Below are 269,589 nucleotides of genomic sequence, written 5' to 3' on the forward strand. Positions count from 1 at the left end.
AAACGGTAGGGACTAATTTGTCATATTAGGGTTTAAACCAGGGGTGATCTGAGTTTCGTTTGAAAACCAGGGGGTGACGTGTAATTTACCCTTTTATTTATTTTTTATATCAGGGCTTTCAAAAGGTCAAATTGTTTCCACAAGAACAGTCATCAAGCTCATTGCTACACATCAAATTATCCATTCGTGGTGATATTTGCATCCATACAGATTATTCTGTCTCAGATACCCAATTTCCATAAGCTCTCATGGCTCTCGATTGTCGTTGCAATCATGTCTTTCGCCTATTCTTCAATTGGAGTGGTTCTCTCCATAGCAAAAGTTGCAGGTAAGCAGTTTCCAACACTGACAGTACTGTTTCTGATTATGAGAAAGAAACACAAAGAAAGATGTGGTCAGAAGTTTCTTTGTGTGGTTTCCATTCACTTTATCATGATCAAGAAATCTGTGCAGGATATCTTATTAGACCTAAAATTTGCTAGAGGTGAACTCCAAATTCCTCCTCTGAAAATCTATGATTACAGCGATTTGATCCTGAGAAATCTCGTCGCGTTAGAGCAGTGTTGCCCTGAGTACACAAAGCAAATCTCGTCTTATGCTCTTCTTATGGATAACCTAATTCGGTCCAACAAGGATGCGAGACTTCTTCAGCAGAGAGGAATCGTTGTAAACCGTTTGGATTCCGATGAAGAGGTAACCCCTCTCTTCAATAACCTCTGCATGGAGATTGAAGTGGAGGAATCCTACTATGTGGGTCTCTGCCAACATGTGAATTTGTATTGCAGTAGCAATTAGCATGGATAATGGTCGAAGCTGAGGAGTAAGCTTCACCCATAGAAAGTGATAAATGGAAACGATTAGGTTTTAGAAGAAGAAGGAGAAGAGGTAGTGAAGGGGTGACGATGGTTTCATATTTGGGAAGATGAGGGCAATTTGGTCAATTTTCCTCTTAATTTTAACACTATTAGTCATGAATTGACAAAATGGGTGTCTTTGTTAACGTTTGTAAACCTCAGGGAGGTACTTAGAATTATTCAAAACTGGGGGGTAAAATTATATTTTCGTTAAACCTCTGGGGTGATAAATTCCCCAATAAATGAGAGCAACTCAAAGTACTTAAGTTTTTAAACATTAGATGTCATTGTGGAAAAAGAACTGCAGTGAGAATCTTAGAGTTAGATCAGAACAAGAACTGCAGTGAGAATCTTAGAGTTAGATCAGAACAAGAACAAGCTTTACTACTAGTGACAAGACAACATATGAAAATTCTTCTCATGGTTTGACCACGGATGTACCAAGATTTGTGAGTAAAATTAGTCCAAAATTGCAACAGTTGAGAAAAGATCTCCAATGTCTAAAGAGTAGAGTGAAGTATGTGGATAAGTTTGTTGAAGCAATGAAGATAGAAGGTCAAATAATGTTAGCTTTATTTCCCATGATCTTTGTTGTTATTGTTGTAAAGATTTTAAATAGGGAAGCTGGGAAGTTTGATAGACTTTTATTTTTTTCATTCTTTTTGGTTTCTTGTATGTAAGAACCTTACTAATTAATGAAATGGTTCTATTATTTGCTTAGTTTACTTGACTCATATCCCTTTATAGAAGATGTTACGCTGGATTTTCTGGAGGTTGAAAGAAAGAAAAAATAGATTTAGTTTGGGAATGAATTGTGAGATCCCCTGAATGGTGGTACAAAAGCATAGCCAATGTAGGGGTCATCATTTTCAAGTGCCCGAACAGCACCCTGAAATATCAAAATCATTATAATACAAGTAAAATGACCAAGTATATCACAAGTTCAAACATTTCATTCCATCGTTTTCATTAGTCATAAAGTGAATCCCCAAAGAGCTAGTAACAAATACCAAACTGTGGTTACTCACCAAGGACATAAACCTTCTTGTTATGCACATCATGTACTAAGATGAGATCATTCACCAAGTACACGAACCTTGCTGTTATTCAGTGGCAGTAGATATATTTGTATGGGAAAACTTATCATATTTCAGCATGAACCTGTTGGTATCAGTCAAATACCAAGTTGTGATCATTAACTAAGGACATGAACCCTACTGTTGCATACTAGCAATAGATACATTTCAAACCACTGACATGATGAATAAGGTACCTGTTGGAATGGTGACTCATAATTCAACATTCACATTTTAATCTAATAACATTATAAATAAACAATTATAAAAATACAAGACCACCATGATCAATATTTCATTATAATGGAATTCATAAAAATTAAGATAAAAGAGTCATACTTCAGCAATTAAATCTGCCAAAGTTATCACCATTCTCATTTCAAGCCAAATGTATATTATCAAACCCATATAAGTAAAACCCATACAAGTCATACCTAAAGACATCACTGTTGGTGGCAATGGAAACAGTATGATATTAGATACATAACAAAAATTACGATAACAGGGTTTCGATGAACATATGTGATAATGAATCAATACTAGGATAGATATGTTATCTAGAACGTACTAGAGGCACGTTCCTCCAAAGGAATGTAGCATAAGAACACGAATATCGATTAATTGCACCAACTCCAATGGCAGAAACTGTTGCTTGAGAAAGAAGAAGACTATCTTTTCTCTCTTTATCATCTATAAGAGAATATTGTGTTGACGAAAATCGTAATGCAATTTATGGTTTGGGTCAAGCTTCTCTTAAAAAGAAAAAACCTACTTAGGAGATCACAATCTACCGGTTAAGATTGTGCCATGTGATGTGATCCTAAAGGGTAGCCTTTAAGTTATTCTTAATTGCACAAAAGGACATCTCTACAAAAGGTGTACCTGAAAACCCCTTGTGGTAGATACACTTTCTTCCCCATACTACCAACATCCACAATGCACCCTCACAAGTTTGGAATCAAATGATCTGCCAAAATTGCAAGTGCACTGTATAATAAACCGTCAATGTTAGGACCAATGATCAACCAAAATTATTTGAAACTCCTGTCAAATAATAACATTAAACAAATATTACCAAGGCCTCATATTCTAATCGATCAGTATCCAAATGACTCACATACTCAGGTGTTCACCTCATCAAAGTGTAAAAACCTTAACGAGTGTCCAGTATGTAGTCAGACATGTCTGTAGATAACAACCATTAGATCACCATAATTGCATGAAATATAAAACACAACAGTAAATGCCTTTCAAGTACGGAAAAAAGTAAGTACCAAAAATTCTCCTTACAAATACAATGACGGTAAACCAAATCGAAAATTCCATTGGATCGATGTTCAACACAATTAAGTGTTCACATTTATACTTCCATATTAATCTCTACTAGGAAAATATACAATGTGGCAACCTAGAACAGAGTGCTCAAATCTATTCATATTGTGAACGAGTAACAGTAAAAATGTGTAATTGAACATTATCAAAATAATCACAACAAACATATATGAATATAAAAATATATTAATTAATTTAATCAAATAAAGTTGGGTTTGATGGATACATACATCAAATGTAATTAATCCAACAATCACCACATAAGTGGATTTTCAGTTAACAGTCCAAGAATTATGTTGATTGGAGTTTTCACTCCGATCACTACTAGAGTAATAATACTACAATAATATATTTTCCTATGATAGTTTTACATTTCAAACAAAGCAATGGTAATGATATTTGTTGTGTCAGGAAATCGTCAGCGGTCCCTTCGAGTGTCGTAACCTACAAAAGGACCAGGGTGATAAAGGAGAACCGGTGTGGTTCCAACCTGGGACTCTCCGATGCCTAAGTTAGATCTCTCTGAGCAAATAGATGAATAGTAGAATTCAAGATGGGTTTATGGGGTAGAGTACCTTCCTTTTTATAGTAGAGTATGGCGGTGTGGAGAGTCTCAGTCGGTGATGAGTAATCTTCGTGATTGATAAAGTCCCCGGATAGTAGGGCTCTTTCTTGGCTGGTTGCTTCTCCTCTGGTGACAGTGACCCAGTTGGGTTGTTGTTCTTAGCAGATAGATGTTGATACGTTATCAGATATGGTGCGTAGTGTTTATGTCAATCTGGGACTGTATAGTTGATAGGCGGTGTTCTAGAGTCCTTGAGGAGGTGTACGTCCAGTTGACGATGACAGTGACGATGGTGTTGGTCTCCAATTAGGATCCACATCCGTGCTTGTATCCACGTGTGTCTGAGGTCCACGTCTGCGTGTGCATGGAAGTTCGCACCCCAAGGGGTTGGTGCCCAAGGGAGGCCGTACCCCAAGGGGTTGACGCCCAAGGGAAGCGTACCCCAAGGGGTTGGCGACCAAGGGTGTGGGTGGTCCGCTCCCGTGCTAGTTCCTCCTTTGGTCCCGTTACGGTCCACCTCCTTGGACCAGACACATGGCAGCCTCCAATTGGTCTTCATGAATCTGGGTTTATCATTTGCGCCCCACTCTCTTGGGTCAGAGTGTCCAAGAGAGTAGATTCTGCATTCTCAGGGGATTTGTTGCAAATTTCCGCTCATTGGAGGGTACGCCTGTGAATCACTTGGTGAAGTGGGAGAGGTTGTGGGTTCAAGCCTCTCCTCTTGCACCCTTTCTTTTTACTTTTCTTTGTGTAGATATATCTTCTCCATCTCTCTCTTCCTTTTTCACTTTTTCATTCTTTCACTTTTTTGCTCTTCTCTCTCTTACTCTTCTACTTTTCTCCTTTTCACTTTTTGCTCTTCTCTCTCTTACTTTTCTACTTTTCTCTCTACTTCCTTGCATGCATTTGGCATTTGCCTTTTTGGCGCCCACCATGTGTTTGTCTTTAGGAAACATAGAGCAGTCTCAACATCCCACATTGGATTTTGGTGTTGGCCCTTTGGTTGGCTTGCTAGTTAGCATAGTGCTTACCCTTGGTGTGCTTGGTGCCTTGTGCTACACTAGGGGTCTCGATCTGTGCCCTACCATCTTGGTCCACGCGTGCCTGGTGCACTCCTGTGAGGGTCCACACCCCAAGGGGTTCGCTCCCGTGGCTTCGCGTTCATGCCTGTCCTCCTCGGTTCGTGCCTCTGCACCTAGTCCGCACCTGGTACCTTAGTCCGCGACCCTGTACCTTGGTCGGTGCCCCTGTACCTTGGTCTGCACCCCTGTACCCTGGTCCGTGCCTAGTACCCTGTCCGTGCCTGGGGCCTTCGGTCCACACCCGATACGTGTTGTTTTGTTCTTCTTCTTTTTTCTCTTCTCCTTCTCTTCTTTTTTTTGGGTATCTTCCTTACGTACTTGCCTGTCTATGGTTGCAGGTTGACGGTCTCATTCTCGTGTCGATTGCTTGACTAACCTTGAGAGGACACCATTTCAAGTAAGCAGTCCACTTTACATTCATGTCTTCATCCAGTGATTCTGACCTTACCACAGTTGTGGTTGGGTCTTCTGGGGAGCCTTCCTCTGGTCGTCCTCTCCTGCGGACTCCCCCCTCCCATCGCCTTCCCCTCCCACTAGTGGTAAGGAGGGGGGGTGCTTCCGTTGGCGCCGATCCTAGCGGAGGTCCTAGTGCTTCTGGGGGTGGCGACGCCAGTTGCTGACCCTCCGAACAAGTTATCTTTGATTTCTAGTGTTATTACTACCTTAGATTTGGTTTCACTTCACCGAGAGTTCCATATTCCTCCCGAGGTAGTGCTTTGTGCTCCTGGTCCTCACGACCGTGCTTTCTCTCATCGAGCGGATGAGGTTTGCCTCTACTGTATCTTTTTCTCCCATGGTCTTCGTTTCCCCATTTCCCATTTTGTTGATGTGTATGGTATATCTTTAGTAGTTATTTGATCCTTATTGCTTCAATGGTTCCCGGACCTTGGTACTCCGGGTGGTCTATGGACCTTGGTGGTCTACGGACCTTGGTGGCATTGACCCTTGGTGGTCGACGGACCTTGGTGGCATTGAGCCTTGGTGGTCTACGGACCTTGGTGGCATTACGCCTTGGTGGTCTACGGACCTTGGTGGCATTGAGCCTTGGTGGTCTACGGACCTTGGTGGCATTGAGCCTTGGGGGTCTATGGACCTTGGTGGCCTTACGCCTTAGTGGTCTACGGACCTTGGTGTGGTGGAAGTGATTCGATTGAGTAGTAGAAGTAGACGAGTATACCCGAAATCAAATATTTACTTCAAATAAAATTTTAAATTATCCTTGAAAACTATAATGCATCTACTGCTAACATCTGACTACGTTACTGCTACTGCTGTTACTGGTACTACTGGTGGTACTGTTGCTACTACTCTTACTGGTAGTACTTCTTCAGGTGTTCTGAGTTCTAGGTATGGTCTACCTTCTTGCCCCCGGGAGTTTTCAAGCGACAAGTCCCGGGACGTCTCTGCTTGGAAACTATGTACGGTCCTTCCCAATTGGTTGACAACTTTCCTTCCTTTCGTGGCTACGATGCACTTGCCCACCTTAGGACTAGGTCCCCCTGGTGGAACAGTCTTTCTCTTACTCTGGAATTGTAGTACTTGGCTGTTCGTTGTTGATATGCCACATTTTTCAGTAATGCCTTCTCTCGTACCTCATCCAGGAAGTCCAGGTTTGCTCGTAGTCCGTCGGTGTAGGTGCGTTCATTGAAGTGCAGTACTCTGTGGGATATGGCGAGGACCTCTACCGATGCCAGTGCCTCTGTGCCACATGCTAGGCGGAATGGGCTTTCCCCTGTGGGCATCCTTACTGTGGTTTGGTATGCCCACAAAACACTTAGTAGTTCCTCGACCCACTTCCCTTTGGCTCCTTCTAGCCTTTTCTTGATTCCATCTAGCAATGTTCTGTTTGTCACCTCCACCTAACCATTGGCTTGTGGGTAGGCTACCGATACAGGCCGATAGTCAATGTTGTAGCTCTGACAGAAGGCTCTGAATTTGGGGTTGTTGAACTGCTTCCCATTGTCTGACACTAGTATCCTTGGTACCCTGAACCTGTAGATGACATCGTCTCGAACAAACTGCTCCATTTCATTTTCTGTCATTTTGGCCAATGGCTTTGCCTCGACCCATTTGGTGAAATAGTCTATGGTGACCACCAAGTACTTGCGGTTCCCTGATGTTGCTATGAAGTCGCCTAAGATGTCCACCCCCCACATGGCAAAGCGAATGGGGTTGAGGATCGATGTCAGTTTGGTGGCGGGTGGATGGGGTACTGGGGTGAACAATTGGCATTGCTCACAAGCCTTGATGTACTGTATTGCTTCCTCTTGCATTCGTGGCCAGTAGAGCCCCTGGCGGAGGATTTTGTAGGCTAGAGCTCTTCCTCCCATGTGGCTTCCTCATATCCCCTCATGGACCTCTACCAAGACATACTAGGCTCCCTTGCGTCCTAGGCACCGAAGCAGTGGTGCTGTGACCCCCCTCTTATATAGTACTCCGCCTAGGACGGTGTACGTTATAACTCTCATCCTTATCTTCCGGTAAGACGTTGTTCTGTAGGTAGTTGAGTATAGGGTCCATCCAACTAGGCCCCTCCTCAATCTCATTGACCTGCTTCTCCTGATATGTTGGTTTATGTAGTATTTCAATGTACACTGCACTGGCCAGGTTTCTGAGTTTGTCATTGGCTAGCCTGGATAGGGCGTTGGTGGTGGCATTCTCGATCCTGGGAACATGAACCATCTCGAACTTCACAAACTCCCTGATCAATTCTCGAGCACGTGCTAGACATGACACCATTCACTCTGCCTTTGCCTCATACTCTCTGTTCACCTGGTTCACTATAAGCTGGGAGTCACTCCGGATGGATAGATGTGTGATTTGAATGGCCTTGGCTACCTGGAGTCCAGCGAGTAATGCTTTATACTCTGCTTCATTATTGGATGCTGGGAAGGTGAATCGAAGAGTATACTGGATTCGAAATCCTTCGGAGAGCATTCTGCGGCATTACTCGAACCATCCACGTACATCTCCCACGATCCTCGATCATGCTCCTCTGGTTCTTCTACTTCTGGCTCGATCTCGGATAGAGTGCATTCAGCGATGAAGTCCGCCAAAGCTTGGCCTTTGATGGCCGTCCTGGGTTGGAACCTGATGTCATGTTCACTCAACTTGACTGCCTAGGCGATCAACCTTTCAGAGGCATCTGGCTTGTGTAGCACCTTCTTCAATGGTAGGTTGGTGAGTACTATGATGGTATGGGCCTGGAAGTAGGGTCGTAGCTTTCTGGTCGCTATCACTAGTGCATAAGCTACCTTCTCGATCTTTGTGTACCTGGTCTCCGTGTCAATCAAGACATGACTGATATAGTAGATGGGCCTCTGTACCTTTGCTTCCTCCTTCAACAGTACTGCGCTTACTGCGACTGGGGTCGCAACCAGGTAGATCTGCAACTCTTCATTGGGTTCTGGTCTTCCGAGCAATGGTGGGTTCTCTAGGTACCTTTTCAACTCCTCAAATGCTTTCTGACACTCCTCCGTCCATGCAAAGTCTTTTGGACTTTGGAGGTTCTTCAACGTCTTAAAGAAGGGCAGGCACTTATCTCCCGACTGTGACACAAACCTTGAAAGGGCGACGATCCTTCCATTAAGCCTCTGTACTTCCCTGACCGTCTGAGGGGGTGCCATCTCTTGGATGGCCTTGATCTTGGATGGGTTGGCTTCTATGCCCCGTACTGAGACCATGAACCCTAGGAATTTCCCTGATGTAACTCCGAAGGAGTACTTTACCGGGTTTAGCTTCATCTGGTTCCTTCTCAACACAGTGAACACTTCTTCCAGGTTGGTCAGGTGTTGGTGGGCTTGGACACTTTTGACGAGTATGTCATCCACATACACCTCCATATTACGCCCAATCTGTTCCTCGAACATCTTGTTGACCATCCTCTGATAGGTGGCCCCTGTGTTCTTCAGTTCGAAATGCATGACAAGGTAGCAGTAGTTCTCCTTGTCCGTTCGGAATGCGGTGTAAGACTCATCATCCTTATGCATGAGGATCTGGTTGTAACCAGAGTAGGTGTCCATGAAACTCAGCATCTCATGTCCGGCGATAGCGTCGATCAGCAAATCAATCCTGGGTAGTGGGTACTCGTCCTTTGGGCATGCCTTGTTCAAGTCAGTGTGGTCGACGCACATTCTCCACTTCCCATTGGACTTTGGTTCCATGACCACATTTACGAGCCAGGTTGGGAACTTCTCTTCTCTGATGAACCCTGCTCGGCTTAATTTTTCTACCTCTTCCTCGATAGCTGCTTGTCGGTCGAGGGCATAATTCTGCCTCTTCTATTGGACGGGCTTCCTGGTTGGGTCTACATGTAGTCCGTGCTCTGCTATGGATCTGGGTATGCCTGGCATGTCGGTGGTCGACCATGCAAAGACATCCATGTTGGTCTAGAGGAGGCATCCTAGCTCTTCTTTCTGTTCCTCGCTCAACAATGAACCAACCTGTACAACCTTGGAAGGGTCATCCTTGTTGAGTGGCCATGGGACAAGGTCCTCCACCAGCCTTCCTCTCTTCTCTGCCAGTTCATCTCTCTGGTAACTGACCAGGTTCTCTATGCACAGTGTCATCCCCCGTGTGTTGTTCTTCTTCTTCTTCACAAAGGTGGCATAGCATTCTCTGGCCTTCTTCTGATCGCCTCGGACTTTACCCACTCCGTTGTTAGTGGGGAACTTCATCTTCAGGTGAAGTGGAGACACGATCCCTCTAAGGGCTATCAAAGATGGTCGCCCTAAGAGGCCTTTGAATAACACCACGGATCTGATGACCATGAAGTTCACCATGATGGTTACTTGCCGAGGATGTTCTCCAAAGGTGATGGGTAGCTCTGTAGTGCCTCTGATGGAGGTAGTGTCACCCGAGAACCCATGGAGGTAGGTGGGTTCTGGCTTGAGTTGGTCATCCCTGAACCCAAATTGGCGGTAGGCTTCCAATGAGAGCACGTCCACGGACGCCCCTATATCTATCAGCACCCTATGCACTGGTCGGTTGACTATCTCCACTTGCACTACTAGGGCGTCCTCATGTGGAAAGCTCACACCTTCCAAATTTGCACCCGAGAAGGAGATCACCGTCTCGGTCTTTGCTACCTGCTTGGCTTCTCTGCTACTCCCACGAACCTAGCATGGGCTTTTGCCTTCCTGGTAGATTCTTGCCCTGGTCCTCCAAGTATAGTGAGGATGGGCGCTCCTTTGGTTCCACTTGGTTCTGCTACATCTCTCCTTTCCTCTGTGTAGTCTCTCTATCTATCTCGATCCACCTTCCTTTCTTCCCTTCTTGGTTTTTCTCTTTCACGATCACAACTTCGGTCTCCTTGGCCCAAATGGCCGCCATGCCTTCCTTTTATGTATTTATTTAGACTCCCTGCTCTTACAAGTTGCTCTATCTCCTTCTTCAGTTGATAGCAATCTTCTGTGTCATGCCTGTTATCTTTGTGGAAGAGACAATACTTGTTGGGGTTGCGCTTCTCAGGTCCTGCTAGCAAGGGTCCTGGCCAACAGAGTAGGTCACGATCTTAGATCTGCATAAGGATTTGGGACCTAGTGGTGTTTAGGGGTGTGAACTCCGGACTACTTGCTGTCTCACTCCTCTCTGAGCGATGGTCATTCCTTCCTGAGGGACGATCCCCCTTCTCCTGTCGACGTTCAATTTTTGACCTCTTGCTTTCCTTGCGGTCGTCCAGTGCCGACCTCTTGTTATCCTGTGGCTTAGCTTCAATCGCCTTCTTCCAAGCCTATAGTGCCTCAGCCATGTTGGCAAACTCATTACACCGCTCCAGAAGCTCTTTCATGGTCCTAGTCTCATGACGTGCCAGGTCCTTAATTAAGTCCTGGTCCCTGATGCCCCCAGCCAAGGCTGCATGCTGGGTCTGGTCGTCTTGGTCTCGGACCTCCAGGGACTCCTTGGTGAACCTGCTAACATACTCCCTGAGGGACTCCCTAGGGTTCTGTATTACGTTCAGTAGATTGACCGTGGTCTTCTTGTTACGGCCTGGAAAAAAAAATTGACCTGAACCCTAACCCGAATTCGAATGTAGATCCGGAACCGGTCATGGCATCGTGTGCGTTATGGAGTATTGATTTATGTTTGAACAAGTAGAAGATGAAGAAGGAATCCCGATGGTAACCCGCCGCTCGTCGGCAAAATGACAAATACCTCCCCCATACGGTTGTGGGATCCACACACAGATGTACAACTCGTGGTAAGATATCCTAACCGCGTATTAGGTGTTTTTAGTATTATAAATATGTCCGTGTGGGTTTGCTTGCGGAACGAATTGACTTTTAGATGTTCCGACATGAGGAAAACAAAGATAGAAATCACAGGTTGGTGTGCTGGTCAATCGCTGCATCGACCAGAGATTTCTGCTACCACGGATTTTTTCTCCTAGTGGTACGGGACCCAGTGTTTTGAGTCGGGGATCTCGTCGCCGCATCCCAATTAATGGCTTGGAATGTTTTTCCCAACATTCTGGGACCCATGGGATCCACAAAATCCAAATACCTGCGTAAGGATTGGCTAAAAGCATAACCAGACAAAAGTCTATAAAAAGACAAAACTAGGAATTTATATTGGGTGGGATTATAAGATAGTAAATTATTTAAACCTTAAGCGATTGATAATTGACATCTATACAGCTTACTAATCATATTTAAACCATAAGTGATGGATAATTGACACCTAAAAATTATATAAACCTTAAGTGATAAATAATTGACATCTATACAGCTTACTAATCATAAGCACTAACCGCCCTAAAATTTGCTTAATATAAAATCCACCTAAAGCTTATCTAATAACACGTTCTATATCATTCCAATTAATAAAAAAAAACACTAACTTCTCTCTACCCGCTAAACCGACTTATGATAATAAAGAAACTAAAAACCTATTCTCACCCACTTACAGATTCCCACCCGTAGAAACTAAACCAAAGAGGGAAAGAAAAGAAGAAGAAAGAGAGAAAAAGAGGGTTAGATTAAAGGGGTTGCTAACCTAAGGTAATATTTTCACCCCCTCATCTTCTCTTCAACCTAATTATGGTACACTCTATGGAACCCATGCTAATCATCAAAATTTTGGAATGGACCATGTACTAATCAGTTCGTATTTCTTCTGAAATTGAGTCTTTAATTTATAGGATTAGAACCTAAAACCCATATACATGTTCGAATCTTAAATCTTAACCCTGTGTTAGCCTTATTACCAAATTATTCATATCTCGAAGGTTTGAATTAATGTGATTGATTCACGTTTCAGCCATATGGAACTATTTTAATCAAAGTCGATTCATGAAAGTACATTCATAGCTGTACCCACTTTCAAAATCCCAATTTTTCCATGCACATTGATCATGGTGTGATTCCAATTCATGGTAATGACCACTCAAACAATATCCGTGATCAATTGAATGAGGATTCAGCCCAAAACCCATTAAAGATTCTATTTTCTGCATTTTTGGGGCTATTGTGCATCTCTGGTCGATGTCCTAGTCGACTGGGTCATCAACCAGAGAATGCAAATTCAGTTTTTAAAACACTACCATCTCAAGTTGGTGTCCCAGTTGACTGGTTCATCAACCAGAGAATAACTATTTCAATTTTTAAAACACTATCATCTCAGGTTGATGTCCCGGTTGACTGCCTCATCAACCTGAGATGCTGTTTCACTTGTGAACACGCCCTAGACCCTGTCCAATTGTACCACGGGGTAACCCTAGGACTCCACATGGGTTTTTGGCGCTTTTTAACATTGGATATGGTTAAACATTCGTAGGACCTTACCGTTCGCTCGTTAAGTCGCGCCGACCACTGACACCGAATAAAACCCAACATCACCATCTCGATCATAACAAGGTAAGTGGGGATAGGCTTTGATTTATTTTGGAAATGTTTATTTCATTTAGAATGTTGTTGGAAATCATGCATATGAATGAATGTTGTCTTTATTCGAAAATTATCTTTTGGCTGATGGTTATGATTTATGGATATGGAAATGTGGAGTGATGTTGTTATGATGGTTTGAAATATGAATCTTTGTGTTAGAATAGATGCCGTAGTCGGCTTGGAAACGATAGGTATGATGTGCTGTAGTATGGGATGCGGGAGCACTATACACCTCGTACTATGTCATTAGATTGCATATGGCTAGGAATGTCACTCCCTGGTACTACAACCCTTACCAACAGGGGTCTATGTGTTGGATAGTCCTCCCTGGGGAATCCAGCGTTACCAACGGAGGTACTGGAACCGGCAATGTCCGATTGAGGATCGAAAAACCAGCGTTACCAACGGAGGTATTGGGAATGGTGATTTCTGACTAAGGACCAAAACTGTGGTAGAGGACTAAATCTCAGGGGTTTGCTGGGTAAACCAGCCGTTACCAATGGAGGTACTGAAACCGGCGATTTCCAATTGAGGACCGGGAAACTAGCGTTACCAACGGAGGTACTAGGACCGACGATGTTCAATTGAGGACCAGGACCGATAGGCTTCCAGCGTAACTCGGGTTTGACATCGCCAACAGAGGGGATGCTACCTAAGGTGTTGTTGTAGCACAAGCTTAGAGACTTAGGCATTTGTTTGTTAGGTGGATTTAATATTAAAATTGAACACATGCATTTAGGATGCATGCATGTGTGTGTGTGGTTTATCCTTTACTTGCTGGGCTCAGTGGAGCTCACCCCTGTGGAATTTCCTCTTTTTAGATGATCCTGTAGGTGAATGCGTTTGTGGGAACTGATGACATGGCATTATCTTTATGTTTTATTTTGCTAAATACCATCCTTTTTTGTGGATGAATCTCCACTGTTTATATTTTAGAATAGTTGTAGGTTGGCTCGATGTTCGTGAACTTGGGAATATCGAGCTGTTGGAACTTTTAATGTAAATAATATGTATAAAACTTATGGCACTTTACTTTCCCTGCACTCTGATCAATGTAACATATGTTATCTTAAAATTGTATTGTGCTTGTGACGTGTATTTACTGCATATGGATCCTAGTGGTCTCTGAATACATCGGGTATTTGGGTCAGCCATCGAATCCTGCCAAGGGGGTTCGGGGTGTGACACTTCTTCTGCTTGACGCTGCTCTGGAAGTGGATCACGAACTATTCGCATAGCTCTGCAGATGAACCGATCGACCTTGGTCGTAGTCTAGAGAACCATGAAGTGGTTGCACCTTTAAAGGATGCAGGGAATGCTCTGCGGGAGACCACATCCGACCCCATATAGGGGTCATCATCCCATTAAAGTAGTTGATATGGTCATTGGGGTCTGTGGTACCATTGTAGAGTTCGAAGGTGGGTAACCTGAACCTGGATGGGAGTGAGGCTGATATGATCTCTTCCGAGAATGGATGCTGCCCGGGGATTGAGTGTGTCTCACCCTTAGTCTGCATCTTCAGTCCTTCCAACTTCTCATCCAAATCGCGGAGTCTCTTGTCTAGCTCTTCATCCCGTGACCGTCCCTCATGCCTGGCCAAATGCTCACTGTGACCCCGTTCTCGTCCTCTCCTTGAAGTCTCCTCCCTCCTTGAGTACTGGCGAGATGGTGAATGATCACGCCGCGATGAGCCTTGGCCTGAACATCAGGGGCTTTCTTCTCTGTAGGACTGGCTTCGCCCTGGTGCGTAACTCCCCCCTAGTCGACCTTGGAACATCGATCTCCTTATTGAGCCTTCTGGACTGGGTACCATGGATCGGTGCGATGGTGTTCTCCCACGGTCTAATCGTACTGGAAGGTCCGCTGTTCTCCTAGGATGTTGGGAGGGATCTCCCCGCTGTCTGGTGTGCCTCTTTGACCTGTCACCCCTGGGAGATGACCTCCTAGGGCTCTGCTCTTGTCGAGGGTCTGTCCTACGACAGTGGGATGTTGCATGCTGCCTCAGGTAGTCACGGAAGAGTTGTTGGTCATGGAGGATTTGTCGCTGCAAGTCATTGATCTGACCTACAGTCACCAGGGCATTAGGATCAGTACTGGCTCCCTAGCAGCTTTAGTAGCTACTTCAGGGTTGAGGTTAATTACCCTAACTTGTTGGTTCTCGGGGACCTCCCTCTCCTGAGAGACATGATCAGCGGCTCTGCGATGTGAGCTCTCTGGAGGAGGTGATCCATTCCCCTCCCTCGGGGTGTTGTTGGTGGAGGGAGCAGTCTTCTTGCCTCGTGGTGCCATGGAATTATTATGAGAACAAGCTAGTAGGTATGATGGCTAGCGTCGTTCCCACAGACGACAACAATCTGTTGCGTTAGGAAATCGTCAGCAGTCCCTTCGAGTGTCGTAACCTGTAAAAGGACCAGGGTAACAAAGGAGAACCGGTGTGGTTCCGGCCTGGGACTCTCTGATGCCTAAGTTAGATCTCTCTGAGCAAATAGATGAATAGTAGAAATCAAGATGGGTTTATGGGGTAGAGTACCTTCCTTTTTATAGTAAAGTATGGCTGTTACACCCGCACCCAAAATATCCCCTTATACCCAGGGGCAATCCAGACCTTACCCAATGGGTAATGCCCTATAGCTATGGTCAACACTGATGACCTTGAACTGGAAATACCATGGAAAGATTCCCCTCGAAGACTTGGAAGTGTGGGCCAAAGCCCCACCACTTTCCTTGAAGTTTGGGCCATGATAGTAGCACCGGAGTCACGAACGGACTCACTCGAACTGAATCCGCTTGAGGATCCGCCCGTGCTGTCATTAGTATTTTTGGATTATTTTCCTATGGGACCCACATACCCATGTCCCAGGCATCTTAATCAAGCCCTTGGACCATATGAATCCCTACCCATACCATGGATGGTTGTTTGGACCATGAAGTGGGGCCCACAAGGCCTAACTTGTGTAATTAATGGGTTTTACACACCCTAACCCAAACCAAACAGACCCTAGTGGACAATTGAGTCCTATGGACTTAGGGTGCACCCCAAACAGACCCTAACCTATTAAATGGACCTAAGGCCCATAACTTGGACCGAACATGGCCTAATGTCTAACCCAAAATCCATTTTAAAGCCTAAAGACCCAACTACATTCTGGACCCCTAACCAAACACTCCCTAAGGGCCCTTCTACCCCCTTAAAACTAAAAGAACCCCTTTTATTCTCTTATCCCTCCCCCTCCCCAAAACCGTGGAGGAGAAGAAGGAAGAAGAAGGTGAAGGAGAAGAGATGGAAAGGAAGGGAGGAGAGCATGAAGGCTCACCTAGCCTTGGACTCCACCCCTCCTTGGGAGGACCTCCCCAAGGTAAGCTCCCTGAACCTAGTTCTCCCCATTTTTCCTTTGATTTTGGTAGAATCCTTGAGCTTGGGAGACCTAGAGTTCCATTTGGGACTCAATGTGGAGCTCGGTCCCTAGTTAGAGCTCTAATGGAGCTAACTTAGGACTGGTTTGAACCCATTGGTGCTACAATTTCAGCCATTGTTGGAGAACTTGGGTTTTAGACTTTAAAACCCCATCTCTTTGGACCAAATTGAGACCCAATCTTGTAGGATCTTGGATCCATGAGTTCAAGCCTAGGTTCTAGTGACCCTAGGAATGCTTAGACACCCCTCCCCTGTTCCTGAGATGTTAAGGAGCTCCAAGCTCCAGACTGGAGCTGAAACTCCTTGAAATCTCGGAAGAGACTGTCGACGGATGAACAACCAGATCCAACTATCATGGTACCGCCCGTTAGCCCGGCCAGTATAAACCCTACGTAATAGCCTGAGCGGACGAAGGCACGGATTCACTCTGTTTGCCTCCGCCCGGGGCCTGTTGCTCTCAGGTCTGTCTCAAGAAATTGAACGGATGCAGGGGCGGACCCAAGAAACACATCCACCCATGGATCTGCTCCCTTTTATTTGTGCCCCAGGTGTCGAATGGATCAACGATCGGATTCAACTAAGAAGTTCCGTTCGTGGGTCCGCTCGCTCTAATTTTACCCTTTTGCCTGAACGGAGTCAGGGGCGGATTCACCTTTGTTGAGACCGTCCATGAGTCCGCTCATGCTGTCTTGGTTGAAACTTGGTTTTAACCTTATGGGCCTAGCATGGAATCCTTCTATACCTGTTTTAATGCTTTCTTTTGTGATTAGGTTGGTGCACCGATGAGATTCATGTGAACCATGCCGGATGCCACCCGATGATGAGATTCATGCCAATCACGTCGGGTAACACCCGTGTTAGGTGAGTGGGTTCTAGGTGACTTTGTTGGGTTTGTATATATATATTTCACATTCTTAAGCATGCTATGTATATTTATAAGCATTGTGCGCATTGCATTATTATTCAAATGTGAACTGTTATGAATGTGATAATATGCTCACCCTTGTATCGGGCTACGGTTCCGGGTGTGCCGGTACCGGAACCCTAATTTATTATATTATGAAAACGGCTATATGTCATCCTGATCTGTATATGTTGTGCCGTGCTAGTACCCGGGTACTAGATGGAATGGGACGTTAATGCACCCGGAATACTTCTCGGGACGATAGGACCTGCATATAGTATATCTGTGGTTAGGATGCTTGTTCCCTTATGCTATGACCCTTGCCAACAGGGGTTTATGTGTTGAATAGTGTGAGCACCTGCGGTCTGTGGAGGTGGGAGAGGCCAGGGCAGGGGTAGTGACGATTATCGGGGTTTGCCACTGGGTGGTCATGATGGCTTCTACCGACGCAGGTCCCTTCGTGATAATTGAGGTCTCACTGGGGCGATAGGATAAGTGACCCTCAGTGTTTCCCGAGTTATCACAATAGCATATACTTGACCGATAGAATTGTGTGCTAGGTGGAAAATGAATCTAACATTAACATGCATCATTCTACTTGATATTGATTGTGTGATGTGTGCGCCTTCCCCTTTGCTCCCTCACTAGCTAGTGTAGCTAACCCTGTTGTACAACCACTTTTTAGTTTATATGCAGATAGCCTCTTGACGAGCACCGTTGGATGCGAATCAAGTGGAGTTGGTAACTGTGGCTTGGATGTAAATGTACACCCAAGAATTTGTACCCTTGGGGTAATTATTTATTTATTTAATTTATGTATTCCTTCCACAACCATGTATAAACTTTATGTTACTTATTAGGAGAGATTAAATGGTTACGAATAGTGATATTGTACTATGTGTTATCATTAGAGAACCAATGCTCTATAATTTCACATATTTCAATTTGATTTTGCTTCCGCTAAGTCTGTGATGGAACAATTTATTCCTTTTGGTACGTTCCTTTCTGTCGTCATAATGTGATGATAGGGTGGACTGTGGCTCGGGACACTGCATCTATGATCTTGGTAGGTGTTGGGATGATGTGTGATTGTCCCAGTCATACCCCTATGTGGCAAAATATCTTACATCGGGATAGGAGCGTGACAATGGCGGTGTGGAGAGTCTCAGTCGGTGATGAGTAATCTTCGTGATTGATAGAGTCCCCAGCTAGCAGGGCTCTTTCTTGGTTGGTTGCTTCTCCTCTAGTGATAGTGTCCTAGTTGGGTTATCGTTCTTAGTGGATAGATGTTGATACGTTGTCAGATATGGTGCTTAGTGTTTATGTCCATCTGGGACTGTACAATTGATAGGCGGTGTTTTAGAGTCCTTGAGGCGGTGTACGTCCAGCTGACGACGACAGTGATGATGGAGTTGATCGGTCTCCTATCAGGATCCACATCCGCGCTTGTATCCACGTGTGTCTGAGGTCCACTTCTACGTGTGCATGGAAGTTTGCGCCCAAAGGGGTTTGCGCCCAAGGGAAGCGTACCCCAAGGGGTTGGCGCCCAAGGGAAGCGTACCCCAAGGGGTTGGCGCCCAAGGGAAGCGTACCCTAAGGGGTTGGCACCCAAGGGAAACCGTACCCCAAGGAGTTGGCGCCCAAGGGTGTGGATGGTCCGCACTCGTACTAGTTCCTCCTTTGGTCCTGTTACTGTCCACCTCCTTGGACCAGACACGTGGCAACCTCCAATTGGTCTTCATGAATTTGGATTTATCAATATTATTTATATAGGACAACCAAAATCATTAAAAACATAATAAATATATAAATAAATTTATAAAAAAAAATCACATAATAGGACGAAATAAAATGAATGAAATTGAAGATACTTTTGTACATTCAAACAAAACATTAAAAATAGAGAAGTAGTTTTATGTACGAGAGTGTGGCCTACGCCCAACACTCTCATGTGTGTATCTCTCTCCTCCTCAAAACAAGGCGGTAGAGGTGTCTTTGCATATGGAGAGGAGACAGATAGACTTATTGGAGTGTTGGTGTAGGCCACACTCCCGGACAAAGTTCTTTTTCCCTTAAAAAAATGTTTGAATTTATTTTTAGGAGCATTGGGCTAGGACGGAAATTTTCAAAAGTGGATAGATGACTAAGGTAGGTTTTTGATCGAGCTATCTTACGATGCGATTGGTACACATGGAATGCATTCTAGGGTAGTAATGCAACCCAAGAAATGATTCTAAACGTATTCCCGGTATAATTGTATAGTTTATTCTTTTTAACCACAATTTAGAATTGAGATCTTTAGGGGTGGGATGGCCGGTGATGAGTACATTTATGTGTGAAATCTTAGGGCATAAGGCATACATTTTACCACATTAGACAGAGTTACTCGGTGCTTTCTTGTGCTTTTCAGGTTTTAGGTGAATTCTTGTGAAAATGGAGATGATGCCAAGGAGATGTTTTTAAGCTTTTTAGAGGTGTTAATAGTATGGATGCGTAGCCCATCGAGTCAGCTTTGCAACGGTTCAAACGACACTTGATTCCGAGTTGAAACGAAGAAGTTTCAGCCGTTTCCGTAATGACGCACGAAAATGGTCTGCAGGGGTTTATTTATAATTATTGACAGTCGGCCGGGGATAAAGTGAAGCAGAAGTTCGGATTCCAGGGGCCTTAATGTAATTATTAAAAATTACTTTTCTGTACCCGAAAGATTCCATTTGGAGGGCTCTAGACCGTCCAACTTCAACTTGAGATATCTTGGGCTCCCAAACTCCAAATTGGATGAAATTTGGGTCTATGTTGGGTGATTTTTCACAAGGAACACAATGGTTACATAAGCACCCCTGCTCCACGTTTTTTGAAGGACAGAATGGATATTTTATTTATTCTTGAAGGAATCCTAATCATCACTCTCTCTCTCCTCCAACTTTCTAAGGGCACTTCTGGAATTCTACTTGGGATAGATTTATTTTGAAAGATATTTTCTCATTTATGGAAGGTTGAAAAATCAAAACATCTTTGATTTTATTGTTTGAAGAAGATATCTACAAAGAAAAGGAAGCACTTGTTAGAATTGGAAGTTTACTTTTCTATAAATAGAAAGTCTATATAAACAATCTTCTCTTCTTCTTTTTTCTATTTTTTTCCTTTTTTCTTAGGATTCAAAGCATTGTAAAAGAGGAAGGGGAAGAGAATATTCTCTTTTCTTAGGGAATATTTCTCCTACACTTCCCTCTTCTCTCTTCTCCTCTCTTCCCTCTACAAATACCCTTGCCCTCTGGGTTGTAAGAAGTTAGTTTTTTAGTTCAGTTTTTAGTTAGTTTCTAGTTCAATTTTAATTCAGTTTTTAACGTAATTTTTTGCTCATTCAGTTAGTGAAAATTTCTCTTCTTCTCTTATTTTTGACTTTAGTTCTTAGTTTGATTTCATACGATTAGTTCTTTCAAGTTCTTAATTTTGCTTTCATAAGATTAGTTAATGGTTGTAATAGGATTAGTTTATGCTTTAATGTCTTCAATATGGTTGCAATAGTTTTAGTTTAAAGCTTCCTAGTCTAAGCTCCTATGTTTATGACAAGACTTGAAGATTTAGAAGAGGAGGCCATGGTAAGTTCATGCAAGTATTCATTCAAGCTTCTTCAATTAATCCGGTTCAAGCACACCTAATCTCATTCTCTTCTTCATCTTCTTCATCTTCTCCCTCTATTTCTTTTATTTTATTTTTTTTTATATGGTTGTGGTTTGTGGATGCACTTTTATTTCCTTATTTTTTTTTTATGTGGTTATTATATGAGGCTGCAATTTTATTCCTTTCAATTCGCTTTAGTTTGATAGGTTAGATGCTCATGTGTTAGGACGCCAATTTAATCCCTTAATTTTGTTAGATGCTTATGAGTTAGGATGCATTAATTTTCATTAGTTTAATTAGTTTAATTTAACACTTTAATTTGGTTCACTTTGCATTACTTTTAAGTTAGTTAAATAGAGTGGCGTATATCTCCTCGTGTTCGACCCGTACGCTTGCGGTATAATTTTTAAACTCAAACAAGTTTTTGGCACCGTTGCCGAGGAGATTATTGACCACTTTATTTTTTTGATTTTTAAGTAATTCGAAGTGCTTTAGTTTCTTCTCTTTCTCCTCTTTCTTTAAAAAAAAAAAAAAGTTTTTGAAAACCTCTTCTTGTTTTTCTTCTGTTTCAAATAGTGTGCGCCCAATCTAAAGTCCTTCATATTCCCAAACCCAGCCAATCTTGGTGCCCCTTGATTCGTTGGGTGGTTTGGATTGGCATATGACTTATCTTTGGAGGTGACCACTCTTGATAACAGGAAAGCAACATAGTGAGAGCGTTGGAAACATAAACGTATAGTAGTCCACCCTACATCAGAATCCATTTGGAGTCGCCCGTAGGTGGCTCGTGAAGACTATACGGGTTCCCTTGCTGTCAACCTATATGGCAACCTTACAGCTTTGGAACCATTGTTTCGATTTCTGAGGGATGGATGCACTATCTACCTTGGGCTCCCTCTTGTTTTTAGTATTTTTTTTTTCTAGTCTTTTATTTTTCTTTAAGTTTTTTTTTTTATGGGAGATCTCAATTTGGGATAGGTGGTTAATTTAGAATAATGGGAGATACACTTCCATATAAGACTTTGGGGGAAAGATGAACCTATGCTAAGGCAACCATGATTTTGGAGAAAATGTTTAAATAGGTTAGGGAAGCCAAAAGTAGTGAGATAGAGAACAATTTTGCACCACCCCAGTACAATTTTGCTCCCCAACCCAACTATGGGCTTTCGAGAAATTTTGATTGGTCACTTCCCCAGACAATCCATGTTATGGAAGGATGCCCTAATCTTTATGGGGGCAGCTATGATGATGAGAATGTGAGTCCTCAATTTCAATACAATTCTTTTGGCACTTACAATCAGGGGTAGAGTGATCATCCCGATTTCTTGTGGAATCAATGGAATAATCAAGTTGGACCACCTAATTTCCAAAATCATGGTCAGTTTGGAACTCCAATGCCCAACCCTCCATTAAATCTCAATGGGCCACCACTCCTTGAACCATATCATCAACCCCTTGAGTTTCAAAACATGGGTGAGGAGGCCAGACTGAATGAACTTGAGAAATACATAGACCTTCTCACAACAAGCCAAAATACCATGGAGAAGCAACTCTCTCAATTGATCACCATGGTGCAGGAGGAGGAAATGGGTACATTACCTAGTCAGCCTGAACCTAGTATATGTTACCAGATTCATGTTCAGAATGAACCACCCCATCTCCAATTTAATGATATTGAAAGTCCACCACCCCAGTTTGAGGTTAATGAGAGTCATTCCCAACAAGCTGTTTTTCATGATGATTTATTTGTTGAGATTGAGTCTCCTCAGGATATTAGTGAAGCGAGATTTGATGAGCTACCTGGGGAAGTCCAACTTTTTCCTGAAATTTTTGATTTTAGTGAGCCTAGTGTTTTTATTGATTTAGAATCAGATTTTCATGATAACATAGAAACCCAGGAAATTCGATCTCCCCCTCTCTCTGTGGAAAACTTAGATAATTGTCATTTTGAGGATTCCATTGTCTCACATGTTGATTTGTCCAAACCTCCTAGGTTTGACAATTTTATTGAGGAGGACAATGTTAGTCATAATGCTTTTCAAGCAAATTTTCATGATCCTTATTTAGCAAACCAAGTTATGCAAAGAGCGGATAGTTGTATTGCTAGGATTGATTTGAGTAAACCTCCAGTTTTTTATGATTATTTAGATGAGGTTATTCATAATCCTTTTTATGCTTATTGTGATCCATTTTTGGTTGATTTTTCAAAGAATGATAGGTGTTCTACATTGCAAATGGGAGAGAAGGGAAGGATTTATGGCCTGAGTTTTATTGCCTTCATTTTTCACTGTCCCATGAGGATAGATTTTTCTATTGGATATTTCTCAGTTATGCTTAACTTCCGTATTATTTCTTGCTTTACTAAAATTCATGGTCGAGTGTTTTCTGGTTCTGAAGCTATTTCTCCATTTACTGGCCATGGATTGAGATTTCTACTGCTGCTCCTAGCACTTTTTGTAGAGCTCATGACTCTTCATGATCCTCTTTGATGATTATATCTGGTAAGCCCCTTCATCTCCTCCCTTGTCCTTATTCTTTCTTTTATGCATGCATTGAGGACACTGCATGAATTAAGTGTGGGGGGGGGGATGTTGGGCTTAATTGGTAAATTTTGATTGTGGCAATAGTTTGATTTTGTACATATGTCTCTTTAATAGCAAAATGAGACAGAGAGGGAATTAGGTGTCCTAGCATGCGAAATAATAAAAAATCCCTTTTCAAGGATGGTAGTTGGTTTGTATCCGGTGATGGGGATTGAGTTTGAAAATATGAGCGTTACTTCATTTGATAGTTAGATTCCTCTGTGTTTATGGACCCCTTTGATCTTTTGGCTAGTAGTTGAGACTAATTTGTTTGTGGCAAGGCATGAAAGTGAAAGTGAATGAAAAAAAGAGAGAAAAAAAAACAAGGAACAGAAAGAAAAAGTGGAATTATTTGGGACAAGACAGGGCACTGTGCCTCATGAAGCAGGGTGATTTGATCGAAATTCCTTTGAAGGAAACTCAAAAAAAAAAAAAAAAAAAAAAAAAACTCTTGCATCAATGTCTCAATGTCTTATGGATACATGTAAAAAGCGCAGCTACCAAGTATTTGGGTGTTTGGTGTATGCTCCACCATATCATTCAGAGAACAGTAGTGGAGTAGAAAAAGAGTTTGTTGTTGAAAAAAAAAAAAAAAACTTTTGCCTTAATGCCTGAAAAAGAAAGTATGGTCAAAAATACTCAAAGCTTAAGTCTTTGGTTCCATTGATATTATGAGTGGTTTACTTAAAGGTGAGTAGTGTTCAGAAAATATGAGGAGATCCCGTGAACTTGATGCATGCTTGTTACTTGAATTGATGTGGGGTGATAAAATTCAAGTGTGGGGAACCTTTGGCTCCTTGATCTTTAGCTGAGCACTTTTTGGGATTATGTGCACTATCCTACTTATGCCATGATTAAAATTTGCAGTACTCATTTACAATTGAATTTTGGGTGTATATTCACTACAAACACCCACGAGACACAACTCGTCCATTAGGGGTAACCTAGGGGTTGAAAGGCTTGTTGCGCATGCTAAGTGCAACCGTGATTCCTACGAAAGTGAGTTAGGATTTTTTGCATTTTAGGTTAGTTTTATTTTGCTTTACTTGAGGACAAATAACGTTCAAGTGTGGGGGAATCTGATGAGTACATTTATGTGTGAAATCTTAGGGCATAAGGCATACATTTTACCACATTGGACAGAGTTACTCGGTGCTTTCTTGTGCTTTCAAGTTTTAGGTGAATTCTTGTGAAAATGGAGGAGATGATGCCAAGGAGTTGTTTTTAAGCTTTTTAGAGGTGTTAATAGCATGGGTGCGTAGCCCATTGAGTCAGCTTCGCAATGGTTCAAACAGTACTCGATTCTGAGTTGAAACAAAGAAGTTACAGTTTTCGTAACGACGCACGAAAATGGTCTGTAGGGGTTTATTTATAATTATTGATAGTCGGATGGGGATAAAGTGAAGCGAAAGTTTGGATTCCAGGGGTCTTAACGCAATTATTAGAAATTACTTTCCTGTACCCGAAAGATTCCATTTGGAGGGCTCTGGACAGTCCAACTTCAACTTGAGATATCTTGGGCTCTCAAACTCCAAATTGGATGAAATTTGGGTCTATTTTGGGTGATTTTTCGCAAGGAACACAATGGTTACATAAGCACCCCTGCTTCACGTTTTTTGAAGGACAGAATGGGTATTTTATTTATTCTTGAAGGAATCCTAATCATCACTCTCTCTCTCCTCCAACTTTCTAAGGGCACTTCTGAAATTCTGCTTGGGATAGATTTATTTTGAAAGATATTTTCTCATTTATGGAAGGTTGAAAAATCAAAACATCTTTGATTTTATTGCTTGGAGAAGATATCTACAAAGAAAAGGAAGCACTTGGTAGAATTGGAAGTTTACTTTTCTAGAAATAGAAAGTCTATGTAAACAATCTTCTCTTCTTCTTTTTTCTATTTTTTTCCTTTTTTCTTAGGATTCAAGGCATTGTAAAAGAGGAAGGAGAAGAGAATATTCTCTTTTCTTAGAGAATATTTCTCCTACACTTCCCTCTTCTGTCTTCTCCTCTCTTCCCCCTACAAATACCCCTTGCCCTCTGAGTTGTAAGAAGTTAGTTTTTTAGTTAGTTTCTAGTTCAATTTTAATTCAGTTTTTAGCGTAATTTTTTGCTCATTCAGTTAGTGAAATTTTCTCTTGTTCTCTTATTTTTTACTTTAGTTCTTAGTTTGATTTCATAAGATTAGCTCTTTCAAGTTCTTAATTTTGCTTTCATAAAATTAGTTAATGGTTGTAATAGGATTAGTTTATGCTTTAATGTCTTCAATATGGTTGTAATAGTTTTAGTTTAAAGCTTCCTAGTCTAAGCTCCTATGTTGATGACAAAACTTGAAGATTTAGAAGAGGAGGCCATGGTAAGTTCATGCAAGTATTCATTCAAGCTTCTGCAATTAATCCGGTTCAAGCACATCTAATCTCATTCTCTTCTTCATCTTCTTCTTCTTCTCCCTCTATTTCTTTTATTTTATTTTTTTTATATGGTTGTGGTTTGTGGATGCACTTTTATTCCCTTATTTCTTTTTATGTGGTTATTATATGAGGCTGCAATTTTATTCCTTTCAATTCGCTTTAGTTTGATAGGTTAGATGCTCATGTGTTAGGATGTCAATTTAATCCCTTAATTTTGTTAGATGCTTATGAGTTAGGATGCATTAATTTTCATTAGTTTAATTTAACACTTTAATTTGGTTCACTTTGCATTACTTTTAAGTTAGTTAAATAGAGTGGCGTATATCTCCTCGTGTTCGACCCGTAGCTACGATTGACCCGTATGCTTGCGGTATAATTTTTAAACTCAAACAGTCGGGATCTTCATGATGTTGAGATTGAGAAATTAAGATGATAAATAAATAGTGGGTTCAAATGTTTAAGATCATGAGTGGAAGGATATAGGCTTGCGTTTGGTAGGATTTCATTAAATGTATTTGAAAAAATATACATAATTACTTTTCTATATATTATTAATTTTCCCATATCAATGCGCAACTTTTCCTTGAATCAACAAACAAAATTCTCTTCTTTTTTTTTACAAAAAAAATTTTACTTTCCATAAAAAAATCTTTATAAATACATTTACAATTATGGGAAAGAAAACACAACCCGATTGCGCAGTGCATGTCGACTCTGTGCTCTAACATAGGGGCAAGCGAAATGATCGTTGCATCCCCTGGAACCCTAGAAATGACCAAGGGTACGACAGTCATTTCGTGCACCCCTGTGTCAAGGCATAGGGATGGCGTGTCTAGCATGATTGGGTGGCTTTCTTTCTCCCTACGATTATAATACTAAAATAAATTCTTAGTAAAAGGGAATGTCACCCTACGATTATAGTACTAAAATAGATTCATGGTAAAAGACTAAAAAGGATCCCACAAGCAAATGAATGGTACAATTATAGCACGAAGTAACATAAAACCAATGCATTCTAAGGATGGATACCAAACGTGGCCTTAAATTTCACGTGGGCAGAGAGCTTCACACGTGCTTCAACCTTTGAGTCATTGGATGGGAATCCTATATCTTACTTTCCGTAACGCACCTATTAAGCATGGAAGAAGAACTCGATCGAAACCTGTTGAAACCACCGAGTTAACTCGGTTTCGCAGGTTTTCGAGACAAGTTGAAGGGTGATTTTAAAAAATGTTGGGTAATTGTATTACAATTTCTTACAAACAATTGAAATAACTTAATTTGTAATACACTAGCTTAAGTAGTAGAAACTAGGCTATAGTTACTTTGACCTTTGGCTGAAATGAGAAGATCAAAACTTGAATTTGATGTTGAGTCACACCTGCAACAACTTGAACAAGCTTGAGGTTGAGTCACACTTGTGATGCTGCCTTTAAGGTAATTGATGCCTCCTACTGCCAAGGATTGTTCTACACCACTACCCCAAGATAAAACAACCTCCAACTAGAAGATAAAGCAGGTCTTCTAGTCCCTTGAAGGAGCCAAGAGCTTCAGCACAGCAACCCTCTAACCTTACACAGATTTAGAAGAAAAGAGGGAAAGAAAAATAAGACTTTATGTAATTGCAAAGTATAGGCATGGATGTGTATCAAGTTATGTTTTACAATGCATTTTGTTGGTTTTATATAGGCCCAAAACCAACCCTTGCACACCCTTGGAATCCCCAAGAATAATCACCTACTTATTACCAATTTAATTGGAGAATGAGACTTATGGACATGAATTGAAAATTAATTCCTAATTCATGGTCATTCCCCACTAAAGACCATAAAAGGCCTTAAAATCCCATAAATGGTCATTCCCCACTAAAGACCATAAAAGACCTTAAAACCCCATAAAGGGAAAGACATAACCTATGACCATGAATTGAGAATTAATTTCATAAATGGAATTAATCTCAATCAATATTCTTGACCCACCTTCCCACTCATAGTAGTGACCATGAATGGACTTTAGGGTACCCATAGGATGTTACAATCCTTTGAAATTGAACCATTACTTCCTTGATCACATGGGTCCCACACCATAACAAAACAATCAAAATATTTTTTAAAACTTAAAAAATAAAATATATTTTAAATATTTTAAATTGAATAATCCCCCACAAGTTTTAAAATGACACGAAAGACACATGTTGTGACTGAATTAGACATTATAGGACACATCATTGTAGGTGTCTTCCAGACATGAATCTACACTAGGTCTAATGGACCGCGCTACAGAGTAGAGGTGGAGTCAGACTCTTTGAACCTTTTCTTATTGGAGTAGCTGACCGTCTTATCAACCATATCCCATAGGTCGACTTTTGGGCTACCCATCATATAACCACTTTGGACTTTTGAACTGGACATGTCCCTTATCTTGAACTCATGAATGTTTTAGAGAACTTGTATATAAGTTCTCATCGGCGATGGCCACACCCCCTACATTCACTTAGGTTAGTCCTTGGTGTGCACCACAACTGACACACCCCCACATTTCCTGGGATTAGACTAATTAAGAGTTTTATTGCTCAATCTCTTTCTTTGTGGTAGTACTACTTTCACCATTTACAGCTTGGAATGAATATTTATACAAGTAGTAGTACAGAACCGGTCAACCGGTGGCTTTATTTATACCCCTTGAACCTAATTCAGGCATTTAGCTTCTTCATATAGATAGGGTGTCCATCACATGACCTATGGATTATGCATTAACCCCATTCCTGTAGATGCACTACACAAGTTCTTGACAGACATAGGCTTTGTAAACATGTCAGCTTGGTTACTTTCTGACTTCACATAATTGATAACTATCATTCTTTCATCTATGTACTATCTCACAATGTTATGTTTAAGGCGTATGTGCTTCCTTTTACCATTGTATATCCGATTCTTGGCTAGATGAATAGCCGCTTGGTTATCACAATGTAGTGATACCGATGGCGCCGGTTTTTACCACAACGAAATATCCGCCATTAAGCTCCTAAGCCATTCAACTTCCATTCTTACCTTTTCCAAGGCTATGAACTCAGCTTCCATGGTAGAGCCCGTCCCACAAGATTGCTTTGTGAACTTCCATGAGATTGCACTGCCTGCTAGTGTAAATACATACCCACTAGTAGCTAAGGACTCGCTTGAATCCAAGATCTAATTTGCATCACAATACCCTTTCAAAATCGCTGATTTACCACTATAGTGTAAACTATAGTTTATAGTACCTTTTAGGTACCTTAGCAACCTATCAACCGCGCTCCAATGTTCCTTACTTGGATTGTGAGTATGTTAACTCAACTTTCCTATCGCAAGGGCAATATCTGGACACGTACAATTCATTAGATATGTGACCGAACCAATAATTTGAGCATATCTTTTTTGATTCACGGGTTCACCTAGGTTTCTTTTCAAATGACACCCCATATCAAAAGGTGTTTTGACTGCTGAAACTTCATGGTACCCATACCTTTTAAGTATGTTTTCTGCATAACGGGCTTGGGATAATGAAATATGATTTTCTTGCTTGATGATCTTGATTCCAAGGATCACATCAGCCTCTCCTAAGTCTTTTGTGTCAAAACTAGACATCAAAAGTTTCTTAACTTGATTAACCATTTCTAAGTTTGTTCCCATTATAAGCATATCATCTACATATAGTAGTATGAATACACCCCTACTACCATAGAACCTGCTATATAAGCATTTTTCAGCGTCATTTATAACAAATCCATTTGAAATTAGAGTCTTGCCCAATTTTTCATGCCATTGCTTTGGTGTCTGCTTCAATCCATATAAGGATTTTTAAAGTTTGCAAACCTTTCGCTCTTGGCCAGTTACAACACAACTTTCTGGTTGCTTTATGTAAATTTCTTCTTCTAAGTCCCCATTAAGAAATGCCGTTTTCACATCCATTTGATGGATGACCAGGTTATGTATTGATGCCATTGCCAACATAACCCTTATCGTTACAATTCTGGACACTAGGGCAAATGTGTCAAAGTAATCAATATTAGTCTTTTGCCTAAAAGCCTTGACAACAAGTCTGGCCTTGAAACGATCAAGTGACCCATCACCTTTTAATTTATTTCGAAATATCTACTTGATTTCCAAAGTTTTGGACCCGAATGGTAAATCCATCAATTCTCAAGTGTTATTCGCTAAGATTGAATCTAGTTCACTCTTGATTGCCTCTTTCCAAAAGACGGCATCCAGTGATGTAATAGTCTCTTTGTATGTAAGAGGGTCATTGTCTACTAGATAGACAAGCCCCTCATCATCTGTATATTTAGGTTTTTTGAATCGCTTACTCATCCTAGGCCAACTTTCGTCATCATTACTCAATTCTGGATTGGTAATCCTTTCATTTGACTCTATTTTTCTATTAGTCAAATGACTATCCTTACTTGTAGGTAATTTGGACTTAAAGGAAAATAAATTTTCAAAAAACTCAACGTCTCTTGATTCTATGATGCTATTTGGTTCAATAACATAATCCATTGCTTTAATCACCATGAACTGGTATGCCGTACTATTTGTAGCATATCCAAAAAACACATAATCACATGTTTTTTGTCCGAATTTTTTTTTCTTGGAATCCAGTAATAACACCTTAGCCAAATAACCCCAAACCTGAGATGTTTTAGACTTGGTTTCCTACCAAACCATTTCTCAAATAGAACCATACCAGTCTTGTTATGTGGGATTCTATTTGATAGATAACATGTCGATAGCATGGTTTTTCCCCCACATATCAAGTGGTACACCTGAACTCAATAACATAGAGTTCATCATCTCTTTAAGAGATCTATTTTTCCTTTCGGTAACTCCATTTGATTCCGGTTGGTATGGAGCAGTTGTTTCATGGATAATTCCATTTTTCTCACAAAACTTATCAAGGTTAAAATACTCAGTCCCTCTATCGGTTCTAAGTCTTTTAACCTTCTTGCCAAGTTGATTTTCAACTTCCATTTTGTAAGATATAAACGTCTTTTTGACCTCATCCTTTGATTTGAGTAAATACATCATGGTATATCTAGAGTGGTCATCTATGAAGGTTATGACATAGCTGTTTCTTCCCCTAGACTCATATGACTTATAGTCACTTAAGTCACTATAGATTAATTCTAAGAGATCACTCTTCCTATCCATAGTCTTATGAGGCTTTTTGGTTAACTTTGCTTCTACATAAATTATACATTTATTCACGGGAGGTCCCACCTTATCGGTGATCATGCCTAAATTGCATAGTTTGGTGATATATTTCACACTACTATGACCTAACCGACCATGCCACAAATTAAAAAAGTTAGAAGAGACAACCATATAAGCATAAGAAGTACTAGTTTTCTCAATTACAATATTTTCAACGTTTAGTACAAACAACCCCTCACTAAGGTATCCCTTCCCCACAAAAACATTGTTTCTTGTGATAATCGCCTTATCACTTTCGAAAGCTAATTTCATTCCTACTTTATTAAGTAAAGGAACTGAAATTAAATTGCGCCTAATATCCGGCACATGGAGAACATTGGTGAGAACCATAGTCTTCCCCGAATCGAGCTTCAATTATCTTAAACTTGTTGGGTAATTGTATTACAATTCCTTACAAACAATTGAAGCAACACAAATTGTAATACAATAGCTTAAGCAGTAGAAACTAGGCTATAGCTATTTTGACCTTATCCCATAACAGGGGTACTTTGGGAATTTTTCTTAAATACTTTTTCATCCTCTATACTCATGGAATAGGAGGAGAATATCTTTAAATCACCACAAATATGTCTTGTGGCACCGGTATCCAATACCCAATCCTTTGATTTTTCAATCAAATTTGCTTCCGTGACTATAGCAATAAAGACGTTGTCTTCAACTAGGTTCACCTTTTCAGAATTTTTCTTCCTGAACCGATAATCTTTCTTGAAGTGCCCTAGCTTACCATACACAAAACAAGTAAATTTCTTCTTCTTGAAAGAAGGTTCATTATTCTTCATTTTTTTGCTTCGTTTGTTGGTTTCTACCAAGTTCGCTTTTAGGTGTCTTTCCCCAGAGTCTTTTTCATTATTGTTCTTGTGACGGTACTTTTCCTCAATTTTGATCCTTACAATCAACTGGTCTAAAGTCAATTCCATCTTCTTGTGTTTCATAGACGTCTTGAAGGCATCCCAAGAAGAAGGAAGCTTTTCAATCAAGGTTTCGGTCACAAATTCTTTTGGTAGAACCATATTTTCCTTTGCTAGTTTTCTAACTAAAATTTGAAATTGATCAATTTAGTTTGAAACGGTGTCACTATCTTTCATAGCAAAGTTTAGAAATTTAGTCACCAAGTACTTCCTTGAACCAACATCCTTAAGAGAGTATTTTTTTACCAAGACATTCCAAATCGAACACGCATATTCCAAAGAACTATACACATGGTATAAATCATTTGATAATGTGTTCAAGATTCGATTCTTGCACTGGTATTCCGCTTGAATCTAAGCCATCCTTTTGCCCTCCTTTTCAGGATCATTGCTTTTTTTCGGCATGGGTTCAGTCAAGGCAAACACCACCACAATTTGGGCTAAAGCAAACAACATCATTTGCCTCCATCGTTTAAAGTTTTGACCTCCAAACTATTCGATTTTGTCAAATTCAGAGACAATCCTCATCTTACCCAAATCCTAGATAAGTTTCATCACCAACGGGATAATATTGGTGGGAATTGAGTCAACGGTAGGGAAAAAAGGAATCTCCTTACCATTGCGGTTAACAGGAACTTCGCCTTCTTGGTTGTTGATTGCTCTTTCAATACTGTTGTTTGAAGAATTTTCTTCGTTGACAGCTCCATCAATGGTATTGTTGTTCGATGCATCACCCTTGTTGCGTACAACTCCAAGATCAATCATGAGATCTTATAACAATCAATTACCTTAAACTTGTTAGGTAATTGTATTACAATTCATTACAAACAATTGAAATAACTCAATTTGTAATATAAAAGCTTAAGCAGTAGAAACTAGGCTATAGTTACTTTGACCTTTGGCTGAAATGAGAAGACCAAAACTTAAATTTGATGTTGAGTCACACCCGTAATAATTTGAACAAGTTTGAGGTTGAGTCACACTTGTGGTGCTACCTTTAAGGTAATTGATGCCTCCTACTGCCAATGATTATTTTGCACCACTATCCCAAGATAAAACAACCTCCAACTAGAAGATAAAACAGTTCTTCTAGTTCCTTAAAAGAGTCAAGAGCTTCAGCACAGCAACCCTCTAACCTTACACAGATTTAGAATAAAAGAGGAAAAGAAAAATAAGACTTTATGTGATTGTAAAGTATGGGTATGGATGTGTATCAAGATGTGTTTTGCAATGCATTTGGTTGGGTTTATATAGGCTCAAAATCAACCTTTGCACACCCTTGGAATCCCCAATAATAATCATCCATTAGTGACTAATTTAATTGGAGAATGAGACTTATGGACATGAATTGAAAATTAATTTCTAATTTATGGCTATTCCCCCACTAAAGACCATGAAAGGCCTTAAAACCCCATAAAGGGAAAGACATAACCTATGGCTATGAATTGAGAATTAATTTCAATCAATATTCTTGACCCACCTTCTCACTCATAGTGCTGACCATGAATGGACTTTAGGGTACCCATAAGATGTTACAACCCTTTGGAATTGAACCATTACTTCCTTGATCACATGGGTCCCACACCATAACAAAGCAATCAAAACATTTTTTGAAACTTAAAAAATAAAATATATTTTAAATATTTTAAATCTAACAAAAAATCTAGGGTTTCGACCAAAACTCGATGGTTTCGACATGTTTCAACCATATTTCGGTAGTTCAACCTGAATACCTATATAAGTGTCATTTATCCCCATCGAAATTTGAGAAAACTTAGTTGGAAACTAGGACAAACACTTATATATGCTAGAAATCAGGCCAAACACTTATTTAGGCCTAATATAATTGAAGTATTACTTAAGATATTATTCATAAATAAGCTAATACCCCCTATTTGAATCCAATAAAAATAGTTAAAAAATCAAATTCTAAAAGGATAAAATGTCAACCCTCCAGTTAAAGAACAAAAACTAGATTTTTGGCGGTAGGTGAAATTTTTAACTTTCTAATGCAGGATTTTTTCTCAAATATAAAAACTTCATAAATCTTAATAGGGAAAATTACATACCCCTCCCCTGTACGTTGCCCTAATTACACGTTCCTCCCCTTAGTTGTCCCACCTTATATACGATTCCTCTGTAGTTTTTGAAAAATTACTAATTCCTCCCCTGCCGTTCGCATCTGTCTGTCAAGTGTTGATGTGGCATGGTTAGATTTTTTATAATACCCAAACTAACCCTTGGTCATTGTGAGATGACCTTTTTACCCTTCTTCTTCTTCTTCCTCCTCTTGCAACTTCGTCCCCACCATGCTCCTATAACCTCTGATTTTGACATTGAATCAAACTTTCTGAACCCAACAATACCCTTCTTCTTCTTCATGCTGCAATCCCACCCGCCCCCACCCACCTCATCATGGAATTGGTTGTGCCTCGTTCTTCCATCCTCGGCCAAGCTAGAGCTCCCGACATAGCTCGAGCTGACGTCCATTCAGACTCCTCCAACTGCAGCGACAAACTCAGCAAATCGGCAACGTTTCAGAAACCCTAATCTCAGAGAAGACACTATGGAATGTGAAAGCCACCTACCATTCGGCAATGCCAAGGACTGTGTGTAGGTCCCTGCGAAGCTCATCGAAATCGCAGATGCTCAACATGCCCTTGATTTCATGTATCCAAGTTCTATACACTGATTCCATCCTTCAATAAATTGGTAAAATCATTTGGGAATGGAAGAACGTTTGAATTAGAATATTAGAGAAAGACCCTTAAATGAAAAAGAGATATAATCAAAACCTTAAATAATTTAACAAAATCCCAATTGTGAAGTACTTGTCGGCAGATTCTTGAACTTTGAAGCCATCCGAAATCCTTGATTTTCCCAATCTATTAAATCTATTTTAGCTTTCCACAAAGGTTTTCACAGCAAGGGATTACATTTGAGAGCTTGATTAACATCCCATGAAATCGAAGAAGGAAGAAAAACACAGACTGCCCAGATTGAAGAAACTAACCTCAAACCCCCTTTCTCTGTGCCCAAAACCGGCAAAATCCCCACTGGAAACAAAAACCTTTTTTCCCCTCTTGAGATCATAAGCTATATGGTCTATTTCACTGGAATGAGTAGCAGATCAACAAGTTGTTCGAGTCATGTTGTTAATCAAATTTCTAGCAGCTGTAGTGATGGCGGTGGCGATGGTGGTGGTGGTGGAGGAGGAGGAGGAGGAAAGAAATGGGTGTTTTAAGGTTGAAGATGATGAAAAGGGTATTATTGTAATTCTACTTGTGGTGTTTTAGAACAAGGGTAATATTGTCTTTTCAAACCATTAACTAACAATACCTTAACACCGTCAGCCAAAAGGGGTCAAAATGTAAGGTGAGAAAATCAAGGGGAGGAATGTGTAATTAGGGCAAAGTACATAGGAGGGGTATGTAATTTTTCCATCTTAATATGATAAAACATTGTTAAAAACCAAAAGTGTGTTAAAATATTAATTTGTTTTGATGTCTAAAATAATATTTTCATTGAGTGATTTTAAACAGCATTCGTGCACACCAAATTAAGTTTGACCAAAACATAACACTTTCATTATAAATCAGATTTAAGTAATCTTGGATTTCTTTCAAACAAAACCAAGATTGCTTAAATTTGATTTATATTGAAGTGGTTATATTTCGATCAAACCTTATTCGATACAATGTCCAAGAATAATATACATTATCAAACTTGGATCAAAACCACAAGTATTAATTTTAGTGTTCTCTATGTGAAACTAATGGATTGAGCTTAAAATGTTAAAAATAGGTAGCACAACAATAATTAAGGCAAAAAATTAATTTCTGAGCCTCAAAACCAAGGGTCAAGTTAACATGAGAAAATTCCAAATTTCGATCAAATCGAAATCAAGACGAACTCGGTTTCTGACTTACTGAAAACTAGTCGAAACCGAGCTTTAGAACCTTGCTATTATGGCGTGCGAAAGTTAGATCGGAGGAAACATCGTCAAGCTCGAATCCCAAATCAAATCTCAGCTAAAAGCCGAGACCAGGAAGCAAGCGAAGAGAGAGATAGTGAGAGTAAGGGTGACTAAGCTCCCAGCGTTTTCGCAGGAGTAACGCCTCCTTGCTTTTTAATTTATTTCGGGGCGGATATATGAGCATGTCTATCTATTCATCTCTTTCTGTTCTCCCCTTCTGCTCCAACTCCCCTAACCTCCAACGTTGCCGTTCTCATCTTCTACCTTCCACTTCTCTCCTTACACCCTCCAATTACTCCACTACGAGGCCTTCGATTACTACTCAGAACTTACTTTCCAAAAATCGCAAAGTGGACATCATTTGCTGCTGCTCGATGCCTGTCGTGCAGGTTTCATCGCCACAGGTTTCTCCTCTTCGCTTCTTCTTCTTCCACTTCTGTTTCACGGATGCCAATAATCGTATCATTTGGTTACGTCTGTAATCGAAAATTCGGTTTATCAATTGAACTTTTGTAAAAGCGGAACATTTATCTTACTTCACAAGCCTTGCAGTTGCAGGGTCTTTTATCATGCTCCAGAGCACTCTGGGTTACAAGATCTTTAATTGCGTGGAATGTGGACGTTGGAAACGGTTCTTGCTATCTATACGCCAGTAGAACTGCGGACTTAGTTCTTACAGACGACGGTGTTCAAGGTTCGGAACTCGGTGTCCTCGTTAATTCCTCCGGATAGCATAGTATCGACATTCTATTGATTGACTGGGAGACAGGTGCGATGATTTGTTAGGAAACTATGCTCACTGATCCTGTTGTTCACTTCTACAGGTGAGGATGTGGTGATTAATCTCGAAGAGGACAGTGGTGGACTCCCATTAAATGTGCGCAGCTGATTTCTTTGCACAAGACTAGCAAAGTTTGCATACCATTCTTTATTATATATATATTTTTTGTGGTGAATAAATTATTCATGAGAGAGTGTTCTTTGTGGGGGGAGCATAGGAGGATGTTATGTGAGATGCTTCTACCAGCTATGAAGGCTGACTGGTTGTCACTGACAAGCTGGTCAAATCACTTATTTAATCTTGTTAGCATGGACTTTGGCAATAAACTTCTAAAAAAGGTTGCACAGGGAGATGGTCGTAAGTCAGTCATAATGGACGCACCTTCCTTCTTAGGAATGAGGCAAAGGAAGGAGTGATTGATACCCTTGATCTGACTTGGGTTGTAGAAAAAAATGGCCTTGATAAGATCTTCTTTAATAATGTCCCAAGAAAAAGAGAAAAATCCCATATTGAATCCATCTGCCCCAGGGACTCTGTTAGCCTTTTGAGAGTGAACAACAGTTATAATTTCATCCTCAGAGGGATTGCTAGAAGGGAATTGATGAGATAACTGGGGATGAATTTGTTGAGGAGGTTATCAGGATTGGAGCCAGCACAAGTTCTTAGGTGTTTGCTTCAGTATGACCTTCTGCTGGATGTATCACAAAATAAGAAGTCTGTTAGGTTCCATTTATCTAAACGGAAAATAATTTAATGGAATTTTATAGGTAACAAAATAACAGAAACTGTTTCCTCAAATGAAATACAAAAATTGGGAAAAACTCCCAGTTTAATTTTTTGGATGTTCTAAACCACCCCCCCCCCCCAAAAAAAAAAAAAAAAAAAAAAAAAAGACGAGAGAGAGAGAGAGAGTAGCGGTATCTCAGACAATGATACTGTTCCTAACATCCCCCCCCCCCCCCCCGGTGCAGAAAATCAACTGTGCCAGGATACACTTCCTTGTCATGTACTCTGAAAAGAGCAAATGGCAGAGAAATACAAAATAAGCTAACTAACTAAATTGATAATTCAGGGAATACTTTTCTGTTGAAAGAAATGTAGCCCCAGCAAGTAATAAACAATAGCTGATGTTTAACTGTTTCTATGCCATATTCTGCAATTCTTCAGGTAATAGAGAAGTTCCCCCACATCTGTAACTATAGAGCTTTTAAAGTCCCATCAACTGTGGATGTGAAGAGCCTCCTCAAATGCCAGTTAGCAGTTGCCCCTTTTCATGGTAAGAAGTGGTGACCTTTTCGATTGGTTTTCTCTTACCGTTATTTATGAAGAAAGGCAGGAGAGATGTATTTAGTCTACAGCTGTCATGAATCCCTTCCTATCCTGGTCCATTCTTGGCCTCTCAAGGCATCTGTTTTGGCAACCAAGACTATGGTTACAGTTATGTTTGATCTTGGCCTCTCAAGGCATCTGTTTTGGCAACCAAGAATATGGTTACAGTTAATGTTTGACTTTCTCATTATAACTACTGATAGCTCTTAATGCTTTATCTGCATTAGTATTAGGTATGATTTTCTTTGATTTTGAACTGATGTCCATTTTGCCTACCAAAAAAAAAAAAAGAACTGATGTCCATTTGGCTTACAATTTCAAGTTTTTTCCTATTATACAGCTGATGGGCAATGCATCAGTGCTACTGGTTTACAGTTACCTGGTGTTTTAGATGATTTATTCGCATACAGTGGTCCACTTGGTGCTGTTTTCACAGAAGAAGCTGTGTCACTTTACCTTTGGGCTCCTACTGCTCAAGTACTACATCTTCTGAAATTCATATACTTCACTTGGCTTTCTGTTAGCTCTCCCCTGCAACCCCCCAATCCCCAAAGAAGGAAAAGTCATGTCTTTTATCCTTTGTCCATGAGAGCAGGTAGTACGTGCTTGCATCTATAGTGATCCATCAGGTGGTACTCCCTTGGAGAGTGTCCTGCTAGAGGAGGACAATGGCGTTTGGAGTGTGAATGGACCAAGAACTTGGGAAGGCTGTTATTATGTCTATGAAGTCTCTGTCTATCATCCTAGCACTTTGCAAATTGAAATGTGCACAACAAATGATCCATATGCAAGAGGGTATGGTGTTAATCTCATTAAACCAAAACTAGTTCAGAAAATAGTTTAGGTGTTGCTGAAGTTTAAGGCATTTTGTCTATCTTCACATGCATTTATGTAATTGCATGCATGCATATTTTTGTGTTCATACAATTTTTTACTGTCATTGAACTGGTGTTGATTGTACTTGCATATGAATATTTCATATTGTGTTGATCTTTTCATCCTTTTGGACTAGGCTGTCATCGGATGGCATGCGGACATTGTTGGTCAATCTTGATTGTGATACTTTAAAACCAGAGGGGTGGGATGAATTGGCAGATGAGAAATCTATTCTTTCTTCTTTTTCTGACATCAGTATTTATGAGTTGCACATAAGAGATTTCAGGTTAATCTTTTGCCCCTTGTTTTTTATTTATATTTTCTTTTATCTTCTGTACATAGTATGTCTGATATACTGTTATGTTAACATACTAACATACTGCTGTAGATTACTTATCACTCATAATCTATTTTACGTACATTTTAGATGTTGAGGATGGTGTTGAGTAAAGGTAGAAACAAAGCCACCACGGTATGCCTTTCCAAAGAAGTTCTGGGCTTTGTTGGCACTTGGGAGTGGTGAACATGGCTTTTGCTTACTCTGACTTTTCTGTCTTACTTTATCCTCAATTCCTCACACCTTGAATAAATGTACGAGATGGATCTTCCACACAAGGGTTGAGCGTCATTTGAGAAATCCTTGCTGTTACTCTATTCCAAACATTGCTTAGGATACTTTTGTTGATTATATGTGCTCAAAGCCTGAAACCTGGTTTTAAATGTCAATCCTTTTGGTTGAATTCACTTAAAGTTTACTTTTAGCTTTCTATACCTATTAATATGCACTGTTGCAACTGCAGTGCCAGCGATCAGACTGTGAGACCTGATTTCCGTGGTGGTTATCTTGCTTTCACCTCTCAGGTAGTTTTTGGTCTTATGAGCCAAAGTTCCTGATCTAATCATGAAGTCCCTCAAAGTACCCTTAAATATTATTTAAAGACATCCTCAATGTACTATTATGTCTTGTAATTATCCTTTTATTGGACTCATTTTTCTTGTCTAGGATATGGATTGTCAGAAGTTGTTGCATTACTATGTTGAATTATTTTTATTATTAATCCTTATTTGCATTGATAGGTGTTAGAGTTTATGTTGTAAAGGGTACTTTTGTCACTGTCGGTTATTAGTCATGTTAAGTTGTAATTTTGTCTTTTGTTCTTTTTTTCCTTTTACCTCCCTAGGGAGGCATGTGTAATTTCAAGAATGTGTTAATGAAGAAAATAGGTTAGTGGAGATGACTCTCCCTCACAATCGATTCTCTCCCAACTCTTCCTCTCTTCTCCTTCTTCTCCTTGCTGTAAACCCTTGTTCCTTTGCTAGAATCAATCCATTCTCCATTTCTAACTTGGTATCAGAGCTGGTTTGAGAGTCAACCAAGCTCATTCGTTGTCCTCACCTCTCTTTGGAACCCTAGAAAGGTAGAGGGTTCCATTAGAGGCTATATACTATGTGAAATACTGCACATAATAGATCCAATTTAGTCATATTAGTGAAATTAACATACAATGGATGGAGTTTAGAAGCTGCCGCAGTGGATTGAAGAAGTTTGAAGTTCAAAAAGGAACCAGTCAGGTTACCGCCAGCCAGTCACTATTTTGTTCGATTCTCTCTCATCTCTCTACCATTTGAGATGAGACCAGGTGTATTTGGATCGCCCCGGGGTATTCTTTAAGATCCCCAAGTACTCGATTAGTGAAAGGAGCTGGTTGAGGAGCACAGCTCCACACTTTGCTGCCCCACAGGTACCGCCAGGTTGTGTTTCTCTCTCCCTGTGTAAATGTTATTGGCTGTAATGAGTAGAATGGTTAGTTAGTTGAAGGTTTCCACTATTTGAATGTCATTGGTTGTTATGGACTGAAGTTATGGTGCATATTATGTTCTTCCTTTGGTTATCATCAAAAAACTGCTCTCGGTTTGCTTGCTGTTGGGTATTTTTGTTGCTGGTTTGCCACCTTCTTTGGGTGGAGTGTACTCCCCATTTTGTACAAGGTACTACATTGATTTGTTGAGTACTTGCATACCATGGCTACTATGTCTGGATCTGAATCTGAGGTCAGTGGACCTTTGGAAGCTTCAGATAGTGTTTTGGGTGGCACACTGTGACTCCATTTGATAACCCCAATACTCAAATAGCTGTTGTGAAGTTGGATAATACCAACTATTTGGATTGGGCTCATTCTGTGAAGCTGTCTTTGAGAAGTAGGGGAAACTGGGGTAAATTACTGGTTCTATCAAGGCGCTTGAAATGACTGATCCAGGATACCTGATATGGGAGACTGAGAATTACGCTGTTATGACTTGGTTGATTTTCTACATGATACCTGAGATAGGTAGGAGATTTATGAGGAAGGAGACTGCAAAATAAATTTGGGATAGTGTCTCCAGGACATTTGATCGAGTAGGTGATTCAACAAAGGTTTATCAAATCCTCCAAAAGGTCATCACTATGAAACACGTTTTTTTTTTTTTTAAAACCCGAACTTAACTGGGACCCAGGCCAGCCCCAAAGCTTTATTAAATCAACAAAGAATAATGAATACAGGGGGGGACATTCCACCTTACCCCAAACCCACCAAAACAACATTAGACTTTAAGGACCGGCAGGTCCTCCCTATCTTCCTTAATAATCTCTTGGAAGGTTCCTGTGGGTAAATTACCCTGCAGGAACGTGACCATAGACCCTGTCTCACAAGCTTGCTTGGCCAACCAATCAGCAGCCCTGTGGCTTTCTCTAAACACAAACTCCACTGTCGCCTGAGTAGCCTGTATGAGCGCTAAAACCTCATTGAACCAATACCACCCTTTCCAAAGGCTGCACCTCCGAAGGAGCACCATATTAACTGTGTTGGCTGAATCTGAATTCACCACTACCTCTTTGAACCCCATCTCCTGGCACAATCTAAGGCCATCTCTCAAAGCTCTAAGTTCAGCTTGAGAGTTTGTGCACAACCCGTAGAAGTTAGAGAACGCTGCCAAGGCAACTCCACCCGTATTTCTGATCACTCCTCCTCCCCCCCCCTCTCCAGGGTTGCCCCTGCACACCCCATCCACATTCAGCTTAACTGAATGGGGGGGGGGGGGAGGGCGCCAGAAAACCGGAAGGGGGCGCGGACTTTTAGCTGGAGCTGCCTCAAGCACAAAACATTGCAGGATTAATCTGTCTCTAACAGACCCCCCCTTTCTCACCTTCGCCGGCATAGGAAGCTCTTTTACCCAGGCTTTAATGCGAGCCATAATTGTGACTGCTGTGCGCCTTTGTTCATCATGCTTCCTGTTATTGCTTTCCCTCCAAAGCTCCCAAACAATCAAGGATGGCAGCAACCCTGTAATATAAGCACCGAGGCAGCGTCTGCTTGCCAATGCATGCCACTGGGTAATCCTACTTCTAACATCCTGGGTTGGAAGTACCTCAATATCGAACAGCCGAGAAAAAAAAGCCCACACCTTAGCTGCAGTTCCGCCCGAAATCAAGCAGTGGTCCAATGTCTCCATTCTAGGCTCTCTGCAGCACAGACACTTGGAAGCCATCGGGACCCCTACCGACATTAAGGCATCATCGGTTGGGATCTTCCCGTTCAACAGTTGCCTCGTGAAGAAAGCCACCTTTACAGGAAGGGATTGGTTCCAGACCCAGTTAGCATATGGGACAGCAGGCGACACGCTTCTTATTTCATTCCAGGCTGATCTAACCGAAAAGACACCATCACTTGCAGGAGTCCACACCAGAACATCCTCCCTAGCAGAGAGGCAAAAATCTCCTGATGAAATATCATTCCTGATCGTTGCGTTATCGATGTGGTTCAGAAAGTCCTGTTTCCAAGAGCCATCCTCTTCCAAAGTGTCTTTAAGGCGTAGATCCACATAGACCTGGAGGCCATTATCAATTGCATCAATTAACGGACCAGCCCCAGACCAGTTATCTAGCCAGAAGAAAATCTCCCCCGACCCAAGAAGCCAGCGAGATCTGTCCATCAACAGCCCTTTGTAGGCCAAGGCATTCCTCCATGACCTAGACCTAACCCCTGTCGGAACCATCAGGGATATATGAAGGCCTTTAAAGAACTTGTCCCTAAAAAACTCACTCCAGAGAGAGTGGTTAGTCAAGACCCTCCAAATGCCCTCGAGCCTCAACGCCAACCCCACATCCTCCAGTAACCTCACTCTAAGTCCTCCCTCCTCCGATGGCCTGCACACCTTCTGCCAGCTGACCCAGTGCCTCCGCCTTGCCCACTCTGTGCTTCCCCAAAGAAAGTCGGCAAATATGCCATATATTTTCCACAACACAGCCTTCGGAGGATCCATCATGGCCAAGACATGAATAGGTATAGAGGAGAGGACATGTTTTAAGAGGGTGGGCCGGCCCCTTGCTGAAAGCAGCTTCCCTTTCCACCCTGCCACCCTGCTACTGATGCTGTCCACCAGCTTATCAAAGAAGTTAATTTTCGCCTTGCCACAGAAGAGAGGAGCCCCTAGATAGGTAATAGGCAGCGTCCTCTGCGGAAACCCCGAGATCGTAGCCACCATTCTGGTTTGCGACTGCGTAGCCCTGGACCCAACCACAAAACAACTCTTCTGCTTGTTGACCAGCTGCCCCGAGGATCCTTCGTACCTGCTAAGAAAACCCATGATCAGCTTTAACGAGCTTTTCAAGCCCCTGGTGAAGATTATGGTGTCATCTGCAAATAGACTATGGGAAATCCCAGGACACCCTCTAGGGAGTCTAAAATACAAAGCATGCCCCTCAGTGAATAGCCCCTTCAGACCTCTACTCAACACCTCCTCTGCCAGTATAAACAAGGCCGGCGAAAGCGGATCCCCCTGTCGCACACCTCTGGAAGACTTGAAAAACCCAGACTGTTTGCCTCCAAGGACAACAGAGAACCAGCAATTCTCTACTGTCTTCTTGATCAGAGCAATCCAGCTGTCATCAAACCCAAACTTTGCAAGGACCTCCCAAAGAAAACTCCACTCCAGCCGGTCATACGCCTTGGCCATGTCTAGTTTGAGAATCACATTACCGCCCCTAGCTCTCCTGTTCAGCTCCTGGGACATCTCCTGCACAATGGCAATGTTGTCATGAATACACCTTCCCTGAACGAAAGCCCCCTGCTCCTCCGCCACCAATAGAGGCAGGACCTTTGCTAGCCGGGTAGTAATGAGCTTCGCAATAATCTTATAAGAAAAGTTGCACAAACTGATGGGCCTCAAATCCGCCATCACCTCCGGATTGTCTTTCTTCGGCACCAAGACCAAGTTGGCAGAAGTAAAGCTTCTAGGCAAGTCCCCTCCTTCAAAAAACTCCTTGACCGCAGCCCACACGTCATTACCCACAACCTCCCAACATGAAGTAAAAAAATACCCCGTGAAGCCGTCTGGGCCTGGCGCACTGTCACAGGATAAAGTAAAGACTGCGTCTTTCACCTCCTCCACTAAGGGGGTCTCCAACAGCATAGCATTATCAGCATCCGAGACCAGCGAGGGGAGCAAAGAACTCAAATCCTCGTCCACCACACTGCCCTGAGCAGTAAAGATCTCTGAGAAATGGCGCACTGCGTCCTCCTGGACACCCTCCACCCCCGAAATCCACTCTCCGTCCGACCCTTTTATCCTCTGCACCCCTGTCAACCTCCTCTTGACATTGACCGTGGCATGAAAGAACCTCGTGTTCCGATCCCCCTCCTGAAGCCAAGTGATCCTGGACTTCTGCCTCCAAAATATCTCCTCCTGCAATAAAACCTCCTGCAGCTCTGTCTTGGCAGCCCCAAGCAAATCTCTAGAGGTGTCATCAGCCCTCAAGTCAAACTCTGTTTCTGCCCTGAGAACCGCATCCTCAGCATCCCTAACTCGTTGATGTATGTTTCCAAACACCTCCTTATTCCTACCGCGCAGGGCTATACGAAGTCTCTTGAGCTTCAAGTACAAAATCCCCAGAGGTGAAGCCACCACTGGCTCTTCCCATTGACCCTTGACAAAGTCTTGGAAACCTAGATGTCTGAGCCACATCTGCTGAAATTTAAAACCAGCCCCGGTGCCAGGGCCAACCACCCCAAAAGAGAGGCCAAGCGGAGCATGATCCGAGCAGGTCCTGCTGTAATGTGTCACTGAATACCTGCTAAACGAATTCGCCCAAGCCGCATTCACCAGAAACCTGTCCAGCCTAGCCATGACCCTACTAGAACCAGCTTGGTTATTGGACTAGGTGAACATACTACCACTGTATCCCGCATCAATAAGTGTTGCTTTGTTACAGAATCTGCCAAATTCCTCCAAAGACAAGGAGCACACTAGCCTGCTGCCCACCTTCTCTAAAGAAGAAGCAACCGCGTTGAAGTCCCCTCCAACCGCCCAAGGTAAGGAAACCGAAAGAGAAAAGGCTTCCAGTCTCTCCCACATCTCCCTTCTCTTCAACCTCGAATATAACCCATGAACAAAGGTAAGGACATAGGAGCCTGCCCCACCCCCTCCACATTCAACCGTGAAGTACTGCCCATGCTCCTCAACCACCCTAACTTGAAGTGTTGATCTCTAAAAAATCCATAACCTGTCTGAAGTGTATACTGCATCCATTCCTATCCGCCTCCTCACTAAACGTGACTTGGTAACTTGAGCTTTTGGCTCAGCAATTGCCACCATCTCAACCTTGTGCAAGCTTACCAGTGCTTTCAAACGCCTACAAGTGGGCTTGTTTCCAACCCCGCGCGCATTCCAAAAGATGCAACTCATTGAACAGAGTTAAGGGAGACAAGTGCCGACCTCATCGATCTTGTTACAAGCCTCTGGGCCCCATCAAGAGCTCTCCTCCCCGTCCTGGCCTTCCTGATCTTCTTCCTCTTGTACACCAAGGCTGCATTCAAACAAACAGGTCGCTGCTGCAAACGCCTCCTCGCACCATGGCCCTCTGGGGCAGACACAGGCTCTACCCCTGGAGGCCTCTCCTGGCCAAGCGAATCACCCTCCCGTATCTCAGGCAGCCTCTCAACTAACTTGCTCACCCTGCCCGGAAGGGTGGCCTTGAAGGCCCTCAGACTGTCCAACAACGCCTCACGGCTTGCCCCCTCCTGCCCTGTAGCTGGCGCCTGCTCATCATCCCTTGACCCTGCTGGAGCCACGCCCCCTTCAAAAAAAGGCTCAGTGCCCTTGCAAAGAGAAGACGACAAATGTCTATTCCCTGCTCCCACTGAGTTACAAGACTCCTCAGGGAATTCCAACACCACTGTCTGGTCCCTTTTGGCTTCAAGAGGCTGAGCCCTTTCGGCTTCAACTGTTATTCCAGGGAGCTCCCCTTCCTCTGCAACGCGAGGGGTGATCATCTCTTCTATCTCGACAACAACTCCAGCGCTAGGCGCCGCTGGACACGCCAAAGCAGTGCAGCCCTCTGCCTGCTCCTCCCTAGTCTGCCGCCTCGTCAGCTTCTAACGGCCCCTACCCCGCCAAGGTAACCCCGCAGTCCCCTGGGCAATAGGCTCCTTGACCTCGCGATCCAAACCAGACAAGGTACCCTCGCCTCAAGGAATAAAAACCCCTTCTCCAAAACAAATGTCGCCTCTGCCGTGTTAAGCCCCACCGCAGGAACCTCAACTCGCACCCCTGCCGGTCTCTGCCTCAGCACTTTTCGGCAAACATCTTTAACATGGCCAATTTTCGAGCACGCAGAGCAGTATGAGGGGAGCCTCTCATACACCACCGATTGGAAGAAGCCATTCGCACCACACCCAACCCAGACCTTCTCAGGTAGAGAGTCTCGCAGGTCCAATTTCACACACACATGGACTGCCACTGTGCTTGTGCAGTTCGTCGTGGCTCCATCCACCCTCAACACCTTGCCAATAGACCCTGCAATCGATTTCAAAAAGTTTCCCTGGTACAAATTTATTGGCAGCCCCGACAGTGAGATCCACACTGGCGCTAATGGAGATTCCCATCCTCTAACAAATTCCGCAGTCCACTTCATAAAACGGAATCGAAATCCCTGAATCTGCAATCTGTTCCTTCATCCGGACTCTTACAAAATCATCACGAGCAATAAACGGCAAAGACATGGCTAGGGTCGAGAGTCGAAACCATAAAATCTCCTTGCAGATGAAGCACCTTGCGAATCGTTTCCTTAATAACGAACAGGGAGGGCTTCCCATAGCTGCACTTGGCAACCAGGGAAGTCGCAAACGCCAACACTAAACGATTCAATTCCTCCTCCGAGAAGAATACAGCAGGGCTTCCATAAAACGATGTTGGTTTTTTAATCTCGACTGAGGCAGGTGGCAGCGACATCGATTTGGAGACCACAACAGCAAACGTAGATGCCCCACTAAGGCCCACTCCAAGCCGAGGTGGAAGATCAGGGGGCCGATCCTCCCTAGGAGGGACCGCCATGATCAAAAACCACGTGAACTCCAAAACCCTTATCCTGCGCCTTCAGAGCCAAACTTTATCTGTATGATCTTCAAACCGTATAGTGTACCCAACTTCCTCTCCTAGCTTAACACTCATCTCTTCAGCTACCCTTGAAGCAACAGCCTGGACAGCCAGCCGTCTTGGCTGTGTGCAAGCGATAACTCTTCCACTCTCAGCCCAACCTGCTTCTTTGAGGAACTGAGGAATCTGAGTGGTTTTACCACTACCGGTCTTGCCAGCAATAATGGTGGTGGCGTGAGTCTCACACTATGAAACAGGTTGACCGAAGCATTTTTGACTATTATAACACTGTTATTGGTCTTTGGGAGGAATATGATTACTACAGGGATCGCCATTTGACCAATCCAGAGGATGAGGCAAAGTTATATAGGACACTTGAAAAAGAACGTGTCCTTATTTTACTTGGTGGACTTAATCTGGAATATGAGCCAATCCGACTGCAAATCTTAGGGCAATCACCTCTTCCATCCATCCTTAGATGAAGAGTGTAGCTACTTACGAAGTGTGGAGACTAAAAGAGTATCTATGGATCCTGCACCATCCGTGGAGAGGTCTGCTCTCACTTCTAGTTCTCACAGAGATTGGCGAGGTGGGGGGAGAGGTCAAGGGCCACCCCGTGGAGATAACAGAGAAAGATTAAAATGTGACCATTATGGGAAGCTGGGGCACACTAAAGAAAGATGTTGGGTACTTCATAGCCAACCCCTGATATGCGTTGTGGATGCACTGGTTCGCGTGGTGGTAGGAGAGGGGGTGCTAGAGCCCACATTGTAATCGTTGAGACTGAGTCATCTGGACTACAGACTGACCCTGATTATCTTTACAGAGAGGATATTGCAGCAAAGGTTTATCAAATCCTCCAAAAGATCATCACTATGAAACAGGGTGACCGAAGTATTTCTGACTATTATAACACTGTTATTGGTCTTTGGGAGGAATATGAATACTACAGGGATCTCCATTTGACCAACCCAGAGGATGAGGTAAAGGTATATAGGACACTTGAAAAAGAACGTGTCCTTATTTTACTTGGTGGACTTAATCCGGAATATGAGCCAATCCAACTGCAAATCTTAGGGCGATCACCTCTTCCATCCATCCTTAGATGAAGTGTGTAGCTACTTACAAAGTGGGGAGACTAGAAGAGTATCCATGTATACTGCACCATCCTTGGAGAGGTCTGCTCTCACTTCTAGTTCTCACAGAGATTGGCGAGGTGGGGGAAGAGGCCAAGGGCCACCCCGTGGAGATAACAGAGAAAGATTTAAATGTGACCATTGTGGGAAGCTAGGGTACACTAAAGAAAGGTGTTGGGTACTTCATGGCCAACCCCCTGGTATGCGTGGTGGATCTACTTGTTTGCGTGGTGGTAGGAGAGGGGGTGCTAGAGCCCACACTGTGACAGCTGACCCTGATACTCTTTCCAGAGAGGATATTGCAGCAATACATAGGATGATGTCTCGCCTTGGCCACTCCTCTCCTAATCTTGCAGAGTCAGATTCTTCAGCTTCAACATTGCAAGCCTCTACTTCCGCACCCTCCACAGCCCCCTCTTGGGTCATTGACGCTGGTGCCACCGATCACATGACTGGTATGTCTCAGTGTTATGATTCCTACTTTATTTGCTCTGGTAGGGATAAGGTTAGGGTTGCTGATTGCTCGCTCTCTTCTATTTCTGGTAAGAGTAATGTTCGAGTCACTTCTTCAATTTCTCTTGACTCTGTTCTTCATGTCCCTAATTTTACCACTAACTTATTATCTATAAGTCACCTAACCAAATCCTTAAATTGTTGTTCCACTTTCTTTCCTTCCTATTGTCTTTTTCAGGATTTGGTGACGAAGAGGATTATTGGCAGTGAACGTGAGGAGAAAGGACTCTACCTTCTTGAGCCTCAGACACCTGTTATGCCTACTGCTCAGTCCTATGTTTGTGACCAGAGTGACAGTAGTACTATGGAATTTGTGATGTTTTGGCATCAACGTTTAGGTTACCCCTCTTTTGTTGTTATGAGAAAACAGTTACCTCATGTGTTTACTTCTTTTTCTTCTTCTCAAGTTTTTCAGTGTGAATCATGTATTTTTTGCTAAACGTTGTCATTCATCTTATTCTTATCATGGTAATAGATCCATTGCTCCTTTTAACATTGTGCATTCTGATGTTTGGGGACCTGCTCCCACTACTTCTTTGTCTGGATATTTTTATTTTGTTTCTTTTGGTGATGACTACTCTCGGTCCACTTGGGACTTTTTTGATGAAACAAAAGAGTGATGTTTATGATGCTTTCAAAATTTCTTTCAATTGATTTGTACTCAATTTGGCACTCGCATTCAAATAGTTACTTCTGATAAGGGAGAGAGTACATGTATGGGGGTCTCTAATAGTTTTTACTGACAATGGCATCATTCATCAAGTTGCTTGTGTTGACCCCTCAACAAAACGGGGTAGCTGAGAGGAAAAATCGCCATTTGTTAGAGGTCACTAGGACTCCCCTCTTTGGCATGTATGTTCCTAAGACTTTTTGGTCCATGCCCTTCTTATTGCTGCCTTCCTGATCAATCGGATTCCAACTCAACTCCTTGGCTCCAAATCACCTTTGGAAACTCTGTCCCATCAAGCTCCTGCTTTCTCTCTTCCTCCTAAAGTGTTTGGGTGTGTCTGCTTTGTCCGTGCTGATTTATTGTGTCTGCTATGTCCATGCCAATAAATCAGCACGGACAAAGCTTGACCCCAATGTACTCAAATGTCATTTCCTTGGCTATTCATCTTCTACGAAAGGGTATAAGTGCTACCATCCCTCTTCCCGCCGGCGACTTCTTACCAAAGATGTTACCTTCTTTGCTCCTCATCAGCATCCTCTTCAGGGGGAGAATAGTAAGAGTGAAGAGGCTATTGATATCATTCCTTTTCTTCCCCCCGTGCCTATTCCTCCATTTCAGCTTGATATTGGGAAACATAAAGAGGGGGATATTGTTGATATTTGTGATAATTTAGGTGTTGGTTTTGGTAAGGAGAAGGAGTTAATTGTGTACAAAAGAGGTGAATGCTTGAAGGGAAAGAAGACCTGCCAAGAGTCCTCTTTGGATACGCATCCTGATCTCCACTTTCCTCAGTCAGGTAACACTCCTCTTCCCTTTGAGTTAGATCTTCCCATTGTTATTCGAAAGGCAAAGAGAGCTGGTACTAATCCCATTGCCCAGTTTGTCTCCTATGATGCTCTATCTCCCACAAGTGTTACTTTTACTGCTGCCCTTTCCTCTATTTCCATTCCCAAAAATGTCACTGAGGCCACCCCAAGTGGAAGCAAGCTATGTCTGAGGAAATGCTGGCACTTGAAAAGAACTGCACTTGGAAACTAGTTGATCTTCCCAAGGGGAGAGTTCCAGTTGGATGCAGATGGGTCTACACAGTTAAGTACCGATCTGATGGTATAGTTGAGAGATACAAGGCCAGGTTGGTAGCCAAAGGATACAGTCAGGTGTATGGGATTGATTATCAGGAGACCTTTGCTCATGTGGCTAAACACAACTCAATAAGTCTTCTCTTATCTTTGGCATCTAATAAAGATTGGCCATTGTATTAGTTGGATGTGAAGAACACTTTCCTCCATGGTGATCTAGAAGAGGAAGTATAAATGCAGACTCCACCTGGCTTCAAGTTTCCCTTAACTGAAGGGAAAGTGGGTCTCCTTAAGAAGGCACTATATGGTCTTAAACAGTCCCCGAATGTCCATTGACATTCCCAAAGCCACCAGGATCTCAGTTCAATGGCTAACTCACAATTTACAATCTAGGTAAATCAATAGATAATCAGAGATATGCAACAGAAAGTCAAATACTATATTACTAACATCGATAACAAAATTCTATGTGATATAAGTAGAGTCTAAGTAACTGAACTGTGTTTAGGTTTTACAGATATCCATAAGTATATTTAAATACTAAAGAGAATATATATAAGAACGAAGTTCTGAGGTATCGAGTGTAACTCAAAACGACTAACAACTGGATCACATCAAACAGAAACAATCAAAGCACAGCTGTCAAATGCACATGAAGCATCATGCTCCATCTGCTCTGCACCTCTAGTGTCTGCTCCCAGCTCGACATCAAACTGAGAAGAAGGATCCACATCCATCATCGCCACGCCACCTGCCATATCTAAAAGAGAAATATATCGAGGGGTGAGCTCTACTGAGCCCAATGAGTGGATACATACAAGCATGCTCACATAGTCCATGATAAATGCATGATTCGATATTAACATCATCAACAATGCCTAACAAGCAAAATGCCCAAGTCTCATGCTGGGTTTATGTACTACAGTAACTTATGTTACAGTGGAAGCCTACCAACACATGCGTACTTCCTGTCCGACAAACCCCCTTTAAGATAACCATAGCTCTCACTCGGTTCTGATGCCACGTTGGGTCTCCCTAGACACCGATCTTTTGAGAATGATACTCCCAGTACGTCGGCTGTGACCATCGGTTATCTAACACCTGACCCCCTGTTGGTAAGAGGTGTAGTACAGGGTACGCTCTAGCCACATGCATTCTAATCATGATGTAATGCGTATAAAGTCATACCAACCCTTATACAATGATCAACATAAATGATTTTCTATGCATAACCATGCCATGCTCATCTCTAAATCACAATCACATTCAATGCTTTACTATCAAAACCAATGATCAATTTGCTAATGCAGATTAATGGATCATAACACACATGATGCATGTATCATCATTTGGAACAAATATATTATAAAATAAAATAAACACTCCATAAAAGAAATCACTTCCCATTCACCTTTAAATACATGAGAGTTCCGCAAACAATCCCCGAAGTAAACTCTCGTGAGGCCTCGCCGTAGTGTTAATCGCTAAGAAAAATAGTGTTTATAAGCTTAAGAGACTAAATGGTTAAACCCCAAGAAGCCCAGACCCTAATTAGCAAAACAGAGTTCAGCAGGGAGGACTGGATGACCTGTTTGGGTCAGCCCAGACCATCCAGTTGGTGCTTACAGTGCTCGAATTTGGGGTTTCTTTCATGGATCTTGCCATGCACAATACCCAAGACTAAAATTGGTCCAAGGGAGATGAAGGGTATAACAATTGGGTTAAATCAACCCAATTGCATGGCCTAATTAGAGGTTAACAACCTAGATTGATCTATAACAGAAATTTAGGTATAAAAATCAGGGTTTGGGCAAAACCGAAGTTGTTCATGTTGATTATGAGCTTGAATCTTACCAATTAGGTTTGATTCAGCTAAGGCATGGTTTATGTGACCATGCATGCATGATCAAGTGTGATTAGAGGTTGGATTATTACATGTGTTAAGCTATACATCAAAGAAGAGAAGAAATTTCGAGGTAGAAGTTCCTACCTTGTGTTGGATTGTAGGTAGAACAACTGGGCAGCAGCAGTTTAGTAGGAATCCTCTTCAATTCCACCTTTCTCCTCCTCTCTTCCTTCTTCTTCTCCAGAGCATAAATCAGCAATAAAGAAGGTTGAATATGAGATTTTAGAATGAAGTTTCTTATTTATAGCAAGGGCCCTCTAGGGTCCGTTTGGTTGGCCCTAATAAGAATGAATCGAATTAAATGGCCAATTGGCCCAAGTGGGGTCCCCAGGCATGACTCGGAAGGGTGTTCCGGAATGTAGACGGAAATCCGATCGAAATGATATATGGGTGGCTGAACGCAGCAGGGGTTATGTAGGTCCCACCAATAAAAAAAATATTAAAACCAAACGACAGTCCTGTGATCCTACTGGATGGTGGAATGACCATCCTATGCTGAAAGTCCTGTGATCTTAAATCTTCTTCAAGTATACGTGGGTGTTCTGGACCTCTTGAATCAAGTTTCATTTGGTAGACTATAGGGGTAAACACTTACCATTGGTCGCACATCTGGGAGTGAACTGTACAGTTACTTGAAGAAAGCACCTGTCTTCTTGCCAGTGTATAGGCTCTCACCATCAGGGTAACGTCATCCCTAACATATACTTGGTCAATGCACCACGAGGCACTGACAACTATGACCTCCGGTTCAGGACCTACAACCAAAGTTCGAATCAGCCCGGATTTTTGGGCACGGGTGTAACTCCTAGAGCCAAGCTGACCACACTTTATTTATCCGATAAGGTAATGGTACCATCACAGCCCTAATTGTTTATGTTGATGACATTGTGATGATCAGAGATGACCTGGCTGCGATAGCTAAACTGAAGACCCACTTGGCCGGTTGGCCCAACAGTTTGAAATTAAAGATCTAGGACTCTTAAAGTATTTCTTGGGAATTGAAGTATCAAGGACTAAAAAGGGAATCAATATATGTCAAAGGAAATTTGTTCTTGACTTGTTGAAAGAAACAGAGATGATGGGTTGCAAACCAGCAAGTTCTCCTATTGAATAGAACCACAAACTAGGAGAAGATTGTGGTCCTCTTCTTGTTGATGCAGGAAAATACTAGAGGTTGGTAGGGAAGCTGATCTACCTCTCTTTGTCTCGCCCAAATATCACCTATGCAATTAGGATGGTGAGTCAGTTCATGCATGTCCCCAAGAGTGGGCACTTGGATGTTGTATATCGCATCCTCAGATATTTGAAGTCCACCCCAAGAAAAGGACTATTATATGCCAGGCACAACCATCTGAGGATAAAGGGTTACACTGATGCGGATTGGGCTGGTTCAGTTTCTGACAGTCAGTCTACATCAGGATATTGTACATTTGTGGGAGGTAACCTGGTCACATAGAGAAGCAAAACAACCTGTTGTGGCTCAATCCAGTGCAGAGGCAGAGTTCAGGACTATAGCTCATGGAATGTGTGAACTCCTATGGCTGAGAAGACTGGTCCAAGTATTGGGAGTTGATACTGAGGCACCTATGAGAGTCTATTGTGATAACAAGGCTTCCATAAGTATAGCACACAACTTGTGCAACATGATAGGACATAACACATTGAGGTTGATAGGCACTTCATCAAAGAGAAATTGGATTCTGGCTGCATTTGTACTCCCTTTGTGAAGACAGGTGATCAAATGGCAGATATCTTCACCAAAGGCCTCATTCCTAACCAGTTCGGTACCATCTTGTGCAAGCTGGGAATGCATGACATTTATTCACCAGTTTGAGGGGGAGTGTTAGAGTTTATGTTGTAAGGGGTACTTTAGTTAGTGGTCTATTATAAGCCATACTAAGTTGTAATTTTTTACTTTTGTTATTATTCTCTTTTACCTCCCTGGGGAGGCTTGTGTAATTACATGAACTTTATTAATGAACCAAATAGGTAGTTGGAGTCGATTCTCCACTACCCACGATTCACTTCACTCTTCTTCTTTCTTCTTCTCTTCTCTTCTCTTCTTCTTCCTATTCTTTCTTCCCAGATTTCATTCCTTGTTCCTTTGATTAAATCAACCCACATCTGATTTCAAACTCAACCATGGCTGAAGTAGATGCTGAGGAATACGAGAACATATGGGGTAGTAGTAGCAACTATGACAAAGGAAACGTTCTGACAATTATTTGAAGAACATTGAGAGGTGCAAAGATAATTTGAGGCATGAATAGGGCGTGCAGTTCTCAGTGGGAATATTCTATGGTAGCATTGGATTTTCTACCACTGTCCTTGGTACCAATCCCAATATGAGGGTTATCTGACTTAGCAACTGACATAAAGTTTTATATCATCAATGTTATATTATCTGTTTATTGAATCATTTTCTCATATGTATACTGTATATATAATCTATTGACGAATATTATGTTAACAATGTAGTATTAATACATTGTAAGCACTTTCTGCTTGTAGGATTCTGCAGGCATACGTCACCTAAAGACGTTATCAGCTGCCGGTCTAACTCATGTTCATCTGTTGCCAACATTCCAGTTTGGTGGTGTTGATGATGAGAAGGAGAAATGGGAGTATGCAGGTAAGATTTATTCATGCCCCTTTGTTGGTCATTTGTTTTTCAGTAGCCTGTGTTTGGCAGTGGATGCAAGTGCTTTGGGAATTCAATGCAGCCTGAATGGCTTAAAATTGATTTGCTATATGTTTAATTGAATACTTAATTTATATGCAGTCCCATAATTATACATATAACCTCCTAGGATTCTGCCACCAATGCTCTTCTCAGCACCATGTGGCAGTCCACCTCATGCTTCAGCCACCACCTCCTTCTCCTTGTGGCTGCCACATATCAGCCACCTCTTCCTAGGCATGCACATGGTGTCTCCCAAGGCCACCTCTTCCTCTTAACCATGTGGCTGTAACTCCATTTGCCACCTCCACCTAGCTAGCCATGTGACTGGAACTCCAATGCCATCACCACCTTGGCCCATGCACATGGGGCTAAGCCATGTTGCAACACATGGTCCAATAGGGTGCTGCCACCTCTAAACATCATTAATTCTAATTAATGATCTCTTAACTTAATTAATCAGGATTACGTTTAATTAAGCATGATTTCCACTAATCATGCCACCTCATGCTTCGCTATACACACCTACTTCCCTATTCACTTAGTATACAATATGTAAATATATACACCATATATATATATATATATATATATATATATATATAACAATACCTTAGTGTATTAAAATACCGTATAATCATATAATATGAATGTCTCATATGAAAATTCATAATATAATATGCCCTACATCAATATAATATAAAATATCATATTACTCAATAAAATAATTTTAAATAACAAAAACACTCACCATCTCAATCCAAATATTATTAAAATATTCAAAGACATCTAATATAATAATAAAATAAACATGATATGCATGCGGAATGTGACATCGCGGATGTGGCGGCTAGCACTCAGATCAGTTCGTTAGGCAGTGTACTCATTGTTGTCGCAATAATGATACAATTGAGACATGTTGGGTCAAGCATGGTAAGCCCCAATGAGCACAACAATTTGCTAATACTACTGTGCCTGATGGGGTACTGAAAGTTTATCTAAAGGTTGTAAGAGAACAAGAGAAGAAGAGAGAAGATAAGAGTTGGAGGTATAAGAAGAAGAAGAGAAGATGTTAGCGGTAATGAGTTGTGGGAAAGAATATATTTCTCCCCTATATTGATTCACTTAGCCACATAAATGAAATTACATACCTAACCCCATGCTAACATAAGATAGCTAAGGGAGGTAAAAAGGTAAAAAAGTAAAAGCACAATACAATATAATAATCTAGTACCCAAAGTACCCTTATTACATGAACTCTAGCACTCCCCCTCAAGCTGGACAATAAATGTCATACATTCCCAGCTTGCATAGAAGAGTATTGATCTGATGAGAGATGAGCCCCTTGGTGAAGGATATCAACCAATAGGTTGCTTGTCCTCACAAAAGGGGTGCATATATAGCCAAAGTCAATCTTTTCCTGAATGAAATGTTAGTCCACCCTAGGTTTGAAGTATCGATATCGGGTATCGTATCAGTTGGGTGATTTTAAGAGACTTATCATATCGTATCGTATTGGAGATACGTATCGAACACTAAAAATACGCATAGATATGGTCAAGATACACATGGGAATACACTTTTGGAACAAAAAACAATATAAATAAGCCATATATAACAAGTATCACGCGTGAACATTAAAATGGAGAATAATGTATAACCAAACAAGTGCATTAAATTGAAATTGTTACAAAAAACGAGGTTTCTTACATGTTGTAATCATCTATAGCCATGAAGAGTATTGGATGATGCAAAGGATGATGTTGTAATACTCCTTGATTCGGTTTTTAGTCCAAAAGTGTGAAAAACCAAGATTAAATGCAATATTTTAGACTCTTGGTTGAGAGTTTTCCTTCATTTTTCCATTAGAATAGGAGTTGTATCGAGTCTGTGAGTGAAAAGGGCTTTTTAATGGAATGTATCGATGGTATCGGCCGATACGTATTAAAGCACCCACAAAACCCTTTACCGGACGTATCGATGGTATCGATATATATATATATCGGTCGTATCGTATCGGCCGATACATTTCGATACAATCTGAGACAGTCCATTTAAACAAAAAAGAGACGTATCAGTATGTATTTTATCGGTACCGACCGATACCGAAACCTATCGGCCAATACGATGCAATACGTACTGATACTTTAAACCATGGGTCCACCTCAATATGCTTTGTTCGGTCATGTTGCACGGAATTGTGGGCTATACTTATAGCAGCCATGTTATCACAATAGAGCCGCATAGGTGTCTCAGTATCAAATCCTAACTCTTGGACCAACCTTCTCAACCATAGGAATTCACATACTCGATGAGCCATAGCTCTGAATTCTGCCTTTGCACTTGATCGAGACACAACAGGATGTTTTTTGCTCCTCCATGTGACCAGGTTACCACCCACCAATGTGCAATAGCCGGATGTAGACCGTCTGTCAGAAATTGAACCAGCCCAATCAGCATCAGTGTAGCCTTTTATCTTCAAATGGTTGTGCCTGGCATATAATAGCCCTTTTCCTGGGGTGGACTTCAAGTACGTGAGCATCCAATATACAACATGTAACACCCCAAATCCGGGTTAAGGATATGGTGCAGGCCCTCACGGACCGTCATTAAATAACAGTTGAAAACTATATTCTACTATGTGCGGAAACTGTAAATGCATCAGAGACATCAGAATAATTGCAGTGGAAATACGATAAACATCCATCTGTTTGTAAAACTCTGGCATAAGCCATCTCATACTCTATCAAATATCATCTGTTACATAACTTCTGAAATCTATTATTAATTACATCAAAAGACATAATTAAACCTATGTATTACACAAAAAGTGTATCTACACAAAATATCTCAACTCTGTAATCTCTCTCTTTCCCTCTCTGATCTACTACTCAGAGGGTCTGACATACTTCCCCCTAGCTTTCCTCGTGCAATCTGCACACTTGCACTCCACGTGCACATGCTCTATAAAAAGAATCACATATGTGGGGTGAGTTAATTAGCCCCGTGAGGAAGCATACAGTTCAGATCATGCTCGTGAATGTAAATAAACACACTATATTGGCAAATCATGATATGAACATGCTACTGCGATAACTGTAAAACTGAAATATGATATCTGATCATATAACTAATATGTTTGCATTCAAAACAATGCCCTCTGTACTTTTCTTTAATTTAACGTGTCTTTTACTTTATATCTAAGTCTGGCTAACTGTCTCATGGTGACCTGCCACTCTGTAACTCATATCTCTGAGGCCTCTGTCTCGCTATCAATAGTACCGTTATGTATCGCCGTCGCACACTAGGACATGTCTCACTCATGCCGTTACGTATCGTCGTCGCATGTCCCCAACATACCATTACGTATCGCCGTCATATGCTGGAAGGGAGACCTATCTATGCCTCACCCAGTACTTAAACCCTACTGGAAAGGGTTGTCAGTCACAGAATCTTACTATTCTATTCTTTACTTTACTTTCTGTTCTTAAACCACTAGGGCTCTTTTGCTATTCTTTACTTTACTTTACTCGAGCACTGGAGCTCCTTTACTTTCTTTACTATACCTTACTCGCGCACTGATGCTCCTTTATTGTTCTTTACCAACCTCCACTTCTGGTTCACAATACTTGTAACAACTCCAGAATGGATAGGACATTGATAGAGCCCCTACTATCCCTTAATGGACATTGAGGGACTCCATACTTTCCCTTTCTTTCCTTTTGTTGACATTAGCAACCTTCAGTTTCAGTCCTATTAAGAATCTTACTGTTACTTATCATGCCACACTAAGCTTTCAAATTATAAAACATAGATTTTCATTTCTATAAAACAGTAGAATCTTAGGGGCAATGATAAAGTAAAAAATATGGGCAAAACATGCAAGTTATGATCATAGTTGTCATGGCGTCGCCATGGCGTCCTGGCGCTGGAGAAGGTTGCATGGCGACCTACGCCATGGCATCCCTCTTTGATTTCTTCTTCCTATCTGTCTTTCCCTCTTCAATTTCTTCTTCCTGTATTCGATTTCTTCTTCCCTCTTCGATTGCTTTCGATTTCTTCTTTCCCTCTTCGATTTCTTCTTCGATTTCTTCTTCGATTTCTTCTTCCTGTCTTTTTTCCCTCTTCGATTTCTTCTTCGATATCTTAATTTTCTTCTTAAAACTTGAGAAACAATAGAGAAAAAATAAAACATGGCTTGAGTATACATCTATTAAAACATTAAAAATAGAGAAAATAAGAAATAAAACATGGTTGACATGCTCGCCATGGCAACGCCATGGCGGGCGACATGTCGATATATCGACGTGACACCCCTCCACCGACTTGGATCGCCGTGACGCCATGACAACTATGGTTATGATAGGATTTCCCTCACTTGTCTCTCTTGATCTTCCCATTAATTTTACTATCCCTCTGTTGTTCTCCGGATCCAAATGAACCCTTTCACAATATTTCATAATCATTAGGCTTCTCTTTAACAATACTGGGATAGCGGAAATGATCTCCCACCATTCAAACTTAACTAAACTTGTCTCTACAGCCTTACTTGGGCATCTAGGCAACACTGGCCAACTCATCAGTCAAACCAATGACCAAAATAGGAAAACCTAAACCCTAAACTATGGTTTTTACTACCCTTTTCCACATAGCTTTATGGAAACTTCACCTCTTTCTATGAAATTCGTTTCTACGACATAACAGCAGTACTATTCATCTTTCTAATGGATCAAAACATCCAAAAATACTCAATAGGTCGAAAAAGAACCTAGGGTTTACCTTTTCCAAGCTTAAAACCCTAGCAAAATCTCAAATCCTTGATCCTCTCAACGCAAGCAACGATTCCCCCTTGTTTGCAACTCGATTCAGCAGCCAAAAGCAACTCTTCCTTCGTTCTCCTTCGTTTCCTCTTTATAATTTTGGGTAAGAAATGATGAAATGAACCCAAAAACCCCTTTAAATAGCTAAAGTTGCGATTACTATTCACCGATCCAGCGGCCTCCTAATGCTCTCTGGAACTTGGCCTAAAACTGACCTATAATCCGGTCTCGCCGGATGGGATCCAGCGGCCTCCGGTTTGTGATCCAGACTCGTCAGTTGGGGCAAATCTGAATCCGGTTGTCAGCTGCAGCCCTACCTGTGCTCATTTAAACTGACATAACTTCTTCGTTCGAACTCGAAACATTATGATTCCAGTTGCGTTGGAAAATAGACTCGAAGGGCTACATTTCATTCGAAGACACATTTGACCCAAATGGAGTGTAAGGTTCTAAACATTGGATTCAAACCTTACTGATGTACATCTACAGCTGTATTCAGCTACCATACTATGTCTGAAGATTACACCATAATTTTCTCGTCCTAACTTTGTTTGATTTGATTATTTTTCCACAATACAAGTAACTCGATTATCAACATTTTTCATGCTTTGGGCCTCTCCAAACACCGACTTAAAGGTCCTCTAAAAATCACGTGAAGTCAATACTTCACCTAAAACAATACAATTTCTACTCTTTTATCTTTGCTATGGGACACCCGTAGGATCCACACTCATTGTAAGGTCATTTTAACTTTATTAAATACTTGTAAATAGTGAAAACAATCACATTTACCTTTACTGTTCAAAATTCCTCAATTGGGCTACCTCGCACCGGATTCCGTCAAAACGAACCCGCTTACGCCTGATAACAATAAAACTCAATATTATATACTTCTCTTTGGATGGGATATTACACAACATCCACGTGCCCACTCTTAGGGGCATGCATTAACTGACTCACCACCCCAACTGCATAGTTGATATTTGGACGAGTCAGAGATAGATAGATCAGCTTCCCCATTAGTCTTTGGTATTTCCTTGCGTCAATAAGGGATGGACCACAATCTTCTTCTAACTTGTGATTTTGCTGGTTTACAGCCCAACAATCCCGCTTCTTTCAACAAATCCAGCACAAACTTCCTTTAACAGATATTTATTCCCCTTTGTGATTGAAATACTTCAATCCTTAAGAAATATTTCAATGGTCCAAGGTACTTGATCTCAAACTGTTGAGCTAAGTAGGACTTCAATTTGTTTATCTCAACCCTATTATTTCCAGTCACCACAAATAGCATCTACATAGACAATTAGGGTTGTGATAGTACCATTACCTCGTCGGGTAAATAAAGTATGGTCAGCTTGACTCTGGGTATATCCATTCTTCAGAATAGCTTGTCTAAACCTCTCAAACCAAGCCTTTGGGGGACTGTTTGAGGCCATTTAGAGCTTTCTTGAGCAGACACACTTTTCCTTTAGCTGATGGAAAATTGAAGCCTGGTGGAGTATGCATATACACTTCCTCTTTCAAGTCACCATGGAGGAATGCATTCTTTACATCCAGCTGATAACATGACTAGTCTTTATTGGCTGCCAATAATAAGAAAACTCTTATCGAATTGTGTTTAGCCACAGGAGCAAATGTCTCCTGATAGTCAATCCCATATACTTGACTATATCCTTTGGCCACCAACCTGGCCTTATACCTCTCAATAGTGCCATCTGATTGGTACTTGATTGACTCGACCCATCTACATCCAACCGGAACTCTGCCCTTGGGAAATCAATCAGCTTCCAAGTATAGTTCTTCTCAAGAGCCATCATTTCCTCACACATGGCTTCCTTCCACTTTAGGTCAGACATGGCCTCAGTGACATTATTGGGAATGGGAGTAGAAGAACGAGTAGCAGAAAAGGCAACACCTATAGGAGAGATAGCATTACAGGAAACAAACTTGGCTATAGGATTAAGATAAGCTCTCTTTCTCTTTCGAATAGCAATGGGAAGATCTCACTCTGAAGGAGAAGGACTGTTACCTGATTGAGGAAGGTGGAGCTCATGATGTGGATCCAAAGAGGTTTCTTGGAAGTTCTTCTTTCCCTTCCTTTTGTACATCCGTAACTCTTCATTACCTGCTCCCCCTGAATGATCTAATATATCAATAACATCCACCTCCCTGTGTTTCCCCACATCAAGCAGAAATGGAGGAATTGGCAAAGAAGAAAGAAAAGGAATGTCAATGGCAACCTCTTCACTTCCACTATTCTCCCCCTAAAGAGGGGCTGATGAGGAGTAAAGAAAGGCACAGATTCAAAGAAGGTGACATCTTTGGGAAGATGGATGGTAGCACTTATAGCCTTTGGTAGAGGGGGAATACCCAAGAAAAAGGCATTTGAGGGCCTTAGGGTCAAGTTAGTCCGAGCAGACTTATTAACATGAACATAGCAAACACACCCAAACACCTTAGGAGGAAGAGATAATACAAAAGCCCGGTGGGACAAAATTTCAAAAGGCGATTCAGAACCAAGAAGACTAGTGGACATACAGTTGATTAAGAAGGCAACAGTAAGAAGGGCATCAGACCAAAAAGTCTTAGGGACATGCATGCCAAGTAGTAGATAGGCTCCTAGTGACTTCCAATAAATGACAATTTTTACTCTTAGTTATCCCATTCTATTGGTGTGTGTCAACACAACCAAGCTGATGGAAAATGCCATTATTGGTAAAGAAGTGTTGGAGTCCATCCTACATCTACTCCCACCCTTTATCAGAGCGAACAATTTTAATTCAAGGATCAAATTGAGTGCAAATAATTTGATAGAAAATTGTAAAGCATCATAGACCTCACTTTTATGTTTCATAAAAAAGGTCCATGTGGTGTGGGAGCAATCGTCAACAAACGATACAAAATAATGATAGCCAAATAAAGAGGTAGTGGGAGCAAGTCCCCAAACATCAAAATGCACAACATGAAAATGAACAATTGATTTATTATCATGGTAAGGATAAGAAGAACGACAATGTTTAGCAAACAAACAAGGTTCACACTGAAATACATGGGAAGTCAAAATATTAGAAAACAAGTGGGCTGTGTTCTCTTCCCTAGTTCCCTTCTCTCATCTTTTCTTCTTCTCTTCAACTTCTCTCTTCTCTTCTTTCTTATGACCAGGTACTGATTCAGGTTCTGTTATTGTAACAGGATCCATGTTGATAAGGCTGAGTTGAGTTCTGCATATATATATATATATTCTTAGGAAAGGACGGGGTCGGGAGAAGAACTATTGGGATAGAATTGCCCATTCAAAAAAAAGCAAAAAATCGAATCGGTAACAGAATCAAACGAGAGGGGGGATTGCATACTCTTTCACATAGGATAAGAATAGCCAAAATCTAGTTCAGATAGCATAAACAGAAATATATATATATATATATCGAAGAACGCTAACTGGTCGCGTGGTTCGTGTGCCCAGACACAGGACCATGTTTTTTTACTGTTCAAACTCAAAAATCCCATTTCAACTGATCCCCCTACGTGCGTTCTCATTGGCCCCCCCGCTGGTGCAGGCACTACATGCCCAGGCAGTGATCTCTTGCCCTATATATACAATCTCTGTGTGTGTGTCATTATGAAGATATGAATGTAAGGGGTTGTGTGTGTGTGTGTATGTATATCAATATGAAGATATCAATGTTAGGGGTTCTTGCTTGTGCCAAAAACCAACATTTTGGATTTGCCACTCTCTTTGGACATAAAACTTTCTCTTCAGTGCATGTGTACCTCCTGGTATGTAACATGCTAATTTTCAATCTAAAATGGACGATAATTTATTGAACAGGCAAAAACTCAATGGATCCTTAATACTTGGCATGTTGGAATACAAGTATACAACTATTTGACATTCTTTTGAAACTTTCCTCAATTAAACTGAGTTTACTTTTTCATTATGCATTGATAAAGCATGTGTTTTTTTTTTTTTTTTTGGAAATCATTTAACTAATGTGTGCTTTGTGGAATTTAGTATTTCCTACATGTTTCTAAAAGTTAATACTGTATTTGTTACATAGTTGTATATTTTTAGTATCCTCACTTTAGTTATCGCTAACTTGTTATTATATCAACTTCAACCTTGGACTTGTCATGGTAAGTTAGCCCTTTTCTCCCTTCTCATATTAAAATAGGTTACCTGCACCAGGAAGTGCTGGGTTCAGTTTCTCAACGGGCCAAAGATGAAGAGAATGATTAGTTTAAAATGTTAAAAGTGGTTGGAAAACTGTTCAACCGGAAAATCTAACTCCCTACTGTGATTCCCTAGAATGTAAATGTATTATCTCATAGCTGCACTGAACATGCATGGGAATAGGGGTGGGGATATTGGAGATTCTTTTTTTGGTGAATAAAAAAATATATTACCAAAGCCTGAGGGGGGCGAAAGGGAAAGAGGGGGGGGGGGGAACAGACCCCAGACCCAACTAAGAGGGGGTATGGGGCCTCAAAAGAGCACTATCTAAACCCCAGGATACAACAATGTGCCTGTTCCTTGGGGAATTCAAAAAAGTTGAATGAGGCAAAAAACTAATCTTAGAGGAGACATCCAAAAAGATGGCTTTCCAAATCAAGTCAAGAGAGCGAGAGTTGGAGGTCCATCTCCTAAGGTTCCTCTCCATCCAAATATGGTAAAGAGCTGCGCCAAACACAAGCTTGCCAATAGTGTTGCAGATAGAGCAGCCAGGGTAAGTCATGGTCAGCCAGAGCCACTCTTGAGTGAAAGGGAGGGGTCTCCTGCTGCAAGGCCAAATAAAAGAAGGGTTTTTGTCCAAATGGAAGAGGTAAACAGGCAAGCAAAGAAGAGGTGCTCAGTGTCTTCGGATCCATTCCAACAGAAGATATAAGAAGGGGGGACGAGGATTCTTCGGTGTAGGAGGAAGGCTTGGGTTGGAAAGCAAAGGTTTAGGGTTCTCCAGACCAGGAAGCTATGGTGAGGGATGTGACCTTTGAACCAGGCAAGTTTGTGCCATAGGATAGTAGGGGCGGGCATGGGTCCTAACTAGGTTCCAGGCAGATCTAAGGCTAAAAAGGCCGTTTGTGGAGGGGAGCCAAATAACCTTATCCGCATGAGCTGGGGGGGGGGGGGAGAAAGGGGAAGGGGGGAAGAGAATTCGAGACCAGGGAAAGGGTAAGGGGAAGAGGGGATGGGGGGGTCAAAGATCCATGAGAGATGATGGAGGAAAGGGGGCAGACTTGGGAATGCCGGAGGAGTAAATTGCTCTGGCCCCAAAGAAGTTATAGAGGACTCCATTGGGGTTCCAGGGCTCAAGCCAGAGGGAGATGGAGGACCCATCAGCAATAGATGAGGAGGTGGCTCTAAGAGCCAAGGGGTGAAGGAGGAGGATCTTGCACCAGACCTAGGAGGAGTCCGAAGGGATGGAGAGAGTCCAAATGGAGTCATTTTTGAGGAGATGGGAGTAAACCTAATGGACCCAAATGGAGTCATGCTTAGAGGAGGTTTTCCAAATAAGCTTCAAAATCCCCGCGGTATTGGAGTCACGGATACGGCGGATGCTAAGACCTCCTTCAGATTTGGGAAGGCAGATGGAGTTCCAGCTAACTGGATGGAGGAATTTGGAGGTTTCCTTCCCTTTCCAGAGGAAAGCACAAAAGATGGTTTCCATTGCTTTGATGGTGGCTTTAGGAAGGCCAAAGATACCACGCCAATAAATGTAAGAAGATTGGAGAACTGATCTAATGCATTCGAGGCTACCCGTGTAGGAAAGAAGTCTGCCTTTCCAGAGTTGAAGACGCTTGCGGATAGTGTCAAGCATGGGGTTGCAATGATGACTGGAGAGCCTAGCTGGGATAAGGGGAAGGCCCAGGTATTTCACTGGGAGGGAGCCCAAGGAAAAGCCCGTAAGGTGGAGGAGGGTGTCTCTGTCGGAACCCGAGGCACCAGAGAGGAAGAGTTTGGATTTAAGGAGGTTGATACGGAGGCCAGAGAGATTCTCAAAGAGGTGAAGGGAAGACATGATGGCAGAGATGGAAGAGGGGGAGGCTTTGGAGAAGATCATAAGATCGTCTACAAAGGGCAGGTGGGTGAGGATTAGGTGCTTGCATTTGGGAATGGGGGAGATAAGGTGGAGGTCTGTTTTGGCTTGGATGCTCCTCAAAAGGACTTCTAGGGTCAAAGAGAAAAGGAAAGGGGAGAGAGGGCATCCCTGGCGAATCCCAACTTCAGAGTGGAAGATGCCGGTGGGGAAATCGTTGACGATAACGGAGAAGGAGGGGGAGAAGATACAAGCCAAAATCCATCGGATGAAGGCAGGGGGAAAGCCCATCTGGGAAAGCACATCGCATATGAAGTCCCATTTGAGGGAATCAAAAGCTTTGTAAAGGTCAATCTTCATAAGGGTAGCGGGCGAGTAGGATTTTTGGTCAAAGCTACGCACAATTTTGGAGTAGAGAATGATGTTATCCGCAATGCTTCTATCAAAGATGAAGGCAAATTGGTTGGGGCTGACCAGGGAAGGGGTGACAAGCTGGATTCTGTTTGCCTGGACTTTGGCAATGAACTTGTAAAGAAGGTTACAAAGAGAAATAGGTCTGAAATCAGACAGAGAGGAGGCTCCATCTTTTTAAGGGATGAGGCAAAGAAAAGTCTGATTAACTTGAGCAAGCTGGCTGGGGTTAAAGAAAAAGCTGCGGACCGCTTTTATAAGGTCTCCTTTAATATGGTCCCAACAGCTAAGGAAAAATCCCATGCTGAAACCATCCGGCCCAGGGGCCTTACTGGATTTATGGGATAAGATAGCCTTGGTAATCTCTTTATCAGAGGGAATGGCAAGGGGCGAGCTAGCCAGAGTGGCGGGGACAAATTTGTTAATGAGGCCAGGAGGGAGGGGAGAGGAAGGGGGGAGGGGAGGGTTAAAAAGGGAAGAGAAAAAGGAGGCAGCCTCGGACTTAATATCGAGGACAAAGGTAAGTAGGGATCCATCCCGAGTAATGAGCAAGGTGATGGAGTTGGAGCTCAGCCTGGCATTTAAAGAACGGTGAAAGAAAGCCGTGTTTGAGTCACCAAGCTCCAGCCATTTAATACCGGATTTCTAGCAGAGAAAGCTTTCTTCTCGGGTGGCGAGGGAAGAGAGCACTTCAGAAAGGTTTCTCTCTTCCTCAGCCAGCAAGGGATTGGGCGGATCAGATTGAAGACGGGATTGCGCAAAGGCAAGGTCGGATCGACAGGAGGATACCTGGGTGGGGATATTACTAAAGGTGGCAGAGTTCCAGGTTTTGAGGGCAGATTTGGTGAGACGGAGCTTTTTCACAAAGGCAATGAGAGGAAGGGAGGGGCAATGGACGGGAGAGCTCTAGGATTTAAGAATAGTAGGGAGGTACGGAGGATGGGAGGTCCACATGTCAAAGAACTTAAACGGCTTGTGGCCAAAGGAGGAATATTGTTGAATAAGGAGATGACAAGGGCTGTGGTCAGACATGCCTTGGAGGAGGAAATTAGCATGGGAATGAGGAAAGGTTGAGAGCCAGGCTTCATTGATGAGGAAGTGGTCCAGCTTGCAGGCAATTCGGTCATTTCCCCCTCTCCGATTGTGCCAGGTGAGGGGGGATCTTGACCATCTAAGATCATCTATACCAATATCCTCAATACAATCATTGAAGGCATTGACAGACTGGGAATCAAGGGGCGACCACCTATTTTCTCAGATTGGAGTTTGATGACATTGAAATCTCCCCCTACCCCCCAGGGCAGGGACCCAGGCCCAGCTTTAATGAGAGCCAAATCATCCCAAAGGGAGGTGCGGTCCGCAGCCCGGTTGAAGGCATAGACCACCCAGAGGTAAAAGGAAATGGAGGAATTAGGGAGAGAGAGAAGGAGATGAATAAGCTGGGGGGAGGAGTGTGAAACAGAGATGTTGATTTTGGAAGGGTCCTAGAGGATGCAAATACGACCATTAGGAGAATGGTTATAATTGGAGAGGAAGGACCAAGAAGGGACAATGGATGCTGCTATGCGAGAGGCATTATCTTGCAGGACACGAGTTTCCAGGAGGGCGCAGAAGGAGGAATGAGAAGATTTAATGAGGGCTCTAATGTCATGATTCTTGGTAAGGGAATTAAGACCCCTGACATTCTAGATGAATCTAGAAGACATGGAAAACTAGAGGGTGTAGGGCATCAAAGTCCTAGGGGGGACACACTTATATCTTCTGCGGAAGTAAGCAATGGTAGGCCGATGGTGGGCAATGATAGTAGCAGCTAGAGAGCTGCCTGTTTCATTGGGGAAAACCAAGGGGGAGGGGGAGGGGGTAAAAAGGAGTTAGAACAAAGGAGTGGGGTAGGGGAGGGGGTGAGAGAAGGAGAAATGGTTGGCGCAAGGTGAGTGTGGGGTGGTATGGGGTCGTTGATGGGGATGGAGGAGGTGTTGGGTAAAGTGGATCATGGAATGGGTCGGGTTAGGGGAGAAGTAGGTCGGGTTGGGGGAGAAGAGGTGGTTGTGTCTTGGTTGAGGATATTGTTAGGGTATAGATGGGTTAGAGGGGGTAGAATGGGAGGGTTGTGAGTGAAAAAGGATGGGATTTGGTTAAGTGAAGATGGTTTGGATAGTGGTTGGGTCGAGTTAGGAACAAGAGGGGGTTGGTTTAAAGTAGACAGGGGTAGACAGGGAATAAGGTAAGGAGTGGGACCAGGGGGGTTAGGTAGGAGGGGGGGAGTACGGGTGTAGACTAAAGGGGGTTAACAAGAGAAAAGGGGGAAAAGGGTTCTTTTGTTCGACCTCGCGTAGGAGTGAGACTACCATCGAGAGAGGAGCTTTTAGGGAACGGATCCCTGTCTCATCTGCGACAGAGGAAGCCAGCGATGGTAGGGCCTAAGTCTTCAATGCATCCAGGTTTGAAGAGGAACAACTGAGGAGTTCAGGTGCTATTTTGGAGAAACCGTCTCTGCGTGAACTGTTCTGCAGGGAGCTCAGAGCAAAAGTGGATGTCGATTCTGTCGTCTGTGGTGCTGATGGACTAATGGGAGCAACAGAGATCGAGAAACTAAGGTAGCCCCCCGATTGGGACCAAGGAGCGAGGTTCCAGCTTGGTTCGCAGTCAAAGCCTGAGCATCAGCAGCGGCGCAGGGGTTCAACGTACTCTCAGGCCCAAGACCCGAGGAGTTTGCCCTGCAAAGATGAGAACCAGAAGCCGGAGTGTCGCCGCAGCGATGTCTGTGACGGTGGCGCTCTTTGGCTTGACCTCTGCTGGGAGTTCTGGATATGTTATCTCGGTGGCGACCTCTACTAGGAGGAGCAGACTCTCTTGAGGACTCAGGAAGGCGGTTAGCAACAGGGGGAGCAAGATCTGAAGGGTCACTCGAGCTGGTAGGCTCAACTGGAGAACGTGACAGGCCTAACAGAGTCGAAGAGGGAGCTGCCGGATCAGATGGAGTCTTTAAGGGAGCCAGAGCATCTTCAGGAGTGGCCATTGGAGCTTTGCCGAAGCAGTCACGAGAGTGATGTCCAAAAATCTTGCAGTGTAATCAGTGCGGAGGGAGCCAATCAAATTTGACAGTTTGCTCGAAGCAAAACCCATCCTCTTCCGCAATGGTGTTGGAGGATGGCGGAGGGCGGTCAGCAGGGACATTGATACAAAGCCGAGCGAAGGATAGCCTGTCCATTGTCAGAGTGCGAGCATCTGAGTACAGGGGATGGCCCAAGACTGATCCTATTCTGCTGAGGCAATCTTTAGTCCAGTACTAGAAAGGGAGACCAGAGAGGGTAATCCACAAGGGAATGGAGCTGAGATCGACCTTGTGGAGCTGGATGTAGTGATCCCACTGTCGGAGGAAGATAGGTTTAGATCCAACTAGCCAAGGAGCACCGTCCAAGGCTCGAGTCTTGGCATCCTCGGAGAAGAATTTGAAGACGAAGACTCCGGTGTCGAGGAGGAAGATGTCTAGGGAGCCTTGAGCTTTCCATTGCTTGGAGAGGGAAGCCTTGACAGAGTTTAAAGAGGGTCTAGAGCCGAGGAAGTGGCCCAGAAGGCAAGATTTCCATTTGGAAATTTCAGGCGAGAGCAAGTTGTTGGGGCAGAGAGCAAAAGGTGAACCATCGTCGGAGGAGGGTTTGACAAAGTGGAGGGAGTGGCCAGAGCTAGAGGATGAGGATGGTTTTGTGAAAAGAGAGGACCAGGAATTTGGTCCAGGGGTGACGGTGGAGGTGGGGGTGGGGGTGGTGGTGGTGGTGGAGGTGGGAATGGTGGTGATGGTGGAAGAGTTGGAGATGGTGGTATCGGAGGTGGCGGGGTGGGTGGGGATGGTGATGGAGGAAGAGGGGGATAAAGTGATGGAGCAGCTGGAGATGGCGGTGGCGTGGGTGGAGGGTGAAATGGAGGTGGAGGTGGAGGAGATGGTGGTCGTCGGAGAAGGTAGAGTGGGTTGTCTCATCCTCAACTCATCGGAGATGGTGCTGGAGATGGCGGTGGAGAGCTGTGATCTTTCCGGGATATTGGAGATTTGGATAATAAGACATGAAGATGTTAAGGTTTCTAGATGCATACCAACCGTGGTTCAGACATCTATACAAACTTAAAACATGTATGATGGCTCAACCACCCACTCAAAAGATTTGGAACACTTTTGAGAGGGTGGTTGAGCCATCATACATGTTTTAAGTTTGTATAGATGTCTGAACCACAGTTGGTATGCAAGTCTTAACATCTTTATGTCTTATTATTCTTCCTTTCTAATTTTCTTTTTAATTCTTTTTCTAATTTTTGTTGGATATGGGTGGAGTATAATTTGGAACATGAGGATAAAGTATAGGGTGTTATAGGTAATAAAATTGGATACATGGCAGGAAGGATACAACTAAATTGCAGACTTTTGGATAAGATATTAATTACATTGTCGGTGGTATCCATGGGACAAGATATTAATTAGTTTGTTGATGGTATCCAAGATAACTAAGCCTATGACAGGGATTAAGTACCTTTTTTTTTTCATTTATAGAACAGGTTTTCAACTCTGTTGTTTGAATTATTATAGAACTTATTTGATTTTCATTTTCCCATAATTTTTACTGTAATAATCTTGATTTGTCATATCTTAGTGCATTTTTATTCTTTAACATTAATGCCTTTACAGACACCAATAAGCTGGCGACATTGCCCCCAGATTCAGATGAGCAACAGGCTCAAGTCACTGCCATTCAAGACAAAGATGGGTACAACTGGGGGTAATATATCATGCACTGGGATGTCATTCGGTGATGCTAATCAATTATAGTTTGCTTATATACAATGACTATTACCTGTTCTTTTTTAACAAGGTACAATCCTGTTCTTTGGGGGGTCCCAAAAGGAAGTTATGCAAGCAACCCAAATGGTTCAAGCCGTACTCTTGAGTTCCGAAAGATGGTTCAGGTGCTTTCATCTTTATTTTTTTTCCATGTTATGAATCACATGTAAATTATTGGTTATGCTGTAATCGCGTAATTTTAGGCTGAATAATGCTTAGTTGTTCCCCTTCTGATGGTTTTTAATTTCAGGCTCTTAACCGCATTGGTCTTCGTGTTGTGCTGGATGTTGTCTATAACCATTTGCATGGAAGTGGGCCACTTGATGATAACTCTGTGCTAGACAAGGTCATGGTTTGACTTGTAAAATTATGATCCATATCCAGTTACACTTTTCCAAATAGTATTCTACTATTATGTCTATACTCCATAATGCTTTTTATCTGACCTGTATTTTTGTCAAGAATTAATTTGTTCTGTGTGTGTGACACTGCAATTTCATTGTAGGTTGTTCCAGGTTACTATCTAAGGAGGGACAGAGATGGATTTATTGAGCATAGCGCATGCGAAAATAATACTGCTAATGAACATTTTATGGTAGAACGCTTGATTCTTGATGATCTTCTATGCTGGGCTGTCAATTATAAGGTGATAACACAACTATGTACTGGTTTTGCCACCCAAAAACGGGTTGCAACTTTGTATAATCTTTCAATTTTCCTTTCTCTTTTAGAATATGCATTGCCATTTTGGTTGGATTTTTGTACTTGTGTCCTATCAAATAGTAACCCAGCAGGTTAAAACCAAGGTTTAAGAAGTTGATTTCGACCTTGGTCGAAAACAAAATGTTTTGGATTTCTACCAAACTGGCCAAATTCTTGTAGCTTTCAGTGGTCAAACGACTATATTTTGGGCTGAAACTTCACAGATATTAAGCATTTCTAAACACAATGGGATATTTAGATTGTTAAAAAAGACACTCAAAATGTTAGTTTGGTTTCATACCTTAGGTTGGCAGTGTACACCGTACCTTGCTTGTATATTTTTCAATGATAGCCTAAAAAAAGTCCTCATCTGGTATGAACCTACAACGTGGGCCTCTGGAATAACTGCATCATATTTATGATTGCATGATTATTTGCAAACAAAATTTTAGGGAAAGATGGTATTTACCTCAAACTGTGCATCTTCCAGAAATCTCCCTAAAATCTACCAAATATTGTCTTTAGTATAAATGCAAAATCTTACCATCCAGATCTTAAAGCGGGATGAATGCTGTGGTCTAGAATGTGGGTCATTCTTGAGTTATTCTTAAAATATTTTCTCTGCAGGTATGAGTCTTTTTTTTTTCTTTCTTGTATTAGTTCTTGTGCTACTGATGTAGGCATGATGATGAATATTTATGCTCACTCCATGTTCTCCCATGCACTCTTTCCAAGAAGTATCAAATGGCTAGATTCCAACTGTTACATTCCAACGGCTCTATTCTAATGGCTATATTGGGTCTTTTCCCATGGCTAGTTCTCCCTTCTATTATATATTTGTATTGTGAAGTACAGAAAAAAAGAGAAGAAGAATTTGAGTCCAATGTAACCTCTTGTGGTGAGTGAGTCTCCATTTGAATTTTAGGTCCTCTTGTGGTTGAGTGAGTCTCCAAACGACCCCAAAGTTAAGTGGTTAGTGGTCCTCTTTGACCCTTGTTACTTGTGGTTGATTTCTTACTTTGGTACTGGATTTCTTGTACTTGATTTGCTTTTATTCCTCGACTATGATCTTTTGGTTTAAGGAATTCTTCTGGTCGAAGGATTTCTGGTATCTTGCTTCTTGTTGGGTTGCGATTTGCTCGATTATCTTGGATATTCTTCCTATTTTGATGCTGCCTTCACTATTTGTGTTTCACCGCCCATGGTAACAACACCCAGGTTGTCGATTGCACATTTATGCCTTCGATTTATTTTCTTCTATCGGTGGTTACTGTTCTCGTGACCTTTTCCTTTTGGACATCAACAGTGAGGTTGAAGACAACCACTGTTGTGGTTTCTTTCTCTTTGGTTACTGCCAGCAAGATATTTTGGTTTCTTTCTTTATCTTTTGTTTTCGTATTTTGCCCCCACCTTTAATATGTTTATTGCTTAGTGACTATCATATCCCATAGTTCCTATCATATTTGTCTTCCCTCTTTGTCATAATTGCTTTATTTCCTAAGTCCAATATTACCCTTCCCTTGCTTCATAATGCCTCATTCTCCTTATTGTTTCCCCTTCCAAGTTTACCTCTAGTTAATAAATTAGTAATTCCCCTTTACGACCTTTGATATATTTACAATATTGCCACTGGTTCTTTAATTTGCACTATTTGTTAGTTGGGTGGGTCCCATTACTTCTTTACTTACCAATAATCCCTTGACAAATTCTGCTTATTTACCACACAACCATTGCTTGTTAATCCTTGGAGTCTTGTTGATTTGGTGGACTCATAAGCGATCGAATCAGGGTTTTGAAATCCCGGATTGCATTATTTGGAATATTTTCTTGGGTGCCAGCATTTACATAATTGCCATCAATCTAGTATATTTGCAAATTTATTGTTTTAGTGGGCTTCGTACGCATCAGTTTGGGATTTGAACTTTCTTCAGTTCTTGAAGGTTGATAATGGCATGAAGATTATTTGCTACAGTGAGGAGGAGGTATATTATTATTAGGATTTTATTTGCTACCTTGAGGGGGTGCTTGAGATTATTTTATTGGAGATTATTTGCAGCTATTATTGATTATTGGATTTTATGTGCTGCTCATCCTTTGAGGTGCTGATTATTGGTCATTATTTGTCCACATGTAATGCTACACGTGAGGGGGAGATTGAAGATTGTTATTCTTATCTGCTCAAGTCATCAGTTGGAGATTATCAATACTTATTTGTTCGTGTGCTCAACAAGATTTTTATTTGTAAAGATGGTATTCAACAACACTGCATATTTGTTTGGTTTACAACAACCTAATACTGTTTGGTCCCCAACAACCTGATGCTGCTACTTGGTTCGTAGTAATCTATATTGCCTATTTATCAAAGGAATTTTTTAGTTGAGACCTTTGGTTGGGGCTATTGAAGTGCCTTCCATGAGAAGCGCTTTTGATGTTACTGTTGGAGCTGCCGAGCTGCCGAGCTGCACTATTATCTGTCTTTGTTTGAGCAGATTACTACTTACTACTTGCCTTCATTGGGAAGTGCTTATGGTGCAACTGTTGGATGCTGCACTTTTATTTTTCGTTGGGGAGATTACTGCTTATTACCTGCTTTTTTTGAGGAATTGCCTTTGATATTGCTATTACTGCTATGATATTGTGGATTGCGGTTAGTGTTCACTACCACCTATTTTGCTCGTTGCTGATTGGATTTATTCAACACGAAGATTATTAGTTACTGAAGTTGCTAATGATTGATGTGCTTAAGTTGATACGACTATCTGAATGAAGTTCTCCCTGTAATACACCGCATTTCTAGTATAATATTTTAATATTGATTTGGATTATTTGTTATTATTTTAGTGTGTATTGAATTGTTTTATTTATTTATGATGAATACTGCGAGCACGAGGTGGCATGCTTATATTAATCTTAATGATTAAATATTGATTAATATTTGATTAATGTGATTACCTAAGTTAATCCTATTTATTAGGGGGATTAATGAGGGATTAGAGATGGTTTAGCATGATTGGACTATGTGTCCTACTTAAGGGCTGCCACATGGTGCATGGAGAGGATAAGGTGGTGGCATGGTTAGTTGCGACATGGCATAGAGGTGAGGTGTTATCAAGGGCCAGCCACTTTGTTTGACTAAGTCTAAACAACCACCATTTGCATGAGAGAGGTGGTGGTGGCAAAGCTTAGCCAGCCACATGGCTGAGGAAGGAGGAGGTGGCACTTGAAGTGCAACAACTTGTGAGCAGCTTGTAAGTAAGTAGGTGAAGCAGCTGTAATACCCTATCCTGAGAAAAGAATATAATATTGAGTTTCATTGTTTATAAGGCGTAAGCGGGTTTGTTTTGATGGAATCCGGTGTGAATTAGCCCTACAGAGGAATTTTGACAAGAAGGTAAATGTGATCATTTTCACTATTTTAAGTATTTAGTAAAGTTAGAAACACCCTACAATGTGTGGACCCTACGGGTGTCCTATAGCAAAGACTAAAGAATAGAAATCGTATCATTTTTTGCAAAAAGTTGTCTTCGCATGAGTTTTAGAGGACTTTAGAGTCATATTTTAGGAAAGCCCAAAACACAAGAAACATAGGTAATTATATTATCTACTTTACCATATAAGATTCGCGTCAAACGGATATCAGACGAGAAAGTTATGTCCAAAATACTGTTCAAAAAGGCGTAAAAAGCTGCGCAGAGCATTGTCGGCAGCAGCCTGCCAGTTCGAACAGGTAGAGCTGCAGGTCAATCGGAGACAGACCGGCAAAGGCAAAAGTAAGAGGCGGTGGCCTACCGGTCGACCGGCAGGACTCGAACCAGCGTTATAAACAGCTTTTAGAGCTCATTTGAGGCATTCCAGAAGTTAGAATATCCAGAGAGGAAAGAGGGAATAGAGGGAAGCCGAAGGGGAAGTTGATTTTGACAAGTTTAGCCGTTGAATCAAGTTGCTAGTGACGGGGAATCGTTGCAGAGATCATCAGAGTCAAGTTTTGGAGATTTGGTTAGGGTTTTGAATTCAGAAAAGGTAAGCCCTAATCTCTTTTTCTGTTTATTGATAGTTTTTGGATGTTTTGATCCGTTAGAAAGTTGTATAGTATAGTTGTTATGCTGTAGGAATTAATTTCATAGAAAGTAGATGGATTTCCACAAAGTTATGTGGATATGTGTAGAAAAACCCTAGTTTTGGGTTTAAGAAATTTCAGTTTTGGCCATTTGTTCGACTTTCGAGTTGTCCAGTGTTGTCCAGATGCTTAAGTAAGGCTGTAGAGATAAGTTAGTAAAGATTGGATGGTGGGAGATCATTTCCACTATCCCCATAGTATAAAAGTAAAGCCTGATGTATATGAAATGTCGTGTAGGGGTTCATTTGGCTTTCAAGTAGAGAGCTAGAACCAGAGACAGACAGAGTTAGTGATAGAGATGGACTTTTGATGTAAATGATACACTCTTATCGTTTTGGGAAATACATTATTGGATGTAAATTTTAGGATGATCTTATGTATTGATACAGTAGATGTAGTATTTGTAACAGAGTTGATGATACAGTACATTTGTACATAGTAAGGATAGTATAGTATGGTGATACAGAGTAGTTGTGATTTGTGATATATAGTAATTTCAGTTTCTGCTGCAGATTTTTGATATCTTTGATACATGTGAATATTGATGAATGTTTACAGTTCCGAACATAGTTGGTTACAGTATTTCAACCGTTATTTAACGGTGGTCCATGAGGTCTAGCACCATATCCTTATCCCGGATTTGGGGCGTTACAACAGCTATGGGCTAGGAGTTAGAAAACCATCAACTGTGGGTTTGCTTAGGTACTAAATAGAAAAGAAAAAGAATGAGAAAGGGAAAGAAAGAAAGAAAGGAAAGAAAGAGGGGAAGGGAGGAAAAGAGAAGGAAAAGAAGGTAAGAAATTGAGTTTGGGATACTGTTTTGCCACCATACGTGATGAGATTTGATCGACTGTATTGCTGAATCAAGATTTGGAAGAAGAGATTGAAAGAAAAGAAGAAAAACAATAAGAAGAAGCTGAACTGAGTCAACGGGAATTCAAATTATAAAGGGATTAGGGGGGATTTTGGTTGCTGGAATTCTGAATTGAAGAGGGAATTGAAAGAGGAATTGGGATTTGGGATTTCTGCTGAGGTGTTAGCTCGGGTTCTTGAGGAAAGCTTATACGCAAATACTTTTGTACGCGGACACTTACTTTATTAAGAAGAGGTGAGTGGATCATGTGTATTGAGCGGTGCATTGCTATCTGTATAATATTAAGAATGTGAGGGATCATATACTGTATTTTTACAGATTATTGATTGTATATTTGTTTGAAGCATGATATAATGAGTATGTGAATGAAACATGTTTGTTGATACGTGATAATTGTACTGTAGTATATGTATAAATTGTATTATGTGAAGAAATGAATATTGTTATGTATTTATTAAATGAAATGAGTTATATTATAAGACCTGCTGATTCAATATGTTATATAACAGATTGTGATGCCTTAGAATGGAAATGAACATGTATATGAATGAAATCAGATATGAATGAACGAATGAATGCACAGGACTGAACATGAACAAATGAAATGATAAGAATGTAACATGATATGTTTGTATGAATTGAAATAAGAATGACAATGAAATGAATGTAGAACCCTTGTGGCTGCCATCCCTTTCTAGTAGGGGATTAGGTACTGGATGAGGGAAGATGTAATATGTAATACATGATACGACTGGTTATAATCCTTCCCAGTGCTTCAGTGACTGGAATAAGAAGTAGACCAATAACCAGAGATAGAGACAGTAACATATAAGGGGGATTTACTGGTGCATGGTCCTCCCTAGTGCTTCGGTGATTGGAACAAGGGAGTAGGTAGTGTATTTGGGGGGATCACATTCACATTGTTCCTCCCCAGTACTTCGGCGACTAGAATCAACAGTAGAATAGACGATTGTGGATGGCCGGTAGAACCTCAGATTATTGTGCACATTGGCAGGACATCAAGATGACCAGACTTAGGTTTTACTTCATAAATGATGTTCATAACTGTTTAAGTTTAAGCATATCCTTATAAGTATGATTAATTATATAGCATGATTCTCCGCACTGGGCTTTTAGCTTACCCCATTTTATACATTGATTTTACAAATGAGAAGGTAGGAGAGTGTGTATATACTGAACCAGATACAAATGGATGTTTGTGCGTTAGGTGCATAAACTGGAGAGACAGGGCTGAGTAGCCGATGAGAGTTGCTAATATACTTTTGTGTTTGTAAGAATATATAGAATATGTTTGAGAAGAGAAATGTAATAACCTTTGGATAATGAATGTTGTTATCTGCCATCAGTGTTACTGTTTCTTTGTAAATACTCTTTAGAACTATGAAGTATATCCAACTCCAATTAGTTAGTCTTCCGTTGTGTATGTTATGTTATATGGGAGTTGTGATAATAAATCGAGGTATATAGAAGATCATTTGATCAACGCCCGTGAGGCAGGCACCTTATACCCTATCCGGGTTTGGGGTCGTTACACTCCCTGTGCTCACTGGCGTCTACCACTATTGTTTAAGTTTATGACTGATGCGGCTTTTAATATCTGTTCTTGTTGTTCCAAGCTGGAGCCTTTGATATGTATACTCCAGCTTGAAGGGGAGTGTTTTTTTTTTTTTTTGGGGTGAATAAAAAATTTCATTACCAAAGGAAGAAGAAAAGACAGAATAGGAGCCCCCAAGAGGGGGAAAGAAAGAAAAGGACAGCCAACCCCAGCTTAGTTGGAGTGGTCCAAAACAGCAAAAAAACATTTTGAAGGCCCCAGGAATCAACAATAAGCCTGTTCCTTAGGGTATCTAAGCACTGGGAAGGAGGCACAGAGGATAACTTTGCTGAGATCTCAAAGGAAATGGAATCCTGAATCTGCCGGTAAGATCTAGAGTTGGAGGTCCATTTCCTGACATTACGCTCCATCCAAATATGGTTGAGAGTTGCACAAAAAGCCAGGCTTCCCATGCAGTCACATAAGGAGGAGCCCGCAAAGTACTTGGCAATCCACTGCCATTCTCTGGGAAAAGGGTGTATGCGTCTCTGGGTAGGCCAGCACTTGGAGAGGATGCCTTTCCAGATAGCTTTGGTGGTGGGGCACTCAAAGAAGAGGTGATTCAGATCTTCATCATTGTTCCAGCAAAGGCAACAAGTAGGAGACACTAGAATCTGCCGGCTGCGATGAAAAGCGGGTTGGGAGGCAATTGTTGAAGATTCTCCAGGCAGTGAAGCTGTGCCGAGGGATGTGGTGTTTGAACCAAATAAGCTTGTACCAAGGGACCACCGGGGCATCTAAGCGAATGTAGTTCTAAGCCACTTTGGAAGAAAACACACAGGGCTTGTCTGTTGACCAACTAACACAATCTCCACTTGTCCTTTGCCTTCTGGGAATAAATGAGAGATCATTCCAATAAGGAGCAAGAAGAGGGATAGGGAGGGGGGAGTCCAACCATCTGTATCAAGGATGTTTGCCACCAAGGAGAGCCTATGGAGACCTGAGGCATAGATGGTTCTCGGGGTGACCAAGTGAAGAAGGATACCCCTAGGGTGCCAATTATCCAACCAAAGGTAAGTAGAGCCACCATCTCCAATCTGAGAGCGAATGGCCTGATGAACCAGCTGGCAGCAGGAGAGAATTTTGCGCCAGACCCAAGAGGCTTCAGAAGAAACTAAGGCAGTCCAAATGGAGTTCTGGCGCAGAGGCCCAAAGTAGATCCAATCCACCCAAATGCTTTTCTTCTTTGAGGCAACCTTCCAGAGAAGCTTAATGATGCCCGCTGTATTTACTTTTTTGATTCTTCTGATGCCTAAACCTCCTTCTTTCTTTGGGAGGCACACTGCAGCCCAGCTGAGAGGATGAAGGAACCGAGAGGAATCTGTACCCTTCCAGAGAAATGAAGCCATAAGAGCTTCTAAGGACTTGATAATGGAATGGGGAAGGGCAAAGGAACCCGACCAGTAGATGTGCGAAGCCTCCAGAACTGATCTGATAAGAACCAATCTTCCAGCATAGGAGAGAAGCTTGCCTTTCCAAAGCTGAAGTCTTTTCCGGATCAGATCTAACATGGGGCTGCAGTGATGGGCAGTGAGCCTAGCCGGAATGAGGGGGAGCCCTAAGTATTTGACTGGCAGCCTACCTTCAGAGAAGCTAGCTTGACCAAGGAAAGCAGCTTTTTCAGAGTCGGGAACCCCAGCAAAAAAGATCAGAGACTTAGTGGGGTTGATGCGGGGACCCGAGAGCTCTTTAAAGTGCGGTAGGCATAAGAGGATAGACTCCAGGGAGGTGATGGAAGCCTTAGAGAAAATCATTAGGTCATCAGCAAAGGCCAGATGAGTAAGCTTGAGGGCTTTACACTTGGGCATAGGGGCAATAAGCTGCTGATCAGTACTAATCTGAATCTCTCTGGAGAGGATTTTCAAGGCTAAGGTGAACAAGTAAGGGGAGAGAGGGCAGCCTTGTCTGATCCCCACAGAAGCTCCAAAGTAGCCGGCTGGGCTGCCATTCACCAAGACTGAGAATTTTGGAGAGGAGATACAGGCAGTAATCTAGTTGGTGAAGATCGCAGGAAAACCCATCTTAGTCATGACCTGAGAAATGAAGTCCCACCTCAGAGAATCAAAAGCCTTGTGGATGTCAATCTTCAGGAGGAGAGCTGGAGAGTGATTTTTCCTGTCAAACCCTCGAACAAGGTCATGACAAAGGAGAATGTTGTCGGAGATGTTCCTGCCAAGGACGAAGGCAGTTTGGTTATCACTAACCAAAAGGTCACTGTTAACTATTATACCGTGGGGTACAATCTATTGTAACATGATAGGGGGAGTTTTCCCTCTATCGTAACTTGGTGTTTTAGTGTCCTAGTGTGTCTAGGGTTGGTTAGTTTAGTTTTAAGTTTAATTTTATTTTGTTTCTGATTCCTCTTATAAGGAGTCCTCTACTATGTAATTTCCAGATCATAAATAAAGCCATTGAGGGGGGGGGGGGACTGCTAGATCGTCGATTTTAATTCTCTAGACAGTCCCTCTGTCTCTCCCATCTGTTCTGTTCACTGGTTCGACTATTCTATATTTTCAAGTTTATTTTGAGCTGCATCAGCTAGATTCTAGAACCTGTTTAGTTCATGGTATCAATGTACTTGTTTTGCAGTTTGGATATGTATCTCTTCCATGAAGTCTTCTTTAACTGCAGTTGGATTGTGAATATTGCAGTAAAGCTTAAGAGTAACCACTGCATGTCGTGAGCAGAAAACTTGTCTCTGTAATTGATGCCCAAGTTATTGTTGAATTTATTTTGGGTAATTTACATGTACCTACCCTGAGGTAAGGCCTAATTACAGATTCACCCGTGAGTTTTGGGAATTTACGCCTACTTCCCCTGCTTTACAAAAGAATTCATAAGTAAACCCACTCCATTAACTTGGTAGTGAAAATGTTAGATTTGTTCAAGTCATGGACCAAAATGCCCTTCATGCTAAAAAAAAACACCAAAAACCTATTTTCTTCCATTACCAAGACCTCCGCCATTCTTGCTGCTGTGACTACACCTCCGCCATTCTTGCCGCTGCAACTACACCTCTGCCATTCTTGCCGCTTCTTGTAATCCCGGTCCCTATTTCTTTCCCAAGGACCTCTCTTGCCACTGTTTGCTCCACTTCATTCGGGTTCATGAGAACTGCCCCTCTTTTTTCTAATAAGGCATTAAGCCAGTTTTAATTTTGGTAATATCATCAGCAAAACCCTTTGATTTTTTTTGGAACCTTTTTCACTGTTCGTAAACCCCTAAAAACATTACCGTTATCATCGACACCATAAATGCCCGTCATGGCTTCACTGCAAGAAAGCCCCACTTTGTTCTCCATCTTCGACTCGCTCAGCATGCTTCCTACTCTGCAATCCCCTGCTCCTACCCACATGCACGAACAGAACCAGGGACAAAGGAAATCTCCCGTTCAACACATTATGTATCATGAGATTTGCTGCTCCGAGAACGATCTTTTGCTGCATGGACTTAAGCTTCAGTGGGCCAACACCAAAGAAGACTCCAAGGAGATGGGGTTAATGGATATGATTAATCGAGGCTCTCATTCATTTCAAATGGGTTTCCAGAAATTCTCTTGCGGTGCTCTGCAACTCAAGAAAGTTTGTTCTGAGTCGAGGAAAAAAGTCTGGTGGTGGAAAAACTTTTCCGTGGAAAATAAGTTGGGAAACAATTGCTTGAGAATTTAAATGATTATTTCACCATTAATTTCCCAATCTATAACTTCTTCTCTCCATTCGGCTCGATTATTGTCCAAGACCCCAGGCAGAGGTGATGTCTACTTAGCTGGATATCAAATGAAGCGATTTTAGTTATTTACAGATAACTGCTTAGTTAGAGCTTAGAGGGCTGGCCTCGGCGCAATGGTAAGGTTGCTCCATTGCGACCTAGTGGTCGTAGGTTCGAGTTGGGAAATAGCCTCTCTACGAAGAGAGGGTAAGGCTGCGTACATTATGACCCTCCCCAAACCCCGCAGTGGAGGGAGCCTCATGCACTGGGTACGGCCTTTTTGCTGATACCTGCTTAGTTGAATAATTCCCTTTTTAAATAAATTTTGGTTAGCTATTGTCCATGGGGGAAATTAATATTTTAAACCATGGTTTATCAATTATTTCACTTCATTTTTTGTCTAACTAGTTGTATAAAAATTCGAAATATAGATTCTTAGAAGAGGATCGCTGGGATACTGGATAGTTGCACATTACTCCCTATAATTTTGTTTTCTTTTAATGTCTTGTTAGATGCTCGCAATCCCTCCCCTTTTTCTGGTCATAATGTAAAATTTATTCTAAAATTCGTTGTATGAATACTATCTTAACAGGTTGATGGTTTCCGGTTCGACCTCATGGGTCATTTAATGAAAAGTACCATGGTATGTAGTTCTCTTTGACTGATCTATTTATGCCTGCAGAAGGTTTGCCTCAAGGGTTACAGTTTAAATAATGCACATTGCTTCTAACATTTTATCCCTTGAAGTTCAGTAAGAACCTACAAGTTCACCTTGTAATTCTAGCTGCTAGAACTAATAGTGCTGATACTTTTCTTGTTTCCATTGGTAATCCTTTCTTATGCTTAGGGGTTGTCTTCTCAATTTTAAGGTGTTTCTTTTAGATTGAATTAATTCATACAGGATGTATATATTATCATTCTAGTTCTCATTCTTTCATTTCAGACTGTTATGATTCTGGTGCTTTATTATTCATCCTTCCCCTCCCCCCCTCCCCCACCATAAAAAGGAAAAAAGAAGAATTGTTGTCACAGATCTAAGAACTGAGGTTCATCAGAGCATTCAATTTGAAAGTAGTTCTGTGATGTATCAGTTGATCCACCGGATAATATTTGTCCAAATGAACCTATTTCTCACCATTTTGTTACAGATAATAATTTGTTAGGTTTGGATGATTAGAGGTGGCAATTGCTTTGTTGGACCATAAAGGGTTACAGCTTAAGGATGTAACCCCAAACCTGATCCAATACTTAAATCGGTTCAATAACTGCCAACATGAACCCATATCATGGTTTTAGGTCTGGTTGGCCAGTCCTTGGTAGAATGCTGTTGGTACCATATATCTGACTACCTAATCTGAACACAACCCCGCTAATTTATTGGTTGAGTGAATCATGTAGTAGAAGGTTGGTTTGATACATTAGGTCAGGAATTGCCACCAATATATTTTTTTTTGGATGAATAAAAATGTTGAGAATGAGAGAATGGCTTGTGACATTATGATCACAGCCCCACTTTATTTATAATGAGTTTAGGAATATTCTAGATTAGGTACAAGGACTGAAATACCCCTATGACAAAAATACCCTCGAACCCATATTGCAACACTCCCCCTCAAGTCGGTGCATAAATATCAACCATGCCCAACTTGCTTACTATAAAACAAAAACTTTTACTACTAATTCCCTTAGTGAGAATATCAACTAACTGTTCACTAGACTGGATAAACGGAACACAAATGACTCCTTGTTCTAGCTTTTCCTTGATGAAGTGACCATCAATCTCAACATGCATGGTGCGATCATGTTGAACTGGATTATATGCAATACTTATTGCTGATTCACTGTCACGATAAAGGCGCATAGGCAGATCACCCGCAACATACAAGTCTTGAAGAAGCCCTTGGAGCCAGAGGAGTTCACATATCCCATGGGCCATAGCCCGAAACTTGGCTTTAGCACTGAATCGAGCAACAACAACTTGCTTCTTGCTTCGCCAAGTAACCAAGTTACCTCCAACAAAAGATCAGTAGCCTAATGTAGACCTTTTGTCATCCGGACACCCTGCGCAGTCAACATCAGTGAATGCGTCAACTTGAAGATGATTGTGAGGAGTGAAAAGTATGCCCTTTCTAGGAGAAGACTTTAATACCTCAAAATCCTATACGCTGCCTCGAGATGAGTAGAATAAGGATTATGCATATATTGGCTAACTACACTCACTGCAAAAGCTTTATCTGGCCGTGTATGGGATAGGTAAATCAGACACCCAACCAATCTTTGATAGCTACCCTTATCCACTGGCTCTCCATCCTTGCTCTTTAAATGAGTATTTGGTTCCAATGGTGTATCAGCAGGTTTACACCTCAATATGCCAGTGCCAGATAAAAGATCAAGAAGGGCAAATAGACCAGGTCTCTCTATAGTATGATATCAGGATTCTTTTTATCCTGGATTTTTTTCCTACGATATGAGTTGTGATTTGCTGCTCTGACACCATGTTACAATATCAGAACAAGGTGAAAACAGTACCTGTGTGGAGAAATATGGAAGAGAAGAAGAAAAAGGAGGAGGGGAAACAGGACTCATGGTTAGACTAGTTATTCTAAATGTATGCTACCACCTTTATTTATAATAGATCAATTAACAGTATTTACAAGCAAGTACAAAACCCATAATAATTACCAAGGACAGGACTTATACATATGTATAAGTCCTTGACAGAAACAAAACATTTATCATAGACCCCATTGCACTACTTCTAAACATAGGATTCTTAACATATATCATCTTCTTATCCTACATTCTTGTAGTTACAGACTTACAGTAATATAAATACTCTTCCTCCCCTCTTAAATGTAAGTTTTCCATTTTATAAACATAATTATTTTTTTGTCATCTAGGTATTGACTAGTCAATGATTCTTAGCAGGCCAAACAACTAGTTGTTGACTAGTCATCTTGACCACACTGAAAAAATCATAACTGATTACTGATGGTTCAAAGGTGCCAGCTGGCTTAGCTAATAACTCTAGCTTGTTGTAGTTGAAACCTGGGATCAAGTCCTACTTTCACCTTCCCCGCTCTCATGTGTCCCTCCCTGCATTCCAAGTGAAATGCATACATAATAGTGGAATTCTGTCCAATCCCCCCACCCCCCACCCCCCACAAAAAGAAAAAAAAAAAGATGATACAACTGAGAATGAGGTTTAATAATCAATCCTTTGTGGCATAACGGCTTGAAAGACCCAGATTTTATTGCAGCTGTCCCTAGATTCATTTATTGGCATATGTCATCAATTGTATTTTTTTTAGATAGGAAGATGCCTATCAAATAAATTAGTACAAATTGTGTATGAAACCTATTGTATTAGTTCAAAATAATCAGTCAATGCATTTTGAATACTTCATACAGACATAAAGACACATAAGAGTCACCTTAGTTGGTACTAGTATTGATGGATGGCTGTTAGTTACAGTAAAAGAAAATTAGTACATCAAAGGATTATAGCAGATTGTGATTTGGAGATGGGAGTTGACAACCATTCATAAGCTGTGTGGATGGTTTAATACTCTAGTTAATTTTTTTTGATTTTTTTTCCTTTTTCTTTTTGTAGGTGAAGGCCAAAAGTTCTCTCCAAAGTCTATCAAAGGAAAAGAATGGAACAGATGGTTCTAAAATCTACCTGTAAGGATGGAGTCGATAGCTCTTCTCCTTCCTTTCCTCATTAGTACAATGGCTATTTCCATCATTTGATCCTATATGAGTGTGTGTCACCTACTCATCTGCCATTTCTCTTCCCCCCATTTTGTATGACGAACTACATCATTTTTTTTTATTTAATAAAATTCCTTTTATTTTAGATATGGTGAAGGATGGGATTTTGGTGAGGTTGCAAAAAATGGGCGTGGGATAAATGCATCACAATTCAATCTTCATGGGACTGGCATTGGGAGGTAGTATGTTTTCTTATGTTCCTGACATCATTTGCTTATTCGCATAGAAAGCCAGTCTTTAAAATCTTGGACTCACATCCTGAATCTGTTTTTTTGCATTCAACTCAACCATATATTTATTTGAAAAAAATAAAAAGGGAATAGATTAGAATCTTATTTCCTTACTCTTGATTATGTGAAAACATGCAGATTTCCTCTTTTTGAAATAAGAATATTTCCAGAACGTTGCCCATAAAGCACTCAAAGGTTATTCTTCCCCCAACAAAACGTACATTGCCAATTTTGGTGCTGATTTTTGAAGAAAATTTGGTCAAGTTTTCTTATGAACTTTAATGTCCAATAATGCTAGATTGACCATGAGGGCAGGCCTTGGTGCAACGGTAAGGTTGCTCCATTCTGACCAAGTGGTTACGGGTTAGAGTCTGGAAACAGTTTCTTTGTGAAAGCAGGGGTACGGTTGCGTACATTATGACCCTCCCCAGACTCCGCAGTGGCAGGAGCCTCGTGCACTGGGTACACCCTTTTATGCTAGATGGACCACCTGGTCGGCTGTCCCAAACTAATCAATGAGTATGTTAAACCTTTTTGAAGGGAACCAAGTGCTCCCTTGGAGATATCTCATGGTTATGGAGGTCGAGGACATCCAACACATTGGCTGATAAACAAGCTAGGATGGGGGTAAATTAGGATACACTGTATTTGGGCCCTTAGCCTTCCACATAGGTCTCCTTTAAGGCTTCTTTAGCTTTGGCCTTTGTTGTCATTGTTGTTGTATTTATAGCTAGTTACTCTGCTGTTGTATTCTAAGGCTTGTACTTTAGTTTCTATTGGAAATAAAATCTCTTATTTGTTTATCCAAAAAAAAAAAAGGGAATATTCTCTTTGTTAAGATTTGAGAAAAAAAAAATCTTGTGAGGGTATACTTCTAATATCTGTATCAGGCTTTATTTTTTTTTCCCATGTAAGAAGGTATACTTGTAAATTCACCATAACATTATGTGAGACTTGTACATGAGATTTTTTTTGTTTGGGTGAATAAAAAATTCATTACTAAATGGAGAGAAAGATACATGGAGCCCCAAAAAAGAGGGGAAGAAGAAAAACAATTCAAAAATGGCAAAACAAGGAAGAGCTAGGCCCAACCGTCAAAAGGGGGGTCAAAGGGATGAAGCGAGGAGAAAGGGAGACCCTATGAGACAACAATAAGCGTGTTCCTTGGGGTGTCAGCACACTGAGAGGAGACCGCAGATATCTTGCTTTTGATATCAAATGCGATAGAGGGAAAGATATGGAGTTCGAGGTTCATTTTGTGAGATTACGCTCCATCCAAATATGGTAGATGGCAGCCCCAAAGGTAAGCTTGCCCACCACATCACAGATAGTCTTGCCGGAAAAAGTCATATCCATCCAAATCCATTCCCTCGTGAAGGCCAAAATCCTCCTCCTCTTAGGCCAACACTTAGCCAAGAGCCCTTTCCAAACCGATGTGGAGAAGGGACAAGTGACGAAGAGATGGTTCACAACTTCAAGAGTATTACAACAAAGGCATCAGGATGGGGGCGGCAGGGAGCTGATAGTGAATGAGGAAGGACTGCGTTGGGAGGCAGTTGGAGAAGGCTTGCCAAACAGTGAAGCTGTGGCGGGGGATATGACCCTTAAACCAAACCAACTTACGCCAAGGAGACAAATGACCACGGGCTCTAATGGGTCCCAAGCTGACTTGGAGCAGAAGAGGCTTGAAGGAGACCAGACAACATCATCTCCAGAACCAATGGGCCTTCTGGGGATGGTAGGTAAAGCGTTCCAAACTACAATCAACAGGGCAGAGGTAGAGGGGGGGGGGGAACCCAACCATCTTGCCGAAGAATGTCCGCAACCAAGGAATGTATACTAGAGCCCATATTGTAAATGGCTTTGGCACCGACTAAGTGGAGAAGAATACCCATAGGGTGCCCATGGTCGAGCCAATGTATAGTAGATGCTCCAGCATCAATCAGGGAGGTAGCGACCCCATAAGCAAGAGGATGAAACTTAAAGACCTTTCTCTAGACTCAGGAGGCATCAAGAATAGAGGGGACAATCCAAATAGAGTCATTACGAAGGAACCCAGAGTGAATGCAATCTACCCAAATACTTTTCTTCTTAGCCACTATATCTTCCAGATCAACTTGAGGATTCCAACACAATTGACCTCTTTAATTCTTCTCAAGGAAAACCCCCCCCTCATCTTTCGGAAGGCAGATGAAGATCCAGATGATGGTGTGAAGGAATCTAGAGGTGTTAGAACCTTTCCAAAGGAAGGCTAATGTAGGAATAATTCAAGTAAGAACCACTCTAAAGTAGGATCGATGATAGGTTACAGTAGAACACCAAACACTTGAATGATTGAAACGTAAAAGAAGGAAAAAGGTAGAAGAAGATGGATAGAAGGATAGGGTTGGACTTTCTTTGTAACGACCCAAACCCAGATGCAGGTAAAGGTACAGCCCTCACTGGCGCTGATCAAACGATCGATAAAATCATGCGAAATCATTCAAAACAAATCATCAAATTCAAATCTCAAAAACAAAATATTCAAACAATAGCCTTAAATCCCATAAAAACTTCTACTGGTGGTAGTCTAAAGTTTGTCCAAACTAAAAATCTTAAAATTCCAATCCATTAGAGTTTACCTCTCAAACAACTCTCTATTACATCCATCTAATGAAATAAAATAGTGAGTAATGAAAAATAAATCTTCAAGTTACCCTCGAACTCTCTACCAAAAGCATACTTCCGTCTTAATCCTCTGTGATGTAAAAATGGGGTGAGCTAAACAGCCCAGCAAGACAGAATATAGTAAAAGTACAACATAGAACAACCAACAGACAAAATCAATAGTTAGAACAAATATTTTTAGTTTTTCAAAAATAACACTTCCAATAAAACACTATCCTTTTTATCATTCTTTAGCCCCGACATTGAGGGAAATTGGCTGCCACCGCCCATTACACGAGAGAGGAACATGGCCAATCTCCAATTATCTCCAATTGTCTCCTATTAATATCATACCCACTGACAACTTATATGTGTATAGTTGGTATGTTTCCACGGCTCCACGGAATAAACAACCTCTTTGGTGCTGGTCCAACACATTCTATTGACCCTCAAAATCTCCTTTTATTTTACCTGTCAAAGTCACACTCTCCAAATAAAACACATATGTGAAAAGAAAACATAGGTAAAATCTCCAAGTAATGATCAGCATCACAATATACATTATACAAAAATATTCATCTCCAACTTTCAATTATCTCCTGTAACGTATGGCACACACATAAAACACAGGTGAAATCTCCAAGTAACAATTAGCATCCCAATATACATTATACAAAAATATTCGTCTCCAAATTTCAATTATCTCTAATAACATATGGCACACATATAAACACAATTCAAATAAGCACATGTCAGCACATCTCAACGATACATGCATATCACACATCACGTCACACAACCAAACCACACACCTATGTTGTAACCATACTATAATCCACTTACCTCAGTTTGCAAGTCTCCTACTTCAACTCTCTGAGTTCTAAGTACTCAAAAATAGTCACAACCTGCAAAATACGATTTGTCCTCCATCAATACCCTAATCTAAGCACTAAACCAGTACATTATTTTCCCCAAAAATCCCCTCTTAAATCACCAAAATAAACTCCCAACACGTGCACCTACACGCTCCCCCAACAGGACTAGCTCCACAAATCAACCCCAAAAAGGTCAAAACGTCAACCTCTCAGATGGAGGTCAAACTATAAGAAACAATAGCTAGTAGGAAGGATAAGAACCCTTCAAAAGATGGGAGAACGGCTCAGTTTTAGGGTTAAACCAGGAGAGCAATAGGCAAGAAATCATAGACTTAATTTGGGTAATCTAGTGGAAACGATAGGCAATGAACCATATGGGTAAACTAAGAGAACAATGGGAATCACATAAACTTTGTGGTTTGATTAATATTAACTATACCATCTCTTCTCATGGTTACAGGGAATTGGTTTACATGTGGGTTCGCTTGAGTGTAACAAAACATGTATAAATCATCTCTTTTACCATCTCATAGAAAAAGAGAAACATCTCTTTCTCATGGGAAAAACAAGGGAACAATGGACGATAAATCTTATGGGAGAATCAGGAGAACAATGGGAAATAAATCACAGGCAATAAATCTTATGGGAGAATCAAGTGTGTCACACCCCGCCCCGGTTAATCCGAGCATGGTATGACCGGATGCCAACAGATAACCAACCACCACCAGGATCGCAAGTGTAGTACTCCCATTCACAGTTCATCACAATACAAAAATCAAATGCAGCGGAAGGGAAATAAATAATAAATAATAACAGTTATAAGCATAGTTCAAAATCTCGTCATGTCTCACCATTTCGGGTTGGTCAAAATTTCTGAAATATCGGCAAAATATGGTATTTTTTTTGCCATATTTCGGCACTCCATCTCGGTGGGTTTTTGGCCATATTAAGGCCTAATACTTCATGTACACCCTTATTTAAGCTAAATAAACACATTTAACCTTCGTATTGCAAAAAAATGAACTCAAAGTGGTGTTTTGGGTTTGCACCCTTGATTGACAGTATACGGTCGGACCCTGATGTATAAATAGTTAAATACACGTTGTTTAAGTATTAAAAGACAAAATTGAATTGATTAAACATAATATATGTCTAATGCACTTAAAAAACATGTAGAAATTACTTTCATATTTTTTCATGATTTTGCAAAGCAAAACCTCATATTTTTCCTTATTTATTTCTTTTTTTTTTGAAATTTTAAATATTTTTCTTAATTTTCGAAAATAAAATTAATTATTTATGGGTAGAAAAAAATTTTCGACACCATGAAGCCATAGATCGGCCATTGGTGTTTAACATATATTTAATAGATCCCCATCCAATTTATATTACCCCTAATTTTTTCCTATTTTTGTTGTAGGAAAATCAATTTTTTAAATCAGAAAATTAAAAAATAAAATACATATGGAGAAAAAATTTCGGCGCCATGAGGTTGTAGATCAGCCTCTGGTATCTAACATATAATAATATCATCACCATCCAATAAGTATTGAACATAGTATTTTCAAAAAAATAGGTTTAGAGAAAAAAAAAAAATACCTTAAACAGTGAAAAAACCTTCACAAATGTGCTAGGAGGTGTTTCCGACATGTTTCCAGCGACAATCCGTCGAAAATGATGAACAAGTGTTTCCCCCACAAAGAATGGCTTGGAAGAGGCTTTGAAGACAAAAACAAAAGCAATAAACGCACTCTCTGCAAGGTATCGGTTGAAATTTCAACCGAGAACAGCGAGATGTTGCTTTTATACTTAAGTTTAAAGAGTCATGTGCATAGGAATGTAGCAGTTTTTGCGATATTTCGGTGACATGCCGAAACATACCGAAATTTTGACGAAATTTGTACATTCTTCATTTCGGAAGCCCATCTCGTCTCGGTGGTGTCGAAATTTATGAAAGTTGCCAAATTTATGAAATTTGCCGAAATTACGGCGATATATTGCGAAATTTTGAACCATGGTTACAAGAAAAATTGCAAGGTGATAAACATGTTATACTCATATAAGAACTTGTAGTTACACTGTACATCCTCTCAAAAGTAATTACAAGTATAGATGTATTCCAAAGTACTACATGTCTATCTATTTAAAAAACAGTATGTAAACACAAAAGAAGAATTGCTAGTTGATTTGTGTTCCCTTTGTGAAGTCTGCTGATCAGCTTACTGATATTTTCACCAAGGGATTGTCTGGAAAGTTGTTTCATCCTACTTTAGTCAAGTTGGGCATGTTTGACATTTACGCACCAACTTAAGGGGGAGTGTTGAATAATGTACTCCAGAATACCGTGGGAGTTTTCTGGTGTTTTTGGGTTTTATATTTATGTTTCTTTATGTATTGCCAAGTCAGCTAGAGTAGGACAAATCTGTCCTATTTTGGTAATTCTTCTCCTTATAAATAAAGGGCTTGCCTGGTCGTATTGATCATTCAAGCCATTCATTAAAAATTATTTTGTTAAAAGTTATTGAGGATCAATTCTCCCTTCTTCGAAGATCAAGAACAGCAGGGAATCTTTGGACAAGCTTTTATCTCCATCAACATATTTCAGCCTTCTCCCTCTATTGATATCACCAAATATCAGGGTTTTCTCAAAACCCTGACAATATCGATCTAGGGGTTCTGGCTGTCTGTAGTTGCTGATTTTTGGAGGAGTGTTTTCCCACCATTAGAAGAGAATTCAATCCACTTTTTGGTCCATTCTACTTCAGTTTTTTGGGATTTTTCACAGGAGCCACCTTCTTGCGATTTGAGTTTTCTCAAAACCCTAACATCTGTTGATCTCATCATTGGCTCATCTTCTTGAGCTGTTTTTTGGAGGATGTTTTGGACTACCACAGAGAGCATCTCGATTACAGTTTGAGGCCATTCTGCTTGCTGGTTTGTGAGATTTGATTAAATCTCTTTTTGCATCGATTTCATCATGTCTGGTTCTGATCTCTAGAGTGCAACTTCTGGTGCCGATGGACAAGGTCGTAATGAGTACCTCCCTTTTGCTGCTTGATGAGCACATTTATGTGTGAAATCTTAGGGCATAAAGCATACATTTTACCACATTGGACAGAGTTACTTTGGTGCTTTCTTGTTCTTTTCAGGTTTTAGGTGAGTTCTTGTGAAAATGGAGCAAAAGATGCTAAGAATAGCCGGAAGCGCCCAGGAGTCGAGAAAATCAAGTTTGGATTGAGCACTAAAAGAATCACGCCAATCAATCAAATTTGAATGTGATTACAGTGGGCCCCTTAGCATAATTTTGAGGTGTTATTACTATGGATGCGTAGCCCGTCGAGTCGGCTTCGCAACGGTTCAAACGGCACTTGATTCCGAGTTGAAACGAAGAAGTTACGGCCGTTTCCGTGGACAGGGGTTTATTTGTAATTATTGACAGTCGGCCGAGGACAAAGTAAAGAGGAAGTTCAAATTCCAGGGGCCTTAGCACAATTATCAGAAGTTATCTTTCTGTCAGCCGAAAGATTCCATTTGGAAGGCTCTGAAGCAGTCCAACTTCAACTTGAGATATCTTGGGCTCCCGAACTCCAAATTGGACGAAATTTGGGTCTATTTTGGGTGATTTTTCGTAAGGAATACAACAGTGAGGCCCATATAAGCATCCCATGCTCCACGTTTTTTGAAGGACAGATTTGACATTTCATTAATTTTGAGTGGAATCCTAGTCATCACCCTTGCTCTCTCTCTCTTCCAACTTTTCAAGGGCACTTTTGGAATTCTACTTGGGATAGATTTCTTTTGAAAGATGTTCTCTCACCTATGGAAGGTTGAAAAGCCAAAGATGCCTTGATCTCATTGCTTGGAGAAGATATCAACAAAGAAAAGGAAGCACAAGTTAGAATTAGAAAGTTACTTTTTAATAAAGAGAAGGTTTATGTATCTAGGATTCTTTTCTCTCCCTCTTTCTATTTTTTTTCTTTTTTCTTGGGATTCAAGGCAATGTAAAGGAGGAAGGAGAAGAGAATATTATCTTTTCTTAGGGAATATTTCTCCTACCACTTCCCTCTTCTCTCTTCTCCCTTCTCCCTTCCCCCTATAAATACCCCTTGCCCTTTGGGTTGTAACAAGTTAGTTTTTAGTTAGTTTCTAGTTCAATTTTAATTCAGTTTTTAGTGTAGTTTTTAGTTCAATTAATTAGTGAAATTTCTTCTTTTCTTTTCTTTCTAAATTGTGATTTTTGGCTTTCTAGTTTTTAGTTTTGATTTCATAAGATTAGTTCTTTCAAGTTCTTATTTTTTATTTCAAGTTCTTAGTTTTGATTTCATAAGTCTAGTTTAATGGTTGTAGTAGTTTTAGTTTAAAGCTTCCTAGTTTAAGTTCCTATGTTGATGACAAGACTTGGAGATTTAGAAGAGGAAGCCATGGTAAGTTTATTCAAGCACATCAAGGTATCTCATTCTCTAAACCCTTAATCTCATTCTCCCTTTCCTCTATCTCTCTCTATCTTCTTCTTCTTCTCCCTCTATTTTTTTATATATTTTTTTTGGTTGTGGTTTGTGGATGCACTTTTATTCCCTTATTCCTTTTTATGTGGTTATTATGTGTGGCTGCATTTTTATTCCTTTCAATTTGCGTTAGTTTGATAGGTTAGATGCTAATGTGTTAGGGCGCCAATTTAATCCCTTAATTTTGTTAGATACTTATGAGTTAGGTTGCATTAATTTTCATTAGTTTAATTTAACACTTTAATTTGGTTCACTTCGCATTACTTTTAAGTTAGTTAAATAGAGTGGCGTATATCTCCTTGTGTTCGACCCGTAGCTACGATTGACCCGTACGCTTGCGGTATTATTTTAACTCAAACATTGCTAACTCTATTAAACTAGATGGATCCAATTATTTGATGTGGTCTAGGTCTACATACCTTGCTATTGCTGGTAGGGGTCTTACTGGACACATTACTGGCACTACTTTGCAGCCAACTACACCTGGTTCTTCCCAAGATTGATGGATCTCCAATGATTCCTTGATAAATGTCTTATTTACTTGGTTCCATGCAACCAGATCTTGCTAGTGGATATCTGCTTTGGAAAATGATGCCCAAATATGGTCTGCCATAAAAGAAACCTATGGGCAGATGGGGAATGATGCCCAGGTGTATGAACTCCGGAAAAAGGTTCATGACACTACTCAAAAGGAACTCTCCGTCTCCAAGTACTATGCTGCTCTCCGTAGTTTGTGGCAACAGTTGAGCCATTACTCTGATTATCAGCCCATCAGTGCAACCGACATTGTTGCCTATTGGAAACATGTCGATAAAATTAGAGTTTATGACTTCTTGGCTGGATTGAATGTTTAATATGACCAGATTTGTGTGCAAGTGCTGATCAGATCTACATTTCCTACCCTGGAGCAGTCCTATGCCTTAGTCCATTCTGAAGAAAATCGTAGGGCTGCTATGTTGCATATTCCCACTACTAACCGATCAGCTTTACAGACTGTTGCCACTGCTACTCCCATATTTGATATGCCTCCTCGTATTGGTGATTCTTCTAAGGGGCCTGTGAAGTGCGAACATTGTAACAAGCCTATTGAATATTTGTGGAATTGAACTTATGCCTATGAGACACAAGCCCACTATTATTTATAATAAAGATGGAGAAGTACATGTTACATTAATACCCTTAGGGCAACACATAATAAACCCTACTGGACTATTATACCCTTGTACCCAAAATACCACACTCCCCCTCAAGTTGGTGCATAGATGTCAATCTTGCCCAACTTGCTAACTACAAAAATAAAGTTCTTAATAGGTAAACCCTTGGTAAACACATCAGTTAACTGATCACAAGATGGAACAAAGGAGATACGTATAAGTCCCTGTTCAAGCTTTTCCTTGATGAAGTGACGATCAATCTCCACGTGCTTGGTTCGATCATGCTGAACTGGGTTATGGGAGATGCTAATTGCTGACTTGCTATCTGAGTAGAGGTGCATGGGAACTTCAACTAACACTCCAAGATCCAGGAGTAATACTCTTATCCAAATCAACTCACAGATACCATGGGCCATAGCCTGAAATTCTGCTTCTGCACTAGATCGAGCCTCTACTGACTGCTTCTTGCTTCTCTAGGTGACCAAGTTACCGCCAACATATCTGAAGTAGCCAAAAGTAGATCTCCTATCATTAGGGCAACCAGCCCAATCAGCATCTGTATATGACTCAATACAAAGGTGATTATTAGAGGATATGAAAATACCTTTCCCTGGGGCAACCTTTAAATATCGCAAGATCCTGTAGACAAGATCCAAATGAGATGAATATGGATCATGCATATATTGACTAACCATGCTAACAGCGAAGGCAATATCCAATCCAGTATGAGATAAATAGATAAGTCTCCCAACAAGCCTTTGATAGCTGCTCTTGTCAACAGGTTCACTTTCCTGACTGCGAAGGTCAGAATTAGGTTCCATAGGGGTGTCAGTAGGCTTACAAATCAGCATTCATGTTTCTGTCAGTAGATCAACAATATATTTCCGTTGTGATAGGGAAATGCCCTTAGCAGAGTATGCAACTTCTATGTCCAAAAAATACCTTTACTTTCATAGGTCTTTAATCTCAAATTCCTGACCCAAGAATTTTTTCAAGGACGAGATTTCCTCCATACTGCTTCTAGTGATGACAATGTCATCGACATAGACAATCAAAATGGTGATATGGGAAGCAGTTTTCTTAATGAAGAGGGTGTGATCGACATTGCTTTGCTTGTAACCGATAGACACCATGGCCTTATGAAATCGACCAAACCAGGCCCTAAGAGATTGTTTTAAGCCATATAATGCTCGCTTGAGTTTGCAAACTTTCCCTTGAGTCTTCTGACAAGCAAAACCTGGTGGGATTTCTATATACACTGCTTCAAGTTCTCTATGCAAGAAAGCATTCTTGACATCTAGCTGTTGGAGTTCCCATCCTTGATTCACAACACGAGATAAAATGACCCTGACAGTATTCATTTTAGCTACCGGTGCAAAAGTTTCTTGGTAGTTAATGCCGTAGTTCTGAGTGAATCCTCTAGCCACCAATCTGGCTTTATACCTATCCACAGTCCCTTTAGCCTTGTGCTTTACCACGACCACCCATTTACATCCTACAACTCTCTTTCCTGGAGGAAGTTGCACCAATTCCCACTTGTTATTCTTCCCAAGGGCTTTCATTTCTTCAATCATTGCCTCTTCCCATTGTGCATTAGCCAGTGCTTCCTGCCAGTTGTTAGGAATAGATGCAGACGATAGGTAAGACACAAAAGCTTGGAATAAAGGTGAAAGGGAGTCATAGGATACTACATTAGAGATGGGATGCTTGGTAAACATTCTTTTCCCTTTTCTAGTTGCAATTGGTAAATCTAGAGTTGGATCACTACAAGGAAGAGACTTACCAGGCAAATATGGAGCACAAATAGGACTTGACTCTAGGAAGGCCGATTGGTGAGAAGGGATGGTGGTGGTCTTCACTGCTTGGTCCTTGTTCTTCCTTTTTCGAGTTCGAACAAACACCTTCAAAGGAGACATAGGAGGTGCTGTTGCTTGCTCCCCCTGGACCTTGGACTATTCCCCTTGGGCCGTGGGCTGCAGTTGTTCCTGCCCAGTTACCCCATCTTCAATTTCTATATCATCTTCCATTATGGGCAGCTCCATAGGTGTAATTTTGAAAGGCACTTCTTCACTTGGTCCAAACTTCCCCTGAAGAGGTGTAGGAGAGGAAAAATAGGGAATGGTTTCTTGAAAGACGACATCCGTGGTAACAAACCATCGGAAACCAGAAATAGATACACAACGGGCAGGGTCCCAAACATCAGAATGAACCACACCAAACAGAAGTAAACTTCTTGTTAGTAAAACAGAAAATAGGAGAATGGCTTGAGTGAATAACTTGTTTACTCAGCCATAAACTTCTTGTTAGTAAACAGAAAATAGGAGGATGGCTTGAGTGAATAACTTGTTTACTCAGCCCCTTTCATTTATAGCTTTCAATAATAGGGCATAATTATAGATATATCCTTGTACAACCGACTATGCTAGTTACAGGGAATAAACAAAGAGAAAAACAAAAAATACCCTTATCGGGTTACACAATTCAGCACTCCCCAGCAAGGTGGGGCATAGATATCACAGATGCCCAACTTGACTAAACTAGGATGAAATAACTTTCGACTTAGCCCTTTGGTAAAGACATCAACAAGTTGATCATCAGACTTCACAAAAGGTATACAAATCTGCCCACTTTCTAACTTCTCCTTGATGAAGTGTTTGTCAATCTCCACCATGCTTGGTACGATCATGTTACACTGGATTGTGGGCAATGCTAATTGCTGCTTTGTTGTCACAGACTCACAGTACAAGTGTACAACATTATTGGACGATGAACAGAACCACTAATATCCTGGAGTAAACTCTGAAGCCACAATAACTCACATATACCCTGGGCCATAGCACGGAATTCGGCTTCAACACTGGAACTTGCCACAACATTTTGTTTTTTACTTCGCCATGTGACAAGGTTAACTCGTACAAAGGTACAATAATCTAAAGTGGATTTCCTGTCAGGGTTACCACCCCAGTCAACATCTGTGTAAGCCTCAAATCCCTTTCCCTGGAGTTGACTTCAAGAAGTGGAGAATACGAAGAACAACAGCTATATGAGTGGAGTGGGGATCATGCATGAACTGACTGACTAAGCTTACTGCAAATGCAATGTCCGGTCTAGTATGGGAGAGATAAATTAATTTTCCCACCAATCGTTGATATCGCTCCTTATCAACTGGATCACCATCCTTTTTTTGTAGACGAGTAGTAGCTTCCAAAGGAGTGTTACATGGATGACATCCTAACAAACCTGTCTCTGAGAGTAGGTCTAGAACATATTTCCTTTGGGAGAGAAAAATGCCTTTGGGAGAACGTGCAACTTCAATCCCAAGGAAGTACTTGAGTTGTCCTAGGTCTTTTATTTCAAATTCTCGTCCCAGAAAGGTCTTCAAGTGAGAAACATTAGCTGAATCATTACCAGTCACAACTATGTCATCGACATAGACTATAAGAGGAGTGACCTCATCCAAGGAATTAAGTCTCGGAGCGTATCGTCTCGGCCGATACGTCTCGGTATCGGTCGAGGTCGATACGTATCTTTTTTTTAAAAAAATGTTAATGTCTCGACTGTATCGAGACGTATCAACCGAGACGTACTGAGACAATACGATATGATACGATCGATACGTATCGATACAAAGGAGAGTTTTAAAAATTTTGATTTTATTATTTTTTTAAAAACGATACGTATCAAGTCGTCTCGATATGTATCGACCTATACATAGCGATACAAATCGTGACGACTCGATACGTCTCGATAAGTATCGTTAACTTAAAAAACACATGGCCATTTCATTCTTGTCACCTGAAACTCGATTTCTAGCAGTCCTGGCGGAAAAAAGCTCTTCCCAGCTTTGAGAAACCCTTCCAAAAACACATTTAAACTTGCTTTTAGGGTAAGATTTCTTGAGGGCTTTCAATTCTTTGCCAAAAACGAACTTAGAGGAGCTGAAATCACATCATTTGGTGGATCTAACAGCCCACATTCGAATTCAAAAGCTGTTCTTGAAGGGTTAGGTAAGTTTTTTGAAAAAAACTTGAATCTTTTGCTTTAATCTTTGATTTTTGGTATGTTTTTTGGTATGAATCAAAGAGAATATGTTAAACAAACATAGAAATTACATTCTTTGTATGCATTTACAAAGATTTGGTTTCAAATCCATGTTTCTTGGACCATTTTTACTCAAAACCGAAAATTCCTTCTTTAAAATGATTTTTTTTTTTTTTCTTAACTTTAAAACAAATGGTAATGTTTATAATATATGGAGTACATTATGTATAGATGTATGACATCCCAAGAAGATTATACATTTACCCTAAAATCTGTATTTTTTTTATTTTTTGGGTATTTTCTGAATTTATAAAGTACTTAAAAAAATGTAAAAAATCTGATTTTTCCATCTATACTCTTTCATTATAGTTTGATAAAATGTATAATTGGCTGAAATAGAATCAAAGACTTAGATTCATATATGTAGTACATTATGTCATTTTTTTTCATTATTTAAAAAATTTAATAATGTGTAACTAGTTGTAGAAAATATAAAAATGTTTAAATATTGCCAAAAGTGTATTTTCATGTGTATTTTGATCATTTTCATGCGTTTCTGCACTGATCGATACGTATCTCCGATACGATACGATACGATACGATACGATACGTCTCTTAAAATCGCCTGACCGATACGATACCCGATACCGATACTTAAATCGTTGACCTTAACCCCTTTTTGCTTGATGAATAAGGTCTGATCGGCATTGCTCTGTTTGTATCCTATAGAGATCATTGATTTATGAAACCTACCAAACCAAGCCCTAGGAGATTGCTTCAGCCTGCAAACTTCCCTATGAGTCTTGTCATAAGAAAAACCTAGATTGGAGAAGTGGTACAGTAGTGGTAGTCTCAACTTGCTCTTTGTGCTTCCGGGTATAGACTTTATCAACCGGAATCTAACTTACATGTCTACGATCCCCCTGAATAGGAATCATACTAGAGATTGAGGTTGGAGGTTCTGGAGAAGAAGGCTCCCCTTGTTAGGAGCCGGTAGACGAGCAGACACATCTTCGAACCTTGGATCATGCTCCCCCTGAAGAGGTGGCTGAGAATAATACGCCAGGGATTCATGGAAGATAATATCCATGGTAACAAATGTACGCGAGTGGGTGGATGATAACATTTATATCCTTTCTGGGTGGCGGAGTAGCCCAAGAAAATAAACTGAATGCTCTGAGGATCGAGCTTGCCATGAAGATGATGGTTGCAAGCATAGTACACACAACCAAAATTTTTTGGGGGGACCACAAAAGAGGAAGAGCCCTAGAGAAGGTCAACAGGGGCACGACCATCAAGTACAGGGATAGGAATGCGGTTAATGAGGTAGACAGCGATGAGGATAACATCACTCCAATATGGAGAAGGAACCTGCCATGCAAACCTAATTGCCCGAGCCACTTCCAGAAGATGCCGATTTTTTCTTTCAACCACTCCATTCTGGGCCGGAGTGCCTACACAACTGGTTTGATGAAGGATGCCATTTTTAGCCAAATAGTTTTGGAACTGACCTTCCTTGTATTCCTTGCCATTATCACTCCGCAGAATTTTTAATGTGGCATTGAATTGGGTCTGAACCATACGATGGAATAGCTGAAAACATAAAAAACCTCACTCTTGTGTTGCATCATATACACCCAAGTGGTCCTAGTAAAGCAGTCAATAAAGTAAACAAACTATCTATGGCCACAAATAGAAACACAACGGAAATGGGCCCCACACATCAGCATGAACTAAAGCAAAGGGAGAAGGACTCCTTTTATTTAATGGAGAGTAAGTGCAACAAGTCTGTGTAGCCAAAACACAGGCCTTACATAAAAACTCATCCCTTTTACAATTTTTAACTAACTGAGGAAACAAAAAGGCTAAAGTTCGAAGAGGAGGGTAACCAAGCCGACAATGCCATAGATGGAGATCTGAAGAAGTGGATGAATGTTATTGATGAGCCGAGGATGAAGCTGACGATGGACAAGTCTGATCCGTGTGGAGTATGTAGAGACCACCACGTACCTTACCACCCCCAATCGTGTGGCGTTTCACCAGATCTTGTATGACATAATGAGAGGGAAAGAAAGTTACTTTGCAGTTTATATCTTTTTTTTTTTTGGTGAATAAATAATCTATTACCGAAGCCTAAGGGGAGTGAGAGGAAGAGAGGGGGGGAATTACAAAGGAGAGACGGGGGGGGGGGGGAGAAACAAGCCCCGGACCCAACTAAGGGGGGGGGGGGGAATGGGGCCGTAAAAGAGCACTATCTAAACCCATGAATCAACAATATGCCTATTGCTTGGGGAGTTCAAAAAGGCCTTTTGAGGCAGGAAACTCAACTTAGAGTAGTTCATATCTTTAGTTAGACTACTAATGGAAAGAAGATTGGTAGAAAAGGAAGGAACATGCAAAACAGAATTTAATGTAAGGGTAGAAGAGTTGAAATTTAGGTAAAGGATGTAAGTAAGAAAGAAGAAGGAGATGGAAGAAGAAGAGAAGAAGAAGATGAAGAAATGGAGAGAAAGAGAATTTGGTGGAAAGTTGTGTGTGAGATTATCTCCACTACACCTATATTACTTCACTAATAACTAGACCAAATTACATACACCTCCCTAGGGAGGTAAAAGGAAAAAAAGGAAAATAACAATATAAGGTAACTAGTAAACTTACTAGTTCCTAAAGTACCCTTAAAACATATAAGCTCTAACATATATAAACTCTAACACTCCCCCTCAAGTTGAAGAATAAATATCATGCATTCCCAGCTTGCATAATAGAGTACCAAACTGAAGAGAAGAAAGCCCTTTGGTAAAGATGTCCGCCAATTGATCACTTGTCTTCACAAAAGGAGTGCAAATACAGCCAGAGTATTTTCTCATTGATGAAATGTCGATCCACTTCGATGTGCTTTGTTCTATCATGTTGCACCGGATTGTGAGCAATGCTTATAGCTGCCTTGTTGTCATAATAGAGCCGTATAGGATCATTATTATCAAACCCCAACTCTTGAACCAATTGCTTCAGCCCTATAAGTTCACAAACTCCATGTGCCATTGCCCTAAATTTTGCCTCTACACTGAATCTAGCTACAACAGGTTATTTCTTGCTTCTCCATGTAAGCAAATTACCACCTACAAATGTGCAATAACCAGAAGTAGATCTTCTGTCTGAGATGGATCTAGCCCAATCAGCATCTGTAAAGCCCTGTATCCTCAGGTGATCATGTTTGGCATACAATAGTCCTTTCCCTGGGGATGACTTCCAGTATCCAAGGATACAGTATACAGCATCCAAGGGCCCACTCTTGGGGCCATGCATAAATTGGTTCACAACTCCCACTGCATAAGAAATATCTGGGCGAGTCATAGATAAATAGATGAGTTTCCAAACTAGTCTTTGGTACTTCCCTGTATCAACAAGAGGGTAACCACAATCTTCCCCTAATTTGTGATTCTGCTCAATAGGAGAGCTTGCTGGTTTGCTGCCCAACATACCTGTCTCTTTTTGCAAATCAAGAACAAACTTCCTTTAACATATGTTGATGCCTTTCTTGGACCTTGACACTTCAATTCCCAAAAAGTACTTCAAGGAACCCAAATTTTTAATCTTAAACTGTTGAGCCAGGTAGGACTTCAGTCTAGCTATCTCCACACTGTCATTTACAGTCACAATAATGTCATCAACATAGACTATAAGAACTGTGATGGTACCATTACCACTCCGGGTAAATAAGGTATGGTCAGCTTGACTCTGAGAATACCCATTCTTTAGAATAGCTTGTCTGAACCTCTTAAACCATGTTGTTAGAATATTGTACTCCAGAATACCATGGGGGTATTCTGGTCCTTTTGGGGGTATTTTTATGTTATTAAGTGTTATTAGCTTATGTCGGCTATGTGGGTTTTAGTCCCACATCTCCTAGCTTCTATTATTTGTAACTTCCCCTCTATTATAAATAGAGGGGCCTTTCTATCATTAATACAAACCATTCTATTATTTCATTCCATCTCCATGACCCACGATTCAACCAACATGGTATCAGAGCTGGTCTGATCTAGGTTAGAGAGGAAAAAAATCCTATTTCTCCCTTCTTCTCTTTCGATCGATCTCTCTCTTCTTCTCCCTTTTCTCGGTTTTCTCCTCCTACTGGTTTTCTTCTTCTTACCCATATAAGGGGGCAGCACTAATGAGGAAAATAAAATATCCAATGATTTAGTTGCTGCCCTCCTTCATTCTCTTCGAATTTTTTCATTAAAACCCTGCTGGAAGCCTCATCTGCGATTTGGAGTTCCCCTTCTTTGAGATCAGATCTCTATAAACCTGATCCTCTAATTTAGGAACACCCTATGCAGCCTTTTTCCAGCCCTATTCTACCCTATTCTTAAACCTAACTTCCCTTTTTCTTTATCTCCATCAATTGTTATTTTTTCCAGCCTAGATCCCCAAATCGATTTCACCTTGTCAGGGTTTTGAATCAAAACCCTGACTCCAATCGATGTTTGGGTTTCCCTTGTCAGATGTAGCCAATATTTCAGGGATATTTCCCAACTAATCGAAGCCCTAATCGACCTCAGTTTGAACACAATCTGATGGTTGGATTTGTCCCTACAGCAAATTCTTCTCATCCTGCCTTTTATGGTTCTCTATTAAAACCCTAACTCAAATTGACATTAGGGTTACAGGTTTCAGTTTTTGCTGCCTTTTGGAAGGATGATTACTCCACCTACAAGGATCACTTGACCTCAGTATTAGCCTCTTTCCAAGTGTTTGAAGACCCCTAACCCCAATCAATCCTTCTCCTTGACCCATATCGATTTTAGGGTTAGGGTTGTTTGCTGCTATTGGAATTTTTTGTTGATGTTTCTACCCTTAAGAAGGACATTCTACTTCAACTATTTATGGCTTGAAGAAGGTCTACTGCACAAGATGGCTGCTGCCCTCCTTTTCTGCGATTTTTTGGTATTTCTCCCACATGAAGAACCAGTCTCAATTACCAAGGAGATTGGTCATTCGAACTGGAGATCCATTTCAGCAGTTGTGGTCAGCATGTATTACAAGAATCCAGCACCTTTGACAAGTCATCATCACTTTTGTTGAAGCCCCCTTCCCTACAATCGATATTCACTTTTAGGGTTTTTTACAAAACCCTGGCTATAATCGATCTAAGGGTTAGGGCAGTCCACTATTGCTGATTTTTTTGAGGAAAGTTCTATAAACATCAGAGGAGTATTCAGCCCATTATTCAGCATCATTCATCTGCTTTTTTTTAGTAAAAATTACAGTTCATTCTGTTGGCTTGGTTTCTTCAATTTATACCCTATTTCAATTACTTATTCCTCTATGGCGGGCTGCTTCAACTGCCTATGGATTTCTCTGGTTATTTATCTTGTCTTTGTTGGTTATTTTGAGCTTCACTACCTATCCGGCTGGTATTATTGATTGGCTTTCGTCAGCATGACTGGTTGATGTGTTACTGCTGCCTTCAAGTGGCATACTGCTGCCCTATGATTATGACTGAGTTTCCCCTTATTGGAGATCGAATTTCTTTCGTTATGGAAGACTCAAATCTGCTACCCTGGAGATCAGCTTCTTTGGGACTACAACAGTGTGTTTCCGGTTATTGGCTGCACCTACGAACCTATTCAGTTATGTGGAGCTTTTCTGGTTCAAATCCAACATACTTTGGAGCTTGAATCCTGGCATTGTTACTGATTCAGATCTGATCCAGTCTTTGTTGAAGCTTCTTCATTCACCTACTGTCCGGATATCTTCGTTAGTACTGTTTAGCATGTGGGAGTTTCTACCTTGGAGTTTTTCGCACAATTGCTCCTCCCTGTTTGAAGATTGATCAAGCCTTGAAAGATGGAGCATTTCCTTACTTCAAATCAGATCAGTATACTTTTCAGATTTAACCATTGGAGTTAGGAGTTTCTCCCCTACAGGGGTTTCCATCAAAAGTGTTTGTTTGATCGATGGAAGATGGTTAGAACTTTATGTTGCATAATTTACTCCTCCTTCATAATCCCACTGTTATTTTTCCTTCACCACCTCCCGAAACATACCCTGGCATTCCCCATAAACACTTTGGAAGATCATGGTATTCTCTTGTTTGCCTTTTCTTCTTTTTCCATTACACTTGGCAGCCATTAACAAACTCTGGAATGTTTTGTTTTGCCCTATCTCTATAATCATCTCTCATATGTCCACGTGCACTATACGTGAGGGGTGGATTATATACAGTATACCTGCAGCCATTGCAGAGAGCAGAACATGCAGGGACACTTGGTGCAAAACATAGAAGGTCAGAGGTTTCACCATTGCCAAAGGGTATCTACTTTGTTATTGGGTTAAGTTTGCCATGAGGGGGAGGCTGGTGTTAAAAGTTTTGAAGATGTTTGGTTATTACCTGCCTATATGAGGTTCTACAAATTGGGTTGATTTTTTTCTGCTGCTTGTTTTTTACTGCTGCCTGACTCATCTGACGGCTACCCTAGTTACTTATCTTCAAGATTATACTTCAGAGATTCATTATTAGACAAAGATTGGTGAGAGATGCCTTTTTACTGCTCAAGTCTGTCCAAGTTTGAAGGTCTGTTTGGGAGCTGGATTCTGCTATAACTTTTTCCCATTTTATTCAAGTTGAGCATTAGTACCTTGTATGCGCCAACTTGAGGGGGAGTGTTAGCATTGTTATGGAGAGAGTTTTTTCTTTAGTAGAGAGTTTTCTCTTTTAGTCCAAGCTGGATCTTCCTTCTTTCATATTTGCACAATCCAGCTTGAGGGGGAGTGTTAGAATATTGTACTCCAGAATACCTTGGGGGTATTCTGGTCCGTTTGGGGGTAGTTTTATGTTATTAAGTGTTATTAGCTTATGTCGTCTATGTGGGTTTTAGTCCCACATCGCCTAGCTTCTATTATTTGTAACTTCCCCTCTATTTATAATAGATAGGCCTTTCTATCATTAATACAAGCCATTCTATTATTTCATTCCCTCTCCATGACCCACGATTCAACCAACACATGCTTTTGGAGACTGTTTGAGACCATATAAAGCCTTCTTGAGGAGACACACCTTGCCTTCAGCTGAAGGGAACTTGAAGCCAGGAGGAGGCTGCATGTATACTTTCTCCTCTAAGTCACTGTGGAGGAAAGCATTCTTCACATCCAACTGGAACAGTGGCCAATCTCTATTGGCTGCCAATGATAAGAGAACCCGAATAGAATTATGCGTAGCTACAAGAGCAAATGTCTCCTGATAGTCAATCTCATACACTTGACTATACACTTTGGCCACCAATTTTGCCTTGTACCTCTCAACTACACCATTAGACCTATACTTGATTGTATAGACCCACCTGCATCCGACTGGGACCAAGGTTCAATATCTCGCGATATATCGGTATCTCGGGCCTATCGAGATATCCGAAATATCCGAAATATGGCGAAATTTCGCCGAAATATTACATTTTTTCTGTAATATTTCGGGAGTCCTCGGTGGGTTTTTGGCCATATCTAGGCCTGATACTTCATGGACACCCTTATTTAAGCTAAATAAAAACATTTAAACCTTCATATTGCAAAAAAATGAACTCAAAGTGGTGTTTTGGGCTTGCACCCTTGATTGACAGTACACGGTCAACGACCCTAATGTATAATTATATAATAGTTAAATACACATTGATTAGGCAGTTAAAGACATAAAAGAAATTTAAACAAACTAATTAAAACTCATAAGACATAATTCATAAATCATATTCTCATAAACTCCATAATAGTCAATGACTCAATAGTCAATACTCAATAGCTCAATAGTCAATACTTTAATAGGCAATACAGAAAGTCACAACTCACAAGTTCACAAATCAGTGAAATCACAACTTACAACTTACAAGAGACAAGACTCACAAGACTCACAAGACTCACAAGACTCACAAGTCACAAGTGTTGATAATAGTTGATGTGCCTTCCTGGATTAACCCCACTCATGGCCTGCTGGAGTCGACGTCTATTGTTTTCCGTTTGAAGGACATATGTGGACCATGGTATAGTTTCGGAGAAGAAACGAGTGTAGTCATCCACAATTGTCATGTAAATGGAGTCATCAATATACTGTAGGTAACCTATCCTAGGATATGGGTTAGGGTTACCAATCGGTCCAGCCTGTGAAGAAGATGATCCAGTATGATATGATGTCGGCGGAAGCGGCGTTGGCACTGGCTGCATGTATGGCTGGTGAGGTTGGTAGCTACGGTATGCAAAGATGTCATCCGCAAAAGATGATCCAGTGTGTACCTGGGACTGGGAGTCATAGTCCCCTACCCCACTAAACTACCCATATCCATATCCATATCCACTGTGAGGTTGTGATGCACTATAATCCGATGATAATGGAGTGGTATGTGCTTCAAAAGATGGGGCACGCCAATGCCCAGTCGATCCTCCCATTACCCATTCTCAAACCGCCAACAGAGCTAGATAAGTCATCAATGTCCATATAATCAGCTTGTAACTGTGTTTGTCGTCTCCTACGCTTCCTGCTATATGGTTGTATGGGGGCTTGTGAGGGTAGGGTGTGGGGTCACGTGCACCGTGGTCCGTATCCTGTGTGGCATGATTAAATTGTGTCTCTCCAGTGAATCAGACTGGCTCTACAGGCATCGTATCCTCGCCTACCACATAACGCTCTCACATTCCATCAAATTCTTCACCACCACCACCACCACCACCACCATCATCATCGCCTGAGGACCTAGACCAGTCATCATCATCAGCAACATTACCACCAGTGGGCTGGAATGGTATGGGTGATGCTTCCCGTACATGTATCTGACCCTCGTCAGCCATATAATCATCCACATCAACACCAATCTCGGAAGCTATCACGGGGTCGGGCCTACCTACCTCTTGATCCAACACCGGCTCACCTCTATCCCTTACCCAATCCACAATAGGGTCCTCATCGTCTGAGTTAACTTGAAAGATGTCGGCGAGGTCAATAGTGCCCCTTTGTGCCTCATGTCCCATGCGTATGTGTTGCAGTTTCAGCCTTAAGTTGTAGTGCACATACACCATGTCAGATAGACGTTCAGACCCCAATCTGTTGCGCCTCTTGGAGTGGATGAGCACAAAGGTACTCCAGTTCCTCTCACAGCCAGATGCGGAACATGTTTGGGCAAGGACCTTGATTGCTATTTTCCTTAAATTCTCAACCGATTCCCCATACAATACTCACCATTCAGCTGCATTATAAGTTTACAACAAAAAAAGACGTGTCAAATATTGTAATTTAAAACTTAAAAGAATTAGATATTGAATTGAGTACCAGCATCATTGCGTGCTCTGCCTTGTATTGTAGCATCGGTTTCAAAACTTCCTAATGCATCCCTAAACATCTTCATCTACACCCATGTGAAAAATTAATAATTACTTATTACTTATTAGTAATTAGTAATTACTACTGACTAATTATATTCCAAATGAATTCTAAGACTCACCTCATTGTTGCAAATAGCTTGTAATTTACCATCTGGCTCCAACTTCTTCACTACTTGTTTCACAGTATCAATAAGTTGAGTTTCCAACCCAAGCCTATTATTATATTGATACTTGGGGTTCAAGTAGTATGCTGGAATTTGACATATAGAAATGAGATATTGTCAAATGCATAGGTAATTAGTAAATAGTAATACGATGAATTAGTTACATAAACAAATTTACTCACCAACCTTATGCAGTGGATGCATAAGTTGATTCTCCCAGCGAGCATTGATGATATCCAAGAAGTGCTTGCTACTGCGAGGAGTCACACTGTAGACACTATCTTTCATCAAGTCCATTGCAGCATATAGGCCTGGCATGGTAGGGCCCTTGAGAGCGGAGTCAGTTATATGTAGAACTTTAACTACTGGCTCCAAAACTTTCACCACTTTGCTTAGTTTTGTCCAGAAGTCCTCAGATGATATGGTTGCTTGTGATTCCCTCCCACTTGCGGTATTGGAACCCTTCCATCCAAACCACTCCTCAAAAGCAAACATACTTCTCAGCCTGGCATTGAGTAAAATGCTTTTTAGGGCAATGTAGTTGGTGGCAAATCTTGTGATGCCTGGCCTCACCAAGTCACCCCCACATTTTTCCCTCAATAGATTGAATGCAAAGGAGTGGTTGTATACAAAGTTGGTGACTTGTCTTGCACTTTCAACCACAGTCTTCACAAACTTTAATTTTCCCTTATCCTTTAGCATTAGATCAATGCAATGGGCTGGACAAGGAGTCCAGAAGAGCCAGTACTTACTGTTGTTCATCATTTTCTCACCGGCCAGCTTGAAGTTGCTTCCATTGTCCGTTACAATCTGGACAACATTCTCAATTCCCAAATCTTTTTCAACTACTTCCTTTAACAATCTGTAAATGTATTTTGCATCCTTTATCTATTTGGATGCATCCAAAGATTTGAGGAAAACTGTCCTCCCATCACAATAAACCATAAAATTGATGATGGACTTTCTTGTAGGCCTAGTCCATCCATCTGCCATTACAGTCACCCCATATGTCTCCCACATACTCCTCATCTCCCCAATGTACTCATCAATCTCAGACTTTTGTTGAGGTAGATAAACATTCATTACCTCATATGGGGTGGGGCCCTTGAACCCTGGGCCAGCCTCTGCAATTGTATCAATCATGGTATCATAATGGGGGCCTTGTGCAGTATTTGCTGGGATGGTATGGTATAGCATCCACTTAGCTATTAACTTTTTAACTAACCCCTTCATCCCCTTCCATGCTCCTTTGATTCTTGGTTGATTGCTTCCTTTCTTCGTATGTAGTTTAGGATCTGATGCTGATGGTGGTACTGGTACTGATAGAGGTGTTGGGGCTGCCTTCACACTTTGTCTTTTAAAAGGATTGAAAGATCTAGAACCTCCAGATGTGCCAGCTCCTCCACTACCCCCTACTCTTTGTCTCTGCTGATCATCTTGAAAACTAACTCTACTCCTTGAAATAGTCTGTCGAAAGTCCCTAGCCTCCACTACTGTTTGTATATCATCAGGTACTGTAATGTCCTCATCATCATCATCATCATGGTATTGTCCTCCTCCTCCCATTGAACTCCTCACTGTATCCTCAAGTTGTTCTCTTATTCTCTGCTTGTCTGCCTTCCTCTTCTTCTTTCCCCTCAAACTCTCACTAATCTCCTTAGCTACTTGCACAGGTGCCATATGGCAACCTACAACATCTTTAGATCCTCCAGTCAGTTGTTGTTTAAATCTACTGGACCCACCTCCCAAAAACTGCATGTGACAATAGTTACATTGGGATTTTCTCTTATCCCCATCAATTGGAGTGCCATGTCACCCCTATGCTGGCTGGCTGGCCTCTGTTCTCTCTGTTCTCTCTGTTCTCTCTGGCCCCTCTGTTGACTACTTTCCCCTACCTTTTACTTGCCCTTTGCACGTTGTCTTTCACGATCCGCCATAATAATACTTGTTTACTACAATGTAAGTAAAACAAATAATTAAAAACTTAATGTAGAAGCACTTCAATTGAGACTTTTAGAATATTAAAACAATTGTATAGCTATTTAATATTTTCCCCCTAACCCTTATATTTTTCTCATAATTAAAAATAATTTTTTATATATAATTTTAATATAAATATTGGCCTAACACAACAAAACCGAAAATTATTAAACATAATATATATCTAATGCATTTCAAAACATGTAGAAATTACTTTCAAATTTTTTCATGATTTTTCAAACCTAAAACTCATATTTTTCCTTATTTATTTCTTATTTTTTTATTTTTTAAATATATTTTTTATTTTCTAAAAAAAAATAATTATTCATGGGCAGAAAAATAAGTTCGGCACCGTGAAGCCGTAGTTCGGCCATTGGTGTCTAACATATATTTAATTGATCCCCATCTAAGTTTTATTACCCCTAATTTTTTTCCTATTTTAGTTGTAGGAAAATCAATTTTTAAAACCAGAAAATAAAAAAATATAAAATACATATGTAAAAAAAATTTCGACACCATGAAGTTGTAGTCGGCCTCCGGTGTCTAACATATATAAATTTCATCACCATCCAACAACTCTAGTAATAGTATTTTCAAAAAAATAATTTTAAAGGAAAAGGATTTACCTTAAATAATGAAAAAAAGGCTTGAAGGATGTGCTTAGATGAGCCTCCGATGTGTTTTCCGGCGACAATCCGTCAACAAAGTGCTTGAACAATGCTTGGAGTCTTGGATTAGAGCTTGGAAGAGTAGAAGAAGAGGCAAAATGGTGGAATTTCTAAGCTATAGCAGGTCTCGACCGAAACCTGCGAAATATGTGAATATAAGGGATTGCTCACGTGACACTTTAAGTTAAAATTTGATATTTCGTCGATATCTTGTGAGTCCACGATATATCATTGATATATCACGAGATATCGATGAAATATTGTATTTTTCCATTTCGGTATGTTTCTTGTTTCGGACCACTCGAGATATACGAAATATGGCTATATTTTGGCAAAATATCGCGAGATTTTGTACCATGACTGGGACTCTCCCCCTGGAAAGATCAACCAATTTCCAAGTACCATTCTTGTAGAGAGATTTAAAATTAGGGAAAGGCTTGGATGATTAATTCCATCCCAAGCACCTCTTTATTTATAAGACTAATAAAACAGTAAAATTATGTACATGAGCAATGTGGGACTAAACCACATACAAAACAAATAAAATAACAAAGGGGAAAAGGTCCAGAATACCCCCCACGGTATTCTGGCCCATATATCTAATACTCCCCCTCATGTTGGAGCATATATATCATGCATGCCCAACTTGACTAAGATAGGATGAAACAGCTTGCTACTCAGTCCCTTAGTGAACACATCAGCCAGTTGATCAGTAGACTTCACAAAGGGAACACAAATGAGGCTAGCTTCAAGCTTTTCCTTAATGAAATGTCTGTCAACCTCCAAGTGTTTAGTGCGATCATGCTGGACAGGGTTATGAGCAATGCTAATGGCAGCCTTATTGTCACAATAAAGCATCATGGGAAGATGGACAGCAACACCAATATCCTGCAATAATCCTCTAAGCCATAGAAGTTCACAAATGCCTTGGGCCATTGCACGAAACTCGACTTCAGTACTGGACCTTGTCACAACATTCTACTTTTTGCTACGCCATGTGACAAGGTTCCCACCCGCAAAGGAACAATAGCCAGAGATAGATTTCCTGTCAGTAGAACCAGCCCAATCAGCATTAGTATAAGCTTCAATCTTGAGATGACCATTGGGAGATAGGAGGATTTCCTTTCCTGGAGCAGACTTCAAATACCTCAAAATACGATGGACTGCATCCATATGAGAGGAATAGGGATCATGCATGAACTGGCTCACCAAACTTACAGCAACTGTTATGTCAAGTCGTGTGTGGGAAAGGTAGATTAGTTTGCCCACTAACCGCTGATAACCACCCTTGTCAACCTGCTCACCCTCTTTCTCCCTAGGTTTTGTAGTAGCTTCCATAGGAGTATCTGAAGGATGACAACCTAGCAGCCCTGTCTCAGTCAATAGATCAAGGACATATTTCCTTTGGGAAAGAAAGATGCCTTTTGAAGAGCGAGCAACTTCTATCCCTAGAAAATATTTTAGAGGGTCAAGATCTTTGACCTCAAACTCACGGCTAAGGAGAAGCTTCAAATCCCTGATTGCAGCACCATCATTACCAGTGACCACAATATCATCCACATAGACTATGAGAAGAGTAACCTTGTCACCAACTCGTCTAATAAACAAAGTGTGATCAGCATTGCTCTGTTTGTAACCTGTTGAAATCATAGCCTTATGAAATTTGCCAAACCAGGCCCTAGGTGACTGCTTCAACCCATAAAGAGCACGCTTCAATTTACAGATCTTGCCCCTGGTCCTGTCATCAGAGAAGCTTGGTGGAATGTCCATATATACCTCCTCCTAAAGCTCCCCATGGAGGAAGGCATTCTTCACATCTAGTTGCTGAAGATCCCACCCAAGATTTGCAGCACAAGATAATAACACCCTGATGGTGTTGAGCTTTGCCGCTGGTGCAAAGGTCTCCTGATAGTCTACTCCATAAGTCTGAGTGAACCCCTTTGCAACCAGGCGTGGCTTATACATATCCACCGAACCATCAGCCTTCTATTTGACCACGAAGACCCATCTACATCCCACTGGTTTTTTCCCTAGAGGAAGAGCCATAAGATCTCACGTATTATTTTTGTGTCGTGCTCTCATTTCTTCCAACATTGCTGCCTTCCACTTTCCATCTGTAGATGCTTCCTGCCAATTTTTAGGAATCGAGATAGAGGAAAGAGAAGATACAAAAGCATGAAAAGAGGGAGAAAGAGAGCTATAAGAAACAAAACGAGATATGGGATGTAAAGTGCAAGTCCTAGTACCTTTGCGATGAGCAATAGGTAGGTGGGAAGAAGAGGGATTACCAGGAGATGTAGGATCCGGGTCTGGAGCCGACAATTGGATGGGTATTGGTGCTACAGTGGGTTGCAACTGCCCTCTGTTGGATCTGCCCCTAGTATATGCGAGTATGCTGGAGTTGTCAAATCTCTTCTGAAATTCACCAATAGTTCTCTGGACCGGAGTCAGCTCCCCCTGGATAGGAACATTAACAACACTATTTTCTATGGTCTCCCCCTGTAAAGGATTCCCATCAGGTGAGGGAGGAACAGCCAGAGGATGTTGGGTATTAACCAAAGTAGGATGGTCAGCATCCAAAAGAGGCTGGGCAGCAACCGTGGGTGGTAAAGAAGGCTGGACAGCAGCCGTGGGTGGTGATAAAGAAGGCTGGACAGCAGTCGTGGGCGGTAAAGGAGGCTGGGCAGCAGCCAGAGGAACCTCAGGTAGAGGAATCTTAAAAGGCACATCTTCACTTGGACTCTCCCCTTGAAGAGGTGGCGAAGAATAATAAGAAAGCGACTCATGGAAAATAACATCCATACTAACCATGGTACAACGGGAAGGGGGATGGTAATATTTATAACCTTTCTGGGTTGGAGAATAACCCAAGAAAATACAACGGAGCCCCCGAGGTTCAAGTTTGCCTGGAGATTTGGTATCTCTAGCATTACACACACAACCAAACACCTTGGGAGGCACAATAAATGAGGAATTACCCATTAAAATATCAGAGGGGCTACGGGAGTTAAGAACTCGAGAGGGTAGCCTATTGATGAGATAGGCCGCAGTAAGAACCGCATCCCCCCAATATTGAGATGGGACATTCCGCGCAAACATCAAAGCCCTGGCCATCTCTAACAAGTGGCGATTTTTCCTTTCTGCCACACCATTCTGGGCAGGGGTATCAATACAACTAGTTTGATGAATGATGCCATGGTCAGCCAAATATTTTTGAAAATGGGATTCTGTATACTCGGTTCCATTATCACTTCTCAATACTTTGAGACTACCATAGTACTATATCTTGCGATATATCGGTATCTCGGGCCTACCGAGATATCCGAAATATGGCGAAATTTCGCCGAAATATTGCATTTTTTCTGCAATATTTCGGGAGTCCCTCTTGGTGGGTATTTGGCCATATCTAGGTCTGATACTTCATGGACACCCTTATTTAAGCTAAATAAACACATTTAAACCTTCATATTGCAAAAAAAAATGAACTCAAAGTGGTGTTTTAGATTTGCACCCTTGATTGACTGTATACGGTCGGACCCTGTTGTATAAAATAGTTAAATACATATTGTTTAAGTATTAAAAAACATAATAAGAAATTTAAACAAAGTAATGAAACAAAAATAAAGTCAAATGTAGCCTTTAGTTTAAAGTTTAAACTCATAAAGTCATAAGCGCATAAGTCATAACTCATAAACTTCATAATAGTCAATAGTTCAATACTCAATAAACAAAGTATTTCTACGAAATTTACCGAAATATACCGAAATGTACCGAAATATACTGCTCAATACACAGTATTTCTACGAAATATATTGAAATATACCGAAATATACCGAAATTTGAACTTTTTTCATTTTGGAAGCCCATCTCGTTTTGGCCCTACCGAAATTACCAAAATTTCGCGATATATCGGCGATATGTCGCGAAATTTTGTACCATGTTTGAGAGTACTGGAACTGAGTTTGGACCATTTTATGAAAGTGCTGAAAACATGAAAAAACCTGATTTTTTGTGTGCAAAAGATACACCTAGGTGTTCCTAGAATGACAATCAATGAAAGAGACAAACCAACGATGACCAGAAATAGATGTTTTACGACTAGGGCCCCAAATATCAGAATGCACCAATTGAAAACAAGAAGAACTCCTTTTATTTGAAAGTGGATAAGGTGAACGTGTCTGTTTGGCCAGAACACAAGCCTCATAAAAAAAGTCATCCTTAGTACGAAGGGTGACAAAACTAGGAAATAAATGAGCTAAAATTCCTAAAGGGGGGTGACCTAACCTAGAGTGCCATTGGTAGAGTTCAGAAGAGACCATGGAGTTCTTATGTAGCGGAAAAGGCAATGGTGGTGGAGAGAAGCGACCATCATCAAGCAGGTACAGCCCACCGTGCACTTTACCCAATCTAATCGTCTTCCCAGATTCCAGATCCTGAAACACACAATGAGAAGGAAAGAAAGTGACTTTGCAGTTAAGATCACGGGTAATACTACTAATGGAAAGAAGGTTAGTAGTGAAGTTAGGAATGTGCAAAACAGAAGACAAGGGAAGAGAGGAAGTGCAGTTGATGATTCCTTTTCCAGATATGGAAGAAAGGGAACCATCAGCCACCTTGACCTTGTCTTTCCCAGAAGTGGGAGAATATCTATGAAACAAACCAGAGGAACCGGTCATATGATCTGTAGCTCCAGAATCTATGATCCAAGGATGGAAGCTACAGAAGCACAATGACCTCCAAATGGAATACCTGACTGGGCAAAGTGTGATCCTGAAGGAGTAGAAGAACTGGCAGCAGCTGATGTAGTAGAGGTAGCAGCAGCGGAAGACCTTAGCACACGTAGGAATGCTTGTAGATCATCCTGGGATAGACCAGTGTCAGTAGTAGGGGCTGCAGTAAGTCAGTAACAGTCTCAGTCTGATGGGCCTTGGTCTTTGTCTTTGTCTTTGTCTTTGTCTTGGCAGCCCTTTTAGCTTCAAAGTCAGCTGGTTTCCCATGAAGTTTCCAGCACTTCTCCTTGGTGTGATAGGGTTTGTGACAGTGCTCACAAACAACAGTCCCTGTAGTAGAATTACCAAGAGAAGCAGTGCCACTAGGTGTAGGAGTGGCAGGGGCAGCAGCCTTGAGAGCTGATCTGTTAGTAGTAGGAGGGTGCAACATGGCAGCCTTACGGTTCTCCTCAGAGGACACCAAGGCATAAGATTGTTCAAGTGTGGGAAAAGGGGTATGTCCCAACACTTGAACATGAATCTGATCATACTCCACATTTAAGCCAGCCAAAAAATCATAGACCCTGATCTTGTCCACATGCTTCTTATAGGAAGCAATATCAACAACTGTAGTCGGGTGGAAGTCAGAGAAGTGGTCTAATTGTTGCCATAGACTGCGTAGAGTAGCATAATACTTCGAAACTGAAAGTTCACCTTGAGTGGTATGAAGGACCTTCTTCCGAAGTTCATATACCTGGGCATCATTGCCAAGCTGCCCGTAGGTTTCCTTACAGGCAGCCCAAATCTGTGCAACTATGTCTAGAAAGAAGAAAGTTATGCTGCAAATCTGAAGTCATAGAACCAATCAAGTAGGACATGAGAACACCATTATTGGCAAGCCACCTTTCCTGAGCAGGGCCTTGTTCAGTGGGCATAACACTGGTGCCATTAATATGGCTGGTGCGACCACCGCCAGCAATGGCAAAAGAGGCAGATCTGGACCATAACAGGTAGTTCGAGCCATCAAGTTTAATAGGATTTGGTGGGAAGCTGTGGTAGTCTGTCTTGCTGTGACCATCATTAAGTGGCTGATCCGAAGTAGCTGAAGAAGTGATAGAATCACCCATACTGGCAGCAAATAAGCCCAATATTAACTTCAAATTAAGGGCTGAATCAACTCTCCAAAAGTCAGAAATAGCAGCAAAGGAAGAGCCCTATATCGATATTGTCAGGGTTTTGAAAATACCCTGAATTGTTGAGATCAATAAAGGAAATAAAGAGGGACAAAAACTACAGAAAAGTGGCTTCAACTGAAGTCGATTGACCCTTTATAATGGAAGAAATAACCTGCAAAAAATCAGGTCCAATGGGCAGCAGCAACCCTAAGATCGATAGGTGTCAGGGTTTTGGAAAACACCCTGAATGGTGGAATCGATCTCAAGGAGGTCTTCAAATCTGTGGGATAAGAATTGAACCAATGAAAGAGAAATCCTGCAGCAGGTTGTGGTCTTCAAAGAGAGGAGTTGATTCCTTACAGTTGTTGTAGAAGCAATCTCCAAAAAAAACTGAAGAACCAATATCGCAGGCAGCTCTGGTCTGTTCCTATCGAGCAGAATTATGGGGCATAAATGAGGTAATGGGGGCAGCAACTGGATCGCATGATCACCTCATCAGTGCTGCCCTATATGGGGATGGAGAACAAGGGAGAAGAGAGAAAGATAGAGAGGGGAAGAAGATCGAGAGAGAGAGAGAGGGAGAAAAGGACTGAAATCGAAGGTTGTTGGTCCCTAATTCGAAATCTGCTCTGATACCATGTTGGAACCACTTCCTCTAAAAGGCCGACCTTGTAGGAAAGGGAGGAAACAATATGTATATCGACCAGGAGCTCTAACACGGCAGACTATCCAAATGGGGACACAGGTGGATAAGTAATTTCAACACCTGCCCGCTCCCAGGGGGATTCGATACCGTGACCCCTTCCTGCTTTGATACCATGTAGAGAGATTTAAAATTAGGGAAAGGCTTGGATGATTAATTCCATCCCAAGCACCTCTTTATTTATAAGAGTAATAAAACAGTAAAATTATGTACATGAGCAATGTGGGACTAAACCACATTCAAAACAAATAAAATAACAAAGGGAAAAAGGTCCAGAATACCCCCCACGGTATTCTAGCTCATATATCTAACAATTCTTCTCGAGGGCCATCATTTCCTCAGACATAGCTTGTTTCCACTTTGGGTCAGACATAACTAAACTGAGATTCTTGGGAATGGAAAAAGAAGAGAGATCAACAGTAAAAGCAAGACTTGTAGGAGAGAGAGCATCATAGGAAACAAATTGGGAAATAGGATTAGTGCAAGCTCTCTTTCCTTTTGTAACAGTAATCGGAAGGTCTAAATTAGAAGGAAGAGAAGGAATGTTACCTTACTGGGGAGGATGTATCTTAGGATGTGGATTTAAAGAGGGCTCTTGGCAGGTTTTCTTTCCTTTACTCTTCAAGCAGTCACCTTTTTTGTACTTAATGTGGTAATCCTTCTCATTACCAAAACCATTTTCCATAACCACCTCATTTTCATTACTAGCATCAACCCCTGAATGAGTATCAGTACCAACAATAACCCCCTCTTTGTGTTTCCCAATATCAAACAGAAATGGAGAAATAGGTAAAGGTGAGAGGAAAGGGATAGAAGCAGCCTCTTCATTTCCACTATTCTCCCCCTAAAGATGTTGAGAAGAAGTGAAGAAAGGGATAGATTCAAAGAAGGTAACATCTTTGGAGAGAAGTGTCCTTCAGGAAGAGGGATGTTAGCACTTATACCCCTTGGCAGAGGAGGAATATCCAAGGAAAATACATTTGAGTACCTTGGGGTCAAGCTTAGTCCGAGCATATTTATTAACATGGACATAGCTGACACACCCAAACACCTTGGGAGGAAGAGAGAAAGCAGAAGTTTGAGGAGACAACAAGTCTAAAGAGGATTTGAAGTTAAGAGGTTTAGAGGGCATGCGATTGATTAAAAAGGCAACAGCAAGAAGGGCTGCAGACCCAAAAGTCTTGGGAACATCCATGCCAAACAGGAGACTCCTAGTGGCTTCCAACAGTTGGCGATTTTTCCTTTCAGCCACCTCATTCTGTTGAGGGGTGTCAACACAAGCACCTTGATGGATAATGCCATTATCAGTAAAAACTGCTGAAGCCCCCCATACATATACTCACCCCCTTTATCAGAATGAACAATTTGAATGCGAGTACGGAACTGGGTATAAATGAGCTGATAAAATTTTTTAAAGGCAGCATAAACATTACTTTTTTGTTTCATCAAGAAGGTCCAAGTGGACCGGGAATAGTCATCAACAAAGGAAACAAAATAACGATAACCAGACAAAGAAGTAGTGGGAGAGGATCCCCAAACATCAGAGTGCACAATATGGAAAGGAACATTGGATCTATAACCATGATAAGGATAAGGAGAACGAGAATGTTTGGCAAACAAACAAGGTTCACACTTAAACACATGGGAAGAAGGAATGGAGGAAAACAAGTGGGGTAGTTTTGTCCTTATAACCCCAAAAGAAGGGTGGCCCAAGCGTTAATGCCCCAACATCACAGAGTCCATACTACTGTTGTCACTACGCCCACATACGTAGGATTGGGCAGTAGGAAGGGTGGATGTTCTTGTATCAAGAAGATAAAGCCCCTTTTCCTCACGTCCTCTACCAATTACCCTCTGTCACCAAATCCTAAAAAACACAATGAGATGGAAAGAAAGTAACAGAACAATTCAAGGACTTGGTTAGGTGGCTCACAGATAAAAGGTTAGTTTGAAACTGAGGAACATGAAGAACAAAATCAAGAGAGAGAGAAGTGACACGGACACTACCTTTACCAGAAATAGAAGAAAAGGAACCATCAGCAACTCTAACCTTTTCCTGACCATAATAGGTAGAGTAAGAGTCATAACACTGAGATATGCCGGTCATATGGTCAGTGGCTCCAGAATCAATGACCCACCTAGAGGTAGCAAAAGGGCCAGATGTAGAGGCCTGTAAAGTGGAAGCTGAAGAAGCTGGAGATCGCATAGGTGTATCCTTAGTCAACAAGGTGTATGCTCGGGCTCCCCCTCTCCTGCTACCTTGCACACCAGGGGGATAGCCATAAAGCGCCCAACATATATCTCGCGTGTGTTTAAACTTTCCACAATGGTCACAGCGAACATATCTCTGTCATTTCCTTGTGGTGGACCCTGGCCTCTTCCTCCAAGAGCTGACAAAATGTAGGAATACACAAAGAAAAGGAAATGATACTCAAATCCAATGGGGAGTACACACTCTATCCAAACAACCTTTGTCGATTCACTTCTCCAAGGCCAAACAAGGCAAACAACTCAAGGAAATTCAACACCACAACTGGAGAAACAAGGCAAACTTTCCTCATCAACATCAAGCAATCCCACTTCGAAAAAAAATATCCAACTCAAATGGGGAGACCATACTCAACCCAAATACAGAAACAAACCAGCAATCAAGTAGCTGTAAACAACCAAATCAACCCGACATAGAGCAAGTACCAAAAAACAGCAAGTGTACAGGAAGCAAGAGCTTGTAAAACATCAACCAAATCACTCCAACACCCAATAGCCTTCATTCAACAGAAACCAGACCAAGCTACCACTTCATGTTCAATAACTAATAGACATCCATTTTCCCATAAAAGTCAAATAGGGGGCAAAAAACAGAGCTGTCAATACCTGTACAGCAGCAAAAGAGAGAGCAATACTCTCCAATCTTCCCCCTTCAAGAACCGAGCTCTTAGGGCTTCAAAAGAGAACTTCTAGGCGACTCAAATGGGCCAAGCTTCAAGGCAAAACAATCTGCCAAGGGGCAGAATCAAAACTGGAACACAGAGAAGCTGGCGGAAATCCTGGGTTTTCTTCCAAGGCTGCAATGCAGTTTTCGCCAATAAGCATTCCTCTCAACATTCAAGTGTTTGGAGGTCTGAAAGAGGACCCCTAGGCGATTCAGATGCGCAGGGTCTCATTCCAAATGGTAAAGGGATAACGCAGACTTGAAAAAATCCCTCCAAAGGCTGGCGGTAACTTGGTAGCTGCCTTCTACAGCTTCAATCCACTGGTAGCAACTCCTAAACTCTCCACATATGAGTTTGGTTTGAAGAGTATAACTCCAAAGAGTGTATAATGTGTATTATCTCATATATTACAGCCTCCAATGGAACCCTCTGCCTTGTTAGGGTTCCAAAGAGAGGTGAAGATCACAACCGAGCCTAGTCGACTCTCAAACCCGAGATGCTAGCTCTGATACCAAGTTGAAATTTAGGTAAAGGATGTAAGTAAGAAAGAAGGAGATGGAAGAAGAAGAGAAGAAGAAGAAGATGAAGAAATGGAGAGAAAGAGAATTTGGTGGAAAGTTGTGTGTGAGATTATCTCCACCACACCAATATTACTTCACTAATGAAATAGACCAAATTACATACACCTCCCTAGGGAGGTAAAAGGAAAAAAATGAAAATTACAATATAAGGTAACTAGTAAGCTAACTAGTTCCTAAAGTACCCTTACAACATATAAGCTCTAACATATATAAACTCTAACAAGAAGAGCAACGAATGGAACCCTTTCCATTAACAGGAGAAAGAGAACCATTAGCTACTCGAACACTATCTTTGCCAGAAGAGGGAGAATACTGGTGAAACACATGGGAAGAACCAGTCACGTGGTCAGTGGCACCGGAGTCTATAATCCAAGGAACAGAGACAGCCGATGCACAATGACTACCAACTGGAATACCTGAGGCAATGTGAGAACCAGAAAGGGTAGCAGGTGCAGATGCCGTGGTAGGTACAGTGGAAGAGGCCTATAGCATGAGACGGAAAGCCAGGAGTTCATCCTGAGTAAGCCCAATGTCAGTAGAGGGGGCAGCAGCAGGTGCAAAAGAAGATTCCGTAAGATTTGCCTTGGGTTTGGACTTCACACAGCCCCGTTTGGCCTCAAAATCAGCAGGCTTCCCATGTAATTTCTAGCATTGAGCCTTGGTGTGATAAAGTTTGTTGCAGTGTTCACACTTGACAGGCTCCTTGAAGACAATATTACCACCATCAGTAATGGGAATAGAAGTGGGGCTGGAAGTAGTCTGTAGGGCAGACCGATCGACAGTAGGAGTATGCAACATAGCAGCCCGACGAGTCTCCTCTGTATGAACCAAAGAAAATGACTACTCTAGTGTAGGGAAGGGAGGGTGGCTCAGTACTTGCACTTGAATAGGGTCATACTCCACATTCAGACCTGCCAAGAAGTCGTATACATAGATTTTGTCGACGTGTTTACGATAGGCAGCAATATCAGTAGGTGTAGAGGGCTGATAGTCGGAGTAATGATCCAATTGCTGCCACAAGCTTTTGAGGGCAACATAGTACGCAGATATGGACAGCTCCTTCTAAGTGGTGTCATACTGTCATGGGCCTTCTTGCAAATCTCATACACCTGAGCATCATTCCTAACGCGTCCATAAGTCTCCTTGGCGGCACTCCAGATTTGATGGGCTGTTTCCAGAAGTAAAAAATTGTCGGACTGATCTGGTTGCATAGAGTGGATCAAATAAGACATCACCATAGCATTATGAGACATCCACTTTTCTTGCGGAGAACCAGTTTCAGCTAGCATGGGGTTAGTCCCAAGGATATGGCCAATAAGGCCACTACCAACAATGGTCAAGTAGGTAGTCCGAGACCACTTGAGGTCTTTTGTGCCATCGAGTTTGATAGGAGCAGCAAGGGGAAGAAATTCTGTCTAGGACTGTCCATCAAGCCCAGAGATTGCAGAAGAGGAGTCTGAACCTGTCATTGGTGCAGCCAAACAACGAAGGGAGCAAGAAAGGACCTGATGCAGTCAGCCAAGAAGATCAACAACCTTGGGATCGATATGAGGGAAAATCGATCTCAAGAAAAGTAAAACTGGAATCTCCAAAAAAGTTGCAGAATCTGTGGCTGAAACTGAGGTCGAGGGATCCTCTTGATGGTAGTAAACACCTCCGAAAGAAGCAGCAACAACAAGCAGCCCAGCAGCCCTAACTCAGAAGGAATCGATTGGTGTCAAGGTTTTAGAAAAACCTGAAAATAAGATCAATTTGAGGTTAGGGTCTTCAAAGGAGGAATGGGAAAGGTCGATAGTTGCTGGTTAGGGTTGCAGAGGAAGCCCCAATCAGGGGAAGATCAATCTACAAAAGGTATCGAGGCTTGATCTTCAAACTTGGGGAGCTTCAATATTGCAAAAAGAAGGGCAGCAACTATCGGGCTGAAATAGGGTTTATGTTATGGAGAAGATGAGGTGGGTTTAAGGGCAGCAACTAGATCGTAAGATCACCTCATTAGTGCTGCCCTAAGGGGAAGGGAAAGAACCAAGAGGAAGAGGAGAAAGAAGATCGAAGGAAGGAGGGGAGAAGAGAAAATGATGGAAGGGAGGAAGGGGGTTTTGGGACTTAGATCAGAATAGGGTTTTAGGGTTTTGCTCTGATACCCCATGTTAGCAAAACAGAAAATAGGAGAATGGTTTGAGTGAATAACTTGTTCACTCAGCTCCTTTCATTTATAGCTTTCAATAATAGGGCAGAATTACAGATATGTCCCTGTACAGCCGACTATGCTAGTTATAGGGAATAAACAAAGAGGAAACCAAAAATACCCTTATCGGGTTACACAACTCAGCATTTTATTATCAGAAATTGGATAAGTGTGTCTAGTTTGCTTTGCTATGGTGCAAGCATCACAAACAAAACTATTTGGATTACATCGCTTAAATAAAGTGGGAAATAACTTAAATAAAGTCCCTAAAGGGGGATGACCCAACTGACGATGCCATTGATGAAGATCAGACAGAGCAAGTGTGGAATCCTCAGGAACAGAAGTAACATTTGATGTTGAAGGGAACCATCAAGCAGATAGAGATCACTATCCATCCTAGCACAACCAATCGTACCGCCCGTTGCTAGGTCCTGGAAAACACAATGAGATGGGAAGAAAGTTACTTTACAATTTAAGTCCCTAGTGAGGCTGCTAATGGATAACAAATTAGTAGAAAAATTCGGGACATGTAAAACAGAGGAAAGAGAAAGGGTAAGAGAACAATGAATGGATCCCTTACCTGAAATGGAGGAGAGGGAACCAGTTTCTGTTGGCATGGGGTAACAACCGTAAGTGATCGTAAGTGATTGTAAGGGGGCCGTGTTTTCCTCCCGTGTTATGGGCGGAGGCAGCTTGTTTCCCTCAGTGCCGGCTAATGTGACAAAAAGGGTGATTCCAAGTGATAGAGTTCTTTTAAATGTGACGTGTTATCAAGCAAGTGTCTTATCGAGTAGTGTAGTTTTGAGAATTTAAAAAGTGTTTGATTTAATTGTTGTTACTGTGTTGTGCTCTTGTTATATTCTATCTTACTGGGCTGTTTAGCTCACCCCATTTTTAACATCACAGAGAATAGAGATAGTGGTATGCTATTGGTGGAGAGTTCGAGGGTGACTCGAAGATTTATGTTCTTTACTCACTATTTTATTTCATTAGATGGATGTAATAGAGAGCAGTTTGAGAGGTAAACTCTGATAGATTGGAATTTAAGATTTTTATTTTGGACAAACTTTAGACTGCCACTAGTCGGAGTTTTTGGGATTAAGGCTTTTTTTTGAATATTTTATGTTTGAGACTTGAATTTTGTGTTTTGTTTTGAATGATTCCGCATGATTTTAGCGATTGTTTGATCAGCTCCCGTGAGGGCTGTACCTTTACCTGTATCTGGGTTTGGGTCGTTACACTTCTTGCGGCAACCTCTTCCTCTCTTTTTCTTCTCTTGACTTGTTTATCCAGATTCTGGTTTGTAATGATTCATAAATAAGCAAATACTCCCCTATTTGAATCCAATAAAAATGGTTAAAAAATAAAATCCTAAAAGCATAAAAAGTAAACCCCCAGTTCAAGAATAAAAACTGGATTTTCGGCGGTATGTGCAATTTTCAACTTTTAAATGCTAAGGTTTTTCTCAAATATAAAAATTCCATAAACTTAATTATGGTAAAATATTGCTAAAAACCAACAGTGCGGTAAAATATTTATTTGTTTTGATGTCTAAGAAAATATTTTCATTCAGACTGATTTTGACAGCATTCGCGCATACCAAATGAGATTTGACCGAAACATAACTCCTTCAATAAAATCAGATTTAAGCAATCTTGGATTTGTTGGAAAACTTTTTGTTGTTTATAAAAAAGTGTCTGTCAATGATATTAGGCATAAATAAGTGCCTGTATACCAAGGTTTCCCACCGAGATGACCGAGATCACTAACGAACCGAGATTGAGATCTTGACCAAGATCTCAGCAAGACAATGCATTCCTCCTATTTCTCCTATCATCTCGTCTCGGTGTTTTAAAAAAGCGAGATATTACCGAGATCTCGGTGAGTTCTTGTTCCATAATTCTACTTCCCAAAAGGGTTACAAATGGTATCATCTCCCTTCCTGCAAACTCTTCATCACCATGGATGTAACCTTTCATGAAGTTGAGCCCTACCACCAGTATTCTCTTTAGGGGGAGAGTATTGAGGAAGAGATTCCTTCGTGTCCTTTTGTTATTGATACTATTTGACTTCAGGGGGAAAAGACATACTGTTGAATTCTCTCTGGGGAAGAAGATAGTTACTGTTCAAATTGAACCCTCTGCTTTGTTGGAAAAAAGGAAACATACCCAAAGAATCTTGGGCTCTGATACCAAGTTGAGAAGAAGAGAATGGAGAGAATAGATTGGCTTGTCTATGGTGACTAAGGCCATTATTATTTGTAGATTGGATAATGGATTACAAATATGGTATGCTTAGCTAAGGCTGAGTCATAATACAGTCACGATCCTTAACCCTTATCCTTAACAGTTTCCTATTGAACAACCATCAAACCCGAGCTTCATAATAGGCTGGGGGGATGATATCATTACTCTATGGGTTTTAGGGTGATGACTGAATGATGATAGTCGATTCTCTCACAATAGTACCATGCTCTTTGACTGCATCATGCAACATTTTTTACCTGGATTGGATCACTCAAACAGATAGTTAGAAAACCTGTTGAGACCTGTTTGCAGATTCTGTGCCTGGGTTCCTTGATTGTTTGTGTGGCTGCTGATTTACTTTTCCATCTTTGAACTACCATTCCATCAATTTCCCTTAAAAAAATTGTTCAGTCTGTCTGATTTATCAATGCTTGATCTATATTAGACTTTGTAGAACTATCTCATTTTGTTGTTTATGAATCATCAATCATTATAAAATGTTTTTTCAGCTTTAATGATCGAATACGAGATGCAGTTCTTGGTGGATCTCCATTCGGTCATCCTCTTCAACAAGGTTTTATTACTGGTCTTTCTTTGCAGGTATTCCATAATTATTTATGTACCTTTTCCGTTTACTTAATATCAATATTTCTTTTAGTTGGATGGAGCGCAACATTAGGAGATGGACTTCCAACTCTAGGTCTTTCAGGCAGATCTGGGATTCCATCTCTTTCGATGTCAGCTCGAAATCCTCCTCCCCTTCCCTTACCCTCCTTCCTCTTGTGTAAACTCCCCAAGGAACAGGCTCATTGTTGCTTCCTGGGGTCTCCCTTATTCTCTTCTCTCCCCTTCCTTGTGCGTCGGTTAGCCCTATGTATTGAAGGATGGTCTATTATTTTCTTTCCTCCCCCTGTATTCTGGGGGTTCTTGTTTTCTCTCTTTGGTAATGAATGTTTATTCACGCAAAAAAAATTATTTCTTTTAGTTTTGTTTTGATTAATAAAATTTCACACCTGCAGTCAATCATTCTTCTCAATCAAACATCATTGTACAATGTTCATGCACTTAACTGGATTGGATCCTCGCCTAATCATTGTTGTAGGGATGAAAACTATTTCAGGTGGACTTAAAAAGGATGTTTTGGTTAAAAGTGGTTTTTAGTTTTAAACTTTTAACTTTCTTATATTTAATCTGTTCCTGGAATTAGTTTCCTTTTTTCTGTTATGATCTTGTCAGTCTGAATGATTTAAGAAATAGGTTCCATGGTGGATATAAATATATGGCTCATGCTTCTTGTACAGCCTAATGCACAAGACCACGGTTCCAAAACTGCCATGGACCAAATGCTTGCAGTATCAAAGGATCACATCCAGGTGCATATTTTTATATATGTGCTTAATATTATTTAGTCTGTTGCTTGAGCTGACATACAGGACTTATGTATCACATGCAATTTTCTCTCCATTTTTATTAGATCTCCTGACAATGATCATTATGGTTGAATTGATAGGTAGTAAGGGGATTTTATGATGGGCCTCTCATTAGATGCATTAATTCACATGTCTCAGTTGATGCCATGGTGAACAATTAAATGAGGCTTCATATTTAAAAACTATTGTTGCTTTGTTGTTCTTGCAACTATGGCTGCTGGGTATGAATCTCAGTTTTGATATTTGACCTGGTAACATCAGGATACAATGATGCAGTTCTATTAGGGGTGAACTTCAGTAACTTCAGTTCCATCAAATCCTTTCAGTATGGCATCTTTTGAATTTTATCCATATTAATCCCAGTTTGAGACGGTCTATTCAAACCTAGTAAATGGGTCAAAGCCTCCAACCGGACCTGTAGAAACTTGGCAGTTTGGTTGAGTTTTTAGTTGTGTCATTCATCTTTTGTTGGGTGGCTGCAACTTTGAGAAGCTGTTGACTCAACCTTATGCCAATCCAATGTTGAAACCTGGCCTGCAGTAAAACATCACTATTTACACCCAGTAAAGAGAAACAGGCGAAGAAGAATTCTCCCCTTCCAGAGAGTGGATTTGGGTGGACATGACCTTTGCGGGAAATTCTGTCTATGATATGGTTGGACAGCACACCTTCGGAGTGGCCATCTCACATATTTGGATGGAGCGCAATCTCAGGAGATGGAAACTCCAATTTTAGATCTTTTCATCAGATTAGGGACTCCATCTCCGTCGCAGTCTCAAGCAAAGTTTCTGGGATCTCCTCTGGTTGTGCTTACTCCCCAAGGAACATGTGTATTGTTGTTTCCTGGGGATTTCCTTCTTCTAAGTTTATTCCCCCCATCCCCCCCTGAGGGGTGTAGTTTGCCCTTTGTATTGTAGGATTGTTTCTTTGTTCTTTGTCCCCTATTGGGGGGGGGGGGTCTTCCCCTTTTTTCTTTCCTTTGGTGATGAATATTTATTCACCCCAAAAAAGGAAAAAAAAGAAAGAAAGAAACAGGCAAGTTAGATAATATAATATTATTTTTTCCCTGGTATGCTTGATTTATTGTGGTTATCGTATCAATATGGACCTTATATCCATAAAGCCAAAATAATAGTTTAAGGTTGTCACTATTACTATTGGGGGAGTTGAATATTAGAATGATTTGGCTTGTCTCCAGAAGACAGAGGCCCACTTTATTTATAGATTAGAAAGGGAAAACAAATAAGGTATGCAAGTGGAGATGACTCAGCTCCACCAAATAAGGTATGCAAGCTGGAAATGACTCAGCTCAACCTTAACACACACGAGGTACATTGAACCTAGACACATTGACACACATTAATGCTCCCCCTCAAGTTGGTGCATATATATATCTCGTGCCCAACTTGCATGCAATAGGATGAAACCATTTACAATGTAGGTCTTTTGTGTACACATCAGCCAATTGATTCTCTGTGGTAACAAAAGGAACACAAATGGTGCCTTGTTCAAGTTTCTCCTTGATGAAGTATTAGTCAATCTCAATGTGTTTGGTCCTATGCTGATTGCTGCCTTGTTATCACAATATAGTCACATAGGCTTTGCAACAGTTACTCTCAAATCACTAAGTTACATCTTTAGCCATACTAGCTCACAGACTCCATATGCCATCACTCAATACTCAGCTTCTACACTGGATCTAGACACAATGAATTGTTTCTTGCTTCTCCATGTGACTAGATTCCCTCCAAGGAAAGTATAGTATCCTGATGTAGATCACCGATCATCAATAGAACCATCCCAGTCAGCATCTGTAAAGGCCTCCAACTGTAGATTACTATTATTGTAAAATGTTGTAATATGGGTTCAAGGGTAGAATTGTCCTAAGGGTATATTTGTCTTTGTACTCATTCCAAAATGTTCTTCTCTTTATTATAAATAAAGATGGCTGTAGTCACTCTGACTCAAGCCAGTATTTACGGAATTCAATATGGCATCAAAGCTAAAGATATTCCGTTGATATGGGAATTTGAAATTTCTTCCTTTTTTTTTCTTTTTTTCTTTCTCTTCTTCTTCTTCGTGATTCTGCCTTAAGGACAGCCACCACCGCAGGCCGCTCCACCACCGCCAGCCCCCGCAGGCCACTCCGCCAGCCTCCGCAAGTCCCTCCACCACCTCCCTCCACCTTCCGCCAGCCACAGTAGGCCACCCCACCACCTTCCGCCACTTCTCCCAAGCCCGCAGGCCTCTAGCCTCCTCTCTTTCTCGCGTGCCCAACTTGCATGCAATAGGATGAAGCCATTTGCTTTATTTTTTTTTGGGGCTTTGTTTATTGGTTTCTGCGATTTTTCCAACTACCATGCCTAACGTTTCAGAGATCACGTCTGCTTCCTCTGGTTCTGATGGGTCATCCCAACGTGACTTTATACTGTTTCCGGTGAATCCCATCAAACTAACTGGCAGCAATTATCTTTTGTGGTCTCATTCTTGCTTGTTCGCTATTGGATCTCATGGTCTGTCTGGCTACATCACGGGCACTCAGGTCAGGCCTACTGAGGCTGGTTCTGCACTGGATCGATGGATGAACTTCAATTTTTTGGTGATGTCCTATCTTGTCAATTCGATGGAATAAGATATTGTCAAGCGCTATCTCCTTGATTCGGCTGCGAAGATTTGGAAGACAGCCAAGGACACTTATTCTCAGGTGGGGAATGCTGCCCAATGTTACGAGCTTCGTCAGAAGATTCACTCGCTTGGCTTTATATCTGTCAATACTTCCATCAGACTTGTGTTTGACAACAAATGCCCACTTACACCCTACAGCTCTCTTTCACGGTGGAAGCAGAACCAAATCCCACGTGTTATTTTTGCCAAGGGCTCTCATCTCTTCCTCTATAGCTTCTTTCTAGTCCGAGTGTACCACTGCCTCCTGCCAGGAGTTAGGAAGAGAAACAAAGGATAGGGAAGCAAGAAAAGTCTGGAAACTAGGAGACAATGAGTCATAAGAAACCACATTAGAAATCGGGTGATGAGTGCAACTGCGTTTACCTTTCCTAACAGCAATAGGAAGGTCTAAAGTAGGATCATAAGGAGGAACAGATGGAAGCTTACCAGAGGGTTCAGAGGTAGTAGAACTTGGAACCGTTTCAGTCAATCTTATAGGAAAGATGGTAGTAAGCCTGTTCTGGTCGAGCTTACTCTTCCTGGCAAACATCTGAAGTGACTTATCTCCCTGAACTACCTTCTCCTTCTCAGGCTGAATAATAGTTTCACTAGGCACATGAGTCTCCCCCTGAACAGAAACCTCACTTTGGCTTTGCACCTGTTCTTGGCTAGTAACCCCATCCTCAAGAACATCTTCTTCTTCCCATGGAGAATCAATAAGAATTTAAAGGACCTCTTCCCGAGGAACAGACTCCCCCTGAAGAGGGATAGGGTAAAAGGGAACATCCTCCTGAAAAACAACATCCATGGAAACAAAAACTTTGTGAGAAGAAGGATGATAACATTTATATCCTTTTTGGGTAGCATAGTACCAAAAAAAAAATACATTTAAGCCCCTGGGGATCTAATTTCCTATGGACATGATGATTACGAACAAAAGCAACACAGCCAAAGACTTTAGGAGGGACGGAAAAGGTAACAGTACCAAGAAGAGTTTCGACTGGACTCTTATTATTTAGGACACAAGAAGGCATCCTATTAATATGAAAAACAGCGGTAGTAACAGCATCGCCCCAAAAACGAACAAGAACATTCATAGCAAATATGATGGACCTAGCAACCTCAAGAAGGTGACGGTTTTTTCGTTCTGCCACGCCATTTTGCGGTGGAGTATCAACACAGGATGTTTGATGAACAAACCCATTGGCAGAAAAATATGACTGAAATGTCCCAACCGAGTACTCAGTGCCATTATCAGATCGAAGAATTCTGATTTTAGCATCAAACTGAGTGGAAAACATATTGTAAAAATGCTGAAATATAGAAAACACATCACTCTTTTGGTGCATTAAATAAACCCATGTCGTACAATTAAAACAATCAATAAAAGTCACAAACCATCTATAACCAGAAGAAGATACCACACGGGCAGGGCCCCACACATTGGAATGAATTAAACTAAAAGGAACCATACTCCAATTATCCGACACAGGATAGGTATTCCGAGTTTGCTTTGCAAGAATGCAAGCATCACAATGAAAATTATTCAAATTACCTTACAATTGAGCTCATTTGTAATACTACTAATGGATAACAAGTTAGTTGAAAAATGTGGAACATGAAGAACAGAAGATAAGGAAAGGGAAGGTGAACAATGAACAACACCCTTACCAGATATAGGAGAAAAAGAACCATTAGCAACCTTGACTTTATGGTTACCAGCTAATGGAAAATACTAAGAAAAAATTTTAGGAGAGCTCGTCATGTGATCAGTAGCCCCCGAGTCAATGATCCAAGAAAAAGATTTGATAGAGGAGCTATGACCATAAAATGAAATACCTGTGGAAGGACTGTCAGAGGAAGGTGCGGTAGTGGCAGAGGCAACACCGGCATGGGCCGAAGGTGCTGGAGTGCTAGAGTCCAGCCTTGACATCAAACTCCGCAGGTGACTCATTTCATCGGTAGAGAGGGGTGTACTAGAGGAAGCATCCTCAGAGATCGACTAGTGGGTAGCATTGCCTCCAGTTATCGGCGGACCACGCCCACGAGGCTCGGGAGGGCGACCATGGAGTTTTCAACAACGATCTTTGGTGTAGCGCTCCTTCCCACAGTAGTCACACTTCACAGGAGGGCAACCAGATGGGGCAGCAGGTGCAGCAGGACCACTAATCTGGACCCCAGGAGAGCCAGCAGAAGATGCTCGAGTCCCTTTGGCAGAAGAATTATATAGGGCAGCACGCTCCACAGGCAGAGGATGCACCATAGCAACACTCTGGCTTTCTTCAGAGGCCACAATTGCATAGGCCTGGGAAAGGGTAGGAAATGGATCCTTATTCAAGAAATGAGCACGGATGGGATCGTACTCCGTATTCAGCCCTGCCAAGAAATCATACACCCGAAGCTTCTCTTCCCACTGGTGATAGGCAATAGTGTCAGCTTGATAAGTAGCAGTAAACTTTCCATAGAAATCTAGAGTCTGCCAAATTCCCCTCATGGTATTATAGTACTGGCTCAAAGTGAGATCTTTCTGTTCCATCTTATGGATCTTCCGATAGAGTTAATAACACTGGGCAGCATTACCAACCTTAGAATAGGTTTCTCTGGCAACACTCTAGACATCGGCAGCAGTCTCTAACAGAAGATAACTCTGAGAAATAGTCTGATCACTCGAATTGAGAAGAAAAGACATCACAAGGCACTCATCGAGATCCCATTTATCCTGGGCCTTCCCTTCAGCAGTAGGACGAATAAATGTACCTGTCAAATGGCCTTTCAAACCACGAGAACCAATAGCGAGCGAAGTAGACCTCGACCACATGAGGTAATTATTGCCAACATGTTTAACTGAGGTAGTCTGGAAGGTAGGGAAATCCTTTTCACGGTGCACAGAGGACCCTCCTTTGTCCAGAAAAAATGGCAGAATTTTCGTCGTCAGACATAGCCGCAGAGAAGGGAAAAAAAAATCACAAAGCTTCACTCAACAAAGCAACACATTAAAAAAATCCCCAAAAAAGAATAGAAGATTTAAGGCATAGGTGAAGGCAAAGAGCCCTTGGTGGGATACACTCACCACCAAGGGAAGTCGAAGGAGAAAGGCAGGGAAGGGGACCCCTACGGCTTGGGCTATAGAGGCAGAAAAAAGGTGGGTGGGAAAAAAGGGAAGGAAAAAGTGGGGAAGGGTGGGCGGTGGTCTCGCGAAAAAAGAGAGAGACGCGAGAAGAGAGAGAGAAGGCGGAAGGGGTGGAGGAGATGGGAGGCGGAAGTGGTGGTGGTGGTGCACGGTAGTGGTATTGCGGCGATTGTTTTCTTAGTCTCAACCATTACCAAAAAACCTAGGTCGATTTTCCCTCGCTCTGGATACCATGATGGAATCTGGAAAATGGGAGAATGACTTGTGTCAATGAGACATAGGCCAACTTTATTTATAATAAAGAATAGAACAATCTAGAATGAGTACAAGACCAAAATACCCCTATTGAGAATTCTACCCTTGTACCCATATTACAACACAAATTGATTCAACTCTATAGAACCCAGAACAGTTTTGATTTCAGCTCCTATCTTCTCCTTTCAATTCTTGAACCCAATTCAGTTTCCTTCCAACTTCTTCCTAATTCTGGAACCTTTCTTAAAGCTCTATAACCCAGTCCTTTCTTCAATTATCACAGCCCTTAGATATAGAATTTAAATTCTGGTTTTCAAAAGTAAATGTTCCATCTTCAACCTCACAAATAGCCCAATAACTCTTAATCACTTACTTAATTGATAATCCAACACCAAGTTCTTCTTCTTAATCCCAAATCCTCCTCACATTCCTCTAATTCAGCATTTCAAGAATTCAAATCCTTTAATTAACTTCATAAAGTCATAGCAGCCTGCACTAACTTTTATTTTTGTTGTTCTTTTCTTCTCTTTCTTCTCTTTCTTTCTTTTTCTTGTAAGTTCTCTAAGTCCTGATTCGGTTCTGGTTTGCCCAGGTCCAACTTAACTCGGCTCCTCTGATTTCTCTGCAACTCTTGAATTCCCTCTGCATTTCTTCACTTCCAGCAGTTCCAACACTCAACCACAAACCCAAATTGATGTTCAATCCTTCATAACTCAGTTGTAACCCAATTCAAATCCTCCTAATTCTTGGTAAATTCAGTTGAGTCCATCCTTAGTTATAGCTTCCCCATGAAATTTCTTGGTTCAGCAGTCTAACTCACATGATACTCTCTTAACCATGTTATCCAGTAATCCCTATTCCATCTGCTTCCTTCTTCTTTCTTCCTTCTTTTCTTCTTTCTTCTTTAAGTTCCAGAATTTCAGCAACTCCAGCAACACATCTGAACTTCAACTTCTCATCCCCTTCCTTTCTTCTTCTTTTTCCTCCAAGTCTGAAACTCTGCAGTTCCCATTTCAGTTTCCATCGTCTCCTCTTCCTTTTTTTTCTTCATTTTCTTCTTCTTTTCCTCCTCCTCTAAGTCCAGAATGACTCTACTACATAACCGATTCTTGATTGAGCTCAAGAGTAGGAATAGTAAATCTATTTCCTAATTTTAATTTAGCTTATATATAAATATCCTAATTACTGACTCATTAGTGCTATTACAATTTAATCCAAATAGCTTAATGGGAGCTGATTACTAATTATGTCATAACCCACATTAATATAGTCAAATCATCACTAGTCCCTAATTACTTAGCATTATAGACACCTCAACAGAATTTGCTAGGTGGCTTCACTTTATCATGCCTCTTCCTACTAACCATACACAACCTCATATGCTACCTCTTCTTTCCTCAGCCATGTGGCTGGCTTTGAGCAGCCACCACCTCCTTCCCCATGCACAGCTCATAGGCCACCTCCTCTTTCCTCAACCATGTGGCTGGCTTTGAGCAGCCACCACCTCCTTCCCCATGCACAGCCTCATAGGCCACCCCCTCTTTCCTCAACCATGTGGCTGCTCCTCTTTGAATCTCCATAACTCAAACAAACCATAGTTATCCATCTTTGAACCACTTGGTTCAGTCAAACCAAACCAAACCAAACTAGACCAGTCCAGACCAAACCAAATCAAACCAAATCAAGCCACCTCCTACTTGACTATTCACACCTACTTCACTATTCACTTAGTGTATAACACTATTATGAATCCTATAATTTGTTAAACTTATATGTAAAATCATAAAATAACATGCCCTACACTGACATATTATAAAATATCACTTTTCACAATAAAATATGTATTAAATAACAGTAACACTCACCTTCTCCATGCAAATATTATTAAAATATTCTCACAAAGATATTAAAATAATTATGGACATCTAAAATAATAATATAATAATCATGACATGCATGCGGGGTGTTACAAGAACTATGGAGAACAACCTTGGAATCAAAAGGTTTGAAGATAAGTAGAACTAAGACCGAATACATGATGTCTAACTTTAGCAGCTCGGGGACGGATAATGAAGTGGTGAATATTGAGTGAGGCGGCATAACTGATGGCATCATAATAGAACGATGGTGGTCTTCATGTTGAAGGAGGTTATATGCCTGGAGAAGAGTCAGAAATTTGTCCCTGCTAAGAATCTGAACGTGAATTTGGTCATACTCTTGATTGAGGCCAGTAAGAAAGTCATAAACCCTTTCATTCTCACACTCTTTCTGAAAAGTAGTGGCATTCGAAGTACATGCCATGGGAATAGGGTGATAAAAATATAGTTGTTGCCAAAGAGCATTCAGAGCACTATAGTAGGATGTAAGAGACAATTCCTTTTGAGTAGTCTCACGAACTTGGCGACAGAGCTTATAGATTTGAGAATAGTTACTGGTCTAGGCATATGTCTGGTGTACCGTATCCCATTATTCTTTTGTATAATTCATAAGAACAACACTAGCTCTAACATGAGGTTCCATGGAATTTAGGAGGAAGGACATAACCAATGCATCATTGGCAAGACATGTAGTTTTGGCAGTGCCATCAGTTGGTATGGGGATGTTGCCTGTCAAGTACCTGAAAAGATGATTTCTACGAATGGTCAACTGACATGCCTGTGACCAAGCAAGGTAATTAGACCCATTCAATTTTGTTGGTCCTGGCCGGAGAGAGAGGCATAGTTATCAAGGTGACGCCATGATGTTGCCATGGCGTTCAGGCTCCTTGGTCACCTTGGACGCCTTGGGCGCCATGGCGGGCGCCTTGCCACCATGGTGGTGTCGCCTTGATTTTTGACCCTCTAAAACACCATGGTCGCCTTCTTGCCTTGATAACTATGGAGAGAGGTGATGGCAATGAGTCCCAACAGGACTCACCTCACTACCCCCAAGTCCTCCCAAGGAGTTAGAATTACTGTTATTCTCCGTCATAGAGTCAGAATCTCAAACAAACTGATAGGGTGCTGAAAGTAAATGAATGAAAAATAAAGAGAGGTAGTGTAGTGGCTACCGTAATTCATAGATCTAGTGATGCGAAGGACTTAGGAGTCCATATGATGATTGGTGATACTAGGCAGCAAAGCGAACAAGGCCTGAAGGCCTTAACTATCAGAGGTAGGGACCTAGAGGCCTCCCGGATAGTGGCAGGGGCCTTAGGAGGCTTGGTGGACAGCAACACGGGGCCTCAAGAGGCCTTGTGGGCTCACAATAGCAGCAGTAGGATCCGCGGAAGGCAAAGGAGCCAGGCAAGAGGGTGGATGGCCTGGAGGGCTCGCGGCAGCAGTGGGAGGGCTTGGGGCCTTACAGTGCAAGGCCTAAGAGCCCAGTGAGAGGGTGGATGGGGCCAACGAGTCCATCGTGAAGGTCTAATAGGCTTGGCGGTGGACAACAGGTGGCAGTGATGGTGGTGGTGCGATATGTGCTGGTCAGCGATGGTCAGCAGTGTTGTTAGAGTCACATAAGGTGCGACATGTGTTGGTGCATGTTTAGTCAACCATGTTTGACAAGGGAGGCCGGAGCCTCGAGAACTGGTGGTGGAACCTTGTTGGCGGTGAAAAAAAAAAAACAAAAAAAAACTTTTTCTAGGGTTTTGGGCTTTGGTACCATGTTGAATATTAGAATGATTTCGCTTGTCTCCAGAAGACAGAGGCCTACTTTATTTATAGATTAGAAAGGGAATACAAATAAGGTATGCAAGGTGGAGATGACTCAACTCCACCTTAACACACACATGTTACATTGAACCTAGGCATATTGACACACATTAACAGGGGGTTTGAAGGATAAATGTTCCATTCTTTACAAACTAAGCTATTTTCTTGATGCCTTGGATGTGCTCTTTTTTTTATTTTTTTTCTTTTCTTATTTCCTGCATTCTGTTATTTCTTATTTCTATTTTTTTTTTTTTTGGTGGGGAGACAGTTATTGGTTAGTTCTTAGCATGTAAAGATAGGTTTTGAACCCAGTTCCATGTTTGAGCATCCAGAAACTTTGCCGACTTATTCTTTCCCCCAGTCGAGCCTCTGTGACAAGACCAAGAACATAGTTTATTGATCTTTAATTCTAAGGTCTTCTTTTGTTCCACTCGGTGGGTGAATATTTTTTCATGTTCTTGTTTATAGATGAACATGCACTCTTGGCTCAATCTTTCATTCTATATGTTCTTATAATTTGTTGACATAAAATATGTATGTAAGCATGTCTCTGGGTTTCCCTTCTTTTTGTTTTCATTTCGTTTTGGACACCCTAGCAATTAGATTATGAGGAGTTCCCTCATAATGTAGTAATTCATGTGTTGTTAATTACAGTTTTCATCAAGTCATGCCGTCCATTTGTTTGGGATGATGTGCTAACTGAACCAAACTGAGCTAATGAGCTTTATATCTTCTACATGGGGTTGGCTGCAAAAGCCTTATTTCACCATTCAACCTTGATTAGGATAATATCTTCAGGTAACTCATTACCATTTATCTTTATCGCCACTTCAATCCTAGGCATTTTGGTGCCTAATAACTCCTCCAACGTGTACCATGCCTCCTCTTGCTTGTGCACACATTGGTCTTTGATGCACGTGGCTGAACCATCTCATTTCATTCTCCCTTTTTTTTTTCACCTATAATTGTTATGATTAAAGTCTCTTGACTGCTTTTATTTCTGATTCTATCCCATCCTTAGCTCAGCACTAATCCATCTCAGTATTCTCATGTTAGCAACACATAATATATATCCTTTACACTATGAATTTTGTGGATTGGGTATTTTTTTGTTAATTATTTATTGTGATTTTCTTACTACTAATTCTCTGCGTGTGAAGTTATTTATTATGGTTTTCCTACTACTAATTCTCTGTGTGTGTGTGTGTGTGTGTGTGTGTGTGTGTGTGTGTGTGTGTGTATTGTCTCCTGCCCCCTATTCAAATCAGGTCGCGATGGCTGCGAACTTGAGGGACTTCGTCTTAACCAGTCGTAATGGTGAAGAGGTAAAGCATAGCATTACATTAGATACTCCTGACGTTCTTTTATTATCCCTCGTACTGTCCCTCTTAAAATTTATATCATGATGCAGTTAAATCGTCTTCTACATGAATGAAAAGAGTGATAATCTAATTTTTTGGTTGATCTCACAGAACTAATTTCATTAATGATCATTGCCTTATGCAAACCCAGGGAAATGAAAACCTTTGTAATAGTGACAGTGTTGATCTTGAAGTTTCTTGTAATTCCTTAATGTTGTTTCTTTCTTTCTTTTTCCTTCTTGTTATCTTTTCTGTTATCCTTTTGTATTCTGTTTAAATTTATCAGCAAGAATGCTTTTTTACATGCAGTCTTAAAGAAAATTGAAGATAAGTTTTTCATTTGCTAAAGAAAGGTAGTTCTAGCCTTTCCTTTTTCCTTAAAGTTACTCACCTGATGAAGAAAATAAAAGGAGATTTCAGAAATTTCTACTTTTATTTGTTTCATGAATTGTCATGTTTTGTTTTGGATCTAGCTTTCATTATGGTTATTACATGCTTCCTATTCCAATGAAACCAATTTCCCATATTTTTTCTTTCTCAGGTGAAAGGATCTGAAGTTTTAACGCATGATGGGTTACCAGTTGGATATGCTTCTTGCCCCACCGAAACAGTGAGGATCATTAGAGTGTTTATTGTGTGTTAGCTGAGTAAAGCTATGACTCAAAAGTTCTTCATTAAATGCTTATGCACTTTATTAGGACATTTGATTTTTCACCTAACTCAACATGCTGCCTGAGCATGGTTGCATTTCACCTTTCTCCTCAGATTTCGTTACTTTGTTTTTGGTGTCCATTTCTCATTTGGATATCTTTATGGTTTTGTTCAAATCGAATACGGTGAAAACCCCAACTGCATATAATTCTGCTCATATGATATTAGGGATCTTTTATTTTTCCAGATTAATTACGTGTCAGCTCATGACAATGAAACTCTGTTTGATATCGTGTGTTTGAAGGTATGCTACTTATTGTATATCTTGCCTTTTACAGCATATCTAGCTATACTTATATATTGTCTTGTATGAAGTTCTAACCAGCCTTATTGATTTATGCAGACCCCAATGGAAATTTCTGTGGATGATAGATGCAGGATAAATCATTTGGCGACCAGTATTGTAGCACTTTCACAGGTTTCATTTTCCTTGCATTAAGATGTGGTGGAGTCTTACATTTCTATCTGTAATATTCATAGACATATACCATGACAATCTCCTTTTCTTTTTTTTTTTTTGAGTTGTCTGTTGAGCTGTCTTGAGAGTAGCTTTAAGGGTTTTGTCAACCTCACAGAAACGACCTCCCAGGTCAATAACTTTCCTTTCTGAACACCTCACATGGAATTGCGGGCATCAGAAAACTCACAAATAGGGGACCTTTTAAAAAAAATTTTCTGAGATGTGATATGTGGATGTCATTAAAGATATGTATGAGGGAGTGGTGACTAGTGTGAGATCTGTGGGAGGTCAGGGCAAGGAATTCCCAATTATGATTGGATTACATCAGGGTTTAGCCTTAAGTCTTTACCTTTTTCCACTATCATGGATGATATAACCATGAGTATTCAAGACGAGGTCCCATGGTGTATGCTCTTCGCCGATGATTTCGTTTTGGTGGATGAGACAAAAGAAGGGATTAATTCTAAGTTAGAGCTTTGGAGGTCAACCTTGGAAACAAGAGGCTTTAAGATTAGTAGTATATGATGTGTAATTTTAGTCACACTTTGATGGATACTGATATGGGGCGAATTGAGGAAAGAGAGATACCACAACATAGTTGTCATGGCGTCGCCATGGCGTCCTGGCGCTGGAGAAGGTTGCATGGCGACCTACGCCATGGCGTCCCTCTTTGATTTCTTCTTCCTGTCTCTCTTTCCCTCTTCGATTTCTTCTTCCTGTCTTCTTTCCCTCTTCGATTTCTTCTTCGATTTCTGAATTTTCTTCTTAAAACTTGAGAAACAATAGAGAAAATAAAAAATAAAACATGGTCGACATGCTTGCCATGGCAACGTGTCGATATATCGACGTGACACCCCTCCACCGACTTGGATTGCCGTGACAACTATGTACCACAAAGTAACTATTTTAGATATCTAGGGTCAATCATAAATAAAGAAGGTGACATAGAGGATGATATTTCACAAAGAATTAAAGTGGGATGGATGAAGTGGAGATGTGCATCCAGAGTGTTGTATGACCGACGTATTCCTCTAAAGTTAAAGGAATGTTCTATAGGACTGTTGTTTGTCTGGCCATGATGTATGGGGCAGAATGTTGGGCAGTTAAAAAGTGTCATATGGATAAGCTTTGTGTTGCAGAGATGAGGATGTTAAGATGGATGTGTGGAAAAACAAGGAGGCATAAAGTACGGAATGAACATATAAGAGCAGACTTGGGAGTTGCCCAAATCAATGACAAGCTCCGAGAGAGTCGTTTAAGGTGGTATGGTCATATTCAATGGAGGGCTAGGGACGCCCCAGTAAGGAGGAGTGATATGATTCCGATTGAAGGAACTACAAGAGCTAGGGGCAGACCTAAAATGACCATAGGAGAAATGGTGAGGAAGGACATGCATAGTCTAGGTCTGGTCCCAAGTATGACCTCGGATAGAGCCTATTGGAAGGTAAGGATCCATATCGCAGACCCCATTTAGCTAAGATTATCCTGATGTGTTGGGCTGTGCCTCTTTCCTCGTACTTTCATCTTTTTATTTATTTCTCATCGCCCATTTATCTTTTTTCCTTTTGTTATTTCTCATCTCTTTGCCCATCCCTCTTCTCCCATCTTTTTTTTCTTTCTTTAGTATAACTCTGTTTTTCTCTACTTTGTTTTGTTTGGATCCATGTAGCTGACCCAGATTTGTGAGGTGAGCACAATTGTCTACTTAAATTTTATTGTTTTGTTCAGCTTGACACATAAGTTGATGGCAGTTGTGAAACATATTTTGGTTGAATTCACAGAAGGTTGATTAAATTGACAAAACATGTAGATAATGAAAAGTGGTGACTCATTTTATGTTCACGTAATACTAGTGAAATGCCAGGTTGTATGTGTGGGTTTTTGCTGATAAAATTGTAATTTCTGCCAATAATGAAGCATGTAACTCTCTTGTGGCTTTCTTTTACTAAATGAGGGAAGATAAACCATAAATGGCATGTCTATGCAATAGAGATACTTATGGAAAGGGCCATAACCTAGTGCAGGTTATGCGTCCGAGTAAGAGTGGATTGAAGACGATACCAACCTTTGGCATTTTTGCTTAAAGTGGCAGCTCTCGGACTCATGCTTGCTGCTCATTAACCATCGCCCCAAGCGACAACCCCTAAGGAACAATCTTTATCTCCCTTTATTCTTTTGATTACATTCACTATTATCAAGAAGAATGAAGAGAAAGAGCAAACAAATTCTCACTACTCAAAGTTCAAGCTCTGCATTTGCCCATTGCAAGAGTTCGATTTTCTATTTGCTTCATTTTGAGGTTGAACCTTCCTTCGAGGGGTATCTTAAAAATATATATGGATGGTGCTTGCCATAGAAACCTTGGTCCACAAAGTGGAGTCATTTTTAAAATTTTTAGGGTTGTGTGATGTAGAGGAGATATCGGACGAGTTCTTAAGCTGGTTGGACTAGCAGAAGTCCACCCGGACTAGTTGGAGGAATTAAGCAATATAGGGTGAATTATATATCAAATCGAAGATTTCGTCGAGCTCTTTTGGGGTCAGCCCCGTCGGCGCTGACGTATGCGTTTTTTGGCCATTTTCGAGTGTTTCGAAGGCGAAACAGCCAGCCAAAGTAATGAAATTTGAATTTCGAACTTTTATTTTCTTCTTCTGTAAGCAAGCCTCTCTATATAACGGCTTTGAATTCTCCTTTGTATGCAGTTTACATTCTGAATAGAACAAGTTTTCCGTTTTTCTCTACTTGTGGATTCAAGGTTCGTTTGTGCTAGAACGATATCTAGCTGTTGAATAATGTACACCAGAATACCGTGGGGGTATTTTGGTCCTTTTGGGTTTATATTTTTTATGTTCTATGTACTGCCGACTCTAACTCTAGAGTAGGGACAATTCTGTCCTTTAGGATGTAATTCTAATATTATAAACATATGGCTTGCTTGGTCTAATTTATCATTTAAGCATTCATTAAAGTTCTGTTTTATTAACATGGTATCAAAGCCAAATTCTTTGATCTAGGTTTTCAAAACGTCCCCTCCAACGTTTTTTCCTCCCTCCCTCTTCCACTCAATCTCTTCTCCTCTTTCTTTCTTTGGTTCTCTTCATCCAGTTTAGGGCAGCTCTAATGAGGTGATCTTATGATCTAGATGCTGCCCCTTCATCATACCTCTTCAAACAATGTTATAAATACCACTTGAGATCGATAACTGCTGTTTTTCCCTTCTGTGATTTTTGGAGTTCTCCCCCTCTTGAAGATCGTGCCTCTATTTGATTTGATTGATTTTCCATCTTGGAGATCCATATTAGCTGCCTTGGACATCACCTATCACAGGTTTACACCACCAACTGAAGACAATTCCCCTAGATGACTCTTTTCGATTTTGGGGTTACAGGTTTCAGATCTTGCTGATTTTTGGAGGGCTATTTTCTTCTACTTCAAGGAGCACTCGAGCAGGCTGGTACATAATTCTTCAGCAGTTTTATGGAAGTTTTTTGAAGATTTACAGATTTCCCTCCTTGGATCGATTCTGCCCATATCGATCTGAATTTTTTTCTGTTTTGGCTCTTGGCTGGCTGCATCGACAACTTGTATTTTTGCTGTTTTGAAGTTAGTATGGATCGGTCTGAAATTACTACTGCTACTTCCAGCATTGATGGCCACCAAAGGAGTGAATATCTGCCTTATGCTTCTGCTATTAAACTTAATGGGACAAATTACCTGATGTGGTCCCGCTCTACCTATTTAACTATTGCTTGCCGTGGGCTTACTGGGCATCTCCTTGGCACCACTACTGCACCATCTGACCCTGGTCCTCTTCAAGACCGATGGCTTTCAAATGATGCCATGGTGATGTCTTTTTTGTTGCATTCTATGCAATCAGACCTATCCAGTGGTTATTTGTTATTGGACACTGCACATCAGATTTGGGCTGCAGCAAAGGAGACAAACAGACAGATTGGGAATGATGCACAGGAGTATGAAATAAGAAAGAAAGTACATGACACCACTCAAAAGGAGTTCTCTATCTCTCAATACTATGCTGTCCTCAAAAGCATATGGCATCAATTGGATCACTACTCTGCTTTTCAGCCTATGACTCTTCCTGATATTGCTGCCTATAGGAAGCATGTCGATAAAATTCGAGTGACTTCTTGGCAGATCTGAACATTGAGTATGATCCTATTCTTGTGCAAGTTCTTAGTAGGACTCCCTTCCCTACTCTGGTGTGTCACACCCCGGCCCGGTTAATAAGGGCCTAGTGTGACTGGATGCCATCCAACATCCAATCAATCCCAAGGATCGCAAGTGCAGTACCCTATTCACAACAATGATCACAATATAGTAATTTAAACGCAGTGGAAGAGTTTAAATAAGAAGAATAAGATCAATAATAAAGAGAACTAAGTGATAATTCATTTATATATAAATGTGTGAAACTTGAGTTACATTTGTACAAATTCCACCAGTAACCCAAGATAAAAGTACAAGATCTATATCGTACTAAAGTATACAAAAGTGATGTATAAACACAAAAGAGTGGGGGAGATAGCCTAGACTGTCAGGCCACAATCAAGAGAAAGCACAGTCATCACACAAGCACGAGACATCGTGCTCCACATACAACGGAGCCTGAACTCCTGCAGCAATAGGAGGATCCAGAGCAGAGGTAGCTCTCATAGAAATATCGGCAGCAGTAGGAGAATCATCTGAAAAATAAGGATATCCACAGGGGTGAGCTCCACTAAGCCCAGCAAAGGAAACACACAAGCAAATGCAGATAGTCCATGATGAATGACCTAAAGTTAAGTATGCTCCTAATATTGATACTAGGTCACATGGGGTATAAATGCTACTGTAGTAGGTATGATATCCTCGGTCCCAGAAACACATAACCAGACGTCGGTCACCCGAACGATACCACTCTACCACGGTGGGGACCTGCCAGCTCAGGTATTACACATCTGACGCCAACGAACCCCCCAATGTTAACCCTACTGTTTATTCCTATTCCTGTAACGTTCTTCGGATATGGGACAGTAAATGGCATCCCAGAATCATCCCTTCGAACCTATCATGGGTTATCCAACACCTCTCCGCTGTTGGTAAGGGCCGTAGCATTGGGTTTATGATATCCCTATCTCAATGCACACTATCATGATGGCATATGTTCCAGTATTAGATAATAAGAGAGAAAATTTCCAGTGACACATTTCAATCAATTTCAACAAGTATCAAGATAATTTATGCATATGCAAGATGGAATGCACCCTAGTATCATGCAATCATCTAATGCATAAAAAGGGAAAACTATAAAACTATATGTAATAACCTGCTATAATGATGTATGACATGGCAACCATTAATAAACTGAAATTAAGCAATAAACACACTCAAATTAAATCAAAATCCCCTTACCTTAGATTGTAGAACAAACTAGGCAAAAGAGAAACCCAAACTCACATTCAAACTTCACCAGAGGAGGGGGTAAACAGTCTTAATAGATATTAAATAACATGAATTAGACATGGAAGAAACCCTAGGTTATACCCCTAGCAATTAGGTTCAAAACCATCACAATAAAGTGAATCAGATTCAGGCCAGGTCCAACTGGTCGACCGGATTCAAACCTGCAACTCCATCCGGTCCATAAAACAACATTGGGGGTTTTGGCTGTTCTTCAAGGATCTTAACATGCATGGCCATAAAACTCAAAATTGGTTAAGGGGAAAGGAAGGGCACACTAATTGGGTTATTCCAACTCATTTGCATGGTTGGTTCAAGATCATTACAACAATTTGCTTAAATTCTTAAGCATGGGCTGAGATGAACTAAGAACTCAGCAAGAACACCAAAGAGGAAGAGATTTTGGGCAGAATCAAAATCTGGTTGGAAGGCCAACCAAGGTTTGAGATGGAGCAGAGGCTAGCAGTCCCAATCCAAGCTTTCCCAAAGCTTCAGCTCCAAGTTCAAGCAATTCCAAAGCTCTAGGTCTCCTTCTCCCTTCTTATTTTCTTTCACTTCTCTAGAGCAGAATCAGTTTTCCTTGGTTTTGTTTGGTAGGAAATGAAGTCTAAAGCTAAATGTTTTCTTATATAGCTAAGGCCAACTAAGGCTTGTTTGGTATAGCTAGGACTAAAAACAGTTTATGAAATTTATTTCTTTAAACTAATTTTATATAGTAATAACCACCTAATTAACTATATTCAAGTCATAAGGGTGATGTCACGTGACATAAGCAGGAATCCAGTTGGGGTTATCTACGTGAAGTTGGATTCCACACTAGGGATGTGGGTCCCATAAGAGGAAATTACCATTCTGCCCCTACTATACTATTTAAGTAAAAAAAAATACTATAAATCTACATAGAAGAAGGGATTCTCACCCATAATTCAGCCTAGAATAGAGTGAGGTTCGCAGGCTATCAATCCGGCATGCCAAGCTTATGTGTTGTCTACCGCTAGACACCTCAGACTCATTAGAGACTAAGTTAGTTGGTTGTTCGGAATGCCTTTATAGACGAGTCACGAGATTGAACCAGAACCTGAAATCACACAGGTTCCAAAAGTTCAAATTTATAACGGGTTTCACATGGTGCAGTCCTATGCTTTGGTCCATACAGAGGAGACTCGTAGGACTGCTATGCTTCATACTCCTACGATTGATAGGTCTATCCTACAGGCTGGTTCCAACCCTGCTCCTACTACTATTGATGCTTCTTTCTACTGATTCCACTTCCACCAAGTTAAGTATGGACATTGCAACAAGCCTTATAACACTAAGGCTACTTGCTGGAAACTTTATGGGAAACCTGCTGACTTTGAAGCCAAAGGTGGTCGTGGTAAAACTAAAAACAAGGCTAATCATACTGAAAGTGTTACGACTGCCCCCACTTTTGAACATAGTCTCCCCAGGAAGAATTACAAGCTTTCAGGCGTATGTTACAGGTTTCTGCTGCTTCTATTACATACACTCCATCAGGTTCCCACTTTGCCCATTCAGGTATTTCGATTGCTGGTCATTGTGCATCGGTTGTCTCTTCCTCATGGATTATAGACTCCGGTGCCACTGATCACATGACATGTTCTTCCAGCCTCTTTCATACATATTCTCCTACTTCTGGCAAGGATAAAGTCCGGGTGGCTGATGGCTCCCTCTCCATTTCAAGAAAGGGTTCCATTAGTTGCTCATCATCCTTTACCTTGTCTTCAGTATTACATATTCCCAATTTTACTACTAATCTTCTTTCCATTAGTAGTCTTACTAAAGATCTGAATTGCAAAGTTACAGTTTTGTCCCACTCATTGTGTTTTTTAGGAACTAGACATGGGCCGAACGATTGGATGTGGTAAAGTGCATGGTGGATTGTACCTGCTTGATGATGGTCGTCTTTCTCTTACAACATTACCTTCTCAATTGTGTCAGCCTCCTTCTTTCTCCTCTAAATTGCACCAATGGCAATCTAGATTAGGACATCCCCTCTTAGGAACTTTATCTCATTTATTTCCAGATTTGGTTAGAAATTGTAACGAGGAAGAATTTTTTTGTGAGGCTTGTGTTTTGGCCAAACAGACACGTTCATATTATCCTATTTCTAATAAAAGATGTTCTTCCCTTTTTTATTTGGTTCATACTGATGAGTGGGGTCCAAGTCACAAAGTTTCTATTACTGGACATTGTTGGTTTGTCACCTTTATAAACTGTTATTCTAGAACTACTTGGGTTTACCTGATGCATACAAAAAATGAAGTTTTTTCAGGTTTTCAGCATTTTCATAAGATGGTTCAGACCCAATTTAATGCCACTCAAAAAATTTTTAGAAGTGACAATGGGACAGAGTATATGGAAGATCAGTTCCAAAAATACCTTGCTGCCCATGGGATTTTATATCAGATCAGCTGTGTTGATACTCCAGCCCAGAATGGTGTGGCTGAGAGAAAAAATCGCCATCTCTTGGAAGTGGCTTGGGCCCTTATGTTTGTTCGAAATGTTCCCTCCTTTTTTTGGGGGGATGATGTCCTCATTGCAACATAATTGATTAATAGGCTGCCTACACGGGTCCTTGATTTTAAGTCCCCAGATGAACTGTTACATGGTTCTTCTTCTTTTATTGTTCCCCCTAGGGTGTTTGGCTGTGTTTGTTATGCTAGGGACACTAGATCTCCCAGTAAACTTGAACCCTGTGGTCTCCGCTGCATTTTCTTAGGCTACTCTGCCACCCAAAAGGGGTACAAGTGTTATTATCCTCCTACCGCCGTACTATGGTAAGTATGGATGTTGTTTTTCATGAGAGCCTCTTCTATTATTCGTCCCAACCTCTTTAGGGGGAGAGTTTCAGTGAAGATGTGTTGAACATAGAACCCCCCCCCTCGGTATGTGCATGATGAATCTGTTTCTGCTCCTGTTCCTCCCTTTACTTTAGGGGGAGATGTTCCTATACAAGGGGAGATTACAGATAATAATGAAATTCCTGCTCAGGGGAAATCACTCCAATCCGGAAAACCATTGGTGAATTTTAGCGGAGGATTGATGATTCCAATTTGAAGGTCTATACAAAGAGCAGAACCAGACATAAGCAGCTTCAATCCACTACAACACCGGTACCTATCCAAGTGCCAACCCCGGATCCTGAACCTACTTCTCCATCTGGTAATACTTCTTCTCTTGACCTACCTATTGCTGTTCGCAAAGGTATTAGGGCTTACATTCAACACCCTATATCTCATGTTGTTTCCTATGATTCCCTTTCTCCATCTTTTCGTGCATTTGTTTATTATCTGTCTTCTGTTCGTATTCCTCAAAATTGGAAGGAAGCTCTATTAAATGGAAAGTGGAAGGCAACAATGATGGAAGAAATGGAAGCCTCAAAGAAAAATGACACATGGGAGCTTGTGGTACTTCCACCAGGGAAAAGACCTATTAGGTGTAAGTGGGTGTTTGTAGTGAAACAGAAGATGGATGGCACTGTGGATAGATATAAGGTACGACTTGTGGCAAAAGGGTTTACTCAGACATATGGCATTGATTATTAGGAGACCTTTGCCCCTGTTGTAATGCTAAATACTGTCCGAGTTCTATTATCTTGTGCAGTTAATCTTGGATGCGATTTACAACAACTGGATGTGAAGAATGCTTTTCTTAATGGAGAACTTGATGAGGATGTGTATATGGATATTCCACCAAGGTTCTCTTGTGACAAGACTCAAGGCAAAGTTTGTAGATTGAAGTGTGCACTTTATGGGCTGAAGCAATCACCTCAAGCATGGTTTGGCAGGTTTCATAAGGCTATGATTTTTGTAGGCTATAAACAGAGTAATGTTGATCACACTCTTTTTATTAAGAGAGTTGGTGAAAAAATCACTGTTCTTATAGTCTACGTTGGTGATATTGTGGTAATCGGTCATGATGGTGATGAAATCAGTAGTTTGAAGAATTTTCTGGGATAGGAATTTGAGATTAAAGATCTAGGAAAGTTGAGGTACTTCCTTGGAATTGAAGTTGCTCGGTCCTCCAAGGACATCTTTCTCTCCCAAAGGAAGTATATTCTAGACTTGCTGACAGAAACTGGCCTGTTAGGATGTAACCCTTCAGATACTCCTATGGATGCTAATGTTTGTCTTAAAGAAAAAGAGGGTGAATCTATTGATAAAGGACGATATCAAAGGTTGGTAGGGAAGTTGATTTATCTCTCACACATGTCCAGATATTGCTATAGCCGTGAGCACTGTGAGTCAGTTCATGCATGATCCCTACTCTTCCCATATGGAGGTTGTTCTTCGTGTCCTTCACTATTGGAAGTCAGCTCTAGGGAAAGGCATTCTCCTGTCTCCTCATGACCACCTGCGGATAGAAGCCTATACTAATTCTGATTGGGCTGGTTCTCCTGACCGGAAGTCTATTTTTGGGTACTGTTCTTTTTTAGGTGGCAATCTTGTCGCTTGGCGTTGCAAGAAGCAAAATGTGGTAGCTCGTTTCAGTGCTGAAGCAGTTTGTGCTATGGCACAAGGTATTTGTGAGTTACTATGGCTAAGGGTTTGCTACAAGACCTTGGTGTTCCTATTTGTCTCCCTATGATGTTATACTGTGACAACAAGGCTACAATTAGCATAGCACATAATCCAGTACAGCTTGAACGTGCCAAGCATGTTGAGGTGGATAGGCATTTCATCAAGGAGAAGTTGGAAGAAGGATTGATTTATGTTCCCTTTGTGAAGTCCATGATCAACTTACAAGTATTTTCACCAAGGGACTGTCTAGAAAGTTGTTTCATCCTGTTTTAGTCAAGTTGGGTATGATTGACATATTTGCTCCAACTTGAGGGGGAGTGTCAAATAATGTACACCAGAATACCGTGGGGGAATTCTAGTCCTTTTGTGCTTATATTTTTTATGTTCTATGTACTGCTGACTCTACTAGTTAGAGTTAGCTAGAGTAGGGACAAATATGTCCTTTAGGATGTAATTCTGATATTATAAATATATGGCTTGCTTGGTCTAATTGATCATTCAAGCATTCATTAAAATTTTGTTTTGTTAACACTACTAGCCCACCTATCTTCTACTGCGTCATTGTGTTATTTTGGCTTTTGCTAAATATTATGGCGAAAGGAATAACGCATTGGCAGAGGTTAGGGTGGTCTATGAAGCGGTGTTAATGGTTGTTCACTTAGGTTATGATCTGTTGTAATATGGCTTCAAGGGTATTTTTTTTCTTTGGGGCTATTTCTGTCCTTATATCTATTCTAGAATGTTCTCTCCATTATTATAAATAACGGTGGGCTGGTGTCTAAGGACGTAAGACATTATTCTCAATTCCCACATGGTATCAGAGCTAGGATCCACATCAGGATCATAACCCTAATGCCCTCCATCACGAAACCCTAGACCATCCCTACTGTCTCCCCTTCTCTCTCCTTTCTCGGTTTTTATGCCGTAAACACAATTACTACCGTCTCCCACCATCGTCTCTCTTCTCTCAGTTTTAGCACCGTTAGCCACCACCACCATGTCTCCGTTTCTCCCGCTCTCAGTTCTAGCACCGCCAGAGTCCACTGCTAGATGCCCTCTTTTAGCTGTCCCTTCACACATGGTTGCCTCTCTCTTCACCCTTGGTAGTGAGTTATCTCCCACCAAGGGCTTTCACCTACAATGATCTAAATCCCTCATTCAATCGGGATTCGTTGGTGATTTTTTCTAGGATCCTTCGTGTAGTGTGTGCAGTGTTGATGTTTTGTTGAACATGACTTGACCAGCAACCATGGTGTCTGATTTGATCACCACCTCTTTTGGACAGGAAGGAGTTAGTCAGCAAAACTTTCCTTCATTCCCTCTTAGCTCCATCAAACTAAATGGGAGCAATTACTTGATATGGTCACATTCTTGTAATCTCGCGACTGGTTCCCGTCATAGTTGCCAGGTGCTTTGTTGTGTCGCATTGATTTTGGACCCTCTTCAACGCCTTGGGTCGCCTAAACGCCATGACAACTATGGTTCCCGTGGCTATTCATGCTACCTGACAAGGAATCTGCTATGCCTTCTACTGCTGGAGTTGCTTAAGATAAATATCTGGTAATGTCATATCTCATCAACTCGATGGATCCCACCATTGCCAGGGGCTATCTTATTCTAGATGCTGTTGCTAAGATCTGGAAGACAGCCAAAGACACCTATTCTCAGGTTGGTAATGCTGCCCAATGCTATGAACTCTAAAATAAAATTCATGAGTCCAAACAACAAGAATTATCATTATCCCAGTATTATTCAACCCTACCTAGCATGTGGCAAGAGTTGGATTTCTATGGGTCTTTTACAACTACATGTGATACTGATGCGACTGCATTCAAAAAATGGGAAGACAGTCTCCGCGTCTGTAATTTTCTCGCTGGTCTCAACATTGAGTTTGATCAGATTCGGGCTCATATCCTGAATCGTGATCCCTTTCCATCACTTGAGCAAGCTAATGCCCTGGTGCAGTCAGAAGGTAGTCGTTGTAATGCCATGGTTCTTCCGGTGACAAAGGAACGATCATCCCTATATTCTGGCACACAAAATTCATCACATGGATGTCTTTCTTGTGGTACTTGTGATCGTTATACTTCTGACAGAGTCCCAGTGAAGTGTTATTATTGTGGAAAGGAATGACACACTCGAGACAAGTGTTGGAAACTGCATGGGAGTCCCTTTGATACTCAAGGTTGTAGACAGGGTTGTCCTCCTTCGGCCAAGGCTCATCATACTGCATTCGAGGCATGGTTCAAGATTTCGCGAAATATCACCGATATATCGGGATATTTCAGAAATCTCGGCAGTACCGAGACGAAATGGCAAGGCGAAATGGAAAAAGTTCATATTTCGGTGATATTTCGTGATATTTCATGATATTTCTTGTGAGTCTTGCACTCTTGTGACTTTGTGTATTGACTATTGAGTAATGAGTATTGACTATTGAGTATTGAACTATTGACTATTATGGAGTTTATGAGTTATGACTTATGAGTTATTTTTGTTTCATTACTTTGTTTAAATTTCTTATATGTCTTTTAGTACCTAATCAATGTGTATTTAACTATTTATACATCAAGGTCGGCGACCATATACTGTCAATTAAGGGTGCAAACCCAAAATACCACTTTGAGTTCATTTTGTTTGCAATATGAAGGTTTATATGTGTTAATTTAGCTTAAATAAGGGTGTACACGAAGTATTAGGCCTTAATATGGCCAAAAACCCACCGAGATGGAGTGCCGAAATATGGCAGAGAAAATACCATAATTTGACGATATTTCGGTATATTTCGGATATTTCGGCCATCTCAACCAGCCCGAGATACCGAGATATTGCGAGATTTTAAACTATGATTCGAGGATACAACTACTTATCCATTACTTTCTCAAGAGGAGCTATAGACCTTGCGTCGTCTGATGACCAGGCTGGACTCATCTTCACCAGCACCGTCTGCAGCTTCTGCCACATCCTTGCCAGTGACCTTTGCTCCATCTTCCTCTTCCCAATCAGGTATTTCTTTTAGTGGCCATTGTGCCTCAGTCGTATCCGTTTCCTGGATAATTGACTCAGGTGCCACTAACCATATGATTGGATCTCCCACTCATTTTTTTCAGTATTTTCCTTTATCAGGTAACAATAAAGTTCGTGTGGCTGATGATTCCCTCTCTACTGTTTCTGGAAAGGGCACCATTAAGTGCACTCCTTCATTCTCTCCCAAAGGAAGTATGTTCTAGACCTACTCACAGAAACTGGTTTGTTAGGGTGTCATCCATGTGACACTCCCTTAGAAGCTACTACTCGTCTGCAAGAGAAAGATGGTGATCCTGTTGATAAGGTTCGATATCAACGACTGGTGGGAAAATTAATTTATCTCTCCCATACCAGACCGGACATTAGATTTGCAGTAAGCTTGGTTAGCCAGTTCATGCATGATCCCTACTCTACTCATATGGCGGCTGTTCTTCGTCTTCTCCATTACTTGAAGTCAGCTCCAGGAAAAGGGATTCTTCTCTCACCGCATGATCATCTTCGCATCAAGGCTTACACAGATGCTGACTGGGGTGGGAATCTAGACCGGAAATCCACTTCAGGTTATTGTACTTTTGTAGGAGGCAACCTTGTCACCTGGCAAAGTAAAAAGCAAAATGTGGTGGCAAGATCCAGTGCTGAAGCTGAGTTTCATGCCAATGTGCCATGGCCCAGGGCATATGTGAACTTTTGTGGCTTCAGAGTCTGCTCCTAGATATTAGTGGTTTTGTTCATCTTCCAATGATGTACTGTGACAAAAAAGCAGCAATCAGCATTGCTCACAATCTAGTGCAGCACGACCATACCAAGCATGTGGAGATTGACAGACACTTCATCAAGGAGAAGTTGGAAAGTGGGCAGATTTGTATACCTTCTGTGAAGTTAAGTGATCAACTTGCAGATGTCTTCACAAAAGGGTCAAGTGGAAAGTTGTTTCATCCTAGCTTAGTCAAGTTGGGCATGCATGATATATATGCACCAACTTGAGGGGGAGTGTTGAGATATGTAAACCCGATAAGGGTATTTTGGGTATTTTCTATGTTTTATTTCCTTTATTTCCCTCTCTAGCTATCATAGTTGGCTATGGAGGGTTATATTTGTAATTCTGCCCTATTAATGAAATCTATAAGTAAAGGGGCTGAGTGAAGACATTATTCACTCAAGTATTTCAGCTCTCAATCATTCTTTCTCATCTTCTAACAATTTGGAAATTTGAAGCACCAATCAAAGTGCACTTCTATATGTGGAAGAACGCCTCTAGATAAGATTCTCATAGTATACCATCTTGGTCATTTACTGATGAAGTAGTTGTAATCCATGGGTTGTGGTTATTCTTCCTTGCCTTATTTGGTGATTCCTGGGATTTCCCAAGAATGATGATCGATCTTATTAGTGTGTGGGACATCTGCCACATTCAGTCCTGGTAGGTGACCTTGTAAATACTCTTGGCCATATACAGCAGTCTTCGGAGAGAACAGACTGCACACATCTTCAAGAATGAGTTAAGTATGAATTATGGTTATTCAAATTTTTCTTGCTTTTATTGTATCTTGATTTTCTGCTTTCTTGGGGGTTTTAAGCGGGGGCGTTTCTTTTATTGCTGTTTCAATTGGAATCTCATGTATTGGAAGCCTCTTCCTGTTTGTTTAGGCTGTGGGTGCTTTTGTTGTAGCCTCCTATTTTGGTTGTTGTAATTGCTAATTGGTGTTGGTCTTCTTATCTTTTTTGTTCACTTACCTTGTTTTCTTAGTATACTGCCACTGACTAAGTGTCCCATTCTAGGGCATTCCATTTTTTCATTCTGGTGATGAGATTTTACGCTCGAAATCACTTGATCGTGACTCATATAATTCGGGTGATTGGTTCAACAGGTCAACTATTTCTAACCCTGAATTACACTATTATTTTTTATTTAATGTATTTCCTTCTAGAATGAGGATGCCCTTGCTATTGCTTGATTTATTAAAAAATTATCCTCGGTGACAGTGCTGCAGTGCTGTGATTAAAATCTAACCAAGGGTCTTAAAGTCTTTCCAATTTTTTTCCCCATTTCCTTCCTTTTTCCCCTCTTATCATCACAGAATGAAAATGACTTTCTTCTTCGTGTTTGACTTCTGTATTTTCCTTTGTTCAACGTTGCTTTTCACCCTTTCCAGACTAGACTTCAGCTATGAAACAAACAATTGGGGTGTTGGTCTTCCTCCTAAGGGAAAAAATGAGAAGAACTGGCCACTGTAAGTGTTTATTACTTTTCACTTTGTTGGACATTGTCAATTAACAATTTTTTTTTTATTAGGTCATCATAGTTTTTCAGAGTATTTAAGCATAGAGGTTGTTTCCTAGTTTAGGACATCTAACACAATTTTTCTACTAAAGGTTTTTGAATCTAACTTCTTTTCAGGATTAAAACACGTCTGGCAGATCCATCCTTTAAGCCTAAAAAAAGTCACATAGTTGCTGCAGTAGAAAATTTTTCTAACATTTTAAGGATTAGGTACTCTTCCCCACTTCTCCGTTTGAGGACAGCAAATGCCATCCAGGTGAGATGTTAAAAAAAAAAAAAATTATGTCTATGTTTTTTTTACCTCTGCAAAAGAATGCTTCAGATCAGTCTCTGCACTTGCCATCCAATGATGTTCAGGCTTCCAGCCTGATTTTGTAACCATTTTTTTTGTTTTTGGGCTTCCTAGTAGTTTGAGTTCAAATAAGGTCAGCTTGATCTTGATCTGATCTAGTGATAGGTCTCCTGAGTTCCAGTCTGACCTGTAAAATCTTGATCTTTGTCCCTTGTGCCGTATGTTGGAGATTATGAATTTCAAAGAATAGAAGAATATTTGAGGGGAAAAGAAGATGGATCAATAGGTTGTGTGCGAATATATTGTTAGTTATTGGAAGTTATGTAATAAGGGTAGTTTAGGAACTAGCCTTTTGTCTAGTTGTCCTATTTTGTAATTTCTAGCTTTTTATCTTTTTTACCTTTTACCTCCCTAGAGAGGTGTATGTAATTGTTCTTCTGTTGGATTGTATGGGCCAGAATACCGTAGGGGTATTCTGGACTTTTTACCTCTTTATTGTTCTTTATTATTCATTCTAGTATGTAAGGACAATTCTGTCCATGTAATGTTTTTGATTATTATAAATATAGAGCTTGGGGTCAGTCTTAGACATCCAAGCATTCAGCTCTAATTCTGATCCTATTAACATGGCATCAGAGCAGGTTTTGAATTAGGGCTCTCCTCTCCTCCATTCTCAATCTCCTCTTTCTCTTCTCTTTCTCGATCTCCCTTTCCTCTCCTTTTTTCTCTTTTGTTACTTCTTTCATAGGGCAGCACTGATGAGGTGATCCATATGATCTAGTTGCTGCCCTCCATCACCTCAGTCCATGCTATAACAACTTCAATCGATAAGGGCTTGCTCTCTGTTTGTGAAATTTGAAGACTTCATATTTTTGGATTGATTCAATCTCCATTACAAGGAATCTCTCCACCTCTTTGAAGATCAAGTCCTGTGACAGTTTATTAGCCAAGCCTCTATCTTTGGCCAGCACTTCTGAAGATCCCCTCCTTGATCGATTTTTTTCAGGTTTTCCCAAAACCTTGCAAATATCGATCTTAGGGGTACAGCTTTCTATTGGTGCTGATTTTTGGAAGAGTAATTCAGCAGCCCTACAGGCCCACTCGATCCCAATTTCAGCACCATCCATTGCTTTTTTGACAGCCTTCTCCCAAAAGTCGATCTCAGCCATGGTACAAGAATTCGCGATATATCGGAATATTTCGAGCCTACCGAGACGAAATGGTAGCTCAAAATGAAAAAGTATCAAAACTCGCCGATATTTCATGGACTCACGAAATATCGTCGAAATATTGTTTTTTAACTTAAAGTGTCACGTGACACTTGTTTTAAATGCCATATTTCGCAAGTCTCAGTCGATATATCGACCGAGAACTGCTGAAAGCTCAAAGTTCTTCATTTTTTGCTCTTCTTCCTCTCTTCCAAGCATCATCCAAGCCTTGTTGAAGCTCATTTTTGACGTATTGTCGCCGGAAACACGTCGGAACCTCATCTAAGCACATCCTCCAAGGGTTTTTCACTATTTAAGGTAAATCCTTTTTCTTTAAAACTAATTTTTTTGAAATTACTATGTTCAAGAGTTGTTGGATGATGATGAAATATTTATATGGTAGACACCGGAGGCCGATCTACTACCTCACGGTGTCAAAAATTTTTTTACATATGTATTTTATATTTTATATTTTTTGGTTTTAAAAGTTGATTTTCCTATAACTAAAATAGGAAAAAATTAGGGGTTCTATAACTTAGATGGGGATGAATTAAATATATGTTAGACACCAATGGCCGATCTACGGCGTCACGGTGCCGAAATTGAGTTCTTTTTTTTTTTGCAATATGAACGTTTAAATGTGTTTATTTAGCTTAAATAAGGGTGTCCATGAAGTATCAGCCCTTGATATGGCCAAAAACCCACCGAGATGGACTGCCGAAATATGGCAGAAAAAATGCAATATTTCGGCAAAATTTTGGGATATTTCGGATATCTCGGTAGGCCCGAGATACTGATATATCGCGAAATCTTATACTATGATCTCAGCATCATCTGACAAAAATCGATCTCAGGGAATTACTTGTCTGTTGCTGTTTTTTGGAGGCACATCTAATCATCTTTTACATAGTCTCTCCTCCTCTTTCTGGACATTATATTGGAGTATTTAGTGGGTTTCTCATCACCACAGCCTCTGCGATTTGGGCTTGTCTACTGCAATTATGGGTGACTCTGTTACTTCCACTGCTACTTCTGATAATGATGGCCTAGGCAAAACAGACTATCACACTTTTCCTCTTAATCCCATCAAACTGGATGGCTCAAACTACCTACTGTAGTCTCGGTCTGCCTCTTTTGCCATTACTAGCCATGGCCATACTGGCCATATTGATGGCACCTGTGTTATGCCGACTGAAACTGGTCCTCTTCAAACTAAGTAGCTTGCCAACAATGGGGTCCTCATGTCCTACCTGATTGGTTCTATGACTTCAGACCTTGCCCATGGGTTTCTTCTCCTTGATATTGCTTGTCAGATTTGGTTGGATTGCAAGGAAACATATGGGCAGCTTGGCAATGATGCCCAAGTTTATGAACTCAGGAAGAAGGTCCTTCATACTACTCATTACTCAAGGAGAACTATCAGTCTCCAAATACTATGCTACTTTGCGCAGCCTTTGGCAGCAATTGGATCAATACTCTGATTACCACCCTACTATAGTTGCTGACATTACTTCATACAAGAAGCATGTGGACAAGATCAAAGTTTATGATTTTTTGGCTGGTTTGAATGTGGAGTATGACCAGATTCGTGTTCAAGTGTTGGGCCATAAACCTTTTCCCACACTTGAACAATCCTATGCTTTGGTCTCCTCTGAGGAAAACCGTAGGGCTGCTCTGTTACATCCTCCTATCACTGAAAGATCAGCCCTATAGATTGCTGCCCCGACTCCTACTACAAGCACTGTTACTCGTGAGCATTGTCACAACTCTCACAAGCCTTACCACACCAAAGATAAGTGTTGGAAAATTCATGGTAAACCAGCTGACTTTGAAGCTAAACGGGCTGCCAAGAAGAAGACAAAAAATAAGGCAAACTTATGTTCCGCAGCTTCTTTAGTTTAGGTGTTACTTAATTGTTATGAGTCCTAGACAGGGTTGGTTCTTTGAGTATTACTTAGACTCCAACTCTGAATTGTCTATTTTCCTTTATATAGTGAAGAGGTGGGCTGAGGGCTTCTCACCCGATTCTGTTTAGTTATCAGAACAGAGCCTTTGCTTCCATCGAATTCTTCTTCTTCTGCTTCTGCTTGTTCTGGTTTATTTGTCTGATATTGTTACAATATCCATGAATTTCAGCAGTAAAAGTAGATTTTTCTTGTTTTTAGTACCTTTATGATCTGTTTAACTTAAGGTGATGGGAAACCATACCTTCAACAAAGACTTTTAGTGTGTTAGTGGTAGAGTCTTCATTAGAATTGCATAGAGATCTGGTTTATTTCTTCAGTGAGTGTTAACACCGACACACTCATGCATGCATGCACCCATTGAAGGTTCATTCTTTTGTAGAAAAATAGTTTTATCATGGTGTTCCTTGGGCAAGAGACAACACTTACCATATAGGATTGATGCGATGGCTCTTACCACTGAAGCTATGGTGATCAGTTGGTTTGCAAGGTGGAAATGCCAATCTTCTACTTTGCCTGCATAGTCCAACAAAAAGGTTAGCAATTTTCCCCACCTAATAGGTCAACATTAGGTTGTAAGCTTTTAAAGTTCTGTCAAAGACCTTCAGTGCACCAGCCAGGAGGAATAAAAGCTGTGGCGAGAAGGCCTAGAATGACTTGGGTTTTAGTAGTGAGAAAATATGAGTGCTTGTGATTTATTGGATGGTATGGCTCTAAATTAGAGAACTGGCCAAACAAGATTTGTACAGCCAACGCTAGTATTCTGATAAGGCTTAATTGAGTTGACTTTTGTCAAGTTTTGCCGTCTTTAAAATCATTTTAATTGCTTTTGAACAAAATTGATATTATGCTCTGGTTTTCTAAAGTTTATAGGTTATTGGACTGAACCATTTTGTACTTTTTCTAACCCTGTTTTCTGGTAAATAATTTCGATAAATTGACCTAAGTTGAACATTTATTTGAGACAAAAAGAAACCTACAACAAAATAAAATTGAATTCAATTCAGTCTCAACGAATAGATGGTGCTTCCCTCTCTTGTATTGTTCTCCTTTTCCTTGGTGTCGTTTTCCTTTGTGAGAGGTGTAATACAGACCTGCTGAAGGTTTCATGTTCTTTTGGTGAAATAAAAATTTTCATTTATTGTTATGCCAGATTAAATTATGCATTTTGTTTCCTCCTTTCTTTGTGCATCTAATTTAGTGCTTCGAGCTGTTACATGAATGGGCAGCATAATAGGTATGACACCAGATTGAAATGTTGATCTCCTTCTTAAGGTTTAATAGCTTGAAGTGCATCTTTCTTTTTTTTCCAGCAAAGGGTACGGTTCCATAATACTGGTCCCTCATGGGTCCCTGGGGTTATTGTGATGAGCATCGAGGATGGCCATGATGGCATGCCTGGTTTAGCTCAATTAGATCCCATGTGGGTACACAAATTTAACAAATTCTAGGATGGTTACTTAACATGTCATTTTTTGATAATATTTTTAATTCTGTTTGTTCCAAACAGCTACTCCTATATTGTTGTAGTTTTCAATGCCTGCCCAACTGAAGTAACAGCTGCAATCCCTGCACTGCAGTCGAGAACTCTTCAACTGCACCCAGTACAGGTAATTTATTCAACTAAGAAAATATAATCTTCATTGCGCATGTGGTCTTCTTTCCTTTTCATTACTCATGGTCTTGGTGCAGTTGATGTCAACTGATAAGCTAGTCAAGAGTTCTAAATATGAAGCCTCCTCTGGGACTTTTAATGTGCCATCAAGGACGACATCGGTGTTTGTTGAACCTCGGGGCATATAATTGTTGCTCTATCAGCTGGAAAAACTTCAGAATCAGAATCAGGAATAGCACTCAGAGGTTATCCCATCTGTTTGTCTGAGAGGTGGATGTACAATAAAGAAAGGGACTTCATCCAAAAGCTGATCTTATTATGGATCAGTTATGTTGTTCAGTTTTACCCGCTGACAGAAAACTCGTTCTATGTATAGCATCACAATGAATAAATTTTTTAGCGATTCTACATGATAAGAAAAAGCAGAGTTTGTTGATATTCCTTTTAGGGTTTGAGTGGAAAAGATTCAACCAGACCAAAATGTTACAGAGATGAACAGTACCCTATTCTATTGGATTGGAGCCACCATATATTAGGATCCTGAATTTCACAAACCTCTGCTGACTTGTCAACTAGATTGCTTCAAGATATTGCAACTGACCAGCCATGGAGATTGGACATGATCTGGAGATCCTCGGTTGTTAAAGATTAAGCAGCCTACTGTGTATTTCACTCTTTTTTGCATTCAGTATTTCCACCAAGACCTAATCATCATTGTGTAAAGAGATCTTATAATAAATTAAGAGTGTACTGGGTTTTGGGCAGATGATGGAAGGTGATGAACTAGGATCTTGAAGTGTTTTCTTTCCCAGATTCTCATCAACCATCCTCACTGGTATAAGCAAGAATAATGATATTCTTTTGTTATACTTTGATTTTGCCATGCGCCTAGCTCCATTTGTGCTGAAACCCCTTAGGTCTATTTGTCCAAAAAATTTCAGACTCCATCAGACATGCCATTTAGTAGAACTAAATTCCAATCTAGTGAATCAAGTGGGATGTAACCTCTACTTAAGGAATTGTTCCTTCATTGCAAATGGATGAGTGGAAGAAATCACCTTAAGAGGCACAGGCAAATGTTGTCTTTATTATGCAGGTCTGGGGAGAGTTAAAATGTACGCAGCCTTACCCTTGCTTTCACATAGAGGCTGTTTTTAGACTCAAACCCGTAACTACTTGGTCATAAGTAGCAAAGTTGAAGGATATTAAGGATATTTTTTCTGCTTTTATGAGGTTCATAGACTTCCCATATTGTTTATTTATGTCCATATTTTCTCTTGTTGCATGTTTCCATCTGTATTCTTTCACAATGTTGCATTTTTTGTAATCGAAGGAAAGGAGCTGATATTATTTAGCTATTAGATAAGAGTTGGACTCTAGAGAGCTCTTGTACATCAAGTTCTATGACAAGTGTTGCTTACATATGACTTCTTATGAAAGCAGATTATTCACCCCAAAACCCTAAAAAACCACCTCGAATTGTATCAGAATGACCGAACAAAAACAAAAAAAAAATCCAGTTTATCAGCTATAAACTCAGTTGGATTTGGCTTTAATAGAATGAAAACGGTCTCAAAATGAAAATCACGAGAAATTACAGGGGGTGCAGATTGACAACTTCGCTTATATCATTCAAAGATCGCTCCTTCTTTTCATCCCTCCCATTCCCATTGGTGTCATTGCCGGAGAACCTGTAGAAATCTCTCTCAATGCCTTTCCTGTACTTCGCCAATTCATTGGACGAATTAAAACGCCCTTATTAACTTTTCCTGCCACCTTCGTGAAAACCCTTTGCACTCCAACATTTCTTGGTCGGTTTTTCCCCGAATTTGTTTTCTAGGTTACTTCATTTCCGTTACGGCAAACCAATAGTTCTGCCTGATTAACCCCGGCCTTGTTGTCGACAAATGCCGGTGTATTTTCGTTATTAGAGTACCTCGGTGATCTTCTTAGACATGAGAAGATCTCGGCTTGTAGATTTTCTTGACCCATTGAGCGGTTTCACAGAAGTTTCTCGCAGACCATTAGATCTAATCGATCTCTCTTCAGAATATTTCGGAATAACATTTATGGATTTATGGTTGACAGCACAAGAATTCTATGGAGAACATTCATGGATTTTGAGTTGCAGGTCATGTGAAGATGATTTTAGGGTTTTTAGATTCAAGGATAAAAAAATAGCCAATCTACACTGGTCAAGGGTAGTTTAGGGATTTAAATTTATTTAACTGGGTGATATCATCACTTATAAGCATAAAACTAACGTCAGGGACTAATTTGGCATTTTGGGATCTAAACTAAGGGGTGATTTGAGTTTTTTTCAAAGACCAAGGGGTGATCTATAATTTACATTATAAAAAGATAATCTCATCTTCACCCGTTCTTTTCCTTTTTGTTCCTTGTTTTCCCCTTTTTTTTTTCTTTTCTTCTCCACTCTCACATGATAAGTAAATTATTTCTTCCATTAACAGGTAGAGTTCTGTTAATCCATTTTGACACGACCCATCATTTTCAATCCGTACTTGAACATATTTATATTATATAGTTAGTCCCAATACATTTTACTTATTTTATGTTTCAAGTATGATGTAATTATTATTGTTTATTAAATTAATCATTATTTTATTAATTAATCCAACTGATGTGTGGGCTAATATTCAAGTGAGAGATACCAATTTCTATTCGATTTAGAACCGTTGGTATTGTGGTGCAAATCAAAATCCAACCAAAAAGAGAACCTATAAAATCAAAACAGGATCATTTTTCGACATGCGTTTCAATTCAATCGTAAAATGGTCGATTCTGATTTCGGTATTTGGTTTTAGTTCCATTTTGACACCCTTAGTTTCATACATTTTTTTTTCTTTTGATCAACCAAAAACACACAACTTTATTCAAAAAGAGAGGAAGCAAAGCCTCCACTCAAAGAAGGAAAAAGAAGTACAAGAGGTGGAGAGAGCCACCAAACTTGGGAAATACCCAAACGCTTAGCCCCTGAAGTTAACAGATGAGCCTCTCTATTAGAGGACCTAAGAACAAATTTAAAAACTACATGATGAAGAGAAACTAAACGGACTATGTCCTCTACAACAGACTTTGCAGCTCAATCCAAAGAAGACAAGACATTTGACAAACCATTTACAATAGATAAGCAGGTCTAAATAGACAACTAAAGGAAACAAATAGAATTGCAGAGCTAGAAGAATGCCATAGTTTCTGCTTCAGTAGTAGTTGCAAAAAAGCTAGATCAATGCTTGCATGTAGCAGCCACAAAAGAGCCTGACTTTTTGTGAAAAACAACGTCCCTACCACCAATAGAAGAACCAGCTTTCCAAGTGCCGTCCAAATGCATAGCAAAGAACTAAGCAGAGGAAACAAGTGGAGCCGTATCAGCACCTGGCCGAGGACACGGAACACTGGAGCAGGGGTGAAAACACAAAGGTGCCCTTCCATGATAGAAGCATTGACAGTTGAAATAGTACACGAGAGGTCTGGTGGAACATGATCAAACGCCATTCTATTACTAGATTTCCAGATCTGTCATAAACAGGAAGACCAAATAATGTTAAAATCCAACAAATTTGGAACATTTTTATACTTTGTGACCAAAAAATTGAGCCAATCCTTAAAACGCTCACTATGATATTCAGAAGTATTAAAGCGAAGAGGAGATACTAACCACATTGCCGAAGCACACGAGCAACAAAAGAGAGTATGAACAATGGATTCTTCCCCAACCAAACATAGAGGACATATGGCATTAGTAGGCAAGTGATGCAAAACCAAAAGTTTATTTACCGCCAAAGCATTAGAGCTACATCTCCAGACTAACGTTTTTATTTTTGGAATAAATATCTAACTTCCAAAGCCTCAACCAAAAAGGTTCAAGGGAAGGACCCTGGGTGAGGGAAGAATCATATGCAGATTTAACTGAAAAACAACCAGACCGATGAAAAACCCAAATCCAAGCATCACTAGTATAACAAAAAGGGATAGGAACTTGAGATATTACCGAGATTTCCATAGGGAAGAAAAGGGAAAGGACAGGTCTGCCCTTAAGCAAACTTTTCTAAACCCATGAAACATTGGCCTTTGAGGATGCTTCAAAGAAAGAAGACTGGGGAAATACTCCATGCTCAAGCTATGTTAACCAGATAGATGTTTCATTCCTCTTATAGCATTGTCACAGAAATACATTGTTGTAATACATGATGAGATGGACTAAACTCATTTCCCTCTAGTCCAATGGTATACTCAATTCGCTCTTCTTCAAATGCACAAAAAACAAGAAGAATAAGCGGACCAAGAAATTCAGTATAAAAAGGGAATTTGGCAATTTTAACAGAGCTATAAAACTGAAAAATAAGCGGCGCAAGCCGCGGAAACCCCCAAAACCAAAAATGAGACGCCGTTGCCGGGGATCGAACCCGGGTCACCCGCGTGACAGGCGGGAATACTTACCACTATACTACAACGAGTTGATGGGTAAAGGTATATTATAGTTTTAATAATGTCCAATCCTTTTCAAAGAAGAACAACTTCTACTACTTGTGTAGGAAGAAAAATTAGCCATAATAATTAGTACGGAGAAAAGAACACTAACCGGTCATTAGGCGCGGCGTGCACCTGTGCCCAAACACAACCCAACGTGAAAAGATCGATGCACCCCTTGGAAAGGCAGAATGGACCAGGGGTGCGCTGATCTTTTCTCGTTGGGCTGTATTCGGACGCAAGTACACACCATGCCCAGTGACCGATTAGCGTTCCTTTTCCCTAATTAGTATTTAAAAATCTTTGTGTTAATGTATCCATTTGGTCGGTTGATATTTCTATTTTATTATAGGCCTTAGTTGTAAAATTCATTTAGATGGTCTTTTGGCTTACACCCCAAATAATATTGCTAAGGGAGAGGGATCCTTCTGATCCTCCGTGTGTAGTTTCAATCAAAGGAGCAAGGAGGGTATTTAGGGAAACCCGTCAAATAGGGAGTATTTAGGACATTTTTTAGGGGATGCTATAGTATTTCAAGTGGAGTAGGTAGTTTCAGTTTTAAGTGGGTGTCGTGGGAAACATTTATAATCTGTTTCTAAACACTAGCAAATATACGTAGTTGTATTTTCAGTCAAAATATTTAGGTAAGGATTTTCTTCCTGTCACTATGCCTTCTAGTACAATGCTTTACTATGTGCCACATGGAAGTACATGGGTTAGTATATGTGATAGAGGAATAGACAAGCATCTCATTGGTATAATTTCAGCTTAAAATGAGTAGAGGAAGTATCTAAAATTACAAAAGATGTCATTTTGTATTTTATTTTCATCTTCATTTGATGACATTTTGGTAATTAACTAAACCTTTGAATTAGGACTTGAGCAACTTTCCTTCTTACTTTGAACTAAAATTTGGCCATTGACATATATGTGGGGTTCTCTATTACATGGACTTTCATACATAATGGATCGAAAAAAATTGACATGCGATCGATGTAGAAGGTTCCTCGTCTAGGCAATGGTCAAAATGGTTAAATGAACTCTAAAATGACCATCAATATATTTTCTTTTCTAGGCAGAGAACCACCACTGGTACTTATAGTTAAATATCTCCTAATTCCTTTGGTTGGATTTCTTAAGGTTAAAATGTCGCAGGATGTGGGTGAACACGTTTTTCTCAATTCATCGAGACAGGCAGTTACTGTATTTATAATATCGGGTGAGAGATGGGTATGCTAGCAGTGATACCATATGCTAGCACCCTTTGTGTCTCTCTCTCTCTCTCTCTCTCTCTCTCTCTCTCTCTCTCTCTCTCCCCCCCCCCCCCCCTTTGAAGTGACTCTCTTACCCTCAAAGGGAGGAAAAGAGAGATAGATACATGGTGTGCTAGCATACGTATACCGCTAGCATACCCAGTCTTTTCCTTTATCCTTTATTTCCCATATTAGACTACAACTCCCTGCTCCACTTACTACCTCTCTCCCCTCCTACTATACTCTCTTCCCCGCCTAAGAGTTTCAAAATGGAACAGTAACTTTATGTTGAAACCGCAATCGACTGTTTACGATTGAACCAAACCGCACCGCAAAAAAATGATTTGGTTTTGGTTTTATAGATTCTCTTCTCAGTTCGCCTTTGATTTGTACTACACAACTGCGATTCTAAATCGAATAAGAAACCGGAAAAACTAAATTGAAATCGGTACCTCTTGCTCAAATACTAGCTCATGCATCAATTGGATTAATTAATAACATAATAATTAATTTTAAAAACTTTATTATTACATCATACTTGAAACATAAAATAAGTAAAATGTCTTGGGTTAACTATATATTATATTTGTTCAAGTATAATTGATAATGATGGATGGTGTTAAAATAGATTAACAAAACCCCACTTTCTAATAGAACAAATAGTGTGTTTATCATGTGAGATTGGAGAAGACAAAAAAAAATGGAAAAACAAATTTAGGAAAGGAAAAGAAGGGGAAGATTTTATTTTTATCTTTTATCACATAGCTAGGAATGGAAAATATGATGAGTGAGGGAGATCGTGAGAGAATGGGGAAACACGGGAATATAAAGACCTTGAAAACCGAGGATGTCTTCGTTACTGTTTCCCAAAACCAACACTACACAAACCACATGTAAACCAATTGTAAATCGGATAACGAAAATCAAATAGAAACTGGTAAAACTAGACCGTATGCAAAACGATTATGATTTGACTGATTCCTATCCGATTCGGTTTTGATTTCACCTTATTAAACTATAAACTGCACCACAACCAAACCGAATAATCAAAACTGCACCAATTGACACCCTTACCTCGGCCCTATGTTTGCCCTCTGCCCCCACCCCCTTGGATTTGTTCTGGTTTTCATGGTGGCAGTGTGGGACTTTGCTTTGTTTCAACAGATTTTAGTGCCACCGATCCTACGGGGCCTTCAATCTCTACGACAGAGTAGTTTGAGTTCTCCATGGTCACAACCATTGCAAAGCGAGCAGCCAATGCATCACTTTTAAAAAATTCAACCTTTGCTTCAATCCAAACACAGCTTCTAGGATTAAGCATTGGTTCTCAAGAATCTTGAAAATGTCATATGGTGATGGCCCGTCAAAGTATTTGAGGTTACCATCAGATCTGGGAGTGAAGAAAACGGATCTTTTTCATGAGATTAGTGATCGAAATAGTCAGAGAATTCATGGATGGGCTCAAAATTATCTATCTCATGCTGGTCGAGAGGTGTTGTTCAAATCAGTGATCTTTCCAAATGCAAAATTTTTAGCTCCTCATTTTAAGCTCCCCATATCCCTTCACAAGCGCATGAACATGGAACCAGCTGAGTTCTATTGGGGAGGTAAAAAGGGGAAATTGAAAATCCATTGGTTGGCTTGGCAGAAACTTTGTCATTCCAAGGAATGAGGCGACCTTGGGTTTAGGGACTTATCGCTCCATAATAAAACCCTCCTAGCTAAGGTGGCATGGAGGCTATGGTCGGAACCTAATACTCCTTGGCTGTTATTTATGAAGCTAATCTATTGTCCACATTGTAGTTTCCTTGAAGCCAAGTTGGGATCCTCTCCTTCTTGGGCATGGAGAAGTATCATGGAAGGCAAGAAGCTTCTTAAAATGAGATTAATTTGGAAGATTGGCCATGGTACTCAAATTCAGATCTGGGGTGATAGTTGGATCCCGAAGCCTCCAAATGGTATGATCATTGACCCAATGCTAGATTCCCCGAGCGTGGCTTATGTTGCAGACTTAATTGATCAAGAATCAAGGCAGTAGAAGGTGGACTTGATTAAATCAATTTTCAGACCAGCAGTGGCAGAAGCTATCCTGGGTATTCATCTTCCTCTTTTTCTAGCAGATAACCAACTTATCTGGGGAGAGGCACAGAATGAGATGTTCTCGGTGAAGACAACATATCATATGCTTTGTAACAAGAGAGATTCTCAAGAAGCAGCAAACCCATCTTCATCTTCAGCTGGTCGAGTACACCAAAGTCGGTGTGGCAATCCATTTGGAAATGCTCTGTTTCTCCTAAAATCAAAGGTTTCCTTCGGAGGCCTTGTGCAAATGGACTCGCCATTGCTGAAGGTTTGCGTCGAAGACGTACACACTGTAGTTTTTCAGCTCGTTTTGAAGCAGGGAATCGGGCTCTGTTGCCCTAGCTTGTTGATCTTGCTCCTTCAGTAGGGGTAGGGGAGATGTAGTTGATCCCACAATTGCAGGAATTGGGCCAGAAGGTCACCATTGATCAGAGTTGCCCAAGGTGTGGTGCTCCCTCTGAATCTATTGATCACATTATACTCTACTGTCCATTTGCCAAGGCGGTGTGGTTCAGGTCGCCTCTCTCTCTTATTGTGCCCCCCAAGATTCAGCTTACTCAGTGCCCCAGTGGATCAATGACTAGTCATCAAAACAGATCAGAAACAAATCAGAATCTGATGTCATTCAAGCAACAGTAAAGGCAGAGAGGGAGTACTCCCAGTCTTGCCGAGCACCACAAGCTAATGGAAGTAGCAATACTAATCAGATCAATAGTGAACTGGTGACTTGGACTGCCCCTCCTAAGTTAGTTCTCAAACTGAATTGTGATGCGGCATGGCAACAGAAAGAAAAGTTAAGTGGACTAGGATTTATCATAAGAAACTCAGTAGGTGATCCAGTACTAGCCGTCTCTATTCCATGTTCTTTTGATAACATTCTTCTCGAAGAAGCTCTGGCGATTAGGAGTGGTATTCTGGAGGCTATTGCTAACGGTTTTGAACACCTCATTGTGGAATCAGATGCCAAAGGGATCATAGATAACATTCTCGATCAGCAACAAACAATTCCAATGGATTTGTGTTCTATAGTCAAGGACATCAAGGAGCTTACAACCTATCTCATCTCTTGTAACTTCCACTTTATTCCTAGGGAGGCAAACTTTGTTGCTGATACCTTAGCGAGGAAAGCCTTGTCGATATCGTGTAAGACAACATGGCCAATTTCCACTCCATGGCTTAGGGAACCTGTTACTGTCCCAACCACGAGTCCTTCACGATCTGATCAATAAATTTATATTTATTGGAAAAAAAAATGGTCACAACCATTGGAGTTCTGTTCCTTGTTTCCTTAGCCTAAAAAAGACACAAATTTCGATCTTGAGCCATTTCCCCCTCTGATTGATAAACTCATGGGACAAAACACTCTCCCAAACGAAGAAACGGAACCCTAAAATGTTGAAATGCCCAATAAATGTTAAAAACCTGGAAGGGATATATCTCAAAAACAAGAAAACTATGAAAACCTAAATTAGGCTACAATTCCAAAAACTAGATCTCCCTATCGGAAATCTCAAAAACCCCATTAAACTCTTTTTCATTCCATATCCAATGTAGCACGGAAAGCATAAAGAGGAGTAAAAGGTTTTTTTTTTCTCCCCCCATAGAGGCTCTACAAGCACTCAAGCAAAGGAAAACACCATAGTAGAGGACGCTATCAACAGTTATGAAGCTCTAAACTATGTGACTTTTATTCAATAAATCCAAGCGAAACACAACCATTCTTTTAAGGAAATCTAGGTTTGGTTGAAAATCTGCATCAAACATAGCAAGGAACTTGTAATTCTTCACATAATCACAATTCATTGCAGACTTGAGATTCCCAGCTTTATAACTATTTCTAACCGCACTGGCAGATGTGGGCAATGGAGAGGATATTTTTCCGACTTCTAGAGAGAGAGAGAGAAGGGGAGAGACGCAGCGGTGCTGGTGGAAATGATCCATGTGGCAAAGGAGAAGAAATGTCGTTCTAAGCTCAATTATATATTATTTATTGAGGAAATGTCTTTGTGGGTGATAAGACCTAAATTGAATATGAAATTAAAGTCGGTTCGGTTTCGATTTTGAAATTTTGAAATCTTAGTTTATGCATTCTAATCTTGACCAAACCAAAAATGAAGTAATAACCGAAACTAAAACCAATTGACACCCTTAGATCGAGCTGTTAGATTAAAATCGAACACAAGTACACGAGCAACTGGCATTCTCAAATCCTAAAAGGCATTGTCGGAATGCATTTTTGACCTAGAATGCATTCCAAGAATGCATACCAAACGCAGTATAAGTTTTTGACTCTTTTTGTATGGCAAAATATGATATCCCCAATGAAGTTTGATTACACTAGTCGGAGTGAAAAATAAAACCGTGAGCCTATTCTTCTTAGTTCTTCCAAGTTTTAACAAGAGTAATCCATGAGAAAAAAGAGAAGAGAAGCAAAGAAAGAAAAAAAAAAAAAAAAAGATTAAAAGGCTTTGGTGGGTTAATTAAAAAATAAAAAACTAATCAAATATAAAATATTCAGAAAGGTGGAGTAGATGGGCACATCAAATGTCGCCTTCATCCAATCCCAAGAGGTCAGAAGCATTATATTCTTGTGGGAAATGAGAACCAACCAAATGTAATCCTTTGCTGCAAAAGTTGCAATTTTTTTTTTTTTTTTTGGTGAAACAAAAATTGCAATCTAAGCTTTGGAAACAAATTCCATGAATGGTTTCATTGATGATGTCAACTTCCCTAGTTTTGAGCTACCATCCATTTATAGAAAATTGGAGAAAACCTCTTAACCGCTATAACTGCCCCTGTTGTCAAATCAAACCCTCATCACCCATAGCTTTCTTTCATTCTTGAATGAAACATGCCAAAGCAAGTTAAATAATATTAAGCTCTCTTAGTGACAAGATTAAAATTAGATTATCAATTCCTCAATCACTTTTGCACCTGATAGCTACCTTACAGCCAATAAGAATCCACTTTCTGATCTCATTATTTGACTTAGCTATTCTCTTTCCTGTTTGCTGCATCCACTTGTTGGATGGGAAATAGCATCTTCAGGGGTAGTTTGGTACATACATATAAAGAATTTGTGTGAAAGCAAAATTTTTTTGGTATAGAAAAGATATATTATAGTTAATTTCCTATCCCTCAATTTCATAATTTTTTAAGTATAGAAAATATATTTTATTATTTGATCTCTCAACCCCTCCAACCTCCTTTACCTGGTGAAAACAACATTTTGCAGGGCTCTATGGCACCAGACATGAGAGAACCAATCAGTGATAACTTTTTATTTTATGATAAACCCAATGACTTTTCATGCACATTAATTTAAACTTGTCATTTTCTCATGAGGGCTTCTCCATATTAAGAATCTTTTTTTAAAATTTTATCAAAAGAATTAAGCTTATATATATTTAAGGTTCTGGTCACTTTTTCCATAAAAATACCAAAGTATTAACAAGATGTGGTAGACATGAAATTATGAAAGCATTGAATGTCATAGGGATGGGACTCTATCCCTGACACAGGAACGTGCAAAATGACCTATTATAACCTTGATCATTTTTGGGGTTAGAGGATGTGACGATCATATTGTGTACCCCTATATTAGGGCGTAGAGACAACATCCACTATACGATCAGATGGCATTTTCTTTCCCTTTGTTTTAACTCATTTTGTTTAACCTTTCAAGAGACCAATAGCCATGAGGCCCATGACATGTCTTTTTAAAATCTAATAAAAAAAATTATGGTTTGAGAACAGAGGAATATCTTATGATCTTGTTTTTTTTTTTTTCTTTTTAGGATTGTTCTTATCAGAATTGTGGTCATAGAAGAATTTTGTGTCGGCATGGCTTGATATAAGCCTCTATCGTGTAAAATTGAGGAGGATTTTGATCTACGAACGAAACCAAAAATAATGTGTAAATGAAGAAAGGGAAAAGGAAGTGTATACTCGGTGTGTAGATTCTTGTGCAATCTCTCTCACATTTCATCCATAGACCCTATATCCTCTCTCCTCAATAAATGCAACCTGTATTGAACAAATCATCACCCACTCTTGTAACATTATTTTTATCTCAATATATCATTTGCTGATCTTTAGTGGAAAAAAAAAAAAAGTATACTCTAGCATGATATGAAACCCTTTCCCATGAAGAAAACTACAATTTAAATTTGGGAAAGAATGCCATCTGGTCACGCTAGACACGCTGCCCCTGCTCCTTGACACAGGGGTGTGCGAAATGACCGTCGCACTATTGATCATTTATGGGGTTCCAAGGGTACAACGATCATTTTACTTGCCCCTGTGTCAAGGTGCAAGGGTGGTGTGCGCTGCACGATCGGGTGGCATTCTCTTTCCCTTTAAATCTTCCAATACCCAATAATAAATTCAAATATTCTCTTAAGCTCCATTTGGTTGGCGAACAAAAGGGTTGGGAAAGGAGAAGTTTTGGGTTCCTCATGTAATGGGGTTAGAGAATAGGAAAGAGAACGAAAGAAAACAATGGGAAACAATGAATTTTTATGATTTTTTATTCTGATGCGTAATAAAGTTTTGGGTCCCACATGTAACAACAATCATTCCCTCCTTTCTCTACAAAATCCTATCCAAAATTGTGGGACTGTAGAAAATAGTGGGATAGGATAAATGACTTGCATGTAGGTAAAGATATTTTCTTAATTCATGGTGGTTATCTGCTTAGTTTTCCAGACAACCAAACACTTAACCATTTTTAGGGTTTTATGAAAAATTCTACTATTATCATATCCCTTTATTTTCACCCTACTAGTTTTCGTCAAACAAACATTGTCATATTTTTTTTTTAGAGAAAGTTTTCCTCCACCGTGGGTGTAGGAAAACCTATGAACAATCATAAATACTCCTCATTTTCTTTTCTTTCCTTTTATATTTACAATAGTAACAAAACATGGACAACTTTTTCTTTGGGTATCTGTATATAAATGTTGTGGCTGAAGTATGACTTTATACCATCAACACCAAAAACAATCAGGACAAGAACCTTTATGTCATACCGTTTTTATTATGCCCTAGATTTTTTTTTTTTCTTATTTTGGAGGGAGAGGGTGGTAGGGGTGGGGAGTTCCTTTACACCTTTGATAACTTCGATGTGGTAGTTAGGTTGGAGCCTAAATTTGATAGATATATCCACATGTGTCATTCTAGAGGTATAAAACAAGTTTGAAAATGTTGGAAGTAAACCTAGATAATATGAACTCAACAAGAACAATTGGAAAATCAATGGGGAAAATCCATACATGATAGGTTATATAGTTCAAATTGGAAGTCAAATTCAACAAGTTGCCTGTCAAAAAGATTGCAAAGATATCTAATAATCAACCTGCAAAATTATTACTCAAAGTGATAAAAAACAATGTATCATGCATGTAGGAAACATGAATGTTTTGAGAAGGAATTAGCTTATTGCATCAACCCATTTATAATGTTTTGTTGTAATTGTTGGGGTTCCACCTGAAAGCAATTGATCCTACATCGGATGTGAATAGTCGGATGTGTAGACTTAGAGGGACTTAGGCACCCACTACCTAACGACTCGCTTTTAAGGATTAGTTCTACTCGAGTCTCAACAATTGGTATTAGAACTAGAATCGATGTGGCAACTTCGGTGTGCCTCTGAGGATGAAAATTTGAAGATTATTGGGGTCCCACGTAAAAGCAATAGATTCTACATCAGATGTGAATAGCTCGATATGAAGATTTATAGGGACTTGTGCAATCTGATTGCCACAATTTAGGTAGAGGTAGAGCAACCCATCCCTTATATACTTGTATAGTTTTAGTTTGAATGGATCCTTACATATGGAAAAAAAAAATGGCTGAATCAAAGTTGGTTAAAAATTCAAAGTATTAGTAAAAGCGTAATCTAAAATACAAACAAAAAAAGTTTAATGCAAGGTAGATCAATCATATGGTTGGTTCAGTTGGATCACCAAACTTGACATGTAACCAATTCATAAGATGTGATATCTAATGAACATGTTAAGATTGACCACATGATCATCCACAAGGCTAAGATGGGGTGCATATTGTGATAATTGTATCCCAAAGCGATTTGATTGCAATCCTACCTAATGTTTTTGGTAAAAAAGGACCTAAACTTTTTCCTATTAATAATTTGATGAACTTTTGAAAATATCTTATGTGTATTGTGTGTTAATTGTACAAGTGGAAAATTTTAACATATGGTGGATCATATATTTGAATGGAATATCAAATTTGGCATGTGGACTAGATAGAGGCATTCTTATTATCTAGGGTTTAGATCAAATATGTTTCCCCTACACAAGGCTAAACTAGAAGAAATGATATAGAGCCAAGTTTTCTAGTTTATGCAAGCTAGCTAGATTGAGATGGATGTTTGTTGTCCCAACCATTATTTTTAGTGGTGATCCAAATTACAATAAGGAAAGGGTAATTTCTGACAAATGTTTCATATTGTTGATTCCTAGATGTAATGCTTCTTCCCCCCATGTCGATTACTGTCTTTTTAGTTTCAGAATGTTTCAGTTTGTGCTCCTATCTATTATTTGGATATATCACGAGAGATGTACGCTCTAATAATACTACTACAAAATATTTAATAAATACTAGAACGAATAAAAATAGATATATAGTATGATAAAAAGATTCATATATTTTTTTTCTATATTTTAAGAAGTGGAATTCCTAAAAGAGAGATAATCGAAGATCCCCTTAATAAGAAAAGGTTTTACTTACATTTCTTTGCTATATAACCTATCGGTTATTACTATATATGCATACCTCTTCATTAATAAGAAAGGGTGTTCCTAACTTTGAAGAAATGACTTTTAATTCACCTCACAGTTTCAGTTGGATCCAGATCCGCTACGGTGTGCTGCTTGTAGTGGCCTGAGCAGTGCAGACTGAGCCGCATACGCAAAGACCTCCTTACCCTTGCCTAAACGCCTTGCCCTAGTGGGGATAAGACAGTCATTGCACACACGGCCTAGTCTGCATCGCATAGACCGCTACGGACAACTGCGTCGTAGACGATTTGAAATCCAGTTCTATCTGAATATAAAGTATGAACACATCACATGAGAATAATGAGATATACATTGGGCATCAAAAACCTCAAAAATTAAAATAAGGGATAAAAAATGATATTATGAATCTATACCGGCATGGCCTTTACCTAGCTAAAGCCCTTCTATTCAGTTATTCAAGTACACTCACCTTGCCTTTCTAATATTGAGGCATGCCTGTACACTATGAAAAGGTAAAAGCCATAGTTGGGGCATGCCTTCCCTATTCCAAGATGAAAGCCTAGGCCCTACCCAATATCCTTAAAAAGGAACCTTTCCTCTCCTTAGCCAATTTGGATTATGAAATAACAAGTACTCCTTCCCCCATATGGAATTCAGAATCCAAAGACATTATTGAGTGAATTGTATCTTCTTTGTGTTAGTTGAGCTAAGCCTCACCATTATTGTTGGGGTGGGGTTCGGCCTATGAGTGAGATTGTCATGGCACAAAAGTAGATATGATCTCTAGTATTCCCTTGTTCTTTAGGCATTGAGCACGAGCACCCCTACTATGTTCCTCCTAGTATTATCATAGGTGCATGAATTCAAGGTCAAAACTTAGGCATTCCATCGTCATCAAAAGACATATTCAATGTTAAACCATTATCCATCAAAACTTGTGGAATTTGGTTTCCATTGCACTCTATTGTTAAATGCAAAGCTGTGGTGTGATCATATTAGCCATTTCTAATGGTAGTTAGTATCAATTAACATTATAGCATTTACAGCGTAGACTACCCCAACTATGTTAGCCAAGTGAATAGGGTCTATCTCAAGTGAATCGGAACATGTACTCTAGTCGGGGCATTCACTACATCTCCCCCTATGAGGAGACGAAGCCATTAGTGATCCCCAGTTCGACACATTAGCTTGCGTCTTTTTTAGTTGCTTTAGGATCTCGTTCTCAGCTTTTGGCGGCAAGGCACTAGTCTTGCCTTGATTGTTCTTGCGGCAAGCCAACTCGTCCGGATTATCTACACTCAATTCCGGTTGCTTATAATTCTTACCACCATGCATTGTCGGAGCTATTTGGTCACACCCAAGGTCTACATCAAAGTACAGCTCCATATCAAGATGAGCCATTAGATTTTCAGTCTCATGATTAGATTCTTCCTCATATAGTCAGTTTTCCATCACTAATGATGATCATGTTTATAGACGATCGTTCTAAAAGAGGATCCATATACAAAAACTAGGGTTAAGGTAGTTTTATACCGATTCTAACCGATCTAGCTACCGATTCCAATCTTTGAAACCTTGGTGGCCTACAAAGCAACTTAGATGAAACAGAACTAAATCTAAATCCATGCCATTGTAACCAAAACCTAATCCCTTACGCATGCGGTCCCTCACACGTGCAGGCAACTACACTAAACATATATGCAAATGAAGATTGCATAAATACCTCAACGTTAACAGAAATAATATTATAAGATTAATCATAAAATAATAATAACCTAAAAATCTACAAAAAAAGATATTCCTTAGGTAGACATCAGAACTTTCTTAGGCACTACATAATCAAAATTGATTCCTTTAAACTTAAAACAAATTACGTAGGTAACTTGAAATTAATTATTAGTTTCTTTTGAATAATCGTTTATTAATTAATTAGATAGTCTACTTAAGCTAGAATTATATATTTTAATTACTTTACTCTTTTCATTCATTAATCGGAGATATATATATATATATATATATGTAGGCCTTAGGGCTTAGGTCTTAGGCCTCAGGCCCACCACTAAAGAATGTATATATATATATAAATATACAAAGAAACGGTGGTTTTGGAAAAATTAAGGTTATGGATTAATGGATTTATTCTCTGGTGTAACTTTGTCTTTCATAGTACCATCAGCTTGGATGATTGGATTCTTGGAATTCCACTTGATATGGTAGGCCCCATCTAGGATTCCAATCAGACGGTTTAATAGAACCGCATTCTGCTAGGTAACACTCATTGAATCAGAACCCTTTAATCATTAAAAGTGAACAGCGTGATATTCCCGTTTGATTGCTCTGAAACGGCGTGAGAAGACCATCTCGGGTGTTCCATTAATGGCTCCTTAGTTTATTTATAAACAGAGAATTGATAAACAGAAGGTGAAGATCAGAAGAATAAGCCATGGATGGTAACTTAGAACAGTTTATGAATCTCATTAATGAAGGAAATGCAGAACAACCCAACTCTAATTTCAACCCAAATTATGATCTAGATGAAGAAGAAGAGGATTCCTCTGTATCTGTTACAGAGAACAGGGCAAGAACAGAGGATAGAGCAAGAATGTTTGTTTCAGAGAGAAGGAAGTGGAGCCGTATAAAGGAGAAGCTCCTTGCATTGCATGCCTTGGTTCCTAACATTTCAAAGGTGACCCTTTTTCTCTCAATCTGTGAATCCCTTCTTATCTAATCTATTTACTGAAAGGGTTTTTTGTTTGGAATGCAGATGGATAAGGTCTCCATGGTAGAAGATGCAGTCTTGTATGTACAAAATCTGCAAATGCAAATTAAAAAGCTTAGAACTGAAGTTGCAGGGCTCGAATTAACATTAGGAGGAGGAAGAGAGAGAATTGAAAAGTTAGCTTCTCCTAAGCCCAAAAGGGTACAAGTAGTAGACAAGAAACATCAAGGTTGCAGGAAGATATTGCAGGTAAAGTAAAGTAAACCTTATAGAGTTCTTGGGTTCATTCATCAATTCAAGACCCTTTTCAGGTTTTATATGTAATTAGAAGTTTTGTTCTTGTGTGTAGATGGATGTAGTTCAAGTAGGGGAAAGAGAGTTCTATGTGAGATCAGCTTGCAATAGGGGAGAAGGTGTAGTAGTAGCCCTTTACAGAGCTCTTGAGTCCCTGACTTGCTTTGATGTTCAAAGCTCCAATGTCACTGCAGTTTCTGAGAGATTTGTGTTGACGTTTACACTCATTGTAAGCCCAGTTTCCAAGTTTCAAGTTCAATCCATTCTTCTTCTTCTTCTTCTGTTTATATATTTTGATTGTTCATGGTTAATTACATACAAACTTGAAACAGGTTAGGAAGGGTGAGGAAGAGATGAATGTGTCCACATTGAAGAAATTGGTGACAGGTGCTCTTCTCAGTCAAGGATTTGAGTTGAAAACACCAGGAGATCCTTAATCACTTCTCAAGAACCCAAGAGAGTAGTTAGGGAGAAGGAAACCATGGCTCTCATCATCTTCCTGAAATGTGTAGGTTGTTACAGTTTCCACACCAGTGTGGCTGTTAAGAAGTCAACTACTTGGGGGGGAGATTCTTGAGGATTTTTCATGGTTTCTATTTGCATTTTTGAGTACTCTCTTGCATTTTTCTAACTGCACCAACTCAGAGGTTGAGATGAAATTAATGACTCTTTGGGTCCCTAGGAGCCAGGGTTAATTTTGATTAAATAAAATCATATTCCTATTAAATATTATCCTTAATTTTATTTTGGGAAAAAGTTCTCTGACCCGCTAGTGCAGGGTACATGCACCTCTGTGTCTATCTTCGTTGAGTGGAAATTTTAAATTTTGAATTGAGCTCGTCTACCAACAATTGGATTTGCATCAAATTCACGTGACACCCTGTGAGTTAAGCGCTACACAATGGCCGCTCAACCCCAGGCCACAAAGGATCCAGGTCTCTTGCTTGCATATCAAATTTCAGCTCAATCAGAGTTGTACAAGTGGTAGAATGAAGTATTGAGATATGCAAAAGGCTATGTATGGTGCATGTGACATTAATATTACTAGTTATAATTGAATTTAACTCTAAAATTTGACAAATGGCCAACGAAGAATTTTTTCCTAGATATCCAATGGCTGGAATTATCACACCACTTTTCTATATGGTAAAACTTTGTATATAATCAATAGATTCCATAGTTGATTGGTGCATGCTAGTAAAATTTTTTATGAGAAAAAACAGAAAAAAGGTTTAAAAGGTTTAGGGAGAGAAAATGACCTCACCAAGATGTAAGTTATCACAAAATACAGTCTAAAGTATGTATTAATACTGGAAAACTTGGATGGAAATACACAATATAAGTAATCATGGATGAAATTATGTAATATGGAAGCCCATGCATTTTTGTATACAAATACGTCTCGTATTGCATGGTATGGTCCATATACTTTTTCATAGAGAAAAGCAAGAATACGTTGTCACTTGTTCTTCCCTCTCATAGTCTCTTTCCTTGTTAAGTATGCGGTCCCCTATCTCTCTTCTCATTAAATATATCATTTCGTTACCAGCTATTGACTTAAGATGTAAAATGCCAATGTATGCAGGCAACATGCAGACCCTCTCCCTTCTAAATTGGTTGCTTTTTATAATCAAAGTTTTTTTTTATTTTTTTTATGAGAATATAATCAAAGTTTTTGATAGTATGCATTTTAGTCATTTAAAATTAGGGGTAAAGGCTGGGCACAACGCTTGTCCCTCTCCCACCCCCTATGGAAATGATCCCCCTGCCCTCCCCTTTCCCACTGTTCCATTGGGCACAATAGCTAGCTTCAGGAAAACTAGTGGCACGCCCAACCATCTCCATTGAGGTCATTTTCCCATGTTTAGAGGACTTAATATATATACCATTGTTTGAAAGGAAGTTAGAAATAGGATGTATCCACTTTTTAACACCCAAATGGAAAAGAACGGTGGTCGTGTGGCTCCTTCGCCTAGACACAAAAACTCGCAAAAGTATTACATTGCAGCAGAAATCCCACCTAAGTTGATGCTTGTACGTGCATTCCCATTGGCCAGCGTGCACGTGCAGGCTCTAAAGGCCAAGGCAGCCATCTCTTTCCCAAATATAAAAATAGAAAGAGGAATGCTAACAGTGGGAACAGGGTGGAGTTCAGAACTCTACAACCTACGTGGGCCTTAAAATGTTACTATTATTTTCACATATTTTAAAGCCCAAATGTAAATGGGTTAGGTGATTCGCACAAGTTCCTACCCTTAGCCTGAATTCATTATTTCTTATTTTTTTGGATATACCACGATTTCAGGGAAGGAGCTTAATTAATATATTAAGCTGCGGTTTGACCTTAATTAGTTTAGATTCCAATTTCCAACCATGATAAACGACAAACATAATAGTTTTTTTTATTTTTTTTGGGTAGGAACATTAGAATTGATGACCATGTTATGTTAGGTAATTCTTAATTGACTCAATTTATTGTTTCATTGGATTTTTTTGTCAGATTTATTTCATTAGAGTTGAAATTATTCCACCAATTTGGATAAAAGTTTATGGGTGTTTGGGTGTTGAGCTAGAGAAATATAAACAAGAAATTCCTAGGACCATTGCATCAGGTTTCAAGTAAAATTGTACTCCTCCAAAGAAACTCGAGTCTGGATCATCTACCCGTACATGAAGGCTTTATGTAAGGTTTCATGACTACATGTGTCCTTTTGCTTACATAATTGTACCTCTATGCACCATTAAGAATGTTTAATTAGAAGAACATTTGTGAAAGAAAAAGAATACATGTTGTCACGAAACCATACCTAAAGCCTTTACTTATAGGTAAAATGATTCGGAATCAAAGAACCTCAGCTATTGCATTCTCAACATACAAACAGAACCTCAAAATGGTGTCAAAAGGCTTTTGCTAACCTCATAGAAGCCACAAAAATCACATGGGAAAAATAATGCTAACCGGTTGTGTGGTTAGGGTGGTTTCTGCGTCTAGACACAAATCAATGCCTTTGTGTGCGAAGAGACCGTTCAACCTCCAATGAAATCGAAAATCACATCCAAACCAATGCCTTTGTGGTTTCTACGTCTAGACACAAATCAATGCTTTTGTGCGCAAAAAGACCGTTCAACCCACAATGAATAAAAAATCGCATCCAAACCAATGTCTCTGTGTGCACTTTCAATGGCTACCGCACTGATGCAGGGGATACACGACCTATGAGATTACTGTTTTTTTTTTTTTTTTTTTTAATATAGAAATTGTACTGAATACAAATACTTGCTCAATGGTGTTATCGTAAGAAGTGCAACTTGGGCAAGGCCTGCCCAGGCATGATTAAGCCCAACTCGATTTTTTCGACGGGCCGGGGCTGGAGTGACATAATCAGTATGTGGGCTGGGTCTTTTTTGTTAGTCCGTGCAACTTGGTCTGTAGGGTTTAACTCAAGCCCAATTCGGTTGATCAGAGACAAGTGGATTCAACCTGAACAGCCCAACTTCATAAGGTGAAATTTAGGCTGCTGACTATACTTTAAGGGCTCAAGGATAATCAGATTGAAATCCTTTATGGGAAGAAACTCAGGCTAGGTTAGGTCAAAACCTTTGGCCCAACCAGATGGAGCAAGTCTTTTAACCTGACCTGATCTGGCCCAAACTTGGGTTGATGGCTGTCAACTATAACCGTAATCAACCTAATCAAGCGCAACCCCATAATCCTAGAGAATGGATCATCTGCACGTACATGTGAGAGCCAACCACCTATCCTATTTTTGCCATTTACAAAGGGAGGAGAGATTTTTATGGAAACAAAATTAAAACGTGATTGGTTCTCATAAGTACATTCACCTGTTGGTACATGCAGAGGAACCGAACTCTAATCGTTTCAGTACTGGCCTTTTTTTAATGAGAAAATCTTGTTGTAATCAGGGTTGGTGAAAAGAATTCCTAACCTCACTTTATTACTTTTTAGTATAACATATATTTTTTCGCAATGAGAGTAAATCTTGTAATTTTCATGTCTACTTGAAAAATATGTATTTTTTAGTAATGACATAATGATAAGATACTTCCAAATTATTTTGGAAAACCCCTTTTTACCGGTTTGGGGTCCGATCAGATCAACCAAGGATCGGTTTATAGAACAAGGAGTGTTGCAAGGGCCAAGAGATTGATGGAAGAATCTGGCCGAAGTCAGTGTTGTGTTCAACTCCATTGTTTGGCTAGTTGGAAGGATTGCTTTTTGTCGTCTATCTTTTCCTTCTCAAGCGGTAAGCCATTTCCTCTTATTTATCCATTTAACTCGGACCTAGTAGTAGTTTCTGCCCGGCATTTCTTGCATCAAGAAGAAATGGGATAACGGCAACCCTTACTGCTTCTCCTACCTGCATTGCATGGACCGCCGGGAATCTACTTCTCATTATATTACTATCGGGTGTAGTAGCTGAACTAAGCGAACAAGCTAGTTAATCTGAAGTGTCGAGCTGTCGTTATTCAATTTCTTTCTTGACATAGGGAATTGCGAGCATAATTTTTGGAAATAAGACAAGGAGTAATCAAAAGAAGGCATCAATTTCTCACTTCACCATTTTGGTGACAAGAACATGCACCATTGTTTAGTATACTGGCTGTTTTGGTCAAGTGATCTAAGAAAGGATTGGTTAGATTTAATTGAACCCAAGCAATCCAAATTAAAAAGGAAGAATCCGATGAACCAATAAAAAAGAAGGGCAATTTAGGTATTTTAAAATACCAAGGAAGAAAGAGAGATGAAATTTTGCTTTATTAGTTACATACGGCAAAGAAGAATTTCATAGTGTAGAATGAATAAAATATAGGGAAATTAGGGGATTGATAGAAATTTACCATCCTTCATTCACTGCATTTATCTATCTAAAGGTCTTTCAAACACTTGTATAAACTTGAGTTCAATTTTGGCCAAGGCTGAGGCCCCAACCTTACCATGTACCGTGAACTAATTTGCAGCCATGAAAACCTAATCTAATTTCACCAAAATTCACTTTGGCTCGACAAGGAGAGGGAAATGAAATCATTTTTGAAAAGAAAACAAGAAGTTTTATAATCATGATTGTTCAATTTACCTAAAACTCTTTTCATATTTGGTAAATGTTTTTTTAATATAAAATTTGATTAATTTTTCATATAAAAGAAAGAAGAGAAACTGATATGTCAGAGAACCAATTTGGTTTTATGCCAGAGAGATCCACAACTGAAGCTATTTACTTGCTAATGATGCTTATAGAAATTTTTAGAGCTTACAAAAGGAATCTCTATATGGTCTTCATCGTCCTAGAAAAGGCCTATGATAGAGTTCTTAAAGAGCTCATTTGGCATGTCCTAGGGAAAAGAAGGAGCTTAAGTAAATATTATAGATACAATGAAGGACATGTATGAGGGTGTGGTGACAAGTGTCAAAACTACAGAAGGCCAAAGTACCGGATCCCCAATTACAATTGGGTTACACCAAAGATTAGCTCTAAGCCCTTATTTGTTTGCACTCATCATGGATGATTTAACCAGGCACATCTAAGATTGAGGTCCCTTGATGTATGCTTTTTGTTGATGATATTGTTTTGATAGACGAGACAATGGAAAGAATTAATGCAAAGATAGAGTTATGGAGATCTTGCTTGAAATCAAGAGGTTTTAAGTTATGCAGAACAAAGACAGAATATATGATGTGTAACTTTATTCAAACCAGGAGAGGTGATGAAGTGGTGACACTCGAGGAGCGAGAGCTACCACGTATATATTGAATGCTTTAGGTACTTGGGGTCAATCTTTAACAAAGAGGGTGATATAGAGCATGATGTTTCCCACAAAATTAAAGTAGGATGGATGAAATGGAGCGGTGCATCAAGAGTTTTATGTGACAAATGCATGCCTATTAAGCTTAAGGGAAAATTCTACAAGACAGTAATAAGACCAACGATGATTTATGAGGCTGAATGTTGGCCATTAAGAAGAGTAATATAGATAAGAAGAGCGTGGTGGAGATGAGGATGTTGCGGAGGATGTGCGGCAAGACTAGGAGAGATAGAGTAAGGAATGATTGTATTAGAACCGAATTGGGAGTTGCAGGAGTCCAGGACAAACTCCGTGAGAACCGCTTGAGGTGGCCGGTATGGTCATGTCCAGCGGAGACCCATAGATGTACCAGTAAAGAAGAGTGACCAAATTCAGTTTGAAGGAGGTAAAAGAGGTAGGGGCAAGCCTAAAATGACTATTGGAGAAGTGGTAAGAAAGGATATGCATGGGGTAGGGCTCGATTCTAGTATGACCGCGGATAGAGTTGTTTGGAAGACAAGGACCCGTGTAGCCGACCCCTTATAGGGGGATGTTCCTGGGATGCTGTTTTGCCTACTGCTTAGACTTTTCCCTTTAGTAATTTTATTCTATCTCTTTTTTACTTCCTTTTACTCCCTTTTTCTTTTTCTTTTTCTTCTTTTTTTTTTTTTTTATTTTTATTTTAAATGACCTCTTCGGATTCATGTATCCGACCCCATTTAGTTGGGATAAGGTTATGGTTTTTGTATAAAAGTAAGTTGATTGCAAAGCAGAGTAAAAATTAAGGGGGAAATTTTCTTTCACCGTGGATGAAGGAAAAGTATAGTCTGTCAATGGTTGTCAATGTCTGCTCCCTATTTGCGAATGGTCGATAATTACCTCACTATTCCCCTATACCCTCTAGACATTATTTGAACCCACTGTTCAAGAGATTCTCCATTGACATAGGTGTAGGAAACCTCGATCAAAGAATTCATAATCAAATTTAATAATTCTGGAGTTAGTTACACCATTACATGCGCTTTATGTCCATGCTCACCAGGAGGTCTCGAGTTCGAATCTCTTGGTTGTTACCTTTCCCCCTCCCCAGTCCCCCCCCCCTCCTTAAATTAAAAAAAAAGAGTAGACTTGGCTTCTCTAACCTTTATTTCTCTTGCAATTAAAGGAGCTATAGAACTTAGTACCTCTTTCCTCTTTCTTTTATTTTTCACTTTTTATTTGTCATTTTTCTTTTTTCATTTTTCATTTTATTTTTTACACCCCTTTTTCTCCTTTTTTTTTTTTTTTTTTTTTTTTTTGTCCTGTTTAGACCTTAGTTTTCCCCTACCATGTTTTGTTTGAATCCATGTAGTCGACCCCATTAATTTGGGATAATGCTGAGTTTGTTGTTGTTTGTTAAGTTTTGGTCTAGCATTGTTTTTGGACTACTATGGGACCAAACCAAAACCAATATTGGATCGATATAAACCCATTAAGAAAAATCAAAGCCAAGCTATACTGTAACGAACTCTTACCTTATTGGTTTGGCGTAGGCATTTCATGCTTGTGGATATGTTGTCCACATCAATTTCTTTTTACCTGGTAAATTTCAGCCAAAGTATAAGTCTTACAAGACTAATTAAAGTTTTGGGAAGATAGATGAAAAGTCATTTTGGCCCTTTGATGTTAACTAATAAACATGAAGGTAAAAGTTCAACACATAGAGAAGATAGGACAAAGTTTTCCTCCACCCATAAAGAACGGTTCACCCACCATCCTAGAGTTCACAAACCCCCCTAGGGTTTTAGTATGTTCCAAAATACTCTCCTGATACCCATTGTTGCCTTCTCGTACCTCGATGAACGGGATGGTGGAGGAAAACTCGGTCTTAGAAAAGATATATACATGAGATTGTGTAAGGAGCCTTACACAATGTCTCATTAATATAGTGGGCTTCATGACTTTGATACCACATCGCAAAACTCAATCTTCTGTGAAGCAGCCAGAATGCCCGGAATCAAGATCGTTCATGGTTAATTTTGATTCAAATCAACTGATCCAAATCAGCAAAGGTCAACTAATTCGATTCCAATTTTTGAAACCATGCATGCAGCATAGGGATTGTGCAAGTCAAATTATCTTTGATGACATTTCTCAACAAGCAGGTCCTTCACTGGGACCCACATTTTGGAACCAATGAAATGTTCTACTAAGATGCACAGATTAATCTAGAGCATTTCTAAAACTACTCTCCAATTTCTATCTCTAAAATTTCAACATTAATGACTTGCAAATATTTCCTTTCTTCTTGGACCTTCTTTGCACTCTCTCCTCTATTTCAACACTAACTCATCCTAGTTATTCTTACTCTTAACATCTTTCCTTTTTATTTTTTTGCTGCCCTTTTGTTTGTGATTTGTCGGATGCAAGGCAAAGGTGGTCCACTACATCAAACACCTATAGAGTACTGTTAGGGGTAATTTTTGGATTGGGCCCCATGGCAGTAGCATCGGCCAAGGGCCTTTGGGAGAGGAGCCACGTCAGCAGAGCTTGGAGAGGAAGACGGACCCCATCCAACCGTAGGAGGGAATCTCACCCACGAGGGAGGAGGTCCTCAACGTTAGGGAAGAGAGGGGTGAGCCACGTCTCTTTCAAAATGGTGGGGCCCAGGAAAGAAGCAACATCTTTTACCGCGTGGAGATGGGAGAGAAGAGTTGGAGTCCAACAGGGAACCTGCCAGGGGGGACACTATAAAGGGCAGCAGTTGCAGACGAAGAACGACACAACACATTCAACACCCCTGGCATTTATCTTTACTTTTGTCGCTCTACTTTGCTTTCAGTCTAGTTTTTTTCAGTCCTTAGAGGAGTGTACTTGTTGTCTCGTTGAGCCAATCATTGGGAAATTCTGCCTTGGTGGAGTTTTGATCTGGCTTAAGGTGGTTAGTGTATTCCTCATTATTTAATTTAGTAATTTATTCTAATTCAGTCGTCTTTCTCAATTGGATCTTTACAAGCATTCTTTTTGGGTCTATCGCCATATAGTCTAACCCAAAAGTCCTTGGAGATAACTCACGCACGAGGGAATTCAACGTCCCTGGTTGGTAGTCAGAAAGGCCGCTAGCCCCAATCCGTTTGAACCTGCGTCAAAGGTTCTGGCACGCCCTACATTTATTACTGTTCACATCATCCTGTAGGTGTTGGATTTTCCACCAACACATTTTGGCACGCCCGGTGGGACCCTCATAGGCTTAGGTTTGCAATGGGACCCAAGAAGAAAGCAGACAGGAATCAGATTAGAAGAGAGATAACTGATGAGATGGTTAACCCCTTGGCCGCTCGAGACGGCTAGGAGACCGTGGGCTCTGACTCCCAAGAAACAGGCAGCAGTAGTGAACTGTCGCATCAGTTTGCCTCCGCTATGCATGACGCCTTGGAGCCCATGACCGTGGATATGAGACACCTGATGACCGCCATTAGGCCGGTCGCTGAAGATATCCGCAACCTTATTCAAACTCAGAATCAGGTCGCTGAAAACCAGTAGGCCCGCTTTGATCGCTTCATCGCTGGTCAAGATTCGTGTCTAGACTAGCTCATTATGGTCTTGATGACCCAGAGGCAGCCCGTTCCTCAAGGATTGGTCCAGCCCTTGGGATTTGTACCACCTGAGGTGACAGCATCTCAAACCATTACGCCAGAACCAGACACAGGCCAGATCGACCGTAGGCAGCAGTATGCCTACACTGGAAGCTCCAGCCAGGCTCCCATCCCTAGAGACCAGCCTGTGGCGTACGACAACCCTTTGTTCCATACCGGCCCTAAAACCAACAACAGCCCCACTTTTACGTTTGCCAACGTAACAGGGGCGAACGGGACGCAGGCCGGATTGGTCTACATGCAGCTGCCAGCACCCATCGCGGCCTCATTTGGGGTTACGACGATGCAGCACGGTTTTAGAACTGACGCTAGTCAGATGGGGGCAAATACACGGCCTTCCCATGTGGCCACAGGGGCGAATGCCATCCCCATAGGAGGATATCGAAACCAGGCCACGACAGGAGACCTTGACCACCGTAGGGCAGGAAACACCCCAACGTGGCCTACCACAGGCCCATGGGCAGCGGTGGCACCCCTAACCAGGCCATGAATCCCGAGGCGGCCGTTGGGAATAGGTCGATACTCGACTATGAGGAATTGACGCACCTAATTCAAAGCAGAATAGACCCAGCCTATCGGTCGGTGGCTAGGCCGGTCTATCGAAAACCTTATCCAGAGTATCTGGACAATATTGATCTGGGAAGAAATGGGAAGATAATGGAGTTTACAAAGTTCTCAGGGGAGAACAACATGTTTACTATTGAGCACATCGCCCGCTTTACCATTCAATGCGGAAACTTGGGGGCGAATGACGCCATAAAACTCAGACTATTCCCTAATTCATTGACAGGCACCGCCTTTATTTGGTATTTCCACTTACCAGCCAATTCGGTGTAGAATTGGTAGGAAATGGAGGAACTGTTCCATACCCAGTTCTAGAGAACTGAGCCTGAGACTACTATTCGTGATCTGGCCCGCATGTGCCAAGAGCCAAGAGAAACCGTCAACAAATTTGTTAATTGGTTCAAACTGGCCAAATACAAGTGCCCCACCCTCCTCCACGAGGGTGAGTACGTAAAGATGGCCTTGGGCGGACTAAACCTAAAACTAAGAAAATGTTTCGCAGGCCAGAAATTCGTAGATCTTGGGCAGTTGGTAGTACAAGCGGCTCCTTATGAGGTCCTCTTAAAAGAAGAAGACCAAAAGAAGGCATCTTCTCTGGGAACCTATTACAAAGAGGCCACAGCAGGCAGTTACCCGCTCTTAGGGGTGGGCGAATCCAAAATGGTCAGCTTCCTCGATTATGAGGTCAATGCGACTGAAATAACTGAGGGAAAGCCTTACGTTTGCAAGGCCTTAGCCAAATAGGCCATGAGCGACCGACAGGCTGAACAGCCCAAGTCAACTCCCCAGTGGACTTTCGACGCTGGAGTCAAATACTGCTTTGATATATCAAAGGCCAAGCTTATCTTCGACCAACTGTTGAAAGATAAGCAGATCAAACTGCCGCCAGGGCATCAGATCCCAGCAGAGGCAGATGTGAAAGGCCAGAAGTATTGCAAGTGGCATAATACTCGGACTCACATGACTATTAACTGTGTTGTGTTGCGTAATGCCTTGAAAAAAGCCATTACTGAAGGACGAATCAAATTTCCTGAAAGGGAGAAAGGAGTGATGACCATCGATGAAAACCCCCTTCCCAGTCAACATGATCAGTGCAAACTTGTCAAAGATGGCCAGGGCGGAAGCAGCAAACACAGTCAGCCCCATTAGACCTGTAGGCATAGAATCGGGACAGCGCAGAAGCAGGGTTTAGAAGAGCAGCCCCAGAACCCAGACCGTCTTTGCACCCACTTCACCAAGTAAGACGACAATTGTGGCAAAGGGAAACAGGCCGACCGCTAGTACGTCTCGGGCTACCCATAAACGCACTAGGCAGGATAGGTCACCAAGGGGACTCCAGGATGAAGGCTATCGAGAGAGCAATACCTGACTAAAGCCATTCAACACGTTCAAGGAGTATAGCAGCGGCCCTGGGGCCTCACCACCCAAAGAATCCCACACATTTTAATGGGGGGTATGCACCCACTACAGGCGGCTGATCGAAGACCAGAGTCTCGGGAGGGACAGACCAGCACCCGTGCTGTATACTACCCCTCTCCAACAGAGGCTTACAGGGAAAAGAGTTGAAAGTTGGCCTCGCACAATATGGACTACCGAATGGCAGGCAACATCACAGCCTTCGGTCAGAGACCGTTTAGGTAGGACGCCCGTGAAGCGTCGCTTGACTTATAATTCTGGAGATCCGGGCTTCGTTAAAAGCCAGTCAAGGCTAGGAGAAAGGCGAAGGACTGTCCTTCCCAAGCCTATCAGATGGACGATTGGACGGTCATTAGACACCCAAAATTCTCGGCTGAACCAAGGGTGATGGAAATAACAAGGACCCAAAGAAGGAGGTGGCAACGAAAGGAGGCCGCCCTAAGAAGAATTCGAGCAGGGGCAGGACAGGAAAATGGGGAGGCAGTTATAGAATGGCCTTCAGTCACCATTCTTAGTTGTGGTGAACAAGATCCTAGGGGCAAAGGACAGGCCCTGGAGTCCAAAGTGTCAGGCTACAAGACAGAGGAGAGCGACTTCGAGGTCTTGGTAAGCAACTCCCCAAATCGAAATGATGGCCAACCAGCCGTGGAGGCCGCACAAGTGGAACAATTGGGGGACAGGCATTCTGCCACACAAGGAAGTATACCCGAGGAAGAAACGGACTTTGCTGAGTTTGTGAGTATGATGTTTGGCTCGGTAGAAACACAAGTTCAGGTCTCCATGGTGTATATCCTCCCTCGGATATTCGAGTATCAACTTGGAGAGGCAAGTCAGCTGGAGGGAGACGTCCTGGAGGAGATAACATCCAGAGTAATGGACATCAAAATAGTCCCAGACAGAGAAGATCAGCTGCCAGAAAATGTTCAAACGATAATCACTAGAGAAACCGAATGAACGGTTCATACCCCAATTGCTAGGGGGCGAGTGCCAGACGTCCTAGGCAGACCATCGAAGGAGATGTACGAGCACTTGAAACCTTTGTACGTCCATACACATATGGAGGGCAAGCCTGTTTCTAGGGTGTTGATCCATAATGGGGCAGCTGTGAACATCCTCCCAGCCTGAATGATGAAGAATTTAGAAAAGGACAAATTGGACCTTATTCCTGCTGAAGTATCCGTGATAAATTTCCTGGGGGCCGCTACAAAGCCAAAGGCCGTATTGCCCATAGAATTGAAGGTCGGGGAATGTACCTCCATGACGACGTTCTTTGTCATGGATACATCAGCCCATTACAACGCCCTCCTTGGACGAGACTGGATACATGCCAACGTGTGCGTACCATCGTCCCTACACCAGATCCTCATCTTCTGGCACAATGAAGGTGATATCAGGGTAGTGACAGCAGATAGCAGGCCATTCGTGGTAGAAGCTAGCCATGCCGACGCCATCCTTTATGGAAGAGGCATTGGACCGCTCAAGTTTGCAGGGGAAGATGACTACGGGAGACCAACTTCTTTGGTCACAACAGCAACCGTGATGCAACCAACCCTTCAGGCGAGGGTAGCGTCGGAGCTGTTAGAATCGTCGTCAGCACAGGACGGGCGGTTCCTTATCATCGGTCATCATGATTAAGACAACCAGTGAAACAGTAGCAAGCATCCTTCAGAGGTTGTTCGTCTCAGGCCTGAAAAGGAGGATGTCTGCTGAAGAAGGCTTCATGGCTGAAGTGACGGTCAAGAAACGAAAGGAGCTCAAGACAGAAATCAGAATGGAAGATCTGCAGCCCGCGTCGCCAAAGTTGGAGGAAACATTGGCCAAAGTACAGGACCCATTAACGGAGGTTAACCTAGGAGAACAGGACGACAGACGTCCTATCTTTGTTAGTAGTTTACTTAGCCCTGTATTCCAGATGAAACTTGTAGCCCTTTTGAAAGAATATAAAGATTGCTTTGCTTGGGACTATTCTGAGATGCCAGGCCTAGACCAAAAACTGGTCGAACATAGGTTGCCCATTAAAGATAATTTTAGGCCGGTAAAGCAACTGCCCAGGCGCATGGCGCCCGACGTCGTCCTAAAGGTGAAAGATGAGGTCGAACGGTTACTCAAGGCCGGATTCATACGGCCTGCCCGCTATGTCGACTGGTTATCCAACATAGTCCCTGTAGTTAAGAAAAATGGTAAACTGCGAGTATGTATTGACTTTCGGGACCTTAACAAGGCAACCCTCGAAGGACGAATACCCAATGCCCATAGCGGACATGCTGGTGGACTCTTCGTCCAGGAGCCAGATAATGTCCTTCATGGATGGACACGTGGGCTACAATCAAATCTTCATAGCTGAGGAGGAAGTACCAAAAATAGCCTTCCGATGTCCTGAAGCGTTGGGAGCCTATGAATGGGTTGTAATGCCATTCAGCCTAAAAAACGCTGGGGCAACGTACCAGAGGGCCTTGAATGCTATCTTCCACGACATGATTGGCAAGTTTACTGAGGTGTACTTTGATGGTGTAGTGATAAAATTCGAGGCCGAGGGAGAACATTTGGTTCATTTGTGGAAGACGTTTGAAAGGATGAGGTCTCACGGCCTGAAGATGAACCCACTCAAGTGTGCGTTTGAAGTGGCGACTGGAAATTTCCTGGGTTTCCTCATCCACAGGAAAGGAATAGAAGTGGACAGAAACAAAACTAAGGCCATCCGAGAGGCCAGGCCTCCAACAAACAAGAGGGAGTTAAAGAGGTTCCTAGGGCAAGTAAACTTCCTCTGCCGTTTTATATCTAATTCAGCAGGATGAACCAGGGTGTTTTCACCCTTACTCAAGCTGAAGCCAGGAGAAGATTTTCGGTGGTCGGACGAGCATCATGGGGCATTTGATGCAATCAAGGACTCCTTGGTAAAGCCCCCGGTGTTGGCCCCACCACGAGCAGGAGTGCCGCTAAAGCTATACATCGCAGCTACAGATTCCACGGTGGCTAGCCTGTTGGCCTAGGATAATGAGGCCAAGATCGAACAGGCCGTGTTTTACCTCAGCCGGGCCTTAACTGAGACCGAGTAACGCTACACGTCAATAGAAAAGTTGTGCCTAGCACTGTTCTGGTCTTGCTCAAAATTACGATACTATCTCCTACCAACTATGGTCGAAGTCATATGCCAGACCGACGTTATTAAATACATGCTTACGCGCCCAATTTCGAGAGGACGAGTCGGGAAATGGGCATTGGCATTGGTAGAATTTGCCCTCCAGTATGTGCCCCAAAAGGCAGTAAAGGGCCAAGTGCTGGCTGACTTCCTTGCAGACCACCCACCAATGAGGGTTGCAGGGAGCGAAAGGGGAAGAAGAGGAGGCAAAAGACGTCACACACGTTGGCATCACCCCCTAGTTCTTGGCCTTTGACAGGTCAAAAACCAGCCAGTCGGCCGGGGCAAGAGTGGCAATCTGATCCCTCTAGGGGTTGAGACCCAGTTAGCAGTCCATCTGGGGTTCGCATGTTCAAACAACCAGGCCGAATACGAGGCTCTAATTATAGGACTAAGGGTCCTCCTGGCTATGAAGGCCAGGACGATACAGGTGACAGGAGATTCCCAACTGGTAGTTAAGCAAGTGGCAAGGGAGTACCGATGTGGAAGCGAGCACTTGGTACGCCACCATCTGCTGGTAACCAACCTGATGGCTAAGATCGACGATGCGGCCATAAGGTATGTCCCTCGGGATGAAAATCGGACCGCCAATGTCCTGGCACAGATACCATCAGGTCTGCGCCCCACGGAGGACTACTTGGAGCGAACCATTATCGTACAAAAGCAATTGGCTTCGTCAGTGCTGGACATGGATCAGGTGGAGGTGAACCAGGTGGAAGACACACAACCAGATTGGCGAACCCCGATAGTCCAATACCTGAAGAATCCACACCCCAGCATGGATAGGAGAACTAAGTACAGGGCGCTCAATTACGTCTTGGTAGGAGAAGAACTGTTCAAAAAGGGAAAGGACGACCTGTTGCTGAAGTGTGTCAGCCTCAATGAGTTAATGGTGGTCATGGCAGAGGTGCATGAGGGGATCTATGGATCACATCAAGCCGGTTCCAAAATGTGATGGCTGATCAGAAGGCATGGTTACCATTGGCCAACCATCTTGGCAGACTGCATAAAGTATGCTAAAGGGTGCTAGGCTTGCCAACGGCATGGCCCAATACAACACGCCCCGGCCGTGGGACTTAGTCCAATAGTCAAACCGTGGCCATTTAGGGGTTGGGCAATGAACTTGATGGGCAAGGTAACGCCCCCAGCCACGAGAGGGCATTGCTTCATAATAGTAGCGACAGACTACTTTACCAAATGGGCGGAGGCAGTCCCCATGAAGTCAGTATCCCAGACCGAGGTTATCAGGTTCTTGAAGACCCAGATAGTCCATCGGTTTGGGTTACCCGAGACCATCACGTGTAATAATGGGTCCGTTTTCACTGGCGACCAGGTCCTTAAGTTTGTTGCGGATTACGGGATCACCATAACCCATTCTACGCCCTACTATACCCAGGAAAACATTCAAGCAGAGGCAAGCAATAAGGTGTTGAAAAACTGCTTGGCAAAGGTAGTGGATGAGAACCCAAGGAGATGGGCTGAGTTGTTGTCCGAAGTCTTGTGGGCGTTTAGGACGTCACAACCGACCAGTACGGGGACCACGTCGTTCGCCCTTTCCTATGGGCATGACCCAGTTCCCCCCATGGAGATAAGTATCAGGTCTGCAAGGGTGGCATACCAGCAGGGGATGACTCTCGCTACTTACAGCAATGCCATGTTAACCGAGCTAGAGGACCTGGACGAAGAACGATTCATGGCCTTAGACCGGATTCTGGCCTAAAAGGCAAGGGTGGCAGCCTTTTATAACCAAAGGGTGGTACCCAAAAGTTTTCAAGAGGGCGAGATGATCCTAAAGGCTGTCCTCCCAATAGGGACTAAGGATCCCGTCTATGGTAAATGGTCCCCCACTTGGGAGGCCCTGTTGATAGTTCATCAAGTATTGAAAGGGGGAGCCTCCAGGCTGAAAGAAGTAGAAGGAGACATTCACTTGAAGCCCATCAATGGCAAGTTTCTAAAAAAGTTCTACCCCACTATGTGGGATTTGGGGTAATATGATCAACAAGGGTTGTAAAGGCCGGCCAAGCGGTCAGGCCAATCAGAATAAAAAGGAAGCTGACCAAGATGGTCAGCCCAAAAGACAGAAAAGTTAAAAAGTTGCAACAACTGAGATGTTCAGGACTAGGGGACATTCACCCTAGATTTAACCAGGCACACAAGCCTAAAGAAAGTCCTCTTTGAGGAAAGACCCCCACAAATCACTCCATTACGATTCCAGGTTGGCCACTTCTTGGTTGGCCATGGCCAGCTGGGCAGCTCGTTCGATCTTCAGGACAAGGGTCTCTACGGCGAAAGTCTTCAGACTCTCTGCAAATTTCACTAGGGCTTTGAATTCTTTAAAGTGAGGACCCGCTTGCGCTTCCTTTTCCTCCTTAGCCTAACAGGCAGCCGACAGCTCGCCCTCCAGATGGGCAATGTCGGAGCCTAGGGCAATGATTTCATCTCAAAAGTGCTTATTGGTAGCGCTCAATTCTTTGAGCTTCGCCTTGGTCTGCTCCCATGTGGCGCACCGGCCGTCTCCCTCAGTAATGGTTGTTTCTAAGTCACGGACTATTTTCAAAGCCTGTGGCGCGTTGGCGGTCAGGTTTGGGATCACAGTGGAAGCTTTGCCTATCCACGACTTCGTTGAGTCTGAGAGAATGGTGCAAGCCGCCAGGGTCTGAAGAGGTTGATTAAGTGCAAGAAAATAGTCAGGATCCTGGCCGCCGCCGGCGGAAAGATGTTGCTCTACGAATTCAACAAAGGCGCGTTTGGCATCCTCAACAGCCGAAGGGGGTGGGGCCGGAGTGCCAACGAGCAGCGACTCCCCTAGGGGAGTAAGGCACTCGGCCAAAATTGAATCAAAATCAAAGTCCTGGCAAAAGGAGAAGGAAAAAGTCAGGAAAAGTAGAGTCAAAGGGAAGGATAATGCATCCCAGAAGACTTACGTTAGGACGTACCGGTAAATCAGGAGATGGGCTTCGAATTGGAACCGGGACAGGGCTCGAAGTGCCGACCTGCTCACCAGTACTGAGGACCTTTGAAAAAGGGGATGAAGTGACAGGAGTTGGAGCCTTGGAAAGTGTTTCATCATGGGAGCCCGCGGCGAGGGTGCCTTCCTGCTCTTTTTCTTCTGACCCTGAGGGAATGTCCATAAGGGTTGGAGAGGCCGGTTGGTAAGCTTTCACAAGCCAGTGCCGCGAGCATCGCAGACCTGAAGGTGCTTCTGAAACCTCCTCGCTGGGGGCACCTTCTCGGAGAGGCTGAGGCTGCTTGTCAGACGGTTTTGGGGCTGGCTTATATTTTTTCCTAAAGAGATTCTTTAGACAAAGGGCTAGTAGGGGCCAAAGACGGGGCCAGTTGCTTGAGGGAGACATCAGTACCAGTAGTCTGAAAAGGCACGGACTGGGTAGGACGAGCCTCTGCACGACAGAAAATAGGCCGTTAGTAACAGAGACGTCCATAGGGTAAAAGCAATAGCGGTACAGGGATACCGTGCCGGGTAGGATTAACGGCCTACCTCGTACGAGCAACCTCGTAGTCATCAGCATAGGAGCCGATGAATTCAACCCTGCCGAACCACATCCACAGGTGGGGGTTGACAAGCTCAGCCACGCCCAGGCCAGCGTCAGGGAGGGCAGGCTGTTGATCCAGAAAAGCCTTAAACGAGCACTCGAAGTTACTCGTGTCCACATACGCCCTCCTAGCTACTTTGCGAGCATTAGCTGGGCAGTCTAGAAATGCTTGGCGCATCTAGTTTCGGATGCGCTCTACGACCAAGGTGTGGTGCCCCTGCATAATTGTCCGGTCTGGGTGATACTTCACTCCGAAGGCTTCTTCGTAGCGAAGAATGGAGTTTAGGATTGACTTACTTGAGGTATGGGAGACCACCGCCTTGCCTCTGCCTGAAGCTTCCTCCATCTGCATTTTCGATTCAGAATCAACGTCATCAGTAACAAGAGAGAGCGCCTCAACAAAAAAGCTAGCATAGCATAGAGACCACCAGGCCAAAAATTTGGGAGTGGCAGAGGATTCCAGGTCAAGCGGTTCAGGGGAGAAGTAGGACATGATAAGATCGCTCATACTGGCGACAAGTGCGATGTGGCTTGACATCCTCAGAATAGGCAGAGTAGGTCCACCCTTGTTCTCGAAAAAATAACACGACAGGGGAACGAACTGCCGAAGCCCAAACTGACAGGCACAGATCTGGGGATTATACACCTCCACCCCACATGTATTGTTGCCTGAATGTTCTGCTGTGACTCCGAAATGCAAGTCCCTGCAAACCAGAAACTTACGCCAAAGTTTAGGGGCAGCCTGTGGGTTGGACAATGCGTCTACCAGCCAGGACGGGAGGTCAGGATGAAGATGGAACGGCATGAAAAGGGTAGGCGCACGGGATTCCTCAAGACTAAGGAAGAAGGAGTGGTACTCTTGGAGGGTAGGATGTTCCTCCTCCACTAATTAGGGCATGAAATAGAGGCCGATAGAGCGGCACTCGAAGAGAGGGGAGGGGGTGTAGAAAGCAGGAAAGTAGGCACGTAACCAGACTTGAAGAAGCCAAAAAGGGCCACCACCGGACTCGAAGTTGGTGCTGACGATAGAACTGCATCCTCTGTAAAGGTACGACAGGACAAAAGAGGCCATGTCCACTGGACGACCCCAAGCCAGGGCATTCGTCGGGTGACGGTAGGTCTTGGCAATTTTATAAGATTTCGCCCAGGCCAAACACCGACTGATCCAGAAAAAACAAAAAACCCACAAACCCGACCTCAGTGACCTATTCTCCGGACCCCCGAACAGAGGAGAGGTACATGTTGTATCTAGCCTTCTTGCTGATGTCAAGGCCATGTTGGATCTCATATCCCCTGGAATCCATGTGACCACGGGAGGCCCCATAAAGCTCAGGGCCCACAGCTTTGAGGTTGGTAAGGGCCCCGATATCAAGAAGAGTGGGGGTCATTACAAGGGAAAAGGAAGGCATTGCAAGAACTTGACCAAAAACAAAGAGCGGCCTGGAGAAGAGGGATATCTGGGGTGATGGGAACACTAGACATTTCCAGGGCCTCAAGGATCCCCAGGGCGGTAAGACGATCGCGCTCCAGCAACGTCATGCGGTCCACCCAAGCTTCCCAGTCCGGGAGGTAGGTGGGCCACAAGCCACTAAAGGGCTTGGGCCTAGCACGGAGTGGGGTAGAGGAACAGTGCAAGGCTGCTTCGTCCATATGACAAGGGAAGTTGGGGACCGGAGCTGGTACGTCAGGCTGGGCAGGACCAAGGGCAAATCGGGGAGGTTCAGGCGAGGGAATTAATACCTCGAATCGAGACGAAGGTGGGAGCTGCGCTTGCTTCACCTTCAAAACCTTTTCAAGCTCGTGCTCTCTCTGCGAAGGCACAAGGTAAGGAGGTAGCCTGTCCATGGCGCGGAGCTAGAGCTGGGTGATCGAAGGAGAATGGAAATAGAAGAAGAAGTCAAGAGGAACAACATTTTAAAAAGAGGGAAACAGAGGGACCCTTTGGGCGCCAGTTTCAAAATTCAAAGGCGCAGTTATTTCGGCCACAGATTAAAAGACCAAGCGGTTACGTTGGATAGGACGTGCTGGCTGGGGGAAGCAGGCCTATTGGGGGGTGTAGGACGTTGCGTCATAATGAAGGCGCCAGAATCCAGGATGGAACAGAGAATGGCGCACAACTCCCCGATGCTAGGATGGGCCACATGGCACCGCCTTAGGGAGTTTTGAGGGGCGATTGTTAGAGGTAATTTTCGGATTGGGCCCCACGGCAGTAGCATCGGCCAAGGGCCTTTGGGAGAGGAGCCATGTCAGCAGAGCGTGGAGAGGAAGACGGACCCCATCCAACCATAGGAGGGAATCTCACCCACGAGGGAGGAGGTCCTCAATGTTAGGGAAGAGAGGGGTGAGCCACGTCTCTTTCAAAATGGTGGGGCCCAGGAAAGAGGCAACGTCTTTTGCCGCGTGGAGATAGGAGAGAAGAGTTGGAGTCCAACAGGGAACCTGCCAAGGGGGACACTATAAAGGGCAGCAATTGCAAACGAAGAACGACACAACACATACAACACCCCTGGCATTTATCTTTACTTTTGTCGCTCTACTTTGCTTTCAGTCTAGTTTTTTTCAGTCCTTAGAGGAGTGTACTTGCTGTCTCGCTGAGCCAATCATTGGGAAATTCTGCCTTGGTGGAGTTTGGATCTGGCTTAAGGTGGTTAGTGTATTCCTCATTATTTAATTTAGTAATTTATTCTAATTCAGTCGTCTTTCTCAATTGGATCTTTACAAGCATTCTTCTTGGGTCTGTCGCCATATAGTCTAACCCAAAAGTCCTTGGAGATAACTCAGGCACGAGGAATTCAGCGTCCCTAGTTGGTAGTCAGATAGGCCGCTAGCCCCAGTCTGTTTGAACCTGTGTCAAAGGTTCTGGCACGCCCTACATTTATTACTGTTCACATCATCCTGTAGGTGTTGGATTTTCCACCAACAAGTACCGAATAGCCTAGCTCCCAAGTCTTACCCTTTCTTTTATCATAAGAGATTAAAAAAAAAGGGCGATGTTCTCAACCTGGGAGTGCACGAGATGCAAGCTGCACCCAAACACAACGGGACAATCATTTCGGTCATTCAGGGGAGCAGGGCGGTCACTCCGCCCACCCCCATGTGTGTGGGTGCAGGAGTGCTGAGATCATTTTCCCGCAAAAAAAAATCCTACCTTAGTAGATAGAGAGAGGCTATCCTTTGTTGCGGAACACAAGCGTCATGACATGAGAGTCGAAGTGATTGGTTTGGTTCGGTTTGAATTTGTTGGTTTACTTCAATTTTCTGCACAAAATTGCATAAAATTGAACCATTAAGGTTTTGGTCTGGTCGGTTTTAGATTCTTATAAGTTTTTCCTAGTGGTCACTTATCGACTCGCTATCAATTTGTTATTGGTTAGGTTTCGATTTTCATGTATTAAAAGACCACTTTTTCTTTTTTTTTTTGTGGAGACAGGAGGGGTATCCGACTTTAGGCCGACTAAATCCCCCCCTGGGCTCATACATGACCCCCGCACCACGCACAAACCGGGAGCTTCTGGGCCTTAATGAGCCTTAGGCGGGTGGCCCCAAGAAATTATGCCCCAAGAAAAAAAAAAAAAAAAAAAAAGACCACTTGTTATTGATTTTTTTTGTTTGCATTTTGGATCGGGCTTAGTGGTTGGTCCAATTGGTTTCAATTTTGCATTGGTTCCTAAAACCCCCAAAACCATAACGATCGAAAAAGGCATTTGGTCTTATTTTGTTTTAATTTTTTCAATTTATTCTAGTCGACCCAACCGGTTTGGGCCGATTTTTTATATCCATACGTCATGACAACATGTGATGATGAGGTGTGGGCGTGTGTTTATCTTCTCACTCCACCAGTGTTGTGACTAAAACACGTGTCAGCATCACCGGCTTAGACGTCATGCCACACGTACGTACTGCCCATTGGTCAATATTGTAATATTATTTATAAATACTGATTTTATTATAAAGATTAGGATAATAATGCTGATTATGGAGAACTTAGGACCACCATTTATAGGTTGATTAAGGACAACTTAGGACCACCAGACCCTTGTCACGCTACCTATCATAGGAAAAGCCTTTAAAGAAATTAACTGCCCCAGCTGGTCACTTTAAATCTAAATTAAATCTAAGGCCCTAAACTATCCTCCTTTCACTCTCAAAGTCTTTCATAAAAGAGAGAAACAAATAAAAATTGTTGAAGAGACCCAGCCCCTATAATGTAAATTAGCTAAAATAAATGGGAACAGGTTATTAGTCGAAGCTTTTCAAGGGAAAGCAACACTTGAGAGTGAAACTATTAGTATTATCTTCCTCATCCTACTCTCTTCCTTTATTTTATATTCTTTTTTTTCTTTTCTTTTTTATTTATTCTGTGGTGGAGAGTTATAAAAGACAAAATCCATTAAGCAAGGGAGGAATAATAAATATTTATGTATTTATCAAAGAAATAATTAAATATATTTTCTATGCCTAAAGAAATGAAAAGTTTATATTATATGTGTCGTTGCACAATTGGTCATTTTTCTTTTGGTAATAATTGATCGTTATTTAAAAATAAATAAATAAATATAGAAAAATGATTCTTATTAAAAACTTTGTATTTGTGGTAATAACCTTTTGAAAAGGTTACTTACTTGCTTGTGTAATGTTCTCCTAGAAATTTAAAGGATGTATGTCTCATCTTAATTGGTTTAGACCAATGGATCTTCTTTATTATATAAGACATATGTCTCATTTTATTGGTTAAGGGAGAACATATGTCTCGTTTTGATTGGTTAAAAGAGGACGTATGTCTTGTATTGATTGGTTTAGCGGTATCTTTTTTATATATCCATATAAAATATTTGCTCATAAATAAATTTTGTCTTCTTGAAATCATTCCTTGACCCTCTTTTTCTTTTCTTTATTGCAAATTATGGATTATTTTGATAGAAAATTTCGCCAATGGACTTGCTGTGTGAGGATAAATTGCAAAGAAATGCTTACCAGCTTGTTGCATGATTAAATAACGGGCAAGGGTTTTCTCTAAGCCGCTAGGATACGTTATATCCCCTCATAGTGATTTTTATATTCATTTTTTTGTTAGCCCAAAATATGGGCTACTTGGTTCGAAGTTTCCACTTTTGAGGCCTAAAGTGAAGCTTGGATTTGGCTACACTAACTTTGGCTAAGCCCAATTAAGCCCTGCTAATGCCAATACCAGATATAGTAAAACAAATTTAGATTATTTAACAAAAATAATATAGTCAGAATTGATTTATTCATTTTTTTTAATCTAAATATTATCTGGGATTTGAGGAAGCCCCGAATATTATCTTATTCATAAAAATTTGGTTTATGAGTTTGGGTTGGTTTGAGTCTGGCTTTGCCTGGTGTGTGATAGACTTTGGTTGGGGTTATCTCGGTCTGACCCAGCCCACTGATATACAACCATTATTGAATATAAAAGAATATTTAATTTTCATTTGGGATACATACCCTTTCTTTATTTTAAAATTATTATTTGCAAAACCTTCCATCTCACACCATAGTTAACTTTTGACCCCCCATAATATTGTTAAAAGAAACAGTATTCTAATAATTAATAGTTTCTAGAACATCTTAAAATATTTACACGGTAGAAGGTATTAGAGGTTATCAGATATGCACTTTGTAACGAATAAAATTGGTTCCTTTAAAAAAAAGGATATTGTAATTAGAAACCGTGACCTTAATATTTATTATTAGATTCTCCTTTAGCTAAATTTTTTATTTTATCTTATTTTAATTTGTGGGTTTTTTTGAGCAACACCCAAAAAATAAAATAAAATAAAATAAAAGAGTTGTGGTCACCTAGGCCTCTTATAAATAATTATGGATTTTGATTCAATGAGGAACCCCTAATGTGAGGCTCTCTTTTATCATCGGATTAGAATACATTTTATGCTCCACCCTATCCTTCAAATTGCATAGAACCTCTTAAAATAGTTATAAGTTAGAAGGTATTATAAGTTATCAGTTATGCACTTTGTAACGAAATTAGTTCCATTAAAAAAAATGATTTTATAATTAGAAACTCTGACCCTTAATATTTGTTATTAGAGTCTCTTTCAACTAAAGGTCTAATTTTACATTACGGGAGGGGGATTGGTAAGAGGTTTCTACACCAGTGTGGGGGCCAATAAGAGTGTTTGTGGGGAATCTGAAAGGGGTGAGATTTTTCTTTTCATGGGAGATGGAATGGTCATTTCGCCCTTCCTATGTCTGGTGCAGGTGCCATTCAACCTTCTTTTATCTTATCTTATTTTAATTTGAGAGTTTCTTTGCACCAAAAAGAAAATAAAAGAATTGTGATTACCTAGGCTCCTAATAAATAAGGGAGAAGATTCTCTAAGCAAGTAATATAGAGGGGCGCACCAATGAGGTGCAATAAAATAGTATCATACATAGGAGGGAAGTCAGGTCAATTCATGTAAAAAGAGAGAAAGACACAAAGGTACTAACCCAATCCTAAGTGCTTAGAAAATGTTTTCCTATAAATTATTATTGATTTTGATTCATCTATTTTTAGAATCAGATAAGAATATATTTTATGCTCCAATTTATCCTTCAATGGTATAGATAACTCATGATGATACTAAGGTAGGGATGTAAATGGATAACCAAAAATCCAAATTCGATCTGCATCCTTATCCATTTAGGGACATCTGTATTCATTTAGAGATATCCAGAAAAAATCCGAATATTTCGATAAAAATTTGAATATTTAATAAAAAAAATTTAAGTAAAGTATGATCTTGAGGGTTTTTGAAGATTCACCAGGTTCTAGAATATGAGGAAAAGAGAATCATGATCTAAGAGATATGGATTGAGAATGAATTGTATCCGTTAGGGGGAGGAAGGTCCGGGTTACACAAGGCAGAGATGTAAACGCATGATCGAAAATCTGAATTCAATCCGCATCCGAATCCATTCAAATCAGTTCAGAGGTATCCGTATTCGACCAGAGAATATCCAGATCTGATTACATCGGATCCGTATCTGAGCCAAATCCGATCCGTTTACATGCCAATACTGCCAATACCAAGGTGGGGTAAATCACCTTCCCTACCCTTCAATTGTATTGATGAGTATTGACAAATACATTTTACCAAAAGAGGGGAAAAAAAATATTGGCAAATGGAAGATCCTTATAATTTAGTTTTTTTTTTTTTTTTTTCTTTTCTGGGGAAGAATTAACTCAGTATGGAAAAATAATTCAGTCTCAGTTCTCAACCTCGAAAACCCACAATTTGATTCCATTCACACTTATCAAGAAAAGCTTTACAGTCTTCACCCTTTCTTTATTTATTAATTTTACTTTTTTTTACTACTATTATTTTTTTTGTGTTAAGAGATTTGTTCACCCTTTATTAACAACACCAACATATGGTATTAAGCTCTCACCAACTATGGGCGCCTTAAAACAGAAGGAAGGAAGAGAGATAGCAGAAGCAATGGATCCTCAAGAATTCCAAGTTTTCCATGAGCAAATTACCAACTTTGGCTATCAAAGTTTTATCAATGAAAGCAACTATGATCATTTGATTGATCTCATTAGAGGAGAAAATGCAGAAGAACCCATCACCAGTTTCATTCCAAATTATGATGGTAATGAACTTATGTTTAATGGTGGTTTGGTTGATAACCATTTTCCTCCTTCTTCCATGCTTGGAGACATGTTTGATTTTAACTCAAATCCCAACTCTACTTTCAATTCATTACCACAATTTAGTGAAGAAGATGAGATAAGAGAAGATGAGAACGAAAACGATGGGTATAATTCCTCTGCAACTACAACAACTACATCGACGAAGAACGTAGATCGATCGAGAACTTTGATTTCTGAAAGACGTCGAAGGGGACGTATGAAGGAGAAGCTCTATGCATTGCGTTCTTTGGTTCCTAACATAACTAAGGTTAGTTTCCTTCTTATCTGTTATTGGTGAAGCTTGATCTCAGTCCAGAAAGTGTTGTGATGATTCTTCGGCGGACTGTTTCACCTTTGAAACCTGTCAGAATAGCCAAAAACTACAATCGCCGTTGATGTAGCCTTCTTTCTTGGGGGTGAACCATGTAAATATTGTCTTGTGCTTGTTTTTCTTCTGCAAAATCGCCATTCTGGGCGTTGTTTTTCTAACATTATCATGTGTTTTCTAATATGAGATGGGCAGATGGACAAGGCTTCTATTGTTGGAGATGCAGTGCTGTACGTGCAAGATTTGCAAATGGAAGCAAAGAAGTTAAAAGCTGAGATTTCTGGGTTAGAGTCATCTTTAAAAGGAGGAGTAGAGAGACTTCAAGATTTTGTTAATAAACCCAAGAAAATTCCAGAGTTTGATAAGAACCATTTAAGTTGCAGGAAGATAGTTCAGGTATATTCCAAATTCCAGATTTCCTTTTATTCATGAACGTATAAAAGTTGTTGCTTTAACTGGTTTGAATTATATTAGATGGATGTGTTCCAAGTGGAAGAGAGAAGTTATTATGTGAGGTTGGAATCTATTAAGGGAGAAGGGGTAGCTGTGGGTCTTCACAAGGCTCTTGAATCACTAACTTGTTTTGATGTTAAAGATTCCAATTTCAGCACTGTTTGTGAGAGATTGGTCTTGACATTTACACTCCATGTAAGCCTTTTCCTTTGTTTTATTACAAGATTTCTTGAATTAAAGAACAATTTCTCTTTCTCTTAATTCTCTTTCTAATCTCTGGGTATGTGATGATCACAATGGGACAAACTAACAGGTAAGAGAATGTGGAGAAGAGATGAACATGTCGACTTTGAAGATATGGGTTACAGGGGCTCTTCTCAACCAGGGATTTGAGTTCAAGACACCAATATAGCTAGCTCCTTCACACTACCCGGCCTGTATCTTCTCTTCTCAAGCAACCATGTCACTGATCTTCAGGATCATTATTATTATTATTTTTTTTTCCTGATTTGTCTCTCTCTCTTTCTGTAGCCTTGATCAATGTTGATTAATGACGATCAATATCAGTAGGATATTATTGTGATTTTGTGATTATTAATTTTGGGAGGACACACTGGACTCTACTATAATTTAAAGAAGGGGTTTTTTAGGGTAATCAAAACTTTGCTGATAAGAGTATGTAGAACACATAGATTCGGAATTACAAGTTTCTAGAAGGATGAGATTTTGGAACTTTCCTAGTTACTACCGGGGATCGCAGCCAAAGAAATAGAATCTCAAAGGGTATTTTAGAAAATACTAAAACCTAAGAGCAGGGTATTTGTGAACCCAAAGGGGAATTGAATTATTCCATTTCTTTAATTGCCGATCCGAGTAGTAGGAAAGTTCCTGCAACCCAAGTAGCAACAAAAAAATTTCCCTTCTAGAAGTTATGGAGTGGAAATTGGCTAATCCGTCAAGGACCGGGTTCTCTTGGCAAAGGAGTCAGCCAAACTGTTTTCCTTTCTTGAAATGAAAGTAAAAGTACACGATTCTAAATTTGATGCCAAAAAGGTGATATCTTGAATAATAGGGATCATCAAAATTGGATGATTGGTGCAGATACCACTGAAAAGAGAAGTTTGTACTTTGTTGTCAGATTCAACAATTAGATGGTCCAAAGTATCTTCAATAACTTGAAAGATGTTTGTCAAAAATGCCATTGCTTCGCCAATGAAAATAGTTGAAAACATAACTATTTCAAAAATAGCATGTAAAGGTCTACTATTGTCATGGAAAATAAACTCACTGCCTTTACTAGAGTTACCAGATGCTAATGATGCATCTATCGTATATATCTGTGTAACACTTAGAACAAGTGATATTAATTCACTGTGGCTACAATTTTGGAACCTCGATTTCCTACTAGTAGGTGAAGGTTTTACTTATTGTTTCGTGAGATAATACGTGTCCTTTTGCTTTCATAAATGCTCTTTCATGCTGTCATTTAGAATGTTTAGAAAAAAAATCATTGGAACAAAAAGTACACATGTCATCACATAATCACGCTTGCTCGGGAGCTGATCCGGTCTCCAATTTTTAAGATGAGATTGAATTGATTAGGATTGATGAGAAAAATATATAACCATGAAATAACTTGTACTTGAAAGCATGACCTTCCATTTAGATTCTTCCAATTTATTATTATAGAGAATCTAATCTAAGAAAAGTTGTTATAGCAAAAGGGTTGCAAAGTGAGAATTATATATTTTTTTTTCTCAAAGGGAGGGGTTCCCCATGCCACTCAGTGGAGAAGGAATCTCTTCCCCTCCCATCAATCCCGACATGGGAAATGGTTTTGTCAATAGAATCAATGGAGAGAGAATATCAATACAAAACCCACATGGTCAAATGTGAGAGGACTTCACCCCAAGGGGTCAGCTCGGTTGGAGAAAGCCCAACTCCTCAAATAAGAGGTCATGAGTTCAAACCACCTTGGGGCCTATCCGCCTCCTCCCTCCTCCCTCCTCCCTATTAAAGCTCTCCAATTCCAAAAAAAAAAATGAGAGAATTTCATAAAGGATCTCATACTATCAGCGTAGCGATCTTTATTCGAAGATGATGAAGCAAGAAAATAACGCAACCAGCCGGCTCCGGCAACTACGTATTTGAATTTTGAAGGTGTAAGAGACTAATCAAATTCTTAAAACTGTGGAGATGTAGGTGGTGAAGCAGCCAAGGTGGTCCTGAGAGTTTTCTTACCAGTTCCAACTCCCAACTCCTCTATTTGATACTTAGAATTGAAAATGGAAAAGAGTTGTTGGGAGGACGTTGAATGATATCATAGACATCCTTTAGCCTTTAGTTTAGGGCCTTAATAGGGCCTGATGTCATATGATGGAGTGATGGGGACCATCTATGCTCTTTTTTTTTAAAATTTATTATTTTTAAGGTTTATATTTTTTTTTCTTGGGAGAAATGAAGAGGTGGATAATCGAATCGTCCTATAAATACGTTAAATAAGGAGAGGGAGTGTGGGATCTGTGAGTGGGATGTGAGAGGATGTGTGCAAGAATCCGCACACAAGAGAGTCGTGGGCTTCCCTTTTCTTTTATTCTTTTTGACAATGGATCATCTATCCTATTCAGTTCAACATCATCTTGCGCTTTGCTTCGCAATTTGCATGCTTGGAATGGTACCCACCCGTTGACCCATTTGGTATACATTAGTAGAATTGGTTAATTAGTTATATATAGGATTCTACGTACACACTCTATCAGATATTGATTAATGGTGTCAACACTGATATTCTTTTTTCTCAATAAATATGTGGGTCTTTATAAATTCATCTTCTCATCCTTTCATTAGTGTGATTTCCAAATTTGGTGTCATGAAAAACCTTTGTCAGAATTATTTTATGCATAAACGTAATTTTTTGAGATCAATCAACGGAATCTTGTTCACATCCGTCACCACGTGTCTCCCATGATAAGAATTGTGGGATCCCCAAACATTTAATGGTCTAGAGATTTCATTCTTGACAAGTAAGAACAACTTAAGAGCTACCGTAAGATTGATCTTACTTGTATATTTGTTTCCAATCAATGCCTTTTTGAATAAATTTTGAAAGGGAAAAAGAAGCACACGACACCAGAGAGCAAATCTTATCATATGCTCTCTCACATAATGAGTCATGTAACCCTCATAGATACTCTCTCCCCTCTTCTGACCCATGTAAACCCCAAATGGATGATACTATTCTCTGCACTACCATTGGTATGGCATGTAGATTCCTCTCTACAATGACGTTACAGGAACACTCTCTCATTTTCTATTGAATAGGTTTTTCATGACAACCCCATTTAGTTTGGATAAGGCTATGTTGTTGTTGTTGTTGTTGTTGTTGTATTGACTAAGTTTTTCAAAGCCTTGATATTTCACCTATGTGGCTAACTCAATTAGTCACATCTGAAAGTCAACAATTGAACAGGGGATCCTAAGGCCCAACCTAGGTCCTTCGATCTTCCTCGCCGAATTTATCAAATTAAATCATTTACCCCAATGTAATGTTGTGCCCTCCCATATATGTTTATGCATTTCTTGGTAGTTTCATGCACCTATGTCAAATTCTTAGATTTTTAGATGATCAGTCACCATATGATGAACTCCATTTAGGTTGAAACTTGATGTGTGCAAGGGACAAAATTTTATATTAATCTAATATATATATTCTTTTGGCAAAAGTAGGCACCCAAATATGGCTTAGTTGTGCATATAGCCAAAATAGAAAATCTTCTCCCAATTCTTTTCCTTGTTTTTTGTGTTTTTTGTTGTGCCCTTTAACCCTAGTGCATGTCATTACATTGCTTACTCTTCATGCTTTCTCAATCATACAAAGGGAGACAAAAAGAAATATTTCCTTCACAATTTTCATTATTTCTAGGGTTGTATGTATGGAATCTTCAAAACTAATAAAAAAATGTTAAAACAAAAAAGATTTCAAGTGAGTATCTTGAGTAAGTACATATCAGTGACACTTACTTAAAAAGATACATATAAAGTTAGCAAAAGAATAATGTTGTAAAATTTGTAGAAACATGCATTAGTTTTGGCCTTATAAAAGCTCCTAAAGCCCTATTACGTTGGCCTTGAAAACAATAGGCATGATCTCTCAGGCTTCTTAAGCGCCATTGAAAGACACTAATCACATCGTCAGGTTTAAGTAATCAAGTTAGGTTGGATTGCTGAGCTCCTGATTCTTTTTACCAATCCATGTTTAGATCAAGTAAGGCTTTTCCTTTTCTCAAAAGCCACCCAATGAACTACTCAAAGAACTCGGGTTGGGTGACTTGCATTTCGTGTATGTTGTTATCAAAGTAGGTGAACTAAGAAGTTACTTTACTTTTTTTTTTTCTCATTGTTTTATGGTCCTTTGTTTTATTCTTAAAAATTATTTAATGTCGGGGTAATCTTGTCATTTCACATAATCAATGATAGTTTTTGAAAATGACATAATGATAAGTCATATTTGTTGCGTGTGAAAACCTCCGGTGCTTGGTTCGCCCGTGGATGAACCTGCAAAAACCAAGCAATGAGCGCAAGAGGGCCGGTGTGGCTCCGGCCTAGGACTCTCCGATGCTCAAGTCAGGTCTCCAACGCGACAGCGTAACTGCGTAGTAAAAAGCAAGATGCCGAATAGTGCTCCATACCTGGGTATTTATAGGGTAAGGAGGAGATGAGACGGTTGGAAGAGTCCTAGTATGGTAGGAGTCCTTCTTTCGGAAGGTTCTCTTGCGTAGAGCGGAGTGGAGAGTTATTTTCGGGGTCGGACTCTTATTAAGGTAAGAGTCCATGTGTGGTGCGATTCCGTGTCGCGCTGGGATCGTGGCTCGATCCTTATCCCGTGATTCTCGGGATGTGCTGACGTGGCCCGGAGATCCCCGGTGGGGGGCTATGAGAGCTTCAATGGAGGAGGGCTCGGCCTACGAGGTCGGCCCATGGGGTCGGCAATGGAGGCCGAGCTCGGGAGGTTGGTCTCGGCCATGAGCTCGGCTAGGTGTCTATGGCTGACCCGTATAATCTCGGCCTCAGCCACCGGCTAGCTCGCTCAAAACAGGCTTTGTCAGGTGACTTATTGGAAATGGGGTCGGCCCAATTTCCTGCTCGGCCCAACTCGGTTCTCGGACTGAGGTCGGGTCGGCCACGTGGTAGCCTCTGATAGGTGGGGTGTTTTATGCCTCATCACAGGCCCCCCCACTCATCAGGTGTCGGCTCGGTGTTGATGAGTGAAGTTTCTTGGGTGCTTTTCTGGAAGATTCTTGTGGTTGGGCCGAGATTATTTATTGCTGCGGATTTGACGTTGCACGATCTGACGGTTGGGTGTCCGTGCCACGTCAGCAGAGTCATTATGGCGGGCTCGGGAATTCGAAACGTCCTTTGATCTGGGCCGTTGGATCATGTTGATCTCTGGTCGGCCGTTGGATCAGTAAAACCCAAGGATTATAAATAGGCGACTCCTAACTATTCATTCTTCACTGCTCTAAGTTATTGACTTCTCGGCAAGTTTGGAACCGTCAACTCGGTAGATCTCGTCGTTTGCTTGCTCGTGATCGACTCGGCCGAAGCTTCGTTCGTGATCGACTCGGCCGTCGTTTCGTTCCCGCTCAGCTCTTCTTCAACCAGTAAGTCTTCTCCGCCCAGTATGTCAGTTGGTAGTAGTCCTATGGGCGAACTGCTCGCCAGGGCGGCAGAGGGCGCGAGTCCGAGCCGAGAACTCCCCGTCCGCTCTCCCACCATAGACCTGTTGGGCTCGACCTCAGACGAGCCCGATGTAGTGGAGCTTCGTCAGGCCGAGGTGGCCGAGCCCCCGTTACCCATGGAGTTTGACCACGCGGCCCAATCCACAGCAGCAGACCGGGCCGAGAACTCTGGGTCGTCCTCATCCGATGAGGAATCAAGTGAGGGAGATTCGTCCGAGATGGGGGTTGGCTCGGTAAGCTCGTCTACCGACGCCCCTGAGCCCGAGGAAGGCAGTGTCGGCACCGTTCCGAGCACGATCACGGAGGCCGACCTCGACTATCTGAGGACGACCTACGCCATCCCCGAGGACATTCAGCTCCGAGTTCCTAACCCCGGGGAGATGGCCTGCTTCATTAGGCCCGGCGAGGTGGCTCTGTACGAGACACCCTTCAAGTATGCGTTCAGGCTCCCCGTTCTCAGCCTGGTGGACCAGATCTTGGACCACTTCCATTTGTCTCCTGGTCAGCTGGTGCCGAACTCTTGGCTGGCCGTGTACGGCTTCTACGCTTTGTTCTGCGAGATGGGCCGAGGTGCGAGCGTGGCGCTTTTCTCTCGGCTCTTCTTCCTGAAGAAGTCTCCCGAGAAGGGGTGGTATTACTTCTGCCGCCGATCAGGGAAGAGTGCGGCTCTAGGCGGCCACAAATTTCTGGTCGGCACGCCGACCTTCAACAAGTATTGGAAGCCCCGTTTTTTCTTTGCTTCTATTCCCAACAGCCCTCTCCGAACCGAGTGGAAGGAGATGAACCTGAACTATGTAAATAGGGTACTACCCCTGACCGAGAACGAGATGACCTCGCTCGACCTGATCCCCCAGCGTCCGCCCTTCGATGTCCTCCAGCTTCAGGACGAGGGGTTTCTTCAGAGTTGGCATATAACCCCTGGTAGGAACCCTTGCCGAGCTTGTCTCTGTTGTCCGAGCCGACCCCTTTACTTAGTTTTCTTTTCTTTTTCTGACTCGTTTTTTTTATGTTTTCGGTTTCTCTTGCAGTGGTCGGTCACATTCCTCCAATGGACACAGCTCGGCTAAGGGCCGAGACCATCGCAGATAGGAAAAAGAAAAATGCCGAGAAGAAACCCCGGGGAGAGTCCTCCAAGGCCTCCAAGGGCAAGGCCGTGATGCCGGGACCGTCGGACGCGGTGGTCGGTCTGGAGGCCGAGAAGAACACGGGTCCAGCCAGGTCTCCGAGGAAAGGGAAAGGCCGAAAAGGCGAGAGGAGCCCGCCGAGAGATATCAAGCGTCAAAAGCTCTCGGTAAACCTGACGAGTGGCGGCCTTCCGCCCGTGGCCTCTCCCACCAACATCTCCCGATACATCCTGGGGAGGGCTTCGGCCAATAATGTCCCCGTGAGGCCGACCTGGCGCCTCTTTCCGGGGGACTCGGCCCTGACGTCGGCCGCTCACGCCAAGGAATGGCTTGATGCGGTCGGCTTCGCCGACAAGGAGAAGCTCGTCGACCCGAGCTCCTCTCCACCCTATTCCAAGATTTTAACATGGTAAGTTTTCTTGTCGGCTTTGTAATTAGATATGATCTGGTAATTTGTCTTGAATTTTGTTCTCATGCTTTTTTGTAGGGGTTCGCCAAAGCAGTGGAGACCATGCTCCGCTTCGAGCGGCTCCTGACCGAGAACTATTCTTTGGACGTCCAGTGCAAGAAGGCTTATCAGGATGCCCAGGATGCCGTTCAGAGGCGTCGGGAGACCCAAGAGAAGCTCACCGCTGCTGAGGCCGAAGTGGAGAGCTCTCAGGCCGAGGTGGCTAGGCAGAGAGAGAAGGTCCGGGCTCTGCAGGCTCGGCTCGCCGAGGTGAAGGAGAAGGCCAAGGAAGATCTGGCCACGGCTCGGAGCACGGCAGTCAGCGACTATCTCCAATCGGAGGAGTACGCCGATATCTGCCATGAGATCAGGAAGCCTCCCTTCACCGAGGGTTTTGAGGCAGGCCGAGCTGAACTTTTGGCCGAGATCAAGGCGGCGTACCCAGATCTCAATCTCTCCCATTTTGATGATGATGCGACTACCTTCGCAGGGGAGATGGGAGATGAGGAGGGAGCCGAGGTCACCCAAGCTCTGCCCCTTGAGGCACCTACTCCGGCCGACGTCCTCCCTCGGGGAGCTGGACCCCAAGACCCTGCTGCCGAGCCCAGTATCATGGATGCTTCCGAGGTCGCCTCCAAGTCCCACGCCGAGGAGACGGAGATGTAAAAATATATTTTTTTTTTTTTTTTTGTGGGGCCGAACTGCCCAATTTTGTAACCGTGCCGATCAGTCGGCTTACAATGAATAAAACAACCTATTTTTGCCAGAATTTGTCTAAGTATTTGAACTCGGCGCCCTCAGTATTCTTTTCCTTGCGTATTCTGTTTTGTTTGTGGCCAAGCTGCCGAGTCGTTTCACTAGCCGTGCTTAGGAACTCGTCTCTTTTTTATCCATGCCTCATGTGGTCGGCGGTTTCGGTCATACAACGCCTGAGGTCAATGTGATCCTCGCTTTGGTTGGTTAACTCGCCTTTCCCTTCGGTCCGATTGGAGAGGCTATCATATAAGCGGACTCGTGGCCGAGTATCCTTCCTGGCCGAGCCTAATGCCTTAGCTTAGTTTTGTACTTTGTTAGGTTCGGCCAAACAGGGATGTCGGCCCTTGAGAGGTCGGCCAGGTCAATGAGGACCGGTCTTACGACTCGGCTACCGACCTACGAGGGTCAGTCTTTGAGGTCGGCCTGGCCTATGAGGACCGGTCTTACGACTTGGCTGTTGACCTATGATGGTCGATCATTGATGTCGGCCTGGTCTAGGAGGACCGATCTTATGACTTGGCTGCCGACCTATGAGGGTCGGTCTTTGAGGTCGGCCAGGTCTATGAGGACCGGTCTTGCGACTTGGCTGCCGACCTACGAGGGTCGATCATTGATGTCGGCCTGGTCTATGAGGACCGGTCTTATGACTTGGCTGCCGACCTATGAGGGTCGGTCTTTGAGGTCGGCCAGGTCTATGAGGACCGGTCTTACGACTTGGCTGCCGACCTATGAGGGTCGGTCTTTGAGGTCGGCCAGGTCTATGAGGACCGGTCTTATGACTTGGCTGCCGACCTATGAGGGTCGGTCTTTGAGGTCGGCCAGGTCTATGAGGACCGGTCTTACGACTTCAACTTGGGAGCTTGCCAATACGTTAAGTGTTGGAGAAAAAGACTTTATTGAATCAAATGTCGGAACTGAAGCCGAATACAAGCATGCTCAATTATTGAAAAAACTTCTTCAAATTTTCCGAGTTCCAAGGTCTCGGTACCTTCTTGCCCCCCCGGAGACTATGTACGGGCCTTCCCAATTTGGTGCTAATTTTCCTTGTTGCTTCGGCTGGGATGCGCTGAGTTTTCTGAGAACAAGGTCCCCTTGACGGAAATGCCGCTCTTTGACTCTTGAATCATAGTAGCTTGCCGTCTTCTGTTTGTACGCCGCGTTCCGGAGTAGGGCATTTTCTCGGACTTCATCGAGGAAGTCAAGATTTGCTCTCAGCCCATCTTCATAGGTCTTCTCATCGAAGTTGAGCACTCGGTACGATGAGGCCATAACTTCAACCGGTGCGAGGGCTTCGGTCCCATAAGCGAGGCGAAATGGACTCTCCCCGGTTGGAGTTCTTACAGTCGTCCGATATGCCCATAGGACGCTTGGGAGTTCTTCCACCCATCTCCCCTTGGCCTCATCCAACCTTCTCTTAATGCCGGCGAGTAATGTTCGGTTGGACACTTCTACTTGTCCATTTGCTTGCGGATGAGCTACCGAGATGGGTCGAAAGTCAATGTGGAAGTGCTCGCAGAACTCTCGGAAGGCCAGGTTATTGAATTGCGTGCCATTATCAGTGATGAGAACTTTTGGTAGCCCGAACCGATAGATGACCTTATCTCGGAAAAATTTCTCCATGTTCTTCTCAGTGATGGTGGCAAGGGGCTCGGCCTCGACCCACTTGGTGAAGTAATCGATCGCTACTACTACGTATTTTCTGTTTCCCGATGCCGGGGTGAAATCTCCGAGAATGTCCATTCCCCACATAGCGAATGGGATTGGGCTCAGCATTGAGGTTAACTTTGTTGCTGGTCGGCTTGGGATTGGCGCGAACAGTTGGCACTTCTCACACGTCTTCACGTATCTCATGGCCTCTTCTTGCATTCTTGGCCAATAGAATCCTTGCCGAAGTATCTTGTATGCAAGAGCTCGGCCGCCCATGTGACTCCCGCATATTCCCTCATGCACCTCGGCTAATGCATACTCGGCCCCCTTCGGTCCGAGACATTGGAGAAGAGGGGCCGAGATTGCCCTTTTGTAGAGTACTCCGTCGATCATCGAGTACTTGGAAGCTCGGATCTTGACCTTCCTTGCTTCGTCTCGGTTCCCCGGGAGCAGGTCATTCTCCAAGTAGTTGACAATGGGGTCCAACCAGGTCGGCCCGTCCTCTTCAATGTGCTTTACGCTTTCTTCTTGTAAGGATGGCTTCTCCAATATTTCTATGTATACTGACCGGCTCAGGTATTGGAGGTCGGCCTCGGCCAACCTGGATAAGGAGTCCACCGCGGCATTCTCTTTTCTCGGTATTCGAGTCATCTCAAAGTGCTCGAACTCGGAGATCAGATCTTGGGCTCGGCCCAGGTATGCTATCATCCTTTCGTCTTTCGCCTCGTAGTCTCCGTTGACCTGGTTGACCACAAGTTGGGAGTCTCCTCGCACCTTCAACCGCTTTATGCCCATAACTTTGCTGACTCGAAGTCCAGCTACAAGGGCTTCATACTCAGCCTCGTTGTTCGAGGCGGGGAACTTGAACCTTAGGGCATATTGGACCAGAAAGCCTTCGGGGCTTACAAGTATTAGGCTGGCCCCGCTTCCTCCAGAGTTGCTTGAGCCGTCGACATTCATGGTCCAAATCGGGTCGGCCGTAGCCCCGACCTCCTCGACTGTCTTTTCTTCTCCGGCCTCATGTTCGAACCCGTGCATTCGGCGATGAAGTCGGCAAGGGCTTGTCCTTTTATCGCCGTCCTCGGTGCCGATAGCTTATATCGTATTCACTTAGCTCAACCGCCCAGAAATCAGCTGTCCCAAACGCCTGGTTTTTGCAATATCTTCTTGAGTGGCTGGTCGGTCAGTACCGTGATCGGATGAGCTTGGAAGTACGACCTTAGTTTCCTTGCAGCCATGACTAGAGCGAATGCTACCTTCTCGAACCCGGAATACCTTGTCTCGGCATCAACAAGAACGTGGCTGATATAGTATATCGGCCTTTGAGTTCGACTCTCTTCTCTGATCAACACCGCACTGACCGCTACGGGAGTGGCGGCTAAGTAGATTTGAAGCTCCTCTTTTGGTTCAGGTCGGCTGAGAAGAGGCGGGTTCTCCAAATATTTCTTCAGCTCTTCAAAAGCTTCCTGGCATTCGGACGACCAGATAAAGTCTTTTGGGTTCCGGATATTCTTTAGGGCCTTAAAGAATGGTAGGCACTTGTCGCCCGATCTCGACATGAATCGCGCCAACGCCGCCACACGTCCGTTTAGGCTCTGTACTTCTCGGATCGTCCTTGGAGGACTCATCTCTTGGATGGCTCTGATTTTTGCCGGATTGGCTTCGATGCCTCTGATAGAGACCATGAAGCCGAGGAACTTTCCCGAGGTTACGCCGAATGCACACTTGGCGGGATTCAGCTTCATCTGGTTCTTCCTCAATACGCCGAAGGCTTCTTCCAGGTCGGCCAAGTGGTGCTCGACCTTCAAACTTTTCACCAACATGTCGTCCACGTAGACTTCCATGTTCTTTCCGATCTGCCCACGGAATATATAGTTCACGAGGCGCTGGTATGTCGCTCCGGCGTTCTTCAGTCCAAACGGCATGACCTTGTAGCAGAAATTCTCTTGGTCAGTTAGGAAGGCCGTGTACAACTCGTCCTCCTCATGCATCATGATTTGGTTGTAGCCGGAGTACGCGTCCATGAAGCTCAGCATCTCGTGACCTGCCGTGGCGCCGATCAAGAGGTCGATCTGAGGTAATGGGTATTCATCTTTTGGGCAAGCCTTGTTGAGGTCGGTGTAGTCAACACACATTCTCCACTTCCCGTTCGGTTTAGGGACCATGACGACGTTAGCCAACCAGGTCGGGAATTTCTCCTCTCGGATGAATCCTGATCGGCGAAGCTTCTCCACCTCTTCTTTGATTGCAGTTTGTCGATCAAGTGCGTAGTTCCTTCTCTTCTGCCGGATTGGTTTTTGACCCGGATCCACATGGAGTCGGTGCTCGGCTATATGTCCGGTATGCTCGACATGTCGGTGACCAGCGAAGACATCGGCGTTCGCTTTAAGAAAACTCCGAGCCGCCTCCTTTGATCTTCATTTAGTAGTGATCCGAGCTGGACCACCTTTGCCGGGTCATCTTCGCCGAGATGAAGTGGGGTCAGGTCTTCCACGGGTCGTCCTCTTCTCTCGATAAGCTCATCCCGCTGATCTTCTGGGAGATGCTCGACGCACATGGCCATTCCTCGAACATTACCCTTGTTTTGCTTGACGAAAGTAGCGTAGCACTCTCGTGCCTTCTTCTGATCGCCTCGGACCTCGTCGACACCGTTCTCGGTGGGGAACTTTATTTCCAAGTGAGTCGGGGAGATGATGGCTTGGAGGGCGGTCAATGAAGGACGGCCGAGTATGGCATTGAAAGCCACTACCGACCGTACCACCATGAATTTGACTTGGATCGTCGCCTGGCATGGAGCTTGCCCAATTGTGACTAGTAGATCGATCGAGCCCTTGATGGTCGCGGCCGCTCCCGAGAACCCGTGAAGCGAGGTGCCTTCGGGCTTGAGCGCATCATCGCCGAAGCCAAATTGTCGGTACGCTTCTAGTGACATAAGGTCCACGGATGCGCCGGTATCGACCAATACACGGTGGACGGGCCTGTTCTCAATTTCTACCTGCACCACTAAAGCATCGTCATGAGGTAAACTTATACCTTCGAGGTCGGCTTCGGTGAAGGAGATCGTCACCGCCGGCTTGAGTTTCTTGGCGGGCATCTCGGCTACTCCGATGAAGCGAGCGTTTGCCTTAGCCTTTCGAGTACTCTCTTGCCCGGGCCCTCCGAGGATAGTGTATATGGGGGCTCCCTTGTCATTGCTCGGCCCGGATCCGTCCTCCTTCTTCTTGGCTCGGACCTTGTCATCGTCTCTTTCAACTCGCCTGTTTTCGGCCCTAGGCTCGGCTCTTCTTTGATCTCGGTCATCAGGCCGCCGACCTCCACGATCTTCTCGGCCTCCTTTGACATATCGCTTCAAGTGGCCCGCTTTTATCAGCTCTTCGATTTCTCTTTTCAGCTGATAACAATCTTTGGTGTCGTGACCGGTGTCCTTGTGGAACTGGCAATATTTGTTGGGATTCCGAGATGACCCCGCTTGCATCCGTCGGGGTCGACGGATGTACCCCCCATCTTGTATTTGCATCAGGATCTCCTTGCGAGACGCATTCAGTGGCGTGTAGTCGGGGCTCCGAGCTCGATCCGACCTGTCAGCTCGGCGATCCGTCCTTGGCCTTTTGTCTTCCCTTCTATCGTCTGTTGTCGGCCTTTTCTTGTCGATACGACCTTCGTTGCCCTTCCGGGCTTGGAGGACCTCGGCCATATTTGCGAACTCGTTGCACCTCTCCAAGAGCTCGGCCAGGTTTTTTGTCGGCTTCCGGGCCAAGTCCTTGATAAGGTCCATGTCGGCCAATCCGTTGCTCATAGCCGTATGGGCCGTGGCCTCATCCAAATCCTTGATGTCCAAGGATTCCTTGTTGAAGCGGGAGACGAATGCTCGGATCGACTCGTCGGGCCTTTGCTTCACGCTGAGGAGGTTGACCGTGGTCTTCTTATGTTTCATACTACTCTGGAAGCGCGTGACAAAGGCTCGGCAGAGTTGAGCGAAGCTTTTTATGGAATTCGACGGCAACCAGGAGAACCATGAGGTCGCCGCGCCCTTGAGGGATGCAGGGAAGGCTCGGCAAGAGACGATCTCGGTTCCCCCGTACATGGTCATCATCGCATTAAAGTAGTTGATGTGATCTGTCGGGTCGGTCGTCCCGTCGTATCGGTCGAACGGGGGAGGTTTGAAACCATTGGGTAGCGGCGCGGTCATGATCTCGGGAGGATACGGGTGACGCCCGACCAAAGAGTAGGCATCCGGGGTCGCTTGTTTCTTCAACCCCTCCACTTGCTCGGCCAAATCTCGTAGCCGCTTCTCCAGCTCGGTTTCAGGTGCTCGGCCAACCGGCTCCTCGGCCCGGGGTCGATAGGGTCGGTCGTCCCGTTGTAGTCGGCCATTCTGGTCAGCTCGGTCCTCACCATCCTTCCTTGTTCTTTTTCTTCTTGGAAGTTGGACCCTCGGGGGCTCCCCTGTTGTTCTTCTCGGGAGGTGAGCTCGACGCCGGGAGTATGACGCGATCCTTCTCCGTGTCTCGGCGCGCGCCTTTCAACCGGGCTTTCCTTTGTTCTCGGAATCTCCTCGGCGGTTCGTCCTCTCCGATCCGTCCAGAAAATACCGACCTCCTTGCTACAGAGCCGGCCGGTTCAATTTCCTGCCCTGTTCGTGGGCTTTGGCGATGTTCTTGTTCACCCCGCCGAGCGCCTCTACTAGGGCGCGGAGGTGGAGTCTTCTGACGAGACGGGTGCGAGGACGCAGCCCGACTCGGCTCGGCCCTACGCCGGCCACCATTTTGCTGCAAGTTTCTTTCAGCGCGGACCGGAGCTGGAGGGAGCGCGGCCGGCGGCTGGCCCATCAGCCCGCCTCGGGCCATCTGGTTCATGAAGGCGCGCAGCATCTCGTTGGTGTGGAGCATCTGCAGCTGCAAATCCATAACCTGTCGATTATTTGCCGGGGCTTCTGGGTCCAAACTCTCCGGCAAGGGTGGCGGTGCTGGTAGGCCATTCCCGTCCAAACTTGGCTCGGCCTGTACCCGGCTAGCCGCGGCCGTGGTTAGCGCACCTCCCCCATTCCCGCTCTCTGGAGGGGGAATGGTACCCGTGATGGGCTGCGCACCACCTGCCCTAGGGGGTCTTCTGTTTATCCCCTGTCGAGAGGCTTCGGGGGGGCGGTGATAGCCTCGTCTGCACAACGGGTTGCGGCTCCTCCGTACGGGAAGTAGAGCCATGCTGCCCTGACCTCGTGTGCACCATTATTATTGCTCTGGGAATTGGCAGAAACGACGATGCTTGCTGATGTCGTTCCCACAGACGGCGCCAAATCTGTTGCGTGTGAAAACCTCCGGTGCTTGGTTCGCCCGTGGATGAACCTGCAAAAACCAAGCAATGAGCGCAAGAGGGCCGGTGTGGCTCCGGCCTAGGACTCTCCGATGCTCAAGTCAGGTCTCCAACGCGACAGCGTAACTGCGTAGTAAAAAGCAAGATGCCGAATAGTGCTCCATACCTGGGTATTTATAGGGTAAGGAGGAGATGAGACGGTTGGAAGAGTCCTAGTATGGTAGGAGTCCTTCTTTCGGAAGGTTCTCTCGCGTAGAGCGGAGTGGAGAGTTATTTTCGGGGTCGGACTCTTATTAAGGTAAGAGTCCATGTGTGGTGCGATTCCGTGTCGCGCTGGGATCGTGGCTCGATCCTTATCCCGTGATTCTCGGGATGTGCTGACGTGGCCCGGAGATCCCCGGTGGGGGGCTATGAGAGCTTCAATGGAGGAGGGCTCGGCCTACGAGGTCGGCCCATGGGGTCGGCAATGGAGGTCGAGCTCGGGAGGTTGGTCTCGGCCATGAGCTCGGCTAGGTGTCTATGGCTGACCCGTATAATCTCGGCCTCAGCCACCGGCTAGCTCGCTCAAAACAGGCTTTGTCAGGTGACTTATTGGAAATGGGGTCGGCCCAATTTCCTGCTCGGCCCAACTCGGTTCTCGGACTGAGGTCGGGTCGGCCACGTGGTAGCCTCTGATAGGTGGGGTGTTTTATGCCTCATCAATATTCAACTTATTTTGGCAACCCTTTTTTTACCCATGATTAAAATAACTTTTGAAAACCCTTTTATATTTAGTTTAAGGGAGAGAGAATAGCACCCGGTCGTGCAGCGCACGCCGCCCCTGCACCTAGACTTAGGGGTGCGCGAAATGACCACCACACCTCTGGTCATTTCCATCTTTCTAGCGGATGTGATGGTCATTACGTGCGCTCATGTGTCTGGGCGTAGGGACTGCATATGCTGCAGGACCGGATGGCATTCTTTTTCTCTTATTTTAATATTCCCTTTAAATAAAGGTTAATGTGGCTTTTCCAACTTAAAATCATTTCTAAAAACACTTATGTAAATTTTAAATTATAGAAAAATATGATATTATGAAATGCTATATATTTGATGTATTCTGAGTTTTTCTTAGTCAAAATGTATTTTTTATGACCCTTTTGCCCCTAGGGCATTTTTGTTATTTTACTAAAATAGGGTTCCAAAAAGTGAAAATGTTTGGGTTTTTTATGTTGATGTGAAAAAACTCACTTTGAGCCACTGTGTAGTACATTTTATTTGAAAATTTTGTTTTTAAAATCCGGGTAAGGTGTTTTTACCATTTTTACCCTTTAGGGGCATTTTGGTCTTGAAAACAAATCAGAAAAAGGCTAGACAAGAGCATGATATGTATTTCAATGTTTTATGTTGATTCAAACTCATCATCTATGTTTCATGTTTATATGCATGTATTTTAATGTTTTAGCCCTCTAAGGGCATTTTGGTTATTTGGCCATTTTAAGGCACCATTTCTCACCCCCTCCCCCCTTGCCCTTGGTATTTGTAGATCTGTTGGGTTGTCTTAGCCTTCCCTCCCTCTTAGCTGTAGTTTTTCATGGGCCCCTGATTAGGATAGTCCACCCCCCCCCCCCCCCCACAAAAAAAAAACCATGCATTAGGTCATACCACTGTTTAGGGTGTTAGCATATGTTTTGTTCATATTATGTTATTTTTATTTATTTAATGTAATTTTCCCTTTTCGCGTTTAGGATAGGTTTATTTAATGCATTTAATAGGGGTGAAATAGGGCCAAGTTGAGCCGGGTTTTTTAAAACCCTAGCCCAATCCTGAGTCCTCTTAGCTCAACCCAAACCCAACCCAACCCTAGGTCAGGCTGAGATATCTCAGCTCAGGCCCAACCCTGTCGGGCTCAGGCCAGCCCAGCCCGACCTTGATTTTGCCAAGAGCAAGCCCTGATTGACCCTGATTTTTGCTAGGGCCTAGTTGGCCCTGACTTGCCCTAGTTTTTTGCCATTTACGTCGTCTTACACATTAAAAAAATTGAGACTCATGTGATTGAGTATTGGTTTGTTTCATACTCAATTGACTATTAGACTTTTCTTTGGGTTAAAAAACTTAGCCCAATATTAAAATTGTAAATATTTTCGTTCAATAGATAATTAGCTTTTTTTTTTTTTGGAAAACCAATAGATAATTAATTAGATACTAAACAAAAATGATGAAATGTAATTAATAAATTGTAAAGCATAATCTAATACAGGGCCTGGTCGGGCAGGGCTTAGCCCGATACCTCAACCCTAGTCTAGCCCAACTCTGACCCAAGGCCTAAAAATTTCAACCCCAACTCACCCTCAAGGTTGAAAAATCCAGCCCAGGCCCTGTTCGGGCTCACGGTGGGCTTAAACCGATAGGGCCAAACTTACACCCCTAGCATTTAATATAGTACATTTAGATTGAAAATTGAATTTATTTTTATATTTATGATGTATGATAGTATGGAAAGTAAGAGCCCGTTTGATAACCTTATGAGAAACAGTTTCTTTTTGTGACTGTTTTTGGAAACATAAATCAAAATTTATGCTCCTTGGAAGACTTTTGACAGAACATGTTGGACATGTTCTGTCGTTTCTTGACTAAAAATTGGAAAAGTGTGCCCCGATAAAAACTCCTATATTCGTTCACTATGCTCTTTTGTAAAATTGGAAAAGTGTGCCAAACATATCCTTTTGTTAATTTTTTAAAAAAAAAAAGAAAGAAAGGGTTTTGCTTGTTTCCAAGAACAAGTTTACCAAGCGGGTCAAAAACGGTTTCTCAGCATAGAAAATGTTAAAACTGTTTTGCTGTTTCTCAGCACATAACCAGAACAGAAACACCCGTAAGGTGTGCCAAGTGTGTGCATTTTTACATTTTCATTTTATACTTGAATATTTCATTTTTGTCCTTTATGGTCATTACCATTACAAAATTAGTAGAAATTACTTGTTGATACTTTTAAATTCAGGAAAAATGCATGAATGTTCCCTGTAATATCCTATTCATGACAGGATATCTGACCTTTGTAAGTGATAACAGTAAAGGTGCCTTTTTAGCTTTCCCCTTAAGGGCATTTTGGTAATTTTGCCTTTAAATCTAAAAATGTAGGAACAAAAATCACATTAGTCATGTTTGAATATTTGATGCATGTCATCATATTTAAAATTATTTTGGGAAGTTTTCATGTGCATGCATGACCATTAAAAGTATTTTTGCATAAAATTGCATTTTGTTGCCTTCAAGGGGCTTTTTGAGTAGGTTTAGAGAAAATTTGGATTTTGGCCATAAAAGGTTGCTTCTTTTGGCATACCAAGGTACCTTATAACATGCATGAGGGTTTTCAAGTCCTTTTGGATGAAGAGAGTAATTTTGGTTGTATTTACCGTTTTTACCACTCAAGGACATTATGACCATTTGACCAATACTTTCTTGTGGCACCTCATGAAATGCTTTTGGAGATTGCTAACCCAAAATCACCCTGAGCTAACGACGAACGTAAGAATGCCTAGAAAGTACAAGAAGAGATTTATGCTTAACAACACATTAGGGGTAGGTTTAGTTTTTAAATTAGGGTAAAATGCATTAATTAGGCTAATTAGGGTTCGGTGTGAGAGAATTGTATTGTTCTTCTAGTGGCTTTGGGGTTAGGCAGGTTATGTCCCTTCCATGTAATCGATTTTTTAACTATTTTTTAATAAAATTTCTTGGGGCTGGGCCGGGTCCCAATGAATGTTCGGGTAAAAAAAAAGGGCTAATTAGGGTTGATAATGTACATAAACACCAAGCTTAGGACTAGTAATTAGGATTAAAACGATAATTCTAATTAGTTTAATTAAGTTTATAAAGCTTAACCAAGATAAGCTAAACATTTTCAAATTAGATCAAGTAAGTGCATAACATGTATAAGCAACAAGGGTACAACAAGAGTAGGGTCTAGGAAGATCAGTTTCGGTCGAATATTCTGGGGGTACCTAACACCTTCCCCAAATGTTACCTAGCACATACCCAGTGATCTAGGCATACCTGCTATTAAGCTTGGAGTTAATTTAGTCTCCTTGTTGCAAAGGAGGGACTTTGTTTATGGGTCATAGATCCCAATCCAAGTGGTGAATCCCTACTTCCTTGTTCCTAAGTCCTCTTGCTACGCGAGAGGTACGATCCATAGTGAGTCTTTTTGGACCTCTTCTCCCCCGATCGGGTGCATTCAGAACTTCAACCAGTACACCTACACTTTGGTATCTATACCAGTTGGCTCCCAAATCAAGCATTTCCATGATAATTTAACCTTTAAAGAACGCGAAGTCCATATATATTGGTTAATATTTTCATTAAGAATGTATTAAGTGAAAATTATCAAATCTTTAACATGGTTACGGTATTACAACACGACTCTTCACCATGGAAATACATAGAAAAACCCTACCCCTCTCTTTGGTTTTTTATAAGAAAAATACGCAACAATATTATCAAGGAATACATCAATATATATTAGTATATTAAAACCAAAATCGGAGGAATATACATAGAAAAAACTTTCCCCAAGTCCCTAACCAAAACTATTCCTGAAAATCAGTCATAAGGCAAGAATTTAAGGTCGTGTTTGGTATACATTACAAGAATAGATTGTAGGCCATGGTCTAGAACCCATTCTGAAACCCAATTCTTTCTAGTTTCTCGTTTCAAAGTACATTCAAAATCAAGAATCTATTCCAACAATGCATACCAAACAATCCTAGACTCTCCTCCTTTTGAAACACTTGGTTGGCCAAAGCCAATTTTCCAATAGTCTCTCACCAAGTGTGTATGTAATCCCTCTTCTTAAAGTTTTTATTGTTGTGGCGAGATCTGAAATAAGCTCTCCTGTGGTCGAGCTAACCTGCACAAAAGAACAGAGCTAAGCAATGGAATGTCGGTTTGAACCGGTAGAATCACTCTGATGCCTCAGATAGACCTCTCGCAACAAATAATTCTCAAATTAAGCGGAGAATAGGAAAGAGTTGGATTCATTACCTGAGTTAGCTTTGCTATTTATAGGTTTAAGATGATAGACCAGTGTAGTGTTAGATAGATTGTAATAAGATGAGAGATTAAATAAATATTACATTATTTTGGTAAAGTGCTTTAGTACCACATCGGAAAACTATAAGAGTTATAAAAGGTATTTATTATATTACCTTCTTAATCTCTTAAGTTAAACCGGAAAAGGGAGACATTCTACGGTGTATATGCGAGGTATGCCGTCCGAGCACGCACGCGCGGCGTGGGCAGTGGGCTGTAGAGGCGTTAGTGGCATACGCACGCACTTAGCACTTTGCACGCTTGCATCGCAATGCAACCAATCTGATCTGGTACGTTGATTTTTGACGTGATTAGATCCGTCGGATTAGAAGATCCTATGGTCACGTTTGATATGATATAACTGTTGTGAACAGTTTCATATATGTTTAATCTGGACCGTTAGATCGTGTGGCAATCAATCTAATGGTTTAAATACAAAGTGGACAGATATGTCTGATCAAAAGAGGTGCTTCACTTCTGTAAAATAGAAGTGCAGTGTTCAAATGAATTATCTCTCTCTCTTGCAATCAGTGTCTCTAAAAAATATTCTATGTTTCTTTTTTATTGCTTTGTTGAGTCCTGAAGGTGATTTTTGTCGTGTGGGGGCAAATATCTCCTTTGAGATAGCGAGTACGCGTTCAAAGCAGAATACAAGGTCCTTCTCTATTTGATTTTTTCCAATAATTTAAAGGAGATATTATTTACTGCCATGGAAGGAGGATCAGATAACTCTGCTTTGAAGATGGTGACTCCAGACTTCGTCAAACTCGAATGTTTTGACGGCACCAACTACACCCGCTGGCAAGATAAGATGGTGTTTCTGTTGACTAGCCTGAAGATCTTTTATTTGCTAAGTTCTGAGTTGCAAGCATTGCCAGAACCATCTGATAAGGACACTGACACTGTGAAGAAAGAAAGAAGTAAGAGTGAAGAAGATGACTTAATCTGCAAAGGATATATTCTAAATGGTCTCTCAGATCGTCTCTATGTTACTATAAGCCAATCAAGTCACCATAAGAAATTTGGAAACAGATTAAAAAGAATTACAGAACTGAGAAAATAGGTATGAACAAATTTCTCACTATGAAATATTTTGAATTCAATATAAGTGATGGTATCAATATTATGGATCAATTCATGATCTTCAAGTTTTAGTGGGAAAACTCCGTGACCTTAAAATCATAGTTTCTGATTTACTCCAAGTGGGAGCGATTATATCAAAATTCCCCCCCAGTTGGAATGATTACAGAAAGAAACTTCTTCATATGACAGAAGATTTGTATCTACGAATTGAGGAAGAGAATAAAATTCGTGATGGCTTGGTCATTGGTTCTAAAGTGAACACTGTTGAACAAAGTGGAGTTAAGAAGTTTCATAAGAAACTAAAGATCAATAAGAAAGGAGTTTTCAAGAATAGCAACAAAGAAAAGAAAGACAGAGTATGTTTTCATTATGGAAAAAAGAGTCACTACATTCATGATTGCAAGTATCGAAAGAATAGTAGTATTCCAGACAAAGCAAATGTTGTTGAATCTGCACCACAAGGTCTAGTCGTAATAATGAAAATTGATATGATTACTGAATTGCATATGGCTAGTGTGGTGAAATCTCAAGATTGGTGGCTTGACTCAGAAGCAATGATCCATGTGTGCAATGACAAGATACAGTTTAAGACCTTTGAGGATATTGCAGGATGAGAAGTTCTAATGGGGAATCACAATTCTGCTAAGGTCCTGGGAAAAGGAAGTGTCAAACTGCAATTTACTTTTGGGAAGAAATTGAAGTTAATGAATGTATTGTATGTTCCAGAAATTCGTAAGAATTTGATTTCTGCTAATGTGCTATGTAAAAATGATTTTAAAACCGTTCTTAAGTCTGATAACATGATATTGTCCAAAGAGGTGTCTTTGTAGGAAAGTGTTATTCTGTTGATGGGATGTTCAAGCTCAGTATTAATAAAATGGCTTCTAGTTCTACTTACTTGATTGATTGCTCTTTTGATTTATGGCATGCTTGTTTAGGACACTTGAATCTTAGATACATGAAAATTATGTCAAAACAATGCTTAATTTCTTATAAGCATGAAAATAAAAATAAATGTGAAATCTGTGTTCAGTCAAAAATGGTTAAAAAGCCTTTTCCAAATATTGAGAGAAATTCACAAGTTTTGAAATTAATACATTCTGATATTTGTGAAATTAATGGCCTCTTAACTAGAGGAGGAAAAAGATACTTTATAACCTTTATAGATGATTGTACAAGATTTTCACACATATTTTTATTGAGAACTAAAGATGAAACCTTTGACATGTTTAAAAAGTATAAAGCAGAAGTAGAAAATCAAAAGGATAAAAGGATTAAAATCCTTAGAAGTGATAGGGGTGGAGAATATTTTTTCAATAATTTTTTTACATTTTGTGAAGAACATGGGATAATACACCAAAGGTCTGCACCCTATACACCTCAGCAAAATGGCATAGCTGAAAGGAAAAATAGGACACTTGTTGATATGGTAAATGTTATGTTATCAAGTGCTAATTTGCCAAATAACTTGTGGGGTGAGGCATTATTAACTGCATGTTATATAAGTAATAGGATTCCTTCTAAGAAAATACAATCAAATCCATATGAGTTACGGAAAGGAAGGAAACTTAACATTGGATATTTTAAAGTGTGGGGATGCTTAGCTTTTTATAGAATGTCAGATCCTAAAAAGATAAAATTAGGTCCTAGAACACTTAAAAATATGTTCGTGGGATATGCTGAAAATTCAAAAGCATATAGACTTTTGGTTCTGGATTCTAACACAATTTTTGAATAAAGAGATGTGAAATTTATAGAAAATAAATTCATTAATGAATCAAAATCTGAAGAGGTACCTATTCAGACACCATCTTCTATTTTGGAGTCTAGTGGTCACACTAATATGGAAACTCAACCATCTCTTAATTTGAAAAGAGATTCGAGTGTGATTAGTGTGTTAAGAAAACAACGCCCAGAATGGCGATTTACAGAAGAAAAATGAAAATAGAGAGAACACACAACGTACAAAACAGAGATTTACGTGGTTCACCTCCAAAATGGAAGCTACGTCCATGGACGAGCAGTAGAACAGGTTTCACTATTTTTCTGAAAATGTTACAAACCCTCATAACCTTATCTCAAAGAGATAAGAACAATATATAGGAAAAACCTAACTTCAGAAAGTACATAAATGCTCCTAGCCCAAAAAATGCAAAAAAAACCTGGGCCAGACCAAAACATAACATATGGCTCAAAAGTTCTCATTTCGAAGATCTCGACGAGCCCAACACAACTTCATATTGGAGCCCCGCCATTTTTTGGCATTCCGAGGTCGTTTCGAGGCCAAAACGGCCCTCCGAAGGTCTCAACCGCACTTACTGGACCAAATCAGGCTTCAACAACAACATAGTGAACCCAAGAGAAGTCAAAGAGTTAGAAAAGAAAAGGACTTAGGTCCGGATTTTTTCCTCACAAGCTCTGGTTTTTCTTGTGGAAAGGAATAGAGATGTTGTTCTAAATGAAATACCAATAGTATTTAGTTTAGAAGATGATCCTAAAACATATAATGAGGTGTTTAAGGGATTGAACTTTCTGGAGAGAGGCTATAAATGATGAGATGGATTCCATAATGTCTAATGACACATGGATGTTAGTTGATTTACCTCAATGGTCTAAACCCATAGGTTGTAAATGGGTATTTCGAAAGAAATTGAATACAGATGGATCTGTCCAAAAATTTAAGGCAAGGCTAGTTGCTAAAGATTTTAAACAAAAAAAAACATTGATTATTTTGATACATATGCACCTGTTACTAGAATAACGTCCATTAGAGTGTTATTTGCCTTAGCTTCATTATATGACTTATGTATTCATCAGATGGATGTTAAAACAACTTTTTTAAATGGTGATTTAGATGAAAAAGTCTATATAGAACAACTCGAAGGTTTTGTTCTACCTGAAAATAATAAGAAAGTCTATAAATTAGTTAAGTCACTATATAGCTTAAAATAAGCGCCAAAACAATGGCATGAAAAATTTGATCAAGTAATTTTGTCAAATAATTTTAGGCATAACAGAACAGACAAATGCATATATTCTAAGTTTACAGACACATATGGTGTAATTATATGCCTCTATGTTGATGATATGCTTATTTTTTGAATTGATTTAGTTGGTGTACTTGAAACTAAAAAGTATCTTACTTTAAAATTTGAAATAAAATATTTAAATGAATTGAATACTATTTTAGGAATTAAAGTAAAGAAATATAGTGAAGGATTTGTTTTATGTCAGTCATATTATATTCAGAAAATGATAGAAAAATTTAAGTTTCTTGACATAAAACAAGCAAGCTCTCCTTATGATTCTAGTTCTGAAACAAGCGAGCATTCAGGTAGGGCTGTGGCACAGCTTGAGTATGCTAGTGCAATTGGAAGCCTAATGTACGCAATGCATTGTACAAGACCTGATATAGCTTTTGCTGTTTACAAACTTTCGAGTTACACTAGTAATCCTAGTGTGGATCACTGGAAAGCCATTGGTTGAGTTTTTGGATATCTTAAGAAGACTATAAACTTTGGTTTGTTTTGTAAAAACTTTTCAGCAGTGTTAGAGGGATACTCGAATGCTAATTGGATCACTAGTAGAATTGATAATAAGTTCACATCTGGATGGATTTTTATACTAGCTGGTAGAGCCATATCTTGGGCTCCAAAGAAGTAAACTTGTATCTCACATTCAACCATGCAGTCTGAATTTATAGCTTTGGGAGCAGCAGGAAAAGAAACAGAATAGCTTAAAAATATGTTACTAAATATAAAGTTGTGGCCACAACCGATGCCAGCTATTTTTCTGTACTGTGATAATGAAGCCACTATGTCTAATGCTTATGGTAAGATCTACAACAAAAAGTCTAGACATATAAATTTAAGACATGAATATATTACACAATTGATTCAAGATGGTATAGTTACCATTCTATATGTGAAGTTTAACAATAATTTAGCGGATTCTTTTACGAAAAGCCTACCTAGGAAGCTTGTAGAAGGTACATCCAAAGGAATGGTGCTGAAACTCTTTTAGTTACCAGTAGTGGGAACCCAACCTTATGAAGAAGGTTTAATGGGTAATAACAAGCTACTGTTAAGTAATTGTAAAAAACATTAAAATTAATAGCCTAAAAGGTGTCAATGTTAACTGTTATGAGTTAAGAATAACTTCTATGAAGTTTTAATAAGGTTTATGTGAAGTAAGAGTATCTACAATAACAGAGATGCTAAAGAAGAACCTACCTATATGAATACTGAAATGGTGTCATTTCTAAACAAGAATTTAGGGTTTATTCTTGTAAGTGTTCACGAATTCAGGATAGAGCACAAGGCCGTAAGAGTGCTACTATATTAAAGATTTTGACATAGAATCAATCATAGTTGTGTGTGTAGTATTTTTTATTTTAATATTTGTAAGAATTAGTTTAATACTAAGTCAACCACATTCTACATTACAACTCTAAAATACTTACACTAATTAAAGGTTTAATGCCAAGTCAATCTTTTCGTATACATAACTATGTAGTTAGAGATATTAAGATGTTTATTACAATCTAGTGGGGGATTGTTAGATAGATTGTAATAAGATGAGCGATTAAATAAATATTATATTATTTTGGTAAAGTGTTTTAGTCCCACATCAGAAAACTACAAGAGTTATAAATGATATTTATTATATTACGTTCTTTATCTCTTAAGTTAAACAGGAAAAGGGAGACATTCTACGGTGTATATGCGAGGTATGCCATCCGAGCACGCACGCGCGGCATGGACAGTGGGCTATAGAGGCATTAGTGGCTTACGCACGCACTTAGCACTTTGCACGCTTGCATCGCGATGCAAGTGATCTGATCTGGTACGTTGATTTTTTACGTAATTAGATCCGTCGGATTAGAAGATCCTATGGTCACATTTGATATGATATGACTGTTGTGAACAGCTTCATCTCTATTTAATCTGGACTGTTAGATCATGTGGCAATCAATCTACTGGTTTACATACAAAGTAGACAGATATGTCTGATCAGAAGAGGTGCTTCACTTCTATAAAATAGAAGTGCACTGTTCAAACAAATTCTCTCTCTCTCTTGCAATCAGTGTCTTTAACAAATATTCTATGTTTCTTTTTTATTGCTTTGTTGAGTCCCGAAGGTGATTTTTGTCGTGTGAGGGCAAATATCTCCTTTGAGATAGCGAGTACGCGTTCAAAGAAGAATACAAGTTCCTTCTCTATTTGATTTTTTCCAACATGTAGGATTTCCGAGATGATAAACCGTTGTGGAGAGTCCCTTGCTTGATAGGTGGCGTCTCTCAAGTAGGACACTTCTTAGTTAGAGGGTCATGAGAATGGTGTGACTATCTTCAATTCGGGTTTGCCTAACTAGGTTGGTTACCCATTGGGTTTGGTTAATGTGCCAATTTAGTTGCTTGTTGGGCAAGTTATGTGTTGCTGAGGTGGTGACCGAATAACCTGAATGTGGAAGCTACGTATGCGGTGATAGCGAGGTCCATTTGGCATGACAGGTGGAATAGGATGAGCCGAAGTCCGACCTTATGGGCCTACTTGAGTGGAGATAGCGTTTTGGACTAGCCCTCGGGCCGGCCTTACAGACCGGGATGAGCCGAAGTCCGACCTTATGGGCCGACTTGTGTGGAGATACCGTTCTGGACTAACCCTTGGGCCGACTTTATGGGCCGTCAATAATAATTTGGTTCATCACTTACCATCTAGAGAGTCTGAATCCTCTCCAACGACATTGAAGAGGATTCCTCTCCAATGACCTTCTCCTAATGCCACGTTTGATGTCAATTAACTGAGAGTTAAGTTCCATTCCCTTATTTTTTTTCTTTTTTTTATTCTCCTTTTTTCCTCTCTTCCTTTTTTTTAGGAATTCATAAATTGTGATTGAGATGAAATAGGTAATTAAGATATGTCCCATCTGTGTTAAAACTTTAACTACAAATCGTTAAAGTTACATTTATTTTTTTTTTGGTAGAAGTTAAAGTTAAATTGGAAAGCTTTGACTAGAGTGTTTAACATGGTATTAGGTATTATCGCATCGTTCACGATACGTATCGGTATCATATCGCTCGTATCGGGTGATAAGTAACGGTTTAGATTGTGGCCAATCCAGATATTGTGTCGATATCGTATCGATGACACGGTACAGACAAGGGGTAAAATAGTCAAATATCTTCTTAAAAGGGAAATCATGGGCAATTTTGTCAGCTATGGTTGATCCCTATTGATACCGTAGCGGTATCATATTGGCTTTGCAAGTGACCGATACCTGATCCAATACCATGCACTAAAACCATGGGTTTTAGTAATCGATATCGGTCTCTATCGATCCATATTGGTTAGGTTTCCCCTGCTTCCTTTAAAAATTTTAGATTTTTTAATTTAAAATTTTAGATTGGTTGGGTTTTAGTAATCGATATCGGTCTGTACTGGTCCACCGAGACAGAATCAGTATTGGTCTCAATCGATATTGACACGAATTAGACGATCCGATACTGATACTGACACGAATTGGCCGATCTGACACTAATACTAGTACTAATACGATTTGGCCGATCCGATTCCGGATTTGGCCTCAATTCACGTGGCAGTTGATGCAGGATCCAAATCCTCTACTGTGCACTACCCGTCCTGCGTCGTGCAACGCAGACACAGGGCCGCGTGCAATGACCGCCTTACTCCTGCCTGAGTGAGGGTAAGGTTGTCTTTTACCAAAAAAAAAAGGTAAGGTTGTCATTGCATGCGGCTCTGTGTCTACACAACACGGCGCAGGACGGGCAGTGCGTCGTAAAGGATCCAAATTGGTTGATGCAGCACTTGTAGTGTATTTTGCAAAACACAGACATAGGCGCAGGGATGTAAAGAGATAAAGAGAAACCAATGTGAGTTGCAGGATTCGTTCGCATAAGGTGAGAGAGAGAGAGAGAGAGAGATCAGATTCCTGGACTCTATCTTAATTACCTATTTCATCTCAAACACGATTTATGAATTCCTTAAAAAAGGGAGAGAGGAAAAAAGAAGAATAGCAAAAAAAAAATAGGGGATGGAAATTACCTCTCCTTTAATTTGACATCAAACCGTGGCATTTGGAGAAGGTCATTGGAGAGGAATCCTCTTCAATGTCGTTGGAGAGGGTCCGGACTCCCATCTAGAATTCGTCTATTACTCTTAATGAGACTATGAGAGACAGATGATGTATGGAGTTCACAATCTAGGCATGGAGCTCGCATTCAAGTCATGTGGAACCCAAAAGGAATAATTATAACAGTTCTAGTAGTTTAAGGCTTCAAGCAATCTAACACCCCGATTCCATTCATATGGTGGGAAGAAGAAAAAAAAAACTTCCTTTACTCTCTCTATCTATCAATATCTATCTAGTAGCTTAAACGACTTAGTTCACACCAGTCAACAGAGCATGAAGCCATGAACATTATAACTAAATAGGCAAACGGATGTGACCCTCACCAAATATCTATGAATAAAAGAATGAGAAAAATAAGAAAACTAAAGATCAAAGACGGTTTATTCTACAAGAATACCTAAGACCAAGGATTTTAAGATTTTGCATTTTTCTAGGCAAAATATATCTGGTGAAGTACATGATATTAAATATGAATGAACATATATAAAAGAAGAACCAGAGGAAGAAGAAGATGAAGAAGAAGAAAAGGAAGATTCCCCACACTGCAACAAGCTATGGATAATCAAGCATTCCAAACCCATCGAGCTCAACATAACGACTACGGTTTTCATGATTTCATCAATGAAGGCAATCTTGGGCAGTTCATCGATCTTGTTAGAGGGGAAAATGCAGAACCCATTACCAATTTCAACTCAAATACTTATGATGCAGCGGCGGAGTTCATGTATTGTGGTGGCGGATTGGTTGATAATCAATTCTATACTACCAATTCCCAACAACCACAAGGGGACGGCGTGTTTGATTTCAACTCCCTCGGTAATTCAGAGCCAAATTATATTCTCGATTCATTGCCGCTCATCGGTGAAGAAAACGAAGTTGAGATGGAAGACGATGATGAGAATGACGAGGACGATTCATCTGTGACGACGAGCACTGGACAGGTGAAGAGATCATCGAATAAAGCTGATCGTTCAAAGACCTTGATTTCGGAACGGCGGCGAAGAGGTCGAATGAAGGAGAAGCTCTATGCTTTGCGATCCTTGGTACCCAACATTACTAAGGTGTGCCCAACTGCTGAAATCCCTTTCGTCCTGTACTTATTAATGAGCTCTAGCTAACTACTGGGAATTTATATTTTACAAGGATATTTTAAGGCAGTCTGCGGTATGCATTCTAAGTTGATTTTGCGTTCTCATTTTTATCATCGGGGAATGCAAAATCGACTTACAATGCATTCCAAGAATACATATCAAATACAGCTTAATGTGTTGGGATTAGGGTTTTAGTAATTAATATCGGGATTGATATCGATTCGGCCGATACCAATCCAGATTGCTCTGTATCATGGTTTGTAATCTTGCTATCGGGATCGGGATTGGATCGGTGTCTTAGATTGGAGCGGCGTACCCAATCGGTATCGTCTAGAATCGGGCGAAATATGACGCATTTGCCCCTTGTTCATGCAGGTATATCAAATTGGTCTCGCCTGATACCGACCCGATCTAGCCAATATCGGCCAATTCAATTCGAGATTACGAACCATGGTCTGTATCGATCTGGATCGGATATATTTACCCCTATTTTTTTTTTCTTTTAAAAATTGGATTTTTTTTTAAACATTTTTAGCACTGATCCGTATTAATCCATCGATACGGGATTGGCTAGGAATCAGTATCGATTGATCCAATATCGATTCCTCAAATCATGATTGGGATCAGCTTCCACATGAGGACTAGTTATTAAGGAGAGGGTGCCCAAGTACCTATAAGTCTGCACATCGGGCTACACACATTATTTCAGCCTTCGAGCTCCACACTGGAGCACCTGAGATCTTCTCCAACTTCATTCTCAATTACACATTGGGTTCTCACGCCCTATCCCTGCCACAACATTGGTTCTAATACCACTAATGAGGGATTTTATGTAGAACTCATCCTCGAAAGCTAGCTATTAAATAAAAAATACCTAAATACCTACTAGTCTCCACATCGAACTACTCACATCCAATGTGAGATTACTATTTCCACCTTCCGTGTGGAACCCCAATAACATGGATCTCGCCGTTCATGGCATATAGGTCTCTACACTAGAAGTAGGTGATCTATGTGAAGTAACATCCCATGTGGGTAGAGAATCTGAACTCATTTTTAATTGGTCTCTGCAGATGGACACTGCATCCATAGTAGGGGATGCAGTGGAATACGTGACAAACTTGCAAATGGAAGCTAGGAAGCTAAGTGTTGAAATTGCAGAACTCAGATCATCGCTTGAAGATGGAGTAGGGAAACCAAATGATTTGGGTGATATTACAAAGAAGGCCCAAGCTGGAACAGAGAAGAAGTATCCAAGTTCCAAGAAGATAGTGCAGGTTTTTCGATCTTCAACTCTTTTTAACATTCCATTAATAAAATATCTCATACATTAATAGTAGCTAATACCATTAATATATATTTATAGATGGATGTGTTTCAAGAAGAAGAAAAAGGTTACTACGTGAGATTGGCATGCAACAAGGGAGAAGGTGTAGTAGTAGCTCTTTACAAGGCACTTGAGTCCCTAACGCGATTCGATGTACAAAGATCAAACTTTGTTGTGGCTTCTGACAAAACCGTAATGACATTTAAGCTCAATGTACGTAAGCATCTTTTATATTTAATAATATGGGACGCTGTTCTCTATGCCGCAGCCTGCAGCACAGGCTGCGCCTAGGCACATGGAGGTGGGTGTAATGACCATCCTGCCCCTTGAGTGGCAGGCCCATGTGCTTGGGCACAGCTTGTGCTGCGGCATAGAGAATATTCTCCCTAATAATAATTAGGATGCACACTCTCTGTCCGAGACCGCATCTGTGCACAGGAGCAGGATTTTGGCATTGGGGAGGTGGGGCGGTCATTTCGCCCACTTCCCATGTATCTGGGCTCACCCTGCGCCTTGGTGCAGAGAACTTTATCCCATTTAACTAATTCTGATTGTTTTGATGATGAGAAACTAATTCTGATTGTGACAGGGGAAAGAATGTGGGGAGGAGATGAACATGTCCACATTGAAGATATGGGTGACTGGGGCTCTTCTCAACCAGGGATTCGAATTCATTACTCCTGTAGCTTCTGAAATCTCTCTTTCTGTATGAATTTGGATGAGGAGGATTAGGATTATTATTTTTGGAAGAGGGTTATATTTTTTTACACGCCGAGATTGTTTTATTTTTACGGATGGGTATTATTGAATAAGGGTGAAGTTGTTTTATCGGAGATCGATCGAGGGTTTTCTATACTGTCTAAGTGTAGTTTTGAGTGAATAAGGAAACTTCCTTTGGAATCTGACAAAAAGGGGAGGGATATTTATAACATATCATTCCTTGACATGAACAGTGGTATGTGAAACAATGTGCAATTTCATTTTTGAATTGACATTGTACAAAACTTTTTCTCTTAGTTTATTTTTTCTAGTGGATGCTACTAAATAAGGGTGAGATTGTTTAATTTTTTATGGTGGGTATCAAAATTTAAATGTTGGTATCGGATAAGATCGACGGTCGATATTAATACCTTGCTTATTCCATATCAGTGGCAGAAGCCATGCAATGGTTCTTAGTAAAGGTAAATTTGTCTAAAAATGCTTCTTTTTTTTTTTAATTAAAAGTGAAGATAAAACTGTCTATACAGCTTGATATCATCGACATATTTAGACCAAGAGAAAAAAAATAACAAAAATTCTATGTGAGAGGAAAATTGCACTCCGAAAGCAAATGCACACCCATCCGGCCTCTATGAATTTAGGTGTGCATCGGCAGATCCAACAACAATGGGTGTGTGTGTCCAAGAATCTATCGTTTAGAGAAATGGAATTAATGGATTGGTTTTATATATAGAACTTTTTTTGGTAAGAGTTTTATATACCAACCTAAATATAGAAGAGTGGAAGATGGAAACCTGGCTCGGATAAAGGAGACAAGGACTTCCCAACTCCTAACTTTTTATTGGTCTTCTTTCTTAGTTAAATTTTTTTTATTATTTCTTCTCTAGATGTAGATTGTCCGTAACTTTTAGTCCCACATCGGAAAGATGTGAAACAAAATGTTTCTTATTAAATATGAGATTCGCAGTACAACATACGACCTTACTTGAACAGGATCTGTTCTATAGGCTCGTACCTCTGTATCCTTGAGTTCTAAGGAGACATGAACCTAAGTCTGGTTGATGAGGCATAGCCATACGATCAGAGCGTGATTAACAGCTCTGATGTGTCCATTTCGTACTCACCAAGCAGTAGAGGATCGCTCCCATGGTTGGTTCCAATCTTGGGATGGTCGTGTGGTTGTCTGACAGACTACTTAAAACTTTTTTCATTGTTTTTTTACTTTACTTTCTTCCATTTATCCCGTTGATGAATAAGATCAGTCCCCTACTCCCTTCTAACCCTGTAGTAGGTCTAATAGGGCTCCAGAAGAAAACAGATTAAGGCCCATAATACAAAAAACAAGTACATCATTTTCTCAAAAAATCTTAAAAATACTAATGGTTTTGCATTGAGTCCCATAATCCAAATCCAAATGGGTTACTTTTAGAACAATGAATCCAATCTCTGTATGCCTATTTATTAATTTAATGGTCAACGACTGATGTCAATCGATTTCAATTATTTGATCCAGTTTTGGTTCAATTCAATGTACAACAATGTGATAATTGAAACAAAATATGAGCATGTTTCTTAAAATGATAATCAAAATGGCTTGATTTGATTTGGGTACCATATTCGATTTGAACCCATTTGTATTCACTTTAGGCCCTATTTTAGGTGTTTGGGCCAACTTTTATATCTTTGTAAAAATAAAATATTTATTTATCATATTTTTTCAAACATTAAAAAGGAATAGAATTTATCATCTGCAATTTTTGAAGCATAATAAAGGCATGTGTAATTTGGTTTAGTCCGAAAATGGGTATTTTGGTTTGAACAAAAAATTTCAGCTTTGAAATTGAAATTGAAATCGAACCGAACTAAAAAAAGATTCCATATTTTTTAACCAAAACCAAATTGATTTGGTTTGGTTTAGTTTTAAACGGTCATTTCATTCAGTTTCAGTTCTAAATTGACTCCCTTATTGTCAACTTCATATAGAAACTACTTCACGTCGATCGCTAATAACTGGTTGTTTTCTTTAATAAGATGAATGCACTGCCTAGTTATAAAAATTTAGCTCTTGGTCCTCTCTTTATTCATTAATTGTATGTATGATAATACTTCTCATTGTTGAGATATACTGAAGGCAAGGCAGGGGAGAAAAGAGAGAAATCTTGAGGTTCTCTTTTCTTGCAACGGTTGATGATTCACATAGATGGTGCACAAAGATCATTCATAGGTGAACAATACGTTTCCCTACTTCATTTTGTATCCTCAAAAAAACCAAGACATGATATCCACATAGCACATCAATTAACCCAATCAGTATGGTTACACTACCATCAAGGTGATGTAACTACAGACATTGATATATTTATTTAGGGAAAAAGATCTCTGTCTAGGAGTGTGGCCTACGCCAGCACTCCTATGAGTCTATCTCTCTTCTCCCCATGTGAAAAGACACCTCTGCCCCCTTGTTTTAAGGAAGAGAAAGATAGACACATGAGAGTACTGGCGTAGGCCACACTCTCGTACAGAAAACTGCTTCCCATTTATTTAATAGACCTTTTGCTTTCTCATAAAAAATAAAAATAAAAGAATACTATGTTTATGGCTAGGCTTTATGAGATATTCTTACGAGGATAAGTTTACTTTAAAAAAATAAATACCCACATTGGAAACCTCATAATAGGAAAGGACAAACTTTTTTTACGTTTATTATTTAATAATCATCTGAATACAAAAAAGGGTGAAGATAGAAGTCCTAGGCGTCACTATACCTAGTGAAGTATAATGTTTCACTATTTGCCACATGGCAATACATAGGTTAATCCATATAATTGAGGATCCCACATACATCTTAATCACCAAATTTTAGTCCACTCCAGAGTAAGCAAGGAAAGTTGCTCAAACTTTGAATCAAAGTTTTAGTAAAAATACTAAAATGTCATCAAATGGAGATGAATATAAAATACAAAATGATATCTTTTGTAATATTAGGTACTTCCTCTACTATTTTTTAAGTTTAAAATAAAATCATGGGAGAAAGTTTTCTATCCGGGAGTGTGGCCTATGCCAGCACTCCCATGAGTCTATCTCTCTTCTCTTCATTTGAAAAGACACCTCAACCCCTTTGTTTTGAAGAGGAGAGAGATAGACACATGGGAGTGTTGGCGTAGGCCATACTCCCAGACAGAAAGCTACTTCCTTAAAATCATACCAAGAAAATGCTTGTGTGGTGTTTATCAAATAGATTTAAATACATAGTGCCTCGTAGGAGTTGGAGGATCCAGCCTAGCCAAACAGGCGGTTGGGTGAGTTGGGCTCACGTTCATGTAAGTGAGCATATGAGAACGGGTTACGTCCATTCAGATGGAATCCACCCTCTGGGACCCAACCCGTACGTGAACGTGTGAACCTGTCTCGGGTTTGGTCATTTCAAAGGGAGGGGGCTGCCTGTGAAATGACCCAAATACCCCTGTTTTGGCTGGACTGGATCCTCCAGCTCCCGCCCCAGCTGGAGGAGAGCCAAATTTAGCGAAAACAGTAATCGCAGCCTCTCCGTCTCAACCTCTAACGTCTTCGTTCTCGAAATCTAAGCCAGCATTTCAGTCATCCCTCGTTGGACTCTACATCAAGTCATCAAGACCAAGCTCCCTTGCCAGTCCCTGAAGATGGCAGTTGCCTCTAGGCCTCTCACCATTGTCGCCGAGACTAAGAAAGCCGTCGCAGTCCTCAAGGGCAATTCCCAGGTGGAAGGCGTTGTCACCTTAACTCAAGAAGACGACGTTCTGTGCTTCGATTCCCTTCCTTTCCTCTTCATGTCAACAACGCTTTGCTAGTGGTGATGATACTGTTCTGCATCTGTCGAATTGGTGAATAGAATTCGTAAGTAATGGTTTTTGTTTGGAACTTCGAGAAGGTGATGTCAGATTGTTCGACTACAGGTCCTATGACGGTGAATGTTCGTGTCACAGGACTCACTCCTGGACCTCACGGTTTCCATCTTGTGAATCTTTATTGTAATCGATTGATCTTAGTTTTCATCATTTCGGCGGCAAATTAAATGAATCAATTCCTTCTAATCTTTCCCCCCTTTTCTCGTTTCCATTTGGGTCCTCTGATGCAGCACAGGTTTGGGCTTTCTCGCGATTACTTGGTTTAATAAATTATCTGAAGATTCAGGGGATTTTGAAGTTTGGAAATGTAGATTAGTACCCTGTGTTAATGAGTCTGTGTTACGGTTCTCTTTCCCCCTCCTCCTCCTCTTTGTTGACCAATTAGGGGCACACTTCAATCCCAATAATATGACGCACAGTGCTCCTGAGGATGAAGTCCGCCATGCGGGTGACCTGGGAAACATAGTTGCTAACATGTTATTAATTGTATGAATTACTGAATTAGTTTCTGTTTCATGTCAATACAGGTGTGGCTGAAGCAACAATTGTAGATAACCAGGTACCACTCTGAAACTTAAATGGTTTGTGAATCTTTTATTCATTTGCGTATTAATTTAGCTAGAATCTGGTACTTGGTCATTGTTAATTTTTTGAATTGGGATTTCTTAAGTTCAATTTTACATGAAATATGCAGGTACCATTTATTGGGTCTAATGCCGTTATTGGAAGAGCTTTTGTGGTTCATGAGCTAAAGGATGACCTTGGAAAGGGTAAAGTTTGATGTCCATTAGCTTCAGCTAATCTGTGTTTCATTTTCCTTTAATTCCCTAACCCAGATGCCGACCCCCCGCGGTTGGTTGATATGATTATCAATTGATTTAACTTTTCTTTCCATTTCTGCTCTTCTGTTTATCTTCTGACTCTTTATGTTTGATGCACCTGTAGGTGGACATGAACTTAGCCTTACCACTGGGAATGTAGGTGGAAAATTGGCCTGTGGTACATTGTTGAAGGCTATTTTTTGTTTGTTAATTTAATGGCCAGAATCTGCATTGACAGCTAGTACTCAACTCATGAATTGCAAAATCAGTTCCAAGTGGTCACATTGATAATTCAGTGTTTATACTCTCTAGGAAAGTTATGAAAGGATGACTGCTCATATAGACATTCTTGACTAAAGCATTTGGTGCATAAATGTGATTTACAAATTGTCTTGGTTGCCGCTATGATTGAGCTGTTCTTCTTATTAATTGCTTAAATTTATGGAGTTGATTTAGAACAATAAAAAGGGTTTTCTAATTGCTTAGCTTATGCTTATCAATGGTCTTTTCACTTCTCAGTTACTATTTGAACTTATTCTTGCCCCCTTCCTCTCCCCGCCCTCCTTGGAGAGGGGGCATCATTATTCATTGTGTATACCCCTTTTTTGAGCTGTGTTGAGTCAATTGATGTTTTGGGTTGCTGTGGGCTTGACTGTTTGCTGCAGTAGTGGATTGTCTGTTTAAGGTTCCCAAAATTCTGGAATCTGGTGTGGTACTCATTAATTTTGACCGTCTAAATGAATTAAAGGGATACTAGTGGAGCACAAAAAGCCAACCCAGTCTATTCTATATGATGAATAATCAATTATGGTATCTGAACCTAATCGGGATGTTTCCTAAATATGATTCCCCATGAAATCTTCCTTACACCTCAAAATTTTCCGTGTTGTGGTTTCCTTCCATGATGGATGTTGGTGTCCTTTCTTTCCCATGGATGTTGGTGGTGCTTTGAAGTGCTCTTTGTATGCATATCATGCATATATGTGAAACTTGTGAAGACAGGAGTAGGAAGAGAAAAAATAGTGAAGCCAGTCTCCTAGTTTCTGGTGAGGATACCTTGGACTTCTTAAGCAGCTGTGGCTTGATATATAAACTAAATTTGATGTGTAACTCACTTCCTTCTTGTGCTTTTTCGTTTTTTTATCAGAGAGCATAATTTAGTTATGGGAAGGGGTTTGCTGTCAGGCTGCATGGTCCCCATGCTAGTGCAGGGGCTAATGGGAGCGTGCACACGGGCATCCAAAGGGAGGGGTCGGGTAGTCATTTCACTGCCCCATGTGAGAGGGCATAGGGGGGGGGGTGCTCGGTAGCATTCTTTTTCCCTTTAGTTATATAGTCAACTAGTCAAGGAAACCTAATCCCCCCAGAGGAAAAGGAAAATAGGTTAAAGAGGATAACAAGGAGAACTTGGCATTTGGGGGGGAATCGAGGTTATAGTTTCTTAGGTTGATGCTTCTAGAGATTCCAAGGATGTTAACCATATTCATGGTTTGAAATAATCGAAAGTGAGATAGGTTGGTCTCTGCTTCCCTTTTGCTTGTTGATTGGCACAGTGGAAGGGTTAAGCTTAATTTGTTTTTTTTATTACTGTGCCCTTAGTATCTAGGGTATAGTTTAAAACTGAGGATATAGTATTTTTTTTGTTCTCTTGTTCTTTGGATGAGTTCTGGGAGACAAAGGGGAGCTGATGCATCAGTTCTTTAAGGTTTTCATACATGGTGAAGTCTCAATCTCATGATTCTATCAATGCTTCTTTCTTTTTTTGGGGGGGGGGGGGGGTGTTGGGTGGTAGAGGAAGAAAAAGGACGTATCCCCTTCTTCCTATGCAATGAAGACCTCTCTCTGCTTTTACCACATCTTTCATGTTCTTGGTCCAAATGGTATTGGCAGGAGCTGATCCTTTCCTGGATCAGGATATTTAAATCCATTTACCACATCTTTCATGTTCTTGGTCCAAATGGTATTGGCAGGAGCTGATCCTTTCCTGGATCAGGATATTTAAATCCATTTACCACATCTTTCATGTTCTTGGTCCAAATGGTATTGGCAGGAGCTGATCTTTTTCTGGATCAGGCTATTTAAATCCGTAAAATGCTCTTCTATCTTATAGTTCTGGATATCATACCTTGCTCCATACATTACTTAGAAGTCTGGATTGTCTGCAGCAAGAATGTGTGATGTATTTTCTATAAACATTGCAAAGGCTGGAGAAAAGCATTTTTTTTCATACATAGGTCCGTAGTACGTATGTAATAGTAGTTATCTACTGAAAATCCCCTTATGATGCTTTTCCTTTTTCTTTCTTTTTGCCTCCCATCAAGCATTTGCATAAAGTAATGAATTACACATTCCAGAGGAGGCAAACTCTTTATTTTGTCCCCGCTTGCCAGTAAAATTCCAGGTTCCTCATTTTTATTATAAGGTTTTCAGTTTTCCTCATTGTACTCTTTCTCTTTGTCAAAATTTACTTAGTTTTTTTTTTTAATGGAAAAAACTTTACATAGTTAAAAAGCTAGTTTTTGGGGTGCCTATTTTTTTTTATTTTATGGAATGAGTAAATGATATATACACCTGCAGATGTTTCTTTGACATGGTGAGGGGCTCATTTCACAATATGTTGCACTTGCCACTGTTGCATTGCATTGAATTGAGCATTTTAGCATCAAATAGAGCAAAAGAAAATATGGAAGATCTAGAAAATGTAGTGACTTTGAGGAGTGGTTAACTATGAAGGGTCTATGGCCTTGCCTATGGACCATGGGTCTATTTGACTATTCCTTTCTACCTAATAGGAGAAATTGATATAAAAAATAAAAATGCTTGAAATAGACTTGCTGAGGGGCTCATTTCATCCTATACTGCTTTCTCAGTAAGTTTGCTCTAACCTTTAGTTATTAAGAGAAGCAACAACGGAGGTAACTGACCCTATTTGTCTGAGACTTCAAGAGCTCGGAATAGACTTGCTGGGTCACAATTGGTTTGGACTGGAAAAGAATAAAATGCTGGGTGAATTCTTTGATAAGAATCTGTTACAGCTTGGCTTTTTCGACCTGAACCCTAACCTGAATCCGATGGTAGGTCCAGAATCCGAAGTGGCAGCCTTGTATACATTTTGGAGTATTGCTTTGATGTTCGAATGAGTAGAAGATGAAGAAGGGAATCTTGGTGGTAACCCGTTGTCTACCGGCAAAATGACGCGTACCTCCCCTATACAAATTTCGAAATTTACAATCTAATGTATAAATCATGGAAAGCGACCTTGACCATGTTTTGGGTATTTGGGGCATGAAAACATCATTGGAAATGTGTTAATACGCGAAACCGCCAAAGCTTGAGGCGTTCCGACACTTGGACAGCACATAAAGCACTCTGGTGGATCACTCTGGTCAACCACTTTACCAACCAGAGTTACTGTTACTACAGATTCCTATCTCGAGAGTGTGGGACCCGGTACCTCGAGTCGGGGATCTTGCCGCCACGTCCCATTTAGCTTGTTGAAATGTTTCCCCAACAACGCTGGTACGTGGGGCCCACTTAACTAACCCTCGTACACAAATTCGGCTAATTAATTAAGATAAGACTAAACTAACCGACTCAACCCACTGTCTATATAAACCAAAAATTAAACCTCAAACTCATTTCACTATTCCTATCTCTATGTGGAATACGTTGGAAGCAGAGAAGAAAAGAAAAGAAAAGAGAAAGAAGAAGAGAAGAAGAGGAGGAAGAACTTGGATTTCCCAAATTCGTCTGAGGTAGTATCTCATCTCATCTCTCTCTTCCTTGATCATAAATCCTATAGCAAGCCTTGCTAATTTCATTCTGAAATTCTCAAATCTTCTAGGATTGTTAAGCTATAAGTTAGAATTTATCCTATTGTTTTTCAATTGGTAAGACAACCTCTAAATCCTAGTTAATTTCCTTTTCAAATCTGTTTTAGACTTAGGATTTGTTGAAGTACTGTTCATGTGACACTGTTCACGTGAACAGTGATTTGGTTGATATGTGTATCTTCTATTTTCCTAATCCTAGTTGGAGTCCTAGTTTCTAATTATGTTAAGTCCTAATTCTACTATGAGTTGTTAGTTTTAGTTTCAGTTTGAGTTGTTAGTTCTAGTTCTTTTCCTATTGTAACTTGGAATCCTATCATGATTAGGAATTCCTAATCTGATTAGGAGTTCCCCTTTCTATTGTAATTTGAGATTATAAATACAAGCATTATAAGGGAGACTGATAAGTTAAATAGTTCTCTCCTCTTCCTCATCTTCTTCGCTTTCTCTTTTCTTCTCTCTAGAGTTACTGGTTACAGGTCCTAGGTTTTCTACATGGTATCAGAGCTATTGTAACCAGTACTAATTCTCTCCATAATAGCTGTTTTGAGAGTTGTTTTAAGTTTTTTGGTTTGAAGAAGGAAACCCTAGTTCATAAAAGAAGAAGAACTAGGGTTTCGTATGATGAATCATACATATTTGATTCGAAGGTTTGCTGGTCATGGTGTTTATTCTGCCGCATGGATTCTCTGGTTTTTGCTATCGATTTTGGGGTTCTGAAATCGCTGAATATGGTAGTCGATTGTTGATGGCGTTTTGATATTGTTGAAACCACTTTTGTTTGATGTTGAGGGGTTCATTGGTTCTTCGATTATTGCGGTCCCTGTTATGGTTTCTGATATTTGTTGGTTCGAAGGTTTGGTCGATGGAGTATATGCTGTCTCCTGGAGTCGATTTTCTGCTTTGCTTGCTGCTGCAGTAATTTTTTGGAGGAGTTACACTCAACTTCATCAATTAATGGTTTGAAGAAGTTCTTTTTCCTGCGGTAGTTGCTGCCCCTCTTCACCTGCGTTTTTTGGAGTCTCTATTCCCTTGAAGACCAAGTCTCTTTTTTTGCTTTGGAGATTGGTTGTTCTTATTGGAGATTCATTCCAGCAGCCATGGACAGCATCTTTTTAAGGTTTTCACTCTCTTGAATCGATTTCTCCAAATATCGAACTATTTTTTTTCCGGTTCTTCTTTGACTGGCTGCATCGATCACTTGCTGGTTTATGGTTTCTCCCTGGTTTCGATCTGAGCTGCAACTACCTCCACGACTGATTTCAGAATCACCACTTCAACTCTATTGTTACTCTCTGGACTCAATATTGTGGGAATCAATAGGCCCTGGTATTACGTTACAACATCTTAAATTTCAGGTTGAACCAAGCTTGCAAGAGTGAGATCTATTAATTGAATCATGTTGGGTTTCCGCTGGATTTGCTGGTTCTGTTGAGTCGTAAGGAAGAAGTTAACATCCTTCTTTATGTTTCCTTTTATTTTATCACAACTCCCTTTGATTTGCTGAATCTATTTGCACTTGTATGCTCCTACCGATGCTAATGTTGCTGCCTATGATTCAAATTTCGTATTTGATTTGTATCGTTGCATCTGGAGGAGAATTTTGGAGTTGTGGCTGGGTTTTGTAAGGTTGAAGTCGATGAGCTGCCGCTGCCGCTGGTTCCTCTTCTTCCTTGGTTTCCGCTGCTGTTTGGAGCCTTGAGGTTGAAGACGATGGGTTCTCCATACTCACGGTTCATTCTCCCCTATTAACCTCTTTGGTATTTAATGCTCCTATTACCCTTCCTTAATTATTACCCATCCATTTCATATCTATTTACATCTTGCCATTAAGTTTTTCTCCTTCCAAGTCTGTCCCCCATTTATAAATCTAATTCCCTACATGACCCATTACTTTCTTATTTACCAAGGGACCCTTGCAAAATTCTGGTTATTTATGGAACTGCCATTCTTTTTTGATACATTCCCCTATTTGACTGCCCAATTGACCCTTAAAATTCTGGTTTATTACCAGTTTGTCCTTTGGCTTGGTTTGTATTTAAAAGTGGATTTCCACCAAATTACAGCCATGCCATCCTTTTTTCCAACACCGTTCCCTTTCAATAATTCTAATTCCCTTCATATCCCCTACATTTGGCCTATACCCATAACCCCTTTGGAAGTTAATGGTTTCTCTAATTTGTCATTTCTTCCTTTTCCATTATCCTTAGCACCTCTTGGATAATTCTGGAATATTATGTTTTTGCCTTATCTCTTACATCATCTCTGTTATGTCCACGTGTACTACGCGTGAGGGGGGGATTATGTACAATACACCTGCAGACATTGCAGAACGCAGAACTTGCAGGAATATTGGTGCAGAACATAGAAGATCAGTTTTCTCCACCATTGCTATTGGGTATCCTTCGTTATTGGGTTGAGTTTGCCGTAAGGGGGAGATTGAAGTATTGAAGAGTATTGAAGATATTTGGTTGTTGCCTATTTGAGGACTTTCAGTTGGGTTGATACAGTATTTTTTCCGCTCTCTGATTCTATTTGTTTTGGAAGACATTCCAGTCTTGGTTTGCTGATCATGTCTGTCTAAGTTTTGAAGATTTATTTGGGAGCTGCATTCATATGTCAAGCTGGATTCTGCTGCACCTTAGTTTTTTTTTTCCCATTTTGTTCAAGTTGGGCATTAATACCTTGTATGCGCCAACTTGAGGGGGAGTGTTAGCATTATTTGGAGTTTTTTTTTCTTTAGTTCAAGCTGGATTTTCTTTCCTTACTTATTTGTATAATTCAGCTTGAGGGGGAGTGTTGAGGTACTGTTCATGTGACACTGTTCACGTGAACAGTGATTTGGTTGATATGTGTATCTTCTATTTTCCTAGTCCTAGTTGGAGTCCTAGTTTCTAATTATGTTAAGTCCTAATTCTACTGTGAGTTGTTAGTCTTAGTTTCAGTTTGAGTTGTTAGTTCTAGTTCTTTTCCTATTGTAACTTGGAATCCTATCATGATTAGGAATTCCTAATCTGATTAGGAGTTCCCCTTTCTATTGTAATTTGAGATTATAAATACAAGCATTATGAGGGAGACTGATAAGTTAAACAGTTCTCTCCTCTTCCTCATCTTCTTCGCTTTCTCTTTTCTTCTCTCTAGAGTTACTGGTTACAGGTCCTAGGTTTTCTACAGGATTTCTATAATTTCTTCATCTAATTCTGTTTCTAAGTTAATACTTAACCAATTCATGGTTTATGGATTAGCTTTTACCAATTAAAAACAAATTTTCTATCATGTATGACTGTATTTGTAATTGGAAATCAAAATCCATTGCATACACCCAACCCCAACTCAATTTAACAAATTACCCATTTCCCAAACCTATACTTGGGTTCAATTTGAATAATCTATGACCTAGACACCATCCCTGATGTCAATTGGGAAAGACCAACCCAAAACCTCCATTAAAACTCTGTTTTTCTTTTTTTTTTTCGTTTCTGGTTGTCTCTGGTGGAAGTTACTGGTCAACCAGAGACATAGACCAGAGTTACTGAAAGGTGTTTCTTCACTTCAAATCTATTCCGAATCGACCCTAACTTATCTTGGGATCTCAGTATCATTAAAATATCATCTAGTATGCATGTTTAATTGATAGCTTTTAGAAACCTAACTCTCGAGTCAATTTTTCCGTTTGCTGTTTGTTTCTGGTGGAAGTCATTGGTCAACCAGAGACACAGACCAGTATTGCTGTCAGACGTTCTCTTAGCTCCAGACCTGTTTTAAATTAACCTAACCTATATTGGAACTCCAGAAACATTAGGATACCGCCTAACATATATGTTTAGTTTATAAATATTAGGAACTAACTCTTAGATCATTGAACCTACTGGCAAACGACTCGTGAACTAACCCGACAGCGCAAAATCAACTAAAGCAAGGTGAGTGAGGATTGGCCTTGATTTTATTTTTGGTGTGTTTATCATTTTAGATTGATTATTAGGAACCGTGCATATGTATGAATTTATTCTTGTTAGAATCTGTCTTATTAATTATTTCGTTTATACTTTATGATTACGAAATTGTGAAATTACGATGTGATGTGGAATGTGTTGGAATGTGAACTCTGTATGTTAGAATAGATGCCGTAGACGGCTTGGAAATGAGAGGTATGGTATGCCGTAGTATGGGATGCGGGAGCACTGTACACCTCGTATTGTGCCATTTAGATTGCATATGGTTAGGGACGACATTCCTTGGTACTACAACCCTTACCAGTAGGGGTCCAGGTGTTGGGTGATCATAGCCCCCTGTCGCTGAGGAGTGTGTGGAACACCGGGGTGGGGTCCAAGCTATGATTATCGGAGTCTACCCACAGGGGGATCTGGGGATTACGACCGGTTTGGGCTCCATGCAACAATTGAGGTTACGGCTTTGGTTGAGTTGACGAACCCAAGTCTGTTTTCTCGAGTTGTTGGCGTAGTACCGACTTAGAGACTTAGGTATTGATTGTTAGATGGAAATTAGGTTTAAAATCAATCCATGCATTTAGGATTTTTGTTTTGTATGTGCAAATGCTTGTGTGTGTGGTCTATCCTTTACTTGCTGGGCTCGGTGGAGCTCACCCCTGTGCAATATTTTCTTTTAGATGATCTTACAAGTGGATACGGTGGTGGCGGAGGGGATTACTTGGAGAACTGGGACTGATGACGTAGTCTTTTTAATTGTTTTTCTTTTGTTAAAACTCTACTCTTTATGGCGGATGTATTTCCACTATATATATTTTAGTATAGCTTGTTTCTAGTCCGATGGATGAAATTATGTAAATCTAGGCTGTTTGGGAAAAAGGGGATCTGAATGTAAATAATATTTATATAAACTTGTGAATTGTACTTTCCGCGCACTCTGATCAATGAAATACTTTTTATCTTGATTTGGTGTTGTGCTTGTGACGTGTAAATACTGCATCTGGATCCTGGAGGTCTTCGAGTACTTCGGGTATTCGGGTCACTAGCCGAATCCTCCCCGGGAGTAGTTTTCGGGTGTGACAAAGATGGTATCAAAGCGTGATGCTCTATTTACACTCACAAGCGACGGAAGCGAAAGTAAAATGGACTAAAGCCAAAAACAAATAAATAAATAAATAACATAAATATAAAGTGGGGGTAGAAGAACATCATAGGAGACTAGTCAGGTGCAAAAAGCCGATAATATATATATTAACTAAGAGCATAAGCTTTTACGTCAGGACTGCAGGAAAAAAAAAAAACACAACTAGTAAAAGAAAAAGACAGAAACAAAAACATAAACATAGCTAACAACTACAAAAGATCCTAAGCTCTAAGTCTACTCCTAAGGCAGGTCCTGTGCTGATGGCGTTGGATGCGAATCAACTTGAAAACGTGCATCCTAGAAATCGAGCTTCGCTCCATGATACCCAATCTGTCCTCCACTCTTGTGAAGCCCTGATCCATCCGGGTAGATATGTTGGTGAGCCCTGTACCCGCACGTCCTCCCAACCATAAACTCCAACTGGTGGTAACGGTCCCTGTAATGATGAGACCCCAGCATGACCTCCAACAGTGGCAACCTGATGCGGTCCTCCTTCCTCATTGCTACCAGCTTTGTTAAATAACTGCATTCTTTTGAGGGTAGCATTGTTGATTGACTCTGTTCCCTCTCCACCTATCGCCTCATCAGTAAAATCAAACCCAAAGTATTGAAACGCTCGTAAACTCTGAATTTCTTGAGATGCTCTGTATTGATTACCTTACCATCCTCCACCTTCTTCACACAATAGGTATCCCATTTTTTTATTTTTTTATTTTTTTTAAATTGAGTAATTTAAGAATCGGTCCTCATCAAATTCCCCCATTTTCTCTTCCTCCTTTGTAGAAGTAACATATGACTTATCCTTTGATGATGGCTGGGTTGGTGACTCTTGTCGTTGCCGTTTATTAGCCAAAGTCTTCCTTGATGCACCACTGGCTCTACTTGAAGACATGGCTATAAAGAAACAATAACAGATGAAAAGAGTTAGAAGTTTTACAAAAAAAAAAAAAAAAAAGAAGAGAAAATTATATGATACACATAAACATCACAAATAAGAATAACAAAGAAAGCATTTAGTTGAAGCAATGAACAAAGAGGAACAACATTTACAAAAAAAAAAAAAAAAAATCATAAGAAAAGACAAGGTTTGTAAGAAACGAAAATAACTAAATAAAGAAATTTAGGGATTTCAAATAAAACTTACCTTTTTGCAATACTGAGTACAAGAACCTTGAAGAAAAGCCTTGGAATGATAAGAGAATACTTTAAAAAAAAAAAAAAAAAAAAAAAAGAGAGCCTTTGGTCGATCTTAGAGCAACCGCTCTCCCAAAAGTCTAATAAGAAATGGAGAAAATGAATTGTGATTTGGGTTTTAAAACCTATCCCCGATACTCTGGTTGATGTGACTGGTCGATACCTCACATAGACCAGAGACTGGCAGGACACTTAAATTCGGTTGAGATTGAGTTAAATACTTTTGAAACTTAGTTTTGGACACCTTACCCATAATTTAATCCCTATACTCACAAAATAAATTATACCCGTTTAATGGGATACGCTTCCTTAAGTACAAAAATTTAGATTCTCAAATGTACAGTAACGGATAGAGAACTATGTGGTTTGATCGAACTCCTAGTTAGAACCATGGTACTAAATCTCGTTTCATTTCGGTGTTTCGGTTTGACCTAAATTTCCGAGATACCGAAATTTCAGTCGAAATATGGTATTTTTCTGTGGGTGTAAAATGCCAAAAATGTCCGAGATTTTCGAAATTTTCGAAACGAGATGACCGAAATTACCGAGATTTCCGAAATATTCAAAATATTGCATTTTTTCATATCGGACTTGCGTTTCGTTTCGGACAGGTCGAGATACTCGAAATATTCGATATCTCGACCGAAATTTCGCAAGTTTTAGTACTATGGTTAGAACCTACTCTAGTTGACTACAGCCCGAGCGAAAAAAAAAAAAAAAAATAATGCCATAAGGAGATTTGCAAATGAATTACACCTTAAGACCAATTGAAGAATACCATTATGACAGTAACGACGCTCATGAGCTGAATAATAAACTCGAAAAGATAATCAATGAATTGTAGATATCTTCAGACCTAGTTGTACCACAATTGAACCCTAACAGCCAGGGACTTCTGCGTAATCGAAAGAGGAATAGAATAACTCCAGACTCAAACAACCCATATCGAAATCTTACTCCATCCACAGTCAGACCAAATTTAGTGTTTAAGTTAGGACACACGAGTACACATTTCTACTTAATCTTGCCTCATCATCCTTCTATCTAAACTGTTCGACTTTAAATTTCAAATCTTACATCATACTTTTGTGAAGCATCTACCCTTGATTGATTCCATTCTAATATTTAGAGAGTACAATGTTGTCCCAACATATGTGATATGTCGAATCTTCTTATTGCATCCAAGCAAGTATATATATTCCCAAATTTTCTTTTCAGAAACAATCATGGTTCGAACTCGATCCAATAGAAATGTTCCTCGTGGATTGTGTCCTTCTATCATTCATCCACACTTATTTGAATATTATTTAAGTTTAGTGCATCACACTCCTTCGTTCCTACTACTTTTACTAGTAATAGAAATATGCCCTAGAAAAAACTTGGAACATAAATTAATGGTTAGCACTCTTGTTGTATATGTTGTGAATCTAAACAAAGTGTATGAACTTTATCCATTAGGAAATCTTATATTCGTATCTAGATTCTGGAATGACAATGAGAGACCGCAGACGTGTAATAAAGTCTCGATAAGGATATATGCCCATGAATCAAATGGATAGAACCTTATAGACTGGATTCAAGTAAGTATGAGGTATATCAAGTAATTGGGAATGAATAACAGATCTGGAGGCTTAAGTTGGCAAAAATAACGGACACAGATGTCAGTATAACCAAGAATAGCCAAGAATAATGAGGACTAGAACTGAAAGATTTTTTACAAAACCTTGCTCAACAATAGGTATGAGTGGAGTAATGGGTCACCAAATGTCCCCTTCGCCATTGGGAGTGAACAGTAGCGATCCCATCAATACCCTATTCATTCTAAAATTGAGTTAGGTATTGAAGAACATGAAGTGAAGGTCTTCACAAAAAAAAAAAATCTTGTAAGCAAAGTGGTATAAACTTATACCATATAACCCAAAGTTGTAAGAAACATAGATTGGTGGGTGGAATACACGAGGATAACTTGATCAGTTGATTTTTTGAAGTATACGTTTGGGGTTCGATTTCCCTTGGATCCTTATAATAAGTAGAGTCTTAGATTAACTAAACCTGGGTGTGATTTACATCGCTTGTTGAGGGCTGAATATTTGATAATTAAATCCTTGGCAGCTCAATTAAAACGAAAGAGGCATGCCAATACGAGACAAAAAAGTACTATGAAGTAATCGCCTCAATAAAGGAACATCTAGGTGGCGAAAAGATGAAGGTGATTGAGGTATCCTCACTTGTACAGATCCCCAGACACGCCAAATTTCAAGGACGACATTTCTGTAAGGTGGGGAGAATGTTACAACACTTTTTCGACCCGTACCCTAACCGAATCCAATGGTAGGTCCCAAATTCGATGGTAGGTCCAGAATCCGAAGTGGCAGCCTTGTATACATTTTGGAGTATTGCTTTGATGTTCGAACGAATAGAAGATGAAGAAGGGAATCTTGGTGGTAACCCGTCGTCTACCGGCAAAATGACGCGTACCTCCCCTATACAAATTTCAAAATTTACAATCTAATGTATAAATCATGGAAAGCGACCCTGACCATGTTTTGGGTATTTGGGGCATGAAAACATCATTGGAAATGTGTTAATACGCTAAACTGCCAAAGCTCGAGGCGTCCTGACACTTGGACAACATATAAAGCACTCTGGTCAACCACTTATACCAACCAGAGTTACTGTTACTGTAGATTCCTATCTCGGGAGTACGGGATCCGGTGCCTCGAGTCGGGGATCTTGCCGCCGCGTCCCATTTAGCTTGTTGAAATGTTTCCCCAACAACGTTGGTACGTGTGGCCCGCTTAACTAACCCTCGTACGTAGATTCGGCTAATTAATTAAGATGCGACTAAACTAACCGACTCAACCCACTGTCTATATAAACCAAAAATTAAACCTAAAACTCATTTCACTATTCCTATCTCTATGTGGAATACGTTGGAAGCAGAGAAGAAAATAAAAGAAAAGAGAAAGAAGAAGAAGAAGAAGAAAAGCAGAAGAGAAGGAGAGGAGGAAGAACTTGGATTTCCCAAATTCGTTTGAGGTAGTATCTCATCTCATCTATCTCTTCCTTGATCATAAATCCTATTGCAAACCCTGCTAATTTCATTGTGAAATTCCCAAATCTTCTATGATTGTTAAGCTATAAGTTAGAATTTATCCTATTGTTTTTCAATTGGTAAGACAACCTCTAAATCCTAGGTAATTTCCTTTTCAAATCTGTTTTAGACTTAGGATTTCTATAATTTTTTCATCTAATTCTGTTTCTAAGTTAATACTTAACCAATTCATGGTTTATGGATTAGCTTTTACCAATTAAAAACAAATTTTCTATCATGTATGACTGTATTTGTAATTGGAAATCAAAATCCATTGCATACACCCAACCCCAACTCAATTTAACAAATTACCCATTTCCCAAACCTATACTTGGGTTCAATTTGAATAATCTATAACCTAGATACCATCCCTGATGTCAATTGGGGAAGACCAACCCAAAACCTCCATTAAAACTCTGTTTTTCTTTTTATTTTTTGTTTCTGGTTGTCTCTGGTGGAAGTTATTGGTCAACCAGAGATATAGACCAGAGTTACTGAAAGGTGTTTCTTCACTTCAAATCTATTCCGAATCGACCCTAACTTATCTTGGGATCTCAGTATCATTAGAATATCATCTAGTATGCATGTTTAGTTGATAAATTTTAGAAACCTAACTCTCGAGTCAGTTTTTCTGTTTGCTGTTTGTCTCTGGTGGAAGTCACTGGTCAACCAGAGACAGACCAGTATTGCTGTCAGACGTTCTCTCAGCTCCAGACCTGTTTTAAATTAACCTAACCTATATTGGAACTCCAGAAACATTAGGATACCGCCTAACATATATGTTTAGTTTATAAATATTAGGAACTAACTCTTGGATCATTGAACCTACCGGTAAATGACTAGTGAACTAACCCGGTAGCGCAAAATCAACTAAAGCAAGGTGAGTGAGGATTGGCCTTGATTTTATTTTTGGTGTGTTTATCATTTTAGATTGATTATTAGGAACCGTGCATATGTATGAATTTATTCTTGTTAGAATCTGTCTTATTAATTATTTCGTTTATACTTTATGATTACGAAATTGTGAAATTACGATGTGATGTGGAACGTGTTGGAATGTGAACTCTGTATGTTATAATAGATGTCGTAGACGGCTTGGAAACAAGAGGTATGGTGCGCCGTAGTATGGGATGCGGGAGCACTGTACACCTCGTACTGTGCCATTTAGACTGCACATGGTTAGGGACGACATTCCTTGATACTACAACCCTTACCAGTAGGGGTCCAGGTGCTGGGTGATCATAGCCCCCTGTCGCTGAGGAGTATGTGGAACACCGGGGTGGGGTCCAGGCTATGATTATCGGAGTCTACCCACAGGGGGATCTGGGGATTACGACCGGTGTGGGCTCCATGCAACAATTGAGGTTACGGCTTGGGTTGAGTTGACGGACCCAAGTCTGTTTTCCCGAGTTGTTGGCGTAGTACCGACTTAGAGACTAGGCATTGATTGTTAGGTGGAAATTAGGTTTAAAATCAATCCATGCATTTAGGATTTTTGTTTTGTATGTGCGAATGCTTATGTGTGTGGTCTATCCTTTACTTGCTGGGCTCGGTGGAGCTCACCCCTGTGGAATATTTTCTTTGAGATGATCTTACAAGTGGATACGGTGGTGGCGGAGGGGATTACTTGGAGAGCTGGGACTGATGACGTAGTCTTTTCAATTGTTAAAACTCTACTCTTTATGACGGGTGTATTTCCACTGTAAATATTTTAGTATAGGTTGTTTCTAGCCCGATGGATGAAATTATGTAAATCCAGGTTGTTTGGGAAAAAGGGTATCTGAATGTAAATAATATTTTTATAAACTTGTGAATTGTACTTTCCGCGCACTCTGATCAATGAAATACTTTTTATCTTGATTTGGTGTTGTGCTTGTGACGTGTAAATACTGCATCTGGATCCTGGAGGTCTTCGAGTACTTCGGGTATTCGGGTCACTAGCCGAATCCTCCCAGGGGGTGGTTTTCGGGTGTGACAGAATCCCTTAAAAGGGCCGAGTAACTCAATTATTCCTCACTGTTTTGAATTCTAGTTGCGAATTTTGTTTAATACGATTTTCTTTAAAATCTTGGTGTGATTGATTAAAGATTGTTCCTGATTATTGTTGAACCTCAGTCCTTTCCTCCCCCTCCCCCCTTTCTTTTGTTTTTGCTTCTATGTTGATTTTCTGTGTAACTGCATAGAATTGGTGGAAGCTCTGGTATCCCACTACTTCAATTCTTACGTTGACTGGCAATGTTTATCCTGCAAATAAATGCTTATAGTTCAAGCAAACCCTTCATTTGGTTGTGAGGAAGTCATTCTTATTACAACTTATGAAAATTTTGTATAAATGGGTTCTTTTTTAATTCTATCTTATGATCTGCTGTCTCAAAACCCTAAACCCCTTCAAAGAAATCACCTTTCCTCTTTAGAACCCTAAATTTTGAATATTTTATTTTTCCGACCTTATATTCCTGCAAATTTCTATTATTATTTAATATCATTTTAAAAGCTCTTGACATTGTGGGGTTTCTATCCTGTTTCTGGAATTCACCAGCCAAATTATGTTTTTAAGACTTCATGAACCAGCACTCTCTTGTGGTACCCATGGAGTGCGGCATTCTTTTGAAATACATACATTTCATGTGGTTTCTGGTGTAGTAAGTATTAATAGAATTCTTTTGAGCTTCGAGTTTTCAATGATCATTGGGTGACAAATCTCTGCAGTTTTCTGGCTCTAGTTATTTTTCCTGTTTGCATTTCTTCATTTAAATCCCTCCCCCCCTTCTTTTATGTCCTCATTTATATGTGGATATGCAGGTGTGGTTGGTTTGACTCCAGTTCAGTGAGAGTCCCTAGTTTGAAACTAATCTGGTATTCAACTATGGCTTCCCTTTTACAAGTGTCATGGAGAGTTAGATAGTCTTTTTGAAGTCAAGAGGATGCAGTTGAGATAGTTGAGAAGAAGGTGTTGAGTCATACTGTAGAATTTGAGGGACATTACCATGTACTTGCCTCAACAAATTTAAGGACAATTGTTTGTGCTTTGAAGTCCTTATTCTTGGCTTTTATATGCATTGCTGTTTTGAATCAGGAATCTTCTCAACTCCTGTTTTGAAACTTCTCTGTGAAGAAAGAATGTAACTAGTTTCGATTAAAAGATGGAAATCCTTGGATGTGGAGAAAACTGTCTAATATTGTGATCAGTATCAGTTTCAGGTTAATAAATCTGAGAAACTGGTATGAACCAAAACAAATTGTGAGAAGTTAACATGAAGAATGAAGGAGAGTGGAATTCAGGCTGTGATTGATAGGATACACTGAGGAGTTTGAAGAGTATATGTTGCCAGTAGCTCAGCCTGCACTAGGGAAGCTCCTTTAGTGGCCATCCAAGCTACAGAGTGGGACATGGGTTACTGCAAAAGAACCAATGAGTGTCATGGGAGAAATCCAAGATGAACTCTAGTACTTCGAAATCGCAAGCCCTAGTAAGATTTGCAGTTTTATGGTGGTCTATTGGCGATGTGCCAATGTTAATGTTTCATCCGTCCAAGCTTGTTCAAGAGCATTGGTGGTGGTAACACAATGGTCTAACCAAAGCTTGGTACACTTCCACCATGATCGATTGGGAGGAGGGATATCTCTTGTAATTTGGCCGATCTGATTCGGGTTCTTGAATCCATGCTGGTTGTTGAACAGGGTTCCTATGAGCTGTGGAAGTGAAGTGTGACAATGTTCTCTAACTACCCAAACGCAGGAACAGAACTTGATTATTACAGTCATGGTCAACCTATGAACCCAATTGTATGCTTTGGACTCTGGGTTCATGTGGCGTTGAGGCCTTATGTGAACGCAGCAATTGCAGTCCAATTTTCGTATTTTCTTTGGGCATGAGCGGTTTTAATTGTAAGTCTCCTATAATATAAGTCAAGTACTAATTAAGGGAAGTTAAATATGGATGTTGAGTAGCTCAAGTACCACAACCTCAAATGTGAACATTACGTATACTGTCAGATTGGAATCTGAGGGATTCAAGCTATTTTATCGTGGCATACATGGTATTAAGCATCGGTATTGTATTGGTACCGATAGAGATCGATTCTTATAAATAAAAAAAACCGATAGAGATCGATTCTGATATGATACGGATCGGTGATGTCACTATCTATTGAGGGCAATATAGTTAAAATTTGACATTTTATGTGATACCTATATGATACCAATACAGATCGATAGTGTTGGTATCTATTGAGGGAAAAATAGTTCAAATATGACTTTTTATGCAATACCTATATGATACTGATATGGATTAATGGTGTTGGTATCTGTCGAGGGTAAAATAGTCAAAAAATTGATTTCTTATCCAAATTTGAGGTCAAAATGGTCTGATCCAACCCGATATGTTCGAACCGCATCAGTATTGCTATGATGCTATTGATATTGATCGAGACCAATCCGGTTACTGATACCGTGATTTAAATCCATGGTTGTGTGAGTTCAGTTAAGTCTGAATCAATAAGGGTATTAAGAGCAACATTCTAAAAATTGGGATTCAGATCAACTTGAGAGATTGATTAGCCAAAAAAATGAACAGGACAAAGGACATGAAAATAAAAAAATAAAAAAAACAACGCCTCACATTCCTTGGTTCACCGAGGGTGGGAAGCCTTCGGAATAGGGATCTTATTATTATTATTATGGGAAGTAGTTTTCGATACAGGAGTTTGGCCTACGCCAGCATTCCCATGTGTCTATCTCTCTCCTCCTTAAAGCAAAGGGGCAGAGGTGTCTTTTCACATGGGGAGGAGAGAGATAGACTTAGCACTCCCAGACAAAGATCTTTTTCCCTATTATTTTTTGGGCAACAGATTTGTACTTGGTCGCATGGTCTCTACACAAACGTCTGGGCCAATGGGTGAACACACCTTGGTATCTACCCAAGAGGTTGAGGCGTCATCTCATGGTGCATTATGAGAGGGCGTAGAAAACACCACCAAGTAGAGATATTTTTTCCTTATTTATTATTATTAGGATAAATTACACGTCACCCCCTGATTTTCAAATGAAACTCAAATCAACCCCTGATTTTTGAAAATACTCAAATCACCTCCTGTATTAGACCCCAATATGATAAATTAGTCCCTATCGTTAGTTTTATACTGGTAAGTGATGATATCAGTCAGTTAAATAAATTTAAATCCCTAAACTACCCTTGACATCCAAACATAGATTTTGAAGGGTGGTATTGTAAATTTAAGCTCAATGTTTTAGTACAAGGATAAAATAGTCCTTTCACACCAATAACTAACAGCAGACTAACACCGTTACTGTAGAGGGAGATGGATGAGTATTTTCAAAAATCAGAGGGTGATTTAAGTTTCGGTTGAAAATCAGGGGGTGATGTGTAATTTACCCTTATTATTATTATTGGAAAGAGGATACCACTCGATCCTATAGTGAACGCCACCTGGTCATTTTTCGCACCCCTATGTCAGGGCACAGGGGCGGGGTGTCTGATGCCACCGCGCTGCGTTCTTTCTCCCTATTATTATTGTATGAAAAGTCCAATCGTAATCGATTTTTATCCCTATGAACACCAAACTTCAATTGAACGTTTTGGCCCTTTTGCGTTGCGTTTACGGTCAATGAGACGTGCTTCAAGCCTAACCTTCCTTCGATCACTTGAGGTCCCCTCTCCCCCGCCCCCTCCAAAACTTTTAATCTCTCTCTCTCTCTCTCTTGCTCTCTTTCATTCATATGCACACATGCATGCATCATGTACGTCACACATGCATCATCATAATCATCAGCATCACACATTCGTGTGTCACGTAGGTAGGTCTTGATATCCATGTTAACATCAAGAAGTAGTATGAGATTGGCTAGGGTCATGTATGATCAATGTTGAATGTCATCATTTAAACTACTTCCCTTTCTGCCTCCTCTCTTTCTCTTCCTTTATTAAATATACTGTTTTACTATCCATATTTTGACTTGACATGTAAAATGTCAATATAAGCAGGCAGTGTAGACCCCTCTCCCTTAAAATATAGATCCTTTCAAAATGTTATAGCAATAAAGAGGCGTTGTTAAGTTTTACAAGAAATAAAGCACAAGTCGCCCATGTAAGGCAGGATTGCCTTTCTTCTAGGGTGAAGAGACAGGTTTTGGAGTAAATATGGCCACCCATCTTTTCCAAACTCTCTGACTTTGCACCATAATTGACTACTTCGGCCTCCAATTCGCTTGCTCTCTCGATCGCTATCTATCCAGTTTTCAGTTTTCAATTCATGGATAAGATTTTTTGTTTCACATGGGGTAAGACAGTAATTTCACATGCTTCTATGTTTGGATTACAGGGGCCATGCGACTAGTCAACGTTCTTTTTCTCTGAAAAGAATTTTGGGAAGATTTGTGAACTAGGGTTTCAAGAATTGGAATAGAATTGGTTAGATCGGTTGAGTCTGATCTCGATTTTGACAATTAACTAATGTAAGAATATTTATTAGTAGATTTTTTTTAGTTTGACTTTTCATGCATCTTTTATTTATGGGACTCTCAAAATGATACCTCTATAGTGTATTTAGAATTTGACACATTCTTTTAATTACCCTTTATCTTATTCCTAAAAGTTCAAGTCAGTAGTGAAAAAGAATTTTCAAAATAAATTGAAAATGAGTTATCAAAAATTGTCATTATCATGCACATTTTTCAAGTGAAAATGTGAAATAACATGATTTAATTACCTCATTTGAAAGAAAAAAAGTATTATAATAAAACAGCAAAAGAGTTAAAAAAAAAAAAAAAGGCATAACCAATGCACGAGACTCCCACCACTATGGAGTCTGAGGAGGATCATAGTATACGCAACCTTACCCCTACTTTCACAAAAAGGCTGTTTCCAGACTTGAATCCGTGACCATTTGATAAAAGAGTAAGATTACAAATTATTTGACACCTTAAAGGCGTCAATAAAAAATCCTTTTATGGAATCAATACATAAGAATGAGATAGCAAGATACGAGCATGGCCTTAAAAATAATCATATTTAAAAAAAAATGTAAAAATATAAAATAAAAAAAGTCACATAAGCCACAACTACAAGTTTTTAAATTTCCTTGAAGCTTCAATTGCAAAAGATATGTTAGAGTTGATCAATTTTACCTCTCAATGCTCAGTTTAACGTTTCTAATGTTCTTACAGTTACCTTAGACAAGCTATACCTCAGCTACAAGATGGAGCTTGCCTCTCCTTCCTTCTCCTTCCTTTTTGTAAAACCCAAATTAATAGTGCAGTTTTTTCCAATATGTGTTGAGATGTTGGGAGTTATAGAGGTATATGCCACATTGGTTATCTAGGAGCTTGGATGTGTCTTAATATACTCTTGGGTCATATCCACCCATTACCTTAAGGTTGGAGCCCCCAAGTGGTACACTTTATTTAACATGAAATGGTTGTTGTGATAGTGGTTAACTCTGACAGTGTTTGTTGTTGGTCCCAAGCCCGAATAAAAGAGGAGGGTTGGTGTGTAAGGTTGGCAGCCAGCACAAAAAAATCCTTTTACATGGATTCTACAGCCTTATATTATAAACGTCACGATAAGGCGTTCTCGACAAAATAAGCAACATGCTAGCTACAGTATGACCCGGGTGTAGTGATAAGTGACCAAGGATTAGCTAGGGTGTCTCCTCTAAGTGACGTGTTGTGTCGGTGCCCGGATGTGGTGACAAGTAAGCAAGGGTTCTCGCATTGTGGATGAGTTCGGATAAAGAAACAAGTCCAAAAATGTTAGATTAGATTAACATCTTGGAACATTGGATCTTTAACAGATAAGAGTCTAGAATTGATAGATGTTATGAAGAGAAGAAGGATTAGCATATCCTGTGTTCAAGAGACTAAGGAGGTGGACGACTTTAAACTTTGGTATACGAAGGATAAAAGTAGTAAAAGTGGTGTGGGCATAGTAGTGGATAAAGATTTAAAGAATGATATGGTGGATGTTAAAAAATTCGAAGATAGGATTTTACCCATCAAGTTTGTATTGGAGAAAGAGGTTGTCAATGTAATAGCATTTGTGCACCTCAAGTAGGATTGGATGAAAATAGTAAGTTACAATTTTAGGAATATATGTATGGATTAGCGCAAGGTTTTAGTCAGGAGAAAAGATTATTATAGAGGGTGATCTGAATGGATATGTTGGGAAAGATCATAGAGACTACAAAGGTGTACATGGAGGATATGGTTTTGGAGAGAGGAATGAGGAGGGGATCTAAATCTTAGATTTTGTTGCGACTTATGATTTATCCATTGTAAACGCTTACTTTGAAAAGAGATATGAGCATTGATCGAGTTACCTTCAAAAGTGGGCATCATAGTAGCCAAATATGTTTCTTCCTAACTAGAAGGTTGTCCGATAGACAATTACATAAGGACTGTAAGATTATATCAGGGGAGAGCAACAACAACAACAACAACTATAACCTTATCCCAACTAAATGGGGTTGGCTAGATGGATCCGATCAAGGGAGAGCCTAACCACACAATATAGAGTAGTGGTAATGGAGATGTGCCTCACTACATAGAGTTATAAGAAAGCTAAGCTTATTTGCCCTAGGATAAGATGGTGTAACTTAAAAGGAGATTTGAAATCATTTACTGATGAAGTGGTCAAACAAGGAAAGTGGGACTTTAATGGAGACATGAACATGATGTGGAATGAGATGACTATTTGTATTAAGAAGGTTGTTGAAGATGTCCTAGGTGAATCAAAAGGAAAACTCCATTCCTCTAAAGAGACTTGGTGGTGGGATGATGAGGTTCAAGCAAAGAAGCTAGTTTTAAGACATGGCAAAGGACTATGGATATAGAGGATCTACAAATACAAAAATTTGTCAAAAATGAAATTAAGAAGATTGTGGAAAAAGTAAGGGCGCAGAAATATGAAGATCTTTATAACAATCTGAACACAAAGGAAGGGGAAAAAACTATCTATAAGATAGCTAAAGTGAGGGAAAAGAAGAGTAGAGATCTCAACCATGTTAGATGTATTAAAAGTGAAGATGGTAAAATACTGACAACAGATGAGAACATTAAGAAGTGATGAAAGTTATTTCTGCAACTTACTACATGAAGACACTCCGAGTAATAGTATGGTAAAATACTAACAAGGGATGAGAACATTAAGAATAGATGAAAGTTACGTTATTTCTGCAACTTACTAAATGAAGACACTAAGAGTAATAGTGTTTTGGAAGATTGCACTACCCATCAAAACACCACATGTCATGGATATATATGAAAAAGTAGGGTGCCTAGAGTAAAATAAACTTTAAGGAGGATGAAAGTAAGCAAGACCAAAAGGCTCAGATGAGGTCCAATAGAAGTGTGGAAGAGCTTAGGAATTTGTGATTTATCTTGGCTAATCAAATTGTTTAATAAGATTATGAGTACTAGAAAAATGCTAGATGAATGGTGGAGAACCATCATGGTTCTGATTTACAAAAATAAATATGATATTTAGAGTTGCAATAACTATAGAGGCATAAAACTAATGAGTCATACTATGAAATTATCGGAGAGGAATATTGAAACTCACCTGAGACAAGAAACTACTATTACGGAGAACCAACTTAGTTTTATGCTAGGAAGATCCATGACAAAAGTTATTCACTTACTTAAGAGACTCATGGAAAGATTATGACAAAATCCCTAGAGAGTTAATCTGGCAAGTACTAGAGAAGAGAAATGTTTCAAGTAAATATGTGAACATAATTAAATATATGTATGATGGTGTAGTGACACGTGCCGAAACTATGTGGGGGGTTAAGGTAGTGAATTCTCAATTACAATTGGGTTAAATTAAGGATCAACCCTTATTTGTTTGTGTTTATCATGGATGATTTAGATATTTAAGATGAGGTTCCTTAATGTATGTTTTTTGCTGATGATATTGTTTTGGTGGATGAAACAACAGAAGGGATTAACGTTAAGTTGGAGTTATGGAGATCAATCAACCTTGAAATCAAAAGTTTTTAAATAAGTAAAACAAAGATGGAGTATATGGTATGTAACTTTGGTTACACTAGGACGAATAATGAGGTGGCAAAAATTGATAAGAGGGAGATTCTACAAAGTGATTATTTAGGTATCTAGGCTCAATTATAAATAAAGAAGGTGACATAGACGATGATGTTTCACAGAGAATTAAAATAAGATGGTTGAAGTAGAGAGGTGTGTTCGGAGTGTTGTGTGAGCGACGTATTCCTTTAAAACTTAAAGAAAAATTTTATACGGCAATCATACGACTAGATATTATGTATGGTGTCAAATGTTAGGCAGTTAAAAAGCTTCATATAGATAAATTCAATATAGCAGAGATGAGGATGCTGAGATGGATGAGTGGAAAAACTAGGAAGGATAAAGTAGATAATGATCATATTAGAGCTGAGTTGGGAGTAGCTTCGATACATGATAGGCTAAGAGAAAGTCATTTGAGGTGGCATGGTCATGTTCAATGGAGGCCTTTGGATGCCCCAATACGGAAGAGTAATTTGATTCAGATTGAAAGAACTAAAAGAGTCAGGGGCAAACTTAAAATGAACTTAGGAGAAGTGTTGAGGAAAAACGACATGCATATCTTAGGCTTTGTATCAAGTATGACCTTGAATAGAGCTGATTGGAGGGCAAAGATCCATGTAACCAACCGACCCCATTTAGTTGGGATAAGATTGAGTTATTGTTGTTGTAATAGTGGTTCTAAGGGCTGCTATCAGAAGAAAAAAAAAAATATATATTGTGGTTTTAAGGGCTTATGATGGTTCAGTTCTACATGAGAGAAACAAAGCCATTGTGCAAGATCAAGCCTTGAAACAAATTGATGGTTATCTTGCTTGCTGGCTTGTCTATCAAATTGTATGGTTAAAGATGTGTGTGTATGGTGTTGGGATTAATAAAAGAAGAGACAAAGATATCACACCGATAGTATGGAGATGCTTTCCCACAAGTTCTTTCACACTATAACCATGTGGGTCTCACACTGACAATCTCTTTCTTTCCTGACCACCATGTAGGTCCCCTATTAAACGAAACTGCTTCTTGCATTGAGATTGGTGTAAGATAAGATATCCCTCTCACACTGTTGACATGGGAAACCCTCTCCCATAAAATAAAGAGGAAGAATTGCATCATAAGCAATTTTAATTTGTAGATGACAAAGTAACAGTTTGGTATCTAGGTACAGCTTGGTTCCCTATGAAGCTACATTGTCCATTACAGTGAAGCAGCCCACCCCTTCAACTTTTAATAAGCTCTATTGATATGAGAATTCCGTATTTTATGGTCCCTAAGTTTGGATTTTATTGGTTAATAATCTTTGATGAAAACGTGGATGATGTAAGCTTTGCTGTGATTATATAAATATATATATAAAAGAGTAGCTAATTAAAGTATAATTAATACTTTTTTTTGTATCATATTAGTGGGCACGTATAGGCTTCACTTATAAGCTTACTGATGATCAACAAAGAACCAAATTTGATTAGGTAAACCAAAACTCAAACCCTCTAGTTTTTGGTGAGACCAAAACCTCAAACTTTATATTCTTAGTAGGAACTTTATACTTGAAACAAGGAATCACTTTTGCTTTCTTTACTGTGTAATTGTGCTTTTTTGAAAGCATACCATGACCCATGTCAAGATTTTAGTTAATTGACAAGTTATGCAGTGTTTGGTATGTATTCTTGGAATGCATTCTAGGTCGATTTCGCATTCTCAGGCGATAAAAATAGTTCATCATTTGAGAATGCGAAATTGAACTAGAATGCATACCAAACGCTGCCTTAATAAGTAAAAATCATTCTGATTTTTCAAAACATGGCTCTAAAAATTTTCTTGTGTTACTTAAGCTGTGTTTGGTATGCATTCTAGGTCGATTTCACATTCTCAAATTATAAAAACAACTATTTTTATCATCGGAGAATGTGAAATCGAAGTAGAATGCATAGCAAACACTGCGTTAGTTGATGCTAATCCAAACCAATCATTTTAATTTGAATTTAAAACTAATTTTTCCTAAAATGCCCCAATCCACATGTTCCGTTCGGCATCTCACATGCACAGTTTTTATCATATTGATACAAGTTGAGACCTAATGAATTGATCCACATAGGAATATATATAAGCATCAATCTAATTAAGGTTTAGAATTTGCTGGATGCCCATATATAAAGGGAAAGAATAATCTAGAAGGGAATTAAGTTAAGGCTTCAATATTAAGGAGTTAATTCACAAGGCAAGTGTGATGAGTGGAACTAGAGATCTAAAAGAGTGGTGTAAACCTAATTTTGGGTGGGAGTAGGCATAAGGTCATTGTCTTTAAAAAGAGGGGTTCGATCAACACAAAGGCTCAAGCCCACTTTGTCTTTGCTCTATCTTCCACTACTACTAATCCATATACCATCTCTTCCACTAACACTAGTAGAGTATCCCTCAATAGAACCAAACACAACCCACTCTCCATCCATATATCCATAACCCCCCATAAAGAGAGAGAGAGAGAGAGAGAAGAAGAAGAAAAGAAATGAAATGAAAGATTGATGTTAATTAGGGGGAACATCTACTCCTGCCTACTCCATTTACACCACCCAATGGGTTCCCTCTATCTGATTAAAGAAGAATAGAAGCTTATAAATGATTGAAACTCTGAAATTAATTAATTAATTAACATATATGTACATAGTTACTTAATTTAATTATACCCCTTATATATATATATATATATATATATATATATATATATATTATAATAAACCATAAAAATTAAAAATATAAGTATATTATAATAAACTACCACTGCATGCATGTGGCATATATTTATATACATTCATGAGAAATGATGATCAAAGGGGATCCTAAAAGCAGCCACTAATATCGATGTGATCCAATAATGGATCAACAACATGCAAACACCATATATAGATCATTAACCTCTTAAATGATTAATTTTTTTAAAATTAACCATAAAACCATTGACTTGCTTAGTTTGGATTTGATTCCCTTAAGAGATATTATTATTCCTATATTAAGGGGTGAGATAGTTGAGGAGGAGTTGTGGCTTGTTAAGGGGGGTTGTACAGTGGCATGTTACAGCAAACATGCATGTTGGGTAAGAGTGGCTCAGAAGCTACTAAATCTCTCCAAATCTCTTTCGTCGGTGACGTATTTAGTGAACCTGATGAGTTTTCTAATAACTTATAATTTAATATTACAGAACTTATCATCTGTCATACTGCCTCTCCATCTCTCTTATTGTTAATTTCCTGTCTTCTTAATTAGTTTTAAGTATTAGTCTTATACTTCATATTAGTGTTCTCACCACACTCCCTAACTAATATATATATATATATAGTATGAGTCTATGAGAGACTATGTATGAGTTTGATTAAAATGATAATTAATTAAGCTTAGATATAAGTAAGCAATAATATTAATATAGGGGAGAGACAAGAAGAAGAAGAGTAAGTAAGGAAGGTGCACATATGAGGTATGAAGCATGAAGGAGAGAGAAATTAAGAGAGAGAGAGAGAGAGAGAGAGAAAAAAAAAACAAAAGCAAGTAGTATATGTCACCAACCAAAGAAAGCAAGGATGGATGGATCATGGATGGATGCTTTACTTCCTCACCACCTACTTTTCTAATCCTGCCGTTCCCCCTTACGTGCTTCACACAACTAAACCAAAAAATATAATTCGTTACGCCAAGAATCTGCCCTCCTTATAGTCTACTCATATATCTCCCATTGACTTCTACTCTCTCTCTCTCTCTCTCTCTCTCTCTCTCTCACACTCAACTCACTCACTCACTCACTCACTCACTTACTCACCCATACATGAATCTAACCAACAATAACTAATTATTGACTCAATTATGATCTAATTTTATATTAATCATTTGTTATGACCTAAAACCATTGTTTATAATTTGGGCCCTCTTATAATTTAGCCTGGTAATCATTGGTGAAGAGGAGACGATCCGGCCGCTTGATCGGATGGTTGGATTTGGAATCATTTAGGTTGTGTTTGGTATGCATTCTTGGAACGCATTCTAGGTCGATTTCGCATTTTCGGACGACAAAAACAACTATTTTTATCAACTGAGAATGCAAAATCGACCTAGAAATGCTCCAAGAATGCATACCATACACAACTTTAAACTAATTAATGATCAATCATTGACTTTTCTAACTTAAGAATCCACGGTAAACACCTTATTAAACCCATATAACGATTCCTAAGATTTCATTAATCGGATGGTTGAGGAATTTCTTTCGACGTATGTCATGCAAAGAGTAAATTAAAACCCTTTCCATCACTATATGAAATTAACACTAGGTTTTTTTTTTTTTTTTTTGATAAAAATTAAAACTAGGGGTTTAGAGGTGATAGAAAATGGTAGCTAAAGATCAATAAAACTATCTCTAAATGGATTTTTTTTATTCTTGAAATATTACACATTGATGCAATCAAAATAATTTCGATTTCTTGATTAAAAAATTTATTTGTTGACTATTTCAAGAAATCAGTCCGAAACATACCAAGCCAGCCCTTAGAGAGGTCTACGAAGTATTAGCCACAAATTAGTCACATAAAAAGACAAAAATGAATTAAAAATTGTGCTAACTATTAAATTAAGTACTCCAAAACCACTGTTCAGGAAAAACCTCTTTTGTTTTCATTTTTCATTTCCTTACAAAAGAAAAAAAGAAAGGGAGGGGAATATTTTTTTTCCGGAACCTTGTGAACTTGTCCAAATTTGAGTGTCAAAAGTAGATTTTGTTATATCTCCAGTGAGAATTAAAGATATTTCTACACCTCCATGATCTCTGGATGATGAGGATCTGAACCATTGAGATTAACAAGAGAACCCCAATGATTGTTTAGATTAAAAAAGATAAAATTAAACCCATTAATTAGATTTACTTAATTGACCCTGCTTTGTTGGTTCTGGTGATCCATATGAATTTAAGAGGATGGATAAAAGATTGGGTATGGGTCAACACTTATCACACAGCACATGAGCTGTTTGGTTGGATCTCTCTCTCTCTCTCTCTCTCACCCATATTTTTATTGAAATACATGGAATTTGTCTAGTATTAGAATGAAATAAGCAAAAGACAGGCTAATTAGTTTTAAAAAATTACATGAAAAACAAGAGAGAGAGAAGGTACCTGGTGAAGGGATAGAGGGAGAGTGAAGAAAGAAGAAGAAAGGGGGCACCACAAATTCTGTGGTTCCAGGCTTGCAATGCAATCCTCAATGAGATAATCGTTGAGAAAAAGGAATGGGTTTGCTTGAAAGCCAACCGAATCTCTCTCTCTCTCTCTCGAGTCTGGGGTGGGTGGATCTCTCTTGGGCTTGCTATTTTAGAAGTGGGAAAATTTTATCATAACTTACTATGGAGAGGGAATCTCTGGTCTGAAAGACCATGGTAGTCTAGGAACACGGGATCGACAGAAATCTCTATATGAGGGTAATTCAGACACTTTGTCGTCTAGTAAGAAATTTTTATCCTCTCCAGTGTGGTGTGTTGTCCAGTGCACTACACTTGAGAATCCAACCGTTAAATCATGAGCAGTGGAATATTTTTATCTTCTCAAGTGTTGGGTGTATGTTTGGATTCTCAAGTGAGGTGCACTAGACAGTGCACCGCA

At 40.8% G+C, this 269,589-nt stretch overlaps 7 protein-coding genes, 1 long non-coding RNA gene and 2 other non-coding genes across 16 annotated transcripts; 8 read left to right on the plus strand and 2 right to left on the minus strand.

Annotated features, from left to right (window-relative positions):
• Positions 1-273: 273 nt before the first annotated feature.
• On the plus strand, positions 274-795 carry LOC122655105 (UPF0481 protein At3g47200-like). Its single transcript, XM_043849341.1, has one exon. The coding sequence runs from the start codon at positions 274-276 to the stop codon at positions 793-795; it is 522 nt and encodes a 173-aa protein (XP_043705276.1).
• Positions 796-35,979: 35,184 nt separating this feature from the next.
• LOC122654486 (pullulanase 1, chloroplastic) lies at positions 35,980-161,239 on the plus strand. Of its 7 annotated transcripts, none has more exons than XR_006331918.1 (28): positions 35,980-36,259; positions 36,408-36,549; positions 36,680-36,732; positions 37,804-37,912; positions 38,306-38,442; positions 38,561-38,760; positions 38,978-39,127; positions 39,642-39,702; positions 55,069-55,189; positions 71,182-71,272; positions 71,366-71,459; positions 71,585-71,680; positions 71,840-71,980; positions 82,943-82,993; positions 85,964-86,034; positions 86,211-86,303; positions 126,792-126,882; positions 127,584-127,655; positions 138,722-138,778; positions 139,356-139,424; positions 139,713-139,769; positions 139,869-139,943; positions 154,793-154,881; positions 155,167-155,244; positions 155,412-155,550; positions 160,072-160,150; positions 160,269-160,369; positions 160,458-160,575. XR_006331918.1 is itself a non-coding variant. In XM_043848599.1 (28 exons), the coding sequence occupies exons 1-28, from the start codon at positions 36,032-36,034 to the stop codon at positions 160,559-160,561; spliced, it is 2,880 nt and encodes a 959-aa protein (XP_043704534.1). In that variant the 5' UTR covers positions 35,980-36,031; the 3' UTR covers positions 160,562-161,239. The 7 variants fall into 7 exon arrangements, 5 of the variants coding, with proteins under 5 accessions (XP_043704534.1, XP_043704532.1, XP_043704535.1 ...); XM_043848599.1 differs by having other exon boundaries at positions 160,072-160,181; positions 160,458-161,239; XM_043848597.1 differs by having other exon boundaries at positions 160,072-160,181; positions 160,269-160,368; positions 160,451-161,239.
• Positions 120,445-127,486, minus strand: LOC122654488. The gene is made up of 3 exons (XR_006331920.1): positions 127,348-127,486; positions 121,332-121,334; positions 120,445-120,455 (listed from the first exon to the last, which is right to left on the minus strand). It is a non-coding gene; the product is annotated as an uncharacterized LOC122654488 (long non-coding RNA).
• A 3,540-nt stretch (positions 161,240-164,779) lies between the features above and the next one.
• Positions 164,780-164,852, minus strand: TRNAD-GUC. Its single transcript has one exon. It is a non-coding gene; the product is annotated as a tRNA-Asp (tRNA).
• Positions 164,853-177,406: 12,554 nt separating this feature from the next.
• On the plus strand, positions 177,407-178,505 carry LOC122655106 (transcription factor FER-LIKE IRON DEFICIENCY-INDUCED TRANSCRIPTION FACTOR-like). The gene is made up of 4 exons (XM_043849342.1): positions 177,407-177,649; positions 177,728-177,931; positions 178,032-178,205; positions 178,309-178,505. Exons 1-4 carry the CDS (start codon positions 177,407-177,409, stop codon positions 178,411-178,413), a joined length of 726 nt encoding a protein of 241 aa, XP_043705277.1. The 3' UTR covers positions 178,414-178,505.
• A 15,144-nt stretch (positions 178,506-193,649) lies between these two features.
• LOC122655108 lies at positions 193,650-194,252 on the plus strand. The gene has a single exon (XM_043849343.1). The coding sequence runs from the start codon at positions 193,650-193,652 to the stop codon at positions 194,250-194,252; it is 603 nt and encodes a 200-aa protein (XP_043705278.1).
• A 9,259-nt stretch (positions 194,253-203,511) lies between these two features.
• LOC122655109 (transcription factor FER-LIKE IRON DEFICIENCY-INDUCED TRANSCRIPTION FACTOR-like) lies at positions 203,512-204,933 on the plus strand. The gene is made up of 4 exons (XM_043849344.1): positions 203,512-204,008; positions 204,264-204,464; positions 204,543-204,716; positions 204,835-204,933. The coding sequence occupies exons 1-4, from the start codon at positions 203,547-203,549 to the stop codon at positions 204,931-204,933; spliced, it is 936 nt and encodes a 311-aa protein (XP_043705279.1). The 5' UTR covers positions 203,512-203,546.
• Positions 204,934-233,403: 28,470 nt separating this feature from the next.
• On the plus strand, positions 233,404-235,979 carry LOC122655110 (transcription factor FER-LIKE IRON DEFICIENCY-INDUCED TRANSCRIPTION FACTOR-like). The gene is made up of 4 exons (XM_043849345.1): positions 233,404-233,910; positions 235,014-235,217; positions 235,307-235,480; positions 235,857-235,979. Exons 1-4 carry the CDS (start codon positions 233,404-233,406, stop codon positions 235,977-235,979), a joined length of 1,008 nt encoding a protein of 335 aa, XP_043705280.1.
• A 983-nt stretch (positions 235,980-236,962) lies between these two features.
• LOC122657168 lies at positions 236,963-237,180 on the plus strand. The gene has a single exon (XR_006332242.1). It is a non-coding gene; the product is annotated as a small nucleolar RNA U3 (small nucleolar RNA).
• Positions 237,181-239,629: 2,449 nt separating this feature from the next.
• On the plus strand, positions 239,630-257,064 carry LOC122655111 (superoxide dismutase [Cu-Zn], chloroplastic-like). Its single transcript, XM_043849347.1, has 8 exons — positions 239,630-239,760; positions 239,892-239,982; positions 240,058-240,075; positions 240,107-240,343; positions 240,387-240,430; positions 240,566-240,641; positions 240,817-240,870; positions 256,704-257,064. Exons 1-8 carry the CDS (start codon positions 239,647-239,649, stop codon positions 256,730-256,732), a joined length of 663 nt encoding a protein of 220 aa, XP_043705282.1. The 5' UTR covers positions 239,630-239,646; the 3' UTR covers positions 256,733-257,064.
• The last annotated feature ends 12,525 nt before the right edge of the window (positions 257,065-269,589 follow it).

Source organism: Telopea speciosissima, chromosome 3 (assembly GCF_018873765.1).
Source record: "Telopea speciosissima isolate NSW1024214 ecotype Mountain lineage chromosome 3, Tspe_v1, whole genome shotgun sequence".
Lineage (NCBI taxonomy): Eukaryota > Viridiplantae > Streptophyta > Magnoliopsida > Proteales > Proteaceae > Telopea > Telopea speciosissima.

Coding starts and splice junctions, on each gene's coding strand:
- LOC122655106 (XM_043849342.1), top strand. CDS start 177,407: ATGGATGGTAACTTAGAACAGTTTATGAATCTCATTAATGAAGGAAAT. Junction 177,650..177,727: donor TGGTTCCTAACATTTCAAAG/GTGACCCTTTTT, acceptor TTTGGAATGCAG/ATGGATAAGGTCTCCATGGT. Junction 177,932..178,031: donor GTTGCAGGAAGATATTGCAG/GTAAAGTAAAGT, acceptor TCTTGTGTGTAG/ATGGATGTAGTTCAAGTAGG.
- LOC122655108 (XM_043849343.1), top strand. CDS start 193,650: ATGAACTTGATGGGCAAGGTAACGCCCCCAGCCACGAGAGGGCATTGC.
- LOC122655105 (XM_043849341.1), top strand. CDS start 274: ATGTCTTTCGCCTATTCTTCAATTGGAGTGGTTCTCTCCATAGCAAAA.
- LOC122654486 (XM_043848597.1), top strand. CDS start 36,032: ATGAGCATGTCTATCTATTCATCTCTTTCTGTTCTCCCCTTCTGCTCC. Junction 71,681..71,839: donor ATAACTCTGTGCTAGACAAG/GTCATGGTTTGA, acceptor ATTTCATTGTAG/GTTGTTCCAGGTTACTATCT. Junction 160,182..160,268: donor TTAGCTCAATTAGATCCCAT/GTGGGTACACAA, acceptor TGTTCCAAACAG/CTACTCCTATATTGTTGTAG.
- LOC122655109 (XM_043849344.1), top strand. CDS start 203,547: ATGGATCCTCAAGAATTCCAAGTTTTCCATGAGCAAATTACCAACTTT. Junction 204,009..204,263: donor TGGTTCCTAACATAACTAAG/GTTAGTTTCCTT, acceptor TGAGATGGGCAG/ATGGACAAGGCTTCTATTGT. Junction 204,465..204,542: donor GTTGCAGGAAGATAGTTCAG/GTATATTCCAAA, acceptor GAATTATATTAG/ATGGATGTGTTCCAAGTGGA.
- LOC122655110 (XM_043849345.1), top strand. CDS start 233,404: ATGGATAATCAAGCATTCCAAACCCATCGAGCTCAACATAACGACTAC. Junction 235,218..235,306: donor GTTCCAAGAAGATAGTGCAG/GTTTTTCGATCT, acceptor ATATATTTATAG/ATGGATGTGTTTCAAGAAGA. Junction 235,481..235,856: donor TAATGACATTTAAGCTCAAT/GTACGTAAGCAT, acceptor TGATTGTGACAG/GGGAAAGAATGTGGGGAGGA.
- LOC122655111 (XM_043849347.1), top strand. CDS start 239,647: ATGGCAGTTGCCTCTAGGCCTCTCACCATTGTCGCCGAGACTAAGAAA. Junction 240,431..240,565: donor CAACAATTGTAGATAACCAG/GTACCACTCTGA, acceptor TGAAATATGCAG/GTACCATTTATTGGGTCTAA. Junction 240,871..256,703: donor AGGTGGAAAATTGGCCTGTG/GTACATTGTTGA, acceptor GTGGATATGCAG/GTGTGGTTGGTTTGACTCCA.